Source organism: Melozone crissalis, unplaced genomic scaffold (assembly GCF_028551555.1).
Source record: "Melozone crissalis strain CALT ecotype California unplaced genomic scaffold, PUWL_Pcris_2 ptg000033l_1, whole genome shotgun sequence".
In the NCBI taxonomy this organism is placed as follows: domain Eukaryota; kingdom Metazoa; phylum Chordata; class Aves; order Passeriformes; family Passerellidae; genus Melozone; species Melozone crissalis.
The window spans coordinates 7,241,171-7,519,079 of NW_026535811.1; the positions used below are offsets into that span (position 1 = coordinate 7,241,171).

The 277,909-nt window shown below is 40.6% G+C and overlaps 5 protein-coding genes across 12 annotated transcripts; 2 read left to right on the forward strand and 3 right to left on the reverse strand.

Annotated features, from left to right (window-relative positions):
* Window positions 1-2,365: 2,365 nt before the first annotated feature.
* On the reverse strand, window positions 2,366-135,340 carry PHF21B (PHD finger protein 21B). 5 transcript variants are annotated; one of them, XM_054282086.1, is made up of 14 exons: window positions 135,180-135,340; window positions 134,610-134,642; window positions 134,250-134,315; window positions 38,408-38,500; window positions 29,148-29,498; window positions 27,116-27,238; window positions 22,222-22,273; window positions 16,781-16,857; window positions 14,251-14,305; window positions 10,165-10,187; window positions 8,693-8,851; window positions 7,945-8,020; window positions 6,751-6,854; window positions 2,366-4,582 (listed from the first exon to the last, which is right to left on the reverse strand). In XM_054282086.1, exons 1-14 carry the CDS (start codon window positions 135,231-135,233, stop codon window positions 4,358-4,360), a joined length of 1,491 nt encoding a protein of 496 aa, XP_054138061.1. In that variant the 5' UTR covers window positions 135,234-135,340; the 3' UTR covers window positions 2,366-4,357. The 5 variants fall into 5 exon arrangements, with proteins under 5 accessions (XP_054138061.1, XP_054138057.1, XP_054138058.1 ...); XM_054282082.1 differs by lacking the exon at window positions 134,610-134,642; XM_054282083.1 differs by lacking the exon at window positions 135,180-135,340 and having other exon boundaries at window positions 134,610-134,783.
* Window positions 135,341-176,706: 41,366 nt separating this feature from the next.
* Window positions 176,707-178,412, reverse strand: LOC128940404 (translation initiation factor IF-2-like). Its single transcript, XM_054281787.1, has 2 exons — window positions 178,351-178,412; window positions 176,707-177,703 (listed from the first exon to the last, which is right to left on the reverse strand). Exons 1-2 carry the CDS (start codon window positions 178,410-178,412, stop codon window positions 176,707-176,709), a joined length of 1,059 nt encoding a protein of 352 aa, XP_054137762.1.
* NUP50 (nucleoporin 50) lies at window positions 177,070-191,071 on the forward strand. Its single transcript, XM_054282096.1, has 8 exons — window positions 177,070-177,280; window positions 179,814-179,892; window positions 180,218-180,301; window positions 182,302-182,497; window positions 183,951-184,613; window positions 185,914-185,992; window positions 186,447-186,565; window positions 187,235-191,071. The coding sequence occupies exons 2-8, from the start codon at window positions 179,824-179,826 to the stop codon at window positions 187,435-187,437; spliced, it is 1,413 nt and encodes a 470-aa protein (XP_054138071.1). The 5' UTR covers window positions 177,070-177,280; window positions 179,814-179,823; the 3' UTR covers window positions 187,438-191,071.
* A 5,915-nt stretch (window positions 191,072-196,986) lies between these two features.
* KIAA0930 (KIAA0930 ortholog) lies at window positions 196,987-244,708 on the reverse strand. Of its 2 annotated transcripts, none has more exons than XM_054282097.1 (10): window positions 244,582-244,708; window positions 221,783-221,931; window positions 213,908-214,015; window positions 212,528-212,605; window positions 207,437-207,538; window positions 206,877-207,017; window positions 204,639-204,833; window positions 201,876-202,038; window positions 199,102-199,257; window positions 196,987-197,485 (listed from the first exon to the last, which is right to left on the reverse strand). In XM_054282097.1, the coding sequence occupies exons 1-10, from the start codon at window positions 244,706-244,708 to the stop codon at window positions 197,445-197,447; spliced, it is 1,260 nt and encodes a 419-aa protein (XP_054138072.1). In that variant the 3' UTR covers window positions 196,987-197,444. The 2 variants fall into 2 exon arrangements, with proteins under 2 accessions (XP_054138072.1, XP_054138073.1); XM_054282098.1 differs by having other exon boundaries at window positions 213,908-214,012; window positions 244,582-244,703.
* A 21,185-nt stretch (window positions 244,709-265,893) lies between these two features.
* Window positions 265,894-276,727, forward strand: FAM118A (family with sequence similarity 118 member A). 3 transcript variants are annotated; one of them, XM_054281887.1, is made up of 8 exons: window positions 265,894-266,117; window positions 268,791-268,846; window positions 270,064-270,316; window positions 271,548-271,769; window positions 272,305-272,433; window positions 273,173-273,458; window positions 275,082-275,114; window positions 276,499-276,727. In XM_054281887.1, the coding sequence occupies exons 1-8, from the start codon at window positions 266,058-266,060 to the stop codon at window positions 276,594-276,596; spliced, it is 1,137 nt and encodes a 378-aa protein (XP_054137862.1). In that variant the 5' UTR covers window positions 265,894-266,057; the 3' UTR covers window positions 276,597-276,727. The 3 variants fall into 3 exon arrangements, with proteins under 3 accessions (XP_054137862.1, XP_054137863.1, XP_054137864.1); XM_054281888.1 differs by lacking the exon at window positions 265,894-266,117 and adding an exon at window positions 266,829-267,416; XM_054281889.1 differs by lacking the exon at window positions 265,894-266,117 and adding an exon at window positions 266,829-267,393.
* The last annotated feature ends 1,182 nt before the right edge of the window (window positions 276,728-277,909 follow it).

A 277,909-nucleotide genomic window follows, 5' to 3' on the forward strand; every position in this document is an offset into this window, starting at 1 on the left:
CTGTGTTTCTAGCATGAATATTGAGGGGAAAGGGGATTTATTGCAGCCTTTTAAGCCCAAAGATGAAATGCAAAAGTGAATTAAAATATCTGTGGTAACTGCTCAATCAGTGCAGTATTTCTGCTGCATTTAAACAGCAAAGAATCATCTGCAATTTGCCAGCAAAAATTGCAAACAAGAACTTCAAAGGGCAGTGGTATCTCTTTTTTTTTGTTCTTCCTTCTCCCTGGCTAGAATGTGTTATAGCAAGCTTGTGTACGCTTTGTAGTATTTTTTCCTGTCATGAAAATTTAGTTTTTGTTTGCTTTTTTAAGGAAGGGAAAAAAATACCAACTCTTGCTTTAATGATCTTCACTATGGTGAACTTTAAAGTGGCTTACAGCAGGGAAGTGTGGCATTTTCTGTTTGCATCATCAGTCACTAGTGATTGATCTCAGATCCAGCTTTCATTTTCTAAGCAAAACAGGCTGCAGTTGGATAAACCTGATTAAGGTGAGTAGATTTTATCTGGTGTGCCTATTGCCACTCATTTCAGCATAATGTCTTTCTTTCCAACTACAGATGACATGCAGAACACAGAACAAAAAGTATGTGTCAGTTTATAATGCATTCTTCTTAAAGTTTAAGTGATCCTTACAGGCCACCAAACTACTAGGAAACAGCTTGGCATGTAGAATAAGCTCCTGTATTTTGTGTTGCCATCCTTACACAGAAGTCTGTCATGAGAGAAGCTGCTTGCTGGCCTGATGTTATCGTGAAATCATCTTGGAACATCTTGCAAAAATTGCTGCTCTGATTGTAAACTACATACTAAAAAAAAATTAAGTGGTCTTGACTTTGTTTCCTGACTTCTGAGTTTTGGGTCCTAGTGGCTTCTTTGCTAAAAGTATGAAACTTGGAGACATCTGAGATGCTGACACAAAAATTGCTCATTCTGGCATTGCTCTGTGTTACTTCCCAACAGAGAGAAATGTTCATTTTCCTCTCATTTCTGTGGGACAGGAGACAGTGAAGAGGAAGAATAGGTGACATTACATTTGAAGAGGTGCAGATACAAAACTGACAGCCTTGGAGAAAACAAGTTTCATTCAAATGGCTATTTGCAGAGCAGGTCCTCTGCAAGACAACTTATGGCATGAAAAAGTCCTGAGCACAGAAAAGAGTCTGTCATAGTAAAATAAAGAGCCCTGAAGCTGTGAAGTCTGGCATAGCTGTGAAAATAACTTTCACTTGGGAGGGGAGGCTGGGAACCCTGCAGCTCCTGGTTCTTTTCAAAGACGATGCCTGTACCACAGCAAGGAACACAGAGCCTATCATAACTCCTGCAAATCTGCACCAAAACCCCAATTTAAAATCCTACCAAAGATTAAAGGCTGCACTCTCCTTCAAGTGCATTAATTATCACGGCAGCATGCAGAGCTCTGTAAACGGCTCCTGTCTGTTGGCACAGCACTGAGTTTAAAGGTTAGGGTGAGGGCAGACAGATGATGGTGATGACGACAACAACCTGTGATTTGCAGAGTTTCTGCCATGGGCGAGAGGTGTCTTCTCACACTGGAAGCAATGTTAGGAAAAATCTTCTACTACTTATAATACTGGAAGCAATGTTAGGAAAAATCAGCCTGCCTTCCATGCAGCAGGGGCTGGGAGGGAGGAGAGGGCAGCTGAGCTGTAGGGGAAGCAGGAGCACAGTGCTGAGTTCCCTTGCCTGTAGCAGCCTGAAATTCAGTGGTAATACTGTCAGGAGGTGAAGACAAGGCAACACACTCCCAGACCAAAAAATACCCTTTTTCCTGCCCCTGACAAGAAAACCCCAACCCTGTTTCTGCTCTGCATGAGCACTTGCCACTGTGGCAGGCTTTATGCAGCTGTGACAGCGCTCTGCTTTAATTTGATTAATTTTAGTGGGAAGAAGTTCCATCTCTCCCACCAGCCAGAAAGCAGCCAACCCCTGTTAGGGCCTTCTCTCCCTGTTACTTTACTACAATTATAAAGTGATTTATAAATTACTTTACAAAATAGGGTCACCACATATTTGAAAAGCATCTGAGAGTGCAGGTGTGAAAGGAAAGCCCAGGTGGATTGGCAATTATTCCAAGAGGTGGGAAGATGATCAAGGGACTGGACAGGGTGCCTGTGCCTGGGAGACACCCTGGCCTCAAGGAAGAGGCCACCTTATTGACAGAAAGCAAGCAGAAAATATTGTACTTGTTCTTGCAGGGTTTGAGTTTGAAAATGGGACACAGTGGTGGAGAAATTTCTTTCCCCCTCCCCACCCCAGAAGAGTCTGGCCAGGGAGGGGATCCCTCAACAGGCCCTGGGCAGCAGAGACCACCACAACAATGCCAGGAAATTCTCAGTCAAGTTTAATGCATCATAAAGAAGTAAAACTACATTGGCATATTTAAGACAAACACTTCTTTTTTTTTTTTTTCTATGCACACTATCCACTTGACAGCCCCCTTTTCAAAATAACTACTTTTAACAGTTGAAGACAGTTTTTTCAGAAATTCTTCACATATTCAACCTTCTACAATTTTCCTTTATTTTTTTATTTGTCTGAGAAGGAAAAAAAAGATTATGAAACCTGAAAACATCTACATTGCAAGCCACTCAGAATGCATAATTGCATACATTAACCAATGTATAACAACCGTGTTTTACTTAGTTCACTCTATTCATCAATAAAAGAATATAAAAATCTTGTTCAATCGAGAGTTGTGTATTAAAATAGATTTGTTTAGTACTGCACAGTTTCTCCCGGAGTTGTGAAAATGGTTGAAGGGACCTTGTGCTTTCTGGGCAACAGAAAAAGCCAGTCCCTCATGTGTTCATTTTTTTAAAAATTAAAAACAAAAAAGGCTATTCGGCACCACGTGATATGCTGATGTGAGGGACCAGCCTTGTGTCCTGCTCTGGTGGCTTTCCATAATTATCTGTGCTAATTGATGGAGAACTCACAGGGACAGGGACAATGGCACAGGGGGTGGGAGCTGGGAAAAGCAAGGTGTCCATCAGCCCTTCCCCAGGCAGCACCTTGAAGAATCAGGAAGACCAGCTAGCAAACAGGCAGGTGCTCTGGGATTCTCTCAGGCTAATGCTTGACACTTCCCAAATATCCTAAAATCCAAAAAAATGTTAAAAAGGAATCAAGTTTCCAAAAACAAAATCCTCCCAAACCTTTTTAATTTTCCATGCCCTGTCCCTCCCCCAGAAGTCTTGTGTCTGAGTCTCCAGTTTAAGAAACAACCCCTTGAGGCAGTTTTTTTTCCCTGTACCATTTCAGCAGATATTTCTACAAAAAATCCCAACCAACCAACCAAAAAAACCCAAAGCAACAAAAAAAAAAAAACCCAAAAAACTCCAAACAAAATAACAAAAAAATCATGTTGCATATCTTTAAAAATGCAGTACAAAAAGGGTTTTTTTTTGGCATATTATCTGTACTGACAAGAAACAAAATCCAGAATATTTATTTGCTTTTTTTTGTTTAAAAAAAGAATCCAAAATTAACAAAAAGACAGAAAACCACAAAATAATCACTTTAAAAAATGAAACCCAAACTGTCAAAGGTATCCACTGTTATGGTTGATGCTAAACCTTGCACAAAAACTCCATGAGAAAAATACACTGATAGCAAAATAAGTAAAAAGGACCTGCAAAAGGAGTTTTACAGTCGTATTTTTTAAATATTTTGGAATGCATATACAGATGCATCAGCATGAAAATACTTCAATATTTTACTAGAAATGCTAACTTCATACAGTTTCTTTATTTAAATATCTGCAATTCTCAAGTCTAATAATATGGAAAAAAAAAAGATCTTTTGTTTCCAAGGCTCTGTGAGTGTCCGTGATGCTGTTCTGGTCACAAAGACCCCATATCCAGGTCTCCTGAATCAATGGGGCCAAACTTGTTCCTCTGACATCCATGTCAAGGGTTAAGTAGCTCAGTTTCTGGTTATCTCACCAATTCCCCCCCACACCCATAGCTTTCAGCCCAACTACTTCTCTAACCCCTCACTAACTCCTCTCCCCTGGAACAGAAAGCCTGTCTGCCACCACCAAAGGCTCTCCTGCCTCCTCTACCAGCCATGCTCCTCTGGTCCATCCTCAGTCATAAATACATTAAGGCCAACATAACAAAACAAAATGTGATAAGCACTGAAGGTCTTGGCAAATACAAAACTGCAGCACAACCCGCCCTGTGGGTGCCACAGTGACCTACAAACTGGGCTGCCTGCTCTGAGAGTCTCTAAGTGTATCAAAACTGAGATTGCTCCTTCTGCCCTTGGTTCCAGTCTCATCTCTCCTCTGCTGATGTGCATAAAGTTTCTCGTGGCCATTCCCACCTGCTGTCAGTTGTTGCCCTGTGATGGCTGCAGAGCTTTGTGCATGGCAGCAGAGGCAGCAGAGGGTTTGATCCAGGGGATGGAGAGCAGGGAGGTGGTGGTGGTGGTGGTCATGGTAACCTGAATCATCTGCTCGTTTTGTATCAGTCTAATGAGGGTTTTGAGACGTTCCAGTGATGACTGAGTCCCTTTCTGCTGGGCCATCAAGCTGGTTTTTAGCTCTAAGCATTTCTGTCAAATAAAGAGGAGAGGAGAGAGAAGGAAAGACTGAGAATACATTCAAAGTGGTGTCAAACATCTCTCCAAACATCCTTTGGTGCCTTGGGTGCACATTCTGCTCAAATGAAATATGTTCTCCTTTGGGGAAAGCAAAACCACAGCTTAACAAATGGAGCAATCAGCAGTGCTGCACACACTGCAGCAGCTGTCTGAGGGAACAATATCCTTCCCAGGCCAAATGCATTTGGAGGGTGTTTCTGACTCCATCCTGTAGACAGGAACACCTTCTGCACTCCACAGAGATGCCTGGCACAGGAGGGCAAGAGCTGTGTTACTGAAGATACAGAAGGCACCACTCCAGGTCTCTCACTCTTACCAAAGAACCCTGTTAAATGCTCACCAGGATGCAATTCATATGTACCACACATTTCAGGGAATAGGCACTGTGAAGACACATTAATCTCACTGATATCTCAATGATATCAATATTTTTCCAGCAGAAAACTTTGCTCCAAGACACAACTGTTACACCAGAGCACTCACAAGAAAGCTTTCATCCCTCAGGGTGGCCACATTTCTCCCCGTGATCTCTTGAAATAAAAACCCCCATGCAAATGGGCACGAGAGCAGGAGCTAAACAAAGGCATCCCAAATCCTCCATTTCTCCAAGAAGAAGTAGGAAGAATCTGCAATTCTCCTTTCTTACCCCAACTATGGACTGCTGCATCCAGCACCCCATTCTGCAGTGAGGGACAGACCCACACCCTGAGTCTGTCTGCAAGATGAAAGGGGACAGTGGCCTCTAATACCTGAAACCTGTTTTCTTTCTCCCAAAGCACCCAGGATTCTGACCAGACCAATTATTTCTCTGCAGATTGCTTCCCTTTGGTAATGGTCCACATTGCCCAAGGGTGGGGATTCTCCAGTCCTGGGGAACTGGGAAATGCTCACTTGAAAATCAACCTGTTTGGAAAGCAACTGTGTGGAGCTGCTCAGAGGTTGGTTTGGAGAGATGAAATTTCAGATGAAAGATAAATTATGGTCTGTTTTTACCACTGCAGCTGTGGGTGTATGAGAGTGTTCTTTTTCATATAAATCTCTGTTAAAATGTCAGAATGGGACACCTTTAATTTATTTTCTTCTTTCAAATGGATACATTTCCAATAAATATAATCATTGGCAGATATTAGCATTTAAATAAGACAGTGCTGCCCACTGGAAGAACCTGATTCTGCTTAGGTAGAAATCTGACTGATTTTGACAGCTATGACACACACCTGATAGCTGACAGCTTTTCTTTTTCCAAATTCCTCAGCTCACTGCACTCTCCTACCTATTACACACACATGTGGTTCCATTAGTGCTGCACACATGTACAGGGAATATACAGTGATGTCTTTTAACAAGTTATTGCTTTTCCTTCTACTCTGTTTTATGTGATAAATATTTTAACATCCCCCCTCTGGATAACTGCAATGGTAAAACAAGCAGTGAGCAGTTACTCCTGCAGCTGCCACTTGGCTTTTTCCAGGGTAAGGAAGTGACAAATATTTATTGAGGCTGCCCTGCAAACTAACAGCTGCCTCTCAGGATGGAAGTAGCCCCAGATAGTTCCTTCAGCCATGAGGGATAGGAATTGGGCTTTGAATTCAGCTCCTCATAGCACAGTATGAGTGGAAGACACCTCCAGACAATATTTAGCTTTAAAATCAGTTTGGAGAGACAAAATAGTCATGGAAAGATGCTACAACATTCAGTAAAGATGGTTATTTCTACTTAATACCAAGAGGTTTGAGCTAATGGACAAGCAGCTACCACCTGAGGACACACCTGTGACCAAACTTTTCCCCTGGAGGATGGAAGTGCCTTGAAGTCATTGGGTACCTCAGAGCTATGGGTGCAACTACAAGGAAGGCAGCCATGGCTACCTGTGGAGTTTTGTTGTGTGTGTTTTGCCACAGAAATTCAAGTGATCCCTCCTCCTCTGCCTGCCAGAGTGGCTTACTTTTGTGCATAAAGAAAATGCACACGTACTTCCTCAGAGAGAAACACATTCACAATTAAAAATCTATTCCTTGGGAGCTTGAATCATTTTCTAGCCACAAAATACAATTTTTTGGGGCTTAAATTCTTGATAAGCATCTCTTCAGGAGGCTGTGTGTCTCCATTAGGTGTCCTACCTTCACTGCACTGTTGAGAAGTCGATCTTTTTCTTCCAACTGTCTGTGCTCACTCTTCAGCTCACTGCTCCTCTTTAATAACTTTCTCTTCTCCTCTTCTTTGACTGTGGAACAATAAGATTAAGGATGCAGAGGTTAAGAAAAGGATGTACTGTGCACTTGAGGACAGAAAGGTATTTTGCAGGGTGAGTTTAAGGTCTCATTTGTCTTTTATCAGCAGGTACAGCCAAAAAAATCTGGAGTTTCTGCCTGCATGAATTTCTTCACTAAAAGAGTGATCAAGCATTGGAAGGGGCTGCCCAGGGAGGTGGTGGAGTCCTCATCCCTGGAGGTGTCCATGGAACAACTGGACATGGCACTCAGTGCTCTGGGCTGTTTGACAAGGTGGGATCAGGTTGGACTCAATGAACTTGGAGGGCTTTTCCAACCTAAATGGGTCTGGGATTCTGTGCATGTGTCTGTGTCAAGGGTTAGCACACAGGAGGACAACCCAAAAGGTACAGGGCACCTTTAAGGTGAATTAAAATTAATCCTTAGACTTCATGTGATCCTGGAGGTCTCCAAGAAAGAGGTGAGTGGCATTTAGGAAGAGGCCAGCCCCTTGGACTGGCAATAGTTTGTGACCCTGGCAGAAAAGCACAATTATAAGTGTGCCAGTCCTTACAAATATGATCTAATGCCCCAAACAGGCTGTAGTAAGAGTGCAACAGGGAATTAAAAAAAAACAATGCTCAATGCAGAGTGTCACACATGACTCAAGTGGCTGCCATACCCCATAACACAGAAACAATGAGAAGCTGGTGATGCTGTGGTGTCAGGGACACTAGCCTGGCATTGTGCACACACCCAATTCCATTGCTCTGCTTTGCCTGACTCTGCCTCACCATGATTCTGCCTCACAATCCTGTTTTCAGCACTGCTCCAGGGAAGGCACCCTTTGATGACAGCTTCCTCCAGCAGAGTGAAGCTCCTGAGAGATCACTCTCAACTTCCTTACAGAGAGAAGGCAGCAAAGGACCAGACCAAGGGGAAGGGGACAGAAAAAGTCTGCTCTCCCCAGTCACTCATGGCCCTATGACCTACACCATCAGACCTGGCAGCATTGTAATGCTATTTGATATTTCAGCTAAGGACTCACACAGCATTGCTATCATGAGCAGGGAACCCCTTGTCAGAGGCTGAGTTAATCCCTACCTGTTTTATGAGTAACATAGGAGTGAACAATAGCCAGAGTTCCAGTCCATGGCACATTGTCATCTTTCTTTAAAACCTATAAGCCCAGGAAACAATAAATGGTTAGGATTCCAAAAAAACATGCATTAATGTTTGCTCCAGCCTTACAGTTTGGCAGGACCAGAACTTGAGTCCTTGTCTCAGCACATAAAAGTGATCTCAAGGCTAAGCACAAGGAACTCTGTGGCACAGAATCTACACTTTAGTGTTTTAATAATTTTTTTCTTACTTGTGCAATCAGCATTATTCACAGCAACCAGACAGTTTAGCATATCTGTGATGAACAGTTGTGTGTAACAAAAGTAATTTAAAGAAAAGGAAGTTTTCTCCTCACACCTTTCAGATTCACTGGTGAACAGTGTCTTCTTCTGACACTGCATTCCTCATTTCTTAGATTTACATTCTTTTGTCTGGCTGCATGCTGGTGGTGTCACTGTAAACAAAGGAGCTGAAGGAACTGAAGGGATGCCTTAAGAGGACAATTCTTAGCAATTACAGGCAAGCTACAGCACTCCCTGTATGTTCTAACTCTAGAATGGTGAAAAATAACAGAAATAAATACTGCAAACTGCACTAAAAGCCTCTCAGTACTTCTTTATCCAATGTAGCCCACTGAGCTACGACCATAGGTTAGATTTGCTTAGGGGTATACAAATCCAAGGCGTGTCCCATTTTCCCTTCTTGGTACACCATGCTGCATGTAGCTTACCTTCTGTTGGCACTTTGGGCAGACCCAGAGCCCTTTGGGGGCAGTTTTGAGGGGTGGGTCCAAGCAGTTGAGGTGATATGCTCTGGGACATGTGCCACAGGGCTGCAGGTTAACGCCACGCTTGCAAGCAGTGCAGTGCTCATCGTGGTGGATCTCGTTCTGCAAGAGAAGGGTGCCCTGGGTAAAGTCAATCCATTGAGAGCTTCTCTCTACACAGCATTCAAAGCCTCTACTGCAGCAGACAGGCCCCTTCAAACACAAAATCTAATTGTCAAAAGGACCCTGACAGACACAGAAGACAGAAATAATAGATATATGATAGCAACAAATACAAACGACAAGTGACCCAGAAGCAAGTCACAGAAATTGAAACAGAAACATAAAACCCTACTAATTAAACACAGGAGAGAGTCAACTAATATAGCCAGATTGTGATACAGGGATTATTTCACTTTTTTCTCTGCCAGTGTGTTACTACAACACATTTATGCCCATGCATGGCTCTGTCCTGGATCACAGTTAATGTGGGGATCACTTGTCTGTCATGCCCAAAGCAGAGGGAAGCATAAAGGAAAAGGGTTCTGGGGAAGAAGCACAGTTCCATGTTTCATTCCCATTGCCTCAAAGGGCAGCTGGGGAAACAGGAGGCTGGAGCACAGCCTTGGGCTATAAACCCTCTTTTGTGAACTCCTCTGGCCTCTTTCTCCCTGGCACTAATTGGTCTCTGCTCAGACTTGCTCTGACAATCTTTCTCCAACAAGACTGATTAGTGCTTTGTGTGAAGCAACACACAACATGAACTGAGACTCATCAACAAAGATACAGTGTCATGTAGTAGATTGCTATGCTAATCTGGTGGCAACATTAATTACTGTTTTTAATGAAGGAGACATTGATTCTGAAACTCTCATGCCTTGTGAATCATTACAAATAATAAAAAATTCCTACTGCTTTTCTAGGAAGTAGAATAGTGATTTTATGTTTTTCAATTCCAAAAGTGTGCTTTCATTTTTTTGGAATAATAATTTAAAAGTTTCACAGCAGTTTTAGTCAGGCTTGTAGCCTGAATTCTAAACCAGTCCTGTCAAAGAAAATCACTCTCCAAAATATTACTTTTTATAAACTACCTGCTCAAAGAATCTTAATTTTAACTCCGATGTAAGGAGATTTAATCTTTACAAACTAGAATGGCTACTCATTTTTCTTATCAAATTTTCATTAAACTCATAAATCTGGACTAGCAATTTCTCAAGCAGTGGAGTCAACAAAGGGACTAAACTCAAGCCTTGCATGTGAAAGCCCAAGAGTTCATCTCTTTAAATTCTAGCTTAGGGACTCAAAGATTTAGTTAAGCGGGAGAAGAGAATACTGCAGTTAGGTACCTTGAGAGTAACTACAGTAATCAGAGGCAAGCACTGAATACGCAGTGATGAGAAAGATACCTGCTGATACACAAACTTTGCCACACATACCTTCCAGAATGAATCCTCATTTGCTAGCATGCAAAAGAAGGGCAGAAAACAGATCAGTGGAAAATACATTGCTGCAGTGGTTGCTAGTTCTCAGCTGTGGGAGTAATTTTAATCAAGATGTGGCATAGGAGATCAGGACATTGCCAAAATTAATGCAGGCAGTAAAGAATGTAACAGCAAGCAGTGAAGTTAGCATTTGAGATTTTAAAATGTACATTGCAGGAATCCCATGTCCAAAGGTCTGATGCTAAAAGATCATAGTATTTGGAATTTTCAGAAATTTTCATGCAGAGCTCCTCTCTACATGCCTGTAGTCAAAAAGTTTTCCTGAAGGACAACAGTATGCTGGGTGTTGAAAAGGCTGGCCCTGAACCAGCAATGCACTCAATGTGGAGTGTGAAATGGGTGCTCCAACTAATCATTAACACAGATTTAAATGCTGAGCTGATTCCTGGACAAAATGGTCAGCTCCTGAAGGAGTGAGCCTGAGGGGATCACCAAGTCCTTCTCATCAGACTCCTCCCACCCAGGACGCCAGTGACCTCTGGATGAACTGAAAATAAAAAGCCAGAAAAAATTAAGAGCTTTGGACATTGCACAGTGTGCTGATTTCACAGAATGTCCTGAGCTGGAAGGTACCATCAGAATCATTAAGTCCAGCCTCTGGCCCTGCACAGGCACCCCAACAATCCCACCCTGTGCCTGAGAACATTGTCCAAAGCCTTCTGGAGCTCTGACAGCTTTGGGGCCATGACCAGACCCAGGGGAACCTGTTTAGAGCCCCATCACCCTCTGGGGAAGAACCTTTCCTGATATCCAGCCTAATATGGCCCTGGAACAGATCCAGCTATTTGCTTGGGTTCTTGCAAGGGCTGCAGCACACTGTCCCAGTGAAAAACACTTCATGGACAGGGATTTCTTTGGATTAAAGAGGAGGCAACCAAACTGATACCACTTCTGCAGAGTGCAAGAACAGGGCAAACACTGAGTAAATGCAGAAGCATCCTTCCAATGCTGGCAGTTTATGGCTTCCCTAATGCTGAGCTTGCATCTTCATTTTTATATCTAACAGCCTCTGATAGATTTTTTTTTTCTTCCATAAATTTCTCTCCCAAGAATTCTAGTGTACTTTGGCAATGAGGTCCATAAATAATCACAGACTAATAAAATGTGTAGATGTTACTTCATATCTAAAAATACACACACAAAGGTCCACCAATGTATGACACCATGATTACTCAGGGGATATAAATGTTATTCAGATAAACAGAGGCTTGATAATTGATGAATCTTTTGTACAAATGATACATGTCAGGGGATGTGACCTCATTTCAGAAAAGACATTTTCATTTAAATCAATCCTGATCAATTAACATTTTGATCAAAATTTACAAGAATTGTCCTCTTCTGTATATCCAGAAATGATAGTTGTTTCCTTGACACCACGGGGATTTTTTTTAGTTTGTTTGTCTTTTCAGCTCACTTTTGCTGCAAAGTTTTAAACTTCTTAAAACATGTCCATTTCCCTCTTCTAGTTGCTGAAAAATTAACTGAAGACAATATTTTTAAAGGACCACTTTATAAGAGAAGGGCAGCCATCTCTGCACTGAAGCTGGAGAACTGCATCACTGCAGAGCCAAGCAATCTGGGACAGCACCTGCCTTCTGCTCAGTGCTTGCACAGCATCCAGCAAAACAGGGCTGGTGCCAAAAATGTCCTTGCAGAGGTGGTGAATTCTGCTATAAAGAAGTCCATCTCAACATTCTCAGAATATGCAGAACTCCAACAGGTGTTCTGGATTCTGGAAAAACCACAGATACAGGACTCAAAGAGGAATTAATGATTAAGGAGAGAGGGTGCTGATTTCCAGGAAGCTCTGAGACAGCTGCAACAGTAGACATCTGTCACTTGCCTACCTCCTTGCAAATAAAATGAGAAACATGTAGTGAAAAGAAGGTTAGAGATATCAAAACCTAACTTAAACCCACCAAGGGGCTGAAGGCACAACTTGCTAACAATGCTATTCTGTCCTGATTTCTCACATGTGTTTACATGGGGAAAACAAGTGCTACGATAAGACAAACAATATTTACAATTTTAATTTTGAGTATAAAACTAAGCCAGGAATAATATTCTTTCCAGTGGGGCTCACATGAGCCTGGCTTCCTGCTAAGAGGCATGTCATCATAGCTGCTTCCTGTAACAATCTCTCCTGTCCTCTGAGACCCAATGCATTAGAGGTAAGTAAAGTAACGCATATGGTAAGCAGGCCAAGTGTCTGTATCTGGCATGTGGAATTTTGAGGGCAGAGAGAAGCACTGCTGCCTTTCACTTGGTGCTCCTGTGGTGCAGGAAGTCAAGGCAGGGGCAGAAAGGTGAATCTCAAGCACTAAACATGACACTTGACAGTGAGATCAAGCAAACACTGAAAAACTGTCAAAACTTCATGTCTCAATTATAATTACCCCTGAAAATGCTCCTAATACTGAAATAATATTTAACTTAGATAAAGGTCTCTCTTCCCTTATCTCTATAGCATCTCAGTAGAGAAAAAGTTATAAAGGCAAAACAAGGGCAAGGACAGAATTGAATTTCTTTACTGGCTTTGTTTCCTCTTCTGAAACACAAGTTTCTCACTTTCTTTCTTAAAATAGTACATGGGTCTTGTCTGAAGAATTAAATTGTATTCAACATTCCCTGTGTTTCACCTCTCATTCCCAACTCTTTGCCTTCTCTGTGTTGCATATTTTTTCCTGAAATGTGCTTCTACCCATGAGCTAATCATCAGCATCCCCAAATGGCTCCTCTGAGTTGTTAATTCTCAAGGAATTTGCTATTAAGTTTCAGATATGAAGCTCTTATAAGTACAAGACTGGAAGGCATCTTGAAGTTCATCAGGTCTAGATTTATGACTCTACCTCCTGGAATCAGAAAAACTGGCTTTCAGCCCTTGTTGCTGAAGCAAAATTTGTGGGAAATTTCTGGTGCTTGAGGATGGAGAGCAGTTTCTTAAAACCAGTCGGAAGAGGCAAAAAAAAGTCTAAAATAGTAACAATTTTTTAAAATGTATTTTTAAGTACTTGGGGTTGGCAACACTACTTTCTTCAATCAGTTCTCTCACTGCATGGTGCCTAAAGTGCCTGTTTTAGATTGCAAGATGTGGCTGGGGTTGTGTAATCTATTGCCATCTGTTAGAGGTGAGGCAGTTATCTGCTGTTAATTGGGCCAACCATTAAAACCAGGTGGGGCAGTTTTCTTTGTCTTCCGCACAACCAATCCTCCCTCCAAAAAATATCATCTGTTAATGAGCCATTGAGTCTCACTGCATAACTAATAAAAATTACACAATCCCCTTATGAGATGCTCTGCCCAGGGTGAGGAGCCAAACATTCCTACCTGGATATAATCTGAGATTTGGAACACCAGAGACAGCCTTTTCCACTGGATTCCCAGAGAAGCAGCTTTCTTTTCCACCAGGTTCTCAGAAGAAGACCAAACCCATCTACAGCACACTAGACCTTCAGAAAACTCCACTCTTCTACAGGACCCCTGCTCCAACAGAACCACCCCTGTCACTGCAGGAGGGCTGCAGCCACCATTTAATGGGACAGCTACCAACACCCTGACCAAGAGGGTGTCAGGGCCTATTCTGACTCTGTCAGTGTTGTTTTGTATTACTGCATTTCTATTTTTCTTCCCCCTAATAAAGAACTGTTATTCCTACTGTCATATCTTTGCCTGAGAGTCCCTTAATTTCAATATTATAATATTTTAGAGGGAAGAGGTTTACATTTTCCATTTCAAGGGAGGCTCCTGCCTTCCTTAGCAGACACCTGTCTTTTCAAACCAAAACAGTGCCAGAAATCAGATTTTCCACTGATTGCAGAGGGTTTGGATCCATCTCTACAAAACCCTTCCATTGTTTTTGCAGGAAAACATTTTCTTTTCACTCCGTATTAAAAAACACAGGGACACTACACAAAGTAATGCCCTGTAGTACCCCAACAGTAACTCATATGAAATCCTACTAATAAATTTTTAACACATCATTAGAAGAGTAGTATATTCATTTAAAAATATGCTTACCTCTCGTTGAAAGGAACAAGGGGTTATTCAAATAATTTGATGCAAGGCGTTTCCTCTAGAAGGGAAAAGAAACCAACCCCCATGTCATTGCAGTGCTCTGGTTGTCTCTTACATTTCACATTATCAACTTCCATGGGCTTATCTCACACCTAACCAGCTCTTCAAAAGCTACTTAGAGACCACTGACACAGTCAAACAGTTGCATGATTTATCTTTCTGACAAGTTTTCCATACAGCAGTTTTTTGTTAAGAAGAGAGAGATACAAATTGTGAATGTTATTGATGGGGTTGCAGGATATGTGGCATGGACTGGTAAGAGCAAGACTACAGCAAAACTAACTCCAAGCCCAACAATGTCCATAAGGGAAAATTGTTGCTGTGAGATGACATTTTTATTTGCATATATAGAAATGGTGATGGGTTTCTCACCTTCATCTATATATATGCACTGAATATATGAGATATCATTTTATTTTCATAGCCTCAATAGCCTTTTTTCATAGGAAAGGGTTACATTTTGGGTTATTATATATATAATTTTTGGGTTATTATATATATAAAATTAGAGGGGTTTTGCTACTGAATTTTTTATTCTGTAGTGAACAAACTATTTTCTTATAGTTGGGCGCCTGAGAGTCTGTTAATGAACTTGGAATAGATGTTTCTTTCTGCAAAAATTAACAAGCACAAAATATAACCATTTCCTATGAAAACAAGGCTACTGATGCTATGAAAATAAAATGGTATCTCACTTTTTTAAAGAAAAAAGCTTTGAGAAGAAAAAGCACACCATTCAAGTGAAGACATAAGACCATGATCATATTTTTGTAGTCAAAGTATCACCACTACAAATGCTGAGCTCCTGCCATTTTGAGGGGTGTTGGCAAATAAAAGGTCTAATTTACATGCAATTTCAATTTAAACAATCATGAATTAAAGATCATTCAGTAGACTAAATTAAACTGCACCAAAATGCCTGAAATACCACCAATACCTCAACTCCCTGATTAGCAAACCAGTCTGAGCAGCTAATTGATTAGAGAAAAAACATCTGCCTCCATTTTACTTGGATGACAATCCCCATGGTCAGTAGTTAATGACAGCTCCTAATGAGGACACAGCTGATCAGCCACAGGAGTCCTGCACAGACATTTCTTTCTCTGTGCCATCCTTCACTCAAGCATATGCTTTTGAGAATAGATATTATGAGAAATATGAACTAGGGGTGCAGTAGACCTAGGCCATCTTCTCTTCCACATATCCAGGGTAGTAGAGTTTGTCACAAACACCAATCTGGCTATAGCCACAAAATTCTGCTACAAGTATTTTAATAATCAGGACAAAAACGTCTAAAGAGCCACAGATTTAATGCTAGCAAGGCTAAAGTTTCTACTGTGGTAAATACTGCTCATTTGGACATCAGTATTTGCACTGAAAAAAAATAGTTGAGGAATTCTGAAGAACTCAAGTGCCCAGAGCTGCTCTGGAGTATAAAAATCTCCAGTGCTTTCAAAAAAAGAACAATCAAACAACTCAGCAGTTTGACTGCAGCAGTGTGTTTCTTCTTAGTCTCATCTGTTTGCTATCTGCCAACAAAGACAGGAATCTGAAATACTGGCATACCAGAAATTCTGCATCACTTATGCCTAAATAAAGAATAATCACTTTCTTTAGTCCTAGAGAACTCAGAACACAGAGAGGCCTTGCTTAAATGGAGAGCTGGCTACAACTGAGTTTCATCCCAGTAGAAAGTTCAGACAGTAAACCCAAATAGTGCTGAAATTTTAAACATGAAATTTTAATTAGCTGAATAAATGCATATATGCTAGTTTAGAATCAAAGAAAAAAATCTATAAAATGTTAAGCCTATTTATATGCTGCTTTTACACCAAGTTTGCAATCCAATATTAGGCAGGACCAAATTGTGATACTTCTATAAATGCAACAGTGTAAGTGTAACAGACAACAGAGATTATCCAGAGCATTTAATTTTTAATCATGCATTATTATATTTATTATGCAGATTTCTATACCCTCTGCAGACCACAATGATTCATAAACCAACACACCCCTTTTATGAATGTGACAAATTTTAAAAAGATACTACTACTACTACTACTACTAATTATTATTATTATTATTATTATTAGGGACATAAGAAAAGATAATTTCTTATTTGGCACGTAAGAAAAGAGAAATAGCAATGCACATTTGAACATAATGCAGCACTTCTGTTGTCCAGTTATGATCTAAAGGGAATGCCTTTGTAGATAAAAGTAATTAGGTCCCACACTAATTTAGTTCTCTTGGACTTTATTAAAACTAAGATGAATTCTAGTTTGGAGCAAGTGACGTTGTGTGGTGAAAACCTATTGCTTCGCCACTGAGATATTTTCTTCCTTTTCTACATCAGGATCTCTTTACAAGTAGCTGTGGTTCTGCATTCATATATATTTTTGTAGTAAGACACACATAGACCTTTTATTGATATGAATTAGAGCTGTGGTAAAAGAAGTGAATGATGAAGTACCTCTGTTTCCAAGAATCCACTGTAGGCTGGATTTGCTGTGCTTCTTCTCTTTCTTTCCTGACGCTTGCTCTGGATTTCTGTAACCATGGAAAAGAACATGAACTGTGAATTTCTCATTCATCAGGGAAAAATGTAGATATAACTTGTAAAGCAAAATGATCTTACTCTCAGCCCCTTGAGCTTTGTGTTCTGTTTCAGTTTCTAAAGTATAATTGTGTTGCATCAGCATTGATATTTGCTGCAGTTCAAGGTTTGACATTAATAAGCTTTTTCTTGTGAGATTCACAGGCATCTTTTTATTTTTCTCTTCCTTCAAGGTAGACTTCTGCTGCCCTACAAGAATTTTATTATGATCTCTTCAGACACATATTCAGCAAGCATCATCAGAGAGCCTTCAGAGTACTCTCTTCCATGGAGCTTAGAAAAAGCATAGTTGAAATGGCACAGGTGGATTCAGTGATGATTTATCCACCCAGAACATAACTTCATAACCCTGAGCTTGCAAAATGTCATTTTGAGTCATATGTGCATGCTTGTGTCACTGCAAACACCAGCACACAGATGGGCTCTTGGACAGCAGCCCATTTTATTCCTTCCACTAAACTTGCACAACTCCCTTCCACTAAATGGTGACACCTACTGAAGATGACACATGCTGAGGGCTGCGTTTAGCAACCACCAGCCATATGCATAGCGCTGGAAACACAGAGAGATGGAGCAGATTACTCAGCCACAGAAATCTGTAGGTTTAATGTACTTTGATCTGAGCCAGGATTCCATTTACATCACATGGAATTTCTTTCTCCAGCTCTTGACGTCAGTTCAGAATGCTGAGATTATTGCAAGCATGTCTTTTAGAGCCTATTATTTTGATTATAAACCCCACACACATTTTAGCAAGGAGAACCACAGCATCCATCCCATGACATGAAGTGTGTGCTCTATTCCAAAATATTTCCTGTGTGAATATTGTAAGGTCAATTTTAGACTTGGTGCTGAGGTACCAGAGGGTATTCTAAATGCCCCATGGTGGTGATACCTCTTTTCTATCTTGCTTTGTCTCAGAAGGAGAGGAACTGGCAGGAGGATCTTCTCCAGCCCAGAGGCCCTGGAGCCCACCCAACAGAAACTCAGGACACCATCTGATTATGCAGGAGATCTGGTGTCTTTCCTCAGCATCTGAGCTCAAGAGGTCTATCTCAGAACACACTCAGCACCAGAAAATGCCCTTCAGGGTACTGAGAAAGATCCCTCACCTGTAATCCAACAGTAAGGTACAGGTGAGCTTTCAGGGTGTTTATATACTTGGGAACTGGATCCCCAGCATTTAGTTCTGGTTTCCAGCAAGTTTCAAGTGTTGATCATTCCCATATACCATTTTAAGCACTGCTCCAGTACAGGGTGTCAGTATTTTTGGTCATGTCTTGTACATAGTGTCCCTGGGGATGAGGCCAACACTTTATATGGGTTTTGTACTGGCCTAACTTCCAAGATTGGATTTAAAAACTTCCAAGAATGGATTTAAAACTTCCCTTCATGAAACAGTATTGGCTAAGCTGCTGTGCTTGGAGTGATGGAAGCATCAGAAGGAAACTAGATGGACAAGAAAAACAGGAGAGTAACTACTAGCTGGGCTTTCCTGTGGCACAGGAACTCTCATGTTCAGAAGTGTCTTCCAGGGCACTTCAAATAGCACAGTCACAAGCTGCCATGTGACTCAAGGGGCTGCACAGAATCTCAGCACCAAGAAATGTGTGATCTGAAGCTGCACTAGGATGTGAGATAAGTGCTTTGGCTGTAACCACTGTAACATCACATTAACATCATTCAGGCCATGCAGACTCCAAAACACAGGATCTTGTCTGGGAAACAGTTCTGTCCTACTGTGAAAATATTTCCTATGAAATGCTCACGTGTCTATGCTGAAATATTCATCCTGAAGCTCCCAGGATCTCTGAAAGCCTCTAAAGGGAATTGTGCCTCAGCAGCAGGGTGAGTGCTACAGGGATACACAATTGTGACTTTCAATGCCCCAAAAAAAGAAACAAAGAATTCAATGCAGCAGAGTTTTCTTTGTAATGTAACTGGGGCAAGAATCTCATAAAGGAACAGTGATGGATTTGTAGGTCTCTGTCCTTCTTGGTCCCAAGTTAAAGAGAAATTTTCTTTGGTACGCGCTCTCACCAAGGGAACAAAAAATATCTGGTGGGGTCTGAATCACACAGATGGCAGATACTTGGAATGCAGCTTTGGAAGAGGCATTGCTATGGTACAGAGATAAGAGCTGGCTGGGATAAAAAGTAATAGCAGTGGGAATAGATGGAAGAGAGAGAGAGAGAGAAATTAATGGAAACATCTCGAGGTGTACAATACCCTATGCAGCCATCAGGGAGGGAGAGCACTTTCTTAATGGAAACAAAAATACCATGCATCTATGTACATGTGGAGTGGTTCTGTCAATAATTACACCTAGACAGAGCAAAAGCATCCACTGGTGTGCTGTCTTTTGTTACTTGTTACTTCTCCTAAAAACATATTGTGCACTTTTCAGAACATGATGCAATAAAGTGCACAATTGTAATGCTAAAAGGTGTTTCTAACAGTCTAGAGGAAGTGATTCAATAGGTTACAACCATGCACTTCATCACAGAATTGAACTACCTTATTCCTCAGCTTATCAATTAAAAAAATAGAAACGAAACAGGAAAAATTAAATGGTGATACATTTGACAAAGATGAATGAATTTAAAGATAGCTTTATGTTGGAGGCCAAACTCCAGTGAGCTGCTGCCTTCACCAATCAACACTCTGCATGGTCATCCTATGAAGCCTGTGATGGCAATTTTCCTTCAGGGAAAGCTGCACCTTGCAGACTGCCAGTTAGTGGAAGCAGCTGTGTTTATTTACTGGTAAAGATGCCTCACACTCAGGCTCTGCAGTACAGAGATCTTTCCCCAGGCAGGGAATGCTAGTGTGGAGGTCGGGTGAAAAACCTTCTAGGCAGATAGAGAAACACACATAGAAGTGGATCACAGCCCTTCACTAGAAAATTAATGAATAAAATTAAAAAAACTGTAACACTGTGAATTAGAGATACTAAATGAATAAGCTTTTAATGATCCAATCTTGATAGAGTTAAATTCCAAAAATATGAAATTGAGAAATAATTAGAAGTTTTAAAAACAAACTGAACTGTGTAATGACCACTGCTTCCTGATAAATAGCAATGACTGATAACTGCAAACATGACAGAGTAAAATAACAACCTTTAGTATGTGAAAGCTATAAGGAAATCTCTGACAGTTGTAATCACCAATTCTGATGAAGAAATACCCTTTCCATAGTAAATAGCTCTTGGCTGGAACCATTTATTTAATGCTAGTAGAAATATGAAAAGTGAACTTGTCTTCAAGAATTGATTCTGCATGGTGAGTGTTGCAGCAGCTTGGTTTAAAATGAGCATCTCCACACTTGGTGTAGAACAGAGAAGAGCACTGCTGGCATTTCGAACATAAGCAATAAATCCACACAAACAATTCATTAGTTTCAATAAAATCAAAGGGTATAGAATTATTCAAAATTAAGTCTTCTCTATTGTAAGCATAATTTGTATTTCTGCATAATTTCAAATGTTGTCCTGTTTTCCTTAGACAAAGAAAACAAGGACCAATCATCATTTGCACTTTTTGGATTATAAATCTTCTCCCCAGATTGTTGTAGCTTTTTGATTTCCATTTCAATCCATGACCATTAAGGGATTAAAAATTATGAAGGCTTAAAATTTCTTTCAACTGCTTTCAAATTCTCAGTCACTGGGACATTAAATTATTTTTTTAAATGCAGATTTAAAGAGGAAAAACACTGAAAAATAGAAAAAAGACCCACAGGAAACCTGCTGCATATACTGAGGAGACACTACAATTCAGATATATTTTCTCACTAATTCACAACTTGTCTTAAAACCAAAGAACTGGAAATCTGAGTAAAAAGAAATCAAAAAAGATAGATACCTTGAGACAGTGAGGTAACTAAGCATGCTCCTAAGTCTAAAGCACATAAAAGTTAAACTCAGTGCACTAGAAATTCCTAAGTATTTTGTTTACTATGGTCCATGGAATGGGTGGTAAATATCTATTGCCATTAACACTTTTTGTGATCAAGAATCACTGCCAGCTGACACAGATACTAGTTTTCTCTCCTTTTACTGGTGGAACCACACCAACTTGTTGTAGCTGAACTTGTAACTAAAACCATCAGGGTGCAAATCTTTTCTTCAAAATACCTGCATCATCTTGCCCATGAGAACTATTCTGCCACCCCAACTTGTCTCATGCCACTGGAAAATTTGCTAAACAAACTCTTTCCCCCCCCCCCTTTCATCTCTAATTTCAGAGCAACAAAGCTGAGGCAAAGAAAGATACAAATCTGCTAAGTTTTGCAAGCTATTTTTGGAAGGTTGGAGAAGGAAACTGAAGAGGATGCAATGCTGATTTTAGCTTATGTGCAATATTTGTTTGAAGTCATAATCAGGAGCCTGACAAGACATGCTAGATGCTTCCAAGTAAACACAGGGTTTGATGGGAAATTTGTTAAGTTTTTGGCTAAGTGGGGAAAAGGGAGGGAAGGAAATATTTGAGAAGTAGTCTTAAGTAAGTACAATCTTATGAAACAAATGCCAGATTTTCACCTCTGTGAAGTTCACTGTGGAACTCTAGAGGTGACAGACAATCCACCCAAAAATGAAAGTCCGTCTCACATAGGAGAGAGCAGAGAGCACTTGCTGCATATCTAGGCAAACATCTCTGAACCTCATAGATCCATCAACCAGATCAGGGGCAGTCAGAGCCCTGGCAGGATTTTTGTTTCACTGTTTCTCCCAGGTCTTAACGTCTTTTAGAGGACCATGGTGACTAAGTGAGCCCAAACACCAGCCTGTGCCAAGCAGGGCCAGCCCTTGTGCCCCTTGAGCTTTGCCATGGGGTGGGAGGCACAGCTAAGGTCACCCACTACTGTGACACTGAAAGGCACAACTGTGCAAAGGTAACCCTGCATCTGATTTTTTCATTTTCATTTTTTTCAGTTTTCATGCCCTTCAGAGAAGGAGAGAAGGAAAAACTGAGAAGGAATCTTGTTGATTCCTTCCCTGCAGGCAGGGATCAGAGCATGAGCTGGGCTGTGCTCCATGGTGCCCAGCAGCAGGACAAGAGGCAAAGTGCAGAAACTGATGCCCAGGAAGTTCATCCTGAAGATGAGGAAGAACTTCTTTTCCAGAAGGGTAACAGAACACTGAACAGATTGCCCAGAGAGGCTGTGGAATGTCCTTCTCTGGAGAGATTCAAAAGCCATCTGAACACAATCCTCAGCAATGTGCTCTGGCAGAGAAGCCAACAGAAAAGATTTCACTCAAAAACTGAACTGTAAATCAACATATGCCACCTTACCTTCCAAATGTTCTGTTGTAACCAGTCCTAGTGCTACCATGAAGGCAATTTTCTGAGGAAAAAATAAACAGGTTAGATTTTCTATTATAACGATCATGGTAAGAAAATAAATAAAATTAGCATTGACAGAATAAACCCAGTAAAAATCTTTTAGAAATGTATCTTATATGAATGCATAGTAATGTAAAGAACTTTAACAGAAGATTTGTTTGAGATATGCCTGGTTCTCCTTGTATGACTACATAAACTCAAGCAGTTCAAAGATGTCTGAAGCAAATGCTCAATGCCTGCTGATCATACACAGCACATGATCAATATTCAGTCAATTCAACCAGTTCAATTTCACATTGCTAGCTGGATTTTTACTCAATTCTTTAGTGAAGTAATTTTGTATTATTTTTTACAATCTGGTCATGACACACTGTTTTTATTGGATATGAGCAAGCTGTATAAAGTGAAACAAGTATGAACTGTACAACACTAAACAAGACATCAGAAGCATATTGAAAGTCCCCTCCCACTAAAAAAAAACAAACAACAAACTAAAACCAACCAACCAAATATAAAAACTCCCAAAAATTAATCTTCCCAAGTTTTAAAAATAATATTTTGGGCATGGATTTTAAGATGTATACTGATCCAACATTTTTCCTCAATGGGGAGCGAACAAACATCTCCCACTGACACTGGTGAACTCATTTTGCAGCGCAAAATCTGATCTAAAATATTATTCACAATCTTCTAAACTATACATGCACAAAACATATCTTCATACCCAAAAAATCTTTAGAACATGCTGATGCAGTGACAGGACAAGTATTTGAGCAGATTCTAAATTTTCTGTCAGTGATTTCTCACTGGAAAATGCTTCCTTGCAGAAAGGTTTTGCTGAAGCTTTTATCACATGTTTTTGATGAAAACTGAAATTACACTGTGTTGTTCCAAGCCCAAACTGAACTGAACTCCTTGGTTTTCAGTCACATTTGTGGGGCTTTGGAGGCCTCCTCTTTCTGCTGTGCTGAACAATCTTTTTGGATTTTCATGAGGTTCAGCTCCACAGGAGAGACAATCTGACTGTGCAACTCAAGCTCTTGGGAAATCCAAGCAAGCAAAGCCCACAGTCAAACTCTGAGGAAGTGTACAAAGACCATAGGAAGATGCAATTATCATATCTCAAATATAATGTTTAGATTTAGGTCCAACTAAAACACAGTGTTTAAGCAGTAGAAGGTCAAAACATTGTTTTATTCAAAGAATGCCAGAATAACATGGTTCAATGCTTCCAAGCCAAAATTAGTCTGACCTTCTTGTTTTGTGAAAAGCCTGATGATTTAACATTTCAGCTCAGGATAACATCAACTAGTAAGCCACCAGAACTACAATTTCCTTTTCAATTCTGGTTTTCACTTAGTGAAATTGTGAAAGCAAAAACATCCTCATTTTGTAGATGAAAAGATCTAACTATTGGATGGGTTCATCAAAATCAGAGGGTTACAATTGGACATCTCTACCATTCATGCATCTGTGAAAATACCTTTGTCAAACAGGTGAACTAACACCCACATCAGACAGGAATACTTCCTTTCCACAACCTCAAGGGATTCATACTCTCGCACTGGCAATTTAGATATATTCACACTGTATTTTTGCCTTCCATATCTGTGGTAATTACACACACGTGTTCATTTGCAAGTCAGACCTTGATTTCAGTAATATTCACTCCTTACATGCCTGAAACACCAGCCAGGCACAGTGGGGGCCCCACACCTGAAGGAAAATATGAATATTTGATCCACTGTGCAGATCTGAGAAGAAAATTATTCAACTGAGTAGGATTACAAGCTTTACCTCAGCCCTGTCAAAAGGTAACAGTGGTAGGCAGGATACTTCTCAGCACTGTGAGCAAAAGTAATAATTTTAGGGATAGAACCAGGTAGCTGGAATGGTTAATGTGTCTTTTCTAATGGAGTGCAGAATTCTTGCATCACCCCAACATTAAAATGTAGGGAAAGCACATGTTTTCTGATGCCTGAACTGAAATTTGTGCACTGGAACATTTGCTAAACAATTTCCTCTCCTCATGCTGAAATTGTTTGAATGTGTATCTAACTAAATGCAACATACTTGCTTAAAATATGAAGAGCCATCACAAGTGGACTTGATGATTATCTCATGATTAAACACAGGAAGTGTTAGCTTTTATAGTTACTTGAAAGATGGTTCTTTTAAAAAAATCCCAGTACAAGCTCTATTCTTTTGAACAAGCATATTATATTAACAGCCTATTTGTTTTTATAGGTTTTGCTATTTCACACCTCTGCAGCTGATTAGATTCAACTCAAAATCTGACTTCCACTGCAAAACTTTCGTTTCAAATATCACAGGGTCTATTGTTTGCAGTCTGTAGAGGAAGTTGCAAAGCCAAGACTTCATTTTCTCCAGATTTTCAATCCAGGCTTAATACTAGCACTTAGTTCACAATTGCCATGCGTCCCTCTTGTGCTCAGGAAAAATGAGAACACCAGTAACTAAATAACCAGCATTTATGGCAGTATTTTTTCTTTTAGATAAAAGCATTTTAGAATGAAAGTGTTGCCAGATAGTTTGCTAATATGAATTGTTAAATGATCAAAATGGTTTTGGCAGAATTCTGTTTCTCTCTCTGTTGAACTCAGGTCTCTTCAAGAAAAAAAGAAAATATTAATCCCCCCGCCTCCCGCAAAAAAATGAACAAAAAACCCACAAAAACCGTCCAGGGTATTTTCTCCCCAGAGGAGCAGCTCCCTTCTGTAATTAGCCCATTTCTTTACAGAAGTCATCCTGGTGGGAGAAGGCCCACCACTGGATCCATCACCATTGTTCTCCATCCCCAGCTGATGGGAATGAGTGAGTGTCCTCCTCCTCCTCCTCGTCAGTCCATGATCAGCTTCAGGGCTCACCAGCAGGATGACCAAACCAGGAGCTAAAGACAGTAATTATCTTTGCTTTTCTCAGTTTGTTCAGGTACACTCAATAACTACATGTGGGATTCCTGGTTATTCATAATTCTGGTTATTTCTAGTTAGCTCGTTTCAAATTTATTAAATCCCAGTCTCTCCCAACTAAGTTCTGCACAGAGCCATATTGGAGTTCCTGCCTCAGTTTTCTGCTTTGAAAATAAATAAAAGTGAGAAGTGCCTTGAGTGCCTATTTTCTTTTTAAAAATACCATGCTGTTTTTGCTTTAAACTTAATCATCTGCTTATAAGCCGTGAGTGCTTTCAGAAATACACAGTATGTCTTTTCATGAAGCAAAACAAAGATTTTCATAAAAGCATTTCATTTTGTAATTACATGTTCTATTTATGTCATTACATGTATTTATACTAATTATGATGTTAGTTCTAATTACACTAATTGCATAAATACATGATAATCAACTAAAGTTTACTTTCAAAGAACAAAAGAAATTAACTCTAGACCTACCTATTTACGGCTGTGCCACAAATCTATGAAAAGAACTGTCATAGTTTAGGGCACAGTGTCAGCACTCTACCCAGAAAATTAAGGTTTTTGAGAGCTCCAGTAAACAGGGTAGGAACAGTGTCTGTGGTTAGAAAAAGGTTGTTGAGATATTCTAGTTTGCAATGTAATGAAAATCTCACATTTCTGAATCCCATACCAAAAGTGTGCCCAGTCCAATTGCCTCCTCCTGCGTCTGTCTGGAAGGCGTTTATTCATTATTTTTTCAGGGGGAAAAGTTACAGACAAAGAAAAATTGATGGTTTTTTCCTAGTATTCTGTTTCTAAGCAAGGCTTACTGGTCTTTCTGCCCATAAGGTGCTACAAAATAAAGAAGGTTTTGGAAATACCTGCCTAAACAAAACAGGACTCTAAAGTCTCATCATTCCATGTAATGAAGATTCATATAAGGGTCTGATTTTAAACTTGGGAGGTTTCCCAAGCATAGTTTTGCAGAACTTCTACATAGAGCTGTGATATTTTGGGCTAAAATATTTATTCTTAATACTTTTTTAACCATGTGAACCTCCTAAAATGGTGAAAACATTGACCACGTGCATACCTCAAGTAACATAATTTAAATTGTAATAATCCTCCTAAACCTACAGCTCCAAGGATGCCTTTGTGCTACACATTTATTAGACCAGTGAGGTTTAAGATTTCACAGGAGCTGAGCATTTCCACAAAAGAAGTAGATTGAGTTTGTATAACTTCTCAAACTAAAATTAGGGGCCCTAAAATTACACCTAATATAATGTGAACATATCCAGTCAAAACCCAAAATGTCTTTTAGAGAGACCCCATTTCTACAAAGAGTTGCAGTTTATATTTCTACTTTAAATCAAAATTATAATTCCTAAAAGAGATTTAGTCTCATTACCTGCTTTCTACTCTCTTATCCAGTTAAAAAGATTTTAATGTATTTCAGACTAGAATCTGTGTACATATGGGAAGACATATACCCAGCAAATGCAGGAAACTAATAATACAATCTAAAAATTGCAAGATTCATTACAAAGAAGATGTTAAAAGCTCAGCTTACAGAAGAAATTATAATTCTACCTCATACGCAGACTCTAAATCTGATTCTATATGTTGGATAACATAAAAGAAAATATCTTAAGTTTGTGTACACCTTTCACAAGAAATCCAACTACGGCCATAGGGTGCCCAGATTATTATGAGACCTTTAGGTATTATGAGACCTCCAAATCTTACATTTTGTGACAGTGGAAGGTTTGAATGCAAACCAAATTTGTGCAAATTTGGTGCTGGCAGAACCCCAAGCACAAATAAAGTATTCACAAATGCACAGAGAAGAATGTTTAGATTGAACCCCATAATTTAACCACAGTGTAGCTCATTTATTAAAAATTTAAAAAAAAAAAAATCACCTCTGGATTTTCCTCCTTTTTCTTTTTGGTAGCAGGCAGTCCCTGAGCTGACTCTTCAGGAGATTTCTTTGTCTCCAGTTTACTTTCTGTCTGGGTTTGGACTTGAGGCTGAATAATGATAACCTAAAAGACAATGTACAAATAACAAAATTCACTATATGAAACTGGATTTTTCTGCAACCTTCTGAAACCTTTGAATCCTCTTCGAGGAAGGGTTAATTGATACCCTACAAGTAAGAAATGTAAGTCACAAGTCAAAATTAAAGGATACCTAGGTTAAGGTCCTAAATCCATACTTAAGTTTCTAAAAATTAATTCTTATTGGTGCATTGTAAATCTGCTGCAGCCTAAGTCACTTGATCAGCGCCTCTGAAAATCAGGACACTTTCTATTTAGAGGACTGGTGAAGGTGGCTGAGAAGCCATGCTTTAGCATTTTTGTTAGTCATCTTAAGGTCTTTCCTTTGATTTTATTTTGTGTACAAGTAGAAGACATAGGATTACTAAGCTTTCAAGCTCAGTTTGATCTCAGTCATACCAGTGTGTTTTCAGGGTAAGCACATGGGGATGAGAAAGAAGGAATTCCTCAGGCAACTGAGATCAGACTTCAGTCCTCAGCCTTTACTCGTTCTTAGCAGTGGATGTCCAGTTTTCCATAAACTAAATAAAATTTAATTTAATTTAAACTAAATTTAGGTCTTGTTTAGAACCTATAGGAATTATGACACAGATCTCATTCACACATTTATGGTAGTATATCTGGCTGCTTATATTTGAATTATCAGATGAAGATTTACATGATGTAGGTCACATTATCCAGAAGCTAATAAATTAAAAGGAATGAATTTCTGCCCATAGAACTACACGTATGACTTCCTACCTATAATCAAAAGGACTGTGGAAGCTTCAAAAGGACTTCCCAAGGACTATCACCTTCTAGACAAAGATTATTAGATTTGAACACTAGGACTTTTCCATCTACTTCATTGCTAATTTTCAATCAATGTTATTTAAATGTTAGATACATTATCTCAACTCAGTCACTCTAGAAGATTCAAAAGCATAAAAAGGGATGGTTTTTGGTGCCAGCAGCCATCTTAAGTAAGAGAAAAATAATTTATGTCAAAGAAACGGGGAAGAGACGTCTGCTTTTATTTGCCTCAAAAGCCATCCTACATCCTATATATTTTTTTAGTTCTGTATGAGAACTTGTGCTGCCAACAAGACCAAAAGTAGCAGGATCCCAGTAGTAAATTACAGTGAATGTCTGCTTGGTACATTAGCAGCCTGTATGGAATCTGACTCTGGTATAAGAGTGGTGCAGTTCTTGCATTCCAATGCTGAAAAGCGGTACAAAGACGAAAGAAGTAATTAATAGCTTGAATTTTTTTCTTTTTACTGATTCATTTCCTGATCAGTTCTGAAACCCTGAGCTCTCATTTCATTCGGTCTTCCCCTGAAAGAGCAGAAGTGAATCTCTGATTATTTTATGCACTCTCTGGTGTCAGTCAACAAATGGAATATCACTGTATCATTGAAGAGGGAGTCCATAGGAAATGTGAGCCAGTGCAGAATTCAGGGATTTCATTAGTGAGGATTCATTAGCCTGTACAGAATTCAGGGATTTCATTAGTGATTCCCTTCATTAGTGAAGGGAATCTCTGATTATTTTATGTACTCCCTGGCATCAGTCAACAAATCAAGTATCACTGTGTCATTGAAGAGGGGGTCCATAGGAAATGTGAGCCTGTACAGAATTCAGGGATTTTTTTAGTGAGGATTGGCTTAAGGAAAGAGAAGTTCATATTAACAGAAGGTCCTGTTAATACCAGTCTACAAAATGATGTGTTTTGTCCCCAGTAAAAAACAGGCTTGTACACAGATAAAAGTCCACTAGCTTCTATGTGTCCATGTAAGGATTCTCCCGTTGCTTTCTGATTATTTCCTTTGAGAAGAACCACTGCCAGCACTCCCAGGGCAGTGTTTGCTCACACCTGGAGCACAGTTCCTGTGTTTGCTGCCCGGGCACTCACCTTGCTGTCGGCGCTGATGAGGAGCGGCTGCACTTTGATGCCGTCGTTGACCACCGAGACAGCGGCGCTGGTGCTGAGGGGAGCAGCATTGCTGGGGGACGTGGAGATGATGGCATAGGCCACCCCAGCACCACTCAGAGGGGACGACAGGGCTGCGGGCTCGGTGGCACTTTGGGCCGGGCTGCTGTGCGTCTGTCCATGGCTGACAGTGTTGTTGGCGGTGGGGAGGGCAGGGCTGGGGTTTTTGATGCTCACTATGGTTGCCTTCTGGAAGGTGGGAGGCTGCTTGGAAGGTTGGTCTCTGCACGGGGAGATTGGGAGGCTGTCTGGAATCAGGGTCTTTGGCCTAACCTACAAACAGAGAGCCAGGTGTTATTAGTGAACAAACACTGCACACGTGTTCTGCCAGTGAAATCTTTAATTACATTCACCATGGACAAGGAGCATCTAGAAAAACAGAATGGAGCAACTGCAAGTAGCCAACCATTCATTTACTTGTAGATATAATCCCAGTTCTTCTCCACGGGGTCATTTTGAAGTTCTTAACTCACTGCAATGCTAAACAATAAGAAGAGAAGAAAGTCAAATCCTTATTTTGATCAGCACACATCCACACAAATGCTAGTCAAGTCACATCCAGTACTCAGTAGGGATTTGTAAGCCAAAGCCTTTGCGAAGAATGGAAAACCCAGATTCAAAAATTTCTTGTTCTGAAGGACACAACATTTTATCTATGAACTAAGGAGAGAGAGCTGAATCTTTAAGGGAGTTGTGGAAAAGCATTTACAGAGACAGTAAAGTATATGCTTTTATGCTGGTGGATTTGTCAAATGAACAACCTCATATGTTTAAGACATGCCATGTCAAATGGAGAGGAGATGAGTTACACAATCACTTAACTCACAAAAAATAAATAAAATAAAGACAGGGATACAAGAAACCCATAACCACCAAACACCATATTTTGTTGCAGTAATTAAAGAGCTAACTTGCAGCTGTGGGTGGATGCAGGAGGAACTTCCACGAGTGGAAGAGGACACTTTGTCCTGCTTTGCAACAGCTGGAGCTCTACCCAGAGCCATGAATGACAGCAGCAATCAATTGTTTTCAGCTGTTGTGATGTGTTTCCAGTGGTGTAATTAACGTTACCCAGTCAACACGGCTCTGCCTTAACAACATGTTAAGTACAGTTCCAGGACTGAAAATACATAATTTAGAATGCTTCACATGGAGTTAGCTTCACTCCCAGCTTATTGGTTAGCACAGCTGATAAAACAGTCAGTTCCCTCTGTGCTTATTTAGTCCTGTCACTTCTTGCACCTTCCATACTGTGAAACAAAATGACAAGTTCTAACAGACAAACATGGGAACAGCTGCCTGTGTCACCACGCTGGAGTCTACAGCAGCCCTTCAAATGGTGCCAACTTCAATCTTCAGCCTAAGTAGGCAATTTTAAAAAAATGCAGGGATTTACTGGTGCACAGAAAACCATCTCTTAAGGTTGGCCATCATCCCTATTGTGTCAAGAAGGAACCATACCCTTCTTGCCCCACAGCAAATATTAAGGGCAGCAACACATATGTTGCCAGCTCTCTGTCTCAGTAATTTGTCCCTTAAATATCAATAGCACCCCTGTGGACACCCACAAGCCTGCTGGGGAAAGGCATCACAACAAGGATGCCCTGGAGAGAAGCATCTTATATATATAATTATCTTTTCTACTGCATACTGTAATAGCTCAGTGAATCCTACACACACCCATAAAACACACCCTGCAAGTAATGGATTAATTAAACAAACTTAATGAATACTACTTAAAGAATACTAAATTCTTTATAAATTCTTTATAAAAGCGTACTGAAGTTACCTGATAGGACATACCAAACTGGTACATCACAGAGCATCTGCTGGGCACTTTCTGCCACCATGTGATACAGAAGAGGGATAGCTGTTCTCATGGACTAAGCCTCTGAAAACTCCCTGCCAAGTTTACCTAACTGTGGGAGACTGTATTTATTTGCAATTACAGAACAATAAAAAGGGTTGACTACAGAAAGAAAAGTTTCAGGTACTCCTGAGTTAAAGTTAGAATAATTTAAAGTGAAACCAACATTTATTTCAAGAACCTGCAAGTGTGAATCCAAAACAGAAAGTAAATGTAGAAGCCCCTTGTGCTCCAACACCCATCAATGTTCCCCTCATAATATAAACAATAATCATAAACATTTAATAAACAGCTACATTAAATACCTTTGGCAGAGTGTCACCTAAAATCCCAAACTGCTACAGTTGTTGGTGGAGATAAATGGAATCAGCTAGGAAGAGAATAAGAAGGGAAAAGGCAGCATAAATTCCTTTCCCTCATGGCAAAACTGTAGCTTAAATTTGGGAGATGAAAGGACAGTGGCACTAGGAAAAGTTTGGAAGCTGGCAATCACTGAGGAAGAGGTAGAATAAAACCAGGGCAGTACAGGGAGTGCACTGCACTCACACAGTACCAAAAAGTAATTTCCTACTGAAAGTAGCACAGGTCCCTTTCACAGGAGTTACAGGAAAAAAAAGGCACCAAAGTTGAGCAAAAGAGAAGAAAAGAGAAAGAAAAAGAGATAGCATGTATGTTACCAAAAGAACATTTCAACTCTTGGCAAGTGCTGCAAGTAACAATTCTCCTGTAGGCTCAACCCTTCTTTTCCCAAGTATCTTTCATTTAACTTGTGACAGCTGTCAAAACAGAATGTGATACTAGCAGGGCTTGAAATGCAAAGGAGAGAGCTGCTTCTTGAATATAAAGATTTCCTAAACCCATGTTGTTCTTGAGTTTCCTCCTTACCCACACTAACAGAAACATTTCATTTCCTGCGGCAATGCTCAGACTCATACTTCTCAGATAGCTGCAGGTGAGCACATTTTTCAAGGAGATTTTCTCAAATCTGAGCACTCACTAGGTGGCAGCTGTCTGCTTTTCAGACAGGGAAATAAGAGAGTGCTCAATCCTGTGAGATGTACAGACTGCTCTTTTGTTCAACAACTTCTAATTTAATATATTTTAAAGAGCTTCAGATCAGGAAAGAATCAGCTCCTGTGACTAACATGACTTGTTGTATATCCCATATTATTAAGCTACATCCAGATGTCCCTATATGAAGCTCAGAAGTCTGGGATTGGGTTCAGGTTCTGATTGTTGTTAGAGCCAAAGATGTTGTTGCTGTTTGTTTGTTTTATTATATATACTAGTAAAGACCTGTTATTCCTATTCCCATATCTTTGCCTCAGAGCCCCTTGATTGATTTCACGATTTTGATAATCCACAGGGAGGGGGTTTACATTCTCCATTCCAAGGGAGGCTTTTTCTGCCTTCCCTAGCAGACACCTGTCTTGTAAATCAAGACAATCCCAACAGGTGAGCCACTCACCTGCTGTAGAAAATTAAAATAAGGTAAGAAAGAAAACCTCTTACAAAAAAATCCTCAAGATGCAACCTATACAGGTATGGGGAAAAAGGAGAAGGGAGGAAAGTCACAGAGTTCCTCCAATCTCTGTGGGCAATCCTATGTAGTCCTAAAGGACAGGATTTAATTAGAACAGTTACATCTGTGAAGATCTGCAGGTGGCATGAGAATTGTTAAGGGCATTTCTGGTAAATGTGTTCTCCCTCAGGCCTGGGAAAGAAGGGAAGTTAATGCAGTGTACTTCAATTACAAACCCAAAAGGGATCACTGTGATCCTCCACTTCACAGGCTGGACATATAATTTCTCCTAGAAACTGAAGACTGATTTTAAAAGAAAATACTAAAGATTTCTTAATTATGAACTCCAGTAAATTGTTAAAATGTTGGGGGTTTTTTTATGCTTGTGACTGGCATTTTATAGGAAGGTTGAATTTGCCTAACTTCAGTTTCCAGTCCCAGGATCTTGTTCTAGCTTTGTCAGCAACACTGAAGAGCCCTCCCCTTCCCCTGTATCAGATATCAGCTGGATCATGCTCAGCATCCATCAGCCCTTCACACTAGCAGGGCCCATCTGTATGAAAGTAAGTTCTTCAGCTCAACACAATATCACATTGCCTTTGAGAGAAAGACCATTATTCACACTTTATTTTCACTTCATCCTTGTACTCAGAGCTTGAAAACAAAACCTCAAAATGGATTTGGCACAATTCATATGTCACAGAGGCAAAGTGCTGGGAACAGCAGTCAGAGCTTTCATTCTTGAAAATTTTAGAGGATTACACAGAAAACATTAGCAGTGGCTGATAAAATGAATGCAATATGGAGTAATCATATCCTTCACCAGAATGAACAGATGCACACTGACTTCAATAAAGCTGTGTCTATTTATGCCAGCTGAGAACCAACTCCCTCCCTCTTCTTTTTTGATCAGTAAAAATTAGGCCAAAAAAAAAATTCTCCTTAAATTTACAGCAATGACACTCCCTAAAATCCAGGTTGCCCCACTCACTCAAATACTTGAGTTCATTTTTAGTTCCTTTCCCAATAAGCTCCTCTTATCTTCAGCCTGGTCTAGGACCACTGTCAAAATAAACATAGTTTATTTCTTCCCACAGGGAAGATTTCTTTCTTTTCTTCCTTCCCCTTGATAGGGCTACATAAAAAAGAAGTTACTCCTCATTGTAGAAAGCCCAGGCAAGATGACCCAGAATAAGTGAATCCCATGTTCACATACAACTTAGCCCTCTCTTTAGCATATTCCTGGAATATTAGCCTGTGAATATACAGAAGGAAATTGTGAAATGCAGGGCAAAACCCAAGGAGCAGCTCCAGCCCACATTTTCAGTCCTGCTACTCTGGATGGAGTAGACCAGGGAAGAGACATTAGTTTGATCAAAACCAATAGCAAAACTGAGCAGACTTCAGCAAGGCCGGAACTGCAACAAGCCCCTAAACAAACCCTGGTCTCAGTTCACACACAACACAACCCAGGAGTCACTCAGCAGTATTTTCACATGTGTTCAAACTGCACACACTCAATCAAGCATCTCCCAGGTGCTGTGTACCTGCCATGATTTGGTATTTCAGTTGTTAGTCATGGACTGCCAACTTATGTGTAAAGGAGGTGACATGCAGCTAATAGAACTCCTGGACAGTTTTTTTAAGAAAGCAAAGCAATCTAATTTAGTTTTCTTCTCCTTCATCTCTGCTTGATACTACAGAAATGGATGTTTTGCTGAGAAGGATGTCTGAGTGGGAATCTGCCAGCTCTGCTTTTTGTGGATGTTGGCATAAGGCAGTCAGGTGGGAGCTCTTTATTAAAAATGTTATCAATGTTTTGAATAGTGGGTTGGTTTTATATGGCTTGGATTTTTTGGTGAGGAGGGAAGAAGCCAGCCACAGAAGTGATTTTTCTGTGGGAAGCTGCTAGAAGCTGCAAGCCTGACAAAGCAATTGCAGGCTGGCTCTGAAAACAGACATACTGCTAAGCCAATTGATATAGTTAGTGATACCTCTGTAATGACATATTTAAGAAAGAGAAAGCATGTACAATTCCTCTTTTTTCTTTTGAGGTGTAGGGAGGCGGCTGCCAGAGGGGCCATTCCAGCACTGGGGGCAGCAGACCAACTTTGCCACAGACCAACCTAGTTCCTCTATAGTACACAGTGGCATCTTAAAACTTATTTGTGTCTCTAGGAGTTGTTTTCCTTCCAAGAAATCTTCCAGAAGCCCTACTACTAAGGAAGCCAAAAGCACTACCTGGGTTTGGTACACATGTGAAGAGAAGCAGCAACTACCAGTAGAAATGTACTCATGTGAACTATGACATGAAATTTGAAAATGGGACTGTGTTTTTAACAAGTGGAGACTCTGGCTGGGCTCACACGGTACCCAGTGAAGAATAAACACAAACCAAGATAACAGCACTTGTCCCAGGGCAGCCCAATGACCACAGTCAGACCCTACTGAATTACACATGTTAAAGTGTCAAGGTCTGAAAAGACAGGTGTCTGCTAAGGAAGGCAGGATCCTTCCCTGAAATGGAAAATGTAAAACCCTCTCTCCAAATTGTTATAATCTTGAAATTAAGGGGGCTCTCATCAAAGATATGGGAGCATGAATAACAGTACTTCATTAGGGAAGAAAAGAAAAGAAAAAATAAAATAAACAATGCAGTAATACAAAACAACACTGACGGAGTCAGAATACGACCTGACACCCTGTTGGTAGCAGTCCAAATGAAATGGTGGCTGTAGTCCTCCTGCAGTTCCAGGTGTAGTTCTGTAGGAGCAGGGATCCTGTAGAAGGGTGGAGTTTTCCTCTGAAGACCCAGTGGTGGTGTAGATGGGCCTGGTTTTCCTTAGAATCCAGTGGGAAAGGGCTGCTCCTCTGGGAATCCAGTGGAAAAGGCTGCTGTGGTCCTCCAAATCTCAGATTCTATCCAGGTAGGAATGTTTGGCTCCTCCCTCTGGGTGGAGCTTCTCCCAATGGGATGATGTAATTTTATCAGCCATGCAGGGACACTCGATGGCTCATTAACAGAAGATATCTCCCAGGAGGGAGGATGGGTTGTGGAAGAGATAAAGAAAACTGCCCAATTAACAGAAGATAACTGCCCCATCAGATAGGAATAGAATACACACCCATTTCCAACCTAACACATAAAGTCACTGCAGAAGATAAAAACTAAGCAGTGTCTGACAGCAGAATTTGGCAGAGTTGACAGGAACATACATATTTCACCTAAGGCCCTGTGAGTACCTGTTTGTTTTCACCACTAACCTGTGTGATCCCTCCAATGCAGACACTGCTCTGCCCTAAGCAGCAGAGTCATGAGCAAAGCCATCCCAAACTGTGCCTTCAACCAGCACTGGAAAGATAGGTCAGAGAGATAGTATTGTAATCTGATTTAACTGCCATTCAAAATGTCACAGTTTCTGCATTAATTTGAATGAGGATTGCATTAGGCCCAAATTACTGACAATAAAACAGGGGATTTATTTTAATATTTTCACCTGTTCACTTAAAATCTTCCTGTTGAAGCACAGAAAATCACATTTCACATGTACCTCTAGGTGGCTACAGTGCGACTTAGATTTGTCTGTAAACCAGTTCAAAATAAACCGAATATTTGCTCTGCAGCTGGATATTGGAACTCAAACTGACAGAATGCCACTCCCTCCTTAGAGCAGATGGAGCCATAAGGAAGTGGAATAGCTCCAGAGTACCACAGTGTGTAAGCAGAGGACCTCTAGGATTTTCCTCTTAGAGTGCAGTGGAGAATCTGCAGTTTCAAAGCATCTTACTCAGCTGGAGACCCCAAAGACCAAAGTTAGAAGAGAAAGGCTATCTGGAATTAGCTTCTCAAACATCACAGCTCACTTATTTGATGAAAGCAAAAATACCTTCATATTAGGAAAAAAACAAGCAACAAAAAAAATCCCAAATGAAAAAAGAAAAACCAAAAAACCCCCCACAAAACAAGCCAAAGAAGCTTGTTTTGCTAAATAATGAATGCCTAAAATATTGTTTGTATTGTGCAAAGAACTTGTAAGTAATGCTTGTTTGCTCACCACTTAATTAGCAGTTCTAAGTGATGGGATTTTGCTGCCATTTGTGAATGTGCAGATTTTGAAATTTCATTTCCCAGATGGAAAAGCTTCCAGGGGGTCATATCATAAAGCCATTTAAATGAACAAAACAAATGACAAGTATCTGTACTAATGTGGAAAATGAAGGAAGCTGTATGCATTATTTTATGTAACTCTTGTTAAATGCCTTGTTTTACTTGTATGGTATGTTTTTGTTTGCAGAGGGGTAAATCAAAAGAGGCTGTCAAGATGAGGAGCACAAAAGTGTTAAATATATCAAACCCCTTTAGACATGATGAGGCCTCAAAATTGATGAGTCCTCTCTTTCTGTCCAGCCAGCATGGTAATATTTATGTCTAATATTTATGCCTAAACAGAAGCCTTTGCTGTTCTGGTTTCATTGTCATAACTAGACTTGTCACAACTTCACTGTCACAACTGGACTTGGCAGAGATGGACATTGAGGATGGTTCCATCCCTTCCAGATCAATATTGAGCCATAGATAACATCTGAGTCTGGACACTGCTTTCATTCCCTGTGAAATATTCCAGATTCTTGGTAGAGGAGTGATGAATATGGTTCTGCTGTCCCAGTAATTTGATGTTACATGGGCAAACAAAGTAAAGGTTTTAGCAGGTGCCAAAACCCAGCTGGATTCAACTTGTTGGTATGCTTAGGAGATGGGAATTTGCTTATCCAAAAGTCAGTCCTAGAATGGCAGGACTGTCCCAGTAACTCAGAGCAAGGTGTGGGGCCCTGCCTGTCACCCAAGGGGACAAAAGGAGGTTAGCGGCCAGCCTGGTCAGTGACCAAGTCTGATGAATAAAAGCTGATGACATGGACTGTGACTGGATTTAATTCTGCATGATTTCCAGCTCCTACTGGAAGATAATATATGCCTCTTTAATTTCCAAAATACTTTTTTATTAGGTGCTTGTTTTCACAACACTACAAGAAGATGATGTTTTTACCATAACACCTGTGTGGTATCTCATGGCCTTTCTTCCTGGAATTTTTATATTTCCATCTGAAGTTTCCAGTTTTCCTGGACCAGGGCAGTGAGAGCCACAGTGGGAGAAATATATTTATACTTAAGAATCATTAATGTGAAGAGCAAACCATAGAATTGCAGCAAAATGCCTATTGAAAATGACATCCAAAATTTTTGAGAAAGAGGATTGAAATGGGGAATAAAGTGCACAGTTATAGAAACGGTGATTGGTGTTCAGAAAAGACGACATTTTGAAACATTTTAAAAAACAGTGAGTGCAACTCTCATTTCACTCTTGGTCAGAGAATCTTTCCTCAGTCTGGCACCTGGGTTAGCTGGTTACAAAACTTTGTATTGGGATAGACAAGGCAAAAAAGTCAGTGAAACAGAACATGGGGTTAGATCTTGAACAGGAAGGTTAACACTTCCACCAGTTCTTTTAATTACAGAATTGCAGATTTTCACTTCTTTGGTTTGTGATTCAACTTTAAGGCATAAATTTACATTTCACCATATGTATTTTGCTCTCCCACGATGAATCTGCATTCATTTTAGAGCTTTTCATTGTGCCATCAGTACACTCCCAGAAGAATTATTTTTTTCATGGACTGAAGAAAAACACAGCCCTGCAAAATTAGTGTGCTGATGCACCCAGGCCTGGCCAGTAGACAGAAGCAGAGAATATGTGCAAAATGACACAACCCCCTCTTTGAAAGTGTATTTTGTACCTGAGGTAGCACTGCTGGTCCTTGTCCTGCCAACCTCTGCAAGGAGCTGACCTGAGGAACCTTAATGGGCACTGCAGTGATAGTTCCCAAAGTCTGTTGGAAGAAAAACATTTGAACACAGCTTAAAACAATTGTAAAGGTTTCCCAGACAGAATCTCTCTGTTCCCTTCCAGCTCTTTTTCCCTTCCCAGCTGCCCTGGCTGAAGGCTCTCTAGGAGGCACCAAACTGTTTTCAAAATAGATCTGAAATGCACCACAGTGACGTGTATTGGTACAATGATGCATTTCATGATGGCCAGGGTCACAAAGAGATATTTGCTGTGCCTCAGGAAATAGTAAATACTGAATTATTAAAATGGAAAGCTGCCTATAAATCTACTACAGCACACAACATTCAGCTGACACCCATTTGGGCCAACATAGCATTTATTACTACCCATGCTTATTTTTGTTACTCACCCTTTTCTTAGTTGTACACCAAATTTATTGAAATCTTATTTAAGATAGGATGGAATAAGCAGATAACTTATAAATTCATGATTGGGCCATATGTGTAAAGAAGACAGCTAACTTTTCCCATTCAATGTCTTTCAACCCCAATTTCACTTCACCAAATCATGGAATGGCTTGGACTGAAAGGGACCTTAAAGATCACCCAATTTCACCCCCAGCATGGGCAGGAGCACTTTCCACCAGACCAGGTTGCTCCAAGCCCCATCCAATATGGCCTTGGACATTTCCAGGGATGGGGAAGACACAGCTTCTAACCAAAAGTTCTAAAAATACTTTGGTTTACTGGCCAATATTCTTAAGACAAGGTTTTGTAACTTTTATCTAGCATTTTGTTATCACTGTTGGGATGATACAGAAATAAAAGCAAGCATATGACTGTCATTATAACAGCAAGAGACACTTAGTCACCAAACAGAAAATCTTACCAGGCTGTTATAAATAGCTAATAAGGAGAAAAATATAGATTCAACTGAATTTCTCTAAATTTAACTGTGGATCACAGCCAGCAAGATAAAATATGCTATTATTACCTCAATCTGGTAATGAAATTTGTCAGTAGAAAAGAAATTATAACATAATCAGCTCAAGGAAAGTGAAACTGTGTCATATCCATACTGATATTTTCTCCTCAGACCTCACCCACAGAGTGGCAAAACAGTCTATTTCATTCTGTCTCCAGTGTTTGATAAGAAATAACAAGTGTATTCAGGCAGAATATTCTTAATAAACTTCTCCTACAGCATTTATATTTTTACCTCTGCTACTCCTGTCAGAGACATTTGGGGGTGTGATGCTGCATATTCAGGAAAGATTAACATTTGAAAATTTGCCTATTAAAACAACAAGGAGAGCTGAACAGTTATAAACATGCAAGACAATTTTTCTTGAGTACTTGTGGATTACCAGTGCCCTGGATTATCCATGGAAAAATATACTCCATTAAAATTCTGTCTCAAGCCAAGAGAAGAGGGAAAGGGGGCAGAGAGAGCAGTATTTCCATCCATGGATGATAAAATAAGTAAGTTACACCTTCCTTTAGAAATTAGGGATCTGGCAGCAGGGAGAGGAACAGAAGGGGGTATTTCTGCCACAGTTTCCTTATAGGGTGATACAGGGACTAACAACAAGGGGAAGCATCTGATTAAACAACTTCATCGCCCTCTCTACCCTATCACAGCCTCACACATTGGCAAGAGTACCATGATGAACTACTGCAGTCTGGGGGGAAGGAGAAATTGAGCTGCCACCTGCTGCTGTGAGCATTTATTAGACTTACCACAACTTCCTGCTTAATATTAGCATGAACTGTAATCAATTCAGCCAGATTCAGAGTTTTTAGGGTAAATGCCAAAGTGAACTTTCCAAGTCATGCTACAGAAAGTTTATCACAAGTAGGATCTATATTTTCCTACTGTCCCAAATGAGATTTCTTTCACCACCAGTGATGTCCAAGGTCTACTTGGAAATACCCGGGGCACAACCACTTCTCCTGGGCTGCACAGATACCCTCTAAGAAAGTTAAAACAAAAAGTTCTGCCTTCTGGAAAGTTGTGCTTTAAAAGCTGCTGCCTCTGACCTTGCAAACACACATTCTAATATTCCTATTCCTATAGATACACAAGGATGTGCAAAGATTTCCAAACTGGACAACAAAATACATGGTGGTTGGCATGGGGGTGTTCAGTCCAAGGCTACACTTGATGATCTTGGATGTCTTTTCCAACCTTAATGATTCTGTGATGCCATTAAAATACAAAGAGCTGACACTGAATGAAATTGGAAACTGATTATAAAGATAAGAGTCAAATTACTGACATGTTAAGTAAGATAGAGATATCAATTGTTAAGATGTACAAAAAACTCCATGTCTGAGCAAAAAAAGCTCTGCTCTTGTATTACTTCAAATATCTCCAGGGAATAAAAACCAACCAAGCATCTAGAACAGAATGACTGTCTGTCCTGTGAGGAAGGAGTCATGTCAGCCCCTGGGTGCACCACAGGGCCAATTATGGTTCAGGTTTCAAAACAGTGAATGATTGAGACAAAAGAAATGAGAGAACAAACAAGAAACACCACAAAACTAATCTGCACTTTTTCCTCAGCTTCACTGGAAGGCAGAGTCAGGAGGAATCATCTGTGGGTAGTGGAGAAAGGAACTATTGTCACTTCTGTCACCTGCACTTTCAAAAATTTAATCAGATTTATTTTCCTGAAGGAGCAGTTCTACAGCAAACACAAAAGTACAAAACCAAATAGTGGCACTCTTAAATTATGAAATTTTCAGTGACAAAGATGCAGCCTTCTGTTTACAAAGGGTTTTATAGTAAGGATCTGTTATTGAATAGTCAAGGAAACGATCTCATTCTAGAAATCATATGGCCAAGGAAAAAAATCAGAACTTCAATCTCATGTTAATATCAGCACTACAGTATGTTCAGACAGAGAGATATGTAAGGATCTATTTTATTTTTCACTATTTGCATTGTTTTTTACTATTTCCCAGCTTGGGAAATAAATAGCTCAAGCTATTCAAGAATTCAATGACCTCCATACTTTTCCTGTAACACATTTCATCTCTTATGTTTGCCTAGGTCAGTATTATTGTCTCCCTTTTAGTGATTAAAAATCTAGATTTAGAGGTGAAATGATAATGGTCAGAGCTAGACTGTTGTGCAGGTGGAAATTCCAGTGTTTAATCCATGTGACTGATTAACTTCATCTCATCCATGCATGGAGACCTCCATCCAAATGGCCTAATTTTTAAGCAGACCAGGATGTCTCCATGATGATGGGTGAAAGAAGTGAGGTATGAAACAGAGAATCTCAGTTGTGTTCTCTGCAGTGAAGGAAGTGCCAGAACGGGTGGTTGAGCAGTTTGTCTCTGGATACAATTTACACTGTTTTGTTCTTGTTCAAGCTGTACATAAACAAGAAAATAAATGGGAAATAAAAACATAAGTGTCTTTATCGGATGCCTTTGGCCACACAATGAGAACTGGACAAACTTCCCATGGCTCAGGCTATGACATGTCAAATCCTGCTCACACTCCCCTTCGTACATCAGCTCAAGGTGGGCCCTCAGCTTCAGGAGGCAACTAATCAAGATACCTCCCCAACAAACAGAAAATAAACTTTTGTTCCTCCTGTTAGCAGAGCCATCTGTTTTCATGCCCTGACTGTCCTGACCATGGTGAGTCTGATGGAGCAAAGATTTGCCATTTACTAATTCCACACTATCATTTTTATCCATGGGACCCTTTCTCTTTTCTCCTTCTTTTCCAGTTTATCCAAAGAGCAAGGTTGTGCACATTCTTATAAACTCCTAATTAACAAGCTGAAAAGACATTTTTCTGGAAATGCTTGACCTTTAAGCATTTTGTATGGATTTATTGATACAAGCAGAAACAATAATTTAAAAACTATTTTAGGAGTGCCAAATAGCAGCACTTTTGTAAAGACAAATGAATTTCTTATTTCTACATTTACAGCTCTAAGCATTTTAAATGAAAAGGTCCATAAAAGTCAAAGATAATTCTGAATCTCTCCTTTGTCTAGGGTTTTTCTGGTGACCCCCTGAAACATCTATAATGTGAAGAGATGGGAGAGGTGAAAAGACAAATTTCAGTATGCCTCAGGTTTGATTGTATGCATTTAAATCAGACATTACTTTATACAGTTGGGATTTTTTTCGAATAAGAACAAATACATCCAGTGTATTTCCTACTGTCAAATTCACTAAACTTTACATCCAGAAGCATTTTGGGAGCTCATGATCTTTTGCTAACTCTCACCTGAACCTCCAGCCTTGGACTGGGACAGAAAGCTCAACCACTCCATCCTTCAGTGCAGAGTTACTGGATAATGAACACATGTGACTGGGACACAAGACATTTCCCACCCCTGTCTCCAGCCACCTCCACGGGCAGACAGGGATCTGGCATGTCAGGGACATGGTTTTATTCAGCAATCCACAGGTGCTCTCAGACAGGAATGCAGCAGGCCCACTGTGGAGGGGACCTGCAATCCCTGTTGGGTAAATGTCATCCAGCAACACCTTCCAAAGGGTCACATTCAAATTGCAAAAAGAGGTGAAGGGAAATCATCCTTTTCACTGGCCAGTTTATTCACGAAAATAACAGGAATAACTTAAAATAGGAAAACCAGCTCAAGTCCCCAAACAAGAGGACACAGTTGCATAAAAAGAAAAAAAAAAAACCAAAAAACAGTTCCTCCCATTCAACCAAAAGAAAATGAAAAATTTAAGAGATATTGCCAAGTGCAGTTATTAAGGATGATCACTTATCACTGCCATTTCTATTAATGCCCTGCATTGTAACTACAGAAGTAACCAACAGGAGTTGGATTCAATGATCCCTGTCTGTCCCTTTCAACTCAGAATATTCTGTGAACCTCCTATGATTCTCCTGCAATAAATCAACTCTATCCCAGGATAAAGGCTCTCAAAGACAACTGAGGTACAGAAGTGTGAGGAGAGTAGCAAGTGGAAGTCATAAAAAGTGAAACAAAGAAGTATGGCATGGGCAGAGAATAAGAATTCAAAGGATGAAGTCCAGAGATGGTCAGAGGATAAAAGGATGTTGCTGTGGAAACAAAGATGAAAACTACATTATCAGTGATCAGACTAAGGGCCATACATTCAGTTTCCAGCTATTTTGTTAGGACTTATTTAGTCAATGCCTGAGTTTTCAAATCTAGGACTAGTTGATTTAAACAAGCTTCTGCCTTTCAGTCCTGAATGAATACACACACACACATATACATATATGTATGTATCTACATATTGTATCGCTATTGAAAAATATTTGCATTTTACTCAGTTTGGGTACCTACATTTGTCAAACCATTGCTATGGTCACTTTGAATAATAAATTGTCTTCCTCCTCCTTTAGATGTAGTAACAAATGCTTATTGCTACAATTCATTATCTGTACAAACTCATTGCAGAACTTGTCCATGAGCAGTTTAAGATTACATCACAGATGTAAAGCTGTTAGGGGACATAACTCTTCTCCCACTCCAGAATTACACCAGGATAAAATCACTCCAGTCAATCACTGAAGAGAATCAGACACAACCAGCAACAGAAGGTTAAAGACACATTCAGTTCTACAGCACATTACCAAAATAAGAGTTTAACTCAGGAACATATGGGTTTGTTGTATCTCAGCTGAACAGTTCAATTATTTGAGCTCAACTGACACTACATTGCTGGATTATTTGCAAATTATTTTATACTGACATCAATACTGCAGCACAAATACTGTGTTCCTGCAATGAATTATGGAAACACTAATCTTCTTCTTTTTAAAGAACATATGCATCTTTTTAAGATCTAGGTCTTCTTCGTGTTGAACCTAAGCTATTAAAAAAAAATCTTTTTGTCTGTTATGTGTTCAATATTGGCAACAACAGTTTTACAGAATGGATTTTTAATGTGCTAGTGTCAGGGGAACAGATTGCTATGGCAACAGCAAAGACGAAAATTCTTAACCTGAATGGATCATCGCTGAAGTAATTGCAGGGGTTTTTTACCCATTCTACATCCATTTTACAACTTGAATGCTGCATTCAACATTAAGCTTGCTTTATATAAATGCCAAGCACTGTGTGCAGCCTCCAAGTTGATTTGACCTAAAACTTGCTGCCCCTTTCCTCACAAATCCTAGATAACTGCTGTTCTCTAGTTCGCCTGAACATCTGAATGCTATCGTGTTTTCAGAGTCCACCAATAAAAGCAACAGGCCTTTGGACATAACTTTAATGCTCCTCTAAGACATGTTCAGATACATATTTTTCTTTTCTTCTAGACTCAACTTGCATAAAAATCAGTGGAAATAATTCTTCATTCTACAAAATCTGGTTAAATCACTGTGCATAGTATTTCCAGCAAACTGATGGAATAAGGTATCAATTTCACATTTCACTGCATTCTAAAGAGGCTGTTACTTCAGATACATATTTTGTGTAAACAGTAATTTAATTGGAATTTCATAGAAATGTAAAGGTTTACAGGTTTTAAAAGTTTTTGTTCTCCCCACTTCCTTTCCCTTTACTCAGAATTCATTAATCATGTTTGCATATGCAATTTATGATTGTTATGAAGTAGACAATTGAAAATATATGTCCTGTTGCTTTTTCAAAACATCAATATTTTTGAAACTATCCTTTCTTTGGGCACCAAAAATACTATTTTAAACAACTCTCCTTATAGCCAATTATCAATGACTTGGACTTTTGTCCTGGAACAGCTCTCTCTGCATGGGGGTAGGCACAAGCAGCAGGAGGCAAAGCATCACCTTAAATTCCACACCTGCTTTGAAAACCAAATTCTTAGTTGTTGCTGAGGTTTTTGTACTCATCCCTTTCATCACCACTCATTTGCTGGGAAGCCCAAGGTGGTACCACATCTCATGTAGGTAACAGAAGAGACTATGCAGAGATGAAGCAAGCAATGTTCTGCTTTTCCTGTGTCTCTCAGGCTTTCCAGAGAATAAATAAATAAACAATCTTTAATATTCAATATAATAAATAAATATATTATTATATGAATTATTTATATATATATGATTTTATATAAATATATAATTATATTAATTATATTAATATAATAAATAAACCAAATTTATCTCTGCTTTTACCATGGGATTTTCAAACCACCAACTCTACTTCTTGCCACTTGCACATTGCCATCTGGGTGCACTGAAAAATACAAACTCTGAACACACTGTAGGTATGTTTTCTGGAAAAAGGAAAACACAATGAATACAGCCCGCATTTTTCCCTGTTTCAGAAATCCCATTGATTACTTACACAAGGAGACATCTGTGCCAAATGCCTATTCCTACACACAAACTGCACCATAGTATTTACTGGTCAGTAGCTTTTTTCTAATGCACTATTTTTCAATCAAAAGATTTATAAAATATTTCTAAATATATTATAAAAATATTTTTTATATATTAGTATAAATTATTTTTATTAGGATTTTTCCACAGGCATTAGACCACACTCCGAATTTCTGCATCAAAATAAAATAAAAAAGAAAAAAAGAAAGTTTGGGTGTGCTAAATGCATTAGCATGCACATACCTGTTCTGTGATTTGTAGCCTTATTCAGAAACCATATTTAACTAATTAAATCTCCACCTCCTGCACAAATGAGCATAATGCCAATGAGTTGAAGCAAGACTCAGCAGCTGTGATCACACCTATAGTCTCTTGCTCAGATGATTCATAAAAGGTTTTCTGTTTAACTACTCAGCTGTTCCAGGTTGATCTTGTTTTTAATGACTAATGTTTTCAAATTACTTAGTCTGCATTCAGAGTTTGCAGAAATGTTCCCAAGTAAAGGGAAAATGTATGAACAGTGTCACACAAAGCAGTTTCACACCTCTCCCTCAAGTGAGCTCAGGCAGGAGTGAAAATCTCCAACAGACCCAGCAGCTACTGAAGCACCACTGTCCTACCACAGCTGCAGGATGTGAAGATTACAGTATGAAAGCATCCCTTTTAAAAGAAAATATAGCAGTAATAATAACAACAACAAAAACCACTAATAGCTTGCCAAGCCTACTGTACAGTCATTAGGAAAATAGTGAAAGACATGCTAGTGATATAGATTAATTCTTCTGGTACAAATAAAGCTTCTCTAGACCTGACTTCAGTGGAGATGTTCCAAACTCACACATTTGACAGTGCTCACAGAATTTGCTGAGAAATACTGTGTTATTAAGGCTTATAATCTTAAACTTACTGAAGTGTAAACACGACATGATATGCCAAGATATAAATAAATTTCGGTTGCATGTAATAACTTCTAAATTCAAAACAAATTTCTGGATTCATGCTAGAAGAATGAGAGTTAGAGCTCATATTCCTCAAGACTTGACAATTCTGAGCCATCATAGTGATGGTTCAAAGCCACTTACTCTGGCTTTGAAACCCACTCAAAACCACAAATACAGCAGACACCTGGAGCTTTTTATCTTCTCATACTGATTAGGGAGTTTGGGCTGTCCTTTTCTAGCAATAATAACAAATGCAATATCTAATTTCCCACATTACAGGAAAGATTAAAAACTACATGTCGACAGAATATGGAGGATTGGCTTATATTGTGAAAAGTTAAGTGTGAGGGAAAACAATATAATGTTTCACCCTAAAAAAAAGTGAAAACACCAAATTGGGTTGTGGGGTTTCATTAGAGCAAATGCTAATTACCATATACAGTCTTCTAAAATCATAGTATCCCTGAAGCATCTCTGTCAAATTTCTACAGTATTCTTATCACTGCTAGTCTACAATATCCTTCTTTAAAAAAATCTTAGTGTATTAAGAGATTATTCAAAGACAAATTAATATTATATTAAATTAAACAATGCTGACTTGTGGGTTTATTTCACACCCAGAAGGATAGTAAATATTTAAGGTAAAACCATTAAATCATCATTATCAGTTCAGCAAACTACAGGAAGCACAATGTTGCTTTAGTTCTATCAAAGCTGTCATTCACATTCTGATATTACCTATTCAGTCACTGCTATTGCAGTGATCCTGCAAATAAAAATAAACACATCTCCAACCCAGGCAGTCTCATTGCTTGATTCAGTGAGGGATGCAACAATCAAATTGTTTGCAATATCCTACATGTGCAAATTTGATGACACAAGTCATTGAACTGGGGTTGTAATAAAATAAAACAAGAAAAAGAGGCTAAATAAATGTCTTTAATAAAGATCTCATGGAGAAAACCCCCCAGACAAACAATCATACCCATTAACAAAATGCCTTGCACAAAAGCAGAGGGGATGGTCTTGCCTTAACTTGTCAAATCTCCAAGGACAATATTTAGCCAAAGAATTAGAACAGTCAAAAGATTAAGACGCCAGCACAGAAAAGCAGGGAAATATGAACTCATACATGGATATGACTAATGTTGTTGAAGACATGTGAATTATATACATGTTAACTCAGGGTTATGCTCAAATAGAGGATAAACTTGAAACAGTTTTCTGAAATCACTGATATTGATGCCTGATTATAAGATCAACAAAAAGAATTTTGGTTTGTCTTACCTTGCCTGGTGCCTGCCTTATTTTAAAAGGGTTTGTATTTCAGTTTTCATAATGACAAAAATCCAATTCCAATGCAAGTCTTTCTACTCAAGAGGACAAAAACACGACTCAAGACCACAGCATACCATCTGCACAAGAATTATCTGCACAGAAGAAACATCAAGCCCAAGAGTGATTTAAAGCAGCCAAAGAAGAAACAGGCTCATGATAAGTGAAAGTAATCAGCCTTTTCCCACCCATACACACATATATGAGTATCAAAAACACACCCTATAGCTTTTAACAGGCATCCGCCAACACTCTGTCCTTGTCACTGATGGAAACTGAAATATATCTGTCTTGCCATTCAGCTATTCTCTAAATTTAGAGATGAACAAATTTGGTTAAATTTGGATCAGGCACTTTATGACTCACATTGTCCTCCAAGTTGGCAGTCCTTCACATGTCACACAGAAAGGCCATTTAACACAGTGCACAATCCCACTCCTGAAGAGGCACTGCCCACAGTCAAAGCAAGGGATACACAAACACCCCGTTAAAAGGCAGGAAACCCATCCAAGCCACTCTTATATGAACAGCAAAGCAGTGCCTGTGGGTTGAAATATTCATTCAAAGAACCAAATCTTTTAACTAGTGCAAACAGAACTCCATCACTTGGAGCACAACTCTCTTGTCAGGGAGGATCTGTCCTTCTCCATAGGAATATCTCCACACACAGATTACTTTCTTCTCTCTCACACACACAAACACTTTTAATTGCTTATTGTGTAGCAATTTAACTTGAATTTTAATGAAATGGCTGTGATGTGAGGAAAAGAGAACAACTAAACCCTAGCATCAATAAGTACTAATAAATATTAATATAACATAAACACCACTTATATTGCGAAGTGAAACAAGTTTATTATCTACTCATTAAATCCACAGATGAAATAGAATTACTGCCTTTATTACTGTCAGGAGTTACTTCTAAGATAGTTCTATTTACTACTTGAGTATCCAACAGCACTCTGTGTTTACAGCATCTACTGTCTCACTCATCTCTCTCACCAACCCCTCCACATTTATACATGAAATAGCTGAAGATCAGTATTTCCTGATACATTTTTCCAATCAATTTCAATATACACACAAATGCACATTGTGAGATTAGCAGCAGACCAATTGCCAAATCCTGATGTACTTAGAACACCAATAGGAGATCTTATCATGCCTGTATTTACAATATGAACATTGAAAGAGGAAAATACAGAATTTGCAGTCTGGTATCAAACAGATTCCTGCAAATTATTCAACTATGTCACAAACTCTGAACATAATGGGAAAACCTCACCTTTAAACTATAAATGGAACTAAGACATTAAGCAATATTCCAAAGCCTTTCATTTCCTTAAGTGGTGCCTTTTATTGAAGTAACAGCATATGTAGAATAAGTAGACCTATTTATGCATCCCATAATTTAGAAAAATACCTAGGAGATGACTTCTCCAGCCCCAAAGCTGATCATCTTTCACTATTACAAACTGCACTTCAAGTTTGAATCACACAGCCCTCAAATTTTCTATCCATCCCCTCACATTCTTGGTCCTCCATTTTAAATAGAAATAACTTGAAAATTCTGACATTTTCAGGAATGCTTGACTGATAATTTCTGTGAAGCACAGACAGCCTCCAATTACAATGAAATAGCTACAGTGTATTATCATTTTTAGAGCGTTCTTTGCAATTCTGAAGTGAACCAAAGCTCTCCATGGGAGCTACTCTGACTAACATCAAAACAATCATGTGCTAAAAACCCTCAGCATCAGAATAAGGGACTCAGAATTTTGTTTGTATGGATAATACATAAAGATGCATGAAAATATCACAGAAATTTCCATAAGGGGACTGCCTACATATTCACAGAATCACAGAATTCCAGAAAGGGTTGGGTTGGAAAAGACCTTTAAAGTTCACCCCATCCTACTCTCTGCCATGGGCAGGGATGCTTTCCACAGACCAGGCTGCTCCCACCCCATCCAGCCTGGCCTTGGGCACTTCCAAGGATACTGCAGCCAGAGCTCCTCTGGGCAATCTGAGCCAGTGCCTCACCCACCCTTACAGGGAAAAAATTCTTCCCAATATCTCATCTAACCCTGCCCTCTGCCCTCTGTCAGTTTGAAGCCACTGTCCCTTGTCCCGTCACTCTAGACCCCTGTCCAAACTCAGTCTTCACCTTCCTTGTTGGGTCCTTCAGACAATTAAGTTCCTGCTAATCTTCTCTTCTCCAGCCTGAGCAATCTGGATTCTCCCTGGGTTTCATCACAGCAGAGCTGCTCCATCCCTCTGATCATCTTGGTGCCTCCTCTGGACTTGCTCCAGCAGCTCCATGTCCCTCGTGTGCTCGGTTCCAGGGCTGGAGGCAGCTCTGCAGGTGAGGCCTCACCTGAGCAAGGCAGAAAACCCCCCTCCCCTGCTGCCCATGCTTCTACATTTTTATCTTCCTAAATTTTAAGACTTTATTTTATAGGCATTTAGAATTGCTCCCAAGAAAAGGCATGAAATTGGAGCAATTGCATTTCCCTCCTTTAACCTGGCCTCTTCTGTTTGGTTCTCTATAGACAGGACAATGAAGTACTTCTGGTTATAAGGAAATACAAACACGCTGACAGCTCCATCATTCTTCTGCAGGACCAGGAACCACTGACAAAACTAAAGCAGTTTTTGGTTAATCTCTTTCTGCTTGTGCTGCTCAGTTGAGACACTTCTCAGACATTCACAGGAAGAAAATCCATTCCACAAATACTTAGCAGCATGTCCATTCCTACACCCCACTGCACATGGACCTGCACATGGGACGTTCAGTGACACAAATGCTAAGACAACAACCATGGTTTGGTCTCCAGAAAGTGGGATTCACAATTATTCCCTTCTGGAGGCCAAAGGATCAGTGACTAAAACCATCCCTCAACTTTGGAGGCGTTACAATAAACAATGCACCCCAAAGTTAGGGTGAAAAAACCCCCTTTCTCACAAGCCTCTGCATTCTTATGTTAATTCCCTGTGAGTTGTGGTGTCCCATTGGCCCTGCCCCCTGTTCAGCCCCTATTTCCATTTTTGTATGTCTGCTCGACTGTTCTCCCTTCCCTGAATCCCCATTGGCCCTGATTTACCACATTGCTCTGCTCAGTGAATCCCTAAAGGCTCTCTCTGTTTTTAACCACACCTTGCACCATTTTGCCCTACTCCCATTGGACCCTGATCCTCTGAACCATCTCCTCTTATCCCACATATAATCCTGGACCCTCAGCCCATCTGGGTTCTTGGCCCAGGTCTGTGTTAAAAGTGGTATCCTGTTTTCAATAAATCGTCATTTGGATCCCTAAACAAGAATCCATCCTGACACCATTCCTCATTGACACCACATTCCCTGGTCATTCATTTTCTTCCAGCAGGGTGTTTGTTTGCCAGTTCCCACAGAAATAAATTTGGAAAAGTTGCTCTTAGGTTTTTACAACAAAGTATCTGACAGTCAGTGTAAGTCCACTTTTACCTACCCTTTCCTGCTGAATATTCTGCTGCCTTCACTGAAAATTTTTGGCTGTGTAACGAATACTATATAGGGCCTGATGAGGTTTTATTCAGTTCCTGAATTTTGTCTTTTCAGTCTTTATTCAGTCTTTGGGTGTCTGAACCCTAATGCAGACCAAATGGGAATACAGATTGAGCAGAAAAGAAATCCACATGCTTTGGATGCATTGACACATACAGGATATTTTAAAAGGAAGCCATTTATCATCAGGAAGCAAAAGTGCTTATTGTGAATCTGACATTTAAATATACCATCAACAGCAACCAGCATTGAGAAATGGTTTAATTAACCTGAAAGGATGTAATTTTATGCTATTTAGCAAGAAATACAAATTTTAAAGTGCTTTTATGCTGCATATATCAGAGTAGTAAGGCCAAATCCTGCTGTTAGATACCCATATTTAAATATGGAGTAAATTAATGAACCTCCCTTAATGAACCTGCAACTAAGAGGTTGCAGATACAAGCAGAATCTGTCACACACACTCTATAACCCACATCCTAAAATTACCATGTTCTTTAGAACATTCTAATGGTAGAGTTAAAACTTGGGCCCCAATGGCTAGAACTGATCACTGGATGGTGAGTGGAGTGGTAAATCCTTGGAGTTCCTACTCTCTGAGTGTTTTTCTTCATTATTATTCTTTCCTGGGGTGACTTTATTATGCTTGTATCCCCATTCATCTTTTTGGCCCAGAAATAAGTTTTGCACCTTTAAGATGGTTCTGAGAGCAAGGAGGAGAGAGAAGAAGTGCAGAGTTTGTTTTCAGGAACTGCACTCACTCCTTCCTGCTCCTGGATTGTGTTGTCTGTGGATGGACAGACAGTGGGACAGGGCTCTCCTTTGCCTTTAGTTAGTTTTAGCTAGCTGGGGCAGAGAAGTTCCCTGGACTGTGGTTTTTCTTTTCCTTGGACCTGTTCAACCCTGCTCTGGACAGAACACCCAGCAGAGCACGGGCAGCTCCAGCTGTGGGCACCGGGCTGGGCCTGGGCCGGGGCATTTCCAGCCCTGGAGGGGCTGACAGAGACTGAGTGAGCTGAGCTACAGCCCATGGAGGGGCTTCCTGAGTGTGGCAGCTCTTTGGAGCAGCAAGAGGTTTTATTGTTTAATAGTGTCCATTTTTTTTATGCTGGTGAATGCTTTACCTGTTAAATAAACAAGTTTTTTCCATTTTTCTCCAAGGAAATATTTCCCTGAACCACTTAGATGAGGGGCCACTTGAATCTGCTTTCAAGAGGAACTCTTTTGGAGGTTTTTCTCTCAAATTTGCCCTAAACCAGGACATAATTTAATTTGGCTAGGTCACCTCTCCTCTATTTTCACAAGCTCCTGAAGGTACACTCTAATAGAATCATACTTCAGAATTCTTCCAGAGGTACAACAACTCTGTGCCCATGATGGCATGGTCAGTACTTACCTGTTCAAAATCTCCACATCACTGGTTTTCTGAGGAGTTTTCTCCTCTGTTGTTACTTTGAACAGAACACTGTTACCACACCAGGTTGCTCTCATAGACCAGCAAAAGCAGAGTCCTGATAAGATCCCAGCAGGAAACCCAGCCTTTCCTGGGTTTCCTCAAAGTTTCACATTTGAGGAAACTATAAAAACCAGAACAATATATGGAACATCAATGGGAACTGTTACCCACACAGAGTAATCATTGCTCTGTTCCTCCAGGACAGACATCCAGAAACCAACCAGTGACCACTAAAACAAAGCTCAAGTAAGCCCCCAACAAATCTCTTCAATATCCTGAAATTCATCAGCCATCCCTGACCAACACAGATCTAAAGAAAAATACAACTGAGCAGCAGTAGTAACACACAGTAAGAGCAGGAGCCATGGACTTCAGAAACACAACAATTTTGGCAATCACAGATAACCTGGCACGTGTCTGATGCCAGAGAGATGCCAACATGACCAAGGCTCTCATAACCCATAGAAAAATGTCTTTATTTTCCTTCCCTTAGATCTGTGTGGAGCCTCTGGGTCTTTCTTTTGTCCTTGTGTTCACTAGCTATCATTTCCACCGGTATTTCAGCACATGGATTTACATGGATAAGGAATAATAAGTATGAGGCAGAGCTACAGCAAAGGCTAAAGGGGGTTATGGCATGATCTCGGTACTTGTTGGACAGTTCTCATTCCCAAGGATGCCTTGTGCAGCATGGACATGTCTGAGGCATTCTCAAAATTACCAAAAAGGCCTGTAGTGTGGCTGCCAATACAGGGATCCTGCCTAAGGCAGCCCTTGTGAGCTTCCTATGGAGAAATACAAAAGGATCAGCATAAGTGGATCCTTTATTTCTCAGTTTTCCCACAGTAAAATAGGGAATAATAATGCCTTAGTCATACTAACTCCATATAGTGAGGATAAATTAACTAGTGCCACATTTTCAGGCACTGTAGTAACATGAATTCTAAAAAAAAAAAAAAAAGCTATATATAGCCACATAACCAATACAGGTAAATACCTCAATACATAAAACCATTAAGTACTGCTTCAATACAAATAATAAATAAAAACCAAAGAGGACTTAGTCATATGCACAGGCAGATTTACAGTAATGGAGGAAGTACTTTTACAAAGAGCATAGTGAAGCATATAAAGTAGCATGGTGAAGAGAAAGGTAATAAATCATTCTACAAATACATTATTCTGAAAAATGGCCATTGTAGGTAAGAGTATGTTCCTAAAGTTCTGGGATCCATTTTTTTTTAACCAATTTTCTGGTAAATTGAATATACAGATAGCTAACAGGTATAAATGAGCATCCTCCTACATGTATAAAAGCCACATTTCCTGAAAAAATAAATGGATACCTGTGTTGTGTGCTCAGTCTAAACAGGGACACAAGTAGTTCTGTGAGCTGTGGAGTTAATGAAGTATTTGTGGACAGCAGTTTACTATCTTGCCAAGAGTTTATAGCACTATAAATCCTCATACTGTATTTTGCTTTGAAAGAACACCTCTGTATAGAAAAGCCCTGGGACACAAGAGTACATGTGCATGGGGAAAATGCCAAATTTCCTCCAGCTGACCCAGGAAATACATGGGTGGGAAGGGAAGTACAGAGAGGGGCAGGAGGCAGGTTTGATGCTGTTTGTGGAGTCATGAAGGACAGGGAGCCAGGGCCTTTTCTTTACAAGGTAGATTGTTCCAGCACAGCAGATGGGATTTTGTCCTTCAGCAAAGCAATTTCAGATCTTGCATTCAGTGGTGAGGATAGGAAAGGGTAAATACCACATAAATGTCATTGCAATAAGAACAAAATTTGAGAGGTTTGTATCAAAATCTCTTTATACCCAAGTATGTTGCAGGTACAGGCATACCACTGCCTACCCAGTAGCTCCAGGCCATTCTCTCTACACAACAGCACTAGCAATTCTCTGAAGGCAAAGCACACCTATCATGTATACATCACATGCCAGCAAAATTCAGCTTATGCCAGCAAAATTCTGCTTTGGCCAACATAACTTGCTCCAGATCATCCAAATGAAGGTCTAAGCTCCATTTCTTGAAGTGGGAGCAAGAGCTGCATTCATGGTATCCCTGTCTGTACTCTTGCATCAGAGCAGCTCTGTCAATCATGTCCTCACACATGGGATTGGCACTGAAAGGCTGCCAGGGAATAGTGTGGATCACCACTGATTCCTGCAGCTCACCATTTCCAGTGCTTACACATCTCAATCCTTTTTAATCTCACAATATATCCTGCTTCTAATAAACCATGTGATATGTATGTAAACAATCCTTTAGCATTGTTATGCATGTATTTACTTAGATACTTTTCCCCATGCAGATATGGCGTCCATTAAGTCAACAACATTTCCAAATCACTTTAAAAATTGGCTGAGTAAACAACAGCCTAAAATGAAAGCTATGCCTTGCTGCTGCCCAAATGAAATTTTTGTAACAACCTTACATTTAATCCTATCTGTATTTGAAAGTTCTGTATTTAGACAGTGTTTGATGCCCTATTTTTTTCTGCTGAGTTTCATTTAGCATTTCATTTTTCTTGCTAGATACCACATGACATGACCCTATACACATCCTGATCCTTTAAATACTTCCAAGCACTGTTCAGACACTCATAGCATTACATTTCATGCCCTTGCCCTTTCCCGATGCAGAAGAAGCTACACTACACCAATAATCTCAGTTACAAATGTCAGATTACCATTTTAGCCCAGTTTGCAGAGATCTGTTATTCTCCATCTTACAGACTACATACATTCCTGTTGAAAAAAACCCCAAACTTTACTCAGCAGTAACAAGACTACAAAAGAATCCAAAAAAGAAGACATAGTAAATGCTTATTAATGAATGTCAGCAATGGAATTTCTATCCAATGCTACCGTGCTTGTAGCTAAGGTTTTACTACATTGATTCATGATAACATTCCAGGAACAATCAAGATACTGAGCATGAAGGAAGAACAGATTTTTTTTATTTTCCCAGAAAAATAAATTTTGCAAAACAAGTTTAATTTGGGTAAAGGAGTGATAATTAACATGCAATCTGGCACTAAGCTTGATGACAATTTAGGACCAATGGTCAGCATGCACTTTTTATTTCTATAATTCAATATTTTTTTGTTGCTTCTATCCATGCTTGCTGACTATTCTCAAAAAGATAAAACTATTACAGTCTTCTTGTTTAGAAACTTGCCATTCCTCAGTTTCTTCCTTCATAAATTACAAACATAATCAGAGATTTATGTAAAACTACAGTTGTTGAAAGCTTGCTATGTGAAGACATCTCTAAGTAAAAACACTAGAGCTTTTTCTCTAGCAAGACCAAGGCAAATCCCAAATGCTGGTCAACATACCCATGCCATTCCAGCACCAGCAAGCCTGTGCTTGAAATGAAGCTGTTCCTTGCAAGGAAAAGTTGCAATGGCAGGACCAACACTGTTTCAGGTTTGAGAGCATCATGCTTGGCTCCAGCAGGCTCAATACAGCACTGAGCCCAGCATGCCTGGGGATGTGCAAGGTGGGACTGGGACCCATTTGCCCTTTTGAAAGGATAAATGGGAAGGAGCATGGAATATTCAGCACCACAGCAGCTTAGAAACTCTTCCTCCAACAGCCCTTGAAGAAGTGAAAAGTTTGCAGCCAAATGTTCTAACTCACATTGCTCTCCAGCACCTGGGACTGTTGCTTCACTATTTGGTCTAAACACATTAAATTATATTTCAAGCTTCTTCTCTCACTGCTTTGATTATTTTCTTCCAATGGCTTCTGACAGTGACAGTAAAAGATAGTCCAAAATGATAGACTGTTGTAATATTGAAACTATTATCTTTCATATTATTATCATTTATATAGTTATTTTCCAGGATTCTAAGAAATATCTACTAGGATATCATCAAGTATATTTTCAGTAAAGCATAAACAATACCTTCTAAAAAGGAAATTACCCAGCATGAGATACAAAATGGATATTCAAAAGCCAATTCCCCAGACAAGTACCTCAGTGTAACAGCTAAAGAGAACACTGTTTCTCCAGAAAACCTGACAGTACAATTTGGTTTTTAAAGTGGCTGGATGTGCTTTCCATTTGTTAGTGAATGCAGTAGATGATAGTCATGCCCCAGATGTTTAGGAAGAGGCTTCCTGGGTATTAGTAGCAGTAGTAGTAGTAGTATAATCATCCAAGCTAACTTTTCTCCATAGCACCATTTAAACTCTCAGTTCTCTGTTTTTCTTAAGAGTTGTTCTTTTATATTGCTACAGAGTGGCTATTCCATCATCTGTAATAGGAATATTTTGATTATGAGCTTGCTATAGGATCTCTGGCAAGATTCTTATTTTAGAGTTCTGTAGGTACTGTGAAGATGCATATGGTAAATAATAGTGTGTGCACAAAATGCTCACTTTTGAAAAGGAAAAAAACTCCACTTTTATAAAGTTGCTGCATTTTGAGTAATCTTGGGAGCTTTTCTTATTAATGCCATTCAGGCAAGCTAGGTGTATGTGGAAAAAATATGCCAGTTCAAGCCTCTTTTGATACCTTTAATTATTAAACATCTTGTCAACTAGAGTTGACATCAAAGGCACTTAATCCTGCAAGCAGTTCTGCCCATGTTTAACTTTATCCACTGACCATAACTTTGGACTCCAATGCAATTACATTTATGAACAGCCTTTGGGAAACTGCTGGACTACTGTTAAACCCATAAGAGTTTTGCTGTCAACTTTGCTTGTTTAAAATATGATATGTGTATAGAAGTGTGTGTGTGTGTGTGTATAAAGTGATAGACATGCTTAGTTCTTTCCAGAATCATATCTGAGAACCATACTACTGGGCATAAAGTAGAAACCTTGTATCACAAAACTTAAGTGATTTCTAGGAAAATATATCCTGTCTTACCTTTAAATCCATCATGCACTTTAAGATTAGAAAGGCTTAGTGGAAGTATATGTGTGCTCTGGGAACTATAGTTTTTGTGTTTATATGAAATCACAAGCATATGCTTTACCAGAGATATTAGTTTCAGATTTTAATATACTTCTTTTTGGTCAAAGGTTGGACTCAGTGATCTTTGAGGTCTTTTCCAACCTTATTGAATCTGTGGTTCTGTGATTCTAATGTCAGCATTACTCTAGCAATTGTGACTTTGTAGAAATTGTTTTGAGTTTTCTTCATTTTTGTCTTTACCTTTTGTTCTCCATTATCCTGACAATCATCCCAAGGAAGCATAGGCAATTGTTCTCTATGCTGTTTTGTGTCATAGAAGTTTTGAAGAGAAAAGAGCTTTCTCTGATGAAGTGTCTTTTAAAATTTGTTCTCAGACATGAACGTGTGGGTTACTGAATAAAAAAACTTCTCACAGAAACACTCAGTATTACTCTGATTTCACATTTTCACTTAAACTTCTAGTACGTAATATTGTAGTGGTATTAGTACAGCTTTACTTTGTTCTCAGACAGTTCAGCAACAGAAAACACCTAATCAAATAAAACTTCTTGACTCCAAAAGACAGATGATCCTTGGTAGCTCAGTGGAAACAACAACAACAAATTAAGTAGAAGTAGATTATGACTTTCTTGACTAACTTCAACAGCAACTAATTACTTTTTGTCTTGTTTCAAAGGAGTGAATTAGTGGAGGAGTACAAAAGCAGAAATTCTGTAAACAAACAAAAAATTTCACTACTCAAACTACCATCCATCCCTTACTCACTTGTTCTCCCTACAAGAATTAACAGTGGGTCAGTTTTGGGTCTTTGCACATGATGCATGTTAACATTTTTCCTCATAACCTCACAATTCTATCTATTCATGTGCATGCCACCAAAAGAGCTAAGGAAATAAAGACTACTGCTTGTTTCAGCCTAAGTTGTGATAAATATGAAATGCTTGTAAAACTGGAAAAAATAATTTGAATAAAGGTTTTGTGGCTTTTCTGAGTAAATACAGGGAAAACATTATGTCCTTGGGAGAGGCTTGCAAAGACCAATTGGCCCACATCTGTTACTTCCTGAGGGTACAATGTTATACTAAGTTTATTTAAATAATTGAAGATTTTAGAAACTAAATATGGAAGTATATACAAAGGATCAGGTGCTCAAAATTAGCTTCCAAAATAGAGGTACATAAAACTGTCCATTTAGGGAAAAGCAGGAACAGCATCTCTTCTGTGTCTCTTTTATTAATTTTCTAAAATGTACCTATCAAAACTTTAAAAATAGCCCCTTTAATCAAACTGTGTTAATTAAGAGATGAGGTTTTTTTATCTCTTTGTGTTTTTTTCCTTTGTAACAGCCATTTTTACATTATAACCCTGAGAAGATGTTGGTAAAGGAGTGTTGACAAGAAACAAAGATTATGATATGAGAGATTAAAATAATCCTTAACAAAACATACACCTGCTGTATTCTATTTCTGCCAGATTAATTAAAAGAATAATCTGAGTTTTTAAAGATAAATAAAATTCACATTTTGAGAATCAGTCAGCATAACATATTATCAGATACTTTTGGAGTTATGAACAATAAAATACTAAGCAAGCTTTGGACACTGCAGCAGAAAACATGTGCTGATACAATGGAAGAGCCAAAAGAGAGGAAAAGAAAAGAAAAATAATTTTTGCTATAAATGCTGGAAAGCAGGTCTCTGCTTCTCATCCACAGCATAATAGCACGCACAATACACCAATTTTGAAACAGCATCTTTTCAATAGCAACATGACTTTCATTTTCACTGCAGGATGCCACAGGCAGTCCAGAGTTTGACATATGCATGCTGGTCACATGCAAACATGCCACAATGTGCTGGAAATCTGCCACTTGTTTATGATTTCCCATCTTGTACGTGGCAGGATCTCAACTATTTAAAGCAGAGTTAATGTTTTTTTCCATATGTATCAAAATAACTCTGGCCTTCCTATTTATTAGTGCATGTAAGCCTTCTCCCCATCCCCTCCTTTCTAGCTAGGTCTGTGTTGTAAAGGCTTACAAGTAAGAAGTTTTAGCCTCAAATTTGATTCCTCAAATGCTACTTCTGCCATCAAAAACCACGAACCATTCTGTTTAGTGAACAAAGCAATGGAAAGAGCAAAATGAGAAACTGTTCGCAGGTGGCTGTGCTGCTGTGACCCACACACTGAGCAGTGGGGCACATGTGTGCACACACACAGCACTGCTCCTGGTGCTGGCTTTGTCTCCTTCATTGTCACCCTGCTGCACTTTACATCATGCCTTCAAACCCTTACTGATCTGATGTCAACATTACTTCACACATGCATCTCAAATAGGAACACAGTCATGCTCCACAAGGGAGGAATTCTCAGCTCCTGGCTGCTGTCTGCCACAGCAGTGATTTAAAACAGGCACACACCTTTCAGCAAACCTTCATGTTTTCCTAGTAAAATATGAGATCTGTTTAAAAAGGACCTAAAATTCACTGTCCATCACATTTATATTTTAACACCTACACGCTGTAGATAGAACCCTGAGTCCATTAATCTTTCCAGAATGATGCTCTGACAAAGCAGTCTGGTTGTGAAAAGCTGCAACAGTTTACAGAGCAATATCATTTTTTTTCCTTAGTGGCCCCATGGCTATGAGAAAACATTTGGCATAACCCTGAGAGTTTACTTACCTTGCAGAACACTGGGAATCCACTTTCAAACTAAAATGATGTCTTTGTCAATAATATAACATTCCACACTAATCTAATGCCATGCATGCAAACCAGCTGAACAGTCTTCTCCAACAATGAGAGCCATGGCTTCTCTTCGTTTACCCAATAGCCGCAACAAAATTCTCTTAAACAACAGCATATTTAATATTCAGAGAGTGACAACACATAAACTCACTGTAAACATAGACACCAGTTTTGGGACTTCAGTACATTGTCTAAGGATTTTGGTTCAATCCTATGAATTTCCATGTATTTCTCCTGTATTTCCAAATTGCTACTTATATACATGGCTGATCCTGCCTGATCTGAACCTTAGGTCATGGGCCAGCCATCCTCATAACTTCACACACTGAAACAAAGAAATGAGCAGGGCTTCAGCCAGGCACATGTGTGCACACAGGCACCCAGAGGAGTTTGGGCAGTGTTTATGGAGGCAAAAGGCTTCATAGTCTGTATTTTATCCCTGAAATCCCATAAAGAATGGTTCCTTTTGCATGTATGCCTTGGGCACCAGGTTACCTGTGCCCAAGGAGAAGACATTGAAACAGGTTCTCATGCAAATAAAAATGAAAATATTGCATGCAAAGATTTTATGCGCTGTTTCCAAAGATGCTGTACTTCATGTAAAGGTGTTCAAGATGTGCAACCGAGGAAGAAGAGAGGGAAGACGAGTAAAAGGAGGAAGAGGAGGTGGAGAAGGGTTTTAAAGAAGGTTGGGGCGGTTCCTCCTGCCAATAGCTGGTAAATGACCTGTCAGTTTGATGCAAACGCTCTGCCCAGCTTGGGCGGGGGCAGGGGTGGGGAGAAAGGAGGGGAGGGGGAAGGAATTTCTCGACAGAGACATTTTTAATGACCCCCAGGGAGAGGTCACCGTGGCCGACGTGAGGTACCCGGGGGCAGGCAGCCTTCCTCCTCCTCCCTTCTTCCTCCCCAGTCCCCGTTCCGTTCCTAAAGCAAGCATCCAAAAGCACAATTAATAAACAAGGAGGTAGTGACTATTCGACTAACTAACACTCGAGTGTTAGTTTTTGTAAGAAGAATTAAAGAATTTAAAAAATAGCAGAAGAAAATCTGGGACTCAATGGAAACAGCCTTTCCAGGGCTGGAATGTCAGCCAAAAGAAGATGAGTGTTAAACACGGGCAGGAATGTTTGTGTGTGCTGAAGTACAATCTCAGCATTAGTTGGTCGGATTTTTTTTACAGCTTCTTTTGTCTGTTCGTTTCATCTCTTTTCTTTTTCCTTTTCTTTGACAACTTCCTGCCTGCCTGTCATTGGAAGTAAGAATGTATTTCTTTGTCTCTGTCAGATCTTAGTTAATTAGCCATCACTGCGGCAGGCTCAAGGATTTAAATTCAAAGTGAAACTCATTCTAATCAAAACTGCAGCAAACTAGGGGTTTTGTTTGACTTTAACCTGAGAGTCAGTTATTGTATCACTGATGTACATATTGCATTACCAGCTGAGTGCTTTCAGCATCCCTCTATCAGTGTGAAATATTTAATCGGCACAAGGATCCAATCAGCACAGCAGAGGGGAAGCTGGTGTGTGCATTAATTTACTTCAACTGAAAAGCAGTAAAGCAGGTCAGAAACACATAACCTCCTCCCTTTCCCCCTCCTCCTTCCCCTCCCAAACAAATACACAGCACATCAGAGGAGTTTTGTCAGGGGGAGGGGGGAGGGATTGAAAGCCACCCTTTATGAATCCAGATAGGACAGTCAGACAATAAATTAGTCACTCCTGCCAAAGAATGACAAACACTGCCTGAAACAGAAGAGGGGAACAATGCACAACACCACCACCACCCCCGACATGCCCCCCAAAATCCCTTCTCCAATTAATTACATTGTGTAATTGTTAGTTTTTTAATCTTTGACTCTTTTAAAGCTGAATGTGTATGACATTGATCAGAAGGAAAGCACATGCCAGGAAATACTGAAACAGTCTTTCTATTCAGGTGCAAAACAGCTTTTGATTTTCTAACCTGACACATTCTTCAGGAAAGGCCTCCATTAATATTACTGGTATTAAAAATCTGGTTTAGAAGCATTCACAAGCTCTTCTGCACATCAGCAATTTTACACACGGCAGTGCACAACATCTAAACTTTTCCCACTTCTAATTCTACCCTTGTATTTTTACTTCAAAGACAGTCAAGTTCCTTGTCTCCTTGGCATCATAATGAGAATACCAACATGCCATTTTCTTTCACAAGGGATCACATACAACCTGAATGCTACATGAACAAATTTGTTCAATCCTCCAAGCAAAACCATCGTGCAGAAATGTGACAACAGACGATGATTAAAGTTGCATCAAAAACATCCACCCCAGCTTGTCAGTGGGAGTGACCAAGCTCTCATTGTGGCTGCTCTCCAGGACAGGGCAGCAATAAAGAATTAATTAACAGATTTATGTAAAAAGAGAATTTTCCAAGCTGGTAAATACTCCAACAATGGTAACCGTGGGCTTAGAAATACATATATTCAGTCAAGTGCAATTAGCCTTTAATTTCTGAACCCATTAAACATCTTGCTGACTGCAAAAACCAATGCATTTTAAATGGTATTGCTAACTGGCAATCCACTCATCAAAGCTTGGAATTAGCTGCTTAGTGACGTGTAAACAGCACTTTTTAACTAACACAGAGTAGGGAGGAAGAGGATGCTGTTAAATGAGAAAAGTCAGACTGATATCATGGAACATTCTGGTACTGCCTGTGCATCTTGAAGGAGAGGAGGAAGGGGAATAAGGGTTAGGTTTTTTTAATAACCTCACAAATAATCCCTCATCCTTTCTCTCTCTCAAACCATGCCAATGATCAAGGAAATGAGAACAAGGCGCTTGATTCACAGCTGACTCTTTCTTCTTGTTACATCAGATCAAGAAGGAGCAGTGTAACAGGGAGGGGGGAGCTGATTTCTGCCTAGGAAACAAATCTACAAGCTGGCATTTTGTCTCCTTCTCCTATTAATTAGACCAGTTTTCTGTCAGAAACAGAGCTTTAAAAACTTGCAACGGATTTACATGTGTGCCCCCTCACACACATGCTGCATATATGAATCCAGAAAATTAAATATTATGTGTGTGGGATAAACTCCTCCCAAAAAATATCTTCAAGGCAAGAGTAGTTGGTTTTCCGTTTTATTTGATAGCTGGATCTGTATAATTTTTGCTTAATCCCAAGTATGAAATGTACAATGAGCTGCTAATAGTGAGACGCAGCCAGTGCTGAAGCCCCAGTAATGACAGAGCCTTCAGACAGGGGCACTCTGTTCTGCAGCAGGTCTGCAAGGCTCTGACATGCTTCTTTTAAACCAAACTCACCACAGAGGAAAACTTTGGCTTGATCTTCCTACAAATAAAGCAGAAAGCACACAGGCATCCTCCTGGCAGGTCAGAGGAGGGCTCTCTGCTATGTAACACAGCTGTGTTCTCCCATAGCCCCAAAGCCAGGGTCCTACTTTCCATTAGCAGCTCAAAATTTGCACTTTTGCTGTTGCCAGCTTCAGTTTCTCATTATTTTCCTCATCCCATGCATTCAAGAGGATTGCATTCATATGGTTTATTTGTTGGTGAAAAACAAAACCAACTCTCTACAAACAAACACACAGAAACACCCCGGGTGTAAACCATATAAACACTAATGTACTTCTAATTTAAGTTTCAAGAAAACAAAGGCAGAGTGATTAAAGGCCAGGAACATGCAGCCAGCATAAGTTCTCTAGAACAAGCTGAATGCTTCCATTGTGTAAAACTCATTCATTATAGCTATAAATGCAGGGCAGACATTTGCATTTCTAGAGAGGCATTTTGTCATTTTTAGATAAATCACAGGACCCAGACCCTTTCTAAATGGCATCAAGCTCACATTTCTTGATAATTTGCCTCCCTTTGTTTCAGTACTCTACCTCTGTTCTTCTCCTCTCCATGCACGTCATTAAAGTTTGTATTCTGTATGTCTAGAACCCAGGGGCTTCCTATTTTTGCTTAAAAAGGCACTGCTTCCTATGACTAAGCCCTGCAAAAAGAGATGCAACTGCATGCAATCTAAAAAGCTAACAATAAATTACAGTAATTTATTGCATCCACTTCCAAAGCTGCTGCCTCCTAATTCACAATCCCTGTGCTTCATTCCTCCCATCAGTCCCAATCTAACCCCACCCCAACCTGATAATTATTTCTTTGATTACTGCCTCCTTCACCTCAGTTTAAAATCAAATTTGGAAATGCACATCATCTTTGGAGTGCCAGGAAGAATCAGCAGTAAAATAAACCAAGCCAAATCCTTTTTTCTCTGTTTTTTTTTTCCTTGATAACAAAAAGTTTTCCTGAAATGAACAAATGTAACTGTGAGCAGATACAGACTTCCCAAGGGATCAAACCATCAGTTCCTCAGTATACACAGAAAGAAGATAGAAGTTAAATGGTTGCATTTTCCCCAAGGGAAGGCAGAACTTCAGTGCTGAAGTATTCCCATCAGAAATTCTGGATAAGTTGCCAAGAAAGGAAAAAAACCCTTGCCTTCTCTCCAGACCTGGTGTAGACATTTCTGCAGCAATTCTACACACACACATTTCATCCCAGGAAGCTGATTTTATCATGGAACCTGAAGAGTGTGCTTCCTTCAGAGGACAAAGATGAAGGCAACTCTATGAACAGGTTTGTTGTAAAAGCCATCAGCTGTTAGTACATTTTACTAATGAAAAATCCATGGCTTGGCAGCACAAAGAGCCAAGCTCCTTCTAGCCCAGCCACTGAGTTTGCTTCTGGCTAAGCACACCAGCACTGAGGTGGAAACAGAGCTGCTTTCAGGCTAAATCCCCTTGCCTCAGATTCCCAGCTTGATACATGTTTTCCTCATTGAAGTATTGTGAAAATGAGCTTGTTAGCATCCATTAAATGCTGTCGATTTCTATTTTAAAGACAAGTTAAATCATATGATTTTATCTTAACCCCACAGGATTATGACTGTCAAGTCAAAGGTAGTAAACTATCACCCTGTTTTTCTGAAAAATTTTCTCATGTCCTCCAAAGGAAACCTAGTGGAGATGAAGATGAGATTTCATAGTCCAAGCATTTTGCTCTGTGTGTGTGGGCTTGGCCTCCTAATTCATGAAAAGAACTATGAACTTCCTTAATGAAAACTTTCATTCATGAAAAGAACTAACTTTCATTCATGAAAAGAACTATGCAGATGGCAGAAACTTAATTTCATGTATTTTCCTTTCCACATGTTACATAAAAAGCAATTTACAGACCAAAAAATGTGGTAAAGCCCATGACCAGAGATGGGAAACACGCTACAGGTCTGGAGAAAAGTGTTCAAAGAAGCTATAAGGGATGGCAGGAGAGGCATACAGAGACAAATTTCTCTCAATAGCCCTCTTGCCATTCTGCTGTCCATGGAGTGAAAATAGTTGAAGTAGAAAACCTCTGAGGGATTCTCCTCTTGCATCATAAAATAACTGTTTATTACAAACTATGGAATGACAATCATGAACTGTTGTGCAGGTGTTTGCAGAAGTAAAGGATGCAGAGGGATGAGTTGACAATGAACTTCCATCTCAAGACTTCTTACTTTCTCATAAAATGTATAGAGGATGACAATCTCAGTGATTCTCTCTGTTCCTTCCCAGGATGTCTGAGCATCTGTACATCATCCAAAGAAATCCCTATGATCCAGGAAACTCCTCCAGAGGCAGGAACTCTGAGTATACATGTGGAAGAACTGCAGGAGCTCAAACTGAAGGCACAGAAACACTCACATGATGTATCAAGTCAAAGCCGGAAACTGAACCTCACACCACAAGCACAAAACTTTAGTTATTGAGAGAGCACCTTCACTCCTCATTTAATTTTTCCCTGAGTTGCACCACTTCATTTGCCAGGTGGAGCATCAAAAAACATAACTGTGAATGATCACATTGCTCTCTTTATCCCGCCTGAGGGCTGACTGTGCAGGCAGGCAGCAACAGCACTGCTGGGGTTTTCTGCCTTTCAGGCATGTAGGTTATCAAATAATGTCTTACCAAAAATATAAGGTAGTGTCCAAAACCTGGCTGAATTAATACTGCCTGATCAAATAACACCTCCTACAGAAGAGGGAGAAACTGAAAATTGGGACCTCCAAGCCCTCTGTCTTTGCTCAGACCACTATTCAACACATTACTTTTTTTTTGTTGGGGGCATGTAATGGCCTAGTTCCTCTAGGGACATGGGTGATTTAGAAAGATTTAAAAAATTAACTTCCTCTCCCTAGTCCTTCCCCCCATGACAAAGAATGCTGTGTGAGTACACGCATGTGAAAAATCAAAAGCCAGCTTAGACAGTTTGAGAATCCCAAGGAATACCACTTGACTAGATACAGATAATTGATAAGAGGAGGATACAGCATGTAATTGATAAGGACAATAAGATAATAATAATTGGTGATAATAATTGATAAGAGGAGGATTACAGCATGTAATATTTTTCTGTTAATGAGACTTCCAAGAATGCATGAAAAAACTATTTAGAATGACTGAACTGTACAAACACATTAGCAGATGTAGAAAATACTGTGTAAATTTAAGAAACAGGGGAATTATATGCTTTCACATTAACTTAATGGAAATGCAAATGATAAGACAATGCTTAAAGGGAAAGAAAGGTATACAGCAGTGTTGGGAAAGAATATTAAAGAGATAAAAGAGCTGCTGATGAAGGACTGCGTAGATCCTTGAAACTAAGAGAGTACACAGCCATTATTGTGGAGACCAAAGAGAGTAACAAGGAATAAATAACAAAGATTGTGCCAATGACAGCACATAAAATGGAATGTAGAAAAGAAAATGAGATAGAACAGAAAGCACTTCCAAACAGCAACAGGAGAGGAGCACAATGGCTAAGGAGAAGGCAATGACACACCACATTGCCACTGCCTTCACACATCAAAATGGAGATGCTTCTTTAAAGCATCTATAAAATGGAAATTATCTGCAAAATTTAGTCCCTAGTCTTCAGTTATGTCTGAGCTAATTTCTAAACTACTCCCATGAACAGTAATAGGAGAAAGAAAGACATTTGTGTGTTGAGTTTTTTGCTATTGTAGTGGTAAGCACTTTAGCCATGAGAACTCTACAGGAAGCTGCAGAGTGGCACTGATCCGTGTATATTCTCAGAAAGGGTTCAAGGACACAAAAAGGGTGAAAAGTAATCGAGAGAAGCTTCAGCAAACTTTTCCCCTAACTTTTTTACATTTCAGAATCAGAAGAAACATTTTCTATTGAGTGCAAAACATCACAAGCACTTAAACACCAACCTCCATCAGTCAGCCAGATCCTTGGCCTGAAACATTTATCCCAGACAACAGCTTTTCTTCTGATAAAAGTAATTTTGCAAAGATGCTGAGTACAAAAAATGACAAAGTGGTCAGAAAGACCTGGTGCTCTACCTTTCCAGTTCTGTAGTGTACCCAATTTGTTTTACATTCCCATTTGAGTTAACTTTTTCTTCTGCAAGAGTGGAGCACCCTTCAGAGCTCAAGGCAAGGGTTAAGTGGCAGGTCTGTGCAGCAGCCCACAAAGATTTGAGTTCAAATACAGGACAAGGCATAAGTAGGAATGAAAAATAAAGTCCTTGTTCAAGTTCCAAAACCATCTGTTGTGTAACTCCCAATTTGGAATAAGATTGGGCTGCAATTGTGCGAACTGTAATGGCACAATTTAGCAAAAGAATGGGACGAATAAGTGGCAATATCAAGTTTGCTCATTCCAGTGGATTCCAGCTGAGCAGGAGGTGTTAACAACACTCAATGTGGAAACAGTAGCTCTCTACACACCTTCTCTGTATAGATGCTGCCCCACTCCTGCATTTCCCTGCTTTTATTTTTTCTTCATAAAGGACTGAAGCCTTTAAAAGTAATTGTGGAAAAATAAAGTTTAGTAATGATGGCCTCCTCCAGGAGGTGAGGGAAACAGGTCATGTTTTACAGAACACAGTGTGCCAAAATGAATTTCCAGTTCTTCCAAGGGAAACCATCTCCTGGTCCCTGAATCCTCCTCCTGTGATACACTGAGTAACCTGACTGCACCAACATTCAGAAAGCTGTGCAATAATTAAATTTATTAATTAAAGCTAACCTGTCAAAGGAAACAACCATAGCTTTTAATACAGATGAATTTCCCACTTCAGATCCCACCCTTGCTGCAAAAACAGCTGGGCCAGAGTGGTAGAAGGAAGCACTGGGGAGGAAGAGGGAAAGAGGAGGGGAAAATGCCGTTACAGGAGAGTTCTGATGGTGTTGGGGCTGCAATGGGCACATGTTTGGTGATTTCACCACAAACTGTGAGGAAAGTGGGAAACAGAAAGGAAGGGATTAAAGAATAAAGGAAGGAACATGTGCATGAGGACAGTGCACTTCGGCCAAAGGAAACAAGTACAGAGCCTCTGTGCCTTTCCCTGCTAGGCCAGAAGTTTAGTAACAGTACTTCCAGTAGTGATCAACACTCACTTTTCCCACAGTTTTGCGTGGAAACATGTCCATTTCCAGCAGGCTGCTGCCAATGATAATGTGCAGACTCAGCAAAGAGGCTGAAGGCTGCATGGACACAATGAATAAATTACCCTTCTCAACTCTCAGAAGATTATAGGTCTCTATCAAGTCATTTAGATCGAAAATCTGACCTATCTTAAAGCATTTATAGCTTGTCAGGGAATATGTTTGGTATATTCAACAGTCATTTCAAGTAAAATAAATCCCTTTTTATAAAAATTATTATATTTTTATACTTAATAATTCTAATTAAAATTTCTTTCTACAAAAATCCTTCATCAAAAGAGCTTATGCACTAAAAGTTCACATCTCAGCTAAATAGACAGTAACATCCCCACATAGGCACATCCACCTTGCAGACACTACTCCCTGTCCTTTGCTGACATGATGAATAAGAAATAAATCACAGGAATAGGAGTCATGAAAAAAAGCAACTCAATGGAAATTATTAAAAAATAAATCAGTCAAATGCAGAAGGATAGATGAGGCAAAGGAAAAAAAGGATATTGCGAGAAAGACATTTGAAATTTTATGTTTCTTGACAGCATTCTTTCCAAAAACCAGAAGCAGGCTGGGCTGGAATGCAGTGCTGTGGTAAAGGCAGATGCACTCAGTTTTCTTAACTAAAAGTTTCAGGAAGAAGCAACTGCAGCATCAGAGATGCTTTCTTAATGTGAAGGTGGACAGAACAGCAAGAGCCAAAGACTGCTGAATTCAGCAGGAGCTGAGTCTATAAATGGGCCAAGCAATCTGCAAATGGAAACTTTTCCAAGCTGGAATGAAAGCAAAGCTCCTAAGTATTTCAGCAGTGAGCATAAGCATGACTGAACCTCCTGCTACTCATGTGTCATCCATTAACATCCCTCAATGCTATCAGTATCGTCCATTGACACCATTGCATTCCAGGGCTTATTAGCATTCCCACTCCACAACATGATGGAAGTTTATTAGCTGATTGGTTATCTGAGCATGGAGTGGATGAACAGAAGGTATGTTGAAACAAGGCACAAATGCTCTCAGCTGAGAGATTGGATTTATTGGTTTTTGATGGGCTCTAAGACATGTGATCAATTTCCTAAGAGAGTTTGCTGGTTACCATGTAGTCTGTGAGTATAACAGGACTTGCCACAATGCATGAGCTGCAGAAAACAGAGCAAGTCCAGTCTGGAGTGAGTGGAACATGGAGGGGGAGGAAACACAGGCTTTTGATGCTGACACCTGTAAGAGCCTAAATGAGGGATGTGGAACTTCAGGGGCTCTCCAAAATGCAGTTTATTCCATCCAAGATGTTACAGCAGCCCAGGGTTGTGGGTGACAGAGCTGTGCCCAGAGCTGTCAGCTCCAGCTGAAGGCAGGCCTGGAGACCCTTTGGTTAAATTGCATTCTATACTTTTCTTTGCTGAGCACTTAATACAGTAGAACCAATCTATACCTTAACTCTTATCTATAGCCTATCATAACTACTATAATTACCATATTCATGTTACTGTTCTCCAATCACTAAAAGTTAGTACATTACAGTTTAAGCTAGAAGTTGTTTTTCACTTTTCTTGCAGTGGAAACTTCTGAGACCTTTTTTCTACTTTTAACTTTGCTGACTTGTTTGCCTGTGCTATCCTTCTGCTTGGTAAAAACAACATCTTGTTTGAGGTGGGTTTATCCATTGCTCTAAGTCATAAAAGTCCCTTCTAACTGACATACCCTTTGTCTCCTTGGTTATCCAGTAAGACTGGCTCAGCAATTCTTTTCTTCTATATCAAAACTTGCTTCCATCTCTATTCTTTCATCAGAATCTACATTTAAAAATCTTTCTCCTAAGCATACATATCTGTGAGACTTTCTTGTCAAACTTTCATCCTTCCCAACAGACACCGGTGGCTACAGAGCAGGCAGTGCTGTTTCCAAGAGCAACTTTGTGTCTGAGGAGAACAAAACTCAACCTAACTGTTCTAGACTGGCACATGTACATGTTCAGATGAGCCTTGCTGCTGGCATAAAGGGGAGTGATCAAATTTTGATATTTCTAGCCCAGAAAATTAAACAGTGAAATGTTTAGTGATGCAAGTGCACTGTTCTTTATCTTGAAACGTGTGCTTGTATAAAATTGCAGTCCCAGTGGGGAGTATCCCAGTTTTAGGACAGTTGGATAAGAGTGGTGAGTGAGCTGCAGGAATTATATTCCTAAACCACAAAATGGGCTCACCTTGCCTTAGCCCAGGCCTTTATGCCTTAGACCTTGAACATCTTCTGATGTTCAGACGGAATTCCTGAATAGCTGCTGTTAACATTCCATTTGGCTTCAGTCATGTTAAGAATGTTAAACCTGAATGACACAAGCAAGAAAATTTGTGCACTGATCTCAGGAACAGTCCATTTAAGTAGAGCCATCACCCTCCAGCTGTTCAGGACCCAGACAGACACAGTCAGGTGGTCATAATTTACCATTTGACAAAATACTCTGCCATCCCTAAAGAGGATGTGCTGTCACCATCACCTGCAGCAACCACCTTCCCCCTAGAGATAAGGTGCTGACAGGCAGCATGCCCCAAAGCAGGCACACATTGGCTCATCTCCCCCTTGCCAAGACTGCCAGTTATTGCTCCTGCTTTGAATTTAAAAACAGCTCCTAATATTTGCCCTCCTTGGTACACTGGCAACATGCACAGTATTTTTGTCACAGCCTTGCACAGAATCCTCCTGCCTTGGACAGTTCTGGCTTTCCTTGAGAGGCTGCAATGAAATGTAAGAGCAGTTTTGGCTAGGGAGGAGGCTGATGCTGCTGAGATTGCTCATGCTGAGCAATGAAGCTTGGATGTGACATTATCAACAAGGATTTTTACAACTATGCAGGAGACAAAGCAAAATGACCTGGACAACTCATTGTCCTGGCAGACAGCACAAGAACAAGCAAAAGTTGACTCATGGCAGTAGAAATCAGCCCTCATATCATCGTTACTAAACTATAATTAGACACCTTCATTTTTTAAATTCACTCGTGATTCATTTTAGGGCCTGGAAAAAGAAGGAAAATTTCCAACAATTTCATACAGAAATACTTTTAAATTGACTTTTAAACAATTTTCATGTTGAAGTAAAAAAAAAAGTTCTCACAATATTGGCTTTTTTAAACTGGCCAATAACTGAAAGGACAGGAGTTGATAATACCACTAATTGATAAGACAATAGCACAATTATTCTACATTGTGTTGTATTAAAATATCAAGAGGCATGTGTCATCTCAGCCACAAGCAACCATGAAAAATACATTGTTTATGAAAAAGACAAGCCCTTCAAGGGCATTTACAAACTTTCCACAGCATCAGCAGGAAAAAGGATGTATTTAACCACCATGCCTGACTTCTAGCAATGGAATGCTACAAGAGCATTTGTATTTTCCTTGGTCTTTTGCTGTTTCTTCACACATGGGCAAGAACAAATGAGGGCTGCACATCTTCACTAGCACCTTGAGGAATTGCTGTCCCTGAAAAACAGTCACATTTACCTTGGAGGCTGGTCCAAGCATTCCAAACCTGGTTCCATTTTTCTGTGGACAGGCTCCTCTGAAAAAGCATTTACAATGACTGCTAAAGCCTGTCAGATCTGTAGGGCAGTTCCATCAGTGCCTCAAGTCACAGATGTGAATTAATTTCCAGCCCAAGCTGGAAAGCTGCAGCCAGACGTGCACAGTAATTGAGGTCTAGCAGAAAATCTGTGCAGGGACACCCCGAAATTCCACTGGACAGTCACTGGTTTCCATCTCAGAATGGTCAGGACATGACTATCTGCAGAGCTAAATGCTTTAAGGCAACTTTAGGATTATGTGACTACCAGATCACATTGCACCATTCAGAAAACCCAATTCAGGAATATTTGAAGTATTGAGCATGAAGTTTATAATTTCTTCCTGGAAGCCACTCTGAAACCAAAGTGAAACCTCAATTTAAGTATCTCAAGTAATAGTAACTTACTATTTTACTAAGTTTATGGCTTTCAATCTTGAACATCCTCATCTTATTTCCAGCTTTAGCTTCCAGCCACTTACACCTTTCTCCCAGCTACACAGAACAGCTGCCTCCTCACTCAGATGTTCCTTTCCTGAAAGACAGGGACAGTGATTCTGGTTTCCTCAATACTCACAGCAGGCACTAAGTTTGGGGTAGAATATAACCCTGGTTTTTGACTTGAATTGCTCAGGAGTTTCACCTGCAGCTGTAACCAGGCCTGCAAGGGCCTCTGACATGGCCAGAAATTTTGATGGGTGCTTCTCTGTTCTAGGATTTTTGTATTTTAATGAGATTTACGGTGCCAAAGGGGGCTGAGTGTGCAGGAGCACATGTCATTCACGTGCAATGCAGTTGCAATCCAGTCTCTCACCTTCCCAGCTCCTAGCCATTTGCATCCTGGCAACATCTCACTTTAAGCCCCCAAATACCCCCAGCCCAACAAAGAACAAATACCAGCTTCTCTGAAGCTACAGCAGAGAAAATGGCAGCTAAAAAAATGCATAAGGCCAACTTCAAAGTTGTTGAATTCGGTGCTTGGGCTTTGAAAAACCTGTCATTTGGGAGGAAGGGTGGGAGGCTGCTTTTTCCCCCACTCCTTTTCATTAAACAGCTTTTCAGAGCTTGGGAGAGCTACAGCTCTCATTATGCATTCCTCCTTCTGGAAATAAATACTTGTGTGAGTTGTCACATTAGTCAGCAGATAGATGACAAAAACAAATTACATCCTGGCACAGAACCATGCACTGTGTGTGGATGTGTTACAACACAATATCTGCTCTTACAAAGGTGGTTGAGTCTCGGAGGGTGGAGACTTTTCCAGGAGCAGAAATCCAATAATGAAGGACTTCCCAAAGAAGAAGCAGAGAATCATGATTGTGTTTCATTCCTTTCTCCTCAAGGAGATATTACACACATTCCCCATATGGCTCAGTGCTACAGAGGGAAATCCTACTCTTGCAATGCTTATTGCAGCTCCTGAAGTCACAACCAAGCTAAACAGTCCCACAGCTCACTTCAGCCTTTAAATAAAGTGAGGCTCCCCAGAGGGATGGGAACAAAAAATTTATTTCTCTTTTCAAGGTCCACAGAATTTGTCCCCTCTTTCCCTCTCATTGTACACGTTTGAATAATTTTTGGTGTCAGTTATGATGACTAAATCAAATTCTTTTTCCAAAAATAACAAGATTTAAAAAACCTGCTCATAGTCCAATGCTCACTGTGAACAATTAGTTTTTTCAATCTCAACAGGATCAACATCCTGGATTGGTCCTACTGCATTCCTGCTCCCATGCATGTGTGCAAATATGAGCCAGGGGAGTTATTCAACAAATAATCAAAGTTCCGCCCTAACCTGGATAAACAGATTATTGTTTTTGAGAACCTAAGGCAGAGGAGACTAAGTTGCACAATCAGATTTTCTGATGAGGATATTTCAGTGAGTAAATGGAGTTACTTCAATTGTTCCTGGAGCCGCTGGAAGATCTGTTGGCTCCTGTGAATGCCTTCCCACTGCTGTGCTGCCATAATTCTGGAGCTGTAGTGGAAACTATAGTGTGGGACCTACAACTGCATCATTCCTCACCAAAGAAACTCATAGCCTGCTTTCCATGCATTTCTCTAACCTTAAGACACCTTTGCATTTGCCTTGTCTCTAACTTAATGATATTTTTACACACCACAGTGTAACAGCTACACATCACCATCACCGGTGATGTCATTGTTCAAGTATTTCTGAACAGGTCACTGCATGCAAATGAACAAAATTTAAAAAACAATCAAACCCAGAAAACTTTTTACCATTTAGATTCAGAATATTGACAAAATTAATTGTATTCCAATGCTGTATCCCCAACTAATCACAGAAACAACTTAAAAATATGAGACTTTATAAAAGCAATAAATTGTGGGGGTTTGTCCCCTTAAAAATTGTGTAGGAATGGTGTGGTCAAACTTCCAGAAATAATCACTAGAAGTTAAATTATTTGTACAAATTCAAGTGGAGAATTTATACAATCATGTTTCCTACAGCTAGGGCTGTAAGAATAAAGTCAAGCATTGTATGACACACAATATCCCTGCTAGGGCTGGCCTCCATTTATATGCTATAAACTCAAACTGGGCAATGAAAATAAATTTTCCAGCACCATTTTACCTTGTGCTGCTGTTCAAAGCTCACATTTCAGTCCTTACTCATTCTTGGTGAGTCACAAGCTTTTCAAGCTTTCGACATTTGGGTACCAAACCAGGCCAGAACTTCAATCACTGTGAGCAGTGACAAGGCATCAACGTTCCTCTGAATCATTGTCAGGACCCAGGACATTCCTCTGACTGCCCTGGGTGATTTGAGACCCTGGCAGGGGGCTCAGAGACCTTGGCATGGAGTCAAAAACACCTGTGCCTTCGATTTTAGCCCATGGAAACAATTACCAACTTTGTGTGAAGATTTACAAGCCACAAGAGTTTGAGTAGAATGATAGTGAATTTGTCGCAGTGTGAAAAAGTAGAATTTTGGGGATTTAGAATGGGGGTTCAAGAAGCAAGATGGAGGAATCTGAGTGTGTCCTGTCCTCCTTCTCCTTGTCCTCCATCTTCTGCTGTGATTGTGACACTGTTTGATTGGTTTAGAGACAGGCTGTCTAACGTAGGTGACAGGTATTGGAAAATTATTGTAAATAAAGTACACATAGTTCTTACTATAAAAAGTTACCATCACTCCAAGGGCAGTCACTGTGCCACAACCCAACATGCTGGACAGATCTCAGCAGGTCAGAGAAGGAATGTAATAGATAAGAGAAAATAAACAACCTTGAAAAGCAGAACCGACAAACCTCGACTTCTTCAGTTGCGGAGCTGGGACAAAAAGACTTTCTAACACCTGGGGGGTTATCTCAACCACAGAAACCTGAGAAATCATCATTTCCACTGCCATGTTTGAAGAACTCTACACAAGGGCTAAGGACTGGGTATAAATGTGAATATTCAGGTGAACTGAGCACACTGAAGCCAATTTTGCACCTCCTAAGGATTAATACTCACACACTACTCCTGATTTTAGAGACTCCCTTGGCAATGTTTGCCAGCCCATGCCAAGAACTCCGTGTTCTAGATTCACATGGTTGGCATTTCAGATGCCCTAAGTACTTTTGTGACTGGGCCCAAGTTTTCTTACAGTGCTTAATACAAGCAATTAGGTGTTAGGGCTGTTATAAAATACTTGTATTATGTGATTAAAAAGACTCCTCAGTTTAAATCACCTCTTTGCTATGAGACACCTACACAGCACTGCTCAGAGCAACACAGAGGTAAAGTTATTTACTTGTGGGGGTTTTGCTTCCTTGTTTGAACAAAACTGCAACAATAAAAGAAAGCATAGGCAGTAATGACCTTTTCTTTACAGAAATATAATATTGCCAGATTTTATGCTTTACAGGATTTTGCAAACTGCAGCAGAGCTCAGAAATAATACCCAACAGTTTTTAAAATTCCTCTCCAAGAAAACAATAACATCCACATCTAACATCCATGACAGTGAACTTGGAAAAACCAGGTAGGAAAGTATCTGGTTTGTTCCTGGTTTTTGTATTTTATTTTGTTTATAGCCCATTGCCAACACAAGCACACACAAACACACATTTAACTAGTGCCTTGATGGCAGCCATGTAGCTCTTTCTGTCTTAATGATTGGTCTGTAATGAAATACTTGAAAGCACTGGGCTGCCTCACAATACACTTTGCACATAAATGCAAATCAATAAGAAATATGAGCACTGTCTTTCAGACAGCTTCAGGTCACTGTACAGTCTCCTGTGTTTTGTTTGGTTTTGTAGTAGTTAATGTAGTAGTTAATGATGGCTGCTTATAGCAGGCTGGAAATGATCTTCAAGCTCTGTCTTTTCTCCTCACTATATCCCTAGAATGTTGGCCAGTAGTCAAATACTCCCAAAATCATGTGGTTTTAGCCAATATTGTCACCAACAGCCATGAAAAGACAAGTTGGCAGTATCTGCTGTGCCTATCTGATGCAGTCACATCAAGCATCAGTACATACCTGGGAGGAAAAATGACTCCCAGAAAGTGAAAGAATAGAAATTCATGGAAAAGTGTGAAAAAGTTTGCATCATGTCTCTCAGAACATCTCTCCTGGATACAAAAGGCTTTTCTAGACTGGTAACCACTTCAGTTATCTGGGACAACTTAAATTTACATCCTTTTGTACTTACACAGGAGCACACAAGATATAACAGACACCAATAATGAAATCAAGGAGATAACTACACACACATATGTATGAGGCCACACAAATTTTGAATACTTAGTTGTATGACTGTATATACATAAAAGTAAATGCTGAAAAGAACCACTTGACTGATGTGCACTATACTAGGGATTGCTTTTTTAAAGTACTTTTTTCTCTACTATATTACAAGCAATTTGTACAATGGAGCTTGACATGTTAAGTATCATTTCAGTAATTAGGTAATAACTGTGCCAGTTCCTCAGCAAATGTCTCCTCAGTTTGTTTTTGGCCAATTTTGTGATATTAATTTCTCACTCAAGCACTTTAAATAGCATTCATATGAAAGGAAACTGAAAGCAAAAAAACCCCTTGGTCTTCAAATAAAAACTTTTCTTCCCCCTCATATATTCTTCTAAAAGTACAATGTTTGGATATGTGGAATAAACCAGTGAGACTCATGGAGGAAAAGTTCATATTTCTATGTATGTCTCCACTAGAATATCACAAAAATAATAGAGGATAAACAAACTCTTGACTTTCCTCTTTGCCAAGCTACCACTTTTTAAAAGGGCCCATTGTATGTGTTATTTCTGATTCAGATCTTAGACAGTGCTTTGAAACCAGACTGCACATTTGAATCATAAGACTATTCCAATTCAGTAAAACAGCTGTCACAAAAATAGGAAATGCAGCATGCCATCACACTTCCCAGTCTTCCTTTGGATACTACTGCTGGTGTATCTAACTAAAGGGATTGATTTTAAAGAGTGACAGAGTGTCCCTCTGCTCTTTTAAATCTCTCCTTGGCCATACATTCATGTAAATGTAGCAAGAAAGGGGAGGGAATAGCTTGCAAATGCCATGCCAAGAAAAATGCCAAGTTCACCAGTTTTGGAAAAGCAGCTGCAGTGTCAGGGCAGTCACACACAAGCCCTTTGCCTTCCTCCTTCAGCATCCACCCATTATTTTAAGCTTTACCCCATGAAAAGGCACAAGCCCATTTAAAAGTCCACACTGAACTTTTGTCAAGCCATGAATTCGACTACATAGCCAGTTTCAAACAGCTTTGACAGAAGTTTCATTAATAGCAGGAGTTGTGCATGAAGCCAGCTCCTGCCCAAGTGGGACCAAATATCCTGTTTCCCTCCTGGTCTGTATTTTTAGAAAGAACAACATGTTTTACTGAAAATGTGTAGTAAGCTGAAAATCAGCTTCATATTCTAACCAAGGGTAAAAAAAAATCCTTACAATGTGAAATGTAGTTAAAGATTACTTTTTCACTATCAGTTCTCCTGAAAGTAACACCTTGGTTTGGGCATTTTCTCCAGGGAGACATAGAGCTGCAATGGCTGAGTCTTCCACTCTTTTCAAATACTACATTGAAATGTCATTGAGGAACTTCATGAGAGAAAAAAAAATTTAAAATTACACCACTGTGCTAGAGGTACAACCAGAGAATGCAGTAAATGATACACTGATTAAAAGATTCATTGTAGATTTTTTTTTTAAGCTCTAGGCTTGAATCTGTTTCTTCCACTCTGGAGACCAAGATTTCCTGTGTGCATTACACACAGGAACAATAAACACACAATGTTTATTGCTTCAGAAACATGCACCTAGTGAGACAGTGTGTTTTGCAAATGATGCAATATAAAGACCTCACTTTGCAGCCTTATTTAGGCAAAAAATTAATGTAACTTCTAATTTTCTCATCTCATGCAGAACATCACTCTGCTTCTGTGCTCCAGGGCCCAGATTATGCTCACACTTAAATCTCACTATCTGATCTCCCACGGGAGAAACCTGCACTAGAGCTGGAAATTGTTTCACAATTCAAGAGTGCTGTGTTCCTCTAATGATACTATCAGAGATTATTTTAACACACTCATTTTATGCCTTTTAGCTTCACTCTGACACCAAGGAATCAAAAAAGTACATGAGATGGGGACAATACTAAATTAATGGCAACTGATCCAAACCAAAGAGTGAAAAAAACTCCCTGCGGACTCTGGATCACAATTCACTCATGTATGCAAGGTAACAACAGATTGATTACTTTTTGGCCTCCTGGCACATTTACAGTTAAATTGCTTCATTTGTAACAGAACCAATATTTCTAATTACGTAAATTATAGTATTAAAAATATTATGATTTACAGTGGAAGTTAAACAAGAATATGACCCAGTATTCTGGATCTATTCCAGTAGAGTTTTCAGCTCAAAATGCAAATAAAAAAATAGATATTTCTTTATGCAAATAAAGGAATAGAAGCACAACAATGTTGGGTCCCAGGGACCTTGGGCAGTCATCTCACTCCAGCTCAGTGGCAGGCTCAAATCCATTCTTGTGCATCCAGACATTCCCAACAGGTGCACTGATACTTTTTAATGCTCATTAAAAAGTTTTTTCACTGCATTCTTCTAAGGCCTTCAAATGTTAATAAACTAGAACAACAAAACTGGAGGATAACAGTAGGTCTGAATAGGGTGATAATATATTTCAAGTAAAATGTAATGCTTTCTAGTAGTGGGGGACACTTGAGAACTAATTTGGGGTTTACATAGGCAGCTCTCTGAAAATACTGAGATTTTCTGATCACACAACAAAGAACCTGAGCTGAAGGACAGAAAGAATGAAAGAACAAAAGAAAGAAAGGTGGAGATCATCAAATTTTGGATTAAAAGCAGATACTTGTCTCCATACGACACGAAATGAATGACACTCACACACTGAGATGTCTGAGGCAAAAAATGCACATTGATTTCTAGACCTCAATATTTATAGAATTCTAAAAGTGACCATGGATTGGAGGAGGAAATTGCCACATTTCCAACCACACAGGTCAAATCAACATCAATTCTCTCCTCTTCCAGAAAGGAATGTAAAATAATCATTTACATAAAAAGTGTGTGAGAAACTCCATCATAAAAATGTAAATATCAGAAGGCTTAGAAGAACTTTAGAAGAACAGGGTAACAGAGATTAGAGTGCCACTATAATAAATAAGACACACTCCCTATCCTTGAGTTCCCTGCTCTTTGCCAGCCTTTGGAGTGGTCCACAAACCACTCAAGAGACACTCACACCAGTTTTAGGTGCCCCCAAACCCAACAGACAATGAAGTCATATGGAACACAAAGCCCAAAGTACTTCTGGAATTTGTGACAGGAAAGCCTTAAGGTATGAAAATGCACTAAAGGAAATGCTATATAATTCTGGTGCAAATCAATAGAGTCTAACTGCAGGGAGAATTTTAATGTTATTACACAGTTAATCCATGGCTAAATTTGTCTTAGTGAATTGTTGTCTTTCTAAAACAAACAGGCCAGGTAATTGTGCTCCTTTTTTACCTTGGCAAGCTCCTTTCATTACATCTCCACATCTCTCTGAAAAAAGACACACCATGACTAGCTTTTAAATCTATAAAGCTAAAAACCCCTACAGTAGGGAAGAGGAACAGCAGAAAATTATACTTCACTTGAGTAAAATACAGCCTGCCAAGAGGAAAAATATTTTGTCAATGCTGGGTTGTGGATTTGGAGTGCCAAAATTATTAAGGTCAGAACGCTGCAGTGAGTGGCAGGCGTAGCATCTACTCAGTGCATACTCCTGCATCTCACTGATCAAAGGCAGCCTTGAGAGGGCACATAACAATGAGATCATCCTTCAAAGAGGAAAAAAGAGAACTTGTGGAAAGGGACCAGCCAGGTCCTCCATTACCAACAAGAGAGAAATTCCTGATCCTTCCGTGACAGGCTACTTCAACTGGGAGGGAACCCAGAGCTTCTGCAGTGCCTTGGGAACAACGCTGCCACTTCTACTCCCCACCTGTAGAACTCAGGATGACCCAGACACCTCTGGGGACAGGGAACTCTGGATAAAACCATACCTACCCACTTGTCCTGACCCCACCTCAGTCCTTGCTGAAATGCGTGGTATTTTTGGGGTCCCTCATCATTGGGAGGAATGATGAATCTGACTCCATGTTCTTAGAAGGCTAATTTATGATTTTTGATATTATATTATAATAAAGAATACTACAGTACACTATACTAAAGAACAGAGTAAGGATACAGACAGAATGCTAAAAAGAAAATAATGAAAAACTCCTGACTCTCACCAGAGCCTCGACACAGCCTGTGATTGGTCATTAAATAAAAACAAATCACATGAAACCAATGAAACAATCACCTGTTGGTAAACAATGTCCAAACCACATTCCAAAGCAGCAAAACACAGGAGAAGCAAATGAGATAATTATTGTTTTCCTTTTTTTCTCTGATGCTTCTCAGCTTCCCAGGAGAAGAATCCTGGACAATAGGATTTTTCCAGAAAATGACAGTGACAGAAGTGTTTTCCAGCACTGGAACTGCACATTCAGTCACTAAAGCAGCTTCACACAAGCCATGCCTGGGGCCTCATCCTGGACTAGCCATGGGTGCTGCCTTTAGGAACCACCAGCTGACAACCCCAGAAAGGAAGCTCAGTCCAGAATACCTCTGGTGAAGAAGGAAAAACTAGGGGAAAATATCAGTCTGGGAAATTTCATTTGTCCTCACACACCCTGTTAATATACAACTACTGAATGGGAAGGATCAGGTAAGGCTGTTTTGACATGCTTTAATTGGGCATCTGTGTAACTAAATAAAGCTTTAGCTATTCTTTGAGTTGACTTTGGATTTCTCAGTTTTATTGGTCTTGTTTTCTAAAAGCAATGTTGAGACTTCAAAATTACTTACACATGCTTTCAAGATTTAAACCACTTTACTATTCCAAATAAAAATAAAAAAAATAATAACAATAATAATGTCTACTGGTGTCCTTCCTGTCCCTACTCCCATCTCTTTCCTCTGCCTATACGTTCTAACATTGTCACAGGTGTATAATATAACATATTGCAGCTCATGCAAACAAAAGGAGCACAAAGAACGCAAGGAAAAAATAAACAGAAGTTTTGAATCATTATTCACAAATAACACTAACAAATCACCTTCCAAATGAGCCTGATTCTCACTGGCACTTTGCTTACCCATTATGCCAGGTGGATTTTTGGGTTTTGGTTCTCCAATTGTTACTCAGGAGTCACATGGACACTGCTGTTCAGCATTTACACTGCATTGTCTTCCCCTGAAACATTCCTCTTCCTTTTCTCTTTTCCCACTCCATATCACTCTTTGTTCTGCCTGTGCCAAGGGCCCAGGCACACAAAAACCCAGTGGGACATGCCTGGAGGCAACAAGGATGGCAGTAAAGCAGCAGGGCTCTGTGTAGCCAAGTCTGCTGCAAAGTCTGTTGCCTACCCAGGTGCCACTTGGATTGGCTCAGAGAATTCCTCTCTCATCCTTAAGAAATCTCAGTGGCTCTCAGGAAGCTCCCAAAACTCACCTGTGGCAGCTTTGGACTGAAAATTGATGGAATTTGCTTTGATAAAGAAAAGGGATTTAAACTGCATTGTAACAGTCTTTTAATAGGGTTTGAAGACCTCTTTGGTCATTTACAGAGGGGTGTAAAAGCAGCCCTTTGTATAAAATAAACACCTTTTCTAAGCGCCCGATTTTAACTAACAATGCCTGCATTAACCACCACATGCTCTTAAAACCTCAATTCAAAGCAACAGAGCTTTTCCTGTTTGTGCAGTCCTCACATTTCCCCATGCAACTGTGAATATCAGGACTATAAACTTGACCATAGCAATAATATGGCTTCCAATAATGTGACTTCCTGAACCTTTTGTTGCCTCTCCCAGACCCCTCAGGTCATACTGCAAGCCATTAATCCAGTTATATTCTTTTCCATGGAGAAGTGGAAGAACTGGTCACCAGTAATAAATGGAGTCTTAATGATGCCCATTTCCTCCTGGAATCCCAAAAAATTCCTGAACCACTAACGAATTATATCACAACTCTTCCTTTATAAAGTACCCAGCTATTAATATGATTGTTACTTATGTAGATGACACAGAGAACTAGGTTTGGGAATATCAACAGAAACAAAGCATGTAGTCATACTTGTGTTTTCCAATCTAATAGAAAAAGTTGGTGTCAGATGCAGGAACTGAGTCAAGACTACTGAGAAGTTAGTTTATATGAAATATACTACAGAAAATGGACCTGGAAAACCCATTTCCAGTGGAAAACATTATTGAACTAAGGATACTTTTGCAAAACTGTTTCACTCATAGGCTCTGATTTGGTACAAGTGAAGTGAATGGCTGGAGTTCAGGCTGGATATCAGGAAAGGTTCTTTCCCCAGAGGGTGCTTGGGCACTGAACAGGGTCTACAGAACAGTCACAAGGCTGCCAGAGCCCCAGGAGCATTTGGACAAAGCTCTCAGGCACAGGGAAGGGTTATTGGGGTGTCCTGGGCTGGGCCAGGAGCTGGACTCAATGATTTGGATGGGTCACTTCCAGCTCAGGATATTCTGTGATTCTGTCATTTAATGAATCTCAGGTGGGATAAATTCTGCCAATGCATCTTAACTAAGGCAAAGGATCAGAAGAGGTAAACTGAAATTCGCTCCAACTTCTTTTCTAGACACTTCACAGTTATTTACCTATTGTCCTGAAAATATCATTAAATATCTGTGCTTTCCCTGCCTAAAGTCAGGAAGGCTAATGAGTGAAAGCTGATTTTTCAACTGTTATGCCAAATCAGAAATTATTTTGGGCTCTAACTGGAGATACAAGTGTGAGAATTACAATAGTCCCATTCCCATTCTCATGCATAACAACACAGCTCCCATTAACATCACTGGGAAGACAAATGAGCTTGGAAAAGAAGTGTTTTCTTCAGCCAAAATAAGATCATGTAAATAAACTGCCCATAATAGCTGTAAGCAAAGCGACACCAGTGGAGAATTTTTTACTTTAGATGTTCAAAATTACAACTGAAATAATACCTGCACAGCCATTTGACAAAGTAAGATATTTTCCATGGTTTTAAAGGTGTTTTTCCTATTTGCTCCTTGCTGCCTAAAAAGTGTAGCTATACTGCCGTATCTTTGAGAGGCTACACTCACTCCTTCAAGTTTGATTCCCACTATCAGACTTTCCAAACTTAGCCATATTAATTTCTGCTAATTAAATTGGAATATTTACTAAAACCTGAGCTAGCAGCTGTAAAACCTGTGTGCTGAGGAGGGGGAGGAGAGGCTTGTTGGCAGCTGGCATTTTATTATGAGGCATTCAAAAAGCCTGACAGGTAATGCACTTTCCTAAGACACTGTGAACTACTACATACCTTCAGAAGAAATTGTAATAGCTACTGAGGTTTGGGTTTGCTTGTACATTGTATTCTCTGCTTTCCAGGGAGACGGATGCAGCACTTGATATATCCTCTTTGCGCCATATGAATTCAGATGGTGGCTGACAGGGTAGTTTTAGAAGGAAGATTTATCTCAAAGTGTGTTTCCATGTTTACACACTCAGCATCATTTTTCATATCCACCTTTAACCATTATTCCTCCTTGGCAGTAGAAGTCGAGCTCTTAATTATATGAAATTTTTCATTGTAATGAAAGGAAACATAAAGATCCTTGGTGAACACACTCACATTTATAACTTATTTACAATGTGTTTTCAGAGTTCCAATAACTCATGGTGCTAACAGTGGAAGACTCCACACACCAGCTGTAGTATTAATCCTTGGAAAAATTATTAGCCAAACTAGGAATTTTATTAGTCAGCTTTTCATGTTAGATGAGCTCTGCTGGGATTTCACTATATCAATGCTTACTTCATGTTCTGACAATTTTTCTAACTAGCCTAAGATATTATTGTATTAGATGATGATTTACTCATTCTATTAACCCTTGACATTAAATGCATTTAATGCTAAATTAGTTCTTTCTTAAAAAGACTTTCCTCCTGATAGAGAAAAAAAAATCCTGTTCCAATTAAGAGACAAAAGATCTGAAGGTGAATATATATATTAATTGTCCACCCTTTTCATGGAAAGAACACTTTACTTTTTTAATATGATGAAAAGCTGCTTTTGAGGAAAAAAAAAATCACAACAGAGTCTATGGATCTGTAAGTTTTCCTGCCAAAGAGCATAATGTTGCAGGAAAGTCTAAGTGCCTCTTTTGGGTTTTGTTTCTAATGTAAAAAGGATCAGTTGTGCTGTTAGCAAGGCCATCAGAAGTTAGCAGTAAAATTCTTCACACCCTGGGCAAGCCCATCAGGTCCATATTTGCACTGGGCTCAAGACTTATTCAAGTATCACAACAAACCAAGGTCCTAACCTGCAGAAAGTGGGGCAGAGCTCAGCTGTGGTATCAGTGATAGGCAGGATTCTGTGCATATTCTCACAGATAAGGGCTTTAGCAAACATGGATTGAATGAAAACACTATTTCCAATCACACTACTCTTTACTTAAATTAAAAACTCCTGACTGCCATTGAGAACTTGCCTAGGTCTGAATTCAGATTCATATATGTTGATTGCACTATTGCAGCCAGGTCCACTTGTGCTATGACTAAAAACATATTGAAATGAATTTCTGTAATGAAATCAATAAAAATCACAGTTACTTGTAAACTGTTTTCCTGCTATGACTAAAAACATAATGAAAATGAATTTCTGTAAAGAAATCAGCAAAAAAATCACAGTTACTTGTAAACTGTTTTCCTAAGTGACAGAAATAAGTGGCTACTTCAATTGCATTAATTGCATCACTTTCACGAGGAAAGTATTACTGGCTTCTTGTTTCAGACTATTGGCATGCAGATTCACATTTCTTCTTATCAAATAAAATATGCGTCAGTAACTTTTTTTAATCTTAAAAAAACAGAGAATGCTGTGAAGTGTCTGGCAAGGTATTCATCTTCCTATGAAATTAAGGTTTGGAAAGGAGGCTTTCATATCCTGCTGTATAATTTCTACTTTTGAGTGATGGTTACCCAACAGTGGATATCTGACCCTGCTCTTCATTGGTTGGTTATGTATAACATTGCTGCCAGACTGCTTGTATGATGAGATTTCATTTGAACACTGAATTTCTGAAGACCTAAGGACTCGCTTCCCCTTCAGCATATTTTGGCATGAACGCCTCAAAACCAAGCACATGAAACACAGATCCTTGTAGTTATTCTTTGCATCCTCAGATGGGACAGACACACCTGTAGCCATGACAAAGGAAGGGTATAAGATCTGATTTGTACAAAGTCAGGCATATCAGAGAACGGAATCACATTACCAGAATTTAAGGATAATTAGAGCAGCCCCTTGCTACTGGATAAATCAGTACAACTCCACTGACATTAATATACAGCTGTCAGTGCCCTGTTTATTCTCTTTTGATCAATTATGACGCAGAAACTTCTCACCTATAATTCTTGCCTCTGATCCTGGTTTACCCTCACAACCATGAGAATTTTATAATGCATGCTGGCCAGATCAACAGATACTTCCAGCAATTTGTGATGAATGTTAATCTGCTCTACACACAAAAATGACAACTATTTAAACTAAATCAGTTTCTAATTCAATTTAGTTAAATTGGAGCAGCTTCCAAGCAAGAACACATAGATTGGTCTAAGAATAGCTAATATCATGTTAGCATCATTCAGTTTAAAGAATGTCTGCACAACAGGATTGCAATGAGTTTATTAAATTGATTTAGAAGCCAATTTATTCCAACCAGTGCTATTTGTGTGTAGGCCAGGCTACAGAGACAAGTGCAAACTGCAAAATGCAACATTAATTGTCAGTATTACTGCTCCCAGAAAGTAAAGAAGTAATTAGCTTGAATAAAGTTTTCATTTGTCAATGAACAGCACACATGCAACAATAAAGCTAACAAACAGTGTTTTGTTTACATTATAGTTTTCCCCAGGCAGCTGTTATGCCATTAGTGATGAAATGTCATTGCTGCATTACAGTCTTAGTGTGAAAATGCTAAAATGTAAATATATTTAAACATCTTGGGAATATTGTGATTATTGCTAATTTTTACTTCTATTGCAACACAGATGGAAACGCCTTCACTTTCCATTTGCAACCTTTTCCCCCCCCTTTCTTTCATTTTAGAAAGAATTTAATGCTTACTTCTGTCAATAGGCATGCTAAGACATTAGCCCTTTATTTTCAATATAAAACCTACAGATTGGTAAATTCTGTGGTGATAAAAGATTGAGATGACTCCCTTTCCATCCTAATCATCCAGCTAAAGGCATCTGAGGAGTGGCTGAAGATGTGTGCAAACTGAATGACATCCAAAAGTTTCCAGTGCTAATTCCCAGGCAAAAGGCAGAACTCAAGTTTCCTGACATGGATTCAGTCCCCTTAGTAAGAGTAACCTGAGTTTGAAGAGAGGGAAAATGTTTTTTGATCTGGAGGATATCAGAAAATAGCCAGATTAGATTTCTTCTCTTTTGGTCACTGGGGTGTAATCATGATGTCATCTATGAGTAAGAAGACATTTCTGTGAAACACTGCTCCACTCTCCCCTGGCCTTCAAATCATTTCTTACCAGGAAATTGGAAGTGATGGCTGAAAAACCAATTTTGTACCTCTTTCTCCATAATATACACTGAACTGAACAGTGATGATCAGAGACCACTGAGGTGTAAATGTCACTGGAATAGCCTGGACAGATGGGTTTTCCATGGGGAGATCGGAGCATGGCTCTGTGTCCTGGGGAGGGAAGTAGGCAGGGGTTGTGAGCACACACAATGTCTCTGGGTTCACAGAGAGAAGTGGCTCATGTTCCTTGCTCAAGGTTCTCACCTATCCTGTGGGAACATTTTTTGACTGCCAAATTCAGAAAATTTCTCAACAAGCTCTAGGACAGTCTTAGAGATGAACAGCTCTTCCCATCAGTCACAGCATTCCCTCTTTCCACCAGCCTCTCTTTATTCCTCCTCTCAGGCACTGCACCTTTCCCAATATTCCTTCCAGTGCAAGACAGGTCCCAAACTGTTCCCTCCATCCCCTACACCTGCCTCGACCTGCCACTGGGGCTCTGCTGCAGCAGCAACACAACCCAACCTGTAGTCTGCCTTTTCCTCCTTGTGCTTCCCCTGCCTCTTCACTTCATTCCTTCTAGAGCTGTCCAGCTTGAGAATTCATCCTCTAAGTTGAAGGAGGATAAAATGCATAAAGGGAAGTAAAAGACAAAAAAATCTCAGCAAACAACTTTACAAGAATGTATTGGTGCAAAATTCCTCTCAATTACATTATTATTAAGGACACACTGGAAGATACTATAAGAACAATTCTTTCTGAACACTTCAATAAATGAGCATGGCTTTCCTTTTCCCACTTCAGAGTGGTCTTTATTAACTTTTTAAACATTTTAATTGTTTCTAATGTTTCATCTAAGGGGAATCTTATAGTGGAGAAAAACTGTTGGGCTGGATTTTCCTTGAGTAATTCTCAATGGAAATTCTCATTAGCAACCTGACCTCACATTTAAAGAACTGCAAAGGAAAAAAAGTAGAATTAATTAGCCATATTATTTTTCCTCCAGCGTATTTTAAATATTAGCAACTGGAGCATGAAGGAGAAGGGGGCTCATCCTGCGTCATATTCTCTGAAAAATCCTTTTGCCAGGATTTCTTCTCCTAGGAAGCTGAGAAGCCTCAGAGAAAAAGGAAAATAATAGTATCTCATTTTCTTCTCCCTGTTTTGCTGCTTTGGAATGTGGTTGGAGATTGTTTATTCAACATGTGAATTGTTTTGACTTAATGACCAATCACAGTCCAGCTGTGTCAGACTCTGAGGAGAGAGTCACAAGTTTTTCACTATTGTCTTGTTAAGCCTTCTGTATGTATCCATTCTCTATTCTTTAGTGTAGTTTTAGTATGGCATTCTTTTATATAATATAGATCATAAAATAATAAATTAGCCTTCTAAGAACATGGAGTCAGATTCATCATTCCTCCCCACAACAGGGGACCCCAAAAACACCACACTGCAGCCCTTCCACACAACAGCTGTCACAGTAATGCCTCTGGGAATGCAGACAGGGAGAGCAGCATCACACCCTTAAGCATAAGCCAGGCATAATCCAGGCCCGTGGAGGCACAGCTCAAGGCTCTTGCTGTTGTATCCCGAGCACTCCTTCACCACTGAATTCAACGGCAACACTTGAGGCATTTTGTGGGTACCAGATTGAAAATGATCAGTGTTCTATGGTGTTGGGAGGATGAAAGTTTGACAAGAAAATGTCACAGACATGTATGCGTAGCGAAAGGATTTTTGCATGTAGAATTTGAAGAAGGAATAGAGAAGGAAGTAATTTTTGATACAGAAGAATTGCTGAGCCAGTCTTACTGGATAACCAAGGAGGCAAAGGGTAGGTTAGTGAGAAGGGATTTTTATGACTTAAAACAAAAAATAAACCCACCTCAAACAAAAAAAAAATGTTTTTACCAAGTAGAAAGATAGCACAAGTAAACAAGTCAGCAAATGCCGCAAGTAGAAAAAAAGTCTCAGAATTCTACTGCATGAAAACTGAATAACAACTTCTAGCTTAAACTGTAACGTACTAACTTTTAGTGATTGGAGAACAGTAACACAAAAAAGTTTGCAACAGCGATCCACATTGAACGAAATACCCTGTGTGAAGATCATAAAAGAAAGATTAACCTAAAATCATCATTTCAGAATCTCTGATTCCAGCAATCTGCTATCAAGGAAATAAGACTGACAAAAAACTGCAATCAAATATTCTAATTATCTATTTTTCCTTCCTCTCTCTGGTGAACCTGCTTTATATTTTCTTTCTTGACACTAGCAGTTTATTCACAATTTTGAAGAAACAAATATTTATTGTCTGAGATCATATCCGGCCAATTATCAAAAGGCAAAGAATAGTTACAGAATTAAGAAGAAAAATCTATTCCCTCTGAGAAACAGGAAGACAAGACAGATTATATTAATCAGTGTAATTCCACTCACTCAAAAAAAATTGCATAATTTACACCAAATCAGAATGTGGTTCATGATTTTAAATTAGAGTCCTGGTTGTTTAATAAATTATTGCAGAGCTCCAAGACTACAAAGACAGTCTATCCTTATTTTTTTTCTATTTCCTGATAAGCACATTTCCTTAAAACAACTTCAACTGTTACAATTAAAATCTTAAAATCTGCTTAGGTCTAAAGTTATTACTTCCTGCTAGGAATGTCTGAAAGGAGCCAGAATATTCATCTTCTTGAATAGGTCTCCTGGGAATATATCGACGTTTTTCCTGAATATGCTTGCTGTGGAATTTGATAAGCTTTGGCATTTTCAGCATTTCACACAAAGCATAATTTTTAAGGAGTGTCTCATTATACCCAGCTTTAAAATGTTTGGAAAGGACCAAGAGCCACTTGAAATTACTTTACATTGTTTCATAGGTATTACCTGCTCTAGAAAGAAAGGCATATTCTAGATTACCACAGGTATGATTAGCATATTATAAGCTCAATTTTCAAGCTACCATTTTCAAGCTACCATTTTCTCAACAGAAGCTGGATTATTGTGTTGAAAAAATATCTCAGTTGTGGCATTATGGTCGAGCTCAAAAGTCCAACATACAGAAGATTCACTTAGAGCTGCTAAATACAGGGTAGGGGGACAGTCTGATCCATCTTTTCATAGATGCAGGAATTAATAATTTACCTGTTACACTTGTAAACCTTCTGTCTTTCTATTTTATTCCTGCAGTTGTCACTAAGTTCCATTTAAATTGGAGCTGTCATTTTCTAATGCCTACCTTTGCAAACATAATTAATTTACTTAGCAAACTATCTGCTGGGGCTTTTCAAACATTTTTTCTCTCTAGGCTTATTAAACATTTGCCAGGAGCAACTTTACAGAAAGCACATCACATGGATGACAGCTATTTGAAGATCTTGGATTCACATTCCTTTTACCATAACCCACCTGGGTGAGCAAAGGCAAGGGAAGCAGAAGTACAGACTTGATTTGGCACCTTTGCTCATAGAGTGGGGTGGGATCCCCACACTGGACACTTCAGGGCACACAGTGGAACACAGAGTTGACCACCTAGAACTGAAAATCTTACTTGCAGGAGAAAACAAATACTGCAGCCACGTTCAAAACCCAGAAGGCATAAATTGGTTCTGTTTGCCTTTAAGCATTTTTTTCTGTGCTTGCCTGTACATGACAGATGCTTTTTCAACTTAACCATCTTAGAGCAGACTTCATCAGACAAAGTAAGGATGGTATTCACCTACAGAGAGCTGCTAGTTTGAATGCAGTGCTGACAGACCATCTATGTCATGAAGAAATGTGAATGCAAGGGAGAAGAATGTCAGCATTGTGCAAACAATAACTTTTGTCTGTTCCACACTCCAGAAATATCCATTCAAATAGAATGATAAGATTTTTTTAAAATAAGTTCAATTAATTTTTTTTTTAATTCTATCTGATCTCTGGGTTTTAAACATGGCATGAGACCAAGTGACTACAGATTGTAAAGAATGTCCTTTGCTGTCTCTTAGAAATCCAATAATTCTGAAAGAGAAAGCTGGGAAATGATTGTGAGCATGACTTGTTTGGATGCTACATAGTGCTGATATCCTAAAATGCCACTGATTTCACTGGAAGGTAAAAGGCTTAGAGCTCCATGGGAACCAGGCTTTTTCCTTTTTAAACAAGAGATCACTTCCCAAGAAACAACAAAGATTTCTGCTAGGAGGGGAGGGTTTCAATGGGGTTGGCAAAGTAGGAAGCCAAAAGGAAGAAGAGAAGGCACTGTGTGTATACCTGAGCTGCCAAATATACCATCCCAGGGAATCCAACAGGGCCTGTTACTTTCTAAGCTCAGGTTGAGAAGACAAGATGTTCAATGGGAACTCTACCTGGCCTGGCAGAACACAGGCTCCTGGAAAAGCACAGATTCCCTTGGCTAGCTCATACAAATATTTCTCCTGGAAAGAGCTCGGTTGGATGTCACGTAGACAGACTATGAGGAACCCAAATCCTGCCATATTACCAGGGAGCAGGCCTGCAACAACAGCTGTTCCCAACAGCTTTGTTTTAAATTTATGAAGTCCTGACACAGAAAATCAAGATGAAGTCAACTCCCTTATTCTGTCAAGTGGATATTTTTCTCATTATTCAACACTTAACAGGGATGACAAGATTAAATAGTCACTCATCTTCTGTGCCATTATACCTCCTGCATGATTGCTTCAAATTAAGTCTAACAGTCAATGAAATAGTCAATATTTAATTTACTCATTGCAGGTGGTGATTTAGCTCCTGTTACGATATAATTTAGTAACAGAAATATTGGTATTTATCAGTTTTTATGACTCTTCAGAAGATAAGGGGTTCCTTCATTAGGGAAAATATCCATGCAACTTTAAGTCACATGTCACTCTCAGAGGGTGGATTTGAGCACCAGGGGCCACTTCCTTTTCCTGCTTCCTCACTATCAGTGATGATGCACAAGACAACTGTGAGTTTCCAGAGGAACCAGTAAGGTAACTGAGACACCTCTATTCTTCTAGGATCACCCACTGCCAGCTGGTGGTGCAGAGCATTTGGATTCAGGAGAACCCAATATGCCAGTGACACTCCAGGGCAATGAGGGTTAATTCCCACTCCTTTGACCTTGCTGGCTTACTTACATAAAAGGCATTACACAGGTGGGAGGGCACCCATAAACATTTTGGTGACATTAATTTCTGCCTTTTTTACCACACAAGAGTTCATCAACTGAAGACAGATAATTTTTGCCCTGTTTCTAGAGGAGAAAACAATCAGCAATGCTATTGCTCCCTTTTGCTCATGCTACAATCTTTTGGTTTTTTGTTATCACTATTTGAGGTGAACAAAAATATGCACTTCAACTCCCTGATGAGAGAGACTTTACATTGAAACCCCTTCCTCCTGAAAAATGGGGCTTCTCCATATACCAGCAGTTACTGAAATATAGGAGACCTCATTACTATCCTGCCATGGACAGCTCAGATTTTACCTAAAGGTCAGAAATTAGAAAGAAAAGGCACCACTAGGCTGAGAATTCAACTGTCTCTCATCCCCTCTCATGCTGAGATGGTGTCACTCTAGAACATAAAATAAAATTATGTGGACATTGGAATCTCCAAGGTAAAAAGAGGGGAAGTTTAATTCTGACTCCAACAATTATAGATTTCCAAAAGTGACAGTGGATTGGAGGATGACAGTGCCACCTCTCCAATGACACTGGACAAACTAACAGTTCATCACATTTCTCTTCCTCCATAAAAGAATGCAAAACAATAAGTATTTTCAGAAAAGTGCATGAGAAAGTTCATTACAAGAATGTAAACATCAGAAGGCTTAGAAAAACTCAAAAGAACAGGGCAACAAGATGGAACTGGGGGCCAAGTCTGCCCTAATCACCACACAGCTCAGAGGAATATTTGCTTGTATATGGACTGGCATTGAAGTGACTCCTCAGAAGGTGAGTGAGGAAATATTTGCAGGAGAGGGGGAGGCAAGTGAGCACCAGCTGAAAGATGGAACAGAGCATCAGCAGGTGAGCACAAAGACTTCAGCCCTTCTACCCATGAACAGCTACAGAAGCTCATCTGTGCTTTGGGATCACAGTAGGGTTTTGGACCTTACTTTGTAGGAGTATGCCTCTGGATGGCTTCTTCCACTCCTTACTTTGCTGGGAATTTCTGCCTGCAGAAAAATGCAGCAGAGCTGTTCCTGCATTGCCCTGCTTAGGGCTCCTGCTGTGCTCTGCACATCCCTCCTCCCTCCTTGCTCCCCACTGACTGCAGCCACACTTCCAAACACAGATGTGAGCACACAAAAAGCGTCTCCTCTACCCACCTGCACAGCCAGAAACAGCTCAGCCCCCAGGCAACAGCACAACATGTGAAATTACACAGTGGATACAGAAAGTTTTATGAAATGCACTTTGGTTTCCCATAAGTAGTTTAGTGAAAAATCTGCTTTTGGATTAATTTGGGTAACAATCTGCTTTGTTAATCATGTGTTTGCATATGCTTGTTTGGAAATCCATGTGTTGTGTATGTCATTGCAGAGCACACAGTTATCATACTTTGCTATCTGTTCATGTGTAAAGATCTGGTTGAAAAACAGGCACACTTAACAAAAATATCTCTGAATTTTTGTCTCCATTTTCCATCACAATCCCTTCAATCCATAGGTCCTGTCATAGGCATTTGTGCCGAACAAAAAACTTTTCTGGTCTTCATTTAGAAATTTCTCTCTTCAAATTTTTGAACCAGACCAAAAGTATTTCTAATCTTTATTAAATTGACATAGTAGAATAACAAGCTTGATACTACAAAGATTTTAAGCTTCAAAACACCAGAGAATTCTAATAGCTTTTATGGTGCATTGAATTTCCAAGGTCTAAACACAAAATGGGGGGAGACAGTACTGCAGAATAAGGGAAAAAGAGATTTCATAGCTATATGTTTATCTTCATAAAGCTGAACAATTAATGAGTTGAGTAATTTCATATTTGTAGCCATTTGAAAATAATATTGTGCCCATAGCTGAAGAGCCTCCTTTCTGCTAAGAGATCAATTTTTATTTACCTGCACTTTGAATGTGAGTCCCTATAAATCCTGGGTCTGTTGTTTACATTTATGTGTGTGTTAATGGCCCCATATGGAAACCCCAGCTCTAACAATGGAGAGCCAGATTGAATCTTTGCCCCAAGCACTGTGGATACTCCTCAGCATCCCTGTTGGAAGAGAATCAAATCTCAGCCCCTCCTTTGCTGCTGATCTATGGCAGCAGTAAATCACACTGCACCAGCCCTGCTCCCGAGCGCCTCAGGTGACGAGGAAAACCAGGAAAACTCCTCCATCCATCTGGCCATGGCCATGAGAAGAGGCAGGAGGAGGTGCACCACACCTGCATGGTTGCAGAGAAGCCATGTGATGATTTAGCAAGGGTTTGCTCTACATTTCTCACGTGTGCATTTCCAACCTGACCTGATGCTGGCCCACAGCTTGTCTGTATGTGGACATTCACTGTACCTCTGGCTGTTCTGTCACCTCACATTGCTCCAAGATGCACCCATGCTTTGCAAATCCCTGGAAAATCCCTCAGCAAGCTCATGAACATTGCACAGAAGTGTAAGAGATTTGAAAATACTTGGGCAAAAGTGGGCTTTGAGGATGGTGAGCCAGGTCTTCCAAGCTTCTAGCAACAGATAACAAGAAAAATCCCACTGTGAAGAGAGCCCAAGTGTCCAAGCAGGAGCAGTGTGCTTTGGTTGGGAAAGCAGCAGCAGGAACCCCCTCCCCTGGTGAGGATCAATCCCACACAGGCTTTACTTCCTCTGCTTTCAGCTCCCTCCCCTGCTCTGCCCCACTCTGCCACCCACCCTCACCACCACAACAATGTGGAGCTCATTGGAAGAGGCCAAAGAGCACAAGAAATGACTCCTGAGCATCTGCCAGGGCTCCTCAGCCTGCAAACCTACAGGCTGACCATTCAGAAACCCCTCACTGAGGGTCTAAGGGCAGATTTTTAAAAAGGTTTCACAAGTAGGCACAGAGCTGCTCAGAAAACCCAACTATTCAGCAGTGTGAGCTTTGAGTATAGAGTGATTTGGAAAATCTGGCTGTAAATCCACAGCTTACTCCTTTTGTTTCATTAATTGGCTGTGGGGTTTAATTTCTTCATCTCACTTTCTCCCCTCAAGTGTAATACTGTAATGAAGGCAGCTGATACAGGTTTGTGTTTCTGAGCACTGATATGCTACCTATGTGGTGATTCACACTTAGAAATATTCCGAGTTATCCCTGGTCTCCAATATAAATATGCCTCCAAAATTATTTCAAGTCCAAGTAGGCAAATGATTACTGGAATTTTAAATAAAGACATTGATAAGAACTAGTACAGAGATGTTAAAGAAAGACCTCCTCCAGCTCAGGAAGGCCCAGAGCCACAGATTGTGGGAGCTTGAGTGGAGTTCACTCCCTCCTCCAATGCCTTTTCCCTGTACCTGTTATGGGCCACTCCACTCTCAAATTCTTATTAATAGTTATGCATTTAAGAAGTCAGCACCAGTAGGAAATGAGGATTGAAAATTTTCATCCTTAATACTGTTTCAAGTTACCATGGCCAGAATCAAAACCACCAACTTGGCAGGAATATGATGAACTCTGCCAAAGTTCCCACCTGAGTGGCACCAGAAAGAATGCCTAACCTTGACTTTCCAATATTTCCTAGCATTCCCAGAGCCAGAACCACTGCAGACATTACAAAGAATACTCTGGAAATTACATCTTAAAAGGAGTTTATTTCTCCAAACATCACAGGCAAAAATATCAAGCTGGATGTAATAAATTGCTATGGCAATTTGAAAATAAAAAGCTTCCCTTCATGTCTTCTCACTAACTTACTTCCACTTCAGGGAAACCTTCAGAATAGACAACATAGATGATTCTAAATTCTTTCAGGGATTTTAGAAACTTTTCTTTCCCTTCAAAAGAATCTTACACTGCTTTCAAAGGAATCATCACATGGGCTGTGAAGCACAAGCTGGTATGTAGACAGAGATCAAATTTTGAAAGGAGCTTGTCCTCTCTTTGATTTCATTGAGAGTTAAAAGCCAAAAAATCTCAGATTACAATCCTGCAGTGGTACATAAAAAGCAACACTGGCAGCTCCAAACATTCAGAAATACAAGACCAAGCCCCTTCCCACACACAAGAACAGAAATGAGCGTGAAAACTTTAAGATGTGAGCACAATACTTACAGGATGGTTTCTGCAAAGGAACTGAGTTTTTGAGCTTCTCTCTACCACCAGATGAGCTAAAACCTTTTCTTTATTTAAAATGAAAGTTTAATGTTTGCTGACAAAAGCTGAGCCTTCATCTGAAAAGCATTCACCACTGTAAGATCTGTGATAAAACCATGATGGCTACAGCAATAAAATCCTCAGAGTCCCAGCATTTTAAACAAGGGCTTTGGTCTGGGTATGACACTTGGGTTAAATCACAAGCAGTAAAATATTTGTTTCCTTCTAATCCCTGTTTGTCAACAGAGAATCACAGAATCGTCACAATTGGAAGGGACATTTAAGACCATCCAGTCTCTGGATCCAGTCCCCAGTGATCAACCCATCACTGCCACTGTAACTCATAAATCACTAAACCACATCAACCAAAACATAGTGGGACAGCTTGGAGTATCTCCCCAAGCAACTCTTGGATTTGCAATCACAGGATATCTGAGTCCACATCAGGAGAGAACACTTGCTGCACATATAGCCACATCCAAAGTAAATGTGATTTTTCCACTAATTTCACTTCACTAACCAAGAGACCCTACAATGAAAAAAAAAGTAATATAAAACAACCCCAGAAGGTCTTGTAAACTATAGTAGGAAAAGCCATGTGGCAAATACGTGAAAATGAAAGGGATTGCTTTGTGTGTGCACAACAAGAACCCCAGCAGCACCACTGCCCAGTACTCCAGCAGCTGATCTTGGGTCAATGCTGCCCCTTTGCAGCAGGGCAGCTCTGCCACAGACAAGGGGGAGGATGTGGGGGAGTCATGGGGAACCACCCCCGTGACAAACACAAGCCAAAATTTCTCCAAATGAATTTGGGTGAGTAATGAACCATGGCAGAATTTGTTCTGTTCCTAGTCCTGCCAAAAACTCAGATTAGAGATGCTTACTTCTGGAACTGACCCTGAAAGTTCAGAGAGAGGCAAAAGCTGATTCTGTTTTCACCAACACCAACCTCTCGCCCATGCCCCTACATCAGAATCCCCAGTAATTCTACAACTCATGCCAATAGGAGACAGGATAATAATTCCACAGAAGTGGTTTCCAAAAGCAAACCAATAAATTCAGTAGAAAGAATGACTGAACTCAATATGATTAACCAACACATTAAATTCTAATGATCAAATATCTTGGACCAATATTTACCAGCACCTGCTGTTGAGTTTATCAGAACACAGAACTCTTTGTGCATGGAGGAGATAGTCTGTTATCACACTGCAGCTTGTCTTTCACACCACATGCACCACTTACTACACAACTGAAGCACAGCTTCGCAATTTTAGTCAGCTGGTCTGCCACAAAAAATCAATTTAAAAACTGCATTATTGTAACTTGTGGATATGGATCCCTTGTCACTTCATAGAAGCACTATTTCTTCACATTTAAGGTACAATTTTAGTAGCTGCTTTCCTTTTCTTTCTCCCACCCCCCAGCCTTCTCTCTCCTGTATTTTTTCAATCTGACTAAAGTTTTCCTATCTGCTTCTCAATACTTTTGTCATCCTTATGGCATTCTAAGACAGATTGTACATTTTTAAAACCTGTTCAGTCACTGGAGAGGCACATCCTTGCTTTATGTGAAGGGAAGAATGGCTCCAGGTACCATGGAAGGGGTTTAAAGACATTTTGTTGCTTTCCCTGATTCTCCATTACTCAACAATATAGCATGAATGCTAAATAGAAACTTCAAAAGCTGGCTTTCTAAGGTCCTCAGTTCCAGACAGATAATTTCATACCTTCAGAAGGTGAGACATGAGTCTCCTTGAGCACTGAGCATCCTCTGCAGTGAGGAAGTGTTTATACCTTGCTGGATCCCTTGATGGTTGTACCATCTTGTTACTGCCTCTGCTCCCCTGTCACCTACTCATCTAGCCAGTCCTTTTTTGTAAGAGCTAAAGCTCAACCCCATGCTAAGGCCATTGTCAAAACTCTGCCAGCCTCTCCCTTCCAAACTTCCTTTTCCAAATCTGAAAGTTCTATTTCAGCTGATTTAAAAACAGACTTAGAGCTGAAGTCATGGGAAGCTTCATTGATCCTGTGATATTTCCACCAAATATTAGCTTGTTTTATATTTTGAAAAATGCACTTCAGCACAGTTCTGGCTTGTACATACACTCAGCAATGCAGAGTCTGTGCCTTTTTCAGTTTCCAGCCAGGACAGTGACCTGAAGGCTGCTTGAACTTGCACCACAGCCTGAAAGCCAGAGAGAAGGGGAGTGTCAAAGTGACACTTTATTATGATATTTTTGTCATAATTCCTTAGCTTGGTGAAAATCAGCCAGTCTTGAGGCAGCATCTCAGAATCCTCTGACTTCATTCTGTGCTCTAAGAGACCCACAGTGCTGAGTGGAGAGTAATAAATAGGCAAGATGCTCTGATAAGGGAAGTTCTAGCAGGCAGGTTGCACAGGCTGGAGAGTTTGTGTGAGGGGCAAGACTTGATGCCAGATGGGACTTAGTCCCTATTATGATGCTGTTGACATTTTTACAGGATGTGTATGAAACTAAAAGTAATGGAGTAACACAGGTATTTCTTTGTAATATAAGATTACATTTGCAAAACAAATACTGTTAACTAAAAGCTGTGTGGTTATGGGGAATGCCTCATTCATCCTAATATACTGTCTCTAAGATAACAATCCTAATAAGAAATCAATTTTAAGTCAATAATATCCATTCTTCCTACCATTTGCTTCTGTTTCACTCAGTTCAAGCACTGACAAATCAATTTCCAGTCACTGAAATGCTGTCCTAATGCTGCTGGACACTGGAACACGGCACTAAAGCCATGCAAAAACATGCCAATTCTGGCAATTAGTGACATTTCAGTTCCAAAAGATCATGATATAAGAAAAAAGCCAAAGTCTTGACTCTAAACATTCAATCACTTTGAAATAATTTGAGTAATACCTACCTATGCTACTCATGCCCATTTTTGAGGACTTATACAGCTCAAGAAGGAATTCTGAGATTTCTGACCCAAATTTTCTCCCCTAGCATTTGGCTTGCAAGGGTAAAATTACTCTTGTCAACAGGGCCATTCCTAATTTAATAAAATGGAAACCAGAACCATGTATTCTGTTATGGTCCTAAGAAAACTGTGCTTAAGCAGTGAAGAGGTCACATGTGGTGTGTGGCAAACTGCAGAAAAAGACAAAGCCAACTCCAAATTTTTAAAGGCAATGAAATCATGGTGGTATGTATTTATAATTGCTGATGCCACTGAAGAGCTCCTGAAGATCTGCACTGACATTTGACAGGTGACTCTCAAGTCTTGAAATTCTAGAAGTTATTAAGTTATTACAGTTATTCAGAGTAGCACAGCTGGACTTTTATTTGCCCAAGCACCACAGCCAGCACACCAACAGCTTTACCACATTTGTGACATGGACAAGTCACAACTCCCAAGTTGCCATTGCGACTACCTGAGTGCCTTAACCAAAACATCTGCTGAGTGGAGCAGCACACCTCAGCTTTGAGAGGCAGAAAATGCAGAAAACACTAACTACTGTGACACACTGTTCAAGGGAACACCTTCCTTCTCATATCTTTGGTCTCTCAGAAATATGAATTCTTGATTTCAGCACTTGGGATCCTCCTTTAAAAATGCCAATGGACAGAATGATGCAGTCAAAGCCATGTGTGACTTCTTGCTGAAGATTAAGAGAATGCCTTCTCCAAGAACCAGACAATGACCACAATGCACACAAGGCTGCAGGAAGAATCCAAGATTCCTGGTTCCCATCCCATACTCTACTGCTTAAACAGCATTTTCCACAAGAAATTGAGAATAGAAGATTTAAAGCATTTCAGCCGCAGCTCTGCAAGCACAAATCCTGGTTAGAGTAGAAAGTAAAATCAGTTAACAGCAAAGCACTGCACAATTGAAACTCACAGCAAAGTCCTCATCTCTCAACCTCATGGTTGCAATTACTTGACATTTAAGAGGTTACTTTCATAGGGCATGACTAAAGGAAAATAATATTTTGTGGGACAGAATTGATCTAAAACAGTCTCTAGCAAATCAAATGGGCTTCTAAGTGATCATCAGCTCCTAGAATACCCCACCTCACAATGCCTGCAAGATTCCTTACAAAAAATCCTGCAGCAGTTGACCATCATGATAAAGTATCAAGATCTCTACATCTTCTCAAGTCCTTCTACCACCAGTCTGTTTGGAATAAGCTGCACAACAAGCAGTGGTAATTATTAGTGATACATGTACACAGTTGTCTTACTCCACACAATTTTCTTTCATTGAAAAAATACTCTCTTTCTTGAACTTCATTTGCATTTAATTTTCATATTTAATTATCAACAGTAGGTGAGATTAAGTATTTTCTTAAAGGACAAGAAAAAAAGGCATTGTACTTTAAAAAAGAACCTTTAAAAGACACTTTTTGAGCATAAATATTGGTTTTTGCTAAGTAAAAACTGCTTTGATCTCTTTGCTGCAGTTAATGGATACATGTCTGAGCAGGAAGGGGTGGGGGAGAGGGAGGAATCAAAACCAAAAGACAAACAGCCTGAAATTCTAACAGAGCCCTCAGAGAACCATTTATTGTTCCACATCCCATACTTATTCTTTCCACACTGGTCCTGAAAACCAAACCCCAATTTTCAAGGCAAAGAACACCTGGGGGTGGGGAGGACTTCAGAGGCAAACTATTTATCTTCTTAAAGTCCCCTTCCACAGCATTAAACCAATGTGTAATATGAAGTAAGCCATACAAAACCCCCTCCAAATCTATTCCCCTCACCAAACCACTACAAAAACCAACCTTTGTTACATTCCACTAATCTTTATGAATGCACACAAAAAGGCTGAGTCTTGATACAAAGTTTGCTGAGATTTCCCCCATGTAAAAATTGCAGGGCTGGAGGCTCAGTTATCAGTGAAAATGCAGTTTGGAAGTTAAGAACATGCAGGTTTGGGCTCCTGGAGAGAACATGCCCCAGTAATCAGACTAAAGAACTGCCAGGGCAGACAGATTGCTCTGCCAGGGAACCCATTTAGCAGTTCTACCCTAGCCTGTCTCTCCACTGAGACACTTCAGAAAAGGAAATATCTGATTTAATAATCCTACTGCCCTGGGCAGTTAGGAGGATGCATAAAAATGTTGCTCTTTAAAAAAAGAGACTCTTTCAATTTGGCTATTAATTAATTAAAGGAGAGGAGAGTGTTAGATGCGAATGGAGCAAGCCTGTGGGGATGTGGTTGGGAAATTGGCATCTCCCATGCACCAAGTCAGTGGATGGGCCATGACTACTGGGATGCTGCAGCACTGGCCTGATTTACTCTGGCTTCTGCTTCAAGTGGTCATCAGAGCAAGTTCAGGCATGGTACATCATTATTATTTCATCAATTAAATGCACTATGCTCAGCTGGCAGCCAGCGAAGTCAGCTGTCACAGATGCATCCAAATCCAGGTCAGAGGGGGTCTTTGTTCTTTAAAAAAAAAAAAAAAAACACTGTGGAGTGAGATGTTCCATATTAATCAAAACAGAAATGGTGGAAAACCCAAAACCTTAATATCTAGCAGAAGTTGACCAAGGGGAAAAAATAGCTTGCTTTTGTCTCTCTTGTTTTTTACTAGAAACACTTTATCTTCTTGGATTCAAGAAAACTTCCATTAGGCAAAAATTCAATACTCAGCACCACTTCAGCAAAACGCCTTTGTTGCAAAAGGCTTTGAAAAAAATCCCAAGCATTTGAGGAATTTTTTTCTTCTCCAGAAATCTCATTGTTCTGTTTTGAATGCAGGAGACAAAGGAACAATGCTGCCCAGTCTCTGGTATGCCCTCTATACCTCCAAAGCCACTGCTCCCAGCAGCTTTTCTCTCCCTGGGTGCTGATGGAGGTGCAATAACCCCAGCAAACACAAATCACAGGGGTTTTCTGCTCTCAAACAGCCACCCACAAAATTCCTTTACAAGCCACACCACCACAACCAAAGAGTGACTTGGACTCTGCTGCTGTTTTTAAAACACACATTCCCTCTGCTCCCTAAACTGTTTGCAAACAACCTTGATCTTACAGATGTGTTGAATGCTCAGTACTGCCAGCTGTTGAAATCACAGACTTTTTAAAGGAGTTTTGTGTATTTTGTATTTCAGTTCTGTTAGCTCATACCATGATACTCTCATTTGTTCCAAGCCATTATATGCATGGCTTTATACAATAGTGATTGTAGGGGTGAGTGACAGATATGTTTCGTTTTCAGTGGTTATCAGCTGACAAATAACCGTTAATCTTGGCTGTTTATCTAAGACAAAGATTTAGCCCCATTTTTTTCCCAGAAATTTATATTGGGAAGCAGTTCAAAAAAAGAAAAGGATGCATCCCTTCTGGAATGACAGCCAATGACCTCAGATGCCATGCAGGAGGTGGAGAGCACAGCCAGCAACACTGACCTGAAAGCCCAACCCACAGAGCTGACAGGGCTCCATTTCATCATGAGAAGCAGAAAGACAGACCAGAGGCTCTGCTCAGCATTCCTGAGGAGTTTCCAGACTATTTTTTTCCCAAGCACTTAGATAATTGATACTGAAAATGACAACAATCAATAATGGTTGCAAACCTACTTACTTACAAGCCATTCTCCATTCATACTGACCTGCCAGGATTATTAATAAAAGCATAAGTGCTCTGGCTTAGCTCCCCTTTCAATCAATAGGTTCCCAGCCATAACATATTCTTCATCCTTTATGAAGAACACATCCTTTTGTATAAGAACATATATTTTTGTGTAAGAGATGGAATTGACTACCTACAAAAAAAGGTGTGCCCACAAAAACTTGTGATACACTAGGAATCTCCCATGTTTAGAAGGAAAGTGGAGCATGCTATAACAACTTGGCTTTTCAATGCAAGCATCTCAAAGCACTTGCACACTGGGCTCAGGAAAAATTTGCTTTAAAACATGCTCTTTCCACTAAGCTTATCCAGCTAGAGCTTGTAGCACACACTGACTGCAAACTGCCCAGTGGAGAGACAGGATGATAAAAAGTCACACAGCACAATTTCCAGTCATGGTTTTCAGTGCCAAGCTGCTACTCCTTAAAAATAGACTCCAGAATGCTCAAGTGTAGTGGGTTGACTGTTGGCCAAACACCAATGCACTCACAAAAATCACCTACCCCTCCTCTTCTGCTCTAATTGAGCAAAGAAGGTATAAAGATCAATTAAAAATTGAGCTCATGGGGTAAGATAAGGATATTTTAAGGGCAACAACAGCTCAAAAATTTAAAAAGAAAATAAAGAAAATTGTATTAAAATAATTAAAAGAAGAATGATAAGAACTAAAATAAGCCTTACACCACCTTTCCAACCCCCAGCCCCTCTTTCTTTCCCACCAAAAACTTAAAGAGGAAAAACCTGAGATTTGAGTCAGTCACCACTTCTAAAAATAAGTCTTTCTTCACTTCACTTAGGGAGAGGAGTCTCTCCTGCCATGCCACAGGAAACAGTTTCTTGTGGCTTTAATTACCTGGCTAAAGAGTCTGCCCAGCACCTGCTTGCACGTGGAATCCCTCCCATGCTCTGGAAGTCTTCCCACAACTATCATTTTGGATTATGGGGTACAATTCCTAAGGATGAGCTGTTCTAACACAGAAGCAGAGTCCTCTTCTATCTCTGAAAGCAGAAGTTCTCTCTCTCTGTTCAAGTCAAGATCACAGCTTTTTTAGTATCTACACTCTCCAGTTCTCATGGGCTGTGGGTGAACGCTGAATTCCCCTATAAACTTTATGAATTACAGAGAAACAGTCTGGTGTGCTACAGCCTTCAAACAGTTTGCAGAATTTCAGCTCTGGGGCCCAGAGTATCTCCTTTTCCTCCTCCCTCTCCACTGACCTTGGTGTTTCCATGTTCTCTGTTACTTATGAAAAATCCCTTTGCCAGGATTTTCTTCTCCTGGGAAGATGAGAAGCCTCAGCTTGTCCGTGTTTTGCTCCTCTAGAATGTAGTCTGGAGATTTTTTATCCAAACATGTGAATTGTTTTTAATTAATAGCCAATCACAGCCAGCTGTGTCAGACCCTCTGAGATCTTTTTGAGCCTTCTGTCTGTATCCTTTCTCTTTCTTAAGTATAGTTTTAGTATATAACTTATTTTAACATAATAAAATAATAAATCAACCTTCTAAAAACTTGAAGCCAAATTCTCATCTCTCACCTCATCCTGAAAACCTCACAACACCACAGTTCTCCTCACATGTCTTCACCTTTTTCTTTTTCTGGGAGAAAATTGATGTCTGTAGGTTCATCAGCTTTCAAGCTCTATTAACGGAAAAGACTTTATAGAGTTCTGCAGTGCTGAAAAGGTAAATCTCACCTGAGCTCTGCATGGGGAAATTCCTCTTGCTGTTGGTACTGTGATCCCTGCTGGGCCCTGGGATTGCTCCTGGTGCTGATCCCAGCCACGTATCTCAGCTCACTGGGATCCAGCCTGGGGCTGAGCCTCCAAGGCAGGAAAAAAGGAACTTCCCACAGCTTTTCCTTCTTAAATATGATTCACAGAGGTGTGTCCAGCCTTTTGATTGGCTTAGCTATTGGTTTCTCTGGGAAACCAATGTTGAGTTGATTGACTGAAGGAACTTGAGACAGTAATTCATGTTTGGACTCAGGTGTTGATTATTTCTTATCAGTAAAACCATCTCACTACTGTGAGTGCAGCAGCAAGGCACAAAATGGCCAACAGTCTCTTGTTCCAAGGTCTTTTAAGACTGAACTATCCAATTAAGAACTGACACCTGGATTATTTTCTCTTTTAACCCAATAACTGATCCCAAAGAGCCCCCACTGCAGACTTTTCTGCCCAATTACAAAATGCCACACAAACCCATGAAGAAGAAGGAAGAAGAAGAATGAAGAAGAAACCCAGGATGACACCCTGTGCCCTCCATCTTGCTTCCATCCACAACACACTAAAAACCCCAAAACCTAAATTTCTCACCAAGTGATACACCTACACTACTCTCTATAATCTATTTCACACTTTTGTGGATTCCAGTCTACCTTGAAGTCCAGGAAACTTTCTTCATGAATGAGGGTCAGAGTCAGTGCTGCCCTGGGGGTCAGGGCACCCCAGAGCAGACAGAGAAATATTCCCAGTGCCCTGGGTTCCACATTAGCAGTGTGCCCATCCTCAGAGCCAACCTGCTGCTGGTCTTGCCAGGCACAGAGGAAGTTGCTAGTACTCCTCACAGAAAAATCACTTCTGTGGCTGATATGTTTTCCTTCTTTACCAAAAAGCAACTATTGCAAAATCAGTATATCGAGGCTTTACTGGAATTTGAGTACTGGCATTTCCCAACTGCAAATAACACAGTTCACTTTTCTTATTCTACTATTAATTTTATTATTCATACAAAAATTTATTCTTGCACTTGCCTAGAAGTCAATTCCTTCTAAAAGTATGTCATTGTATTATTTCAGACCATAATAACCCTGCACGCTGATTTTTATTATAAATTAAGGTAACTTATACTGTAAGATCTTGGGACTGGACACATGCTGTTTTGATCTGTATTTCTGTAAAAAGCAGGAGAAAGAATCTTGAGCTGTGACTGACATCCATAGGAATTGTCACAATTCCTAGGAAGTTACAGGAAAGAAGTAGTGATTTTGTGTTCCCATTGCCACTGCCAATGCTGTCACAGCAGTTGCAGGTGGTACAACCTCTCCTGTGCATTCTAGCATGGTGTGTGACAGAAAATCAGGTCACCTTTATTCCATCCTGAACTGATAGCACAAACACAAATATAAAAATAAGAAAGGACAAAAGCCCTCCTGTGTTTTGAAACAAACTAGGTCAACCAAAACTAGAGCTGCAAACAGGAAATTAGAAATCCCAACTGGATGGCCAAGGCCAGACATTGCTTGAGTAGAGTTAAATGTGGCTAAATGTTGCAATTCCATATTAAGACATGCTTGATACACTTCCAAACTTTAATATTTTAACTCTATTTCTGTATATGCATAATAGCTATTTCTGGGATAATTACAATCACCCTGTAATGCTTTAGTGATTTTGAAATAAGCACAATATTATAACATAAATGAACTTGAAATGGAAAATACTAACAGAATTAATCTGCACGAACACACTGAATTTTGTGACATTTAATAGATACCCTCAACCTCCAGCATTAGTTGAGTAGCCATACACATGCACTCAAGATGGTAAAGGATAAAACAAGTATCTTGTCAGCTTCTCATTTGATTTCTGTCCAGAAAAAGAAATATCTACTGGCTCAGAGTTTAGCTGGTTCTATGTTTTTCAAATCTCCCAACAAACTATGTAAATGATAGTCTCAAATCAGAATATTCTGTCTTTTGCCAAATTATTGAAACTCCTCATATATTCTTTTTTAACATAGATGAATTGCCTAGTGCCCATTTTTTTTTTTTCTCAAAAGTAAAACTAAATTGAAACTCAATTTAAAAAAGAGCTTTTCCAAACTTTTAAAAGAAGCACACATACAATATACGGAAATTGAAGTATTGCACATTAAACACAGATCTGGAACAAAAATGCACACTAAATGTTCAACAAAATGGCTTCAAGGAAGCAACTTTTCCTCTGGGTGAGGATACTCTGGTGACTACATTTAATTAGGGATTCTGTGGGTTTTCTGGGCAAATAATGGGCTACAGTCCCAGTTATTCCTGATGAAAAGAAGACAAAGTCATAGTATGGCATTAAAGGCACATTATCTGCCAATGCAGCCTGCTCCAAATGTGATTATTACTTGTAGAACATCAGCTTTAACAAGAAATCCATTTGAAATCACTACATTTGTTTCATTAGTGTTTGGTCTGGGCTAAGTCCTATGATTCCTGCATCCCTCTTGTTCTTAATTGCATCAGAAAGGCAGCTGTGGAAGAGGAGACCTGGGTGCTACAATCCCTGACAAATAGCTTGGGTGCTCCATGGGGTTCCATTAATGCATGGGAAGAGCTTTCCTGAAGATGGGTCAAATTAAACACTAATTCAAAAGTGCCTGTTACTTACCAGAGAAGTCTCTTGGCTACAAAAAGGCACTTTAAAAACAAAAAATTCAAGGGCATTCATTTACCAGCCTTCCATATACTATATAAATACAGATTTGGCTGTAGAAGTAACTGCATAAAGAAAACCTTCATTAACAAGGCATTCAGAGTTCTGACAACCTAAGAACTCTGACTAGACCATGCCACTTTGGGAAGTGGAGGATTTTTGGCTCAGGTTTACTGAGTGACACCCATGGGTGCAATGGCACTAACCTTGCCAGCAAATTCAAGGAGCTGGACTCTGTTCACTTGACAGCAGGAATATCCTGGGTCTTACTGGCACAACTGAATTCCTAAAATAAAAGCCAGCCTGCATGGTTACATTTTGGAAAAAGACACAGGGTTTGGGACAGTTGCTGTTACTCCTCTGCTAAATTTTCACTTTAGCCAAAACAAAAGGACAAAACACAAAATGCAGCCATGACATGACAGTGTGGCTCTTACTTGCTCCCCTTTGCAGCTGGTACCAGTTAAAGTAGCAGAACAGGAGCTGAGAGCCTCTCTGCTGTCAGAAAACAAAAGCACTGTCTATTGAGAAAATTATCCTACATCAGGACTGCATTATTTTAATGAAACAAGACTCACACAGAAAAAAGTGCCTAACAACTACATTCCTCCTCATATCTCAGTGCTGCTTTAGAGCAGATGAAACTCTGAGAGAAGTTTAGAGGGTTTCACTCAGGATCCTCAAGCGCTTTGTACACATTGCATCCAGCAAAGGGAGAGATGTATTCTGTGGGAAAGCTGCAGGAACGCAGGCGCCAGAGCTCCACTCCACACTGACACCAGGGTTACTGTCACTTTAACAAGCTTCTACTACAGTGCTATTATCATTCAAAGCTCCTTATCATGCCAAGTGCAAATATTATGACTAGCTGAACATCTAGAGTAATCACTGCTGTAACTGTGTACGTGTACTTGTGTTTAATATTGAGGGCTGTTGCTGTCACCAGGCTATGAAAACCAAGCTGGCATTGACATCAGCACTGAGGATTTGCATACAGCTGACAGGAGCAGAGCCTGGCACACTGCTGGATGGGCACAAGGCAGGGGAATCTGACCACTATCTAGTGTCTGACCAACACCAGCCAGGACAGAGGGCTCCTCTGCCACTGTCACAGCCAATGGAGCAAAGAGGGGCACAGCAAACAGGCACTGGGCAAAACACAGTGATGGCCCTTTGGATTTTGGAAAGAGATGAAACTAAATATGTTTCAGTGGCTGAAAAACTGCAATAGCTGTGTTATTGTCTTCAGGTTCTGCAGCAGCATGGTGTGAGGATGATCTGCAGAGCTCTGGGCTTTAGCAGCCCCAGCTTTTGCAAAGCCAAAAAGTGTCTTGTGGCTGCCCCACTCTACAGAATCCAAGCTGAGGCTCCAACATGTCAGGTGGGAAGCAAAGAAACTTTGAGGATGGGTCCCTATGAGATGGCACTACAACTTCCAAGATCTGAGACAATACACAGCCAGCAGCTCAAAGGTGAAGTGCGGGTTTGTGTTTTCTTGGAAATACCTACCAATTGGGCTTTGGTAGGTTTTCATAGCATGAAAACTTCCAAGCTGTACTTAGTCACACAGACTGACCCTGGTTCACCCTTGTGAGGTTACTCTGGACTCAAGGCAAGGGGTGCTGTGCTTGCATTCATCTTCCAGAGTGCCCAAGGGTTCCCACTGATATGAGCAAGGGAAAGTGCTGGGCATTCCTGAAAAACTCTCCATTGATTTCTCAAGGCCTCAATGTGTAAAATATTAACATCTTACTGCCTGGGAGACTGCAAAGTTCAGACAAGGTGGGAAAGGAGAAGAGGTACAGTAACTGCAGTGACCCCCAAATATTTGTGTAACAAAAGCAGTGCAAAACTGTCCTAAACATGCAGAGGTCTTGTTATTACTGTTCAAATGGTGAAGTATTGCAGAGGCTTGTGTCAAATTGATGGCAGAGTTAAATGCACCAACTTAATCAGAGGCAGACCCACTGCCATTAGGCTCTGCTCCCAAATTTCTGGATTTCAAGTTTCTTACAGAACCAAGGAAGCAGAATGTTCTGTCAAATAATATTTCATAGAATCACAAAAAACTATTTAATGGGCACATGATCACTTGGGGAACACCTTCCATTACTGACAGCAGTGTGCTACTACAGCTACATGCATTTTCAGGAACTTGCTCTTTAGTAGGAAAAGGGTACACAGTGAAAGAGCTGGACTGGAACAGGGAGGAAGGAGCATGTGCACCCTGGGTATCTGTAACAGAACATGGGCTCTGCCACAAAAACACTTGTTTTTGCTGGATTGCTTCAATCTCGCTTTTCACTGGCACTAAATTCATCAATATGAATGGACAAAGTCAAGAGCCCTCATCAGCAGCACTAATTAATTTTTTTTTCAGAGATATTAAATCCTAAATCAGATTTTTCAAATTGCTACTTGGATCACTTGTGCTGGCACCAAACAATCTGAATTATTCATAACAACGGTGCTAATCAAATTCTGAAAACCCTGGTGACCCCCTGCTCTTGCCTGATAACTGGGAAGCAGTACTAGAGAGGGCAGGAGGTTGCAAGATTAAAGTTAAAGAGGTTCAGGAGGAAATTGAAGCCAGTGATGCTTTATGTGGCTACATTGTGCTAAGAAAGTAAGCCAGCAGATAGGCTCTCCTACAAAGGGAGAGGGAATTTGCAGAAGTTTCGAGTGCACAACATCCAGAAAGGAATTGCTCAGGTGTAATGTATAAAAACACAGTTATATTTTGCTAACATTTTTATATAGACAAAACTTTGGGGTATGTAGTTGGATATTCACAGTGCTAAAACACAACTGCATTATTTCCAATGACTTTGGGCACATAACTCTGAGTACAGCAGTAACAAGCTCTAAAAAACAATTACCATTGTTATATTCCCTATCCAGGAAGAGTAGAAAATGTCTACTCCAAGAAGTAAGGTCAGGCATTTCTAGGGAGTTTTTCATTTGCAAATGAATAGATAAAGCTGCATTTCAGTTTCCTAACAGAGCTGCACACAGGCACCATAGAATACCTGGCTGCACTCCTTTATGTCATTTGGTCTGTCACATCACACAGGGTGACCTAGCAAAGGACACTGGGTATCAAACAAGACAAGAAAGTGCAAGAGAAAGAAAACTGTCTCTTTTAAATACAGGCAACATTCCATTCCATCTAGAAAGGCACTTTAAATCAGAATTTCCTAACTATGACAGTAATTGAAATTCACCAGGTCAAGTATTATATAGTGAACACCACTAAGCATGTTTTATATAAAGATTAGATCTAACAAGACACTTGTCATATATTGCACAACCACCACATGATCTTTTAAAACAGAGTTATTGAGGGTGGCCAGCTGTATAAGAGACAGTGTGACCTGTATTACTGTAGTTACAGAAACATTATCAGCTTCAAAAACCAGTGAAATTACTGTATCTATTATGGGTACAAATGGTGACTAACTGTGATAACTAAACTACATCAGCAAAGAGAAAATTGTTCCTTTTTTAAGTGAGCTCTGCTGTATATTTGACAGCAGCTTTTGTCTAGATGGGTTGAGAGTTTTGCTTTTGATTAGCTGTCACAGGCAACAGCTATCTGGGGTAGGTATGCTCATATCCATTTACTTCCTTTGGCAAAAGAGTGAGAAGCATCAGTGGGAATGCAGAATAAAGTTTTTCTATTTTAGAATTACATATTTTAAAAGAACTCAGTTGGGGTCTCTATTTTAAGGATGTTCTGTAAGTCAGTTTCAAAGACAAAAATTTGCAGGGATGCTAAAGCTCTGTTGTGCTCATGATGAAATTACATACATACATATATATATATATATATATATATACACACAGAGAGATTATGCACCAATAGACACATATGTGTATACACAGAAGTTAATAATCAAACTAAAAAGTGTAAATTTAACTTCAGACTTTGGTTGTTAGGACACCATCCTGAGTGCTAGGGGTACTGTCATTTGGCCAAGTAACTAATAGAAGATGTAGCTGTGAAGTTGGGCTCTCAGCTGATTTGGGTTCTCCAGGCTTTCTGACAGTTTCCTGCAACAAGTACAGCAGGTCATGACAAGCCCTAAATGCAGCTTTCTGATCAGTGCAAGAAACCAAGTCATGGTTTCTAAAAACACAGTTTTTAATAGCTTGGTATAAAGCTGTCCTACTTCAATTTTTAAATGTCTCTATTTTTTTCATTAATGAAAATTCATCGTCATTCATAGCTTCCAAAGAAAGAGTTGCCAGCATGGATTGCTATAAATGTACACTGGCAGCATGACACCATTATCACCTTTTCTTAAATTAATATTAGGGAGTTTACTCCATCTCTAGCATATATCCCAAGACAATCAGTTTAATGGCCTGTGCAGGTGACCTGCCAAAAATCAAGACAAATTGAGCATGACAGCCAGAAGGTTATCTTATGTATCCTCTAAAGCCTTTTTTAAATTTACATTTAATTCCGAAAATTTATTTTTTTCCATATTCAAAGCTCTATGATTAATTTCACCTACTCTTTTTCTCCTTCACTTACATTTCCTGTTTCAGCTCACCACTGAATTTGCCACCTTCTATAATTCCAGTCAGTAAAGGAGGTTTTCTATGGACTGTTGTCATGACATTGTAGTTTACATACAAATGCTCTGAGGAAGCCATGCATTCAGAGATGGCTTTCCACTCATTATGACAACCAGCTCACTTTATAAACTTGTAAGCTTATAAAAAGTATTAAGCTGTAAGTAAAAAGTGTAAGCTATAGAAAAGCATTGGGAACATGAAGACCCCATATACTATTTAAAGAAATATTGTACAGTTCCTTGTTCTACAGCTGCCAAACCACATGGGCATAATTATTTCAGTGAAACATCTGCTGATAATGTAGATACCACAAACACAGTGCAACTGTTCAGAATAAGGTCCAGATCCATAAACACATCTATAAGCTTTTGATTTCAAGGGGCTATTAGCTGCAAAAAGTCTCTGTGAGTTTGCATACGAGTAAGATCTCTTCCTGCTCCAGCCACAAATAGTTATTGTGACTTTGCACACCACTTAAGCCCCAAATTTTTCCTCACCCATGTGTGAACAGAAGAAAAGGGGACAAACCTTATCTACAATAAGGGCTTGGGGAGTTTGGTATTAATTTGTGCTTATTAATTGCTTGGAGAGCTGAGGAAGAGAGGGAAATGCAGAAGCAAAGTCTTTTTATTAAAGGAAGCTGGATGACAAGAAGTGGGACACCTTCTGTAATCCTGAGGGAGGACTCCCAGCTGGGAAAGGGTATTCAGAGGGAGCAGCACCCATGGGAGGCAGAGCCATGGTGGAGCTGCCATCAGGTTTGTAAGCACTCAGCCTCCTCTATTCCTGCCTTTTGCACAGTCCTCCACTCTCTCTTTCTTATGTATTCCTCAAATTCATTTCATTTGACATTCTTGCCCCAACCTCTGTGATGGTTCTCTTGACCTCTGCTCACTGCAGGCTCTGGGCTCTGTCCTGACTCGTGCTGAGCTCCCTTGGGAAATGTCACACAGCCAGAAAAGCCAGAAAGCACCAACTCAGGTTGCCCAGAGTTTTGCAGAAGGGCACAATCCCACCATCAGAGAAAAAATCTCAGCAATCAAATATCTCCTAACATTTCTTCACCAGTTAGGTTAGCTGATCCTTCCCTACTTGCCATACAGTTTACCCTGATTTTGCACTGCAGGTTGACTACAATCCCTAAGAAATGTACAAGATACAAGTAACACAGTGATCCCCAGGACATCACAATACAGGAAAACCCTTCAGTGCTCAGTATTATCATTGCAGTGACTAAGGATTGGTGATCTGCCAAAAGAAACACCCAGAAATACAGCCTTATTGGCAAAGGACATAATAATCTCATCTCTAGAATGATAAGACAGACTCTACATTTTACCTTTTTTATTTAAAGTTTGCCTCATAAGTTCATCCAGCTGGAAATATACACATATTTCTTAGAAGAGTTGATGGCTATGAATTGCCCACTCATGTAGTATTAGCATCCAAGAGCTAATTCTTCCAGAGCTAGCTGTCTGGCAATCTTCAAATGTTTTCCATGGGCAATCCCAAATGTTTAACCTGTGGCATTTTCTGCCCTACTAATAAGTAACTGTGTCACACATTTAAATGATTCCTTTTTCTTTGACTTACCATATCTGCCTAGTGATAGAAGCACTTCATAGCCTGTGAACCACTATTTTAAAGCAACAAGCAAAACACATGCACAGCAACATAAGATGTATATTTTGGAGAAAGATGGAAAACATTTGGCTTGCACAAATTCTTATTTCTAGCTTATCTGTCCCCAAATAGCTCAAATACAGTGCATAGGTCTATAATGCACTTTATTCTGGATGACTGATAATGGGATTATTGCTCATACACCAAAACCAGGACATTCAAAATTGTATCCATTTATTCCTAAGGAACAGAATGGTTGTCAGAGCCTAATGTGTTTATCAACATGAGGCTGAGCCAGTGAGGTTAGCTAGATATAGCTCCTGGACAATATGATTGTGTCAAAGGATCCACAGTCAGATCCAGAGTTCTAGAGAGCGACTGTCTATAAAAGGTACACCCAACCTGAGAAGAATTCTTTTTGAAGTAGCACCTGCAATTTATAGGGATGTAGTGATTGGGCAGTGAATCTGAGATGGGTTATAGACCATGAACTGTAGCTCCAGCATGCTTGTTCTCCTTCCTGTTTGCTCCTCAGTCAGACACAGCAATTAGATTTCCATGTTTCCGCACCACAAGGAGCCAGTAGAAGAGGTTGTTTCTGCCCTGTGGGATACACTCCACCCAAAGAGTTTTATTCACCCTAATGTGATCCCAAGGAGCCTCTTTGCTACAAATCATGACACCAGTAGTATCCACAGACTGAGGGCTAAGCAGGCAGGGAAGCCAGATTCCTTTGTCCAGATGAAGGCATCTGATCCAAAGTCTTCTCCAGTCACAGAAGCAGCTCCTATTTCATGAAGATTTGGATCAGATTTGAAGGACAGCCTATCAAGGATGATGGGCTGGCTGTGACCATTTCCATGGAGAGCAAGAGGCCTTCTTTAGGACTGTCAAGCATCAGTATGAGCACATCCATCACTATTTCCCAGTTCAAATTTCACTTTTGAGAGAGTATTTGTATTTGCCAAGCCACAAATTGCAGTAGCCACAGTGGAGACTTCATTAGCAAACAATGACAAGACAAAGATATCATGAGAAGGGAAGGCAAGAACCACCACAAGGGGGAAAGCATGCTCCTCTTTCAGGAGTGCACCACAGAAACACATCTGTCAAACAGTGCTGAGACTGAAGTAATCAGTGCAACTAATTACCACTAATCGTAATATAGTTTCTGTCTTGCTGCTAATACATTTAGACTTGCTAATCAAATCAAACCATTCCAACTTGCTGTGCTGCTTCCAAATAAATATTTCATCAAGGATAAAAAATTAAGCTTTGTTCTTTTTGCTTTTTTTTGGTGGAGGTTTTTGTTTGTTTGTGAGTTTTTTTGTTGTTATGGCTGTTTGGAGAAGCAAGTGGCCTTTTTTTCATTTATTTCACACTGCAACAAAACTAGTAGAAAATGCCATCAGGAAGATTATTTAGCACTCTGAATGCTTTCATTTAAGAGCCAGAGCATGCTCACATCCCTCCCAGAAGAAGTGCAGAACCTTTACAGGATGCCCATTCAGGTAAACTGATAAACTACACATAGAAGCCCTGGATTCAGTTTCCAGCTGTGCTGCAAACTTCCCAGCCTGCTAAATACCTCTGAGCCTCAGCTGCCACTGTGGAAGTGGAACTATAATCTCTCTTTTTCTAAACTGAAAGCTCTTCAGACAGAAGTTCTCCCCACATTTCTGTGCTTGGGTTAACAACAAGAGACTCCTAAAAGGTTTCTGGAAGCTCCTTTAATAGAAAATAATTGACAAGTGGTTTCCAAAACTGTAATTACATTTGCAAATATATGATTTTCCTTCATACATAAAAAAGAGAAAGTAATAAAACTTCTTCCTTTAAAAATTGCACCATTCTATACATTTTTAATAAGTTCCCTTCTACTGGGGACTTTCACATGTGCCAGAGATCTGGGTGTTCTGGAAAGGAGTTTCACATAGATAAACAGGCAGTTCCAGATGCTGTTGGACTGAAATGAACCTGACTATTCCACCCACAGTACTGCACAACAGAGGAAAACTTGCTATAGGCACACACTGAACACTGACAAACGTTTATTCCCCAAATTACCAACATGGCCTTTGGAAGTTTTTGCAGTTTATTCCCCAAATTACCAATACAGCCCTTGGAAATCTTTAAGATTCCTGAAAGATCAGACTCTAAGATCCTTCCTTGTTTTTGAGGATTTTCTCCCATCCTAAACCCAACCACTTCCACTTTTGCAGCAAACCACATTCTGAGGGACAACTAACAGCCAGTACTTTCTCTTGTGTCACAACAGAAATGAGTCCTCAAATGCTGTGAATCAGTCCTGCTCCAAAACCTTAGCCACTATTTTTACAAATTCAAATCCAGAAAAGACCACAGTTAATGTAACAATGGAACAGGATTTCAATATTTAGTGGTTCCTAAAAACAATAACCAAATTAACTTGCACCTATCATTAGTTGCCAACTGAGCACAAACATCTGACATTCTAAACAAAAAAGAAAGAAAACAACTAAATATTTTATACCAAAGAGGGCCTCAGATTTTAATTAATTTTTAGACTTTGAACTTTGCAAACAGCTACTTGTAACTGTTTGCAGTTTACAGAGTTTATAAAGGCCATTTGTAAAACAGAGTTTACAAAGGCCATTTAAAATTGTGGTGTTGATCTAGAAATCAATATATTTTCACAAAAAGGAGCTCATTAGCAGTGAACATTCATAACTGCCAGGTTTTCCACATACAAGAAAAAGCATCTGGAAGCTACTAAAGCAAACAGTAATCACAGAGATTTAAAATTGAGACAAGATGGTCAAAATTAGCTCAATATAGTAATAATAAAAAAATTCTGACCTTCTTAGAAGATTTCAGTAGCAACTTTTTCAGTTACCATCAAGACCCATTTTTGTCAGGCTGACCTTTCAGTGTATGTTGCACCAAGATTACATCACAATTGCTTTCTTTTCACTTTTCCCCTCCCATTTTCTGCACCATCCAAACTCAAAGAAGGATAGAAAGACAGACAGACAGATAGACAGACAGGCTGACTGACAGATTCATCAATAGATAATTGATGAATAATGACTTTATTGCTGTCCCTTACTGGCAGAAAGAAGAAATAAGAATTAAAACACTGCATGTTGCTGCTTTTCTTTACTACAGTGTTAAACACCCTGCCCAAGATTATTAATAGCAGTTTCACAAGCTCACTCATTCACTTTGCAGCACGCATCTGTACAAACCATGCCATCTTCTGGTGCTTCCTGGCAGCTAAAAAAGAAATTCCAGTGTCAGAACTGAAACTGTCACCTCTATCTCCATACAGGGAGTGCTCTCCTTGTCATCCTTTATCTGAGTGGAGCACTGTACTCTGAGAAAATGTTTCATGGCTCTTCAGGTATTTCATGGCTCTTTCACATACCACAATCCCAATGAAAAATGAAGTGCCAGAAATTGTGTGATTTACTGTGAAATAACAATTCTCTTCTACAAACTGAGCAATCTGTGCCTTGAAAGTTTCTATATTCAACTTATTATAGAAACACTCCTATGACTGATACCATAAGAACTTGAACAGAAAATAATTTTGAAATCAGTTTCTTATTAGAACAAAAGCATCTGTCCATCAAGAAGTTTATGACAGCTGGATCCAACTCCCCACATGATATAAAATACAGATTGGATAACATGTTGAGCTGCTCTTTCAGTCCTTTACCTTGTTTTTCTGCAGAAATAGTTCCAAATATTATGGCCCACAAACAAGTAGCTGCTATGTGTTTTCTTCTCCTGCCAAGGCTTCTCAACATCTTTGCATGTCACAGATTCACCTTTTATTCACTGAATAATAAGACTCACTTTTATTCACTGGATAATAAAAAACTGGTTGTTTGCTTCCACTTCCTCTATTGGAAAGTTGTTCCAGTGTTCCAGTGTTCTTGTCATTTTGAGACAAACACAATGTCCAGCTTTCATTTCTACTGTGGTTGCAGTAGGAGGACCACAGCAGAATGTAACTTTACACACCTCGAACCTCACAAGTTTTAAAGAAATGTTTGTTACTCCACAAAAACCCCACTACACACTAATCCCTCAGCATCCACAGTTCTCCATTAATTCTGTGATGTGTTTCTATGCAGACTTTTTACTGTGGAGAAGGAGTGCCATGCCATTGAAAAATATGCTGACAGCAGGAAATCAGGAAAGTGTGTCAGGCAAGAATTGTATAAGACAGCCATAGCTGCACTTGGTATAGGAGGAATTGCTGGGTAAAAACCAGTAACTTATCATAGAATCACAGAATGGGTTTGGGTTGGAAGGGACCCCAAAGATTATCTTGTCCCACCCTCTCCCATGGGCAGGGACACCTTCCACTATTCCAGGTTACTCCAAGCCCAATCAAACCTGGCCCATAGCACTTCCAGGGATGGGGCAGCCACAGCTTCTCTGGCCAACTGTGCCTCACCACCCTCACAGGGAAGATTTTCTTCCTAACATCTAATCTAAACCTACTCTCAGTATTAAGCCATTTTTCCTTGTCCTGTTACAGCAGCCCCTTGCAGTCTCTCTCAATTTTTCTTGCAGGTCCCCTTCAGCTGGAAGGCCACAATTGGGTAAGCCCACAGCTTCTGTTCTCCAGGCTGAGCAACCCCAATCCTCTCAGCCTTTCCTCACAGCAGAGCTGCTCCAGCCCTCTGATCATCTTGGTGCCTCCTCTGGACTTGGTCCAGCAGCTCCAGGTCCCTCCTGTGCTGGGACTCAGGGCTGGAGGCAGCTCTGCAGGTGGGGTCTCACCTGAGCAGGGCAGAGGGGCAGAAAACTCCCCTCCCTTTGCCTCGCCCTCTAATTTTATAGATTCCAACACCCTTGCTGCCCACAGCACAAACTCTGACCCACCAGCTCACAACCCAATCTGTGCTACCCAACCATCAGCTCACAACCCAACCCAGCCCAGTGAGAGGAAGCACCATTGGCATTTTGGCCCCCTGCCCAGCTGCTACACAGCTCCTGAAGGTCAGCAGTGGTAAAGTTCTGGATGAAAGAATGCTACTGGCTTTTTAGAGAGAATGTTGGAATACCACTCATTTTTTTCCTTGTTTTGTAACAGCCAATATTATTTAACATTTTAAAATGGCACTACTGTGCTCTCATTCAATTGTATTTGCTGACTTTTCTATAGTGAGAGTACATTCAGAGTAAAAGTCAAATAAGTTTCAACTGTGTTTATGAACCTCACTGAGCTTTTTGGACAACACTACAAACATTAGGAATTTGAAAGGAGAGGCAATAGTTCCTACTGAAAAAGGGAAGTGGTGGCATTTTCATAAGAAATATAAGGAGTTCCAAAGTGCCCCTCTAATGTTCTGTTCAAGCAAGATATCAAAATCAATGGACATGAAGTTCTGTTAACACACAAATTAAGTGCAGACTGCAACCCAAAATACTATAATGTCATGGAAGAGACTCCAGCCTTAAGGGACCCTGTTTCCACCCATAAAGGGATGTAAGTTTTACATCTGAAAAAAGAAAACAAAAGCTTTAAGTAGGATTCCAGAATTCCATAAGACCTGAAATGGCCCAGATCTTAGGGATATAAAATATTTCCAGCCCTCAAAATAACGTGAGAAAAGATAATAGGGGTTGGTTCTTCATCCTCATTATGCAGAATAGAGAGGAAAGCACTTGAGGCACCCATGCTCACAAGCAGGGAAACTGCCTTCCTCCCTCCCCTCCATTCATAGCCTGGGATATCATTATAAAGACAGAAGGGCCAGAGATGAGCAGTGCTGTTTTAAGTGTCAGAGGAACCCACCAGCAAGGAACACATATTGGGTAAATCCACATTAAACACTGCTTCCAAGTCAGGAGCTCATTTCTCAAGCAGATCACCCTGTAGATCTTGTACTTTGTTTTACAGTGCAAAGTAATTCAGGAGTGGACCAGGTGGTTTCTGTTGGGGTTAAACTCAGGAGCAGAGCACACTTGTGGAGCACATAGAAACAGCCATTCAGTCCTTGGGATCAGCCTAGGGATGAGCCCTTGGGATGAGTACAGTGTCCATATTAGAAACTGAACATCTTAGTCCTAAGGAAGTGACAGCATTTGATGCCACCATCTCAGTGCTTTGTATTTTCCTCCTACCCCAGCTAAGGTGGATCCACCTACATAAACAAATAGAAAGAGAGGTTCCCTCGTGTATTTTGCTATATCAGGTTTATCATATACCTCCTGGAACACAAGTGAGGGAAGAAAAATGATGCATCTATTCTGGGAATTAAAATATTTCAATGTTGAAGTTATTGAGCTTGAAATTACCACTTTGAGGTGGGACATCATCATTCTAAATTTTGTTATTCAAAATTTTAACAGTTGTCCACACACATGGAACACTGAATACAGAAATGCTAGTAATGACATTCCAGTAAAGGAAAATCAATCACACTTCCAGTTACAGCTGGTAATTAAAAATAGATGTAGTATATTAGCCTTGAGAAATAAAAATGCACAGCATTCTGACAACTACTGATTTGATATTACTGATTGACATTTTGACATTACTGATTTGAATCACATTAAAACTCAGCTTCCTGCACATTTCCTGGGTACACATTCAGGAAAAGCTTGTTCTATGAAAGACTGTATCAACTCCAAGCAAATAAACAAAGAGTGAAAAGTGTGCACAGGAGTATCAATCCTCATCTTAATACTCCTTCTAGCATCAAACTTGCAGAAGAGAATTCCTGCATATCATCATTAGCTAATTAATCTTAAAATATTCTCTCCCATTTCTCCTGGGAAACAAGGAAATGTGGGAAAAGGAGATTGCTCAGACATCTTCCAGTTGTGAGTATCCATAAAGTCACAGTGTGCCTGCCAGCAGCTCCTCCACAGAAGCTCCACAGCCTCTGCTTTGCCGGGAATTGGGAAAGAAAATCATCTTCCCATCTCAAACTTTGACCTACCTCTCTATTTCTCATCAAAATACTGAGACCTCCCTGCTGTTTTCACAAAGAACTTGCAAGTTCAATTTTAATCCCTTTGCTCTAGATATCACCTCAAATTTGTTTTCTCAAGCTCTTTGTGTGTTTTGATCTCTGTACACATTGTACACCTCTTCCAGGAGGAGGGGATTTTTCTCTTTAAAATCTGAAGGGTGTTTGTGCCAACACCCTTGGGTTTGGCAGAATCTGACCCTTGAAACATAAATCCCCGTGTCAACTTTGTCTTCCAAGCCATTTTCACTAAATACATTTGGGATGCTCTTAGACAATAGTCAGTTCTCTCAGAACAACACTGGACAGCATGCAAAGCAACCAAATTATTTTTGTTTAAGGCTGATTCATTGCACATTCATCACAGCAAATCAAATTCTCACAGAATTCCAGCATCCACTAATTCCAATTTCAAGATTTTTATGTTGAAAATAGTGTAATTTCTTGGGAGGATCCTTAACCAGAGAAGGTAAAATTCCTTCAGTGGATAATAACTCAACAGACTACAGGAGTGCTGAGTTAGTCATGTCAAGAAACTGCATTTTAATAAATGCCAGATTCTGTACATGCCTAGTCTGCTGAGAACTGTGCAATTTGAAAACTTCATGTATTTATATGATAGGTTGGAACAGGCCAGCTGATGAATACATAACTATCTGATGATCAAAAGATCTTTTTCAAGGAACAGTGAATCATTAAGGAAATATGTAGCAATTTTAAGCATTATTATTCAGACTTTGTTCTGGAATAACATTTTTAAAGCTATTTTTTGACACTGAAATCTAAAGGTTTAGCCACAGACTTTAGAGAAAGTCTATCAGCAAACCAGTGGCTGATGCTAACCTAAACTGAAGCCAGCTTAATGAAAGAGCAAGAACCTGGGAGAGCCAGACAAATGTTGCATGAGTTATTGGCCAATTTCATAGTTTTGGGATGGCAAGAAAACTTAAGTACACCTGGGCCAGATTTTTGAGAAGTATAAAGACACAGCTCAACTGAACCCAAAGAAACTACAAAATCTTAACATGAAGATCTCATTTTCCTTTTTTTTTCTTTTTTTTATTTCAAACAGTGAAGCAGAATAGAAGACTATCAGAAATTGTAATTACAGACAGAGCTGATGCATACCACTTTGCCCAGCTAACACTGGTAGAACTAACAGGGGCCACACAGTAGGAAGATCTTTAGAAAATACATTAGTCCAGCTTTCAGGACATTGGATCATCTTACAAAATCTATCATTATCATTTGGCAGCGCTCAGTTTAATAGGAGGCAATTTCAGACAGCAACCAGGGACTGAACTGCAAAATAACCCAACAACTCAACTTTGAGAGAACCACAGAAACACAGAATGGCTTAGGTTGGAAAGAACACCTTGTCTCAGGTTGGAAAGAACATCTTTCTTTTATTTTTCTATAAAATAGGATAGCAAGTTCATAACAGTGGGTGAAATGGACCACCTCAGGCAGCCCAAGCCAGGAAAATGCCATCTTACTTGCTCTGTATTTGTAACAGTAGGAAAAGTCACTCAAAGATGAGTTTTGGGGGAACTTTATTCTTCCACTGTGTATGGGAAACTGTCAGCTACTATGCCTTCACTGTTTGCATTACCTTGTGGTCTGAACCCTGGAAAAGAATCTCATTAAGCCAAACCTAAATACACACAGGATAAAGACAGGCCCAGACCCAAAAAACTTCAGCATATTTAGGAGAATTACTTTATTAAGAAAGTGCAAGAGGGAAAAAAGATAATAGAATCAACTATGGCCAAAGTTTTTCAACCAAAAGGCCTGAAATCCAGATATAGTCTCATTTTAAAAAAAAATATATATCTAAAGATGTGAGAAATAGGAATTCATGCTGAAGGCCTCATAAACTCTCTGACTTAAAAACACACAAATGCAAACGGGCTCCCAGCCAAGGATACAGACAGAAGCTCAGACTCTGTTCTTAAACCAGGTCTTTCACCTTTGCTCCACCTACCTCAGGCTCAGTGCTGGCCTAGATCTCAGCCCAATTTCCACTAGTTTTATGAATTTACACCATTGCTGGGAGCTGCTGACTCCCTCTTTAATCACCAGTACCAGGCCTCTGTGTGTGTGCTTGCACACACACATGGCAGGGAGAAGGGATGACTCCCCAATGTCAAAAAAATCATGCTGCACTCCCAAACTGAGTTTGGCACACAGAAATCACAGGCTTCTCACAATCCTCAGTTATATTATTCATGCAGAATGCACTCAGCATTCTATTGTTCCTGCCCTCATTGTTTATAAATGAGTCTTTGCTTCATCTGGGGATGGAAGTTCCTTTAAGCTTCCTTTACTAAAAGTACTTCTGTAATGAGATACAGGGCTAGCACTCAGAGGGTTAAAGAAGTTTCTGGAAATGTTTGTGCTTCTGGAGAAAAGATGTATTTTTTTCTCTATCGAAGGAAAAATGAAACACTGGATCTTGCTGATTTATTTTAGCCAATCTGACACACAGGTTCCTATTCATTCCTAAATGTTTCAGAAAATAATGAGGTTCTTCATTTTGTTCTCTCTTACTGCAACATTTCTGAAGGCAATTTCTTTGTATGTTAAGACTCTTGTTTTTATACCTCACTTAAACATTCCCAGCTCTATCACATTAAAATATTAACCTAAGACATGGTCTTCAAATGCTGTACCTGGTATAAATACTATTTCTTATGACAGGACATGAATTATTCCAGGTCTCTTTTGTTAGGGATCCAGAGCTACAAAAAAAGATACAAGCCTTTGTCCAGCAATATTGCAAATTTCATCATTTAGCTTGTTTGACAGCTCAAACTACCATCATGTGCAAGATTTTAGAGCATTCCCCAGATTAGAGTTTTTTCAATCCAAATTAAGTTAATTAACAGTGGGCTGAACAGTGAAAGAAAAAGTAAATTAATCAGATGGCAACTGAATCACTTTTGGCTGAGGACATCCTTTTATTTTAAAACCAGTATCATCATGGTTTAAGGGGAGTGGGACTGCATTTACCTCTCCATTCTTTACCTCTCTTACTGCTTTTAAAGTTCAAAGCCCTCCTTCATACTGCTGCTAAGGCTGAGATATTGCAGATCCAAAAGGGACAAGAGGCAGGCTGTCACCTGACGTACTGAAACCTGAAAACTGGAGAGATCCATCCATATTTTGGAGTGAAAGGAAACTGGGTTTTTTGAACTAAGCACTCAAGAAAAATAACAGTTTGCCAGTTAATGGAAATGCATTTATATTTCACTACTGTTAAGCAGAGAAACAATTTCATCTCTTTCAAAGCTTTCTCCTGTCTACTTGCAAATATCAATGGACTTTATGAAATGGATAGGTTTTGTCTTTTTAATATCAACCCCTAATATATTAGCTCTTAACTGAAGTTTAATGAAGCCATCCCCAAGAGCAGCATCTTTAAGCCAACAATCTCCATCCTCTGTGGGTTCTCCCAACACTCTGGACTGCCTTCATCTGCCCTCTCCCCTCCTACCTGCTTTGCTCCCTCTGGTAATATTCGGATTTTTATCACACCAGTGCAAACTTTGGGTAACTCCAGTGAACTCCAGGGAAATATATTTCTGGACTTACACCTGCCTAGCCAGTAGAAAATGTAAATTTAGCTGAATAGTATTTAGTTTGCTCATTAAAGGCATTTTCCCCCTTTAATTTATAAGAAAGAAATGAAATCTGGATTGCATTGCTCATACTCATCTTCAATAATACCACATTCCTCCAATGATCCTATTGAAAAAAGCTACCCACTTTTTCACTCAAAACATATGAGGAGAACTTATTCTGGAATTAGTAGAGGAGAGAACAAAAAGTATTTCTTTCAACAAAGATCAGCCCTGTAGGTCATTTGAAGGAGGGACAGTAGTGCAGAATTTCAATTGGTTTCTGAAACAGCAGGTTTTAAAAAATACATTTGCAGTTTAAGTGCCAGGTTTTGTCTAAGAAAACAAAAAAAAAAGATTGCAAATACTTCTGTCACTCCTATATTCCAATTAGTTTTGAAGGGGTGAAAGATGAGAAATTAAAACAATTCCATTTTCCATGGGGAGTAAATAACCTCCAAATCTGGAAACTCATTGGTGTGTGCAACCAAGGACAAGTGCTGAATGCAACACATCCATGGAAAAAAGTGCTCTGGAAAAAGCTGGGGTTGTTTTCCATTTAAATCCATGCCCATTCAAAACAGTCATATCTGAATTTCTAAGAGCATGCAAAATCAGTATGCATTTACCATAATAAATGCCTTTTTCATCAACCAACAAAACAGAACAGATACAAATGAACCAATCAGGGATTTCCAGTGAGCTATCAGTGTTAGAAAAGCTACTCTGCAGATTCCAGTTGAGTCACCACAGAGGAGAAAAAAAAAGGGGGGAAAGGGGGGAAATAAATTACTGTGTGCAACTCCATCTGCAAACTGCTTCTCCCGCACTGGTATGTAATAAAACGTGTTGCTAAGATACAAGCTGCTAAAGAAGTTCATTAAAGGACACTTTAAACAAAGCTGCCAGACTCTTTTCCCTTTAAAGACTGCTTATTTGGTTCTGTCCCTTGTGTTTATAATTAGATCCTCTATATGAGAGATTGTGTTCCATTCAAGCCCACTCAGCAAAGAATGTTAATAAAATAATGTAAATAAGGCACTGGTTTAGGTTGTACATATTTATGGGCTGCAGAGCTGTTGATAGAAATGCATCTGGACTCCACCTGTATTTTTAAATGCAAAATAAATGCTTTTCCAAGTAGTTTCTCCCTAAGCAGGAGAGCAGAAACATTAGCTTCTGCACCCAGCACTCTGACCTAACTTTCAGAAAATACTTTCAAGCAAAGAAAACTGGCTTCTTGCCTAAAGTTTGGAGTTTATAAAAGCCTCATATAGGCTTTTATATGCAAGCCTTTGTTATCTACACTGACATAAAGGACAAAATTGTTCATGCCTTTCCCCTGGCAATCTTTCTCTTTTTCCATCTGTACACAAATTCCTAGATGTGTGTTAATGATTTAGAGAATTTCCTTGATCTAATATATTCACAAGTAAGTCTGTTTTGTAATATTTTATTGCCAGGAAAGATATGCTATCAAATAGGTCTTTATCTGACCTTATGTAAAATACTTTTAGTCCTCCTAGTAACACTTGGATGATAGGGGTACTCAGGCTTTTGTTTTGGTTGAAGGGAAGAGAATGGGCAAGATGTACTTTGCTTTCAGTCATCGTGGTGAAACGATGCTAAAGAAATAATTTCAGCATTTATCTGTTTGGCACTTAATAGCACACAAGATGCATAAAACCCAGATGAGAGTTAGTATCAGTGATTATACAGGAAATGTTACTTGTCACTTTATAACCTGCATCTCACACTAAATTCTGTGCTGCAGTCTCCAGTACGTATATATATTTTTAATTACATTTTCAGGCTCATTTACATGCGCATATTGGCTTTCTGCCTGAATGATATCAAAGAGAAAGACCTTATGCTCACACCCAACCACACACACCCACACACACACAGACACAGAAGCAAATTTATACACAGAGACACTCTGTACATTTCTGAGAATGGAAGCTTCTCTCTTCGTCATTCTTAGAAAAGCTTTGACTCACCAATAAATCTTTAGGCAATCTTAGCTGATTTGAGGCACTTTAGAAAAACAGATCATTATAGAAAATGTAGGTTAATCTCTGCTGCATGTCAAAAGTATCAATGATTCTCACTTGACTCAATTATTTGAAATGTAATATACAATTTCACTTTCTGTAACCTTATAAGATTTGTCATCAATAGCTGAGTTGCACAGAAAGGCAATTCCACTCCCTTCTCCCCAGATAATACAGAAGCTACATCACAAAGTACCAACAGGATCAAGTTAAATTAATGTGGAAACAAAAATAACTTATATGCAATATAGACTTAACTTCTGTTTCAAGGCCAATTACATGCTTCTCTCAATTAAACACAAGCAATCAGACCAACCTTCAGGTGAACACACTGCTCTGGCCAGAGCTTCAATACCCAGGCTCTTAAAACAGAATTACAGCTCTGAAAATAAGATTGCCTCTCAAAAGCCTAAATTAACACCACCCATCATATCTACAGAGCTCTCAAGTACTTATTGTTTTGATTTTACTGCAGCTGCACTTATAGTCAATACTCTGGTTTACTTTAATTCAGTCAAAGGATTGTTTTATAATTTAAACTTGGACATATATTTAAGTTCTCTATGGGTTAAAAAGGAAGACACATGCTCTTATTTCCTAGTTCTCTGTCTATTAAGCAGAAGGGTCTGCCTGTACATGTGCAAAAAGCCCTGTGGTACATATTAGATTTCAAAAGAGCCTTACTATTGGCAGTTGCAGGTTGGAGCAGGAACTAAGCCACATCAGCAATTTCATATGACACTCTGGAAATTGCTACTGCATAACAATAAGCAGCTGATTCAAAAAAGAGAGCAGTGGGGGAGAAAACATTTTTCATGAAGTACATTTTAACTCAAGAACAATTCCAAATAAAAAAGTAGTACCACCTTAAGTTTAAAATAAAATAAAATAAAAATTATATAAAATATATGTATATACGGACATATAAGACAAGTGTGTGATGAGGATTGGATAGACCAAATATGAGTCTATTACACTGAAATAACTGTCCACTTTAATGGCAGAATGACAAATTTGCATTTTAATTAGTCCAATTCTGGTTCTTTTTGGCTCCTCTTTGTTCTTATATTAAACTTGCAGCCTATTTTCATACTTCCCTTACCTCCAACTCCTCTGCATGTACCAGTTTCCATCCTTGCCACTATGGCCACAAATACACCATTTACCATGGTCTTGTCTTTGCAAATTTCTATCCTTTATTGCTTAAAATGTTGTTGGTGCTTCAGATTTTGTTTTGGGGGCGGAGGGAAGGGGGAGGCATCATTTTATAATCAAGTACAAAAATACAGCATATAATATCCTTGATCCCAAAGAGAAAGGCATAGAAGGAAAAGTTAAAAGTAACTTTGTATGAACATTTATATGCCTTCATGCTTTCGACTTGAAAATCAAATCTGCAATGAGATGAAAAGGGATTTTCTCTATTTGAGCATAGCAGAAGTGCAGTATGGTGCAGTATCCCATTGGAAATGTTATTTAAAACCACCATTCTAGCATCATGCCATGGAAAGAAGACATTCCCCTTTTCTTCCACAGATCCAAGGAGTCTGTGCACCAGATCCTGAGAGAAGATGAACTGGTTCAAACAACTGCCATGACACTGCTCTGGATGAGGCACACACAGCATGAACAGTGGAGATTTGGTTCCCTCAAACCAGAGCTCCTGACAAAGACTCCTCTAGAAGACACTTCACAGCTACCCAAGTGTCTGCTGAAAAATTAAAACAAATTCTAACTCCAAGAGGCAGAGTTCCTACAAAGAACTAAAGTTACTTTGAAAGAGTCTCCCTACTAAAGTATTGCGCACATCTGAACAAATACCTGTTTGCTGCAAGCATAAATTAGATATTTTAGTGTGTAACAGGTAGCAAGTGTCTTTAGTGTAAAACCAGAAATGAAAGAAGAAGGTATTGTTGGCATAATTCCTTTTTCTAAATAGACAAAGGCATTGTAGGGAAAAAATTGCTAAATCACAGGGATAATCATCATAGCCAGCTCCTCTAATGAGGCATCATGGGATTACTGGAGTTATTATAAGAGTCATCTTATTGAAGAAATTCAAAGTTAATTGAAATCAATTGTACTGTTCTGACAGCAGGTGTTTTAAGTGAGTAAAATATCAAAGTGAACTCTTTAAAATGGTTAGAATGAATGTAACATTCTCTTTTCAGCAGTTAGCCCTGCCAAGTGATACACTGTACAAGTAGAGAAACGTGTACAGTCAAAGAAAAATGCTGGAATGAAATAGCATTTCCCATGCCATTGCAGCTACCAAACAAAATGGGGTTCTAACCCCTCCAGTAGAAATTTTTGTTACAGATGTGTAAATTCCATGAATCTTTTTAAGGGCAACCCGATGGCAGGCTGAAAGCCATATTTCCATTCCTCCATGAAAATGTCCTTTATTACCCTTTTTCTCCAATATGACATGGGACTCCCAGTATGCTGCTACTGAAAGCACAAACAGAATGCCAGGATTGTCATTATGCAAACTACATTCCTAAGTTTCTCCTCCAAGAAGCTGAAGGTAAATCCTTCCCTAGTTTTTTCCCCTCTTTCTATAGATGGCAAAACAAACAATACATTGCCACTTGATTTTGGAAAACAAGAAAAAGAACTGGAGCTTTCTGGGAGCTGGAGCTCTCTGAATTACAATCCAGAATCTTTACTCTGATCCAGCAAGTTCATTTTATTCTGCAATTGTCCAGGATTCCCAGCAAAGTCAGCAGGACCTCATTATACAGAAGAATGGCAAAGTCAAGCTCATATTTAATACCTGTTGTCTGTGTGTTTACAGACTCAGTGCAGTGATAGGAAAGTTTAATGCTCCACCTGGGAGCCCATCACCTGCCTGCCCTGACATCCAGAGCCAGACATGGATGCAATTCTTGCCACAGCAACAGGGAGGGCTGTGCATGCCTTGGGTCAGAGTTTGACATCAGGAAATGCCTTTCAGATTTTACCTGAGTTTGCACTGAAGCTTATAGCCCTTATTTTACCTTAATAATCTTGAAAGAACCCAGCCATAAGAAATACTGAGCTCTGGCAATATCAATAATTTACTCTTTACCTCATGTAAACAATGCTGCCATTTGCAGCATGAACTTCAACAAACCCAAAATCCACTTCCTCCTCTTCCCCAAAACAGAGACAATATCAGCACAATGAGACATCTGGAGCCAAACCACCTCCAACAACTTGCACAAGAACTGTACTTCAATTTAAGAAGTCTAACACTTTCCACAAGCAGGTTTTGCTGGTGGTCACCACAGGCAAAATACAGTCAGTGATTTCATTTCAGGTGTACTACCCAAAAAACCCCCAAATAACCAGCAATAACACAGGCTGGGAAAGTCTGCCTGAAACTGATGCTGATTTTCTGCATAGATAGTAAATTATGGTAAAGAAATGAGGCAGCACACAAGTGAATGGCATAAAGTCTTTCAGGAAGGCATATTTTTATTACTGTGCTACAGGACAGGGTGTCTGAATTCATCATGGTCAAAAATATAGTGACCCACACATGTTCATTGTTAAAGACCTGGCTTGCCACCTAACATTATGTCAGTAAGGAGGAACAAGGAAAAAGGAACTTCCGATGAAGGTTAAAGATTTGCAATTTTTTTATCCTGATCTATTAATTAATAAGAGACAACTTCCTAGAATTAAAAGACCCTTAACAACTCTTTAAGGACATAAAGAGCAAGAAACACATGCAGCAGAGCAGTTCTGGTGTGCTATTCAGGCCAATGCTGGCTCTTATGATGGCTCTTTTATTTCCATATAAATGCTTGTTGCTTGACAATTCAGATAAAAATGTTATTGCTGCTCTGCATGTGCTGTAGACTGAAGGTGTAAAACCACTGGACTAACTAATGGAGTCTTCACACATCATATCTTGTTAAAGAAGAGGTAACCCATCCTCAAATGTGATGACAATTAATCAAAACCACAGCATCTGAGGGATGTACCTGTGACAGAAGTCTAAGCTGTCTTTCTGAGCTGGATGCCAAATTAAAAACTGATTGAAACTATTGCCTTCCAGTAATGAAAATGATGGCTCTAAGTACTTATTTGCACATACTGAAAACTATTAAAACTATTCTAAATAAAGGAAACATCAATGACTAACCAGGGATCCTTGATTGGGATGCAACTTTAAATCCAGCTGCATATACAAGTCCACTTTGTAAATTTCCCTCAAAAGTTGAGTTTGTCATTCAGGTCTTTCTTGTCTTCATTTGTAAGTTTCAAGAAAAGTACACATTGCCACAAATGCCACTGTAGCCATCTACAATGGAAAGTGATGAATGGGGGCACTGGGAGACAACATTCACTCCTGCTATGTTCCGAACAGGTGTAGATGGGGGGTTTTGTTTGTTTGTTTTACTGTTTCATCATTAACACGTGCAGTTAAATTGAAAGGCAATTTTAGGGTCTTTTGTATTCAGTGTACACAAAATCAAAGGTATACATTATTGAATTATGAATTAGTTGTGCCTAAACAAATCTTTGGGGGGATAAAGGAGGAAGGAATGTAAATACATATGTAAAAATAACCTCACTGCTTGAACTGCCTATTTAAATTTACACTGGTGTTTCCATGAAAGTAAGGGCATGAAACCACCAAAGAGCCCCACCCTGAGCCCATCTGTGGTCTCAGGGGTCTCACTGCTCCTTCTCTACACCCTCAAGGACATAGAGCTCATTTACAAGCCACTCCTAAGCAGCAGCTAATAATTATAGCAGTCTGCAACGTTACTCGATGGGTTTGTGACCTGGTCACAAGCTAAGACCTCCAAACTCATTTCACTTGTGACCTAAGAAGGATTTCAGTGCAGACCTCTGGAGGTGGCAGCCTGGAGCACAAGGACACCACAGCACCAGCCAGGCTCTTAATTATGAGCTCTTGTTGCACAGCATGTTGAAAACAGCAAAAGAAATCCAGAGTTTTGCCTAAAAATAGGACGTTTCCTGCTAGGCCAAATTTGCTGTTTAAAGAATTTAGGTATTTTATGTTTAATTATTTCATGGTCTATAGATTTATTTACAAGATTATGAGAATGGCAAGTCATAAATATACAAGGTATTTTTACTAGTTAGTTTGGATTATACATAAATATGCTGTGCAAGCGTAGCAAAAACCATTTTCCCCAAGCTGAATCAGAATGTTCAAACTGAATTTTCAAATGTGTCTCTCTGCCTTATCTAAATTCCAACATGACATATAATAAATAGCTTCTCATTTACCACGATCATAAAAATTTAAACAGCCTTGAAACAGTTGCTGCAATATAGGGGGAAATGATCAAATCTATGTTCCAAACACCCACTTAGAACAGTAAAACTATTTTGATATTTAAGAAATAGTACATAAAGATGCAGGAAAGGGTTTTATCTTATTTAAAAAAAAAACAAAAACAACAAAAAATAAGGTTCTACCAAATATAGGAGTATTAGAGTCAACAATTTGCTGTTTTACACTGCACAACAAGGACTAACAGCCCTTACACATCATGTAGTGTCAGATTTGCTTTTTAAAAGAAACTATCTGGTTTGATTCTATACAGTGATTAAACATCTTTGTGCTCTGCTGAGTAGGGCATTCTCTCCCCTCCCCCCTCCAAAAACGGCATCAAAGCAATCAAAATGGTAATGTTCAGCATGAATGGGGCCCCATCCCCCATCGGCAAACTCCGCAGACTTTTCTCCATGTTAGGAGCAACCAACACCCCTTCCTCACAAAATGGAAGCTTCCACTACCAAACTGAGAGTGCTGACCAATTCTCATTACAATAAACATGGGAGAAAAAGGGGTGGCGTGCAGCCGTGGCCCGCAGGCACGCCGCACGCAGGCACTTGGCAACTTTGAGCACAACTCCGGCAAAGCAAAACAGAACACAATTAAAAAAAAAAAGGGTGGGGGGGGGGGGGGGGAAGGAAAGAAAAGAAAGCCAAACAAATAAAAACAAACAAAAAAGAAGGACGGGGGAGCAGCACACGTGTCGCCTCTCGCCGGGAGGGTGTGAGGGAGGCAGGGGGGAGGCAGGGGCGGCTGAGGGCGGCTGTGGGCGCTGTCCCCGGGCGCGGTGCTGAAGGCGGAGGCCGCGCTCGGCCGGCACGGAGCGGGGAGCCCAGCAGCCCAAAGGCCACCCGGAAAGTTGGACACGGGGGAGGCTCGGGCCGGCAGCTCTCCCGCTGCTTTCCCAAGCGCTTTTCCCGCCTGGAAGTGCCGGGAGAAGGGCCGGGAAGCCGTGAGGGCAGCGGCGCTGTCCGCGGTGCTGAGCCCCCCGGAGCCCCCGCCGCTGAACTTTCCTTGCGGGCCCCGCTCGGCCCAGGGGTCACCGGCACAAAAACAGAAACTTTGGCAAGGGCGGGAAGGGGAGGAGGCAGGAGGGAAGGTTCCTGGGTTGTTTTGTTTCTCTCCTCCGTTTTTGGTGGTTTTTTTCCTCCCCCCTCTCCCTGGCTGCTGAAGCGGGTTAATCTGGTTTTATTCGTATTTTTTTGGAGGGGGTAGGAAAAAAGTGAAAGTGCCTAAGTGAACTCGAATCAAAAGGCAACACGTCAGATCAGACCAAGGGAAGAGAAAGGCAAGTGGGGAGGGGAAAAAAAAATAAAAAAAAAAAGAGAAGAAAAGAAAAGAAATAAAGTGATCAATAAAAATCAGTTTTGTAATTAAACACAGAAATGGCTCCAAACGGGGCTGCAGCCTCCTCCTTCCCAACTCTTGCTCTGCACATTACACAGAAGTGCACAAAGTAGCCCAAGACAGGAGAATTTTCCATATTCCTAAAACATGTCGACCAACTCAAAATGGACGCCTCTTTTTTTTTTTCTTACGTTTTAACTACTGCTTATCTTTTTACTGCTAGTACTGAAATAATTCTTTCCCCCAGCAAGACATCAGAGAATCCGACCTCATTATCAAAACATGCATTTTCTGACTCTATGCAAAAGAAAATGGATGTTATATCCCCTGCCGCCAGTATTTTTCAGCTAACGCGGACACTTTTCGGATGTTTAGATAGTGCATCATAAAAACAAGAAGAAAAACCAAGCACAACTGAATCGATCTGTTCCTTACTTGTTTCTCATTAAGAGCTGCTATTCTTGATTGCCTTTCATGGATTTGTTTCTTAAGATCCCCGTTCTGCAAAAACGGCAACAAGACGCATATTAAAGGCAAAGTGCAAACTAACCCCGTGATGAATAAACTTGCGAGCTAGAAATTGTTCAAAGGCAAAAACCATTCCACCGAAGCCGTACAGAAGCATGCACACACAAAACACCCTCCTTAGCAAGAAAGCTCAGTGCAGACTACAAAATGAGATCTCTTACTGATAAAGTTTCTCATCCTGCTGTCCCAGCACAACTGCGCTTATTACGGCAGGGATAAAATACTGAAGAAGAGAGAAAAAAAAAAAAAAAAAGGATCTGCATTTACCTGTGGATCTTGCTTCATCTGTGCAACTAGTTTCTATTAAAAAAAAAAAAATCGCCCCGCAAAAAGGGAGGAATTAGAAACTGTTTCAAGTTTAATGGATTTTTTTAAATGTATGTATGTGTGTGGACGGGGGAGGGAGGGGGGTAAGGAACAAAGAGGCAAGTAAACACTGCGAGTCAGTTTCAAGCAAAGCTCATAAATATTCAAGTCTCGTCCTAATCTCTCCAACACACACACACACACACGCACATGCACACACGCACTCTCTCTCACACTCACGCACACTCACACGACTGCAGCGTCGACTCCGCGTCTCCACGGCACCCACACACACAAAAAACTCAGCCAAAGAAGCCGCCAAAGTACTTTGTGGGAGTGCTCGCCATTGCGGCGGGGAGCCGGGGGTCCCTCCCCGCCGCGCCCCCCGCGCCCCCTCCCCGGGCCGCTGCGGCACCGAGGCTCGCTCCGAACATGCAACCGCGCTCGGTGCTGCGAGCCCGAGCCAGGCACGGCCCGGCACGGCTCGGCTCGGCTCGGCACGGCCGGTGCCTCAGCATTGCATTCTGTTACCTGCTGACATGGGATTTCCACTTTTAACGCCTCCCGCAAGCTGTGTAGCTCCATCCCTGCAACTTGCCAGGCACTTTCCTGCCACTTTCAGATCCGAGTGAAGTTTGTTTTTTTTGTTTTTGTTTGGTTTGGTTTTTGGTTTGGTTTTGTTTGGCCTTTTCTTTTTCCCTGCCTTTCTTTTTCTTTCTTTCTTTTTTTTTTTTTTTTTTTTTTGGCTTTTTTGGTTTTTTTTTTTTCTCTCTCGCTTTTTGCAACAGACCCGCCAGCCAGCCACCCCTCCCTCAGCGGGAAAATGGAAGAAAATAATTTTTTTAAATAACCAAAAAAAAAAAAAAGAGAGGAAAAAATAAAAGACGGAAAAAAATAAAGTAAAATAAAAAATGAAAAGAAAAGGAGTGGCGGCACCAAGAACAACAATACGTCTGGGAAAGCGGCAGGACAGCGGGCAGACACAAGTACTCGGCGTGCACGGCAAGTTGTTCGCCTCTTTGCTGGGGACACGGACTCATCACTCACTTTCCGCCGATCTGGGGGGGCCCCTCCCCGGCCGCCCCCGCCCGCGGGCCCCCCCCGCTGGCCCCGTTGGCCCCCGCCCCGCCCCGCGCTGGCCCCGCCGCCCCCCGGGGGCCCCCTCGGGCCGCTCCGGCGGGGCCGGGCCCGCAGCCACGGCCGGCCAGGGACTATATTTCCTGGCAGAGCGCGCGCGCCCGCGCCGGGATCCGCCGCGCGGGGGGGGCAGAAAGTTGTGAAACGGCCTCGGCGCGCGCGCGCGGGTGCCCGGATGGAGCTGGGGGTGGGGGGGAGAGGCGGGGGGGGGGTGGGGGGTGCGGGGGGTCTCGCGGCCCCGCGCGTGCGCGGAACGGCTCCTGCGGCCACCGGGGCCGCCACAACAAAGTGGGGAGGGAGGGGCGGGGAGAGATAACGGGGTAGGGTCTGCAGATAAGGATAGGAGATGGACAGGGATAAGGGATAGGGATAGGGATAGGGATAGGGATAGGGATAGGGATAGGGATAAGGGTAGGGATAGGGATAGGGATAGGGATAGGGATAGGGAGAAGGAGAGAAAGGGGGCAGAGGATAGAGACAAGGGTAGGGATAGGGATAGTTGAGAGGGATAGGAGACAGGGCCAGAGATAGGGATAGAGACAAGAATAGGGACCGGGGATACAGAGATGGACAGGGATAGGGATACGGACAGGGGTAGGGACAGGGACAAATACAGGGATTGGGACGGGGACAGGTACAGGAATAGGGACAGGGATAGGGACAGGCAGGCACTGGTACAGGGATAATGATAGGACGAGGGGAAGGGAAAGGGAAAGAAACAGGGGGAAAGAAAAGGTCAGAGGAAAGAATGGGAGCACGGACAGCAGATTGGGCTTCCTTTCCTTTCCCTGTCCAACCCACCCCCAGTGTGTCCACTGGGGCCTGCCCTGGGGTGAGGGAGCTCAAGGGGGAAGGGATGGGAGTGTGGGTCATTTGGATGTTGGATCTGAGGGATGGCAGCACAGATCCTTTCACTCTATTTAGTCAATAAATAACAGCAGTGATACTTTAAACTGGTTGACTCGAGAAGCATTGACTCAAGTGGATGCTCCAGCTCAGCCAAGTCAAGTCATGGTTGCTGACTTGACTTGCTGCATCAGTGAGGGATCTGAGTGCCACCGAGTCACCCTGCAGCACAGATGTGCTCCAGATGTGGACACAAACACATCACCTTGATGTCACATGAATATGTGACAAGGCTCCAGGTCCTACAGACAGACCCCACCTGATGCAGCATCAAGCCAGCTGCCAACTTTTTAAAAATAGATTCAAACCAGCAGCATCAATGAACATTAAGTCAGTGTTTTACCACGCAGCTGCAGTATTTTCCATGCAGTAATGGGAGCTGTGCAGTTAGATTTACTATTGTCTTGATGCATGGCCGGAGTAGGATTGGAAGCCAAATCAATGCTCAGAATAATTTTATTGATGACAGTCAAAATTTAGGGCACCTTTTAGCAAGAACCTTTTAGCCAATGGAGTGCCTGGGACCAGAATTTGGATGTATACATACTCCACTCCTGCACTGATTGAACACTGATATTTTAATTAATCTGCACTGAAACACAAAGCTGAAACTCAGCCTAAATCATTAGTCAGTATTTAAAACACCGCTGTACTGCTGTTGTGCCTGGATGCCAATTTTAATACCTAATTCATCTCAAAGCTATTTAAAGACCAATATATAGCAAAACCAGCTTACATCAACTATACTCTAATTAAAACTGGTTTGAGATATAATGTGTTGTGAGTCCAAAACAATGTACCCAATTCCCAATAAACTTCTCAAACATATTCTGTTCAAGCACAGCACAACTTCTTACACTAAAATAATTTGAAGATTCACGGTGAAATATTCTTAGGAGTAAAGTCTAAACAGAAATTTTCTATTAACCTTACAATGAAATAAATTATTTTGGAAGAGACTTATTTAAAATCTAAATTCTACTCACATTTGTAAAGAGAAATCAGTCAATCCTGCAGATATTGATAAGTATGAAAATCTTTCAATATTGAAGCAATGTTACTTCTCATATATTCTGTACAAAGGTATTTTTTAGTGTTATACACAACAAAAGCAGGGCTTTGCCAAGTGATTTTGTAAATTGTGAAGGTTACCTTTGTAACCTCTGGTTATAGCAGAGCAAAGCTTCTGTGAGCTCAGCCATTGACTAAAGCTAATTTAACTAGTAAAGTATGATTTCTTTACGTGTTAGTGGTTAATTCACTGACATTATGCTGGTTGATTTATTTTAATGCATAGAGCAAAGAGCCTTTTTCTTACCATTATAAAATAGTCACTTGCTGACTACAACAAAACTGGTGCTTCCTGCAAGCCTGACTTCCTGCAAAGATGTCTATGGGTTCATGAAGTAGAAATTTGATTTTAACTGCAAGGGATGAGGATTATCATGTCATCCTCCCCACAGCACCGTGATGTCAACAGCAAAAGTTTAGAAATTTGTTTAACCTGCCTACCATTCAAATATCAGTTTATACATCTTCAATGCTACTCTGATGGGCCACAAATTTTAATATAAATATAAATTATCAGTGATAAATTATAAACTATAACCCGTAATGAAGTACACTGCTTTTCATTTATTGATGCTGCAAATATTGTTTTCTAGTGAAGTTGTGTGGAATACATTAATCTGACAAATACATTTATGCAATAACATTATGCAATCACCTAGGAAAATGTTAACAGCTTTGTGCAATTTACTTGAGGATTATGATGGCAAAAATCATCCTGCTCGCAAGAGCTCAGGGGACTTCCCTTCCATCTATTCCTCTGCATAAGGAGCATCTACAGTTTGGCTGGGAAATGCAAAGTGAATTGGGGGGTGAGAAGGATGGCTGGCAGTGTTGCAGGTGGAAGTTTATGGTCAGTGCTAAACACAAAAAGATAATTTTGAATGAAATGTCATATATCATGTGATTAAACACATTTTTCATCATCTCCTGGAAAGATTATTCTTGCTCTTAGAACTTGTTGGGCTCCAGAGGTCGTCCAGAAGAAACTGCATCCCTTCTTTCTCCTGAAGTGGTGGAGAGACACCATTCAGAGCCTCTAAAGGGACTTTTACAAACAAAACTATTCTGCAGTGCTGGAGAAAAGATGTGTGTTCTACAGCAAAATACAAACATAGCTTTTTTGTTGCCAGAAGGTATTTTAGTTTCTATATGACATTGTTTGGATGAAAGCAAAGAGCCAATTGTCACTGTCATATTTTCTGGAAAAATTTCTTCGCCCAGGATTCTCCTCCTGGGAAGCTGAGAAGCCTCAGAGAAAAAGGAAAACAACAATTATCTGATTTGCTTCTCCTGTGTTTTGCTGCTTTGGAATGTGTTTGAAGATTGTTTACCAACTGGTCATTGTTTCACTGGTTTCATTTGAATTGTTTTCACTGTTTGGCCAATCAGGGTCAAGCTGTGTCGAGGCTCTGGAAAGAGTCATGAGTTTTCATTATTTTTTATCCTTCTGTAAGTATCCTTTCTGTATTCTTTAGTATAGTTTAGTTTAATATTCTTTAATATAATACAGTCTCATAAAATAATAAATTAGCCTTCTAAGAACATGGAGTCAGATTCATCATTCCTTCCTGCCACGGGGCACCCCACAAATACAATAGCCAATTTACAAGCACTCATAAAAAGTTTAATGTGTATCACTTTCACAGTCCTTGGTAATAAAGTTACTTATTTGCTCATACATTTCTAAATCAGAACCTTTATCTGCTAAAAGTTATTGCAGAAATGCATTGACAGATTGACCTGTCTGATGAGATTACCTAAAAAGGCACAGTACAGCATCAATAGAAGAGCAATAAATAACATTTGTAACAATATTCCCTGCATACAGAGACCCAGGACCAATTGTTGTATCAAGAACACAAGACACACAAAACTTTTTCTTCCCATGCATCTAATTACAGATAGCCAGGAATCAGATACAGGAATCCAACATCTGGGAGTCAAATCTCACATTTCAAGTCCCCACAAGAGCTGATGATGTTCCTCCCTTATGAGATATTAAAACTGATTCAGAACAAGACTTGCAAACTCACAGAGGAGAACAAGGCACTAAATTATTTTTGGTAATACTGTTTTTCATTACAGCTAACTTGGAAATTCACATTCCCACAAACCATTGTGCAATATTCTCACTTTCCTATAGAAAGTGCTACAAAGACATGGAGGAATTAAGTACTGAAAGGCAACTAATGAATTAATGACATTTCAAATTCCATGTCCTGTATTTTCTGGATACCTCCATCCTCCAATATATTTCTTTCCCCTTTTAGGATCATCTCTCCACCTTGACTGAGAAGATGCTTTAGATAACAGGAATCATTTTATGGAAGTAATGCTTTCCTCTTCTCAAAAGATTTATCTGGAGTCTATAGACAATGGTGGTTAGTCATCTTGGTGAAACTGAGAGATGTAGCCAGCTCTTGTCTCTGGTGGAAAAACCTTTGGGAGAGGGAAAATGAGTCAGGAAATTAATTAATTCCCCATGATTATCAGAGGGAAGGGATATGAAGAACAATGAAATGCTGAAGGCTAAAGTATGCAGGAGGCTGAAACATTTGTCTAAAGATCTGATTCTCTGCATCATTTTCTGAGTCTTTGACATCTTCACTGTCTCATTACCACGAGTGTCCATGTTCCCACAATTCCTTCACCAGAAATCTGAATCAGTTATTCTTCACAGGTTTATAAGGTAGGTCTTGCATGTAGTTACAAGAGGCATTGTGTTCTTTCCCCTCCTTTAGTGGAGCAAAATCAGGGTCACAGAAGCAGAATTTATTCTCCTTGGATCATTTCTACATTGTGCACTTGAAAGCTGATACTACCCCAGCTATTAATGACAAAATGCTAGGCAAAAACAAGAACAGACTGCATTGCAATTCTTTTGGAAATTCATCATGGAGAAAGAGAGCTTATCCCTTCAACCATGAAAAAAATCTCTGCTGAATTTTGGCAATCCCCTCTTAACTGGAATTCTTTAAAATATTATTCCTTAAGTGCAACTATCTTCCAAATGTAAACCAACTTAAAAGAAGTTTAAGTACTGATAGGCTTTAAAGAAGTATCAAGGTTTTTCTGAATATGTTTATCTTCTTGCTCTACTTCTTCCACATCCACCAAAATGATTCACACATACCGATTTCACAGAAATATTCTTAGTACCAGTCAGGAGAAACACAAGATCCTTCCTGACTTGAAGACTCTAGAGAGGTGTAAACACACTATCCTGGCCTTCTTTATGGAAAAGGATTACAGTGAAAACTGTAGAAGCTGCAGTACCAATCTAACAGGAGCTAGGACACTGTTCTAGGATATTTCCATAATGTAAAAGCAGCTACAGATTTTAAAGTGCAATCACAAGACTCACTTCAGCCTGTCTCAAAAACTTACTTCTGCAAAACTGGCTTTTATAACAGAACATCTTGAGGCTTTTCCGCAGTCTTCATCCTATCATTATTAAAGGCAAATTTCCTTGTCTGTGTTCTAGCAAGGCATTCAGGATTTGCCTCACCAGACTTTTCTGTCATTCTACTTTGACTTACATTAGCTGCAGCCCAGTTCTGGAGCACAGACTTACTCAACGCTGAAGGGTTGAGAGTTTTGGGACTAAATTTGTAAAGATATTTATCCCTCTGACTGGACCTCAAACAACTTTAGAGATCTGGCTGGTCCTCCAAAGCATCAATTTCTTTGATTTCAGGAGGTGTCAGGTGCCTGTTTAGGCTTACATTCTGGCTTTTCTCTGGAGGTAGGAGCTCTTCTTCTTGTCCTCTCAAATCCATTGTTTGCAATTAAATGGTTTCCTTTCCACTGTCAGCTCTGAGCATTTCTCTAATTATAACCATCTCCTTGTTCTCTCATTGTGTTATAAGAACGTTCCTGTTCTGCCTTTCATCCTGTCCTTTCATCTCTCTATTTCCCCTGACTTTTCCCAGCTATCTCATTTTAGCCTTCTGTCTGAATCACAGAATCAGAGCCCCCCAAGCAGACTCTGAATCTCAAGATGGACAAAATTCTATTCTATGCATTAACAACTCTTACTGGCTTCACTGGAGAATGCCTGATTCCATCTGCTGAAAATATCTGGCCCTTTAAATGCAAAATGCTACCAGCACTTTTGTGCATTTGACAAACTTCCAGTGGGTTATGTGCCAGTGTAAACTGTCAGCTGGGCTTTTGCTTTCATTTTAGACCTTGAAAAATGCCTCCCTGTGTTGTCATACCCACAGGTAAAAGATCTTCTGAAAAATGCAGACATGCCAATGCAAGGGGAAAAAGTCTGTTCATATCAAACTTTTTTGTCACATTTGCAAGCCAAGCAGCACTGCCCTCATGCTGGTTTTTTGAAAAACAGCTGCATCAGTAAGTATAATGTAGAACTTCAGGTAAAAGAGAAAAAATACATTCCACTCTAGTCAAGAGTGAATGTGAAGGATTGACTGAAGTTCTTTTACTCATCCCTCCATACCCAAACACTAGGTACACACACTTTATTTGGGGGCAAAAGAGTAAAATCACCTCCATTCCCTACACAGTTTATTTTTATTCTAAATACAAAACTTAGTTTTTGTGTGCTGCTGCTCACATATCACCTACTCCACAGTGTCTGGTAAAGTGAATAAACTGCTTTTTGGAAGCATGATGCATTGCAGGGAGATTTTTGTGTTCATTTTCCCTGGCAAGAGTTAAAACAAAAGAGTTTTCTTCTGAGTCAATTCTTTAGTTTTGAATGAACATTTTGAATCTATCTAAACACACTTTTAAATCCAAGTAAATGACATACAAAGTATAGTCCTATTGAAAACCCACATTCTAGTATGGTCCCCGTATGATAGAGCAGCCTGTATGGGAAGGGAGCTAAACTCCACATAGTCTTGGATATTTGGGAATATCTGTTGAAGGCGAAGGGAGACGACCCATCCTTTGATCAGCATCGAACTCCAATTTATTGATTCCACTTACACACTTTTATAGTGGTGTTAATTAAGCTTATACATATTACAAAACCCGAGCTCATCATTGGTCACAGATTACACATTAACCCCTCCCTTTGTTTTCAATACCTGTGGTTTGTTATTGAAACCAAGATTTGTGTTCTCACCCTGATATGAATGGTTCTCAAAACCTCCATGTCTGTTCCCAAAACAGCCAAGGACAGAATGTTTACCTGTTATGAGAAGACTGCCTGAGAACTTAGCTGTTTACAGAAACAGGCTGTGAGAATTTGCTCCTCACAGCTGCCTTTTACTTTTCCATCAGCTGTATGTGATTATGGCATGTCTGAACAAAACTCTATAAGCCATTTCTGAGCAAAATTCTCCAACAAATATCCTCAAAAAGCTGCTCAAAAAATGTTTCTTTCTGGAAAAGGCTCCTACTGGAGTTCTTTCCTACTGAGAAAGAATTCCAGCACATTACTCCAGAAGCAGGAGCTGTGCCTGGGTTGAAGCAAGTCCTGAGAGTGCAACCCAGCCCTGATTCACATTCATGATGTCACTGCAGGGCAATCACCACCCGTGAGACCTAAATCAATGCACTGTGATTTCCTAAAGCTCTCATGCTGGGCTAACATCACTAATTTTGAAGTGAGGAGTAAAATTCTAATGAGATATAATAATGCTGAGCACTTCTGAAAATCCCTCTGAGGACCTTGAAGCTCAAGGAATATTGTTAAATTAGATCAGTAAATTCTGGATGTTTCTCTTCTCAAATTGGAAAGAGTGCTAACATTTGATTTTTTTCTGGAGAATCAAGTCAATTTGAGATGTACTAAGTTACACACATGAAAGCAAAGGGTAGACAAATTCACTGTCCTTCCTTCCTTCCTTCCTTCCTTCCTTCCTTCCTTCCTTCCTTCCTTCCTTCCTTCCTTCCTTTTCTTCCTTCCTTTTCTTCCTTCCTTTTCTTCCTTTTCTTCCTTCCTTCCTTTTCTTCCTTCCTTTCTTTTCTTCCTTTTCTTCCTTTTCTTTCTTTTCTTCCTTTTTTTAATTTAGGATAGAAGCAACTCTTAGGATATAAGAGCCAACTCTTTCCACAGAATGCTTTCATCTCCCTGTGGCACCTGGGAAAACACGGGCAGATTGATATATAAACATGGCTGAAAGTCACAGTAAAAGAAAAAAACATCTCATGCTAGGCCTAAGGTTTCCCAAGCTGCCAAGGAGATTTAGAAGCCTCTTTCAAACAAGAGTTTTGAATTTGAATCTCTTCAGTAGTTTGGAAAATACTTTCTTTAAGCTTTTAATGGGGAAAGGTAGGAAAGAATAAGCAGCTCTCAGCCCAAGCCTGATTCCTAATTCAACCACACTGTTATGGAAGAGGTATCTGTGCCCCTAATGTCTTCACTCCAACGTGTCATGGAGGAAATCTGTGTTTGTCCTACTGCTCCAAAAACCAGGCTCTGGCAGAGGCCACAAACTTTTTGTTCTCTGTCACCTCTCCTTGTGGTCAAGTGAAGAAGTCATGGTTTTGCATGGGAGACATTTACGTGTCCATGCAAAGTGATGCAAATCTTTTAGCCAATGAATGCTGTACACACCTCTGTGAAAAACACATGTTAAAGATGAAAGAAACTTATCTCACAGCAGGAATTGAGTGCACTGGTGATTAGCCAGCACCAAACCCACACAGCTCTTTGGTGCGTTGGCTGGAAAATCTGGAAGTTGGTGAAATTTCTAATTGGCAAACTAAAACCACTACACAAAATTGGTGTTTCTGCCTGGTTTTGAACTGAAACCACCACTGACACTGATCACCTTGGCTTCATCACAATTGACTCACTCAGCTGCCTGATGCCACATTTTGCTCCTACACAAAGTTCATGCACATCTGTTCCCAAGGTTTTGATCTCCCATGCGGAATTTAACCCAAACCCATTCTGCTCCAAAGGAAAATATCAAATTAATTTCTGTGGCACAAAGCAACAGGGCTTTGTAGTGCAATGAACAGAGAGTGACCCAGCAGGGAGCAAGAGGAACATTACAATGAAGCCTTCACCTCTCTTTGGCTCTATGCAAAAGTTCCCAGCAGTACTGAGACATATTTTCACAGGACAGTTAAATTTCTGCTGAATGGCATGAGAAGATGAAGCAGCCCATTTCACTGTATTCAGCAGGCTCCTGCACAGAGATGTCCTGCTTAACATTTCTGCTGAACAAAGCCCTAGGGTAGAAAATATATTGAACTCCCATAGTGGAGTCCCAGTAATGGCTTTTTGAAACTTTATCAATTGGTATAATTTGCAGAGCACAGATATTTTAAATGGTTTTAATTACTGAAGCCTCCTAGACACTGTATTTCTTTTCTCTCTTCATCCCCATCCTCTTTTTCAATTTTGTTGTTGCTGCTGTTGTCCTTCACTTCCAGCCTCACTGTCTTGCACAGCTGATCCAGTCCCCAAAATCCTTTTATCACTCTGCTTTGAAGAGGAGAATTGAATTTCTTTTGTACATTGAGGTGAATTTGTTCGTAACACTCGTTCGACAAATCTTGCTCCAAGGATCACTCTGGGAATATATTCAGATCAATACCATTCCTGTTGCTATCACTGGAAAGCAACATTGCAGAGCATCACAGAGTGAGGCTGTGGGAATATCATCTTCAGAATGGGGATCTGAGAAAGTCAAATGAGAATGTTGAGCAACAGGATATTGTTCATGCAGCCCATGCACCCATTCTCTGGAGCAGGGCAGGGTACACTAATTATCTCCTGCTATTGCAGCAGCACACACACAGGCTCCCCAGTATGACAACTGTGCTAGGAGCTGTACAAGCTGAGGTTAAAAAAATGAAATTGAAATGAAATGAAATGAAATGAAATGAAATGAAATGAAATACTTAGGATAGAAAGTTTCCATGTTCAATGCAATTATGAGTTGTCTTACTTAAACATGCAATCATGGGGAACAGCTCCAAAGAATATTAGAAAGTACACTCTGCATTCTCAGAGCTTTCTTCTCTTCTTTCAATAAACATAGTTAGTTTCCTTAAATAGTCCTCTCTGCCCTAAGCATAAGTGCAATGAAAGATGTGCAAAGAAAAAACACAACAGACTATCAGAAAACAATGTATTAAACCCTTGCATGAGTGAGGCTTTCTCTCCTGACTACCAACATTCTAGTAAGGCATTAAAGTGTTCTCACTCTGCTTGTGAGAATAGAATAGAACTCTATTCTAAAAGATGGCAAAACAAAAGGCTTCTGAGTGCTTTCCAAAAGCTGCCAGGGCTGTCAAAATAAAGGAGAAAGATGGGCACTGGGTATACTAACACTGTGCTCATACCCCAGATGAACACAGAAAGTTTTCAGGTGCAGAGATCTCCCAAAGCAGATCCTGTGCCCCAGCCATGGCCACACTGCCTCGGTCAGAACAAGCAGATTGAGTGACACACAGCCCAGAAATGGTTGCTAATCTCCAAGCTGCAGCTCATGCAAGTTAGCCAAAAAGGTCACTGATGTCCTGATGCTTCCTGTTTTCCACACTAAATTCCCAGCCTAAATGCTTTCCCTGCTTTTTTTCTGGGCTAAACATCAGCCTCCCTGTCCTTGCCCCAGTTAAATACTAGGTGAGTTGTGTAAGGATGCCAAGCAGTTCACCCTACTATGTCTGTGATGCCTGTTTTACTCTCTTTATGTCTCTGTAGAAACCTTTTTTGCACATTGGACCATTATTGCAGGACTAGCATTTGACTTGCTTTTCAAATGCCCTTTGCTTGGGACTTAAATCCCTTTCTAGTCCTTTTATCTATGTGGAAAAACTTGGACACATATCCCAGGCACAGAACAAAACCAGAATCCAAGGGCAAACAAGAGGAAGCCCGAATTTGCTTTGAGAACAGCCCATGATTTTTTAATTCAGTCTCATGACTAGGCAGGAACAGGCTGACTCATGAGGTTTGAGTGCCCTGGCTCAGCAATCCTGAGTTGCTGTTGGAACATCTCTGTCCTCTGCTCCTCACGCTTCTTCATCTCACCCTTGGCAGATTTGCATTGCTGAGAAATATATGATTACAAAATTTAAAGGTCAAAAAATAATTTAAAATAACTTGGACCTAACTAACATGACTTGGAAAGGTGTCTCCTGTACTGCCTGGCATCTATTCCTACAGGTTTTCCTCTTAATCCCCAGTTGCAAGTATATACTGTAAAAACATATCATAAAAATAAATGTGATCTTATTAAAAGGGCTGGTCCAGCAACTTTCACTCTGCCAAATCAGCCAGAGAGGTTGATGCAATTTACAATTTAAAATAAAACCCAATCCTATATATTGACATTATATTTCACTCTTATCACACAGACAATTGTGTATATTGACATGATATTGATGCCTCAGGTTTTAGCTTTTGTATTTTTCAGATTCTGTACTGCTTTAGTGTGTGGGTCTGGGCTTCATATCAGGGGATGGTGAGCTCTCTGTACAGGGTAGGGAGACAAAACAATTCCACCTCTAGCTGGGGACCAGGGACAAAGGATCAAATCTCAGGCCCGAGAGCAGAAACAAGGGCAGAATGAAGAGAGAAAAACAAACTTCATAACCTAAAGCTATAATTGGGCAATTAACTCCAATGTGCTAATGGATCAGAACTTACAAAAGTGAGAGACCTCGTGACCGCTCGTGCATTTTGTGGCCATTTTGGCTCGTCTTGGTTGCAGCCCTGGCTGGGCTCTTGTGCTGCACAAGGTGGATCCATTGAGGCCTTTAATAAATCCCTATTTTATTCTTTAATTCTGTCCAGCCTCTGTTCTAGCTCAGCCTTCACGAGACATCAATACCACACAGACAATTGTTACACAGTGGATATGCAGTATGTATAAAGCTATTTATGTCTACATGCTCACAGAAATACCTAGACACTCACATATGTACCCAAACCCACATGTTTGAGTGCAAGCTCTGCTCCTCAGCTTGCTTTAGTCACTCAAATGTGGTTTCCCACCACATGCACACAGGGCAGCACTCAGTGTGAGCAGAACCATCTCCCTGAGGAGCACAGCTTGGCATGCTGCTCCCAGAGTTCATTATAATCATCACTTCCAAGCTCTTCTTGAAAAGAAACTCTGAGGCTGGGATGCTTTAGAAACCTGAGACTGATAACTCTTAATTTAAACAAGCATTGCTTTGCTGAAATCAAAAGAATAACTAAGAGAACAGTGTTTATAGGGAGACCACTTACAACCAGCAATTCTAATTCTAATTCTAAAAGTCCTGATAAGGTTTCAGCTTCCACTGTTAGCATAATCATTTTACACCAGCGATATCAATTTAACAAACTTCTTTTATCCCTAGCATAAAAACATAGGGACTAAAAATAAATCTGTTACAGAATATGCATTTTGTTTATACATATTTACACAGACCTCAGATCTGCATATATGCAGTACCAGAAGGAAAAAGCCATCTGATGCAGAAGATCAGCAAAGCAATCTGTAGCCTCTACAGCGGCCAGAAAAAAATATTTGTGTGGTGGCAAACAACATTATGCAAGGCATGCATGTTCTTTAGTTGGTGATGGAGAAAACATTGCCTAAATTTGTGTATCCAGAGAGATTGGTCCTGCGCACAAAAAAAATCTCACCTCTATTAAGGTTTCAAAGCTCAGGGCTACATCCTTCCTCCTTCAGAATTTAACTGACTTCCTGCAACCTTGCACCTCTTGTCTTCTCAAAGCACATGATGTGTCAGCAAAGTGAGTATGGTTTTTCCATCTCACTGAGGAGGGATGTGATGGGGGAGGAAAAGGGGTAGGAAAGCCTTTCTCCCATGCTTTCCCAGCTCAGCCTGCTGGGAGAGTCAAGCCACAACTGCCATGGAGCAAAGGAGGAAATGAGGATCACACAGGAGAGCTCCCTCCTGCAAATCCCCTTGGCCTCACTGTTCTTGGGCATTGGCCAACTTGGTGGAAAAGCCACGTGCTGTGGGATGAACTGGGGCAGGGAGCAGACATGTCACCCCTCTCTGTGCACTAGGGCTTGGGCAATGGGAATTGTGGCTCCTGGGCCTTGGAAAACTTCTGCCCTGCTTTGTGTTTGTACAGGAGGTCATGAAACGGGAGCAGGAAAAATCCTTCCTTGGATTTGGTATTGTTCAACTCAACATTCTTCTCAACATCTAACACATTCATTTTAATATTTCTACATTAAAAATTAAGGGGTGTTCTTTCTCCAGTGGTGTTGACATTTTTAACCTACACCTCAATGCACAGTTACCCCCTACACCTCTACTGCCACTCCTTAGCTCTTTATTTCTGTATTTATACTCTAACTGGAGTGGGGGGGGAAGTGAAATAGGTCTTCCTTTCAACTGTGAGAATAGAAAATGCAAATTCTTGGAAATCCTCTAGGCTTTTTTGTTCTTTTTTTTTTTTTGGAAGTAAATCAGGTGCTCAGTCTCGTGTTTCTAATAGGAGAGGGGAAGAGGCTCTGGACCACACAAAGGCTTTTGCAAATGTTTGCCAGTTTTCCTGGTGATTCTTTCCAAGCTACAGCAGCAGAAGGCAATAGCCTGGATCTCCTTCTTTTGCTTTCTCCTTTGCCTGGGTAATTACTTTAAGTTCCAGCTCCCTCCCACAACCACTAACCTCGGATCCACAGCTCCACATGACAACTCTCCTTCCCTTCAGTACACCAGCTGTTACTTCTCATTTCACTTGTGAAACTCTTGAGCTCTTTTTCTCTTTACATGTCCAACCTGTTTCTTTCCCCACGTGCTTCTGACTTTCCTCAAGAACTCCTCTTTTATCACATTAAGGCCGCTGGGCTTGTGTATTTTAGCGGGGTGGGAGTGGGAGGAAGAGGAGGAAGGACAGCCAGAGGGGGATGCCAGAGGGGGATGGCAGGGAAGGATCCGGAGGAAGGGGAGGGATGCTCCAGCTTCTCTCCTTGCCCTGTTGCGAGACGGGGGAGCAGGATGCGGCTTCATCCTACACTCAAGGCCGGTAAATTGCACCCAAGTTCAGCCCCTTTACACGCCGGCAGCTCAGGAATTATGCGGCTCAAAGAAAGCGGAGGAAAGCAAGCTCCACCTCCTCGCAGGTCCGCAGGAATCTCGTACAGCGCTCGCCTCTCCATCTCCTCCAAAGCCAGCGCATCCTGCACGGTGGTGCCTGGGTTTGAGGGAGCTGCTGGGGCTTTTGTTGTTTGCTTGTTTGTTTTTGGTTTCGGGTTTGGTTTTTAAATTTTTTTTAAATTTTTGTAACCGGCAGAGGCTACTTGAAAGGACAGATCATCAGGCACTCCTCGCCACCGCATCAGCAGCCTCATCCGGCTGGTTTAATGACTGGCTGGGGAAAACCGGCTTTGGCTGCAGAGAGAATCTGTTCGGAGGGCAGAGAGAAAGAAAGGGGAAGTGTTGGGAAAGGCGAAAGTTTGACAAGAAAGTCTCACAGATATGTATGCCTGGCAGAAAGATTTTTGAATGCAGAGAAAGATTTTTGAATGTGGAGAAGGATTTTTGAATAGGGATTTTTGAATGTGCAGGAATGGAATTGGAAGCAAGTTTTGATATAGAAGAAAAGAATTGCTGAGCCAGTCTTACTGGCTAACCAAGGAGGCAAAGGGTGTGTTAGTTAGAAGGGGTTTTTATGACTTATAGCAAAGGATAAACCCACCTCAAACAAGAAGATGTTTTTACCAAGCAGAAAGATGGCACAGGCAAACAAGTCTGTGAATGTTGCAAGCAGAAATAGGGTCTCAGAATTTTCCACTGCAAGAAAACTGAATAACAGCTTCTAGCTTAAACTGTAATGTACTTTTAGTGATTGGAGAATAGTAACATGAATATGGTAATTATAGTAGTGATGATAGGCTATAGATAAAAGTTAAGGTATAGATTGGTTCTACTGTATTAAGATGCTCAGCAAAGAAAAGTATAAAATGCATTTTAAAGCAGATTTTTTCCTCTTCCACATTCCCATGCCTTTGAAGTGCTTACATTAACACTAGCCATGGAGAGGTGGTCATCTGGGCAGCCACCAACTACAGGAAGAAATCACTTGTTTCATTGAGGATGATATTTCCCCTGTTAACATTAAAGGAATTTCAATCTCTTTTTTGTTGATTCCTGTTATCCAGATGTGTCAAGTTGCACATTTCCACATGCCAAGGTGCCACTGAGTGTAATGTGTATTAGCAACCAACTGTGCCTCATTATATCCAATTCTAATTCTGTAGCACCTCCAAGATACAGCTGTACTTTCATGATAAAATTAAAAACTCTGAACAGTGTTCAGTACAATCATCTACAGCGCTCCAAATGGTGACAGCAAGTGCAACCTCTTAGCTGAAATAAAAAACAGATAGTTGATATGAAAAACTGATTTGAAGCTGATATGATAGCTGATATGAAAAACAGACTTCTCATGATTATAACTTAGAGTTAAGAGAAAATGAACAGTATTGAATCCACTTGTCAAATAGGTCCAATAAAGAGTCTCTCACATTTTTTAAAGGGGCAAACCCCCATCTTTTACCTAGTAGACCTGCATGCTCTGGAAATAAGTGTGAATATGATAGATCTAGAAATAGATCACTGCCATGGTAATGGATGCCCAGAATAACTTGCTACCCCTTCTGCCTCTCTGCCTTCCTCTTAGTCTCCCACTTCCTGACCCCATCCAGGACTACCCTGCTTGCAGAACTGCATCCTACAGGGTGACATACTGGCAGAGAGCCTCGACTGCCCAAATAAACTGGCTCTGAGCAGAGATCAATCAGACTGGCACAGCAGCCAAGGCACTCGGAGCTGCTCTGCTGGACGAGCACTTGGTGGCAGCAGAATTGCTGGAGCCCGGGCCAGGCTGACCAGCCCAGCCTCTCACTGCCAACAGGGCAGGACAAGGAATGTGTGCTGTGGAAACAGGGGTGAGGAAACCACGGAACAGAGCACTCCATTTCCTCCAGCAGTCCTAAAAAAACATCTTCCCTACGCCAAGACAAACTTCAATGTGTAATCTTTGCATTTTCTTTAAAAAAACATCCAACTCCTACTTCTCTCTCTCTCTTTTAAGGATATCAGTATTTTTCAGTCATAAAAGAGTCTTTGTAATGTATTCATTTTGTGAGTCCTTTTGTTACCTCCATATAATTCTCCCAGACAATTATTACCACAGTCATTGTTACACCATCCAGTTAAAGTAGTTCTTCTGTGCCTCTGTCTCTTTCTCCTGCTATGAAATGAAATGTTTGAATGAAGAGCTACATTCCTCAAGAAAGGAATGTAATGGAAAAAGGAAAGCAATGGAACCAAAAAGAAGGTAATGGAAAGTACATATTAATTAACAATGCTAAATTGTGGGCTGGTATTTATATCACATTGACAGACTAGGAATGGAGAAAAAGAAAAGAGTTTATTTTCTCTGGCACAGGCTATCTTATTAGCATAAAATAAAAATAGAAAAAAAAATCGAACTAGGAATATACTACCCCTTTCTTTGAACTTAAAGTTACCAGTTGATTATATACAACTGGCGAGTTTTTTCTTCTTTTTTCCTTTTTTTTCTTTTTTTTTTTTTTTGTCTATTCAGCATTAAGCAACTAGCCATTACATTGTACAGAAAGTTATTTATATCAGGTCATACATATAGGTATAAAAGTTATGATTCAGGTTATATAGGTATCAGGTTACATAGATCTATAAAAAGTGATTTAGGTTATACTGACATCAGGTTATATAGATATATATATATAGATATACCAGGATATACTGATACCTTATAACTCAAGCTTATAATCACCTTGTAATACCTTATAATCACCTTGTAACTTTGATCTAAGTTCAAAGATTCTGACATTTCTGACACACTGTTAATGATGGGTTAATCACAGCAGCTGCCCAGTGCACACCCAATCTCTCAGGCTGCAGGCTGGGTGTTAAATGAGATAAGGGAGAAGAGGCAAACCTTACCAAATCAAAACACTTTCCTGATGATGCCTTTGAAGCCAAAGTTGCCACGTTAAAAAATGTTTTTTAAACGTGTTTCAGTTTCAGGTGCCAGGAGCTGTTGCTAGCCATCTCAGCCTGCAGGCTTTTTGGACACTGACAATTTTGCTACCAAAGTCATGTTAGTTTGGGACACACTTTCAGATGTTTTTTTTATTCAAGTTTAGCTTTCCTCCCTGAGTTCTAAGCAAGCTAGGTTAAGACATAAGTCTATCAAATAAAAGTCTTTAGAAGTCTCAATGGCTTCTGTACCTAGCCCTCTCTTTTCAAAATTTTAGGAAACACTCATGTGCCAAAACCCTGTTTTTTCAATCATTCTTAACAAAGATGCTGTGTCAACTTTATCTTCCATTGCCATGCCAGCAGCACTTTTTGCAGAGGCAGGTCTGTCATTCCAGGGCTGCTGTAAGAGCCATTCACCCTCCAAGCTCCAGAAGAAATCCAAGTTGTTAACCCCTTTCAGAAGGCACCAGGGTGAGAATGAACACAGGGTGGTAAAAGCATTGTTATCTATTTGTAAAGGTAACAATTGCAGTTTCTGCCATCAGATTCCAGGGCTATGCCATCTAATACCTGGCAGCTCCATGGCTGCACAAGGATGCACACATGAGGGGAGCAGGAAAGCCAGAGGAGGAACTGCACTCCCAGTTGAGATGCTGGGCTGCCCTGCTAAGGAAACAGCGAGAAGTTGAATTTAATCGGAATGTTTTCCACTGCCCAACTGGCATCACATCCCTGCTGCCATGACAGGCACAAGGACAGTGCAATCCTGCTATTAACACAGGGCACAAAGCCATCCCAGGAGACAGCACTTCCAGAGACTCCTTCAGCAAAGCCATCCCTCAGCACCCCACATTGAGCAGCAGAGGTGGAAAATGTCCTGTCTGTCCCTGAACACCTGCAGGATTGGGACAACCCAGCCAGTGACTCACATCCAGCCTTTCTACTTTTAAAAAACCATAAACAACTAATCACACTTCTCCAAAATTGGCATTTTTTAAAAATATCCAAGGCAGATGCTTTGTCTGTTCTGCAGCAGTGTCACCCAGCTTATGTAAGTGGGCAGAAATGACAGAATCAGAAATTTCCAAAAAAAGGCCCTTTAGGGCCAATTTCACTCACACATTTCCCTGTTTCCTCACAGTTTATATGGATTTGTTACATCTTCTAATTTAATTTGGGGGACTTGCACGAAGAGGTGTGAGCCATCTTACAGTGCCATGCTCCAGTCTTTGTTTTGAAAGGGCCAAAGTGACCATCTGTGAAATCTGGAGAGACCAGGAGAAGCAGATTCACCTCACAATTAAGTGTCCCTTTTTGTGTGAAGAATAATAATACCTCTCAAAGCAGCCAGCTAAGGCTTAATGAACACTCACAAGCCAAAATAAACTTAATAAGCCTGAATTGATGAAGACAAAGATAATCACAAAAAAGAAAGTTCTGCTCCCATGGTGAGATGAACCTGGGTGTGATCAGCAGCAGCAGCAGAGACACCTCTCCCCAAAGCATCCCATGGGCTGGAGGAGAATCTCACAGCTCTGGGGAGCCAAAAGCTCCCCAAAAGGGCTGAAAACAGACTGTACTAAACCAGCTCACACTTAATGAGAACCAGAGCTTACCTGAGTTCACAGTTCAGGTTTTAAAACTTCATGCTTCTAACAAAAGTATTCCCCAGAATAATGCCTGGGGCCCTGCCACTTGACAGTCCTCAGGTGCACACTCCAGTGAAAATAATTTGAGGATATAAGAGAAGAGGAAAAAGAGGAAATCTCTTCATAATGTTATATTTTTTAAGTGTTTCCTTATTTTAAACTGATCTGGTTCCCAAACAGGGAAGGGTTAAAATGAAAGAACAAATCAATAGTCTCTCAAAAATAACGGTGTGATAAGATCTCCCTGACTTGCTTTTCTGTTTGTCTTCCAGGAGCTCTGTTCAGGTCCATTACTTTGTCTTGTTATACTCTGGCAAGGTGTGGGAAGAAATAACCATGTCTTGGAGAAAGATCTTCCTCCTCACTAATGCAGGCAAGGATCTGGTGTGAAAGTTTTAAAATCTTGGACATGGGAGAGGGAATTTCAAAGCAGTAGCCAGAAGTTTGTTACATCTCTTCTTTTTTATTTTTTATATTGAATTTTCTCTGAATGCTGCCCATATATTGCTAACAGCAAGATGGTTCCTCAAAACAAGGAGTGTTCACATGCAGAGTAACTGCAGCAATGCAAATAATTTTGTCTTGTCCTATATAAACTCTTCCACTACAAATAAATGTTTATATGTTTGCATGCTTGATTCCTTCACCTCAAACTTCTTCTCACAGCCAAAACCAAATTTTCCTTAGGGATCAAAACTTATTCTCTCTTTCAATTCACACCAAAAATGCAGCTGACCCAGTTACCATTGAGATGCTCAGTCAGAAATCAGCTGGGGAAAGCAGGATGAATGACATTCTGGATCAAATGCATAATTAAGGCATACTAAATACAGCTGGCCATAATTTTTCAAAGGAAGAGGATTTTATACAGCTTTTTGTACATCAACATCTTTCAGTATTTTTTATGCTGTCAAAATTTTTAGGTCTTTTACTGTCTCACATATTTTGAATATAGCTATTTCTACCAAAGCAGCTTGGAACTCTTAAGGAAAAAAAAAACAATCAAAGCAAGTTTTCAACAAGAAATTTGTTTTCAAGTACTTTTTTTTTTTTTTTGTGAACTGTAACTTCTCTCCCCTGGAATTACAACTTCATCAAAAATAGAAGCATTGAATTTTTCTCTGAAAACTTTCACCTAAACTTACTTGCTTTTTTCCTCCTTATTTTTTAATCCTCAAAATATCTTTAAAGTAACAATTATTTTTCTGATTCGATCAATAATCTCTGCTTAACTAACATCTGCTTGCAAGGAGGTTATTTACAATTTTGAGGTGATTATCAGTACTTTCATTTCCCCAAAACTCTGCATTTAACTCTACTCTTCTGGTTGGAACACTCAGAAGTTTTCCTTGCCCTCCTTTATGTGTGGGTGATATTTGGTCATGTTTTGCCATTTGATTGCAACAAGAACAGTGTAGATTATTTTTATTAATTCTTCATTGAAGAAACAGAAGTTCACATTGACTGAAGTGCTGATTACCATTAAGTTGTTTTAGAAATTCCAAATACAACTTCCTTTAATCAGTGTGGACTGGTCTTAGAGTTTTGTTGGAAGCAAAGTTAATCATAAATACATGAAGTCACATAGAAATGTTTTCTATTGTTTTAATTTAAGTATCTCCTTTTAGATACTTTTGTCCATCTTGACATTACCATTGTTTGATTTCTTTGACTCCAAACTGTTCTTTTTTTATAGCTTGTTTGCACTTTGAGAAGGAGACAAGTTATTTGCAGAGATCTAGCCTTTGTAGCATGTGTGTATGTCTGCATGTCTGTGTGTTAATCCACAAATTTTCACCTGCTCTGGGAAACTGATCTTGGACCAAATCACAGGAATGCACATGGCAATTATGTTCTTGCTAAGCTTCAAATTACTTTAGATTGGAAAGATTCTTCTATCATTATATATTTTGTGTCATAGGAAAAGAGTTGACTTGTCCCACCTGAAACAGGATGGCATTTAGATCTAAACCTCATTAATAAATTTAGTCCAGTAGGATTGAAGATATTAAATATTGAATTATCTTTATGTGTTTTATGATCTTCCACCACAGCTTTATTTTACTATGAGTTTAGAGAAATTGTTTAAACTTTACAACTTAGTTTCTTACTATTGAATATGATAAGCTACAAATTTTACTGTAGAGAATTCAGGGTCTTACACTATCAGTCTTAGTGCAGCCCATATTGAGAATTAGTCACATCAGAAAGAAGCAAAAGTGGGACTTACAGTCTCAGATAAATTAGGGCAAAATTGCAGGAGATTGATATTCAAACCAAACTTTTTCAGAAGACATGGAAAATGCTGCTCATTTCTGTTTGCCCCTCTTCTGGGTGCAGAATAAACAAACTTCAGCAGCTGATACAAGAGAGAATCTGTTCAGATGCTTCTTTGGTGAGCAGAAAGCAGCAGAGTCCAATGGAAATTAAAGCACTTCTCTAGTGCTACAAGATGTATTGAGAAGGAATTTGGGAAACAGAGCACTTGGAAGCAGAACAAGGGGACAGTCAGGCTAAAGAAGTTATCAAAACATGACAGTACAGTAACAAGAGGGACATACACTAAGCTGATTAAAAGCACCACAGAAATAGGAATGAAAGTCACTTGTCAAATTTAACTACTCAGTAGGCAAGTGGTTATTTGGGCAGAGATTCTCCAAACAGCAGGCATGTGCTGAGAGAGCACTTGAACTTCATTGCATGGCTGCAATTCCCCAGTGCTAGCTGAGCTGCTCTGGCTCTCTGAACTGCACAGGGAGTGCAAGATTGCCAATATGAACTCTGAATTTTCTGCCTTTTGCGAGTCCCATTATTTTATCACTGTAGGTTTGCCGTATTTTTTTCCACATATACACAGAGATTATGATTCTGCTCACAGAGCTACAACAAGCGAAGAGAAACCTGGCTGCCCTGGCAGTATTCCTTGATACACTTTGTGCAGCTTCTGATTGCATTCCCATCTCTCCCACAGCAGTCCCCTGTGCACAAGGAGAGAAAAATATAGACAGCAGAAAAAACACTGCCAGAGCACCAAGCCTTAACCAGCCCCTTAACTGCCTGTGGCACATGAGAAATAAGGAGAGGTGGGGGGTAATCTAACACTGACTGTTTCTGGCCAGTGAATATAAATTTCATGTTTTTATTAATTTTTAAATTTCAGGGTTTTTACTCTACAGCAAGTATTCTGTGTCCTCTGGCAGCTGGGGCAAAGCTGGAATAAGGTGCTCTGGCTAATTTGATGGAAACAAAGTGATATCTGTATAGGAGCCTGCCCATGCTCATTGTGGAGGCCAGTGGGCCTACACAAAATGGGTCCATTATGGTTCCTTGGAGGGACAGACCCTAAGGTGGAAAAATATCCCCTGTTCAGGGCAGCTGATCAGAACCACTCCCAGTATGCTTTGTTGTGGATGCAAATATACATCAGTTCTACCTCCCTGGTTGGCCTGCTGGCCTCTCTCCGCCCCTTTTTCGTTATATGTATATCCCCTATAATGTTCTCCCTTCCCTGCTCACCCATTGGCCCCATTTGCCACAGTGTCCCACCCCCTTTATCCTATTGGCTGCCACTGCTTGTCCCTCCCTGAGCCCCCAGCCCATTGGCCCTGATGCTCTGCTCCACCCCCTTTGTCCCCATATTTAAACCTGGACCCTCCACCGTCCTTTTATCTTTGTCCCTGGACCCCTTTGTGTATGGTTGAAATAAAACTTCTCCTTGGAACTCCATACAAAGATCCTTCCCACTTGTTTGTCATTGGTGATTCTACAAGAGCTCCCTCAAGTGTGTGCATGAGTGATTGTGTGCGTGCCTGTGCCACCGAGCAGCTTTGTTGTTGGAGACCTTTCTGGAAGGTTCCAGCACCACTGCCTCTCACTCCATCACCAGCACCTCTCCACAGCTCTGGACCTCAGTGCTGCAGGTGACCAAGTCAAGCACAAACTCAGTTTTAGCTCCTGCAGCACTGATTACACAAACACCCTGTGTAACATAATCTGTGCAAGGCCACATCTAGTTTGATATCTTGTTACAGGGGCCCATGATAAACTCCACTGCCCACAACACTCAGGATAAACCTCCAGTCTTGGCACTCACAACATCACTGAAAGAAACCAGGATCAAGTGGATCATCCTGTTGGATTTGTTGCAGTCTCTAATAAGGCAGCTCTCCAACCCCACTGAACAGGACTTTTTGGCTCAACTGTATCACATAGAGAGTGAACTTGTAAAGAAAAGACAAAAATCCCAGACAGGTTTTCCCTGGATACCAAGAGCTGCGTGTTCCTGCTCCCTGCAAAACTGCTTTCCCTGAAGCCATCTAGTGGAACACAACCAGAATGTTCCCAATCAGGGAAAAATGAAGAGAGGGTTTTTGCCAGCATTCAGAAGATCTCAGTACAAATAGAAATCAAACAGGCAGCTGAAAGTCTTCCTAAAGCATCATTTTCAGCTACACAGTAGCAATTTTATTAGGCAAACTCCTCTCTTTAAGAAAAGATAACATCCCAAATGTAATAGGCTGATTTCTTCTATCAGCTTGGCTCTACTTTGGCTCAACTCTGTTCTGCATTAATGAGTGTGTTTCTGATTTTATAAAGGTAAATTATGGGAATGGGGCATATTATGTGTATATTGAGGTGCTTTCCTAAGCAATGTGTTTTTTCAGACCCAGAGACTGTATATTTGAGATGGGTGTAAAAAACTAACAGAAAAACTAACTCAGTGCTTGACAAATCCTGGATTTGTTCCTACCATTAGCACAGCTACAGGTGGCCCCAAAGAACTGAAATTTCCCTGCAGCTGTGAGTAGGTGTGTACTGATCCATTCAGAAAAATCCCTGCTCTCTTAGGAGGGCAAAGGAAATGCACAAAGTACTATACCAAATTAATAAGGAAACATGAGGAACAAATAGGATATTTCTTAAGCTAACTGCAATAACTGAGGGGACAAAACAGGGTCAGGTCACACTGTACCAGATAAATATCTCTTTTTTCCCCACATACTAATAAAACAAGAATGCAGAGCTGCACTACCTTTTTCCCCAGTTCCTTCTTCACTCCAGTACTTCCATTTTAATTGCCAGCTAGGTTCACCAGCAACAAGTTACTCTGAAGGACTGTGAGATACTTTATTGAGGGGCAGCTGTGGCAACTGAATGTTAATTCTGCTCCTACTGCCACTCACTTTTCAGACCAGAGCAAATTACACCCATGTTCCTCACACAGCTTTTCCACCTCTCAAAAAAGAAATGGCAGGATAAAAAAACACTAGAAGCTGGAATTCTTTTACTGTAAGGTTGGTCTCATCATGTAAATTTTGATATTACAGTATTGTCCTGCTGAAATACTTCTCCACAAGATAAACACTAACAAGTAATCACCTCCTTGTGGCTTTGTCCAGTTTATAAGTGCTGTGGACTCTGATGGTTTCACACCTAGATCTGGGTTATGCCAAAACATTAAATGACAAGAAAATATGGTTGAATAACTGAAAAGCATTTTGAGGATAAAAAGCACCCACAAACTGCAAAATGGGTGTTATTGAATCTATGCAGAGCTGAACTGGAAAGGTGGAAATACCAGTCTTATTAGTACTTTCAGATCATTGAAATTAAACATTGAGTTAAAAATTCCTCATTTTAACATGATTCCTCATGTTGAAAACTACATTTCTGAATGATGCTAACAGAACAAGAGGATATACAGGAAATGTATATCAAGGTTTTAAACTGGGAAGCAGGAGTTTCATACTGCTTTATTCTGAGTTCCCTTTTACTCCACAAAAAGCTGGGATAACTGGACAGACTTAGATTGCCTGAAGAGCAAGTTACTATCTAAGCAAACCTAGGACTGTAGAATTTGTCCTTAAGTGGGGGACTTTTATTTATACTTGGAGCTCTTTATCCCATCCAAGATTGTCCCATAATAGAACCAATTACAAATTCTCAGTTATGTGAGGTTTTTTATTGCTAGAAACACAAAGGTCTTGGGTGATATTTTTCTGAATTCCCAAGGTTTACTTGCACAATTCTCATTAATATTGATGTGAGTAAAATATCTTAAAAATCCCAATGCATACAAAAAAATAATAGACTCCTAAGTGAATGTCTATTATCAAATGACAAAGAGCTGTAGTCTTTGCAAAAGCCAGCAAAGAGTATTATTCTGTTTAATGTGTAATAAGTGTCCTATTATCCATTTAGTCCAATTACATTGAATGAGTCTGGTTTTTCCAAAGCCTTTCACTTTGTCACAGTGAGTATGGGAGGCTGACAATAAAGATGAGCCACTCTGAGCTCTTGGATTGTTACACTGATCTCTCCTTGCCTCAGTAAGAGCTGGATCCACTCATTAGCAGAAAGGAAACAGGCATGACAACAGCCCCCAGTAGAGCCCTCAAGGTACCAATCTGACAATGATCCCATTGTAAACCTCTTGCCATCAAAATGTTTTTATTCTCACCCATTACTCAATCTGCAGGGACTCAGAAAACAAGGATGAAATGGCTCCCTTCTGAACTGCTCTGAGGAATATAAGACAGTGCTGGAAATTTAAGCCAAGAGCTCCATGTTTTTTATATGCTGCTTAATTCTCAGAAATTGGTCTTGCTTTTTTCCACAATAGTGCCTTTTTTTTTATGAGGCATCACTTGTCTTTCTGGGACAAGCCCTCTGTGGCGCCATAGAACAGGGCACAAATACACAGGGCTTTCCAGCAGAGAACACAAATACACAGTGCTTTCCATCCAGAGGTTTCTCAAGCATCAGGGACACCATCATGAGTCAGGTAATCTTTTCCTGCCAAGAGGGTCAGTATTTGAAAAGAAGGAATGCAAAACAAAAACTATTTCATCATATTTTAGTATAAGCTAAAAGGTGGAGTGGAGCGGCAGAGTTCTGTTCCATCACACCTAATTTTTCCTATATCATGTTCTACCATTTCATCCAGCATGCAGAAGACCAGAACAATAGAACCATTATTACAGACATTCTGCACTGGAAGGGACTCACAAGGATCATCAAATCCAACTTTGACCAGTAGCAGAAAACTTGTATTTTTTCCATTCCGTAAATCATCCAGTTTCTTTAATGATTGAAACCCACATGTATGCAGTGGAGTGTCATTGGTCTTTAGAAGCTCCCTTACTATATTGGGTAATATATGCTAAAAATTTGCTGCCCTTTTTTTTTTAATTATGTATACCATAACACTAACTTCTGAGACATTACAACATGTCTGGTAAACTACAAGAAACTAAAAAATTAAACACACATACATAAAGATATGGCCTACATATGTATATAAACACCTACATACCCGATATGGGTGTTTGAATTTATTGCAGGGATTGTATTAAAAGGTGCTGTCCCTACCTTACATACAGTTACTCTGACACCATCATGTCTTCTCCCAGGTACTACTGCCCTACCTTATTTGAGAAGTCACCATTTCTTTTAATAGAAACAAATATTCAATAAATTAACTTTAACTTCTGTGGAGGGACTCCCAAATGTGCAGTTTTCTTTTGCTCATTAGAGCCAAGTGTTGTCCATGTGTTCTCATACATGGAATGTGTACTCATCTCCCTGCTCCCAGCACAAAACCCACCCCACAGCCTGCACACAGAGTCCTGCTTGATTTCTCTCGTGAGAAGTGTTCAGCATTCTCTTCTGCCCTCTCCATTGCCTTTAAAACCCTCTTCAATATTCAATGATTTAAACCAACTCTTGTCTTTATGCACATGATAATAATATAAAAGCTAGAGACTTCAAAAAAGTTGAAATTTTTGAAATAAATTATGATCATAACAAATGAGTTTATCAATGAGGACTAAAACAATACACAGAAGTATAACAAGATCAAAACAAAACAAAAAAAAACCTCCCCAAAAGCAAAACCCAAAAAACCATCAGCAGAATTCAAACACAATTCCAACTCTGGATAGCTATAATACCTCAAAGACAGCAGAAAATCTGGACAGAAACAATGTGTCAGGCCAGTTTTATGAGTTAAAAAGGTACTGCTGCTTAGGAGACTGAACTCACTGAATATTGAAATAAATGCAAAGATTACCACTGTAATCAATGGGAATTGTATTGATCTGAAAATTAACGGCTGTCTCACTGCTGTGTATTTAAAAGTTTATCCTTCCCAATGTGTATTGGCCATGTCAAAATATTGATTTTCAGAATAAATATTCTTACCCAGATTCATACTCCTTGTATTTTTTAATCAGTGCCTACTACAAAGAAATTACAGTTTTCTGTAACCCATTCTTCACAATACTTTTAGCTGATTAAAGGAAAGAAATAGGGCTTAAATAACTATATCAATAAATCAGAAGACTGAAGTCCCATGGTCATACAAGCCTGGACAAAGATTATCAAGCAATAACTGACACTAGCTAGATTGAATATATTTATACATGTTTGGATTAAAAACTTTGAATTTCCTTTTCTATCTTTCATTTGCCAGGACTGATTGTATGAGTAGTGTTTATTATCAGCAAGTTGTGAACAAATACCTGAAGTATTTCAGGAATATATATTGAAATCAGGATTAATTTTATTTCTTTGAAATCCCATTTTCTTCCACTCTTCCATTAAAGTTTCAATAGTCCACTAGGAGAGCAAAAGTAATGCAACACAGACTGGGTTACTTAATACACATCAGACAAGGCAATCAAGCATGTCAACTTTCCAGTGGCCCTTAATTTGACATGAATGTGAAAAAAGGACTCAGATAATTCTGGGTAACAAACATGCAGAAGTACCACAACATATTTTTGAACAAAATTCTAACATACTAAAAGTAAATTACCTGCCAGAAGTATTTTTCAAAACTCTAGTTCATCTGGGGTTAGATGCAGAGAAAATTGCTCTGATCAAACTGCAGCACATTTCCCAGCATGGCTTCAGTACATTATTTGCTGAAGGAAACAGATACACAGAAATTAAATTCCAGATCTCAAACTGGACTGAAATTAAAGACAAGCAAACAAATAGGAACTGAGGAAACCTTACAGAAACAGGTGTAAACTGTTTAGAAACAGATGTAATGATTTAACCCCCCTGGTACTCCCCACCAGTTTTCCAGGAGGCTTTAGAGGAAAAGCAGAAATAAAGCCTTACTCAAACATAGTTTTTAAACAAATGCATTGCCTGACCCAATTTGCTGTTCCCTTAAAGACCATCTAAACAGCTGAAAAAGGCAAATTCAGCCAGGTTGATAGCCCATTGTTTTCTTTCCTGGAGGCTACACACTGAGTAATTATTAGAACATTCCTTATTGTCAGCATTTGAAAGGAATAAATTATTAGATAAAGAGTGTTTACCTGAGTACCATTTATTGATCAATTGGCTTCCAAGTCATCTTTGGCAGAAGGGCCACTTCCAGTCTTTCAGTATGCAGCTGAACACAAGTTATTTTGGCAAATAACTGCATAAAAGCCTTTCCTGGCTATGCCTGAGGAACCTGTAGGTTTCACTTGAATTTGATTTGGAAGCTTGTATTGTTATGGTCAGAATTGTATCAAAGGTTTGATAGAATTTAGAGTTTTAACACTCCAACTGATAGGGGCTATGATCCACACAAAGCCTGGAGTCCCAGTCTTGTGAAAATTATGTGTGTGCCATGAATGCACAGGTTGAGATACTATATAAACTTTATGGAAAATTCTGGTTGAAGACAATAAATGTGAATTTCAGCCATAAGAGAATTTCTGGCTGAATAGAATTACAAGAATTTAAGCCATATGAGAATTTCTGGATGAACAGAGGAACATGAATGTCCTCTGGAAGGACATCTGTCCTTCTGCATCATTCTCCAGCAGACTCCAGCATGCAATCCACTCTTGGTGCTTCCCCTTATTCTAGAACTGCAAATGGTAAAAGAAATGGGCTTGTAACTTTCCACCATTCCACTGCAAGGATGAAAAAGGTCTCTTTCATCTCTTTCATGAATTGCTGTCTGGTTTCTTGAAGGACAAGGTTTGCATTTCAGAAATCAAACCACCTACTTCATGCTGTGATACAGGAGTTGCCATGGGAGGTGCTTATTATAGCAAATCCTTCCACCCAAGTGCCAACAGCATAAAATTGATTTACTCTAAATATCTTACCAATTTTTTGAAAGAAATAAACTGAACCTCTCTCAAGGTAACATGAATATCACAGTATTACACAGTATTACTCAAAAGTGTAAGCAATAGAAAAAATTGAATTAGAGTAATGGGATATTTAAATAAGTCTTTAAATCTGTTCCTAGAGCAGTTGTGTGAAAAGCTGCAAAAAATGGCTGTTCTTCAACCAGTGAATTTGTTTTTCTTCCATTAATTAATGAAATTTAAAGTTTATTTGGGAAATTCCTTTTGCATTATTTCACAGGCAGCTACAGCACAGTTACACTGAGGATATGAAGAGAGAGACTGGGCTTTCTAAAATAAATGTACTTGGTTTTCAGACAAAGGAAAATAACTTTGCTAAGAGGCAACATAATATAATCCATAAATCTCTTCACTTTATGGGCAAAGACTCAGCTGTGAGATAGGCTGCAGATACTTTCTATCAAAGGAATACCCAGAAAATTGGCAATCATACACTGAAAATCTTGTCTTTAAACCTTTCAGGATAGGAAAAATAGAAAGAAAACAGCATTTCATACATCTCATGTCATGATTATATCATCACCTAATCTCTATATGGGTACATAGATGGCCATTTTACGCTTTTTTTCCTAGCAGAAAAAAAATTCAGATGATGAAATGGCCAGGACCCAGCTCAATACCTTGTGTACTGGAACATGCTCCTTAAATAGCCAAAAGCCAGCAGAAGTGGCCCCTCTACATACACAGCAAGTGATGAAGACATGAGCCTGTCCACTTACAGTTTTGGCCTCTAAGATGAGGGCTGAAAAGTTGTAATCAGTGTGTTTTGTTCTCTGCTTCAGATCCAAGACCTGGGTCCATTTTCCTTAATACACTAGGTATGTTACTCCATAAGGAAAAAAAAAAATTCTTCCAGTCATGTAGCTCAGTGGTGTAACAGTTTAACAGTTTGACTCATAAAATCCTTACTCTGGAAATTCTTCTTGTAATTCAACTAGTGAAATTTTCATTAGTAGGAATCATGCTCCATACACAAAACTCCCTGTTGCTTTCAGACCTGTTTGTGGACTGATGAGGCAACCCCACCAGTGACACTGAAAATTTCACAATTGCCACAAAAATGTAACATTTCCCAGCAGTTTATTGTGGGATATTTCATTAAAGGGAAAAAAGGTCATGAACAGCATTCTGTAACTACATTCTCACCTTGAGACAGGATGTTTATCAAAACACAATGGAACCTTTGAGTAGGCATTTCTCACTGGCACTTGACTACAGGTACGAGAGTAAGGACCAGGTTAGTCAATAATTTTGACCTTTGCATAGGCTGCAAAGGACATAAAATTAGTTTGTAATTATTGGTTATGGTGGTACTGCATTTTATAGGTGTCCTGGTTTAGGAATGCCATTCCCCAGTTTAGTACAGCCCCTCCTCGAGACTCTCCCCACCCAGGCACCACTTGCTTGCCCCATTCTTCCCCTCCCTCTTCCCACTCTGGGGATGGCATTGAGAATTGCGGGCACAAAAAAGTAAAAACTACATGTTGAGATAAGAACAATTTACTGGAAGCAGAAAGGAGATAAGAAAATGAACTGCAACAGCAACAATATTAATAACAAAAGGTATAAGGCAAAAAACCGATTCACAGGAAAAAACCATGACAAAATACCAACTGGCTTTTTCCCTCCACATCACTCTGGATGGGTCACTGAAAGATCTTTGCATTTCCCTTGGATGGTGCTGCTTTCAAGGTGTAAATACATTTATTTCATGGAAACAGTAGATTTGATGACTAGGTGATTAGTACTCACTCCTGTTCTAACTCTTCTGTACTCCTCCCAACACTGTCTTCATGGCAGTGGCAAAAACCTTTCAAACCTCTGTTTGAGAGGTTTTTGCCACTTCAGCAGTTCTGAGACTGCAGTCTTGGCCAGGACTGGAGAAGGATCTAGCTGAAAATAACACTCAGGGAGAAAGCAATAACTACTGAAATAACATCCAGCCCTAACAGTCAAGTAATATATGTAATAATCTCTAGCCTGTGACAGAGTACAAGCAATGTTAACACAGTTGAATTTGCCAGTCTGGGAGCAAACTGATCCAAAAGAATGGCAACAGTTTCAATCTGAAGTCAGACTAAAATAATCTCCCTAAAGAAATTCCACAGAGACTAAAGGAGTAAAGCACAATGATTCTACTGTGGGATCTGAAGAACAGAAATTCTGTTACTTGGCACCACAGGGCAGAGACCTTAGGGTAAGAAATTCAGGCATGTAGCTCTTTTAATGCATTAAAACATCATTCTCTTGTGTTCTGCAATCCTCTGGCTACAAAGATTAAATAACTTGGTTTAAGAAAGCTACTAGGCACTCCAGAATAAACTCTGGCAGGTTTCTGATCCAAAGAACTCAGAGAGGATGGGATCAGCAGGTTTTACACATTAACATGCAGTGCTCAACCCCAAGGATGTGTGGAGACAGCAATGTTAAGCAAAATTAACATTTTTTAAATGTTAATTAACTTTTTTTTTTTTTGTTAAAGGTTTTGCATTAAAAACACTCAGTATATATTTCAGCTATGGTTAATACAGACAACTGCCCCAGCACTAATGATCCCTTCACTTAGTATTAAACTCTCCTTTTATTTTCACAAATTCACCAGAAACCCACAGCACTTGCAATCCCAGGTTCACACAGTATTTTTAGCAAGATTATTTAGGTTGCCATGCACTTTGTACAGGCATGACTGACCCAAGTGCATCAGCTGTCAGAGGCTGGCTGGGGAAAATGCAGCTTTCCATGGAAAGAGGCTTTCCTGGCACATCAGCCAGGACCAGCCACTAACATACAGATCACCACTCTCATGAGGAAAAAAGCACCATCAAGAGTCCTTCAAAATAAGAATATTACAGGACTGATGTAGTCATGTTAATAATGGACAACACAGCTAAGAAGAGGCTTTTTATTAAAGCCTATTATTTAGCTAAGTGAAAAGAATAGCTTAACTGCTGCTAAGTCTTTTTCCTAGCTGTAAAGCATAGTATTTCAAGTATTTCTAGATGTGAAATAAGGGCTTTATTATCTTGGATTATGAAAAATAAAGTAAAAGATGAGAGGAAATCACAATGTTTCCTGACTTTTTTTATGCTTGAATCACAAGGACTTAGAAAATATCTTGTAGAATAGCTATCAATACCATTTCCCTGAAATATTTGATTATGACAAAAGCAAATAGCAGTTTCAAATAATTCAGACATCAAATGTAGCACCCTTAAATGTTGATCTCCTTAGAGTTCTCATTTTAACATTTATTTCAAAGTTATTTTCTAAAAATGTTTGTTCTCATTTTCTAAAGAATTCTGGGGTTTATAATTTGTCTCATATCTGACACTTATTAGTTACAGGCACAGTGTTGAATCTTCAGTCAGTCTGGCTGCCAGAAGAGCATTTCTCATCTCTAGGGAAAGGCAGTGGAATCATGTTCTATCTACAGAGCCACAGCAGTGGTCTCACCTGTGTGGATGATGGATAGAGAAAGAAACAGGAGCCAGATTTTGCAGCAGACCTTGTCTTAATGTCCTAGACTGCAAGGTAATGTGTGTATTCTATTTGCCATCTGTTAGAGGTGGGGCAGGTATCTTCTGTTAACTGGGCACTTTTCTTTATCTCATCCACAAACCAATCCTCCCTCCAGGACATATCTGCTGTTAATTGAGTGTGATAAAAAATTCCATCATCCCACTGGGAGATGCTCCGCCCAGGGGGAGGAGCCAAGCATTCTGTTCTGGATACAATCTGAGATTTTGGGACACCAGGACAGCCTTTTCCCACTGGATTCGCAGAGGAACACCAAACCCTCTATACCACCACAGGACCTGGAGAGAAAAACTCTCCCCTTGTCCAGGATCCCTGCTCCAACAGAACCACCCCTGCCACTGCAGGAGGGCTGCAGCCACCATTTAATGGGACTGCTGCCACCACCCTGACCAACAGGGTGTCAGGGCCTATTCTGACCCTGTCAGTGGTTTTTTTGGGTTTGTTTTTTGTTGATGTTTGTGCTATTACATTTGTATTTTTAGTTTTCGTGGTAAAGAACTGTTATTCCTAATCCCATATCTTTGCCTGAGAGCCTTTTAATTTCAAAATTATAATAATGCACTCATTCAAGGAGGAGGTTGTGCAAGATCCCTGTTTGTGTACCAAATCAATAACCATGTAACTTACTGCAGAAAATAAAATACCACCAAGTGTTAACAGTAAGACAAAGTGGGGCAGTGCAAGGTTGTGTTGTTCCTGGGCTACATTGCTGGTGACAAAAAGTAGGTATTGTATAATGCTGGTGCAGCTACAGCCAGTATATGAAAAAGGGAAATGCTTAGATGCATTCAAAACTAAAATACATTCAGGACTGCAGCAGCACTGAGTATTGTTATCATTCATACTTTCTACTTCCAATACAATGTCTGCATATTTCTTGTAGACAAGGCCTGGGGGAAGAGAGAATTCAAATGAGATTCACTGCAGTTTGGCTGTCTGAGTCAGTCTGATTAGACTTTCATATATTCTGGAAGATTTACAAATGGATTGTGTGCCTTTATTTTGAAAACATCCTTGTCTACATGACAACCAGCTAATCCAAAGCTGCTGCCCTTTCAAGGACACTTGTCCTGAGCATAGGAAGGTGTAAAAAATACTGACAACACAGTTCAAAATCTTCTGGCTTCTCTAAAGCTGGAAATGTAAGACAGCCTGGCGGTTTTTAAGAACTGCAGCAAAATAAATATTAAACATCTATTCTGTTTGCTTTGAAAATAGATTCAGTTATGCAAACTTAGCCAGAACCAAACATTCACCTTTGCAATTTTTTCTGTATCTCCCTCACAACACTATCTGTATTCTTACAAGGTAATTCAAAGTATTTCTGCAGTGTTCACATGTCACATAACTTTACATCCCCTTCCTATCAGCAGCCACTGACAAGCTCTGGGACCTTTACATCTGTCCCCAAGTGCCACAAGGAAGGCAGCAAAGACCTTCAACCACCAAGTTCCCTGCTGCCCTCTCACATCTCAGGAGCCTGGTATCAGTGAGTGCCAGGAGCTGCTCTCCAGTTCTTTGTCCTGTCAGGGTCATGGTCACAGCCATGTCACCTCACTGCTGCAGCCACAAAGGTTTGCCTTGTGTTGAGCTTTCCTGTGGAAGCATTTATTCCTTGCTTCATTATAATCTTTCCAAATCCTGCCAGGAAATGCTGCCTTGTTTAATGGTTTCATGTTCTTTGTCCTTGGTTCACCTGTCCTGGCTCTGGAGACGTGTCCTGGTGCTGAGAGGTGCCCAAAGGGACTCAGGGTGGCACCTGCCAGTGCACTGGGCTCTGGGGGCAGTGAGGGTTCCCTGGGAGGAGCAGGGCAGGCTGGGCATTGCCAGGGACAGCCTGTCTGGACACAGGGATAAGACAGGTAGCATAAGCTACTCCTGCCTGCAGCCATGTCATACTGAAATCTGTACTATCTACTGACTTTGCTTGGCTTTTTTCACTGAAATATTTTTGTATGCTGTGTGGATTATTCTGCACGATGCATTCCACTAGCTTCTTCCTTCTGTAGCACAAAGAAAACTGGAATAAAAGGATTTTAGTAATGCTGAGGGAATTCTAAAGTCTCCATTCCTTAATTCATGAATTTCCATAATCCACTTCCTTAATCCATTTCTCTCCACAAATCAGAATTAAAGACAATTTCTGAAATAATGCACACTAACATTACATGTGTTGTGGACAGAATCCAGCTCCACAATTAATTTACACATACCCTCTGTTATTTGTCCAGCTGAAATCTGTGGATTCATAATTCACATTCTTATATTACTAACCAGGGTGGTCTAAACAAAAATAGCTTAAATTTAGAGCTCTATCCCAGGCTTTGTGATGCCACCCCCCAGAATTGTTTCTGCAGCCAGATCAGGAAACTCACCTGAGCAGTAACCATCCTGGCAAAGAAATAAACAGGTTAGTATTAATCCAAACCAGTTCTCCAATGTCAGCTGCAAAAAACATCTCCCAGCACAGAGGAAACAACAGCTTGAACTGGGAATAGGCAGTAGGACTACCTTTTCTCTTCTGGCAACAGTTGAAGTGTTTATAAAACTCAGCTGTTCTTATTCATCAAGGCTTACAATGCTAGCTTGCACACAGACAGGTGGTCGAATACCTTCTTGAAGAAGCCCACAGAAAAGAACCCAATCATAGCAAAATCAGATAAATTATCTTTTCTCATTAATTTATGATCAACATTTTGTATTTCTTTTGTTTTGGCTGTTTGGGGATTTTTTAAATAGAAGTTTTCAGTCTGTTTCCCAGTGATCTATGTGATGCAACACGGGGCTAAACCATGACTTGGCTGAAGGGACTGAAGGGAAAACTGTGTTACAAGGGATACAGCTGACAATAGTAACTTCTGCTAGAAACTTCCTTTCTGAACTCCTCCTTGCCTCCTCAGCCTGAAAGAAGCATGGGAAGAAAATTACCCTAGCTGTGGAGAGATAAACAGTGAAACCCCACTATTGAGTCATTGAACAAACCTCACAAAGAAATACCTACACTTGTTTTGAGTTTAAAATGGGGTTCTAAGTTTTCACCAATTTAGAAACACCTCCTTAATGCTCCTTTCAACTTTTCCCCATCCCATCTTAACTACATCTCCTTAAAATCACACTTGTCAGCTACATTTAACAACAATACATAATGCTTAAACAAAACTCTTAAGGGTATTTTGCAGACTTTTTAGAGATTCAGTTCAACTCAGAGTGATACCAGGAAGATCTGTCAGTTTTATCAGTGATTTCTTTTAAGGGAGGATTGTGTGAAACTGCAAGATCCTCAAGTGTAAATGAGGAGCACTTAGAACAATGAGTACTGCAGGGGTGAAGAACAGCCATCAATGGAAGGTAAGATTTGCCCCTAATTGTGTGTAAAGCTGCTCTCCAGGAAGTGCAACAATTTAAACAGAAAATTATTGATTTACTTTATGACTAAAGAGACACGTTTTCTCGTGCTCTCTCAAGGAAAATTTTTTTTTAAAAAAGTATTTTTCAAAAAATGGGACTTCCAGTTCCACAGGTGAAAGTTTTTTCCACTATTTATCATGTATGAGGAAATACTACAAAGATCATAGGGGTATCCCAAACACACACAGGGATTTTACAAACACCCAGCACATATCTTCAGTACCATGACACTCTCAGAGAGTTGTAAAAGTTTAATATCTTCCTAGCTTGAAGTACATTAAAAGTCCTCTTCCTTTATTAATCTGTTGCTCTGCTCTTCTGCCTATTCACTGATCTCATAGTATATCATATTATAAACAAACTACAAAACAGGACTGTATCTCAATAATGATGCTAGAGGAGCAAGCTTCCCAAGCATGGATAAAAATATTTTAAAACATTTTCTGTCCTTTTGAAAATTATTAGACAGTATTTCCATGACAAGCTTATGAATAAAATTAATTTACTTTAAAACAACCCAACAAACAACATATAAAATCTTCTCCATTTGGTAAATGAGATTTCTTCCTCTGAGTTTCCTTCCTAAAAGATGACAAAGCCAAAAAGGCATTATCCATTGAAACCAAATCCAGGGAAGTTGTATATAGTGTGATGCATTTACATGTACTGGAATTCCTGCCTTTATATAGGTACATCATAAAACAAGTTAATAGCACAAACTTACCTTTTACAAATGTGATAGGTTCTGCCTGGACCTCCCCATCAGTGAATATTCACACAGCCCCACAATCCAAAGTGCTTTGGAGGAAATCTACTCAGTTTGCTGAGGAAGTTCAACATCTTCCATCTTCCTTTGATCTTCATTAACACCAGCCTGTGCCAGGAACACCACAGAAGTAATACAGACTCTGTGATTCACCAGGAATCTTGCTAGGGAAAGCCAAGTTGGTGGCAAGGAACAATGGTGCAGAAGATGAGAGAGCTGAAAAAGAAAACAGGCTGTTGGACTGTTAACTATGTTAAAGGTTTAGAGCTCTTGGAAATAATGGAGAGGAGACAACATCTGCCAAACCTGTTTATTTTCTTGGGGTGTGAGACTAGCAGTGGTCAGACCTGGAGATTGCTGTAGCCAAAGGAAGTTAGGAAGGAGTGGCTAAGGAAAAGCTGGGTTAGGAACATGCCTAGTTATGATACATAAAATGCCATTATGATGGATATTCATGGGGAACTGGACTGACAAAAGGAATCCTTGTCCTTCTTCCATCTCAGAGTTTTATGAATATGTCCAAACATGCAGCAATGTTTAATAAAAGACATAATAGTTCAACAACTTTTACTCAACTGATTGCAAAGTATTTGATGCCTCTGGAAGTTTGGACCATGACAGCTAAGAGATTTTTGTGTATTGAGAAGTCTACCCTTGATTTAACATGCCTTCAACTTAATGAATATATAAAATCTGCTTAATGTCATTTCCACAAAACCCTTTATAAGTTCTGTGGTTAGTAACTAGGACACAATAAAAATCACAGAAACAAAAGAAGATTCATAATTAAATGTTCATCTGCCTTGTCCAGCAGGTTAAATCACCAGCTATCCAGAGCACTTCATGCACAGTGGCTTGAGTTTTTTGGCTCAGAACTGGCAGCAAATGCTGCCTAGAAAATGGAGGTTTCTGTTCATTTCCCCCCAGCTTCCTTCAGTCAACAGCAGATAGAATTTTAGTTTTCTCAAAAGGCTATAGGCTTAGAATAACAACTCTTACATTTCCAAAAGAGATGATAGAAAACAACAAAGACAATAAAAAAGCCCACACAAACATTCTGGCCATCTGGCCACTGAAAAGCAGAAATAAATGAAGCTCTACTTCACAGAGGCTTCTTGTAATGTGCTCACAGTTGTACTGTGGGAGAATCAGGTGCTGTATTTCTACCAAATATCAGCTGTAAATTACAACATAACCTGATATGCATGAAGAAATAGTTTTCTAAAAAATGCTAATAAGCCTGATGGCTTCCCAGGAGTTTATGGAGATACAGGCAAAATGATGGCAGCTGTTTCTGCAATGAGAAAAAGCGTACATGCAAAAATAGTTAAAGTAATTAGTAGTTTTAAAATTTGCTGGAAGGAGCTGAAAACTCGGTACAAACAAATCTTTTGCTTGAAGTCTGGGAGAGCAGAATTTATATTTTAGTCATAGAAAGAGAGAAACTGACAGTCCTGACCTATTTTGGAACTAGCGACTGAGTGGAATGGTACTGTAAGCACTTTTGGACTGCTGAGACACGTTACCATGACAAAACATTCCACTCTTTGAGAACAAGATTCACCTTAAAACTGTATTTGTATGTGTATTGGGTGTATTTGTAAATATTAATTAGTATTTGGTGTATTTGTAAATATGAATTAGGGCTAATGACCCCACTTTGTAGTGAGTAATTACTATTACAATGATGATAAAGTAGAGTTCTAATAACATACACAAGAATCTTGAAAATGGCATCAAAGAAATCTCTTTTCACAGACATTTTTCCAACTGAGCTAGGAGAAACCAAACTGAACAGATCTATCCCTGACTTGGAATTTTAACTTGGAACTGCGGCTTCTTTGGGCAAATCTGTGATCTCTACTTAGTGATTATATATTAGTTGAGGAATGTTTTATTGAAATTTTACCCCCTTCTCAATCTAGGGAAGAATGCAAAAAAATGCTACATTTTCCTTTCCTTTTCCCAGTTTTCTGAAAGAATTAAAACACCCCCCCTGATTACATTAGACAGCCACATTTGGTCATTGTTGTGCTGGAGATGAGCACAACACATCAGAAATGGTTTATGGCAAGGACAATCCTATTAAAAACAACAAAAATGACAGTTGTGCTTGTTCCTTCCATGAGTATTAAAAATTGGGAGTTCTGATACATTTTCCAAAGTCCTCCTCGCTGGGGAGAACAGCTCTGTTCAAGGCATCTTGATTTTAGCAGAATTGGAAAAAATAAATTGAAAATACAGGAAAGAGGTTTCAGGCCTAACTTTACAAAAATTAATAGATTAACAATTGGAGTTAACACATAGACCATTAGAAGAAATTTTTCCTTTTTTTAACCATATTAATCAAAAAGTTTATTTTTAATGAAAACTTTAATCCTTTTGTAAGAACTGCATTTACTGTTATTTCCATCAACTATCAAATTTCTAAGTCAGTTGATATTTCAAAGTGCAGCTTGTGTAAAAGATTGCCCACATGACCTCTGACTTTGCAATTGTGATTTTTGATGTTTAGGATATACTTGGTTTTGTTATTTAAGAAAAACTCCATTTCAACTCATGTTCTTTCCCACTGAGGACCAAGAGACAACATGGTATTTTGAGGGGCTAATTAAGAGATTGGTGGTGACATTTTAGCAAATCCAATTCCCTGCTGAGAAACAGTAATTCTCTCTTTCATTAAATTTTTGGGCAAGACCCAAAAAGCCAAGGAAACAAAGCCTTTTAAATATAGTTATTCTGAGGCTTTTAACAGTTGATAGGTAAATACTGCAAACCAGAAACAATGACAAAAGGAAAACTTCTAACAAAACTCTAACCCTGGATCGACACTGAGTTTGTCACCTGGTGCCTGCCGACAGAAATAGGTGCTGATCCCATATTACCATGCAGAGCTAAATATTTAAAATAATCAAGTTATTTTGCTTACTGTGGATCAGGAACCCTTATACAACAGAACAGCCATGTTTCCAGTTAAAACACTTGGTAGGAATTCTTAAGAAACCTTCCCAGCAACTGCACAAACACAAAAAATATCAATGGGGAAATGCCTGGAATCCTATTAAGTGACCCTGGAAAACTCGTTATTGAAAGAACATTTTACAAATAGCCTATCCCTTCAGCACTGTAAATGGCCTACTTAAAATAAATAAGAGTTGACAGATAAAGCAATTTAAAAAACTACACTTCTGGAATAACAAAATGTGCAAACAACGGAGAAAATGGTTAATTAATTAAAAAATATATTTAAAAAAAGAAGACCTTTTTAATTTCCTGCTTCTTACATTTCAGAACGATACCCGTATTCGACTTTCTTGGCTCTTTTCAGCAAACCACAGTTAAAATGCCTCCCCCTGGTGAAAGCAGACAACCTGTCACAGCTTTGTACCTCCAGCGGCCGTGGTGATGCCATCGTGGGCAGTGACCTTTTCAGCTCAAATCGAGTGTGTCTGGGCAGGACAGCGCTGCATTCCTCCTTCAGCTGCTCTCTGACCCCCACTGGGATAAAATCAGCGTCTTTATTTGCAGCATTCAGGCCAGAGAGAGTTGGATAGAGCCCCCTTGTGAAAAACGCCAAATCACTTGGTTTTAGAGTTTCAAAAGTTTAATAGTAATAAAGTGGTTATAAAAATAGTAATGGAATTAGAGTAATAATAATTTGGACAATTAGGATTTAGGACAATACGAGACAATAAAAACAAAGAGTTATGGAGAATTCAGGTACCTCTTTCTGGGCAAAATAAGCCCCAAAAAAGCACACACGTTAACAGAGGATTAACCCTTAAAAGCAATACCCTGTTGCATATTCATACACCTCATACATGATGCATAAATTCCATTCAAACACAGGATTCTGTCTGGTCATCGTCAATTTCTTCCTCTGAATCCTGACGGCGTCTTCAGGGCTCAGCGAGGCAGGAAGAAGTTCGTTTCTTGTGATAAGGGAGCAATAAATTCTTTTTCTCTGACACATGGAGGTGTCTTGTGGCTGCTATCTCAGTGGGAGTACCTCACTCCTCTCTTTTAAAAAAAAACTATCTTACATAGCATAGCTTCTATTTTAACATTATGTTATAACCTAAAACTATATTTAACACACTTGTTAAGAAAATTAATATAGCATAACTTTTTAACGCAACACATATAATATTCATTTTAATATTTGCGAAAAGCCAGTAATAAAATACGCATTTTCCACACCCTGTTCCCGAAATTCAAACAAGTTGACTTTCAGCCGGCTGCAAAGGCGTTTCCTTTGATCATCGGAACAAGTCACCATTTAGCATAGGGTTCTATGCTTTCCTACAGGCCTAGCACACTGCTTATAATTAATATCCTGATTAGGATTTTAATTAAATATTAATGAAGAAAACTAAGCAGCGGCAGGGAAGAGTAAGCAGGATAGCCCGTGGCAATCCAGGGCACGGCCGCCCCCTCAGCCGCCCTGAGGCGCCTCCCGTGCTGAAAATGATGAATTATATAATTCAGAACCAGCGAACATTAACTTGATTAAAATGTATAAACCCATGAGAAAGCTTTTTTATCAGCTTCTGTGTGGAGGCCCGAATTTTTGTGGGGCAAGGCAAGTGACGGACTGACACTGCCAGGGGACGCTCGGGGTTTGCTTTTCCCGACGAGTTCGGGAGAATTCGCTCACACCGCGGCTCGCGCCGGAAGTCACGTGAGCCGCGGCTTGCATTGGGCCCGCCTTTCCCTGGCAGCGGCCTTTGGGGCGCCCCCCGCGGCCGCCGGCGGTACTGCAGCCCCGGCCCCGCCCCGCTGCCCCCGCCGGGCGCACGCGCGGTGCGGGCGGGCGCGGGACGGCGGCGGCGGGCGCGGGACGGCGGCGGCGGGCGCGGCGTTCCCGCTCTGGGCCCCACCGAGCCCCGTCTCCCGGCGGACGCCGAGGGGGAGGCCGGGCCGGGCGGCATCGGGGGATTGTGAAGGCACAGCGGGGCGCGCTCAGCCTGCGACGAGACCGGGAGACCCTGCGTGCCGCCCGCCGCAGCGTCGGCCCCGCAGCGCAGCGCGGCAGGAGAGAAGCGCCCGCCCGAGCGAGTGAGTGCCGCGGGTGGGGGGCGCGAGGGGCGGCCGGGCACGAGCGGGACCCGAGCAGGGGAGCGCGGGCTGGGCATGGAGGCAGCGGGGCGGCGGCGGCGGCGCTTTGGGGGGCTCGCACCGTTCGCAGGGTTCGCAACGCGCGGATCGGTCTGTGCGGTGCGCAAGCAACGCGCGGCGTCCCCGGGACGGGGCGAGCGCAGCCGGGAGTCCAAAGCGGAACGGCAGCGCCGCGGCCACGGGGGCGCGGGGTGGCCCCGCCGGCATCCGGCTTCCGCTTCCTCCCGCCGGGAGCCGCGGCGACCGCGCTGCGACACCGCCGGGCCCGGCACCGGCCCCGCTGCCGCCAGCACCGCCGGGCTCCGGCCCTCGGTACTCGGGCGATGCCGCCCACAGCAAACCTCCAGGGCAGCCTCGGCTGCGCTAAATAGGGCAGCGAAGCGCTCTGTGGGTCAGCAAAGCATCTGCGTTGTGTTGTTTTTAAACAAGAGCTTGTTAATCGAACAAGAGTGAGGCTGCGTATCAGGGAAAGGTTCTTCCCCCATAGGGTGCTCAGGCACTGCCCAGGCTCCCCAGGGAATGGTCACGGCCCCAAGGCTGCCAGAGCTGCGGGAGCGTTTGGACACCGCTCTCAGGGATGCACAGGGGGGGATTGAGGGGTGTCTGTGCAGGGATTGTCGGGGTGTCCGTGCAGGGATTGTCGGGGTGTCCGTGCGGGGATTGTCGGGGTGTCCGTGCGGGGATTGTCGGGGTGTCCGTGCAGGGATTGTCGGGGTGTCTGTGCAGGGATTGTCGGGGTGTCTGTGCAGGGATTGTCGGGGTGTCTGTGCGGGGATTGTCGGGGTGTCTGTGCAGGGATTGTCGGGGTGTCTGTGCAGGGATTGTTGGGGTGTCTGTGCAGGGATTGTCGGGGTGTCTGTGCAGGGCAAGGGTTTGGAATCGATGATCCTTGGGGACCCTTCTAACTGAGGATATTCTGTGATTCTTTGATATGTTTCTCAAAATATTTCTCTCTCAGCCTGTTCAGAACATGTGCTCCGAAAAACTCAGTGAAGTTTATGAACACCAACCAGATGTAGGCTTGTGTTCGTTCACAGGACAGAATACACTTCAGGTTCTCTGTTAGATTCATGTTAGATCCTCTACAATGCTTTTAAAGAGAATCTCTGTAAACACAGAGTGCAGAGAACCTGGAGCTTAGGTCAACAAGGTTTCCCCTCTTTTGGTGGGGGACAGGCTCTGTAGTTAATGTGCTATTTCAGTAAATCAAATCTCTAATGTAATAATGAAACTAATACATTTAAATAATACTATAGTACATTACATACTATGTTATATACTATAATAATACTATAGTATATTATGTAATATATGTTATAGTATAGTATATGCTATTATATAATACTATAGTATATTATATAAAGAATACTATATATGTTATATAATATATATGGTATTATATATTATATATATATTAAATACATATATATTATTTTATACATTATTATATATACATATTTATATTATATATACATAATGTGTATATATATATGCAGAACACTTTCATTTATTATAAATAAAAAATTAAAATTATTACATAATACAATACATTCCATATTAAAATTATGTAATAAAATAATAATAATTTATATAAAGGTGACTTTAAAATATCTTCTTATTTAGCTTTTCAATGGGTTAGATTGAAATGATCTCCCAGGGATTATCAAGCAAGGATGTCTACTTCCAGGACAGAGTGGATTAGGGCATTTAAATATGTATACACAGGCCAATCTTTGTCCCTCTATTTCCAGAAGCTCTAGTAACTTGACCTAGTAATTTGTGATGTGTGTCAGACAAAATTCAGGATTTGGATGTGTGATCTCCAAGTGTGCTGCTGGATGTACTGTTCTAGAATGTTTCAACATACAAACAAAATAGCTTGTAATAATGTATTGTTACAATGTCTGGCTTTGAAATTCAGCTATTTGAGGATTTTTTAATCTTTTTTTCTGGGCAGGTCTTAATCATAAACCCAGGGGGGATTTTGGAAGAGTTTTAGTTGTTGTGCTTGCTTGAGATTTAAATTGCAACAAAACTACATATTTCCTTTGGAAGGTTTTCATATTTCGTGTCAGAAGATATAACCATAGTTAGTAAAATACCTCTTTTTCACATAAAGTTCCAGTAGTATGATTGCTTGCCAGGTTTTTTAGATTGACTCCAGCTACCATGTTTTCTTTCTCTGGTTTTATACACAGCTCATAAGTTGTACTTTAGTAAAATGGGACTCAGAACAGTTTCAGCCATTCCTTCTGTAAAGCTGATTTTGCTCTACATCACAGAGATAACCAGAAAAATGATGGTTGTTTTTGCCACAACATTTGGTTTTCAGTTGTCATTCCAATCTTGACCTGCTTCTACATGAACTGCAGTTCCTGTTTTTTTGTTCTAAGAATACAAAGTGAAGATCATTGCCACTTAGACTTTAATTTCTGTGCAATTCTTTCTAGGATTTTTTGTTTCTTTCCCACAGGTGGGGAAAAATGGCCAAGAGAATTGCAGAAAAGGAGCTGACTGACCGAAACTGGGACCAGGAGGATGAAGCTGAAGAGGTAAAATACACATTAGTTCCCCAAACTGCCTCAAACTCTGGATTACTGACAGATTCCCTTCAGCACAGATATCTTAGAGCTGTGTTTTAAAAAAGCAAAGCAAAACTTACATTATTTGATGTAATAAAATGGAGATAGCACAAAGAGAAATGTCGTGCAGAACCAGAAAGTGTTTTCCAAGTATCAGCTCACAACCAGTGGGCTGGTTTTTAACTTCTTCCCTTGTTTGCTTGGTAGCCAGTGTTAGAGGTGTGTTCAGAACGTGATCTCAGCCATCCCTTCATGTTGAACATTCCACTAATGATTCCATAACTTCCTCTTCAAGGTGGGAACATTCTCTGTGGCAAGTGAGGAGGTCCTGAAGAACAGAGCTATTAAAAAAGCAAAGCGCCGCAACGTGGGGTCAGAGGTAATGTGGTCACTGGACAGGGGTGCTGGAGTTTTACTCACAAAACACAACATCATGCTCAGGTTTTTACTTCTTGGGTTTGTAGTGATGCTGAATAAAGTCATAATTTCAGCTCATCAGGTCATATGTGCACAACTTTGGCTTTACTGTTCCATGCTAAGAATAAGGCTAAGGCAAAAAAAGGGTTATACTAGTTTGACTGGTGAGCAGGGTGTTCTTGCATATTTCAGACACGATGTTATTTGCAAATGGGTAAAACAGCATTTTTCTGCTTTACTCCCATTTTTTGTAGAGAGGGAAGTATGGAAATGCGAAGTTATTAGTTATCCATCCTGGAGGGCTGGGGGATTCTCAGAAGCTTTATTAGTAAACACCCAAATACTAAACTGCTCTAAGAATGAGAAACATGTCTTAAGAATGCTGCTACTTTTTTTCCTCCCTCCCTGTCAAGAGCTTTAGTGCCATCTACTCTTTGCACTAACAAATTGAAGATTGAAAGGCAGTTGGCCTTTTTTACAGATTTAGTTCCTGTGAAAGCATTATCCCAGTGCAGCCAAGTTGTTGTCCTTTCAGAAATCCTTTTAGAAAGCATCCTGATAATGCTTTGTTGTATATATTTTTCCCAGACATGTTTGAAGAGGCATGCATCATGTTAGAAATAGGCCTGGAGCTTTATGTGTTACACAGATTGCTTTAGGACTGGATGGGACTGGATAGGCACAGTTAGGAACTAGACAGCCTTCTCCTATGCTTTTGATTTTCCTTCTTCAGCCCAAGCACTGTAAATGAGGAAGCTGTCTTAGCCCACTGATGCCTTGAGTGGTTTTAGCCACAAATGTGGTAGAGGATACAATTAAATAAAGGATTGTACTGGAATGAGGTGATGCAAAACATAAACTACAACTTGATCAGGAGAGATTCAGGGGCAAATAGAATAGGAGAAATAGAACAGAATGAGAAAGGGGACCAGATGGCTTGTAGAAGTAGTTAGGAGCAGGCTGTTAGAGCTGGTGGAAGGGCTGGTGACAACTAAGGACCATGCAGCCCCTCACTCTTCCTCCTAGTGTGATGAGGAGGAGAATCAGAAAAAAGGATAAAAGCCTGGGTTGAGATAAGAACAGTTTAATGATTGAAATACAGTGATCATGATGGTAAGGAAACCAAAAAAAGAGAAAGAGACAAACCCCAAGAAAAAGCAGGGATGCACAGAAGGTTGCTCACTACCCACAGACCTCACTCATCCCATCCCCAAGCAGCAATTAGCTGCTTCCAGCCACCCCCTCCCAGTTCCTGTGCTGGCCATGACACTGAAAGTTCACTTTGAGTAGTAAAAGTTCATTGCCTCCAAAGGCCTGAAGATTGCAGTGCTTTATTTGCATGTTAATTTTACTTTGTCTTTTAGAAACACTTAAGAAACTATACCATAAAATAATATGGTTGCAAAGACAGTGATCAGAACTGGGTAATGAAAAGGTTGCAGAGATGGATATTTTGTGGTCAGGTACAGTGTGTCTTTGCATCTTCCATCAGTCACATTGGAATATTTTGGGCAAATCACAAGAGGTTTCATTGATGACTCCAGAGTGATGAGTGGATTAAAGTATTGGGCTCTTTACTGCCATTGTAAATGCTAAAAGTTGTTGAAAATAAACCTGAAATTACATAATCCTGTGTAGTTATTTAAAGATAAACCAGATTACAGATTACCAAAATGTCTAATAGATAAACACATCCACAGCTCTTCCATGAGCAACTTCCATGTATCCACATCCTAGACCCAGTTTGTTTTCATACCAAACATCTGAGTCTTTTAAAAACAGTAGCAATGTGTGTCATAAGGAAGTTGTTAATTTTGTTTGCATAGCTGACACAGAAATGCATGGAATGACACACTGAACTAGGGAAAAACAAACCAAGGATATCAGGAATATTAAGTGGGGATAGGATTTGTGTGGATAAGATGTTTGTAACTGGTTGTCTCTCTTTTTTTTTCTCCCCAGTCTGAAAGTGGAGGAGCTTTTAAAGGGTTTAAAGGCTTTGTATTGCCTTCTGGAAAAGGAGGAGGAGGCTTCAGTGGATTTGGGAATGGTGCAGGAATAAAGCCTTTGGAAGGGCTGTCTAATGGAAGCAGTAGTGCCTCTAGTACTCCTCCTTTCAGCAGTTTGAAGAGCACCTCTGAAACACAATCAGCATTTGGTAAGTTTTAATTAACCATACATATTTATCAACACCTTCAGTCATAAAACCTGTAGGGCTATTTTAGTAGTGAAAAAACAAATTTAGACCATCTTATAGTTGTGTTTTAAGGTTTTGAGACTTCATATCTCTCTGTAAGATTTCTTATTTTAGAGTGTTGGAGGGACAAGTTTTCATCTGCATGCATTTTAAAGAGGTGGCAACTAAATCCATATTTCTAATACTGGAGGTAAAAGTTTTCTAGGCACAGATGGAAATGGAAGGCACTGGCATAAGGCAGTCTGTAAAAGGTATAAAGCATCTGGTGACATGTCCCAATTCTTTGAATTTAAATTAAAAATACACGCTGCATAGCTAAAGTCTTCATCTTTTTTCCTTGTACATCTGATGTTGCAGACAGTCTTACTAGAATTTATCTGTTACAGTTATACCTACATTTTAGGACATTTTAAATACTTCAGCATGTTGAGCTGTCATGCTTTGGAATTCCCTGAGGAATATTAGTTCTGTCCCTTTGTGCTGGACATGCAGAAATGTTAACCCTTATTTTGGAGTCACCATGCCATAGAATAGAAATGGTGGAATTTGAACTTTGGAGTAATGTGGATTTCAGTGAGCTTGAATAAATTAAGGGAAACTGAAATATTCAATGAGAATTTTTCTAGTTTGCTTCTTAGGGTTTTTTATACAGAAGTGCTCAAAAGCTTGTAAAATTATGGGCTAGTGCACCTAGGGTGGTTTAAAGCACATTTAAAACACATTTAAAGCACAAATGGGAAGAGATAAGTTGAGTTTTTTGATTTAATAAGCGTTACAGCTTGCTGAAGTTGTTAGATTTTTGTAAGATTTTGAAGGTTTTGGCAATATATAAAACATGTATTTTTTTTTAATGTTCTGTGCAAGATGTGTTTGAAATTTTTTTCTATACACCAGTGTGCTCCATCTACTTTGTCCATCCCTAACTTACTTGTCTAAATGAAAACTTGGGTCAGCTCACTGCCATGGGAGTACCTGGGGCACAGTGTGGTGACCCAAATGAAGGAGATCAGCTGAGGAAGGATGACTGATTTGATAAGAAATATTGCACATGTTAGGTTTTTAAAAGAGTTGTGCTTTCTGGGTAAAAAAAAAATGGTTCTAAGCCACATTTCTCACTAGGTCAGCAAAGCATCTGTGTTATTTTTTAAACCAGAGCTTATGAAGCCAATGGGTTAAGTTGGAGATCAGGGAAAGGTTCTTCCCCCATAGGGTGCTCAGGCACTGCCCAGGCTCCCCAGGGAATGGTCACGGCCCCAAGGCTGCCAGAGCTGCTGGAGTATTTGGCCAATGCCCTCAGGGATGCACAGGGGGGATTGTTGGGGTGACTGGGCAGGGCCAGGAGCTGGACTGGATGATCCTGCTGTGTCCCTCCCAGCTCAGGATCTCCTGTAACTCTGTGATTTTCCCGTAACAGGATCCCCGCTGTCCAACGGCCCCAGTGCTGCTGTGTTTGCTGAGAAGAAGGCCGCCAGCCCCACAGCCAACGGCGGCAGCAGCCAGCCCTGCTCCTCGGGCAGCACCCTGGGCTCAGCCCCCGCCTCTGGCTCCTACCACAAACAGCTGGCTGCCCTCAACTGCTCCGTGCGAGACTGGATCGTGAAACACGTCAACAGCAGCCCCCTGTGCGACCTCACCCCCATCTTCAGGGACTATGAGCGCTACTTGGCCAGCATCGAGCAGCAGCACGGGGGCAGCAGTGACAGCAGCTCCAAGAACGAGGGCAGCAAGACCCCTGCCCCCCAGGCTGCTCCTGTGTTTGGGAGTTCAAAGCTCCAGCAAGGCTCCACCTTTCTGTTTAACAGCAAATCTGAGGATACCTCCGACAAAAAAGCTGAAGCTGCATCAGAAAAAAGAGACCCGTTGTTAGGAGCTACATCTACTGTCTCGTTTAATTTTGGCAAGAGTGTTGACAGCTCTGTTTTGGGTTCCCTCGGTTCAGGAACGCTTAGTAGTTTCTCATTTTCTTCTGGGAATTCAGGTTTGTTTGGCAAAGATGCAAACCAGGCCAAGTCTGTCACTACAGCATCCACCAGTTCATTGGAAGCTCAAACAGACAGTGGCAATAATGATGACAAAGGTAAATTCTACGTATTTCTATTTATAGTTATTTTCATGGTCAGCTGTGAGTGTATGTGACTTAAGAATACTAAGAAAATGCAATATTAAGTTCACTGAGATGATGGCATGGTGTAGTGTCTGAGGAGGTTCAGGCTCGATATCAGGAAAAGTTTCTTCCCCCAGAGAGGGCTCAGGCACTGCCCAGGCTCCCCAGGGAATGCCAGAGCTCCCAAAGAGCATTTGGACAACACCCTCAGGCACAGGGTAGGATGGCTGGGGTGTTCTGGGCAGGACCAGGAGCTGCACTCCATGATCCTGGTGGGTTCTTTACAACTGAGGAAATTCTGTATTCTGTGATCATCATTCTTCAATTTGAAAGTACAGAATTATATATATATACACACCTCTATAATATAATACAATATGATATACAATATATGAGATTATGATATAATATCCCCCTTATTGGGAGAACTCAACCCTTATGTAAGCAACAGCAAAAGTATGTGCTTATCAAGACTTACATAATTCTGTCAGATCTCTATATAATATAATATACAAAATAATCCCATATCTGAGGGCAGGAATTGATGAAATTTAATCCCATATCTGAGGACAGGAATTGATGAAATTTAAATTGATGGAATTTAAAGCAGCTAGTATGTTCACCTTTCAGCCTGCTGGACTTCTCAATCCCACTGCTTTTCTTAGTAGGTTTATCAAGAGATCCCTGCAGTAAAAAGCATGAGATACAGAACAGCTCAGTTCATTTTACTTAATAGATTGTAAGGAGGCCAACAAAGTTGCATAGTACCTGACAGCTTTACTCTGGTCTTTGCCTGTGCTGAGTACAATAGGCTGATAGAAATCCCAGCAGCTGAGGGGCTGGAAAGGCATAATCTGCCACTCTTATCTGTCATTCTGCAATTCATTCCCTTCCCCCAAATTAAACCTGGCTCTTGGAAGTATTTATTGTGCTTTACTTGAACCCATTTATGGAGCATACTCTGCAATGTGAAAACTGTTTCTGTTCAAACAGAAGCTTTTGACTTACTAAGCTTTTTATTGTTAGTGTTTGATTGTTTGGTATGGATTGGGTATTTTCATCCCATTTAAACTGAAGGTGAGGATGAAGTTGCTTTAAGAGCTGAATGAAAAGCAAGTAACCCTTTTTGTGTAGCTGAAGCTGCTACAGAGTACACAGGGACTGAAAGGACCTGCCACATGTCCATGTCAACCATGGGGGGCATAAGGGACTTCCAATACAGTGCCAAAACCTGTGCTCACAACATTAACGTAATAAAACTTCCTATTTAAAGGAGGGGAAGAGGAGGAAGAAGAGCCACCAAAAGTCATCGTCAATGAAATAAAAGAAGATGATGCTTTCTACTCAAAGAAGTAAGTGACTTTAACTTGGAAAATAAAATTAATATCTGTGTATTGCTGTTCTTCACCACCTAAAATGGCGTTAAGTTTATTAGAGCTTCACTTAAATGTTTATAAATTGTACATTAAAGTCCTATTATAACTTCAGAATGATACAACCAGTTCTTAGGGCTTTCTGATTAGGCCCTGAGTACAGGTTGCTGTGCCTTTTACTTTTACCTGAAAGTAATCCATTTATCATTTCAATACTGAAAGAAATAGTTCACTTTCTCTTTGATCTTCAAGTGCTGTCCATTAGCACATGAAACAAGGTCAAGAATAATAAAGATTTAGGTTACTCACAGCATGTTAAATCCTGATTACTGTTACTGTGAGTCAGATGGATACAAGTACCTGGGAGATATCTTTTTATTTCATCTCTACATGGCTGCACAAACAAGGATTTGGGGTTTTTTTTTCTCCACAGGTGCAAACTGTTCTACAAAAAGGATAATGAATTTAAAGAAAAAGGTGTAGGAACATTACATTTAAAACCAGCAGGAAATGAAAAAACTCAACTCTTAGTACGAGCAGATACCAATTTAGGTAAGTACATTTATCCCAGTAACAAGTCTTGATGTCAGAATTCCTTGCTAAGAATTAGGGGGTTTTTGGGTTTTTTTACACAGCATTAACAGATACAATTAGTGAAAACCTTTCTACTATTTTTTCCCTAAATCATTTAGAATACTGACAAACACTTGGGTGCCTCTAGTGAGTATTACAAAAGACAGCACATGAAGCAGTGCAAGAAGTAAAAGGCTATGGTGTATGTTTGATAAAAAGTACCAGTTTTACCCTGGTTTGTCCAGATTAACATGTCTGTCTATATCAGAACATTTTGCTTCTGCATATGAACTGCATCTAGTGGTCAGAATGAGGAACTTGGCATAAACTAAGCACTGTGACTGGATTCCTCATTTGCTGCTTCTCCCTTGTCCCCTTTCTCCTGTGTCCCCCTACTACCATTTGATATTCAGGTTCCTCCATTTAAAAAAGGAGGATAGAGATTTCCTCATTTCTAGTGAGGAAAGAAATCTGAGACCAATGGCCATGAATGGATGCTTAGGAAAGAAGAAGACAAACATACACGATATTTGTGAATTGCCTTCCTTCCAACCACCCTAAATCTCTAGTTACTATCTATACTAAACCTGTATTGCAGTAAAAGCTAGAAAATGGCTAATGGTAATTTTTTCCCCTCCTCAAATGCAGGAAATATCCTGTTGAATGTTCTAATTCCACCTAAGATGCCATGCACAAGAACCGGAAAAAACAATGTTCTAATAGTTTGTGTTCCTAACCCACCCATCGATGAGAAGAACCCAGCTGTTCCTGTCACTATGCTAATAAGAGTGAAAACAAGTGAGGATGCAGATGAGTTGCACAAAATCTTACTGGAGAAAAAGGAGGCTTAAATAAGTTGCAGTCCATAATTTGAGGATTTATTGCCAAACTGCTGCTGCTCTTTTTTTCTTCCGTAACTTCATTTGAACATTTAATTCTTTACTCTGATATTAAGAACTGTTATAGGAATTCTGGAAAAATGATGTGAGGAAAAGCTAAACTAGCTAATAAAAGCTTTAATAGAACACAAGTGTTGGACTGTTCTCCCTCATTTTCAGTATCTAAGTGCAGGACCTCTTCTGGATAAAGCACATGGATGTAATTCCAAGCAAATGTTTTTAGCACCAGTCGACCAAATGGACAGAAAGCTGAGTACAAAACCATGGTACCAGAGCTTCCTTACAGACTGTAATACAATGCAAGCACCTCCTGTTTTGGGAAGGGAGGATGTTCAAGCTTACCTGTTGCAACTGTTTCTAGACTGCAGATTTTTAATTGGTCTGTTGTATTCTGGTGAGGCTGACTTCTTAGACTCAGTGACAGAACTGCACCCCACCAGTGATGATCTCCATTTTGCCGGGTCTGTACCCTTGCAGACCTGTGTGCTTTCAGGACTCAGAGACTGCAGATATTTAAAAGAGAATTTGCTTGTGTAGTCTTGTTGACAGCAGTGGTTCCTCCAGAGGAACTGTCAGTTCTGTTCTTACTGCAAGCAACAAGAGAATGATGTGCAATATGGTACAAGCAGACAACTGGAAGACAGTTTTATCTTGGACACACTGGCAGCCCCTGGCTTCTGACAGGTCAGAACAAAGGGTTGCACTTCCACATGATCCTTCCAAGGTGTTTGTCCTTAGTCCCAAACCCAGCTGAGGCAGAGCTGGATGTGCTGCATTGCTCCTGCTGCTGGTACTTTGCTGAAGAAAGCTCTTCCCACAACGACCTTCAGGACTTTCAAAGACCTTTCTGTTGCCTGTTGCCCTTGCCAGGACACACATGCACAAGGGTGTGTATCAGTATTTCTCCATGTGATAAAAATGCTGTGCTGCAGTGCATTAAACAAAGCAGCAGAGTGCAGCTTTGCCAGAAGCTTTCTGTTGCATGTGGGGAGCATGGGGTAATTTGTAAACTTAGTTTTCAGCTGTGATAAAATTAACCAGGTGGCAATAATTTGGGGATCAGAGCATTCATTCTGGTCTTGGTTTCACTCTCAACTTTGTCAGACTGTGTTTGGTGGTTTAATCCTTTTCTTTTTTTCAAATGTTTGCTGGAAACTCCTTCCCGAGTAACTTTTTCTACTTTGCTTCCAACTCTGGGACTTTTGCAAGAGCTTGATGACAATATGAAACTTGAACTGCTCTCAGATGTGTCACACTGACCAGCTCTGGCAAGATGGAACAAACATGCTGTTTTGCCTCTGGCTAATGTGACACAAGAGGAAAAACCCCTTTCCTTAAAAAAACTCAGTGTGACACAATTCATACAGGGGACCTGGTGGTCCAGCACAGTGGCATCCTGTGGGCAGGGAACAAGGAATTCCTTAACACCATTTGATGAGGTGCAGCACATCTCACTGTGCCCCTGCTCTGGGGGGGAGCAGATGGCTGCCTGTAGGCCTAATTCACTGCACAATTCAGGTTATGGCCTTTTTTCCCCTCTTCATTAAAAGGAGGAAAATCTTGATTTTATCTATAGCCCTGTTGACCAAAGTTCCAAAAGAAAGGCCTTTGCTCACATTTCAGCCACGTTTAGGGTACAAGAATTGCATTTTTAACACTGGAGTGTGAAGGGAGCTTAGATGCCATTTGAGATATTTGAAAAATAAACTGGTGCCTTTGAGGATTCTTTTTGCATCTGGCTAAATACTTAAACCATTAAAAGTCAGTGACATTGCTTTCCTCAAAATAAGATATACTTTTTTTTAATTACAAGTCTTGCTGCTACCTAAATTGGAGGCCCAAAGCTGACAGGGTGTGTCTAAATGTGTATGAATGAAAAACAGAATGCTGCCTAAGAGTTTAGTCCAGGCTCTGGTCCAAGGGCTCAGTTAATTTTGCATTTGTCTTTTGACTGTAGTGTCTTAACCCTGTCTCTGTACAGAAAGGTTTATAGAGCTCTGGTTGTACATCCCATCAAGAACAGCTCTGGCTATAAAAGCTTGGCCTTTTCTCTGCTTACTTCCAAAAGCTCATGGATTTGGAACTGTTCTTTATCCTTAGAAACATGGACCAACAAACTGAAGTTAACACTTCTTTCCTTATGCCTGCCTCTAAAGAGGGGCAGTTGTTAGGTTTTGCACACATGGATGTGGCCCAATTCTGACAGTACACCTCTGGCCTGTTTACAAGCAGAGGGCACAGAGTGAATGGAAAAATAATAGAGGAATAATAAATTGTGTTGGAAAGAATTAAACCTTACCCTAGTCATCATAACAAGTAACACCTGAATTCTTCTGTGCTTGTATTTAATCAAGCACAGAAGTAAAGCCAGGAGAAGGTAAAAAATTGAGATGTCACCTTCATTAGAATGTCAAATATATGCATAAACACACAATTTCAAACATTTTACATGGGGAAAATTGCCTCTAAAAGGACAGGGAAGAATTTCCCTGCAAAGCAGATTTTAATCAACATCAATTCATGGTGTCTGTACCATTATGTGGACTGTGAAGCAGGAAAAGATAGTCATACACTGACAAACTTGGTGCTCAGGTATAAAGCACAGCCTTTTCCAGCACTTTAGAAATTTTTGATGATGCTTCAGTTTCTATTTAAGGAATACTAAAATACAGAAAGGCTGTAACAGGCCAGAGATTGTTAAATAGAAATAAAGGCCTTAATGAAAAAGCAGATTTCACAGAGACCACAGACATCAGTGTACTACTGCCTTCATAACAAACTGGCACATGCTATCCAAGGAAAGAATTTTGGTCAGAATTCCAACTCAAAGAGGCATTCCTGTGTCTTAGGAATGTATTTTAACAGCTGGATATCAGATACCTGATATTAAAGATGCAAGTTTCTGCCCCAATCTGCATTGATGCCTTCGTTGTTCCAGGTGTATGTAGATGTTGGAGTGTCTTATCCATTCTTCCTCCTCTGGTTTTGAAGTTTCAGCTGGAAAATAAACATCTCTGCTTCTTTTAATTATCAGAATAATTTCTGAGGGATATTATTACAGTTGGCTTGAAATTTATTTTAAAATATTAAATTGCAGTATGCAAGGTTTAATTTGGGAGGGCAACACTGTGTTCCTCTAAGCCCTTTTGGTGATGGATGTGAAAGTTTATATTAAATTTACAGTTCAGATAAACACACTGTAGAACATAAACCAATCAGGAGGTTTGCTGTGCTATTGAAACTGAAGTTCAGCTCCCTTTGCAGCACTGTAACATTTAAACTGTTGTTAAAGATTGACTTTCTGATGCCTTAACTTATTTGCATTTGATAAAATTTTGTAGCTGGTGCCTGTGTGCAGAAATTACCTGACATTAAACAATTTAAAGTGGCATGAGCTAGTCTAAATCCAATGAAGATGCTGAATGTGATGATTTGTTAGTTGTTAGTAGATTTCAAAATGCTCTGAATTTTTCAGTGGATACTTCAGTTTTACATAACGTGTATGTTAATGTTTTCATTAGTTCTGATACACTGAGGTCATGTACAAAAATCCATGGAAAATGTGAATAAATGAATGGAAGATTCATTTGTCTTGTATGAATCACTTTCATTTTCAGTGTATAACATGGAGTAATAAAATCAATTGTACAATCAGTGGCTTGCAGGTGAATTCCTGCCTGGATAATTCTGCTACTAAGAGAAGGAATGTCCTGCCCTGCTCATTCCTGACTTGGAAACCTGGAGCCAGATCAGCAAAATGCTTCCTCCTTGTGAGGTCAAGGAGCTGGGGCTGCCTTGGAGGACAGAGGGAACACCTGTGCTCACATAGCAGTAGAGTGACTGACCTCTAAACTCTCCACATGAGTATAAAAGGATTTAGAAACCACATCATCTAGATCCACCTGATGACCCTTACCGAATTTACTTTAGATCTTGCCCAAAGTCAGGCCAAAGTGATTATTTTTTTCATTGGTTTGTGACAGTTTGCAAACACAAGAAAAAAAACCATTTGGATAAAAACTAAACCCAAAACCAGCAAACCTTTCCCTGTCCTAACTTTCTGAATGACTAACCAAGCAGGGGAGGTTTATTACCAACACTTGTGAGGTTCTAATGCTCTTTACCTTTAGTAATGATTTAAATAATGCTTCTCCATTATGGCTGCTCCCAAAACCTTTCAACTTGAAGCATTCAAGGAAAAAAAAAATCACAGTTTGTTTCAAAGCAATATTTTAGTATTTCCCAGCCAGCTAAGATTCCTGCCCAGTTGCATGAGCACTCACAAAACAGCACTGCCAACAATCTGCTCAAACATCCATGTAAAGAACTGAGACATCCTGTTCTTAAGCTCTGTGTTTTATTTCTCCCTAATATCCCACACGTCTCTGAGCTATCACACATGGCTTAGGATAAATGTTGTTACCTACCACATGGATTCATAAAACATCCTGCTCTGGGATTCTTTGAAATGAAATCATCAGCACATCAACTCATGGGCATAGTTGGTAACATTTGTTCAAGGAGTATATACAAAAATCCCCTGAAGGTTTCCAAAATATCAGGTGGAGAGAGAGGATTCAGAGCCTTGCATGTCTTTAAATCAAGGCAGATCCCAGCCAGTACACACAATTCAAAGCAGTGCAGATCTAAATGCAGTCTCATTTTTGTGACAATGCACAAATCTGCATTGAAGTTCTTCCTGAATTAATCAGGAAGAAACCATAACAGCCATCAGTCCTCACTATTATTCACTGCACAAACATAAATATGACTACATAACCAAGTTGAAAACAAACCATAGATCACTTTAGAAGGGCTGTTCTAAAGGCAAGAACAAAAACCTTTTGTAAAGAAATTCAGGACTCCACTGACTTTTACCTTCTTCCCCCTTCCCCAATGTCAAGTAGTCAGGGACTGATCACTTAGAGGTTCTGTAGCAGAAGCAGCTTTGCTCCAAGTGCAGTCAGAATGAAGAGCAGTGAAGCCACTCTGCCACATGAGTTTCCATCTGGCCATGCCTACAGGAGTGCCACAGAGCCTGTCCCACCACTGGTGCCTGCCACCAGGAAGGAACTCCAACACCAGCAGGCACAGTAGAGAGAAAACACCACTAACAGACTTTATGGTCATTAAAGAGGTCTGTTTATTTGCTGCAGGGTCCAACACTTTCTTCACTGCTGCCATAAGCACAGCCAACTTTATTTTTGGTGCACAACCTTCTCCTTGCTCTTTGATCAAATCCTTGCTCAGTACAGTGCCTGCACAATTTTCAACCCATCACCTTTTAAGCAACAACAATGATCAATGAGGCAAATAAAACCCGAACCATGCAACATGTGTTAGGCTGATAAAATTAGGCTGAGAATATTTATATATTTACACAGAGAACATTCAACATTGGAACCTGCTTGCAGACTTGTATTATCTCGACCAAGTATCCAAACAGCTACATTCTGGTGTAAAATACTCTGTTGTTTAAGGTTTTGCGTAAAAGCTACTTACTTCACAATGCCTTGAACTGGATAACCGTACCTGGTTCTGACACAGAATTTCTACACACCAGCACCACACATGTGCAGTCATACCTTGCAGAATGTGTAAGGCATTTGCAGACATCTGATTGCTGTGACCACAGGAAATCCACTTTCCAGAGCTTTCAGCCATGACCTTTGGAAACCATGAGAGTCTTTCAAATACAAAGAGTGAATTCATATGAGAGACACTGTTCATCCAAGAACTATAAACTTGTCATTTCTTGACACTGCTACATACAACACAGATAGAATTTAAGACTAATAAATTATTTTCCTAAATAAAAATTTGTTCTTAAACCCCACTGAGTAACAACAGGGCTTAGGCACTTCTGAAGATTTTATCTTACATCTGTCTTTAATACGGAAGCTTCAGACTATAAAATACAGGACAAGAAATCATCTCAAAAAGGAACAATTAGTGACTGGCAAGAAACAGGTCAATAGTCTAAGAGTATAGTCTATTTCCCTGGATTCCACATCAATACAGAATTTCAGTGATCAGATGGGATTCTGTACATGAGGGTCTGCTGGAAGAAATCTGTCTGCAGAGTCAAGGACTTCACTGTCTAAATAATGAACATACTTTGGGAAAAACATATTACTGTGAAAACCCACCTGTGCAAACAATTCTCTTTTCTGGAAAGCACATCCTGCCCAGAAATAGAAAACTATAAAAATAGTAACAGCAATCCAGAGCCCAGCATGCCCAAGCCTTGTAAACAATGAAGACCAGGAGAATAAAAAGAGAAGGATCAGGGACCAACACAAACTGGATTAGCCAAGACAGCAGAAAGACTCATAGAGTTTCTAAAAGCATCTTCTTTTAAAAGGAGATTTGGAATCTACCTTGTCCTGGCTGGCAGGACATAAGAGAACATAATTTCACATACATGGTGGTCTCTAAGGCAGAGCAATAATCTGCTAGAACAAAATAATTGATTTAAGAGCTTTCTTAAAAAGAAAAAAAAAACAACAACCCAAAAAAAACCCCAACCAACTGACACAAAACAAAAACTCCCAAGCTCTTTATACTGGTTAAATCAATAGCTGTGAAAAACTTGTTATGGATTAAAAGATTCACATCCTTGTATTTGACATCTATCAATATACAACATCTATGAGGAGCTCAAGTGTTTAGCCTTGATCTCCAGAGGGAGTGAATGGGCAGAAGGATGGAAGGAGTTAACTGAGCAATGAGGTATGGTGGAATTCCAAAAAGAAAGAAATCTGTTCTGCCAAGTTTCCCAAAGGCATTAACTGAGCTGCATCTTCAAACATCAGCATGACTAATGAAACACACTGTGCTCCAACCATCAAGACAATGACAGCCAAAAGCCTTCATGGCACTGCAGGACACACCAGCTCCATCTGCAGCAATTATTTCAATGCTGAATTATTTCAACAGGGGCTGAATCCAGTTCACTGCTTAGGAGCTACAGAATTAAACCCCTCACCCCTCTCAAATACTGTGAGAGGTTCTTACCAACATTCACTTTTCTTTTTTGATGTAGTGCAAGAGCATGCTAAGGGTCCAGCTGTGCCATCCCGACCCAAACAGAATTTTTTGATCAAATTCCCTGTCAATCTGTCCACACAAAAGGACAATTTTCAGGGTTTGTTTAAAAGCAGAACAAAATGTGGAATTTGGTAACAAAAAGTAGGAACTACTGGCTATACATAAAAAGTCCAAGACAGTTGTTTAAAGAAGGAATAACTGAGAATCTGGAACATTTTTGCTTCCAAAAAGCACTATTGACATTCAGTAGACTTTTTGACCTCTTGTTTTCCATGGATGTCCATGAGGGCATACTTGTGGTCCTTTTCTACTAGAAAAGGTGAGTCATCAATGTACCTACAGCATATCCCACTAGCAAGATACAAGAAATTAATTCACTTTTTTTAGGACATTACAGCCCTTCAAACACTAGACATCAAATCCAACCACATACATGTAACAAAGCAGATGATACCTCCTGAAACACAGATGTAGGATCTAAACTGTACCTTCCATAGCACTGCTTTTACACTGATGCACTAGCTTAGAATCATTCCTCATTTGCTTTGAAATCTTACACAGCAAGATTTTCTCAGTCTTTCAAAATCACACAAAGTTAAGCCACCTAAACATAATACACAACACCAAGGGAGCGTTACAAATTCTTGTCCACTGAGAAGTGTTCAGGCACCTACAGCTGAGGGTCCTATGTGGATACACTTCCTTTTTACATTGTTCCTCTGGCTGCCTGCCTGAAGGTACCAATTGTCATGGTTAGTACAAATGTGAACCCTCTCTCCCTTCCCTCTGCAATGAAGATTTGAAGGAAAACCAAGCACTGATTTGCCCAGTCCAGCAGTATGAAAGCACAGAGTAAGGAGCACATTGAGAGGCTTGTTTTCTAGCTGAGAAGTGGTTTAATCCTCAGCATGGGCAAAGTGAGAATATTTTACTGACTGGTGCCAGGCACAGTACCTGCAGGGGATCTCAGGGACCCACCCAGGCTGCCTGGCCAGTTCCTTGAGAGGGCACTTCAGCTGCTGTGTGAGGCCTCCACCTCTCCCTGGGCTCAGGGGCAACCAGGTTAGATGGGGGAAACACCCTCACAGACCACAGGCAACATTCCAAGGTTGCAGCATGAAAAGTGGGTGTGCTGGTAGTGACAAAGGGAACATTTTCCTAGCATTTTCTTGCAACACATTTGAAGCCAACTGAAAACTGGTCAGCTGTCCCTGTCATACACTCATGCTGCCAGTGTAAGAAAGGCCACCGTGCTGTGCTAAGGTGACAGCTGGCCTCAAATACAGACAGACCTCCTTACCATGATGGAGTCATCAGGTTGGGCTCAAGGGCAAATTTGGTCTGCCTTTATGCTGAAGTGGAGCTACTTCCACAGAATCTAGCCTGAGGAAAAAAAGCAGTAAGTCCTATTTGAGAGGTTAAGTCATTAGGTGCTACTGTGAGAGTAACAACAAAGCACTTTGGAAAGACCAGGTACGAGGGAGACAAAGGTCCAGGCTCAGAGCACATGCCCCACATTAGCTTTAGGTGCTCAGAGTCTGAAAAGTGACAAAAATGGCATCTTCTCTCTCCCTCTGTGCATGTACTGGAGTCTCACATGCCCCAAGGGACATGCCAACCCTCCCACTGCTGTGGGGTCCTAAATGGACCCAAGAATTTACTGGCTCTCATCAAAATAGTCAGCCAGAACCACAGTAACCTCAGCATTCCATAATTTCATTTTCAAATTTCAAGGACAGTAGTTTTGCTGTTTAGAGAGAGCTGGACTTCATGTGTAAACATAAGGCTGTTTTCCTGAGAGCTCCTGACGCACCATTTTCAGACCTCCCACTGTGCAATTTTTAGTCACTTTTCAGAACAGAATTATGTTTCCATCTTTTGTATTTCAAAAAAGCTCTCAGTGCTTCAGCATGTAACAACCAAAGATAGAAAATTTGGGCAGGCTGCCTCATCATAAAGCAGCTCTCACACCCTCCTTGCCTACAAAGGGTATCCCAAGGATGACTACAAACCCCCAAGTCCAGAACATGCAGGAGGATGGGTTCCTGGTAAGGTTTTAGGCCTTTGGAGAACAATTAGAGTCTCCTGTTATTTCACTTTAGACTCAAAGTGGAATTGACTCAACTGAGAGGAAGATAAGCAGCATTAGTACTGGAGATGAACCTCAGCTTTACTATAGCAGCACATTTTAGCCTTCTTTTCACTGGCTCATTTTCTCAGCCAGCTCTTGAGGATGAAAATGTTGCTGTTCTTTGGTAGATATGGAAATCTGTCAGCAGAGTTCACCTGTCCTAACACTGACACATGAAAAATGGGAACATTTTCAGCCTCTTTGAAGCTCTGACCTGCTGCACATACCAAAACAGCAATGTATCTTTCTCCTTTTCTTCCCTTAGAAGGAAGCTGCTCTCTCCCTGCTCTGATCCACACACACACACAGAGGCACACACATTCACACACACACGCACTCACAAATGGCTGATCAGACAAGGAGAGGGTATGGCCAGAGTCTATGGAGGGATGTCCAAAAGCACATCATTATGAAATTCTTAGAATGTTTCTCCCAAAGAATATAAAGTTTTGCACATTCTGTACATATTGTTGGCTTCTTAGTTATAAAGTAAACACAGTAGCAAACTGTCCATAAAGTGTTGACTCGGTTTAAACGCAGCCCCTTCTTATTTTGTCTTGCTGAAAGTCCTCTTCCAGTCAGAAACACTCCAGTCATGTGGGCATTCGGTGTGTGACAGCAGAGGAAGGAAGAAAGAGGCACTTTTGATCGGCTGGTATTCCTGGAGTTCCCTTTTTCCTGCGGAGGTCTCTGTTCCTGACACTAGGTGGTAGTGTTAGCACGGAACCGCTGGGATAGGCACTTGGCAACAAGGCTCCAAGGCAGTGCCCGCCCTCTGCTATGTCATCAGGATTGGTTTCTGCCGCACTTCCAGGATATCTGGGCAGGGGAGACAAACAGAGAGAGACACAGCCGACTTAAGAGGCTCCTCACAGCAGCCACAACACCTGGAAGAACTGGAGATGTAATGGTGGACTGTGGCACAGCCCACCAGGAATCTAAAACGTGACAAGTCCATGGCTTTGCCTGTTAAAATCTGAATTAACCAGGATGCAACTGGGAGGAATTGAAAGATGAAGAACTGCAAATATATCTCATCGTGTGGAGAGGAGAGCTGATCCACTTTAATTTATACAGGGATGAAGCAAAATACATTATTCCCTGGCAATATTTTCCAGGGAAACAAGTGTAAGTGCCATTAACAAGAGATGCCAAGGGGTTTCCCATTATTGAAGGGACAAATACAACATCTCCAAGTCCATTAGGGAGACTTCTCTGGGTACAAAACATTCAACTCTTCCCTTCATGCTATAGCCCAAAGCCTACATTTCTGCACTCAAAAAGCTGCCATTAAAAAAAAAAACAAAAACATTCATCTTTTTGGCTCCTTAATTCCATATTGTCCAAGTGGGACAGAATATGAACCTTAAAACTTCTGTTGTAATCATGGGCATCTTTCTAAATATGCACAGTAAAACCAACATGGCAGGGCACTGAGCAGAAACATCTGGAATCTGGGCTGTGATGTCCTTTTCTAGGCTACACAAAGAACAAGGAACATGGAAAAAGGGAGCACACAATTAAAAGGCTGATCAAATGCCTCTGCACAAGGAAGATGACATGAGCAAAAAATAAACCCCAGCTCCAAATGGCTCCAGCCACACCTCTGTAAAGAATTAAACATAGTGGAGGGAGTCCAGTCAAGGGCCACAGAGGTGACTAAGGAACTGGATCTTGTGACATATGAGAAGGTGACAGAAGTGTGATTATCCAACATGGACAGAAGGGTCAGAGTGACATCTTATCAATAAACTCAAGACCTTTTAAAAAGTACTTTGATCACTATCACTGGGATTTTAATATCTTAGTACACGTTTCCTAACTACCCAAGAGAAAAGAGCACCTTTTTCACTTCACTCTGCCCCACATGTAATGCTCCTGCTACCTGGAAAGCACAAATACACTGATTAGAAAAAAGGCCTTGGAAACAGGGCCTATACAATATGTCAAGCTAAAATAAATGTAAGTAGGGAAAAACTGCAGATGAAAATTCTGCCTTACGGTCCAGAAATTTCATGCCCTATTTCTGTGCATCTCAATATACACTCTAAGTATGTTCAACAAATTAGGTCTCAGAAAGGATGTTCAAGCTCAAAGCCAGTATTTGAGCATAGAAGCATTTGTGCCATTTGAGCAGATATTAAATGCCAGCAAAACCAATACATCTTCTGTGAATTCCAAAACGCCTGTGGTGAGAGAGTGAGTAAGCTTGGTAACTCCAGCTAACTTGCTGTAAGACAATGATCATAAGGAATAATTACATTCTTTGCTGAAACATTGTTCAAAATCCATCCTGAATTACAAATGACCCATTTTTAACTGGAATCTAATTTCTTCTAAATTGAAATCAATTCCTATTTACAACAGCATTACAGAGAAATACTTGTACAAATACAAGTATTTGGTGGGCTGTGCACAATGGATGTCAAAATTACCTGTTAAAATTCGATGCAATGGCAAAGTGATGTATGTTAAGTGTGCATAGAGTAGAAAGTTTTCATCAGTTCTGTTCAGCTTGAGCCACGAGCCCACCAGCGAGCGTCCTGTTCCCGACAGGGAGCGCGAGCGCAGATTGGTCGCGTTGTGCAGATCTGCAAAGGCAGGGAGAGACAGCAAGCCTCAGGGGATTGTACTTCACTGGAACACTTCTGAAACTCAAAAAATAGAGGAAAGCCTCCCATTTGTTGCTTAGAGACAGATCACATGCAGGACAGTATCATAATTGCTTTTAAAAACCAGGCAGACCTTGCCTAGCAGAGTTCACCATTTACACTGAAGCTGAAAACAGCAGACAGGAGAGGGCTTGTGTTACCACACTGCACCGGCAGAACACTGACTCAGCCTTCCCTCATACACAAAATCATAGAATAACCCTAAAATTAAGTACTTACTCATGCAGAAATTCACCTGGGTAACAAAAAGGAAATGGTTTCTTTTGAAGAAAATTGCTATCTAGCAGACATGGGAGATTCAACACAAATACCTCAGTTTCCTGCACACCTCCATGCACACTCTGAGCCACACCCAGGACCCTTCAGCTAAGCCATTGTTCTCAGAATTAGTTTAGATGTCCCCAAGCAACTTTAAAAATAAAGATACTGAGTCCCCTGTAGGCCAGAGGAGTTTTTCCATAGGTGCAGGTCTCTCTCACAGCCAACATACTGCATTTTTGGAGTGTTTTTAAATCTTTGTTCTATTTCCTTGTAAAACGCAGTCCCACAGGGCTAAAATCAGATGTTGAAGTCAACAGATCGATTCTGAACCAGAGTGATCCAAGCTCTGGGACTGAAAGCAGATTGTGATCCAAAGAGGAAAATATGTGGTGGCAGCTGCTCTAGAAAGATGTGTAGCAATGTGGGAGGAAAAAAGCTGTGAAAATCTTTCCCTCCTTCCCTATACATGTGTATAGCCAAGCTGTCTATTACCTCTTCCCATGCATGACCACTATGCCAGGAGCTCTGTGCTGATCAAGGCAGAAGGATTTGACTCTGGAAGCAGCAATAAGCACAACTCTCCTGGTGTACCATGGTTGCACACAGCAAAGCCACTGAAGTGGGCCTTCATGGGCTGTTCCTGTTCACCACAGGTCTTTTTGCACCGGGGCAACTCTGCAGCATCACTGGCTGTACCAGGGACACTGCTGATCTTTACACAATCCACATCTTTTCCTCCACCCACAAAGCCAAGATGCACCCAAATCTCTGCTCCTATCTCTGCATCTTCTGCATCTGCACCTGGCTTTTTCATGCCAAAAGAAGAGTTTCACCAATCCAGCTCCCAAGGAGCACTGGTAGGACACTCAGGTTTCTGAAATTTGTAAGAAAATAGCAATTTTACAAAATTTAGCAATTCTTTTTACTATTTCTTGTAGAAAACTAATTTTTGAATAGATCAATCTTCCTTAGCATAAGCTGTTAAAATATTCCTCTTTTCATTTTTCAGATGAGGATCAATAAAGTCAAAACACTTAGAAACCATTTCTTGGTGTTTTATATGAATGCTATAAAATATCCAAAAAACCCAGAATTTGTTTACTTCAATAAATATATTAGAAGGACAAGGATATTAAAATAAAAGGAATGTCCATTATCATTAAAGACTCTGGGATCAGACCCCACAAGACAACCCTGAGCAGGCACTGCACAACCCATGAGGGCTTCCTCTGGAACACCTCAAACTCTGCTCTATCCTGGGCAACCTCCAAAATGAGGATACCAGAAACAGGACTACATGTGGGGAAAGCTGCCCTTCTCCCCACACTACCCTGTGCCTGGTAAAATATACTAAAACACATCTCATTTGAAATAACATATGTTCTGATTAGGCAGATTAGGGAAAAAGAGATGAGTGGAGGTTTTTTTGATAGAACCCTGAATTAGCTACCATCAGTTTAAGCTGCCACAGAATTTGCATTGAACATTGTCACTTCAGTTTGCTTTTTAAGGTGCAATTCTTTATTATCTATGGTGGTCCAGTGCTGCTGATAGGCAATTTCTTTGCTACTTTCTTTGCTACTTGTAATCTGGAAATTACCTTTGGGTTTATCTGTTAGAATGCTAACAAACAGATTTGTTGACTGAAATGTTTTTAAACACAAGGAAAGCAATTTGGACATGGATATTTTTGAGTTTCCTGCCTCACAAGACAGTGATGTGACTGGGATTTATATACTGTATTCTGAGTCAGGCTCCACCTTGCCAGTTGTTTCCTGCTGAGTAACTAGGATTTAAAGGAAGAGTTCCACAAGGCACTAAACTATTATGTAATGACAAACTCATTACATTTTCTCTATAAAGTTTAGAATTGATTCAAAGCCAGCTGAAGTAAATGCCTTTCACCAGTTTTAACCAACTCTGGATCAAATTAGAATTCAAAGAATGTGTTCCTCAGAACATGTCCAACCCTACTACACCTGGAGAAGTGTCCCCAGAGACTGTGGCATCTGGGAAAGGGAAGGATTTCAGCTGCTCCACTTTCTCTCAAATGGATCCGCACAAAATAAATTTTAATATATTCAGGACTTGTGGGCTCCAGCCTTCAAAGAGATGCTCAAGCCTCAAAAAAATCTCATTTTCAGAGAGGCAGTAGCTGTATGCAGAGCTCATGTTTTTTCCACCCTGCAAACCTTGAAAACCCTGCACTGGGATCCCTTTCCACAGCTCTGTACCCTCTCCAGACAGGTCTGTTTGGCTGTCAGTACTTCTCTCACCTGCACCATCATCATCTCTGAAGAACTCCTCACTGTCATTTGCTGAATGGGACTTTTTCATCTCAGCAATTCGATTTCGGGGCACTTTTCTCTTGAGGGACGGGGAGAAGAAGGAGGGGCGGTTGTTTCTCTCTGGGGTTGGTGGTGTGCTGAAAGAAGTAACCTGAAAAGGAAATAAAAGAAATGCTGGAGAAAGTCTTGGCTTTCCCTCCATGTGCCACAAGGCAATCATATGTGTAAAAATCAGAATGATAGCTGGTATCCAGCTCCATTTTATTGAAGTGGCCACAGAATTTAGACTGAACAATCACCTCAAGATCTTCATCAAGGGGAAAATATTTTGATATATCACAACCCTCAACTGTTACATGAAAAATGAAAAATCTCTCTTCAGATGCTCACTTTTAGCAAGGACCTACAGTCACGATGGCACAAAATTAGTAATTCAGACACTAAGAACATCAATCTTATTTTTGCATGTTGAAAAGCAGAAGACTTAATAAGAATATACTGTGTTGGACACACTCAAAATGTGCATCTTCATTTTTGGGCATGCACAAGGCAGCAGTTTCCCTACTGAGAAGGCTGTCCCATGGGATCCTTGTGGAAGGTCAATGTTTCTGGGGAGCAGGGCCACAAATTCCTGAGCCCAGCACACTGAGGCAGAAGTTAAGACAATGTTCTCATTTATGTGTGTCATGTTTCAATACTGGAAGGAGGAAGTGGAGCTGTGGTGGCTCAGAAGATTTGGTTGGTCCAAGTGATGACAGGAATGAAACTGTCTGTGGTGAAACTCAAGTTAGGGACAAAACTATGGAGACACCCTTCAGAGCAGTAGTTGCCACTGAGTAAATTACAATTAAAGCCAAGTACACCTGTTTTGGAGAGAACTGAAACATAGTGCTGATGTACTGGTTTTGACTATTTTAACAGTTTTAAAATTAAACTATTTTAATAGTTTCATTTAAAAGGGAAGAAAATAGGCATAACTACTTTGCTAATGGATGTGAGTATTTTTATCTTTTCCTTCTTTCTTCACACAGTTAATTTAACAATCCCATAACCTCCCTGAGCTGGCAAATTACACTGCTCATATCTGTCCAAATAAGTGCAGAGGGAGGTGACATGGAGTGATGATGGCAGCCAAACCAGGTTGAGTGCAGAAACACAACTCACTCCATGTTGTGCCTCTATCATTAATGCAAAAAAAATAAAAGAAGAGCATTGTAACACCCAACTGATCCTCTTCCCAGCACATTTCATTTCTAATTTCTGCTTGTCTCTGTATTTAATTTGGGAGTCATTTCATATCACACTGTAGGGGGAACCAGAAACAGACACATCAGCATTAAAACCATTAGCAAAAAGCAGTGGTAACACATTATCAAATCTAATTTTACATTTTCCAGCTGACACTGAAAGCCTTGGAGACAAAAAATCATGTTGTTCCTCCAGGCCTGATGTCTTCTGGCCATGTTTCTGGGGTACAGAGCAAGAACATCCAGTTAATGAGTTCTGTGCTGGTGGCTCATGTTGCCTTTTACTAAGTCAGAAACAAAAACCACACTGCCTGCATGGAGACCTCTAGAAGCTGTTCTGCAGATCTTCAAATGATACAGGTTAGCTGCACTACACAGAAAACCGTGCTAGACTCCCTCAGGTACTGACCCAGCTCAGGTTTGTGCAGTTATTTTGAAGACATGTCACCTAATCCCCATTAACCAGGTAAAATGTCTCAATGGAAAATAAGGCTCAGGATTGAATAAAGGCCAAATCAGCATCTGTGGTGATGGCATCTGATTCTGTTGGCATTTCACTGCACTTGCATTAAAATTAGGCATATGTATGACATATGATGCTGGATCTGGATCCATGATCTTTGCTTTAGCATTATACAGGCTTGGTGTTGGCAGCATTCCTCAGTGGCACAACCTAAAAGCACCACTTAATATGAGGTTTAGCAAGCAACCTACGTAATACACAAATTCCACGTTTCTAGATAAATCCCACTTTGCACAGAAGTGGAATCTACTTTTTTTCCTAGAAAACAGGCAGAATCATTGGTTTCCCTGGCATCAAGATTGCTGTTGTTTCAACAAAGCACTCCTCCACAAGTATGAATCATCCACTCATCTCTGTATTCAGCATTTGCTCAGGGGAAACTGTGTTAAAGAATCCATCTCACACACTGAGCACAACCAAATTACACACAGGCAAACCTAAGTGCAGAACCTGGATGAGAGTTAACCCCAGCTCCACCCTGCTGTGGCATTCACATTCCCTGGAAAAAATCCTTCACCCAGGGTTTTTCTCCTGGGAAGCTGAAAGGCAGCAAGAGAAGCCTCAGAGAAACGGAAAACAATTCTTATCTGATTTGTTTCTCCTGTGTTGTGCTTGTGTGGAATGTGTTTGGAGATTGTTTACCCACAGGTGATTGTTTCATTGGACTCTGGTGTGAGTTGTTTTCACTCATTGGCCAATTGGGGCCAAGCTGTGTTGGGACTCTGGAAAGAGTCACAAGTTTCATTATTATCTTTTTAGCTTTCTCTAAGTATCCTATCTGTATTCTTTAGTATAGTATAGTATTCTTTAATATGATATAGTATAATAAAGTAATGAATTAGCCTTCTGATAAGATGGAGTCAGATGCATCATTCTCTCCCCTCGTTGGTGGCCCTGCATTTACAATAGCCTGCCCTCCTGTCTTTGGAACAAAGCATGTTTATGCTTCACCTTAAGAGAGTGTTTCTGTTTGCTACTTACTCTCTCATGCACTGGGGAGTCTGGATTTGAATCTTCTTCTGTCCCATATGGTGAAGTGTCACCAGTGGAAACTCTGCTCACTGCCATCTCTGCGTGTCCTTTTCCCTGTGGTCCTTTCATTCGCACAAACTCCATGTTGTTGTATTTATAAAAACCAAAAGACATTCTCTGAGCCATCTTAGCTGCAACACTCACCTACAATGCATGGAGACAGGAGAGAAAAACATGTAATAACAGCTCTACCACTTGAAAATAACATCCTCTGAAAGCAGCTATCTAAGAAAAAGGCAGAACCATAGTGAATAATAATTCCTAAGAAACATTTTAAGCCACAATCTGAAGCAATCTCCAAAAAGAAAGTAATTTTACAGAGACAAAAACAGGTTCTGAGAAGAAACAACTCCTTCAGCCACCCAAAAAGCATAGTAAGCAGTGGCACAATGAGAGAAAAGGTTTTTATTCAGGTCCACACACTGTGGCACATGAGAGCACAGGCGTGCGTGCTCAACTCAATGCAGCCTGTGCTGGGGCAATCATTTGAGTCCAAAAAGCAATAGACAGACACACAAGATTCCTCAAACCAGCAAGGCACACCCCATAACTGGATCACTTCTTTGTCCCAAGTAATTTCTGGCATTTTTATGTTCCCACTGTCTTGGCCAAAAAATAAGGAACCAGCCCCATGCACAACTAAGCTGCACTGCATGGCTCACCAGGACACCCTGACAGCTTTAAATCCCTTCAACAGATACAGGGGCTCAATTTCCAGTCAGCACAACTGAACTGAAAATTGAACTGAGAACTGAAAAAAGGAACAGGCCAATAAGAAAACAGTCAAGGTTTTGCTAGTGAAAATGATGCCTTAAGTTTTCAGTTTTTATCCATAAATTTAAGTGATTTATTGCAATTTTCATTAGTTATGAAAAGGCCAAGACGCTCATCAGTTTGCATTGTAGTGAGAATTACAGAATCCTAGAATAATTTAGGTTAGAAACAACCTTTAAGGTCATTAAGTCCAGTCATCACTGCCAAGCCCACCACTAAATCATGTCCTTAAGTGTCACATCTACACATCTGTCAAATATCTCAGGGGCTGAGACTCCCCCACTTCCCTGGACAGCCTGTTCCAGTGTTTGACAACTGTTCCAGTAAAGGAATTTTTCCTAGTGTTCAATGTAAACATTCCCTGAAACAACTGATATCAAATAATCTTCAAAAGCATAGAGATTACTCCTGTTCTGTGAAAAAATGTAAAATTTCAAGTTTTGCCTCTGGCATGATGAAATATTTGAAGAGTTAACAATTTGACTTCATCTAACAAAATAACATCAAGTAGCTGTGTGGTCAATCAGGACATTCCTAGGCTATGGGGTGACTTTACCACATCAAATCTTATCTTTCCACTGCAGGGCTTTCTTGTTATGTTGTCTTCAGTGATTCTGCATTCCCACTTATTTTAATAACCCAGCTGCTGACGGTGTAAGGCCACAAGATAATGAAACAACTTTTGTTCCATGTTCTCTCACAAACCTGCTGGAAATGTGTAATGGCTCACATTTAAAACAGGGAGATGGGAAATTATTCAGGAACTCTCCTGACAAGGGTAGAAACAAAGAGAGATTTAGAGACACAGTAGATATTGTGAGAATTTCTTTTGTTTGTCTCTAAAAACCTCTAAGGATTGTCTTCATAATAAACCATTTGAGAAGTTTATTGGCTCTTGATTTTGGCACTAAGTACTGAATTTGAAGGTGAAAGTGCTGGTATTTCATGTCTCTGTAGAAAGCAAAGAAAGCTTCTCTCAGTGGCAATGAGGCTACAGGGGTTTTTTGAATACAGCCAAGTGCAAAATACAATGAAGAAAAACACATTTTATCACAAGGTAGTTACCAGAGTTTAAAATCTCCCATGAAATCATACTTTCTCTAAACACAGAAATATCTATGACTTTTCAAGAAAATGAAGGGGCTCCAAGAACTCTTGTTCAGTCCACTCCTGCGTCACACTTTTGTTTATGTATCCCTCCCTTCCCTCTTCCTGGCAAACAGCAGAGGAATATTCCCAGTCTGAATACTCAGTTATCTGAGGCAAAATCAGCAGCTTTCAGCTAACTTGCAAAGCCAAAAAAGACAGACTGTGATATAGCTGATCTAACAGGACAAAAAGCTGACAGCCACAAAGAAAATCTAGTCAGAGCACCACTGCTGCAAAGGACATTGTCTTTGAGAAGCTCCTTACCCTGTTGTCATAGACCTTCTTGAGTGCTTCATAGCGGATGGACCCCTGGAAAATCACCCCTTGGAAGGTGTTGCTTTTATCACTGGCCACCAGCTCCACGCAGACCATTTCTCCTTCTCCCACAGTCATGTCACTGAAAACCTGCCAAAGATGCAAGATGAAACACTTTGATGCAAAGCTGTTCAAATCAAAATACCTTCAGATTCCCACGGCTGTCCTGATGCTCAAGGAAGTTTCAATACAAATTGAAAAGGAGCAGAATGCTCCACCCCAGCCTTTCAAACAGACTCCAGGCAGTGCACACAGCAAATCACTTGTTGAGATGAGCAGCTCTCACATCCACCTGTCATGCTTTAGCCCATCATCAACACCAATGCCAAAATCCAGCTTTAAGATCAGATTTCAAACATTAAAGGGAGAAGAAGGTTAAATAAAAATAAAATAAGATGTAGCAGAAAACTCTCAACTGGCAAAAAACATTTGATCAAAAGGTACAAGACAACAGCTAATCAGGACATAAAACATAGGATAAAACTTTGCTGCTGCAACAAGGAACTCACCTCCTCAAAACTGTCAATCATGAAGAATATATTGGGGTAGCTGATCTTTGACTCCTCTCCTTTACTGTCCATTGGGTGCTTGCTCGGAGAGGCAAACACTTGCTGAGAAAGATGCAAAAGGAAATGTCACTTTTCAGTTAAATGTGCTTGGGAACAGACACATCAAACACAAGGCAAGTAATTACAAAAGTATTTTACAAGGCAAGTAATTACCTCAGGCTGGCACTGCTCACTTACACTAGAGATGCTGGGCATCCTGCAAGCACGGCTGAGCTGGTTTCTGACTAAAGCCAGATTTGCGATAGTGGCACGCGAGAAATCCTTTCACATACAAGTAATTAAAAACTCATTCCTTCAGAGTAAATGTCCCTGCTCCTGACCTCTCACCATACTACAGTAGACCGTGGTACTTTTTCATCATCACTTTCAGGTGCCTTTAAGTTGCTGCAATGCACTGCAAAGTAAAATGCCACAGTGCAATAAAGTCACCATGAAGCAGCTGACCCAACACCTTTACTTTAATCTGTTGTTGTTTACTTAATACCACGCTAAGATCAACCTCCCTCAGTCAGGGTAGTGTGGCTGTTCTAGGGTGATTCATAATGTTATTTTATTCCACATCTATCTGCACCCTAAACCTGCTACTGTATCTTTCTGACCCTACAGCTGCAGGCCTTGTGTGTGGGATGCTATTATGGGCATTTTTGAAATCGGTGTGGAGGCAGGTTCCAGGCTCTTGGCTGTGTAATAGTCACTTTACAGGCTACTTGGTCTTGGTTCAGGCAAACAATTTCCTTCTTGTTTTTCATTCTGCCTTCATTTTCGTTTGCTTTTTTTCCTTGTCTAGGGGAGACTGCAGTTAGCAATACTGGGCTGTCTGTGGGCAAATTCCACAAGTGCCCACCTGTAGCAGCCATCACTCCATTCCCAGCCATGCCAGGAGAGAAGACTATGGAGAATCTCTTTGTGGCAGCTTTAGGTTTGCAACTGTAGCTACTTATAGAAATTGCACTTTGCAACAAGAAACTATTTGAAGTGAACTTTGAGAACTCTCCCTGCAGTGACAAAAAAAAGTGAGTGAGTTCAGGGCCCAGGCCATCCTGTGCCATGCCTGGAAAGAAGACTACGGAGAATCTAATCTCTCTCTTTGTGGCAGCTTTAGGTTTGCAACTGTAGCTACTTGTAGAAATTGCATTTTGCAACTAGAAAATATTCCAAGTGAACTTTGAGAACTCTCCCTGTACTGACAAAACAAGCCAGTAAGTTTGGAGGGCCAGGCCATACTGCGCCATGCCAAGAGAGAAGACTATGGAGAATCTCTCCTTTCAGTGGCAGCTTTGGGTTTGCAACTGTAGCTACTTGTAGAAATTGCATTTTGCAACAAGAAACTATTTAAAGTGAACTTTGAGAACTCTCCCTGCAGTGCCAAAAAAAGCCAGCGAGTTCAGGGGACCCGGCCATGCTGTGCCAGTGCCCACAGGCTGCTCCTTTCCCTCACCCACAGCTGGGTGCAGAGCCCACAAGCAGCAGGAGGAAAGCAGGGGTTGTCACTGTCAAAAATAGGTTAGAAACTGTTGTAAAATAGTTAATAATTGTTAAGCATGTGCTGTTAAAAAGTTTGGTTGTTATATTGTGAAATGGTAGTTATAAGAAACTTGGTATTCAACATACTGTATTGCACTTAAGTAAAGTGCACCACCCCATCAAGGAAAAATGAGCCAGCCTGGACAGAACTGTGAAGGACCAATCAAGCACATTAAACCTTCATGCAAATGAAGGATCCCAACAGAAACCAATCCAAAGGAACAAAAAACAGGATAAAAAGGGAGCATCTGAGTCAGTGAGACTGTGGAACATCAGGAACATCCCTGCTCAAGAAAGGAAGAAGATGCAGCCCCGGCTCTGCAGCATCCTCGCCCGTCAGGAACGCTCCTGCTTGACCCACAGGCCCTCCAAGCTTTAGGCCTTCTAATAAATGTTGAAGTCTCTTTAGTTCTGGAAGCGTGTTCCTGTTTATAACCCCACCATCTTGTCACTTTATTCCTGGGACACACGGTCACCTGGGAGGCGCCATCTTGGAAGGCAACAGTGTGATGCCATCTTCCCTTGGCCACATGGCTGCCTCCTGCAGGCACCATTTTGGGAACAGGCGTTTCTGGCATTTTGGGGCTCTCTTTGCTCCCACCGGGTTTTGAGTTATAGCAGTTTGGTATCTAGCAGTTATTTACTTCTTCCTTCTAACTGTTGGTGTCTGTTTCATAATAAAATGCTATTTTTTCACTTAGTATTTAATTCCTTATTGGGGGAAAGGTCTAGGTTGGAACCAAGGAGGAGTTTGCTCATTTCAGAGTGCCCACCTCTTTTTAGACTATCTCAAACTGTTGGAAATGATACCAAGTTTAAATTTTTTTAATATAACTTTAGTCAGGGGTTTTGTTCACCTTTGCCCTGGGGTGAGGGGGAAGAGAATTGAATTCAGGGGACTCCATCACTCAAGGCCTGATGAGCCTAACATCTCAACAGAGTGGGAAGATACACAAAAGATAACCATTAACCAACAGCAACTCCAAACATCACCCCTGGCAGGAGACACCTGGTCTGGGAAAAGAGAGATATAAGAGAATGAAGAATGAGAACCTAATTAACATCTAAGGTGAAGAGATTGATAACCAATAGGGAACTAAATACTATGAATTGTGTAATGTGTAACCAATGAACATTGAACTAATTAATTTCTATGGGTTTTGACTATATAAATATGTGAAAAATCAAGTAAAAATTATGTGTGATGGAATGATTTTCTCTGCACAATCCAGGCAATGTGGGTGAAATGATTTCTGTTGCACATCCTGGCCAGAATCAAGTAATACTTTGATTCTCTAACACTAAAAAGGTTTTCAAAGAGTCTTTGCTTTTCCCACAGTTTTGGTGACAAAACCAAGACAATGGCTCACTTGGTTTCTCATCTGCATCTTGTGTTACTATTTCCTTCCCTATCACTATGCTTCCTCTTGCACGTTTCTCCCTCCCAAGGAGTTCCTGAACTCCTTTAGTGACTTTGTTTAAACAGATAAAGGCTTTAGGTTTTATCATTCCAAAAAGATTAATGAGTGGGTAAGGAGGGAGAAGGAATTCATACCAAGCAGATTTCTTTGCTTCCACATTTGTTCACAAACAAAGCCCTGAATTAAAGAAACCTGTCAAATCTTAGCACACTGTGAACATGCCAATAGCTATGGATCTGACCAGGCTGTCAAGTTCTTAACATACTTGCTACAAACCATTCAACACAAAACATAATTAAGGATATTAGATAGTTATGAGAGGGTTGCTTTTCCTTATTTGCACTTATGCAGCCTTTATGCATATTGAATTTAATTAAAAAGAAAGGTTTAAGACCAGAAACATCATTAGAAAGCAATCAGACTCCTCAAAAATGCTACCTGCACCAATGCCTGAAACAAGGACATTTTCCAGGCATCCTTGCTCTCACATCAGCCAATGAACAAAACACCCTCCCAAATTCATCTCCAGTCAGGCACACCTGAGGAAAATACAGTTTGTGGAGATCTTATTGTTAAGCCAACAGTTTGCAAAATAAAGTCAGCCTTTTTCATACTGGCTTCATGCCACAGGCACTCACTTGTGTGAGCAGAGTAAATTTGTCATAGGTCTCAAGTAGGACAGCAAATCTTAGGCCACCAACATCTGGCTGCATATGGGCGGGAGAAACATTTTGTAAAGCAAGAACCATCAGAGCAGAAATGCAGATCCAAACCAGCTGGATTTTCTTTATCCAAAACCAACAGCCTCAATAGTGGATGTGACAATGAAATGCCCAACTGCAAACATGCTTTCACAGCATATGGAATTGCCTTTGCTTCTCTATATGTCAACACAGTGATGTTGAAATGTTTCTGGTATGTACTGGTAAGTTTATGTGGAAAAGGGAAGACAACAATTCCTAAGCAGTCCCACAATAGGAGAGTCCAGAAAGGAGGAACAAAAAACTTCCTCTTCATTCTAAATAATGCTTACATGCAATAAGGACATATCCCTCATCTTCTCCTTTCTAGTTTTCAAATCTGCAAATAATATTTACAGATTTTTCTCAAAAACATTTGCAGAAGTTCACTTCTGGTGAAATTTGGACTAGCCAACAGAGAAAAAAGCAATGAGAAATAACAGGCTTAAATCAGCAGTGCAAAGTGGCATCTCAAGAGCCTCTAAAGAAAAAAAATTATGTGTAATCAATGTAAATCACAGAGACAATAATCAGCTTTGCTAGTTCTGTTTGTAGGCAAAGCAAAAGTTCTTTTAAAGTGGTTAAACATAATTAAAAACCAAAGAGCAATGGATTATTTAAGTAAAGCCACACAAGCAGCTGCATGAACTAAGGGAATGGAAAGCCTGGGAGAAACAGCCATTTAAATGCAACAGGAGCCTTTTAAAAGAAGAATTTTTGCTAGCTAGCAGAACTTGTTGCAAGGTCTACATTGCAAATTGAAATTGAGTGGGGAAGCCTCAGGTTTCTTGTTCTTATCCCCTTTTTCCTTGTTATTCAGTCTCTTCCACTATGGATTAACAGCACACAAAAGATAAAAGCCTATGGAAGGAATGAGCAGTTTAAGAGACTAAAAATCTTGTAAAATAATAAAAAAACCAAACTGGTAATCAGTAAATTGCCTGCCATTTAGCAGCTCTACATTAGAAACTTACCCCGAAGGCTCCTCATATTCCAGATCTCATACAATTTCAGATTTAGTCTCAGACTGGGGAACAGTTGGGCATCATATTCCTTCCTCCCCCTGGCACTTTCCCTCTCTCCCCTAAATCCAGCAAGCAAAGATACATAGCCTGAAGCATGCAGGGGTCTTCACAATCCTTTGAGAGAGGTTATAAAGGACACTTAGATCTCAAATCTAGATAACTGGCAAGAAATATCACTATACAAAGACTTGAGCTGCTTCAGGAGGATGAATCTGTCAGACCACAGCCTGAGTACCACTGCCCCAGTTTTGGAGCAGTTTTCAGGATTAGGTAATACTGGATACCCACCTCTGATCCAAAGCAAGAAAAGGGGAAGCTCACCTGAGATTTCTTTTTGTGAATATGAATATCTCCTCCATCGGAGCGTGTGCACACAGCACAGGTCACCACATAATCCAGCTGGAACAGGGTACCAGGCAGAGAAATTAACATTTAGAGTTGGGAAGCCAAAACATTCATGTGCATGAAGCAGAACACATTCTGATTCACTTTTTAGCTGTCTGTCTAAAAAGTAAGATATTTTGGTGCTGCCATTTTCTTTACTCTCTTTACTATACTGAATCACCTACAATTTTTTATTATTTTCATAATAAAATGTTATTTTTTCCACTTAAACCTATTAGTATTTAATTCCTTATTTAGGGAAAGGAATTGGTTGGAACGAAGGGGTGGGGGAAAGGAATTGATTGGAACCAAGGGGTTTGGAACCAATTGGTTGGAACCTGTGTTTGTTCATTAACTCAGTGACACCTACATCTCTTGTACAGCTGCTTGTTGAAATGCTCAGCTGATGGGTAAGGAAAAGTCCTGCCAATATTGTTTATCACAAGCTTAATTTCAGCTGGGGGAATAAGCAGCACACACATCCCCACCCCCACAAACCCCTAAGCACAATTTAGAATAGAAATGGAAAAGATTTCCTCCTTTTGAACAGGAAAAAGACACTAATGAACAGCAGTGACACGTCAGAGGTCAGAAAGCACTAGCACAGCCTTCCAAACAACCTGAAAAAACTTATAAAGAGCAATTGCAATAGCTCTGACAGCAGTACCCAGCTGTAGTAACATCTCTGTATTCTGACTCTGGCAAATGTATCCTGGGTTTATTGAGCATCAAATAAAGGCAAAATCTGCTCTCTGCAGAGTTCTGCAAGGAGACTTCTGGGAGGAAGGAGAGAGAATGAAAACAATTTATTTTCAAGGATGTGTGCCTGAGCCAACAGTTTCCCATTCTGAGATCATAATGAGCAAAACCTTTAAGGGATCTCAAATGATTACAGTCATATTCAGCTTTCCTAAGCCATAATGTAACACACACAATAACCAAACAACCTATAAGTCAATTAAAGAAATAATTAGTTCTAGCTTCATGTTCCTACCCCTAAATATTTTATCAAAGTTATGTTGTGAAGAGCAGTATAACTTATGACACTGCATTTGCATTCTTCTCTCTAAGCTGCACCAGTGAACTCTAATGGAAATGCTGCTTATCTAAGTCTCATTCATTCTCAAAAAACATTAAACTGGATGAAGCCTTCCTTTTGCAAAACATTGTTACAGAGTATAAAACTCAGCCTAGCTTCAGTGCATACAGTTAGAAAGCTATTAGGACTCTTGGAAAATAATGAACATCTCAGTTTAATCTCATTTAGATTCTGAAAGGCCAAACTGCATAGTGAAATTAGATAAGCATCCCTGTTACCTTCTGCAGGATGAGGTTCAAGTAGACACTCTCTTCCCAGTCAATGTCAGGGTCTCCCAGGCCAGGAAGCTTCTTAGAATCTCTCCTATAAACTTCAACTTCAACCTGCTAAGAAAATACCACATCTCTTTGAAAACTATTACTCAGAGGTACCTATTTCCAAACATCAAACTGGAATCAGAAGCTGTACATCATGTAGCTTCCTAGTTTTCTGTCAGGATCAGGTTTTGCTGATGATGCAAGGCCTTGTGTGGAAATGTACTGGGGAAATATTTTTTAGAAGGTTTGTAGACATAGTTCTTCTTTTGGTTTGTTTTTAGTTCTTCCAAGGTTCCCATCCATGATTTTTTATTAGCAACAGAATTACACAAACCAATTACAGTTTCTGCAAAAAAACTAAAGATGTGAGCAGATGAAGGAAACAATCTTATTTAGATTAATCTCCAAAGAAAGGTAGTATTTGCAGTTCTGTGCCTAAAAGCACAGAAACATGACAAGAACAAAATTCCGGAAATACCTTGTGAAACAACAGCCATCCTGTCTCTGAAGGAAAGAAGGGGTGAGAAAACAGAGCGAAGGCAGGACTGAGCAATGCCAGGGTAAAACCCCAGCTCTAAGTAACACCAGGGAAAGCAAAATCAAGTGCACAGCAGACACCTTTTCAGTCTCTCCTGCCTCTGTATCCATGGAGCCTTTATTTAAAGCCAAGAAGCAGTTAATCACCTCATAACACTGAAGTTCAAACCTCCCTCTGCAGAAGTCAGCCACTAATTCTTTCTGCTGGTGAAATTCACTCACACATGAACAACTTCTCCCCAGCAATTACAATGCCAGTGCTCAACAACTCTTTCATGGAATGCCTTGCAAGTCTATCACAGATACTAACAGGAAAAAGGCTTTTTTAAACCATTTTTACCCTGTGCACTAATTCAGGGTAGGATTCCTTGGCGTACAACCTGTGGGTCAGGGCAGAGTGGATCTCCATGATTCACAGCTCTCCATGGACTGGAGAACATGCTGGATTTCAAACAGCTGAGTTTGAAAAGAACAAAAGAAGACAAAACTGCCCCAGCCAGGCATCCAGGAGACACTGGGCCTTTTCCAGGTCTGCTGCTGACTCACCTGGCCATGCCTTATCTCTGTGCTTTGTGCTTATCTTTGTGTTTACCTGGCTCTACATCAGACATGCACTCCTGCAAGCATGAAAATAGAAATAACTATGTAAATACTAACTATTTATTCCCAGTGAAATCCAAAATCCTTGCTCATTGAAATCAGCAACCCTTCTGGAGCTGAAATCCACGATGCCACCTTTGTATCAAGTATTCAAGGGTTCCTGAGCTATAGCTGTAAAGGAGAGGGACCTCAGCCAGGCTCACCTCCCACATGCCATGGATATTTTACCAAGTTACTTCCTCAACAACCCCAGTTAAATGATCTTTGGCTGGACAATACCTGGGAAAATACCTTGCTTTGAGAACTCCTTCCAATGATTAATCATCCTCTTGGCTCCAAGTGTGCAACTTCACTTAATTCAGCTGCTTTTCTTTTGCCAGCCTCTGGATCTTGTCCTACCAATTTATGTATTTATATATATATGAAGATCTTGAATATTCAATTTTGGGTTTTTTGGTTTCATGCTTGGGCTTTTAGAGTTTTTTCTGTCATGCGTTAATCTTCGCTAATCTTTTAAATAAAGCAGACAAAATACTTTTAGGACACCTCTGAGCTTCTTATTAGGCACCACCTCAGAATTTGTGCTCCTTTGCCCCTCACCTCCAGACATGGAGACACTGGTCACTCCTCCATACATGTCAACAGCATGATGCAATTAGGAAAAAAGGCTATCTCAGGAGCTGCCTGGACCCTTTGGCACAGGAAAAAAGCATCTTCTCACACTGAGAAACCCCAACAAACAGCATGTCTAATATCCCAGGACTTGTGATTGCTGTGTTTTAACAAGCTGGGAAGCCCCAGACGTGCAGAACCCCATTTGGTACCCAGCAGTGCTGCAGAGCAGATACTCAACAGGACACAGGCTGGGCTGGCCAGTTGGCCATCAAAACCCATCTGCTCACGGCATCTGTTCTCCAGTGACATCCCTAAATGCTAAATGGGAAGGAAATCAAAGGAGCCTGCTATTTTCTGGAGCCTGCAGAGAAGCCCTGTGGGAAGGGTGCACTCCCAGTCCTGTCTCACAGGGAAGCTGATGTTACAAGATCCACTGGAATATTTATATCCAAGACAATATTTCAAAGGGGACAACTGCATTCAACAATGCAACAATGTCCTAAAATGAAAAAGAAAGATTCTTTCAGATGTTATATGGAGAAGCTTTCTTAGGATTATGGCTACTGACATTTTCACTGGTGGTAACAGCAGAGCACAGTGTAAAGAATGGCCTCCAAGACAAAATTCCTATTCCCTTTTTCTGGACACTATCAATTATTCAGAAGTTGCACCTGATCCTCCTGGAACACACTCTGGAGCCCACATAAAAGCAGGATAATGCCCAGTAGCTATGGCAACTCGACACCCACCATAGCTATAAAGCTGAAACAAAGCCCACTGCAATAAAGCAACTGCAAACTGTGCAAGAGCAAAGTTCAGCTGCAGAAAAACCACCCATTTTGAAAAATTTACTTCTGTGTCAATTGCTTGGTTTCTGTGCCCACAACCCCTCTGTACAACCAAATGATCACAAACTTTGGGAACTTTTCCTTGTGCTAGTGTCTTGGTTTAGAGAAAAGTTTAGGAGAAGAACACTCTGGAATGAGTGTTTCCACTAACAGAAAAGGGTTCCAACAATCCTTTTCTCCTAGCAAGAGATTAACACTAGTGGATGAAAGGGAAAAAAACCAATTTGCTATTGACAAACAGAGTGCCAATATGGGATGGGAAAACAGCTTCAATTCAATTGCATATTAATTTCAACACTGAACCCAGACTTTCACATACCTCTAAATAGGCAAGTTGACCAGCCTGTAACCCACAGATCAAATCCACTAAGTGTTCTGATAAACCAGTGGCTTCATGAGGCTTTTGGGGAGCTCCAAGCAGACACTTTTAGCTTTTCCAGGATGCAAGCCCAGCCTAGCAGTGCCCTTCTGTCCCTCAAATCCCCAGTGACTCAGACAGATATGATGCATTTCTGATACTGAATTATTCAGCACATTTCATCAGATAGGAAAACTGGGTCTGGGCTTCTTCCCTTCCCAGTGAAGTTGCTCTCTGTAGCAGAGAACAGAGCATCTTCTTGGCTGCCAATTTCAGTGCCATTCATATTAAAATCACATCTGATTCTCGCTTTCTTGTCACCCTATTTGACTGCTTAAGAAGAGTTCTTCAGAGACTGGAAGCAATAGAAAGCAATTCATTAAAAATGCCCTTGCAGCCCACACTCCTTCCTAAGTCTGGAATTTTGTGACTGTGATACTGTGAAAGTATTTCAGCTGTACTTGCTCACACATTTAGACAATCAAAGTAGCAGAAGAAAGCACAGGGATTTCTGGCAAGGGGAACTGCAAAAGAAAGGTCTTTACACTGCAGTTGAGCTCCTTACAAATAAAAAATCAGAGTATCAATCTGATAATGCCAGGGTTTCTTTTTCACGTTTCAAAATGAAAGCACTGCGTGGATGTTGAACTCTGTAGGAGCCAGTCCTCCTGCTCACTGCAACACCTCTGCAAGTTCAGCACAATGGAAGAGCTCAGGCACAACAGCTGATTCTGTATCAACTTGGAAGTGTGGGAATAATTGCTCCCTCATACTACCCAGGGACAAGGAGAAAACCTTTTCAAGAAAAAAGATTCAATTTTTGGCCATTTGTTTTTCTCTTCAGCATTTGGGTGGTGCAGGGGACTGTCATGAAGTACAGCACAGAGCTCTTCTGAAGACATCCTGTTTGCTTGCAGTGCTGGAAAAAACCTTAACACTGGAACAGAGCTAGCAATGAAAGATTCTTAAAACTTGTATCTTTATTAGATGCTGAGTTCAGGCTGTTGAATCTTCCAGGCAGGCAGGCAGTGACGTACTGATTCAGTTACGAAAATCCTGTGGTTTTCTGTGCCAGTCATGTGCCTGAAGTAATTTGAGTTTGGAAACTGCCTGGTCACACCACAAGCACTATTTGTTGAGTCACAGGTCCAGATACACAAACATGTAACCCATGGCTCTGTTCAGTTCTGTCTCTGAAGCTGCAGTTTCAACATCAATTGCTTGAGCTTTTTGGAGACTTAACAGGCCTAATGACTATCCTGTGCATTTGGCAGCAACTCCACTCCTCCACATTCATAGGATGCTGAAGAAAATAGGAACTACTCCAATATCCAGGCAAGCACAGAACATATGCCCAGGGTATCTTACATTTACCTTTTTTATTGCTTTGCCCTATAGATGTAACACCTTTTCAGGTGACAAGGCACAATGAAAAGCAGAATACAACTTGCTGGTCTGTCTCTGAAGTTTTATCTTTCTTTCCTGTGTAACACTGTATACTTGCATCTTTTGGATTCCTAGGAGAAAGTAAAGCTGCTCTCTACAGAAAGATCAGAGATACTCAATCTTGACCTAACAGCATTTTAAAATCATAATCCTAAGTCCAACCATGTTAACCTTTCAAACCTGCAGTGTCCACGACCCTTTGGAAGTGACGATCAGGGCTTACATCTTCCAATAGGTCACACCAGCTGGCATGAGAGGCAGCAGCAAAGCTGTTTTTGAGTCTTGACTTTATATAAAGTGACAAGTCAAAGAGATTCCACTTTACAAAACCCTGCCAAATTCCTTAACCTTGTGAAAAGCTACACTACACAGTGCCTTGGTCTGCAAAGAACCTGACACAAGACACCAAGAGAAGATGCATCTTCAAAACTTGGCAATAAAAACTGCAAGAGTGTTACTGTGACATGCCAAGGCAAGACAGAATTAAATGTACACAGGAGCCTGTGTAGTGGATATAGCCCAGAATTCAATATGGAAGTTCTGCCCTAGCATTCATATATTAGGAGCTTAATTGCTGTTTCACCCATCTATGCTCAGTTTAGAAATTGGTGGGAAGGAAAAGAGAAGCAAATGGAAAGTCACTTAGTCCAGGCAGAGTACAAAGCAGATAGTTTAAAAGGCCTTTTAAAATAAAATTTATGATGGTAGAGAAGTTTACCACCAGCACCTACTGGATACACCAAATGGTAAAATTTCTTACTTCATGCTGTTGTGACTCATCCAAAGCCCTTCTCATCCAGTTTTAAAACTGAGCAGAACATCTAATCTCAATCCTATCAGGTTTTTTCTGCTTATTCTTTGTTACACTTCAATTTAAAACCAGATGTTATTGCCAACACTCTTCCAGCTCCAGTAAGCACAGAAAAACCCAAACTCACCAGCAGGAGCTACTTTTAATCCAACAGTTCAGGCACCAAAGCCTTAGAACCACTGGATTCATTGACACTTGTTTCCCACTGACACACACCATCACACCAGGGCATGGAAATGACACAAACAAACACCACCATTGTCAGCGTTCAGACAAACAGCATGTCCCCACTCAGACCCTTTTGTTGTTGTCAGCAGCATGATGATTGCTATCCTCAAAACTGCACAAATCTTATTTTCATGAACATAAACTAATGTTCTGGGCTGACATGGCACCGAGTCACCTCTGCCAGCATTCTGCAGCCAACACCTGCAGCAGCCAGCTAAGCACAGAGCACATAGGTAGTAGTGTTTGTGGAAGAACTAAAATGACCTTGCTTCACTGTACACCCAGACTACAGAGTCATCCTCAATGTGGTCCATGAAGGAATCATCACCAGACCATTTGACTCAGCCTGGCATAAAGCAGGAGCCAACAGCACAGCTCCAGTTGTGGTCCTAAATGTCCCCAAACAACTCTGAACTCTCCCTTTCATTTGCCTTTTCAGTCTACCCCTGGAAAGCTAAATGAGAGTACAGCTTGGTGGGCAGCAGGGAGGTTTACACTTCTATCCAGCTCCTACAGACACCAGTCTCCATCTCCCTCCCCTTTAACAGTATCACTTTGGCATCATTTTTCAAGGAAGAATGTCCAAAACTACAAAGTAAATTAAAAACCATGTAATCATAATTAGATGTGTAGGAGTAGTTGTTTGGTGTCTCACTGCACTGGGCAGGCTCAAAAATCAGATAAAAGAGGAGTTAGAACTACAAAGCAGTCAAGTGAAATCTAACAGGAGGACAGCTGAACAAGTACCAATGAATCACCAACTGTGAAGTTTCACAAAGCAATTGAAGCACTTCAAAGTCACAGGAAAGGTTCAATTCCCAGAAGCCATGGAAAATAGAGCCAGCCACAGAAGAGTTACAAAATGCTATGAGTGCTATAAAAGCCCACTCCCCATCCCCGTTGTTACCCCACATAATTCACTAACACTGATTTTGTGGTAACCACCACTTATGCAACCTCCTCCCAAATAAAAATTATTTATAGTGCTTTTAAAAAGTTTAAATAATGCTCTGAGAGCAAATACAAGGGTTTATATCACTATCACCTATCCACAAGAGCTTCAGACACTTTAAGCTAATGAATCAGTTAAACAGATTGATCATTGAATGGATTTAAGTAACTAGGCTGTCTCTGAGATTCACTTTCCTTGTTGAGAAGGACAAGAGGTTAAACAGCCCATACTTTTATCAGGCTGAAAAAAGCCATAATATCACTTGATGTGAAACAGAGATGCTTTTATAGTCACGGAACAAACAATCAGGATGGAAGTTTCCCCCGTAAGTCGTAAACTCCAAATACACAAGCTGAAGACTAAACCACTCATCTGATAGACAAAGAACCATATTTTTCCATCTTCTCATTAGTGGTTGTTATGGTGGAAGTTGGAGGGCCAGGGAGAAGAGAGAACATAAGTCGGTCCATTTTCTGTATCTCCATCAAAAGTGTGGGAAAACCTTCTGGAATCTTTTTCTCAAGGGAGCTGACAACTGTGGCTCTTTAAACCAGCACACATGAACCCAGAGAACTCTTGTGCAGCTGGTCACAAACACTTTTACAGACACCTTGCACAAACACCTGTGATTCAACAACAGTGTCAATTATTTACATGTGTCAGGAAATCACTCCCAGTCTTTTCCTTCTCTTTTTACCTTCCTACAGCCACCAACCTTAATTCTCAGTAAAACCATCCTACCTCATGCTTCTGTTTCCCCCACCTAAGATGAAAACTGCCATGGAATCTAAGATGTTGCTCAGATCTCTCCTGGGAAAATCTGTGCAGCAGCACGAGGATACCTGACTGTGCTTGCAAGGAACAATAGTTCTTTATGAGTTCTTTACATTGTCTTAAAGGTAGACTCTGAAAGTACAGGAGTTTCTCTGCTGTTTGTCACTGCTGTGTCCCAGCTCCAGGAGGCTGCTTGTGTTCTGCTACTGAGTGCACCCAACAGATGTTCATTCCTGATACTCTGGTAATCTCAGCCAGTTTTCTTCTAGACATACCAGTGTCACTATCTTCTCCTTTTTTACTCTCTTCCTACAGACTTGTGCTTTGAGTTTATAAAGTATCATCACTGAGAAGCAAAACAAAAGTCAGCTTTCCAAAAAGGCAGGCAAGATTTCTCATTTTCTCAAGTCCATAACAGAGCACCTCATTTACACTGCTGCTGATGTTACAGAATCATTAGGGTTGGAAGAGACCAGGGTCACCTGGCATTCACAACCTTAACCATGGTATTTCCTCATGGACCGATTTTGTATAACATCTTGTGGTGAGCAGAGCTGGGAATTCCTCATCCTTGCTTTGAAATTCTTCTGATGTGCCAGCTACCCCACAACACCACCAAATCCCATGCTACCTTAGGCTTCCCAAGTTACAACACATTGTTACTCACCTTTTTGCCCTCTGTGCTCTCCCCAGTGACGTAGGACAGTTTCCGACGCACGTAGAAGAGCATGTCATCCTGCCGGGGGGCCCACTTCTCCATGAAATAGGTTGAGAACATCCAAGTCCAGAACACAATACGGTCATCTTTGAAACACCCTAGGAGGCACAGAAAAGGAGATATGAGAGTTGTAAATGAGGGTGTCACTTTTGTTGTGCTTAACACACCAGAACTATAGTTATAAATCCTTCTGTGGTGCACATGACAGTAAAAGATTTTAAAACCACAAAATTCAGGGAGGTAGAAAGAAAGTTAGGCTTAGTAGGCCCTGGGAAAATGTTAAAGGTAGGCCCTGGGAAATGTTAGGCCTTGTATTTCCTAGATCATGTGAAACTGCACCTGTGTAGTCAGTATACGACAAATGATATAATTGTTAGATGTGGTTAGATATAATTATTGTTTAAAGAATCATGGGAAACTATGTAAGAGGTTTGAGGAGATCACAAGAAATCCATGCTTGGATGAAATCAAAGCATACAATAGAACAATGCAAGTTTAATAATTAATATGTAAGTTATATAACAATAGGATATAAAACATGTTTGGTCTGAAAACATGTTGGAGTCAGATTTGGGTTTGTCTATCCCTGACACCCAGAGCTCTCAATGAAAGCCCCTGCATTTAACCATTCCATGATTGTGTTCCTGAATGCTAACACACAGACCCAGTGCTGCCACTTGGCCTGAGCCCACAGGCTGCCTTGGGACATTGTCAAGCACATTCCAGCAACCAATCTGCCCCTCTGCCCCACAGGCAGGGCACAAGGTCAGGGCCCAGGAGCAGACCCTGGCTTGTGGCATTCACATTCTCTGAAAAATCCCTTCACCCAGGGTTTTTCTCCTGGGAAGATGAGAAGCCTCAAAGAAAAACAATAATTATCTCATTTGCTTCTCCTGTGTTTTGCTCCTTTGGAATGTGTTTGGAGATTGTTGCATTGGATTCTGCTGTGAGTTGCTTTCACTCTTTGGCCAATCGATGCCAAGCTGTGCCAAGACCCTGGAGAGAGTCACAAGTTTTCATTATCAGCTTTTTAGCACTCTGTCTGTATCCTTTCTGTATCCTTTAGTATAATATAGTATAGTATTCTTTAATACAGTATAGTATCATAAAATAATAAATTAGCCTTCTGAGAACATGGAGTCAGATTCACCATTCCTTCCTTCATTGGGGCCCCCCACAAATACAATACCTGGCTCTGCCTGTGCTATGAAGAAGTGCAGGGCCAATGCCCTGAGAAAGGGCACATCAAAGCCACACTCAAGCACTTCCAAAGACATGTGGTGACAGCAAATGCTCCAGTTAATGGTCTGAAGCCACAAGGTGCCTACAGGTTTCTTATGGGGTCGTGGGGATTACAGCCAGTCCTTCAGGAACTGATGCCTTCCTTAACCAATACACAGAAACAAGAATGTACCTAGGACTGTAATTCACCCTCTCTATGACAAAGGAACAAAATCCAACTCAAGGAAATGATGAGCTCACAAGCCTTGATCGCCAATTACACAATAAAAAGTGGCAGGAGAAGGACAAAAATGGGAAGAGGAAGATGCCACGAAGTCTCATTCAAGGAGATGAAGGACATCAGCATCAGCAATAGCACTGCAGTTGGCCTCTCCCCAAGAAAAGGAGGCACAGCAGAGGTGACATCTCATTTTGTGAAACTCTCCAAAGCTCTTAGCTGTAATAAACCAGCAAAGAGTGCTGCACCTCTTGTATTGTTAAAGATAAGAAGAGAATGCAGTCCTGTGCCTGGCGATAGGGGAGCTGATTACCACTGTATGGAGTGACTGCATCCCCTCCCCAAAGCCCCAAGGCTGTTATAACCAAGCTGTTTTAAACATGTGAGGAGAGAAACTCTAAAAGAAATACAAATAATTATATTGCTGACAAACAACAAAAACCTGAAATAGATAGTGGAGATAATGTATGGTTATTATGTACAAGACAGGTGGAGGTGTATGTACAACCCCTCCTCCAGAACATCTACCCTTCACAGGACATCCTCAGCACATTTTCCTACTTCACCCCATGTGCAGTATTTGCCAGACAAATCTTTCTTCCAATCTTTAATTACTGAGGTAGGCAGGAGATTAGACTTCCAAAATTTTAGCCGAAAGATGTGTGACTGAAAGAAAAAGATTAAGTGTCCCCAAACTAAATAAAAAAGCAATATTGAAACCACAATAAAAATCCACTGATGGACCATGCACAGAATATGTAAATCAACATCAAGCAGGACAGTATTTAAAAAATGCGTATAGCTGATTAAAAAAAATAATTGAAAGGCTGAGGGAGAACAGAAAAAGGTCAAGGTAGTTAGTTCCCAGTGCAGGCTAATTCCAGGCCACACTGCAATTACTTTATTTGCATGACTGCAGTGAAGTAGCTTCAATTACTTAAGGCAGCATGGAACATAATGTGCAATCCTGAATAAAATCTGCATTAAATACTTGAGTACTTAAGGACTATCCATTTTTTTTTCAGTGGACAAATGGAATCAAGTGCTGGAGAGATTAAATACAGGATCCTGATCATCTTCATCACAGGAATGTCTCCTTAGGGCACAAATGAACAGGACTGTGTATAGCAAATAGTTACACCTGAGAGCATGCAAGAGTGAAGTCCAGTGTGTTCAAATTCACAAAACCAGTCTGAAAAAGGACAGGATTATCACTGGTGTGTATAGTCACATAGGAATACCAAGAAGAGAAAAAAAAAACTCTTCAGGTTTAAGGCTAAACCTCACTGACAAGGCCAAATGTCTCTAAATGAGCCACTGACACACATGCAGGCTGGAAATCCAAAGCTGATTCCTAAGCATCCAAGCCACGAAGTTGAGGAGCAGCACCCTCAGCTGGAATAGTGAAGGCAAAAATCCCTGCAGCTGAGACAAAGCTCAGCTTGGTTAAGAAAGTTCCTGTGGTACCTGTGACAGCTGAGGACACCATGACCCAGTCCCATCTCTATATTTAGCAAAGAGCAGAAAATGGCACACATTCATCGTGGTTAACTAATAGCCTCAAAGAAACTCAAAATCTCATGGGGTTAGAGTGCCTGAATTGCCAACCTTAATTAGATGAGGAGGGAGGAGGAAAGAGGATTGCCCTGAGTTCCTCTGAAGTTCTAAGAAAGACAAAGGAAAAGCTAAAAAATGAATGTACATTCTCTAAGAACCACCTCTGAAAGTGCTCTAGTGTTCAGAAATACTTTGCTTTGGTTTGCTCCATAAACAAAGTAAGTCTAGGCAAGGCACTCTTAGATTTATAATGCAAAATCAAGTTATCTAAATCCAGCATTATAAAAAAAGGTTTATTAATCACTTCTATATTCTTGCAGTACATGCAAAACTCTGAGGAACTGTCCATCAGCTGCTGACATCAGCAGGTGTGTTTTAGGCTATAAACCACAGGAATTTACTATGCTCAAATAAGTATTCAGGGGTGGTTACAGCATATATATTTAGCATATATATTTAACATATGCATTATTGGGTGGTTATACCTGCAGAAGAACAGAACTGGGTAGAATGCCAGGACTCTATGTGTGCTTTTACCCTTGCTGGGGAACACAGAACAAAGGGATTCCATGGATTAAACCTTAGTCTAAACAGAAAACCTGGGGAGAAAAGTGCTGCAGCACTGAACCTATTTCAGCACTGCAGCACAATGCAGGGGAAAAAACCCTGGAACCCTTTAGAGCCACATTGGATTACTGTCAATTTCAACCCCACCTGCAGCTGATGAGATGTAAAACTCTTCTTTGTGCTTCAGAGATGCTTGCAGATTCTGCTGTAATTAAAACCAGCCTGAGGATGCTGTGACTTGTGACTGCAGTGGCTAAAGGACTCGTCTTCAAGCCAAAAAGAGCCAAACCACAACAAAAAAGCTGCTTTTTTTAAATTCTAGTAGCACCAGAGAGGATGTGCAACAGCACACAAGAAGAAATAGCCTTTAAAAGCTACTACTAAATTGCATTACCTTGCAAAGGAGACAAAACATTTTTATTTGTAACCAGAACTTAAAAATTGAGAGGGAGAAAATCTATTACAATTTAAAAGCCTGAAACTGTCAGATCCAGTATGTCCACTCAGGAATGCCTTCAACTATTACATCCCCACATTACAGTAATTTTGGTCATTTACAGCTTCTCACTAGAAGCCTTCCAGTTTTGCCAAGAAGAAAATTGGAAACATCTATAGTTGAGAGCATGCAGTAAGTCAGCTTCCTGAAAATGCTCCTCCCCTAGCAAATCTCACTTCTAAAGGAATAAAATGGAATTAAGAGTTCAGACTATAAATCTTAATAAACCCAAAGTAGGTTATATAATTATGAGACCTTTGTCATGAACAAATCCTAACTACAACAATTACTGTAATTATACATTTACATGCATTTTATCCTCATTAGAAGCAAAATTTATGCCAACTGCTATGCAATAAATGTCTTTCTTCTTACCTATTAGGTTTTTATACTGAACATTCATTTCAGAGAACTGACTTCATATCCACATAGGAAATCATGAATTTATTTTTTTAATGCCTTCCAAAAAATTTCTGGATAAAAGAAAGTGTCAGGTTATTATTTTGCTTCAAAAGAATAGAATAAAAGACTTCTCATTCAGTGGATAGTAATTTTTTTCAGCATGTACCACTCAGAGCTTAGAAGAACAATAATTTCAGCTAGACAAGGTTGCTTTCTTGTTATGCTTTTATTCCTTTAGTCTGCCAGGAGATTCTCCTTGCTGCGAAACATTATAAAACTCATTTCATCCAACACTGCCACAGTGATCATTCTGTAAAATAACTATCCTTAGATGTTTAGGAGTTAATTAAACACTAATGAAGATCTTTACAACCCCAGTATGGTGACGAAATGAGAGTTCTAAGCAACTCACACTGTACTTAATTTTCTTTCTGAGTTTAGCCAAGTATTTTGCAAGGACAATATAAGAAGTGCTTCACATATATTAAAGCTACCTTTGATGGTATAAGGTCGCAATTACGCAATTATATAATAAGAATGGATGTTCCCTCTCTAGAGACAGTTGCCAGCTAACCAGATCATCAGAAATCTGAAGTTCAGGCTTCTTCCCAAGACTACTACAGGGACACCACTTAATCCCTTCAGCTTGACCTTACAAAAACAGGACTCCAGTGAACTTCCAAAGTTCAGTGGCAAGCAATAGCTGGAAGGCAGGTGATACAGAAGGAAAACATTTTACTGGCAGAACTTTGGCTAAAAAAGGAAGGCATCATGGTAACAGCAGCAACAGGGGCAAGAGATGTTCACAGGTACAACCCTCCTCCTTTCCCTTGTGAGAAACAATGCTCACTTCTAAAATCTCAAAGGTTTATTAAACCTTAACAAAAATACAACAAAGGACTGAATAAGGAAAAATTACAGTGCCAGGAGTCTCCATGACCAGCAGCCATATGCTCTTCTGCAAAATGGATTCTCTGCCTTTTATACCCTGAGGCCCTCCCAGAGTTTTGTCAGTCAGCTCCTCCTCTGCCATCCATCAGTGGAGATCACTTTGTTACATCTCAGTTGGAGGTCAGGTGTTGTTATGCCACACCTCTTAGTAATAAGCCAGGCCTCCCCAAGTGTCCTGACTGCCAAGGCAATTACAAAGGGCAGGGAAAAGAGGACTAAGGGAAGATATATTACAGTAATATGAAAAATGTGTATTTTATGATTGGCTTTTTGCAAATATTAAAATGAATATTATGTGTGTTATGTTAGAAAGTTATGCTGTATTCATTCTCTTAAGTAGTGTGTTAAATATAGTTTTAGGTTATAACATAATGTTAAAATAGAAGCTATGCTATGTAAGATACTTTTTTCCTAAAGAAAGGGCTCACACTGAGATAGCAGCCACAGGACACCTGAATATCTCAGAGAAAGAATTTATTGCTCCATTATCAGAAGAAACAAACTTCATCCTGCCTCACTCAGCCTTGAAGACACCGTCAGGATTAATAGGAAGAAGTTGACATTGACCAGACAGAATCCTGTATTTGAATGGAATTTATGCATCATGTATGAGGTGTATGAATATGCAACAGGCTATTGCTATTAAGGGTTAATCCTCGGTTCAGGTGTGTCCTTTTTTGAGCTTATTTTGCCCAGAAAAAGGTACCCATACCGCACATAACTCTTTGTTCCTATTTTCTCACACCAAATTGTTCCAATTATTATTACTCTAATTATATTGCTATTTTCACAACCATTCTGTTATCATTAAACTTTTTAAAATTTTAAAAACAAGTTATTGGCTTTTTTCACATATAACATCACTACATATCTACAAAACTTCTCTTAATATACACATAATATTCATCTCTTATTTGTGAGAGCCAACCATCACATTATTCATCTATAACACCCTAAAGTAAACTGTTGTTTTGCACTAAATAGTTATTTAGACACAGAGTTCTTACATTAAACTAGTCTACCCCACCAAGTGTGGCATGCACACACCCATATATTCCACACATCTATATGCACCATATATTCCAGGAATTTAAATAGACATAACTCTAACTAGGTGTAACTACATATTATCCTGACTTTTAAAGCATGTTTTTTAATTTTTCATAATTATTCTATTTAAAAATTTATCACTAGAGAAGTATTTCCTGTATCTCATCCATCTGGTGGTGTCTTTTGAGCTGCTTTGCTTTTTCCATTTAAATCATGCTTTTACCAAACTCAGCAAAATTGGTCTTGCTATCCTACACCAATCTCTGAAACCTACAATCTGTTTCCCAACCTTTTCCTGCAGCTCCTATTGTTTTAATCACTCTTCCTCCTGACAGAAACTGCCTCTTCTCCATTAACCTACCCAGAATTAAAGCCAGACCACAGCAAGATTAATGAACATAATACCAAGCAGTCCTTTTAGGTACTGGTCATTACTGCTCTGCCTAAGAGCACAGACAGCCCTGCCAGTCAAAGTTACAAACACTCAATGCATGTCTCATGTATTCAAGGACTTTGCTTGGCCCCAGGGGTATTTATAGACTTTGGAATGGGGAGAGGAGGGCTCAGGGTGAAGAGAATCCTCAAACACAACTACCAATTCTACAATTTGCAGGAAAAGTTTAGGAAAAGGAATGTCTCAGCTGGTTTTCAAAAGAAAACACAGGACTTTGGGATAAAAAAAAAAAAAAGGTGTGAGAGATGGCTCTAGCTCACCTAGGAAAGAGCTTAAGGAAGAAAAAAGCAGCCAGAAGAGGTTCCACTTGCAAACCTGCCCAGCTGGAGAACACAAAGTAGAGGGCAAAGCACAGGGAGTGGGGCTTAACAACTCATCACCTGAAGGGTCTTTTTCAGCATTTATTTCAGGGCCCAAAAGTTTAATTACTTTCTCAGCAACAAAGGGAAGTTGGAGGGCATGCAAGGGGTGTGAGGCACAACAATTCTGCACACTGAAATCATCAGAGAAAGGAGTCTAATCAGGAGATAAAACAGTGAGAGCAGTCAGACAGCTCTAACCATAGCACCTGCCCATTCTAAAGGAACTCCTTCACATATTTAGACACTGAATTAAAAAGAAACATTCACAAATGATCCAGGTTGTACAGAAGGCATGAAAGTTCAAGCCAAAAAACCACCAGAAGAGGGTTGTCTGCCCCCATCACCAGCTCTTTAACTCTTTTGGTTTGAGTTAGTCACTCAGCAGCCCTGCCTGACTATTCCATGTGTCAGTATAAGGCAATATTGTCATCCTGCCACAGAGACAGACCAGTTAAATAAATAAATACCTTCCAAATATTTCACTTGTACTTAATGAGAAACATGCTTTAAGCCATTCTTTTTCAAAAATGCACTCCGATATGTAGATTACTCTAGCATAAGCAGTGATGAGCCAAAGAGCATCCATGGAAACACAGGAAAGATACCAAGGAGCTATTTAGACACCAATTATCAATAGAAGTATCATCAAGTTTTCTGGAGTGTCCTGACAGGACACCACAGAACTGCAGTTTAACCTCTTGCTACACCATCCCCCTGCCAGCACTTTGATCTGCCTTGGTTCATTAAACAGTGACACAAAGAGCTTATTTTTCTTGTCTCCTAAGAGTTTCTTGGGATTAACACTGGGCTATTATTCTGCAGCACAATGAAGTTTAATGATCAAAGTTATATATCCACTAACTCCACAGAGTTACTAAAAGATCAGCACACAAATACCACAAAGTAGCTAAATTCAGATGATCCAAAACTGCATAGCATGAAATTAAAGAAGAAATATTTCAAATTCTCTCTGTATTACATCTCATAGAGAAACACTACTACTGGGCATCATCTCCTTGGACATACCTAGACTTTCACAGCCTACAATTGTTTGTGACCATGAAACCCACAGCTTTTATCATACAGGAGCTGGTTTTGTTTGGTTTGGGAGTTTTTTAGGGGTTTGTTGAGATATTGGCACACAGGAAAGATGATGGACTTTGGACCTGGTTAGCATAAGAGATTTGTTAACAAGATGCCTTGGCAGGAGCAAACAGAACTTTGAGGATTAAAAGAAGATTCAATCAGACTGGTTTACCAGAATAAGAAAATTTCATTAAACTCTGAAAGCAAGAGTAATATATAATATGCATAAGTTTGTGTATATGATTTTAACCCAATCATTGCAGTAAACATTACCAGTTTTCCTAAAACAATATATAAGCATTGGTAGTCCACAGTAAATTCAGATTCTGATCAGTCTTCCCCATCTGTCTTCATCACTGACAGGGGTTTTCTTTCCTACCAGTTTCCAACTTTAAGCAATGGTTTCATTCACAGAGAGGCACAGTGAGCAATTCCTGCCTACACACTGCATTCTCACCAACTACTTCACAACTTCTTGTGGCACACAGGACCTGGAGCATCCCTTTGCCAGGCTGACAAGTCCTACCCTGCTAGTGAAGTATCCCGTGTACAAAAGTCATCCCCATAGCATCTCTACTGCCCTTCTCTGAACCTCTTCAAGTCTACAATACTAAAAATGACCCAATGCCACAGAAACTTTCTGCACTTTTGATTGCACTGAACAAAGGAACAATTACAGCTCCCAAACTAGGTAATACCAGCTTGCTCTGTGAAGATGATGTTTGCTAATCAGCTAGACCCAGCCACAAAACTATTTCCTCTTTTTCTCTGCTCTTCAGACCTCATTGCAGAGCTGTAGCACAACCAAAAGGAAGAAGCCTTATGCAGAGGCAGAAGAACAGTGCAGATTTCCAATGTGCTTGTGCACAAGTGGACACATTACAGGCATAAAGGAGAGAACATTAGAGCTTTCACAACTAGATGTGAAACTGCACAGCTTTGCATTAAGAAAATTCATCCCAGAGCTCCTCACTTTTAATACATCTTTATCAACAATACCTCACACAGCAAAGTTCAATATTTCATGTGCTTTAACTTTCCAAGATTAAATTTGTAAAAACCCACTGCATCAACAACGGAAACAATTCCACCCACCTGAGGAATGCCCTTGACACTGATTGCCCTTGCACTGAAGAGCAATTGACCAACACAAGTTTCTCACTTGCCTCCCTTGCCCTTAAGATCTTGTACAGATGTTTCTCTATCCAAACAATTCTTTTCTGCTATTTTTTTGACTGAATTTCACCCAAGAGAGAAGGGATTCACAGAAGTAAACTTGAGTGTGGCTTTAGGCACATCTGCAATGCACAACCAAAGGAGAACAATAAACAAAACAAAGGGGTTCTGTTAAGGACCAAATTGCTTTTTCTGTGGTGAATTGAGCACCTCCTTAAATAGAATACAGCTAAAGGCCAGAAGGACAACTCCCACAGAGAGCTGTTACCTTGGGAGAGAAGGTACACCAGAGTTTACAAGCATTCTCTTTCAGCTTTGGGGTTTTGTTTTGGTTTTGGGGTTTTTCTCTTCCTATTTTCTTACCAAACTAAGATTTTCTGCCCAGTACTCATCTCACCATCCTAGATATCAAAAACATATCTTATCTACATCCCCAACTGCTTTCTAAAGTACTTGTGGTCATTTCAGAAAACTTCAGCTTCTGGAACACTTAATTCCACTTTCTGAACTTCACCTATAATCTGCCATTTGGATTACATTTACATTACATAAACGAACATTACATGTTTGTTTTCCCCATGTAGAGGAGCACAGGATGACCTTGTGGAAGTCCAACACAAATTCATGGATTATTTAAGTTGAAGACACATGAAGAGAACAACTCAGCTGATCCTGCAACTCAAGCTAAGGTTGACACCACAGCCATGTAGTGTCACATATTACAGCACTGGAATACACTTGATGATGGCCACCAAAATGCAAAGGACACACAAATTTTTGTGTAGTACTTTGAAAGTCCACTAAAATGACAGAGAAAAGTATAACTGAACACGACTGAGGTTAAACACTGGTCACAAAGTCTAGCTGGGGTTTCAGAGCTTCCTCAAATTTGGACTCTTTGATTCCTCACTCTTTGATCCTGGAAAAAAACCCAGTATTGCTTATTTGTCACTTCATTTCATGCAAGTAGTGAGGATATTGAAGGGAAATAAGCGCTCACTTGCACAAAAGCATCAAGAAATCTCAGTGTTTGAACTCTGGGCATTGCAGTTTTCTACTTTATTCTCCTTGGGATGGTTTCTGTGTTACTCAGAAGTGGAAGGTGGGAGAGAGATTACTTTCTTTCATCCATATTTGTTTCATTTCTCCATTTCCATTTTTACCAGCACTTCTTCCACCGCAGAAAACTGCTTCATAGCACCATTGCTGACAAGACAAACACAGTCTCCTCTAGAAAAAAGATTTGTAAAATGTATTCCTAAAGCTCATACATCTTCCTGCAAGTCTCTTCTTCACTATTACACCATATGCTGAGGAAACCATCTTTTCAGTTAATACTCAAAAGCCAATCAAAGCCTGCACAATTTAAAAGCATAAACTACTGTGTACCATCTACAGATTTCCACTTTGAAAAGGTAAAATTCAAATGGAACCATAATAACATGAGAAATATTTTCCAACAAGAGTAACCCTAGAAGATAAATTTAGAGAAAAATCATCCCATATGACAGGTCAGTATGAAAGACCAAAAATAAAGACAGCATTTTACAGGCATCTGACAATTTACTTTGAGTACTAATCCTAGCAAGGGTCAACACAGTTGAAGGGATATGGTTACCTGCTACTGAACTGCAGTGCACAGCAATAATAAATCCATTCTCATCCAACAGTTGTCAGCTCCTTTGCTGTACCTCAGCCTCTCAAAGCACGTGGTAGTTCAGTTCCCTGGAAATGGCACCCAAACTCTCAAACTATGTGCAATTCCCAAAGGACTGCAGCATCCCTTAAATCCACAGATTTAATTTACTCACGAGGGAAGCACCAGAGGAATCACCTTGTTATGCCTTTCCTAGAAACTGCTGCAGAAAAGCTGCTGTGCTTCAGAGCTGGACTAATTGGGGATTTAGTGCAGGTGTACACATTCTCCTTCAACAGAGGCAACCCCACTGGATGCAGACACTTAAAATCCAGTGCAAGAGGGACAAATGGTTACACATTTCCTACTGCTGCTTGCAGGATTACCCAGCAACAGTCCCAAACTTTCCAAGACCTAGATCCAACCTGGAAAGGTCACTTGGCAACTTAGAAAGTGTGCTGGCCCTGCTGGAGTGCAGAAACTTGTCTATAATAGCACAAATATGTGTTTTCACTGCTAAAATATATGCTATTTTTGTTCTCTGCCAAAGCAACCCCCCTGATCACAGACTGCTGCTTCTGTAAATTTATGACATCCAAGGTCCCCATTTTCACACTTAATAAATACCATTGTCAAAGTCCTATCTGAGAGACTACTGTAGTAGGTCAGGTAAAACCAGCAAATTGTATTTTAAAAGTATTCCAGCCTTACAAAACTACCCAGACTGTGACTGTTACTGATAATTTCATGTGTGTACCTCCCCCCCAGCACCTTATCTTTGCCCAGGCTGCAGCTTGCTGTCAAGGCAGAAGGAAGGAGCAGCTATCACACAGCAGCTGGCAGAGAAGCAGAGTTATTTCCTGGCCATACTTGCTATCACAGACTGGCATTTCCCAAATTCAGTTTCTCTTCTGGTTGGAAACATCGGCAGCATCTTTCTGAGTGAGCACTTGGCAACTTTACAGTGGAAGCCATAATTCTCACTTACCTTCTACACCACAAACCCACTCACTTCTAGAAGCTGACAACCAACACTTTCACCTATCTTGCAGCCAAGATTTAAAAAAAAAACAACTTGTTTGACACTGCCATCTCTAGCTGGGTGCCCAACCTGATATGCACACATAAGGCAACCAGTCTAAAGAAGGTTGTATTTCTTAAAAAAAAAAAAAATAAAAGCACTTTAAAAATCCCACTTAGGGTTGTTCAGGGTTGGGTTGTCCAACAAACTGAGTGTCTTTGCCAGTGCCTGGATATTTCAGCTATTTAGGCAGCCCTCCCTTTAGCATTGATATAACTGTTAATGCAGGTTTCTAAGACATCAAATACAGCTGTTTAGATAGAAATAACAGTGAACTGCCTGCCCACTAACCTCCACCCCAGTGAAATCTCCTCTTATGGCAAATGCAGACCACTCTCTTTAAACAAATCACAGTCAGGCATGGAAGAAAAACGTTTCCTCTAACAGCTGCTCAATTTGCTGTGAAACCATCAAATTGTCAAGGAAGCACAGCCAGGCTGGAAATCATCAATGTCCTCATCAGCATCCCAGGTTTGCATGCTGCAGACTGTCAAGAACTTGGGACAGTTCTTGACAGCCCCAAGTAAAGCACAATAATTTCATTTAGTCCACAACCAAACAACTGGAAACAAGGAAAAAGTTGGCTCTCTGTGGAAATGGTCATTACTGGGAGAGGGAATTTTATTAACTGATGTGACATACTACCTTCAGTCAGACAGAACCCAAAAACTGCCCTAAAGCCAGCACCCTGCTCCTTAAGGGAGAGAGCAGCTACTGCAAAGCTGCTGTTCTAGTTCATAAACAGAGGTTTAGTCTTGCATTAATATTTCACCTACTGAAAACATGCCATCCCTTTCCATTGGTAACCAGCATCACTGCTCCAGTTCCTCATCCAAAGGGGAGACTTGCACAGCTGTAAATCCCTACAGACCTGGAAGGTTTTGTTCATGGGGGTATTGCAGCAACCTGGCCAAGGGAACAGAATCCTGACTAAAGAGTTAAGAGACTTTGAAGTTTTTTGCCTCCAACTACAACATGTCTATTGTTCAGCACTTCAGCTCTGCTTCTTCCACCCTCCTTCCCCTCCCACCCACCACATCACCCTCAACAGGCGTTCTCTCTCCAGGCTAAAAAGAGGTACAAAAATGGCTTATAAACAACCAGAGAAAGTCACAACCTTGATCTCCTGAGAAATCACTTCTCCTGTCTCATGACAGTGACAAGGTCTCAGGCGGGAACATGTGAGCTGAAGAAGAAAAGTCTCCCTTAGAAAATTCCTCAGCACAAGCACCACAAGGTCTTTTACTGCCTCTGCCCACCACTGGGCTTGCAAACATCCTCCCCTGAGATTCTGATTACACAGTTTATTGCCTTTTGATGTTGCAACTACTTTTTTAGAAGTAAATAATATAAATCCTAACATTCTTCTATTCAATCATTACAGCACTGAAGCACAGATCCTGCATTTGAAGAGACACACCAAAGCTTTAGATACAACCACAGTAACTCCAATTTCTCCCTATCCTTTCATTTTCTGTAAATTTCAGGAAATGCCCTCAACCTCAGGTTTCACAGATAGTGACAAGCAAGTACAAGGTAAGCATTACATTTTTACTTGCTGCATTCTTCACAGCATTTTGCTGAAGAAACATTTGTGATTCTCTTCAAAGTTTCTTACCAGAAAAGGGCACAGAGGAAGGACATGTCTACACTTGATTTTCCCTTTTTAATTTTCCCTTTTTGACCCATTCAGGACAATATAGGCTAAAAAATTCAAACCTGGGGTTTTCTTCATTTCTGGTAGTTGTAGAAAATAATTCAAATTGGAAGGGAACTCAGAGAATTCAAGTTTTGCTGCAAAAAAAAAAAAAAAAAAATCACAGACAACTCCATGTATATGTTTTTTGTTAATAAAGCAGAATTTATGTTATTTACAGGCCAGGTGGAGCTCCTGGCCATGTCACAAGAGGGAAGAGAAGACAGCACAGTCTCCAAGAACAGGACACTGAGTGCAACTCTGCTGGCACCAGCTACAGCAGCCACAGAGCAAAACATCAGAGTGAGCTGCAACACAGCAATTCTAAATTCTTAGTCTATTTATTTTGAAGATACCTAGAAATGTTACTTTAGAAATTAATTCAAGACAGCAAGATTGTAAAAGTGGCAAACAAAGTACTTGGGATCTCACACTTTGCCTGCTTTTCCACTTGAGACTCACAACCACATTTTCCTTATAGGCTTCTAGGAGCAACTAGGACTTCTAGGATGCTGCTCAAGTGTAGAACAAGTGCAAAAGGATCATTCTTCCATTCAAAAATACTTCTGTTGTGTCACAGGATTAATGCATCCTATTAAATACACACACACATATGACCACTTAGATATCTATCACCAAATGAGTTAGACTGACAGCTGTTGAACAGAAGAAAGTTAAAAATCTCATAGTTCCATTCTGGTCACTTTTAAAGCACCCAATGCAAACATTTAAATTGTTGTTCCTTGGAAAGAAAAGCCACAGATGAAGAACAATCCAGAATGAATCTGAAGAGTCAGAGCAAAGAACTCAGCATAATGTAATCTATGATTTTAATTTCAAAGATCAAAGAGGATGAAATCAGTTCCTCTTTAATCACGTAAAACATGGGCTACTAACAATTGAAATGATGTTTTGAGTAGAGTTTAGTCACCATTGTTATGAAAAACAAGGGTCATCTGTTCAGACCTTCATTATTTAGGCAGAATTAAACTACTCATTAGAAACAAACAAAAAAGGTACCTCAACATTCCTACAAAGTATATAAAAAGCTGGATCATCATGATTCAGAAAGACACCAGGGTTTACAGAGCTTTATCTCCAGGTTGTACTGCCATGAACTTGCTGCTTTCCTTCTAAGAGGATGAGATCAAGCAATCACTAAGCAGGAGTGACCCCCTGAGGCAATAAACTCATCCCAAGACTGATTATTTCACTCATACTGCACACCCTGTGTGTTATTTTATTATTTTATATTACAGAGCACTGAGTTTTATGGAAATTTTAAACCCATCTCTGAGGGTCCTTTAAGGCAGGTAAATAAATATATCCCTTATTGGCAATGTAACACTGCTAGGCATCCAACATCACCTGGATCTGCTCTCCAACAAAACAGAGGAATAAATTTCCAGTGAAATCCTTCACAGCTCTTAGCAGAATGTTATAAATCCATTTCAAAACACTTCCCTCATTTTGTTTCAACATCTCCAGGCAATCAAATCAAGCTCTTCATAGTGCAAAGACAGCCAAAGCTTCACTGGCATTTTAATCCATTTCTCAAGATCCTGCTGACCACACCAAGCCTTGCAAGGTAGGACCAAGAACTCACAACACACAGCCTTTTATCCACGCTTGAGTTAAGACATGCAAACAGAGTGTGGAGCTAAAACTCCCTATGTTACTACCAGACACAGATAATCAGAAATAATCTACCTTCCACCTCCATGTGCTCAAAGGAAACCCCACCTCAGTGCTCACCCAAATTCCTACAGAACACCTGACACAATGCAGCACCAACAGATTGATAAAAATGGGAGCAACACTTAAAACAATATTTCTGACACTTGAAATCACTCTGGGTGTGGTGGCAGGGCCATTCCTGCCATGGGAGCTCATGGAAAGCTGGGTCACTGTTGAGCCACAAAGATTTTCAACACAAACAGCAAAACCAGGGGCAGCCTCAGCCTGACTCACTGAGCACATCTTGCCCAAAAAGGAGGAACAAAAAGCCCAATGATGTCATTTTCCACAGGGAAACACTACAAAGTTCAAGAGATCAGGCCACCTCAAATGCACTTCTGCACATCCAGCACACTGCTGTACCTGGAAACAGCCCAGAATACTTCAAATGTGAAAGGACTGAAGATTGCCTAGCATCTGCTCTGCCTTCTGAGATAAGAAAGAAAATTATGCAAAAAAATACTCTGAAACACCAAATGCAGCCTCAATACCAGCAATACTGTTTCCTCACTGCTGTGGCAGGACAGATTCCAAAATTAACTTCTCTTCACATCACATCACCTGCCTGCAAAATACACATTCACCTAAAGGGACTTAACTTGTGGCCCCTAAGGAAATATGTCTGGGGAACCCCCAGAGCAGGAAGATAAAGAATTTTCTATTTCCAGGGTTCAATTTCCACATGGTACTAGCACTGTCTATACTAGAGACAGGCAAACCAAAATGACAAAATCTTCAGTTTTAAAGCCCTGAGATTGCAGAAAACCCTATAAATCTTCACATAAATAATATAATTCACATAATATAATTTGTGCCTTCCCATAATATAATTTGTGCCTTAAACAGTAAGAATTCAGGGGGAAAAAAATTACTTAGGACTGTTGGTGCATCTGATTAACTTCAGCCAACAGAACTAGCGCTGCAGTGTGCCCAGGTGACCACAACTCCACAGCAGCAGCAGGATGCTGTATCTGCTGCTCCTGTATCCTGACTGCATTTATTTCCTGCACAGAGAAAGGCAATCAAAGCCTTCTTTATGATCACACACCCTAAAAAAAGAGCAATCTTGCTTCCCTGAAATTCACCCTGCTTAACCCAAGGGACTGCAGACAGACCAAAACCAGCTTGTTTCACACACACTTTTGAAGGCCCTCTGTAAAAAGCAGCTTTACTATTCAGTGGGCTCCTGACACCATGAATTGATTTTGTACAGACTTTCTCTTTCCATTTTATGTTCACTTCCAGGTAATACTCTAAAACATCAGTGAGCTCCTACCTGATCCTACTGAGCCAGTTTACAGGGATAAGCAGATGCAACAATCATCAGTCACTATTTAACTGCAGGGGTTTGGTTTTCCAGAAATGCAGCTGGACAGGAAACACTGTGAATTTCAGATATTGACACTGTGTATTTCAGCTATTGACATTGTATATTTCAGCTATTGACAAGCCTGCATCCCCTGAGCTTTCTCTGTTGATCAGCATCCTGAGCACTAACAGTTAGAGGGGAGACCAGCACACTTCATTCTTCAGGAAATTCCACTTTTCATTCCTTGGAAAGAATCCAAACAGATGGAATGTTAAATCTTTAAAAGATCCATCCTGAACCTTATAGGTAAGATGTGTCCTAATCCCTCAGACAAACCTCCCATCCATCTTAAATTCCAAAACAGAACTCAAGACTCCCAAATGGATTTAAAATTTACTAAAGATTTAGAGCACACTAACAGGACAACAAAACCAAGCAGTTAATGTTGCTAGAGCTACAGTATTACATCAATAAGAGATGGGTGATGTTATTTATCTAAAAAGATGTCTTATTTATATAAAAAGGAGGAAACGAAACAAAAAAATGGAGGAAACAAAAAAAACGGAGATCCAGCAACTTCTGCTAGCATCCAAAAATGAATAGCAGCATGCCATGCTTTAGAAACTTAACTGCTCATTTTGGTAAGGCAACAATGTTCTGGTAGGTATTTTGTGGGATTTTTTTTTTTGGGTGGTGGTGTTGGATTTTTTCCTAGTTTTTAGAAAAATCTTGCGTCTCTACTTCAGCATCTCCAGTCTGAGTTTGATAATTTGAGCGTGTACACTCCTGAGCAGGACATGAAAAATCCCATAAGGTTTCATCTCTGCTAAAATGAAAGAACAAACTAATAACCCAACTAGTATAAAAAGGTGTGAAAGCTGTAATAAAAGAGAATTTGGTATATTATCCATGTGGCATGGAGTATCTGTCACCCTCCAGACAGAAGCCAACCTTCAGCAGCCACATGACAAATCCCTGAATACACCAGTGGGTGATGGAAACCTGACAGGTTATTAGTGACAGCAGCATGAACAAGGTTCTAAGGAACAATCAAAACAGAATTTTAAATGAATCCTCTTTAAAAGACAAAACCAACCAAACAAAAAAAAAATAAAACCTCACAGAAACAGGTGAACTGCAGAGCTGCAGCCCTAGAGTTTGGCCCCAGATTGCTGTTCTGCATGGCCTGATCCTACAGGGAATTCCTAAACTTGGCTGTAGAAGTGACAGGATGGGATCCCAGGACACAAAACCCTTGGAAAAGTAGAAATGCATTCCCATCCCCTGGACAAAGCCACTGGATCCAGGAGTTTGCTCCACCTGTGGTTTCTCCCACACAACCCCATCCAAGCACTCATACACATCAAATGTCCTCTTGTATCTGATTGCAGAAATGTTTTCCAGACATTTTTCAATGCCAGGCAAAAGAAAAAAAAAAAAAGGCAAATCAGTTTTATAATAATCTATCTTTCACACTGGAATTTCTTTGCTGTTTGCTCATCTTTATCCAACTACAAATCTGAGGTTCAATACCTCAGGGTATTTAACTAAGGGTAAACTGGTTGAATCACTTTGATTTCAAAGTATCTACTTTGACTCTGATTTAAATAATCTGTTCTGGTCTTGCATTGTATTTGCACTTTCTAGAACTCTTCCTGACAAGAAATACAGATTCATCTTGGTTGAATGTTGTGGGGGGTATTTTTGGTTTTTACTGATAAGAAAGCTCCTCTATAAGAGCTTTTTTATTTTACTATTTGTAAGTTTCTTACATTAGTATCTTCTTTTTCTCCTCAGTATTTGACTAAGCATTTTTTAGTGAACACTCCATATTCATTAGCTGCAAAGCACTTTATAAAGAGGGCAAAAGGAATTGTGTAAATAAGTAAAAATAATAAAAAATGTCTTTTTAAGGTGAAAAAATTATTCTAAATAAAACACCCTCATTGGTGAATTGGGTTGTACACATGTCTTAAGTTTTGTTAGGACAGATGTGATTTTCATTAAGAGATCAAAAGAAGAAAAAGCTTTGCAGCTCTTGTAGTTTCTCACCTTTGACTCCACAACTCCCAGAACCACAAATGCAGAATGTTTTGTGTCTGCTGAAAGTGACTCCTGTCAAACCAGTTCTGTGCTGCAGTGAATTCTCTGCAGGCACTTCCACCTACTCTGTGGATATTCTTTCTTCAAAGTTACAGACACAATTATATCCTTCTGGAATATTATAATTTAATTAAAAGTTACTACACTATGAAAAAGTTAAGGCCTGAATATTTCAAATCCAAATTAATTCTCCTTTTAATTTTTCATTTTAACCTCTTTTTGTTTCCCAAAAAAAAAAATTTCCCCTGTTCTTCATCCTTTTCCCCACAGTGTGCTTCCATCACAGGGACCAGCATTTACGGTGTGCCACCTCACCTTCCCTTCTCTCAGGAAGGATAAAGAATTCTTTCCAGGCCTTACTCATCAAGGCAATGTGGCCCATGAATCACAGCACAGTCTTCTCTCACATGATGAGCCCTGAGGTTTGTGCACTGCTGCACAAACAAGTCCAGGCAACCTGTGGCTCTGAGGATGAGCATTCCTGCTTCTGCTGCCCCGTGCCAAGCACACTCTGCTCTGCTCCAGTCCCAGAACATCCCCAGGAAAGCAAGCAGAAGGAATTCTTCGTGCCAGGGAACACCACTGGGCCTCTCTGCTGGCACCTGGAACAGGTTCCTGTTGCACACCTCAGTTTTCAGCTGCTTGTTAAAGCCCCATGTGCTGCACTCACCTTCTTTTCAGGCTCTCTAGGACTTCTCCATTTTTGACCGACTCCATGTCCCCATTACAGATTAGCCACAGTTCAAGAGATTGTTCAGATCTACCCATTTATTTTTTCTTACTCATCCCAAATTCCAGTAGGAATAAAGTCACGCTCCACCCAAACCCACTCTCCCACTCCAAAAGCAGGGCAAATTGTCGCTGAATGAAAGGAAATTAAGTATCTGGAAATGTTACACACTAGTATCAGGAACCACCGAAAATAAAACACTCCCCAGTTCAGGGATTTGGCCAAAAGGAAACTTTAGACCCTTAAAAAGTTTTAAAAAAAAACTTTAGAGCCAGGAGCACGTCTCCTGCAGCCTGGCTGAGGACACACACAGCACATCTGCCATTCCCTCAGGAGGGGAAATGTTTTGCCACAGAAGTGTAGCAACCAGCAGCATTTCAGAGGGGCCTCAGTGCACAACAAACACCAGAGCTGTCCAACTGGGTGACACCAGCAGCCAGCCAAGAGTTCCTGGAGAGACATCACCCTCCCCAGCCTGGTCAATAATGACATGAGTCATTATTTTGAAGTGCTACATTTTGTACATAAACAGGACATTACAGAAAATCCCATCACATGAGGGGATTTACCTTTCTGAACAAAGCCTGTCCAAATGTTTACGTGACATTCTTGAAACAAAGCAATTCCTCTCACAAAACCTCGGTGTCAGCAAAAATGGCAATTTCCTCCTCCTTGGGCTCACTTCTAGAAAATACAGAAAAGGAGAGAGAATGGGACCCAGTGAGTCCCATTTTATTGTTGAGGGAGTAGCAGCACTCAGGGAAAAGCCACTGTTGGGAGTCTCTGCAAACTGATTTGAAGGGAACTGAAAACAACAGGTTTCACCTGCTGATACAGCGCAGAAAGACACAGCCACCACAAAAACCCCACCACAAATATAAAACCAGCTGTGGGTGTGCAGCTCCCAAAGCCCCACAGGTGATGTGCCACCCAGGCACAAAATGCAGACAGAATCTGTGTGCTAACCACCTGAACCCAGACAGGGCTGTGACTGCTTCCATGACTTCTGAAATTGAGGAAAATCCTTCACATCTGCTGTGCTGCCAGAGCCCAGCACAGCCCAGGCTATTCCAGCTGTGCCTTGCAACAGCTTTCATTAGTACAAGGCAGACATGCACAAGTTTAAGCTCAAAATCACACCTTGGCTTCATCTACAGTTTCTCCTAAAGATGATGTTTTTCCTAAAGGAGGTATTTAAACAGTTTACTAACCTGGCAACAAATCACAGCAGAGGGGAAAGAGCTCTCATTAGCTGGGAATGATGATGTTGAGGATCAGGGAACACACTGCAAAATGCAAGTCTCCAGAGCCACGAGCAGCCCCTCAGTGCCACAAGCCAAGCAGCTTTCCTGAGGTTCACCTTTCTAATCTTCACCTGGTAGAAAGGAGTTCCACTGTGCTGTTCCTTGTGTGACTGTCCCAGAGCCACTCAGCATGATGGGCTGCTGTGGATGTGTGCTCAAACACAAGCAGAGAAGAAGTATCTGCATGGTCCTACTAGCTGCCACAGTTTTCCTCTTTCCCAATTTCAGCAGAAGAAAGTGATGGTGATATTTCTCTTTATCACACATTCAAACAGGAGAGATGGCCAAACAGGACCTGACAGAAGCTTTCCAATGAATGCAATCTCACAGGCATTCAAATTTCACTTATAATTTCTTTGCCACAACATTTTACTTGCTTTATTAGGCCCTGTAACATTTCAGCAACACATTACATTCCAGAGCGCAAATTCTAACAGAAAAAGGCATAAAGAATAATTTCTCTTACATACAAGAGTCCACTCTGTGGCAAAGCAAAAGGGAAGAATAGAGAGCCCATTCCTTCCCAAGGAGACCACAGCAAGCACTGACAGACAAACTGATACATAAAGGCAGAGAACCAGAGATTCCCCATGTTCATCCAAACCTCAGAGCCTGTAAAACCTGAATAAGAACTTATTCTGAGCTTTTAACAAAGACTCAGAAATGGCTGAGACTTTTGGGGCCTTATAAACAAGCTGAGGAGGGAGGAGTCATTAATAAAGGCACCATGGGAGAAACAAGTGTTGTATATCACTTTTCATCATTTCAAGCACTGCACCTGCAAGAACTTCTGGATATTCACCCCCTTAGAACACAGGTCCAGTCCTGGCTATACAAAAGCTTTGAATAAGGTAGACAGAAATTTTGGATGCGAAGAACAATTCCCATGATCTCTACTGCTGCATATAAAAAATTAGTAATTTATATTCATTAGCCCGGCCAGAGGAGTTTCCTGCTGTGAACAGTTTTGGTTAATGAGCTGCCATACCATTCTGTCGCTTAAAGCTGACCAAATTTCCACCTGAAACTTCTGTTTTGCAGCGCATAAGCTTCGCCAAAACCTAAAGACACGCTGGGTGAAATTTACATCAGTCGAGATGGAAACAAACAAGACAGAAAGCTCAAGAAATCCTCCACGGTTTAAGAAATTACCCGACCTGCAAGAGCCACAACATCCTGTGCTTACTAGAGCGCGGCGAGCAGAGTGAAGTCATTTAAACCGAGCAGGGAGGCGCCAGGCTCGCAACCTCCAGAGAGCCGCACAACAGCGAGCACTGCCCAGAGGCGCCCAAAGACGTTTGTTTCCCCCCCAAAACACACGATACGCTTAAAAAAATACAGTATGGGGTGATGTGCGCGGTGCTGCCTGAGCGTTTTTCCCCACAAGGGCATTTCAGACAATGGAGCGGGGATGATCCCCAGGGCTGGGGCGGGCAGGAGGGGCCGTGCCCGTGGAACACAACAACAGGTGCTGCTGCTGCTGCGGGTGTTGTTGGGAAGCGGGCGCGGCGCCGGCCCGGGGCTGAGGGTGCTGCTGCTGCCTCCGGGCTCTCCCGGCCCGGCTCGGTTCCCGCCCGCCCCGCCCGACTCACCGAGGCCGCCGAGGCCGTCGTGCCGGAGCCCGGCGCGGCTCCGCTCCTCCGCTATGGCCCGCAGCATGTGCCGCAGAGAGCGGTCGGGCTCGCCGTCCGCCTCGCCGTCCCTCCGGGCACAGGCCATGCTGCCGGCGCCGAGCTCATGTCAGGCCGCCGGCAGGCGGCACCGGGGCCCGGCACGGCAGGAGCAGGCGCCTCCCGGCCCCGCTGCCCGGCCGCTTCCCCCGGGATGGTCCCGCCGGCCCTCACGGGACACGGCGGCCGCTGCTGCCCCCGATCGCTGCCCGGCCGCGCTCGCTGCTTCCTCCTCCTCCCGCTGCTGCTGCGGCCGGGCGGCACCGGCAGGGCCGGCACCAGCCCCGGCACGCCCACGGGGCGGGCCCGCCGCGACCGTCATCCCCGATAAGCCATCCTGCATCCCCAACAGCGACCGGCATCCTGGGAAACCCGTCCTGTGTCCCCGACAGCGACCGGCATCCTGGGAAACCCGTCCTGCGTCCCTGACAATCCATCCAGCATCCTAGGAAAGCCGTCCTGCGTCCCTGACAGCAACCGGCATCCTGGGAAACCCGCCCTGCGTCCTGGGATCAGCCAGCATCCTAGGAAACCCATCCTGCATCCCTGACAATCCATCCCGCATCCTGGGAAACCCCTCCTACGTCCCTGACAGTCCATCCTGCGAAACCCATCCTGCATCCCTAACAATCCGCCCTGCATCCTGGGAAACCTATCCTGCATGCCTGACATCAGTCAGCATCCAGGACAACTCACATAATCCTGTGTTGTCATTATATTGCAAGGGTTCTATATTGCTAGAGTTTTGTACTTCCTTGATACTTCTTGTGGGCAGCTCCTCCAGGCACTGACTCTTCCTTGTCCTCACAGCAGCCAACTGACCCCAGTTCCCACCAATCCACTCTTTTATAACACTCTTCTTATTGGATACAGCTGTGGCCTGTTAACATCAAGCCTCCTCCTAAGCCTTAGTAATTAACGCAGCTGCAACTCTTTAGGGGTTAAGATTACTTTCTGTACTATCTTTATTTACTTATGTTCTATGCCCCTACAGCTTCCTTCTTGCTCTCCTGTTCCTGTCCCTCTGTGGGGACAACACCCAGCCAAAGGTGTCTGCTGAAGTCTCTGCCAAGATCTGTCACCTCTTCCTGAGCATTAGCACCTCTTGTGAAAATCAGGAATTGATCTCAGGGAGTAACCCAGCTTGTGCTGTGGAGATTGGATCCCACGTCCTCCTGCAGCTGGGGGTGCTTGTCCACAGCAGATTCCAACACTGGCCAAAGCTTCCTCAGAAATTTACCATTTTCTAAGCCACTGTTGGAGAGCAATACCACCACCTTCTCAGTTCTCCTGCAAACAATTCGTTCAACATTTTTTGTTTATAATATTTCTTTAGCCTTTCCTTAGTTCCTCAAAATACTGTAAAGGCTTAGGCAGAATGTTCTTCTCTCTGAAGCCCCATTTGAAAGTTGGCAGGCCTTGCAAGTGGTGGTGGGGAGAAGCAAATGGATCAGAGGACTTCAAGCCTGAGTTGACAGCATTTGAGAGTTGGGCTTTTTGCTACAGCACAATAAGAAAGAGAAATTATCAAATACTTCACATCCATTCTCTGCAATGGGATACATTTAGCCTATGTTGCCAATTTTACTTTCATGTCAGCTTTTGACACCAGTAAGTTAACAATCAGACGCCTGATAAATGCATGTCTTGGTTTGAAAAACAGGTGTCTGCTAAGGAAGGCAGGAGCCTTCCTTGAAATAGACAATGTAAACCCCCTCCTTCTGAATTATTATTATTTTGAAATTAAGGGGCTCTCAGGCAAAGATGTGGGAGCAGGAATAACAATTGCTTTTTAGGGAAAAAAATAAAAATAAAATAAAAATGCAGTTATACAAAACAACACTGACAGAATATGACCTGACACCCAGTTGGTCAGGGTGTTGGCAACAGTCCCATTAAATGGTGGCTCAGCCCTCCTGCAGTGCCAGGTGTGGTTGTGGTGGAGCAGGGATCCTGTAGAAGGGTGGAGTTTTCCTCTGAAGATCTGGTGGTGCTGTAGATGGGCCTGGTCTTTTGGAAATCTAGTGGAAAAGAAAGCTGTTCCTCTGGGAATCCAGTGGGAAAGGCTGTTACTGGTGTTTCAAATCTCTGATTATATCCAGGTAGGAATGTTTTGGTTCCTCCCCCTGGGCGGAGCATCTCACAATGGGATGATGGAATTTTATCAGTCATGCTGATAAATGGGCCAGTCATGCTGGCCCATTAACAAAAGATAGATATCTCCTGGAGGGGGCATTGGTTGTGCAAGAGATAAAGAAAACTGCCCCACCTGGTTTTAACAGGCGGACAGGTGGTCAAATTAACAGCAGATAACTGCCCCACGTCTAACCCCGGGCAATAGAACACACACCCCCAGCCACATCTTGCATTTCCAGCCTAAGACAATGCAATTTATAGTCATGCACTCATTTCACATGACACCAACGTGTAGTGGGATAGAATATAAGAAAATAAAGATAGTGTAGGAAGTAATCTTACCCCTAAGGAGTTGCAGCTGGGCCAATTATCAAAGATTAGGAACAGGCCTGACTTTAACAGGCCACAGCTGTAACCAATAAGAAGAGTGCTATAAAAGAGTGGGGTGGCTGGGTGAGAGGGGAACTGGAGTCAGTTGGCTGCTGTGGGAAAAAAAAAGAGCCAGTGCCCTGAGGAGCTGCCCATGAGGAGCACCAAGAAGGTATGAAACTTTGGTGATAAAGAAACAACAGTATGGAACCCCTGCAATAAGATGATAACACCAACATAGATGAGTATTTTTTGTGGAAGGCCCTTCTGCTGAATCAGGTAGAGGAGGGAAATTTGAAGTTGATGTAGCATTTTGCTAGTAAAGTATCTAGTTTTTTTTTAAAGCAATAGAAAATGGGGACATACAGTCTCAGGATTTAAGCACCTCTTCCCTGGTTAAGTCTGACAGTTCTTTTTCTTGGAGAGAATGAAGTTTGCAGTCACATGTTAGCCCTGTAAATGCAGTTATTAGAGTTATTTATCCCATGGGGAAGAGCAGCAGAAGATTGTCCTGTACTGTTACCCTCCAAGTTGCTTTTGACATTGCCAGAAGGAAGGATTCTCTCTGATGTTGGAGGAGTGACAGGATTGGCTTGGATGTCTTGTTCCTGCAGATTCCTTCTGGATCCCAACAGCACTGTCATTCATGTTGGGGGCACACAGGAACACTTGTGTTGCCAGCCTTGCAGCAGTGTCACTCCAGGAGTTCAGCCTCTCTGCTGTGCTCTGAAAACTATCTGTAAAGTTCCAGCCACCTTGGTTTAAAGAAACAGCCAAGGAAACCTGCTGCTGCCCTGTCCAGGCCTTTTATAAAATGAAAAGGTATTCTTGCCCCTTAGCTCCCCACCCTACCTTCTACTTTCTCTGGTTTCCATCAAAACACATCCATGGACAATATGTGTAGCTGGTTTCCTTCCTTTAGGCTTCCACAGACAAATATACCTCCTAGCAGATCACAGCACTTGATCAGAAAACACAGGAATAAAGTTTGTTTTCTTAAAGGGACTATTGATTAAGTACTCTTAAGATAAGTTAGAAACCTGTTAGAATGCTAATTGCTTTTGGTTTTTAAAGATCTCATGGTACACTGTAAAACAAGAAACCACTCTGTCTACCCAAAATCTTTACAGAGAGGGGGCTTTGTATCTAATCTTTATATATTGGTCCTAAAGGTCTTCTTCATCAACACTTAACACTATATCACTATAATAACTATATAATTGTATAGTGGTAACTATAGTTATCACTGTAATGGGCACCAGGAGCACTGTCTGACCATACATGCTCTCGCCCAACTCAATTATACACAAAATTCACTGCCTTACAAAGGGGTAATGAGTGTTATAGCCCTAATCGCTCTCACCTGGGCTCTCCTTCCCCCCCTTCCCCAGCTGGGATCTCTATTTAACAATGGATTCCTGTGCTTTCTTATGTAATAATGCACTTCATGTCCTGATGTAAAATATGTATATTGATCAACAAGATGGATAGGCTTTGGGGCAGAGTCTGGGCTGAATTATTTTTTGTACCTTAGAATGCATGTTCTATACAGGAGAAAGGTAAATACAAAGGCTTTAGGCTTATTAAAAATATCTATATAATAATAATGTTGTGTGGTGTGCCTTTTGCACCAGTCAATAGCAGTCACCTTTGCTATGTGAAAGTCATGCAAGTTATTTGTATGAGGCTGTATTTTTCTTTCTACATTTATTTTAGTAGTAGCTGATAGTGGTAGCCTGCAGTGTGAGCTAATAGGACCACATGGGGTGTGAATATCTAATGGTGAAAATGAGTTTGCAAGTTGGAAAATATGAGCTTACTGAATGCATTTGAGTGTCTGTCGAATGGCTGAGTCCTAGACTACACACACCTGACAGTCCTGACCCTGGCAAACCTGTGTGGCCTCTTCCAGCCTGTCAGAACACTTGAGCTCTGCATTTCTTGAGCACTTCAATTCTCTCTGTGTGCATAAACTATTGCAGGAGCAGCCTTTGTAACTGAAGCTTTGGAAGAAACATGCAAAGTACCCCCATTTTTCTTATGTGCTCTTTACTGATAATAAGAAATTAAGATGAATAGCAGCTGTATGTAGCAAATGAATGTTATATCTAGCTTGAAGACATGGGGCATGAAATGCAGTTTTTTGAGGAAGAGATTAAGCAATTTAAAAAATCAAATCATATTTTAGTCTCAATTTGGGTTATTACCATCTTTGGCAGTCTGCTGTTCTGCTGAGGGCTTGCCTATGGGTCAGTGGCCATGCAGGCAGTTTATATGCAAAGAAGAATTCTCAATCTCTACTTAATTGCCTCTCTAACTGCATCAAAGCATTCTGATTTAGGATGTGGCAGTTTGGGGCCTCCTATTATAAACTGTGTTAAGTTGGCTAGCTTGAAAGATAACCCAAAGTTATTTCTAAAACTTCAGCACAGACCTGACTTGGCTTCCAAGACTAAACACACAAGTTACTGAAAGTTTTATGTACAGAATGTTACATGATCTTTTTCAGCTAAAATAACTCTTTGAAGTTAGATCTCTGAATGCACAGAGATCATGCAATTTTGAAGTTAGAGGTGTTCTATGTTTTTAGTTTTCTTTTGCTCTTCCCCCTTTCTTTGTCGTGTTACCCCTGCTCCCACTTCAATCTGTTAATTGCTGCAGGTTATACTGAATGGAGGCCAGAAAGGCTCAGCCCGGCACTGCAGGAGTAGGAACACATCTGAACTTGTATGTAGAGCTTTGAGCCCAGACTGATCCCTCTTCTCTTCAGCCAAAACCACTGAGCCTTCTGCATCTGAGCCTTTTATCCCAGGTTGTTCCTGAGAGGATAATTATGTCAACAGGAGTGACATATGAACCACAGCCTTTGTGATAACAGACTTCTGAGATTAATAAGCCACTTAGACAGAATCCATGCCTCATTGTTTTATTTGGGCTGTACTTGTACCCAGAAACCCTTCATCACTTGTGAACCCAGTCTAAAATCCATGTAGGAACTATTTTTTTACACTGCTAAGCTCTTGGATAATGGGAAGTGGGGAAGTCCCTGGACAAATTCATTTCCTTCCAGGAAAGAAGCCTCTGCCAGGCTAGATAGGGCTTTTCATTCAGGGCATGGGAATCTGCTGGAAAAAAAAACCTGAACAGGCTTGGAAGCCACCTCAGAGAGCAGAGGTAATCAGGACTCAGGTAATCAGCACAGGCCAGGTATCTGCTGACAGGTCTGTCCCAGAAAGTTCTTTCCATTTCTTTCCACAGGACTCTTACTTGCTGCCAGTCTATTGCTAAATTCCTTGTGATGTTACCTTACCTGTGTCTCACCTTTACGTGCCTGTGCTCTTGAGCCTCTGTGTGTTACAGGCTTTGAGTTCATGGGCAGCAGCTGATAAATAAATGTTCAGCACCTCTTGGACACAGGATTCCAGAAGTGTGAATGTGTAACTCTGGCTAAGTATTGCCTGTGTCCTTTGAGAGGACAAAACACAGGTGGGTGCTGGGGCCACAGGGGCTCAGTGAGGTGAGCCAGGGCTGCCCTTGTGTCACACTGAGCTGTGGCTGCCAGAAAGCACAGGAAAGTGTTTGCCATCCACTTCAGGAGGTGCTCAAGGCTTGTGCAAGACCTGTTTGCAACCACACAGAACAGGTTTCAGCCTGCTTTAAAGAGAAAATTCCCCAAATGGTGCTTTAGAGAAGCTGTGTGTGTTAGAAGTTTCTGTACTGCTTATAGACAAGCTTACTCTGTGCTGTAAGGCATTTGTGTCTCACCAGGAGGAAAAAGTAAGACATTTGAAGGCTTGAGGTGTTCAGTGCTCCTCCTGCCTGTTAGTGCAGGCAGGCAGTTCCTGGCCAGTTGCACCCTCCCACACTGTCCTGGGGAATGTTGATCACTCTGGTGCAGGGAGCTTATGAAGTGCTTGTTTCAGGCAGGAGGCTGTGAGATTTCCTTTCCTCAAGCAATTTGATGAAGAAGAGGCAGCTAAGGAGCAGCTAAGGAGGTGGGATGCGTCTTTCCACTGAAGAAAGGCTGTTTTTAGCATGTTTGAGATAAATAAGCTGAAGAACATAAATTTGAATTTCACAGTTCTAATGGCTTAGAGAACACAGAGGATGACTTGATTCCATGAATTTAGGCAGAAACTCTTCACTCTTGAAACATGAATTTGGTTGCTAAGGCCAAAAGAAATGCTGTATAGCAAAAATCTCTTCTGTCTTCACACCTGTCTCTGTCAGCACACCCAAAGTGTGGCTGTCAGGAAAATCCTTTCTCTGTCAGTGTTGCATGTCAGGAGTGCAGGGGCTGCTGCATTGCCTGCTCTGAGCTGAACTGCACCCCAACACACACACAATCCTGCCTGCTTACAGCTACTGGGGAAGCTTTATGCACGTCAGGTGCCAAATTCTCAGAATTATTTCCTGCATCTTACCAGCTCCTTGTGGAAACATTAAAGGAGAAAAGCCGTCTCCTGTCAGGAAGATCTAAAGTCTCTACATGCAAGCACCGAGTCCCTGCAGAGCAGGGGTTTCACATGCTGCATCTCTGGGCCTGGCACAATCAAGAAAATGGGAAGATTTGGGAATTAATTGGTGAGTGCAACCCTGTCTGTCCATGGATGCCTGGCTGTGTGCTAGCCCTGACAAGTGTTTTCATTCAATTTGCAAATATTAACCTTATTTTTTTTCATAGTGCCCAAAAGAGAATATGGTTTTCTGTCCATATGACACTGCTGACAGTGTCATGGACAGCTGGCAGTCTCTCTTGATGAGCCAGGTTGATATCATGCTTTGTTTCAAAGCCTTGCATGTTCAGGGGAAATACACCTGTAAGGCTTTGCAGAGGGTGGAAAGGGACAGTTTGACTTGTGAAGACCATATTCTTTTGTTGGGCAGTATGAAAAAAGATAAGGTTAATATTTTCAAATTAAGCTAAAGGAAAATGTCATGCATTTAGCTTTGAATGCTACAGTATCCCACACATGCAATATCTAGAGGCTCTAAATTATGCTAGGTCTAATTACTGTGCAGGGACAAAGGAAGAGTCCTCTAAGAGATTAAACACACAAGTTATTGCTTATGAACAAAGAGTGAGAAATTAGATGTCAGAAGTCTTTCAAAAATCACATATGGCAGCAGTCAGATAAGAAATTATTATAACAAAGGCATCCTGAACTGTCAGGTCTTTTCTTTAACTTGGATGTCACCCAACATTTCATCATCATAAAAATCTGCTTTCTCTTTAGCTGGTTGCAAGTCTCATTCCTTATTTTGTTTCTTTTTTCCCAATCCTCCAACCTTTCTTCGAACCCAGATGATGGGAATGCCAGCTCTTCCTTGCTATCCAGCTTCCAGATGTGGCTGCCTTCCAGGGATGGCTCAGCACTTGCCTCACATCTCTGCAGGGTGTTCTGAGCCTGTGGGCAGCACAGGAAATGCCTTTTCCTGCTCTGCTATTCCTCTGATGATAAGCAGCAGCAGCAGTGTGCCTCCTGACAGGCACAGGGCACTCCAAGCATGGCTGGAAAGGAATTTCAGCACAGGGCTCTGCAGCAGCTCAGCTGCCACAATTAAGGCAGAAAACCAGTCATGCTGGCCTTTGGTTTTGTGTTGCTCCTTTTAATTTCTGTGTGTGCAACAAAATGAGCCTTAACAAACAAGCCAGAGCTTTTAATTTTAGAGGTATTACACTTTTTCAGTGGTGAGACCTTCTTGTTATTGATGTTTGGTTCAAGTCAGCATCTTAGCTGGACAGCAAAAAATGTAATGCTACCATGTCTTTGAAATTATTTCTTCAAAGTTATAATGCACTTGTAGAGTGACTGGTGTTTAGGAAAAGTCAGTGAAAAGATACAAAAATCTTCTAAACATTCAGACATATACATGCACACTCATGCCTTATTATTATTATTCAGGTAATTTAGGATTGTGTAGAGAACTAACTCGAAAGAATATCTCTAGTTTAGAAACTAGATGTCCCTGGTTTAGAAACAACTTCCAGGAGAAAAACTCAGCTGAAACAAGTCTTGACTTTTTGTGCCTGGACAAATGACAAAAAAAAAAAAAGTGAAAAATACATAGTTCTTGCTTTATTACACAGGTATTCCAGATGAGTGTAATTTTTTGTGAGACTTTCTGTGCCTCAGCCTTTCAACAATCAAATGAGTAAAGGTTTTGAAGGCTGCATTCCCAGCTGGGGTGTATTTGGTATGTACCAGTGGAGCTGTGCAAGCTAAGGATATGGCCATGTTTTAGTAAATATCATAAATCTTTAATATAACTACCTTGTAGAGATATATCAGATAGTCATACACTGTCTGCTTTTCATGGCATGCAGTGCACTTGGGTTTTGGCTGTTAATGAAGGTGGGGTGAAATTTCACAGCTGAATTTCTAAGAGGCTTATGAAAGTGAAACCTGAAAGGACAGCTACAGAACAACACATTATTTCTGAAATGAAATCCACATTCTACTGTAATCACAGTTTTCATTCTGTGGTTCTCTGATTTATGTCAATCCTAGCAGGACCCACTGCACTGTAACACAGACAGGCCTGTGTGTACCACAGTAAAACTCAGCAAATACATTAATAAATCAAAATAACATCAGCTGTGGGCTTCACGTCTGTGCACACACACAGAGGTTTCAAAAAACAGGTGAGCTCATTTCTCCCAGCTACTTCCATGCTTTACATTTTCCTTAAAAGACGATGCAGGACCTGGAACTTTCCCAGGTGTGTGTGATTCTGCCCCCCCACAGGCTGGTGCACTCTGTGTGGGAAGCTCTCATCTCCATGCTGAGCAGAGGGCCAGGACAGCCAGGTCTCCAGGGCAGCTTGTCCCTGGTAATTCATTCCCAGGGCACAGCTGAATGGACACAGGAATGGGGGACATAGGCAGGGAGAAGTTTGGGCCTGAAATGAATAATGACCAGAGAGCTGCATAGATTCCTTCTGGTCCGTGTGAGATCCCAGCACACATCCTGGTGCTGTGCTCTCTTCTTGTTACAGTCTTGACTCATTAATGACCAAGCTTCCTTATAGTTGTCACCCTAAGTGGCTCTTTGTGGCTCAGGGAACCTGTGACAAAGACACCACAGCAGTGCTTCATCTTCTCACCCTTTACTCCATGAGTAAAAACTTTCAGGGCTTCAACACACCTCACTCCTCACCCCCCTTCAGTCCTGCTTACACCAAGTGTTAAAATCCTCTTTGAATCCTGATCTTTGAGCACAAGGCTCCAGTGAACAGACTACTGACCTGAACTCTGGCCAGCACTGAAGGAACGTGGTCAAATAATTTCACCCTCTCTGAGTTTCTCCTCTGCTAGACAAAGCTACAGTGTATGAAACCAGTCAAACTTCAAAACTATCCAGTCCTTGCATGAAATTAATAAGCCTTTTCTAAAACTGGGAAACACAAGGGGAGCTGATTGTAGTGAGACTTATGTAAGCAGAGCAAGGTACAGAACAGTCAGAACAAGGTGATGTCACTCAGCTTGCACAATGTGTGGTTAAATGTAGGCACTGCACTGATTTATGGGTGTACCTGCTGGACTCTAAATTTAGAGTATGTTCTTGGGGTTTTTATAGGGGGCAAACCATGGCTGCAGATGTGTCCTGTGATGGTGTCATCACTCCTGCAGGATTCCTGGTTCTGGCCTCTGTTCAATCCTGGAATGATTCAGTCTGCATGTCTGTCTGTGTGTGCAGGAGTTTGTGTGTGCTAGCATGGGGGCAAGGTCTATTTTATGAACATATACACTCCTTCTCTTCAGTGCCTCTATGATACTGCACAGTATTAGGACAGGATGATTTTTTTTTAATGTGAGATTTATTGCTTTATCTTTAAAAATATTGATTGCTCTATCACTGCATCAGCTTGCTTCTGTCTAGATGAGATTCAATGTGCTACAATGATTTGTCATCACATCCAGTGGAAAATGAATGATCTGGTTTTCACTTTCACAACTGTAAAGATGGATTTAAATGGCTGGAGAAGTAATAACATAAAGCCAGTCAAATCCCCCAGTTGTCCCCAAGAAATGAAAGCAGTGTCCAAGAGTCATATTTTGAGATAAGAGCTGGCTGGGTATGTGCTCCCTTTTTATTTGGAAAGAAATTCCCAGATAGTGCTGTTTTTATGCAGCTTGGGAAACGCGCTCAGCCTACTGCTGTGCAGCTCTTGGATGACTTCAGTTTCTATAAAAAGGAGGTGATCTCATCTTCACTGCTTAAAGATGCATCACCCTATCTTTTCCCCTTGGCCCAGCACAAAGGGGAATTTGAATTTATGAAGCCTGAAGTGGCTATTAAAGGATTGACCTGACTGACAAAGGCATTAGTGTTAACCCCTTCTGTTCCAGGCTGTCCAGGCTTGTGCCCTGGCACAGAGAGCAGCTGGGAATTGAGATCCATGCAGGGAATGTGAGGTGTATTCCCTGTCAGCTCAGGAATCACTACCTGGGGGCAGGCAGCGTGTGCATGCTCAGCTCCAGGAAAAGAGATATGGATAGACCACCCCATGCATTCCCTGGTTAGACTGGGAGAGAACTGGCAGCCCCACAGAAGAGAGAAATGCTATATTACAGGCATTTACCAGCATATTTGCCATTAGCAAAGTAGGGTTTGAGCCCTGAAGTTACATTTTGGTATGCCCACTAGGATTTGATTTTCAATGACATGTTTAAGTCTGTGAGAAATGCTTCAGGTCAAGCTATATATTTGAGGCCAAATACTAAAAGCTGTTTAGGCCCCAGAAAATTCTTGTTGCTAAATTTAATTTGAGGATTTCAGAATTAAACCCAAAGCATTTGTCCTGAGGTTCTTTTGTTTCGTCTATGCGTATGTAACAAGGCAGATTGGTGATAATCTGTTTCACCTTAGCTACTGCTTGCATTTTCATAACACAACAGTGCTTTTTTGCAAAGTCATTTAGTAAACCTAGTCTAATCCCAAAGAAATTTTTTTAAAACTATAGGAGAGACACATACTCTGATGGGAAAAAAATTTGTGCAGAATGGTGCATTTGATGTATTGGTCTTTGTGTATTCTACAAAGGTTTCTCATTAAACCAAAGCCTAAGAGGAGGTGGAGTGGAATGCAGAAATGGTCAACAGTGCTGTACTTAGAGCATTTCATAGCAAAATATGCAGCTCTTTCTATCTTACCACTACTTTGTTCCTGACAGCACACACCTCAATGCAATCCAGTCCTGTATTTACATTTCAATCCCTTCTATTGCATTTCTTCTTAAGAAACTCCTTAAATTCATCCAGTGGTTTTAAAATGGGCTATAATAGATGACAAGTTACTGAACACAATAGGTGTCCTAACAAGAAAGGAAGGTTTCAAAATCATTCCAATGCCTTATAGAATGGTATTACAGAATTGCTTGCATTGGAAGGGACCTTAAAGTTCATCTGGTTTCAAACCCCAGTCATGGCAGGGGGCAGGGACGGTCTTCTTTTTTTTTTTTTTTCCTTTGGTTTTGTTGGTTTTGTTTTGTTGGGGTTTTTTTAAGCATGAATCTTTCAGACTGATTCTTGGAGGAAAAAAGTGGAAAAAACTGTTTATTTAACAGGTAAAGCATTCACCAGCACAAAAAAAAAAAAAAAAAAAAAAAAAAGAACAATATTAAACAATAAACTCTTGCCAATCTGTAGAGCTGCCAAACTCAGGAAGCCCCTCCATGGGCTGTAGCTCAGCTCACTCAGTCTCTGTCAGCCCCTCCAGGGCTGGAAATGCCCCGGCCCAGGCCCGGCCCAGTGCCCACAGCTGGAGCTGCCCGTGCTCTGCTGGGTGTTCTGTCCAGAGCAGGGTTAAACAGGCCCAAGGAAAAGAAAAACCACAGCCCAGGGAACTTCTCTGCCCCAGCTAGCTAAAACTAACTGAAAGCAAAGGAGAGCTCTGTCCTGCTGTCTGTCCGTGCTGCTCAGTGCCCAGCAGAGGCCAGGGGCACACACTGTAACACAGGAGGGTTTCTCTGAACATTAGGAAATGTTTTTCTGCTCTGTGGGTGGCTGAGCAGTGGGAACAGGTTGCCCAGAGGAGCTGTGGAATCTCCATCCTCGGAGACATTAAAAAAACCCCAAATGGGTACAGCTCCAGGTGAGCAGAGGGACCGGAAAAGATGATTTCCAGAGGTCCCTGCCACGTCAACCATATCCTGAGTCTGGGTTAGTGTTGAAGAAAAAGCTTTAAAATGTATACTTTTAGATTTCCAGCTCCCTGACTGATAATGATTGATCAGTTCCATGGATCCACAAAACTGATTCCCTCTTCATGACCTGGCTGGTGCCATCTTGGATGGCAAGCAGGATTAGAAGAAGTCATTCTGAGTTTGTATTCCAGGGAGAAACAAGGAGTAAACCTTTATTGAAAGATGAAATCTAGTCTTTTGCTCACTTTATACCACTGCAAAACTGAAGTCTACACTCATTACATAGTGATGTTGACCTAGAAAAAATACTAATCCACATTCATTATGTGTTAAAATCAGAAGTGGGGAGTATCATGAGTCTGACACTTAAATGTGAGGCCCAAAGCTGTTTTTAATCCAACTCTCCTGCCACCCATACTGTTTGCAAGGAGGAGTCCAAGGATGTTTATCTCCTCCTGGGGGTTTAGTCTCTCCTCATAGTCTCAACAGTTGTGTTTGTAAGTACATGGAAATGTCAAGGGAACAGCTAACATCTTGTTTTTAATTATATTGTAGACTTACTTATGGCAGTGTGTATAGAAGGCATTATTAAATAAGTAAATAATATTTGCTCACTGTATTAAAGGACATTCCTAAGGTATTCAGATGCAAAACTACCTTGCTGCCCAGATCCTCCTCTAGCCCTTTCTAAGTTACATTTAACTCAGATTATTTAATCAGAAATGGAATGTGTTTCTCAAGCTTGTAATAATTATTTCTCTGTGATGAAAATGAAACAAAAGTTCATAATTCAGGACACAATGTACATATCCCAAGTGTTGCCCAGGGATTAACAGGATTTATGAGCAGATAGAGCTCTGACTGGATACAGCCTTTAATATATCTGCAAGTCCAAGCAGGGATAAACTGCAAGTGTTTAAACTGGGGAAAGCTCTTGTTGGGCTGCCTAATTAAACCTCTTCTGGTATCACCTTTATTACTTTTGCTATCTTGTAGACAGTTAGAACTGCAAATTGGAGAGTTCTGCCTTGATTTTGGTAATTGCTAACTATTAAAGCTTTTTTGGTTCATATTGGAGAAGGTGTTTCAGTATCATCAGCAAAATACAAATCATTCTTGCTGTTGTTGAGCTATCTGGTGCTACATAAGCCAAATGATAAATACTTTCTCATATAATTCTCATTATCCCTTCTCATAACGAAGCAGGCAGTGACATAAAGGTGAAGAAAGACTTTTCCATTTGACACTCAGTTCTGTTAAAATGTTCCTTGAAGCTATGCTTACCTAAAATATGAAACTATGCCTTGCTAGAAGAGTTTTCGTGTCTATTATTTTTCTTGGATTTAATAAAACTTCAAGATGACATTGATACTAAAGCCTGTCAAAAACTTTCTTTAAATATGTGAAGTTTGGTGGCTTTTGTTAGTTAATTATCTCTTTGATGACTATTCTTAGTGTAAAAATCTGGTGGGACCTTGGTTTTCTGGAAAGAACCATATCTTGATCTTTCTTCGATTTCACCTTAGTTCATTAATCCTTTTAAAATAATTTCTGTCTTTGGAGAAGATTGAAGGGATTCCAAAGCCTTCACAGTTTGTACAAATGCTTAGGTCATCCTTGGCATTTTGAATGAAGTGCTGCATTCAGGTTGATGAGAAACCTTCCCTGTCTCATAGGGTTTTCAGCCTCACGGGGTTGGTGATTTTACTGATAACCTCACCAATTCCAGCTTTTTCTGACTGTTTTTTTTTTTAGAGATTTTCCTCTTTGCCTGAAACTACAGTGGTTTTGCATTGAATAAAGCTTTTTCACAGCTCTGTTTGTGATGTGAAATGATTTGGGCTTTGACTACAACTGCTGACTGACAACATCACTGCTTTTCCATGCTGCTTGCCAGCGCTCCATCTCTTAAACATGATTTGTCCATAGCTTTTTTTCCTATTTCTAAATTTTTCTTCTCTTTATTTTTAACAAGTTATCAAGCTGATATAAACTTGTCACTCAGAATTTTGCTTTTCTCAATTAAGTGATTTTCATTGTGGCTTTCAGCAGCCATTTCAGTTTCTATGATAGTGCGGATTCATGTATTTGCTTTTTTCTCTCAATTTTTTCCCCAATATGGAAAATGAATCCCCTGCTTGGCTTTGCTTGTGTGCATGGCTTTTACTTTTCAAATGCAAACAAAAGTTACCTTTTAACTACAAAACTACACCTACCATACTATTAAAATGTTAATACAGCACTAGTGATCAATACAACATAATACAAATAGTAAATATCTGCGTAGAGGTGTACAATATGCACTTTTCACAAAACTCATAATTGTTCTTGACATTGCATGTGAGAATCAAGTGAGGAGGGCAGAGTCTGTGCCAGGAACACCTCCCTGCAATGACAGAAAGCTTCATCACCCACTTCAGAGAGGATAGGACAGAAACAGCTTGGCAAGGCACACACACAGAACAGCTACCAAATGCTGACTCAGGCATGAAATCAAGGCAAAAAAAACTCTCCCTGAGTTATTTCAGAGAAGCTGACAGAAAGTGGCTTTTTTAAGCAACAGCTCAGTCATCCAGCTGTGCCAGAAATGCGTGTCTCCACAACAAGACACTGAAGGGCTGGGGTGTTCCATTACTGGAGATTCCAATTAGCTGAAACGGGGACAAAATTGGTTAATACTTAAGCTGATTCAATCAATAGTCTTTAAATTTAAATGCCAGACTAGTAATCATTTCAAGCATGTTCTCAGCCATGCACTTGTGACAGCCTGAGGATGAGCCAATTCAGAAGATGCATCCAGTGAAGATCTGGTTGACACACATAATTTAATTTCTATTTTTGCTTGTCTCTTTTTTGTCAATCACTCATGTGTTGAGAATTCACAGCAATTTACCCATCAATGCCAAGACTAACTACAGTTAACACACATAAAGATATTCCTTACATACCAGTGGCAAAATCTTTTAATTTACATTTTTCTAGAAATCTAGGCATGTGACCTCTCTGCTAGTTTTTGTAGCTAGCTCACTGTGCTTATGAACTCACACAGCTGGAATTGTCCACTCAGTTCACACAATGAGTCACCTTAGCCATTTAGTCTGTCTTTACTGGATGAGCCTGAAAGAACTGGGAAAAAATTACATTGAAAAAATACAAAAAAACTGTCAGCTGTAAGACTTTCTCTAAGTACATGTTCTCATGTTTTGGTGAATATTTGAACCTCAGGATTTGTTAATCCACAGACAGCTCACTTGCTCCTCTGTGATTAAAGTGGATTGTAACAGCTGGGAACAAGTTCTTCACAAAACCCTTGATTTGTTTCCCAAACATGAAATGTTCTCTTCTGTTCTGTCAGTTTTACTCATGCCTTGCCTTCTTTGCCCACAGCCAGAGAAAACCCTGCAGCTGCCACCTCAGCTCCTCTGTCATCCCCTCTTCTGCACAGTCATGCTTTACACATCACTTGCTATTACCACATCCTCCTCTTTCAGCCCAGCAACAGATCTGATTCCATAATCATATGCAATCCTGAGTGAGCTCCAAAACTAAGCTCAGGGAGGAACCTTTTCCATCTGCTGTGGCAAACGTAAATAAAACACAAACAACCCAAAACCTTGCTTGTAACAACATAAAATTTATATACATACTGAGAAGACATTAAAATGCAATAATCATTATTAATAAAACTTTAAATTATTTAACATCTAAACAATACTGATGAAGATTCCTAACACCATGTAGACAAATTTAAGTTAAAGTACCCAGCCATCCCTCTGAGACCTTCTCAGTTTTGGAAAAATAATTCTTGTTTTAGAAAAAATAACATATTCATTTTCATAAATATGAAGTAGCATTTCCTTTACAAGAAATGTGGTGGTAGTAAATAAAAGTGCCATTTATATTCATATACATATATATATATATATTCAAATACATATATATTTAGTAAAGAAATAATCTTTATTACTTAGACTTTTCCACCAAAACAAGTTTAATGCTTGTCAAGTATCAGTGCTTAAATAAAATAAAATTAGGAACAGCTATTAATTTCTGAAGCAGGATTTTCTTGTTGTAATCACAGACCTTTGAGATTATACAAACACAGAAGACTAATACATCTGCAAAGTTCACCTTTAATTTAGCAAGAGCCTTACTATGAATTGCAAAAGAAGTGTAAGTTGGAAGTGTTTCAGGCCAGGTTGGAAAGGGCTTGGAGCAACCTCATCTAGCTGGTGTCCCTGCCCATGGCTGTAGGTGGGATGGATGAGCTTTACACTTCTTTCAACCCAAACCAATCTGGGATTCTACACCACAGAAAATTTTCAATCAGCAATTGCCATCTTTTGCAGAATCCACTCCTAAATGTTGCACTAGAAATGTGGACATTGTGGAGTTGTCAGTGCCCTGATCAGAAGCAGAAGATGGAACCAGGAGCTAAAATGGTAAATGTTCTTTGCAACCTTGGTTTAAACTCACAGAAGCTGGAAATGGTCAGGGCCTGAGAATGTCCTTGTTCTTCCTAGTTTTCTTAGTGGAGACTTCTACCACTTTATATACTGTGCTCCTCTAGTGTTCAGGTAGCTTGTGCTTTCCCTCAGAATCCAATTCCATTACCAGCAGTAACATACTAACACCAATTTTTAATATTACAACATGGATTACCACAGTACTGCACTGATGAAATGTGAAGAAGTGGGATTTGAAATGACCTATGGTTCTTATCATATAAGACAGCAAAGATGAGCACTTAAATTCTCATAGCCTGCTTTAGACCTCCATCAGGGTCACTTTTATAATGCTTATCTTTAAGCATTTTTTTTAAAGTTAAAAAATTGGCAGATGAACTTCTTTTCTCCTTGGGAACCGATCCTGCTAGATAATAGTGGAATCAGATTGTTTTTAATATCTGCTTTCCCCAGTTACACAGCACTTCTTCCTGCATGACACACTGCTTCAGCATTTGAAACAGAAAACAGTGTCTGCTTTACTGTTTTCAGATCTAATTTCAGTTGATCATTAAATCTGTTATAATTTATCTCCACTTGTTCACATTGCTCTTTCTTCCTGTTCTTAAAAACTCACAAGAATTAGTTTTGATTCTACCACATATAGTCTCAGTTTTCAATTCCTTTTTTATTTTCTTTTTCCATCCAAGAGGGGATAATGTGTAGGCATGATTCTAGGATTTGACATTTGTGGCCACCCTAGCAATGTTTTTCAGATTATACATTAAAACTGACTCCCCATTTTAGCTAGTATGACTGAGAGAAATAGGTAAAATACCATTGTGAATGTCAAATGGCATTATCTCACCATTCAATTTTTATATCCCACTTTCCATATAAAACTGATATAAAACCAAGGTACCAGAATAGCCATCATTATAAATTTTACTTATCAACATGACCTGTAAAACTGATAATAATGGGAAAATTCTATTTTGAGACCTGTGATATCAGAATGAAATATTTTTCCAGGTGGCTGCAAGCATGTATAAAAAATTCTTGTTATTTCACAGCACCAAGATTCTTTCATGTGAATGTCAGATGGCAAAAAATAAAAACTTTAGTACTGGTATGTGCTTGACCTTCATATTAATGAAACCTAATTTCCTTTTGTAAAATTCCACTGACAAAGGCAGAAGACTATATCAATCCAACATAACCATTGCAAAAAATTCCAGTATTCATTAAAGAGTGTGTTAAATACCATCCAAGCCCATAGGATATAGAGGCAACTATCAGAGCTAGTTAGATATGCTTCTTTTAAAATAATAAAGGATGACAGCAGAGTAGAGCCTTCCACTGTGGAAGGACTTGCTCAGTGTCTCCACCATAACACACAAAGTTTAGATTTTCTTTGTGCAAGAAATGCCTGAAGGACCTAAGGGAATGTGTAAAATCAATGTTCCACCATGAGTGCTTCTCTCCCAGCCATTCAATTTCCCCAAATTATACTATATAACCCATCAAACATCAGATTTGTTTAAACACCTTCTGCAGTTCTTTGATGCTGTATATAATGAATTTGCAGAATATCAGTGCAGTTACTCGTGTTTGTGTTTTCAGGCTACTTGGAATGGAAAAGATCTACGTAAATCTATCCTCCAGCCGCACCTGATGTGAAAAAAGAAAAAAATTATAAGGAAAATAAGAAACTTTGCTTTGATGATTTCTCATTAGAAGTTTTGCTTACTAAATGGGCTTGTCTCATCATCCTCCTGGTCTTGTTGGTGGTGTGGGATGCAGAATGCTGACTCAGGTGGATGTGCCCCAGATTCTCATGGCACTCCTTACTGCCTTTTTCCTTCCATCTCATGCCTGCTTTGCTGCCATCCCAGAGCTCCCAGTGTTACTCAGCACCTCTCTCACGGTGTGACAAAAATGCTGAAGCAATATGAAGAACAAGAACTCACAGCACAGCAAGCCTTCAGGTGCACTAGGCTGAGCAAGGCAGAGCCAGCACCACACCTCATCCCTGCTGCTCTGGTGCCCTCTGCTGAAGTGTCCACCTGCCTGGATTCTGAGTCACTGGGCAGGGACAGGAGCCTCTGCCAAGTGCCAGATGCTGCCACCTCCTTATCTTGATATATTTCCATTTCTGTTCTGTCTCAACAGAAAAGCAGAGTATGACTCTTCACTTCCTTTCCTTCCTGCGGTGGTACTTAGGCTTTGTTATTTTTGAAATTTGTTCTTTTCCTTCCTCATTTTGCAACAGCCTTTTATTGAGCTTTGGAAGATGACATGTGAGTTGAGATGATAACAACAGTAAGAACTATATTTTATAAGAACTCATGTGTGTGTATATAAAAGCATTAATCACTTAAATTAACGATGTCATTTTTGTTCCTTTCTGGAAGATTTTCTCATGTGCTGTAAAAATGGGGGAAAACAAGAGACAGATAAGGCAATAATACACTCAGCACAGCTTTTCTGCAGTAAATCAGTACTTTTGTTTGGCTGTACACAAACAGCCTTACTGTCACTTGGCAGGGATACCTAAATTGTAAAGGCTGTAAAAACAACTTCTCAGGTTCACATAACAAGATGAGGAACTGTCTGGTCTCCTGTTCCAACCACCAGACCTTGTACATCCTCCTTGCTCATGCAAATTACAGAGATTACATGAGGACTAAGGAAGGAATCAGTAAGTTGGGTGAAAATTAATAACTAGTGCTGGAATTAGCTCTTATTACCAGGCAGAAAGAAATAGTGCTTGTGGCTTGGCTGTTTAATTATTTATTGATCTTATTTTCTACATAAGCTAATGACATAATTGCTAAATAAACAAAAGGGAAAGGATCAGAACATCCTGTGAGCACAGATGGAGCTTATAACGTTCACACATTTTTAAGATATTACATTAATTTAATTTTAGCAAGAGTGTCATCAATCTCTGAAATGAATAGGTATTTTTTGCATGCTCATTGAGGCACATGGAAGGCTGTGGTATGAGTACAAGTTTTGGTCTGTTAACAAACTTCAGCTACATTGAGAAGCAAACTTTCTTGTGTAAAGTGCATGTATTTCATGGTTGGCTTTTCAAAAATATTAAAAAGAATATTATATGTGTTGTGTTAGAAAGTAATGCTGTACTAATTCTCTTAAGTACTGTATTAAATATTGTTTTAAGTTATAAAAAATGTTAAAATAGAAACTATGCTATGTTAGGATACTTTTTTTAAAGAAAGGACTCGCAGCAAGATAGTAGCCACAGGACACCTAAATCTTTCAGAGAACAATAATTTATTGCCCTCTTTTCAGAAGAAACAAACTTCTTCCTGTCTCGAAAGTGCTGTTAGGATTCAGAGGAAGAAATTGACGATGACCAGACAGAATCCTGTGTTTGAATGGAATTTATGCATCATGTATGAGATGTATGAATATGCAACAGGCTATTTTTTTAAAGGTTAATCCTTTGTTAATGGGGATCCTTTTTCGGGCTCATGCTGCCCAGAAAAAGGTACCCGGACATCCATAACTCTTTGTCTCTATTGTCTCATATTGTCCTAATTCAATTTGTCCAAATTATTATTACTCTAATTGTATTACTATTTTTATAACCATTTTATTACTATTAAACTTTTAACACTTTAAAAACAAGTGATTGGCGTTTTTCACATTTCTGCTCTGTTAGGGAAATTTCTTATTCTGACAGGGCCTCACCACCCTCACAGCAGAGAATTCCTTCTGCACATAGCCTTGAAAACCCCAGTTATGGAATCAAAACCAGAGAATTATGCATTTTCAACACAGTTTTGCAACAGGAATTTGGGGGTACAGGTCTGTTACAGCCTCCTCGGGCACAATTAGAGCCTTTAGTTATCTGACTGTAAGATTTAAAGCGAGGCGCTTCAAAGGGAGGGGGAACTGCTGATGGGAAAAAAGCTGCAACTGAGCTAAATATTGTTAACCAAACACCATGCTGAAGGACCTGGAAGTTTTTACACTTCGGCTTTAAGATATAAAAAGCTAAAAAAAAAAAAAAAAAAAAAAAAAAAAAAAAAAAAAGAGAGAGAGAGAGAGAGAGAGGGGAGGATTGGAGGTGGAAGAGGAGGAGGCGCTGTGGGTGTTGGCGCTGTGACTCGCTGAGGGGAGCCGGCTGTGTGCAGCGTCGGGCTGCCCTGCCCTGCTCTCCCGGCAGGTTAACGTGCCCAGGTGGCCTGTGCCACTGCTGTCACTGCTGTCCCAGGTGGCCTGTGCCACTGCTGTCACTGCTGTCACGGCCTCACAGCACCGCGCCTCATGCACGATGCCCCGGCCACCCCCGGCAGCCCCGCCGTGCCGTCAGTAGAGCCGCCCAAGGTAACGCCGCCGTCTATGCCTGCTTTTAGTTATTTATTTATTTATTTACTTATTTAAATTTTTCCTCACTGTGGTGTTTTTCATCTCTAACACCTCTATCGCCAGTACGTTTTCAGAGCACCAACTGCTTCATATGCGGGTTAGCCAGGTCGCTTTTTGCTGCTGTGCTTCACACAGACCCGCACCTGGGCGCTCTTGCCTCTCAGGGGTTTCCAGTGAGAGGAGCCGCTCCCATGCCCGATCCCAGACCGGGACCTAGCGGACAGACCCGCCGCCCACCCTGCTGGGGGTTTGAGCGGAACGGCCGCGATTTGGGAGCAGATTCTGATCGCAATCTGCATTTTCGAGCTGCGCGGAACCTCGGCGGCGGGGCGGCTGTTTCCCGGGCGGCGGGAGGCTCGGCTCCGCAGCGCGTCCGGGGCGCTCCCGGAAGCCGGCCGGGAGTTGGGAGCGGCGGGAGCGGCTGTCTTGGCCCGGCAGCCGGCCGGGAATTGGGAGCGGCTGTCCTGGCCCTGCTCTGAACCCAGCAGCCCCCAGAGAACTGGGAGCGGCTGTCCCGGCCCGGCATCCGGCCGGGAATTGGGAGCAGCTGTCCTGCCCCGGCTCCTGAACCCAGCAGCCCCCAGGGAATTGGGAGCAGCTGTCCTGCCCCGGCTCCTGAACCCAGAAGCCCCCAGGGAATTGGGAGCGGCTGTCCCGGCCCGGTTCCTGAACTCAGCAGCCCTCAGGGAATTGGGAGCGGCTGGCCCGGCTTGGCTCCTGCTCCCGACGTTGTTCGTGGTTCTCCTCAGAGGGAACTGGCGGGCTCGGGACCGGGCATTCCTTTTGGGTTGAACGTTTTAGGCTGTTTTCAGCTATCAAAGTGTCTGGGAACACTCGCTTTGTTGAGTCAGCGCGGTGACCCGGAGCTCCAGCCGGGGAACAGAGCTGTTATTTCACCGATAAACCCGGAGTGTGTAGGGCAGGAAAGATGCGAGATTAGCAGCGGTGCCGATGTCCCCTCGTTGTGCTGGGAGTAAGGAGCCAGCTCCCATCCCGGCTGCCGGGCATCCCACAGTGTGCTCCCAGTTCCAGGGGAAGCCAGGTTGGCAAGCGGCTGTCCACACCTGCGGTCAGGCCCGGAGGGTGTTCCGGAGCGGCTGGCAGCGCTCGGAGCACCGGGAGATGTGACCTGCATCCATCCCCCATCGCTGCCATTCCTCGGTGGGATCGCTGCTCCCGCTGCGCCTTCCAGGAGGAGCTTTGGGAGCTGAAAGGAAACAGCGAGGCCTGAAATGTTGGTATTGACAGCAGCCCGTGGTGAGATGCTTTTATTAAATGTGGGGATTGTAATAAAGTTATAAGAATATTAATAAAGCTTTTCTGAATGGGGTTATAAAATAAGAACTGTTTTTTTCCACAAAAATAAGTTGCGCTCTCTTGCTGTCTTGTTTCTGCATTGCGCATTTTTTGGTTTTGCATTTTGCGCTTGTTTTGCACATTGTTTTTGCATTTTGCCTTTTGCACTCATAATGTTCCCATGTATGAAGGGGACGTGTTTTAGGGATGATTATGGTGACACTGGCCGTGGTGATCCAGAAGGTTTCTGCCAGCCTTGATGGTCCTGTGTGATTTTGAAGTGCTTTGCCTTAAACAGGTTATTGTCCTGATTTTTGGATGTGCTAATGACAACAGGTGGGGCACCTCCATAGGGTACTGTTGGTCAGGGAATGGAGTACAGAGAAAATAAATATTACAACAAGAAAAGATTTTTCTGCCTTAAAAAGCACCCTGGGTGCATTTGCTGAAGACATCTGTAGGGTTTTTTGTTTGGGTTTGTTTTGGGTTTTTTTGTGGGTTTTAAATTTTTTTGGAGGGGGGCTTGTGACGGTTTTTTGTTTGTGTTTTTTGGTTTGGTTTGGGGTTTTTTTGTTGGTCAAATCATCTCCAAATTTGGAGCTTCTTGCTTCCAAATTAGTTTCCAGCACATGAATGAGAGAGCTGGCAGCTACCTTGAGCCCTAGGCTGTGGCACAATGTTTATTTGGGAGATTAGGGACTGCAGTTTGCTATCACCATCACCAAAGCTCTGTCTCAAAGCCAAACAAAAATTACATCCTCATCAAAAAATAAACCCCTATAATAAAATTTGGAGGTTTCTAAGTAATGATCCCATGTTCTCCTGCCAGGACAGAGTCTTTCTTGTACTTCAGACATAATAGGCATAATAGGTGATACAGAAATAAGGGGTTTTTTTTTTTTTAGCAAGTATTTTAAATAAAATCTCTCATACCCTGCAGTCTGGTCCTGTAGCCAGAGGGCTTTTTGTGAGCAGGAAATAAAATCAAGAAACTCATTAATTGACTTGAAATTACTTGTAGTTTTAGTGGGTGTGATAAATTTTATCCTGAATTTAGACACAAGTATTTTTTAGCTGCAGGAATAGCTGCATCTCTTATCTCAGTCCTGTGGCATTTGGAAGCTCAGCTGGAGTGTGCTGGGTTTGCACACTTGTCCTTTGGCAGGTTTGTTTCCATCAGTGCCTGGCTTCACTGGGATGTGGCACATGGAGCCTTGATATTAAAACAGTTGTTTGGAATAAAGATAAAAAATCAGCAGTAATACATCTGGTTTTGGTTTGGGCTTTTTCTAAGGTAGAAGCATTAATAATTATTTTGCTTTTTGTTTTATTCAGGGCTCAGAGATGGATTCACCAGAAGGGGCCTCCATTAGAAGTGAGCAGAAATACAGGTAACTTTTATTAGAGTTGACACAAAACCATCTCTTAATGAACATCTGAAAACACAGTGGGAATAAACTACTGAATATTGAATACAAGAACAACATCATGCCAGAAAACTTGAAGTTGTCCCAGGAGCTAGTTCCTTCACTGGCCAAGTACTTCATGCTCACTCAGTGTTGTTTATGAGGAGTAAACAATGAGAGGAAAAAATTTGGGCTAAATGCAGCAGGAAGGCATGGGGGTATCAAACATATTTTATTTGTAGGCACTAGCTGGCAACCATACCTGCATGTTTATTGCTTTGCCTGAGGCCATTTCAAGTTGACCATTATAGTTTGACCTGCATAGTTTCAGATGATTGTGAAATAAGATGTGTTAATCATCTTTATTACCATGTTGCCAGGAACTGAAAATCTGTAAAGGCTGTTTGGAAAGTCAGGGGAGTTCTGGGTTTCTGTCCTGCTGAAATCCTTGTTTGTACAGAGTGATTCTGCTGTATGGTTTGTATGCATTTTCACTTATTTGCTGAGTAATCACGAAAGGCAGATTTTCCTCACATTCCTCTGTGCTGGTTTATGCAGAGGCTGTGGATGTAACAGCAACACTCCTCTGAGAGGGATCTGTGGGTAGTAATGTCAAAACAGAGAGTTGGATGAACCCTTGATCTGAACCAGCATGACTGCTATGTTCACATATCCTACAGTGATCAGAAACGAGAATAAAATATTCCATTTTTTCCCAGAAAGAACTAAAAGTTTGTTTTCTTGGTTTAGCGTGACTTGTCCCTTTGAAATAGTTGTATTTCCTCTCTATCACATATGTATTAGTTCAGTCATTGGACAATCTTTTGCCTACTTTTTTCAGAATTTCCTTGGAAATGGTGTTTGGCTTGCCCTGGAAATTGGCAATTATCAATTTGGATCTCAGAGATAGTGGTGATTTGAAGTTGTTGCCTTTTTTTGGCTGGCATTAACCATGCACATTTATTTGTCTGAAATGGCAAAAAGGCATCGAGGCTGTTTCTTGGTTTGGGGGAGGCCATGAGCTTCTGTGGCTGGAATAGAGGAGAATGTGTAGGAATGGAGAACTGTGTTCCTGCAGGTTTGTTGGCGTTTTGGAGACACTTTAATGGCTCAGGTGAACTTCTGGAGTCAGTCCCTGAGCTCTTCATGCAAGCCAGGAAACGCGCTGTGAGCAATGAACGCTTTTGTTTTCTGTGTTTAAGGAAATTCCTAAAAAGTCTGATAAGAAAGCAGCCTCGGGACCTTCTGCTGGTGATAGGGACGGGGGTGAGTGCTGCAGTGGCCCCAGGAATCCCAGCACTGTGCTCCTGGAGGAGCTGCATCGAGGCTGTGCTTGGAGCAGCTGAGCAGCTGGAGGTGCTGCACCCCGGGGACGTCGCTGAATTCCGCAAGAAGGTGGCCAAAGAGAGGGACCTGCTTGTGGTGGCACATGATCTCATCAGGAAGATGTCACCAGTGAGTATGTTTGTTACCTCTGTTCATTTCTAAGCCTACTATGTGCTTTTGTTCTGTTATAAGGGAACATTTCTTCCAAAAGTTGATTTTTTTTTTAATGGTGAAAATAGAAATTTTGTGAGTAATCGTATTATTGTAAATGCAGAGCCACTGACAAAGGAAGGAATGATGGGGAGGACTCCATCTTATCAGAAGGCTAATTTATTACTTACTATACTATATTATATTAAAGAATACTATACTATACCAAAGAATACAGAAAAGATACTTACTGAATGCTAAAAAGATAATAAAGAAAACTCGTGACCCTTTCCAGAGTCCCGACACAGCTTTGTCCTAATTGGCCCTAATGAGTGAAAACAACTCACACCAGAATCCAATCAAACAATCACCTGTGGGTGAACAATCTCCAAACACATTCCACATCTGAGCACAACACAGGAGAAGCAAATGAGCTAAGATTTGTTTTTCTTTTCTCTGAGGTTTCTCTTGCTGCCTTTCAGCTTCCCAGGAGAAAAACCCTGGGCGAAGGAATCATGTTCAGGGAATGTGAATGCCACAATCATGCAGCACATTGTACATTTTGGGGAGACTAAAAAAAATCTCTGAGTTTTAGTATAAGTTAGCATTCATCAGAACTAATGCAAACAAGAGTCCTGACTATTAAATATTTGCTGTAGTGTTTTTGAGATTGAAAGAGGAATTTCTAGACCTGTGGCTATAACTGGAGAGACCCTGTAAGTACAGATAGCTGCTGATGGCCTTGGGGCCACACATTGTGAACAACCAGTGCAGATTACACTGCCCTGAGGACAGCCCATGCATGCCCAGTCTCACTCATCCGTCTGAGTTTCCAGAGGTTTTCAGTGTTAAGACCTTTGCCAAGTCTTCCTTCTAGTTTAAATAATCTGGGGGACAGACATAGTGCTAAGTGTAGGCTGGGGTGAGCCTCTCAACAGCTCCAGTGTGACAGTGAGTCTGCATGTGTTCATAGCAGATTTAATCATATAAAGTTTTCTCAGCCAGGAATGAAAACACAGAAATTGCTGTCCTCCCCCAATCCCTCTTTATACTATATCCCAGGGATATCCAGGATATACTGAATAGCTGAATACTGATAAAATACTGGTGTGTGAATCCAGGGTGAGTTAATTTTAGTGTTGTTCTGTTGTACTTGTATTACAAGCTCTCTTGAGAAACCCAGACAACTGTTCCTCTCCTCTTTCCTCAGCGTACCGGGGACACCAAGCCCAACTTCTTCCAGGATTGCCTAATGGAGGTGTTTGATAATTTAGAGCAGCACATTCAGAACCCTGTGGTTCTGCAGTCCATCCTGAAGCTCATGGAGAGAGGCACGATGGTTCTGACTACAAACTATGATAACCTGCTTGAAATATTTGGTCAGCAGCAGGGTAAACCCATGGAATCTTTAGACCTTAAAGATAAGGATAAGGTATGATGAGAGCTGTAAAATTATTAGATTTAATTTATGACAAGTTGGCACATAAGCTGCACTTGAAAGATGTTTTTCTTTTTAATGCCCAGACATTTCTTTTAAATATCTCTTTATTCTGAATAATCTGGTAACAGTTACCAAGGAGAATTTCAGTGACATGTTTGTCAACTGGAAAAACCCACAAATTATTTAACTTGTTTAAAGTCATTGTTAAAATGCCAAATAGAATTTCACCTGTCTGGTTGTTAATTTGCTGTTCATACCTTTCTGTCAGTGCTGCTGGAATTTGCTCTTTGGTTGACTGGTTTAACCCAAAAAGCAGAGACAGCTGCAGTGTCAGCCATCACCTCTTTGTAATTACTAATTACACAGCTCACTTTAAATCATAGCAATCTCTTGCTGTAGGAAAGTGCTAAAGGAGTTGTTTCTGCTTTAAGTGGTTTTTAAGTCAGTTCAGCTGTACAGTTTTGCAGATTCATGGTGAGTGTGGTGTATAATAATAAAAGGATGTATCTTGCATGATGTGCTTTAGGTTCTTCAGTGGGCAAGGGGCCATGTAAAATATGGAGTTCTTCATATTCATGGCTTATATACAGATCCCTGTGGAATGGTGCTCGATCCCTCAGGATATAAAGATGTTACTCAAGATCCTGAAGTCATGGTTTGTATGATCTTTAAAATTTTGACTGTGTTTTGCCAAACAGTTTTCTTGTAATCACTGCAGACAAGATATCTAAGGTTCTGTGGGATCATATAAGTGAAATACTTGGGGACCAGAGGAACTATTCAGAATTATTCAGGAAGATGGCTCTGTTGCAAGGGCAGTCTGTGCCCTTGGCTGTGTAAATCACAACCAAACCCCTCAGCTGGAGGTCACAGTTTGTGTTTATCTCTGGAAAGAACAGGAGCTTCAAAATACTGCACACCAGGACAAGGATTCATCATCATATGATTGCTAGGTTTCTTAGGGGTTTAACCCAGTACCAGGATCCTGGACTTAATATCATGTTAGCTGTCACAGGAAGTCAAACATTTGGTCAGGAATACTTATTTTCCATATTTAGAGGTTGATTTACAATATTCTTTCAATTTAAATTCCCTTGCTGGCAGCACTTACATGCCTATTTAAATTAAATGGAATGGCTTGGGTTGGAAGGGACCTTAAAGATCATCTTGTTCCAAGTCCCATATTTGTATTATAAATTTGCCCTTTTTTATGTGTAGGAACAATGGTTTTGAAATGTCACTTTGGCCTGGTCCTAAAACATTTGCTTTTTTCAGGTCACAAGTGAGGTTCTGCTCTGCTGAACCTTTTCTGGCTGATGTATTTTAAAAGTTCTGACCTTGGCTTTTGTCTGCTGAAGTAAATGTGGCTCTTCTTTCGTTCTGTTCCTTCACAGGAGGTTCTCCAGAACTTGTACAGAACCAAGTCCTTTTTGTTTTTGGGCTGTGGAGAGACTCTGCGTGACCAGATATTCCAGGCTCTTTTTCTTTACACAGTAAAGAACAAAGTGGATCTAGAACATTACATGTTGGTGCTTAAAGAAAATGAAGACCACTTTTTTAAGCTGCAGGCAGATATGCTGCTGCATGGAATAAAAGTGGTGTCCTATGGGGACTGCTTCCAACAATTCCCAGAGTATGTCCAGGATCTGACTGCTCAAATCTGCAAACAGAGAAGTCCAGGTAATGTGGCCTCTTCAACAGCACAATCTGCAGCAGGTCCTGGGCAGTTTGCCCTGCCTGAACTCTGCAGCTGATCCAAGGCACTGACCTCATGTGCAGCTTTGTTGCTTGTGAGGGACATGCAGCCAAACTGTAACTAGATGGGTTTTTTTGAAATCTATGGATTTTGGAGGTCTGTGGATTTTGGCAAATTTAATCTTAAATTCTGGATTTGTGTCTTTGTTAGTATTTGGTAAAGATGTTCACTTAATATGTATTTATGATGTGAACTACTTGAGCTTATTGAGTATTACATTGTCAGAAATCTGACTTGTCAGGAAAAGAGATTAAGAGAATTGAGGGGATAAGCTGGTGGGATAAGCTGGTTGAGCCACAATATCTGACTGAGCATAGAATGGGAAATTTAATCACTGCATCCAGTAAGTGTTTGGCTTAGTACCCTTATGGTTGTGAAGAGAATGAAGAGAAACAACAACTGTATGTCTAAGGAGAGAGATTTCTTTAATGTTTTCCAAACAAGGACAGTTCAGTTTTGGTTTATCCAGAGAACAGAGGAAAATAACTAAATGACCTTGGGAAGAATCACTATTTGACAGCTCTTCTGTTTATAATTTCAGTGAAACTGTTTTGTCTAAAATTATTCCCAGTTGGTGCATAGGAGGAACCCTTCCTTGAAAAGTGTGTGTCCAAATTAATATCCTGACTTTTGTGACTTGATGAATATTCCAATTAGACTGCATTATGTTTTTCTTTGCATGAAGGCTAGAAAAAAATAATTATCACACCGCTGAGATTTTAGGAAGTTTCTCTGCAGTCTGATTTGCAGCAGACTTGTAAGAAGAGGGACCTTACTCAGATTTGAAAACCTTGTGCTCTCATTTACAAGTCAAGATCCCAAACAAACCCATTTTCAGGTGTGCAGAAGTGCTCTGCACATCACCCAACTGTCAGGATTTGGTTTTTTTGTGCCTGTTTACAAATTCTATTCTAAAATGTAGCAGGGGAAGTTTGTTAAGAGGGTTATATCAAAGAAATGAGAAATGCAAAATGAAGATAAACCGGATGCAGACTGGGGACTACAGGAAAAGGAACACAGCAAACCACAGGCAGCCCAGGAATCCTGGAATGCCTTGAGGACCAGTTCCTAGGAGAGGTGAAAGAGCCCAGCAGAGGGAGAGACTCAGCTGGACCTGAGGTCAGGGTTGGTAGTAACCTGGACTGGAGTAATCCTGTCCTGGTGGAATTCTCAATCTGCTAAAGCATGAATGAAGTTGCTTAGCCATATGATTTGAAAAACTCTGTCAGCTGGGGAATTTCCCACTGACTGGAAAAGAGGAGACATAACCCCTACTTTTAAAAAGGGAAAAATGGAAGACTTGGGGTATGTGGGTAAAAAAATGGGCTGGATGGTCACCAGGCTGGACAGGTTTAGAGCAGCCTGGGATAGTGGAAGGTGTCCCAGCCCTTGGCAGGAGGGTGGAACTGGATGAGCTTTAACATCCCTTCCAACCCAGACCATTCTGGGATTCTGAATACAACCTTGCTGCTTTGGGATGGTGCATAAAAGTGTAAAACCTTCCTGGATGCTCATGTGTGTTGCTGATGTCTCTTACACTTCTCTAGATGCTGACAGGGTGGACAGCACAACGCTCTTGGGTAAGTAATGTTTTTATTTTCACAGAAAGTTCACAGGAAAAATACCCCTCTTATTTCCAAAGTAATTAAGTAATTACTGTGCAGAGCTCTGATTTAGCTGAGAGTTTGCTGGACACTCCTTTTTACTCTCTGGTTTTCTTTCTGCCTAGCAGCATGTAACTGATAGCCTTTTCAGGTCTATCAAATGACAAATTATATTATTACCTCAGAGTACTCTGGTGAATGCTAGTAACTTTTTATTTACATTTTCTGGAGCTTTTACATGCTAACATCAATGAGATTTTTGCCTTAGATGTCCAAATACATGTTTCTGTTCCAAAAGCCTCCCTTAAGGAGGTCAGGAAGAGTGAATCTCAAGGGTGTGATACTGCAGGTGATTGTACAGCTGAGCTGTTCAGGTTGCCCTGTGGTATTTCTGTGAATAACCCAAGCAATAATACATTCCAATTGATGGAAAAGATAGAGTGAAACAGCTTCAAAATATTCCACTCCTGAGAGATCTGTGCTGCTGCAGCCAACATCAGAGTTGGACAGAAGTATCATTTGGTACTGCATGTAAGTGCCTTGGGGAATGCAGGAGGTGCAAACCCTGCTCTTTCCCAATCAAAAAGCACACAAGCTTCAAGACACTTGTGTGCAGGTGTAAAGCCAGGATTAGTTTTGTAATTCCTATGGGATTTTAAACTTACCTTTCTCTCAACTAAATTCATAAATCTCAATTTCGGTACGTACAATTAGGCAGAAGAGAAACCAAAACCTTCAGTACAATTTATTCCAGTCCCTCTTAAACAGTCCTCCTTTACGAAACTTGTTAGCACCATCTTTAGGTAGTTTTAGCACCTCTTTACTTGTAGTTCAGAATACAGACCAAGTAAAAAACCCAAGATTATTGCATGTAAAACCCCACAACCTTCTGCTTTTGAAGGAATCTCTGTTCTATTCACTTTACTCTCCAGTTATGCTGTTTATGTACCTCCAACAGCAGCTTACACCAAGGATTTTTGCTGCAGACTTCTGGGATGGTTCAAGTTAGGATCACTGGGCTAATCTATTTCAACCCTCCAGTTCAAGCTGGGCCTCTGAATAAGGGATCCAGACTCAGGTGTGAACTTCACAGGTGTTAAATTAGCTGTGGCAAAAGGCAGCTGAATCCTGAGCTGAGTCCCTGTTGTTTGTGTCAGTACCAGAGATCAGTTTTGGGGGAGAGCTCGAGCCCAGACATTTAGCAGGGTTAATGTTACATGTAATTCAGAATCCAAAGATGAGAACCTTGGGGGGAACCAGGATTGTGTTTATCTTGCTAGCTGGTGCTTAGAATAAAAAGTACACCAAGCACATGGCTATGGCAATATTAATGTGTTTTCTTTCCCCCCTCTCACCCCAGGAACATCATGTGTGGACTGTGCTAAAAGGAAGTTAGGAGAAAGTGGCACTGATTCTCCTAAGAGGATCAAAGAGTCTGGTATGCCCACTCTTGAATGAAAAAACTCCAGACACCAAAGGCCCACTCCAGAAGCTTTTTAAGAGTAGGTGTTTAACATCTGCTGCATGGAAAGTTTTGAGATGGTATTTTCATGATTTTAAATTGAATAAAATTGTACATACTAGCTTTCTCTCTTCTAAAGCCATAAATGTGTCATGTGTAAAGCTTGAGAGTAAAATGAGTCACTCCCCTGGCACTGCCAGACCACTCAGGCAGGACCTGCAGGGTCAGACAGAAGCAGATGTAACTTGTCTTTGCATCTATGTGAAGGCACTTGGACCAAACTCTTCCCCAGGTGAAGCCACCCAACATTTGAATCTGTCAAAAGTGCCTTTGAAATAGAGGGGTTTCAGTTCTCCCATCAGCTGAACTGCAGGTGGGTTTCTGGATTCTTGCAGGCTGCAGTCTCTGATCCCCAAGTCCTGAGAACAGTGCTGATCCACATTTATGGAACCACAGCATGATGACCCACCTGCTTTCCACTTTTGGCATGAGGATTTGTTTTTTCCTTTGTCTGGTAAGGCACAGGATCACCTGGGGAGGAAAGACTGGAACACTGCTGCATCTGCAGGAACAAGACTGCAGGGCTGGCACTCCCTGACCTGTGCACATGTTTTAAATATTGCAGCATCACAGGTTGTGCTGCCTTTGGTTCAGCAGGTCTTTACCCTCCTGTCACACAGCCAGCTCCTGCAGCTGCTGGGAAGTGCTGCTTTGGGAAGTGCCCAGTCAGGCTCTTGTGGATCCTGATGATCAGCTCAGAACCTGTGCACCTGTTGTTTCAAGCCAAGCAAAATCCATCACTTGCACTGAGGTATTTATGACCCTCATTAGGGTTTAAATAGTGGTAGTAAAGTCTTGCAAATCCTCATCATAAGGATTTGATTTGGATCCAAAATGGGAAATGCCATCCCTCCCCTTGGTAAGGATGAGCTTACACCCAGCACTGGTGACTCTTCCCTTGTAGACACTGCTGAACTGGAGCTTGTCCAGCAGCCTCCTCTCTTGAGGGCCAGATATTGTATCCTCAAATGCAGAGAAGAGTGAGGGGTTATTTTATCTCCTAATACATCTGTTACCAGATTCTGAAATAAGACACTGATGCTGGCTCATGCCTCAGAGTAAATTATTTTATTCAGTGAACTGTGGCAGCAACACAAGTATTTGATGAACATCTGTATCCTGTGAAACATGTTACACTCCTGCTCAGACAATCTTCCTCCCTGAGGCAGGATCCTCACAGGCCCAGCACAAACTCAGGGCTCACAGCACATGACAAGGTAGGTGTGTGCAAGCAACCCACAGGAGAAAA

Bases quoted from the DNA above. Each gene is read 5' to 3' on its own strand.
- NUP50 (XM_054282096.1), top strand. From the start codon at position 179,824: ATGGCCAAGAGAATTGCAGAAAAGGAGCTGACTGACCGAAACTGGGAC. The intron at 185,993-186,446 runs GTAAGTGACTTT...TTTTCTCCACAG, and splicing joins GATGCTTTCTACTCAAAGAA to GTGCAAACTGTTCTACAAAA. The intron at 186,566-187,234 runs GTAAGTACATTT...CCTCAAATGCAG, and splicing joins ACGAGCAGATACCAATTTAG to GAAATATCCTGTTGAATGTT.
- PHF21B (XM_054282086.1), bottom strand. From the start codon at position 135,233: ATGGAGCTACACAGCTTGCGGGAGGCGTTAAAAGTGGAAATCCCATGT. The intron at 29,499-38,407 runs GTACAAAATACA...CTCTGTTTGTAG, and splicing joins GACCAGCAGTGCTACCTCAG to GTTAGGCCAAAGACCCTGAT. The intron at 10,188-14,250 runs GTAAGCATATTT...TTTGCATGCTAG, and splicing joins CTTGTTCCTTTCAACGAGAG to CAAATGAGGATTCATTCTGG.
- FAM118A (XM_054281887.1), top strand. From the start codon at position 266,058: ATGCACGATGCCCCGGCCACCCCCGGCAGCCCCGCCGTGCCGTCAGTA. The intron at 271,770-272,304 runs GTATGATGAGAG...GATGTGCTTTAG, and splicing joins ACCTTAAAGATAAGGATAAG to GTTCTTCAGTGGGCAAGGGG. The intron at 272,434-273,172 runs GTTTGTATGATC...GTTCCTTCACAG, and splicing joins CTCAAGATCCTGAAGTCATG to GAGGTTCTCCAGAACTTGTA.
- LOC128940404 (XM_054281787.1), bottom strand. From the start codon at position 178,412: ATGAATCTAACAGAGAACCTGAAGTGTATTCTGTCCTGTGAACGAACA. The intron at 177,704-178,350 runs GTTGGTGTTCAT...TGCCCTATTTAG, and splicing joins CGAACACAAGCCTACATCTG to CGCAGCCGAGGCTGCCCTGG.
- KIAA0930 (XM_054282097.1), bottom strand. From the start codon at position 244,708: ATGGCCTGTGCCCGGAGGGACGGCGAGGCGGACGGCGAGCCCGACCGC. The intron at 214,016-221,782 runs GTGAGTAACAAT...GTATTTTCTTAG, and splicing joins AGAGCACAGAGGGCAAAAAG to CAGGTTGAAGTTGAAGTTTA. The intron at 202,039-204,638 runs GTAAGTAGCAAA...TTTCCTTTTCAG, and splicing joins ACTCCCCAGTGCATGAGAGA to GTTACTTCTTTCAGCACACC.